At 37.7% G+C, this 288,358-nt stretch overlaps 3 protein-coding genes across 5 annotated transcripts; 2 read left to right on the top strand and 1 right to left on the bottom strand.

The window, feature by feature from the left end:
- The first annotated feature begins 16,286 nt into the window (after positions 1 to 16,286).
- Positions 16,287 to 99,407, top strand: SENP6 (SUMO specific peptidase 6). Of its 3 annotated transcripts, XM_084284301.1 has the most exons (24): positions 16,287 to 16,585; positions 35,967 to 36,060; positions 42,364 to 42,427; positions 43,594 to 43,736; positions 48,871 to 48,972; positions 52,970 to 52,990; positions 62,539 to 62,609; positions 63,739 to 63,884; positions 67,004 to 67,406; positions 68,366 to 68,598; positions 71,063 to 71,233; positions 71,904 to 71,946; positions 76,036 to 76,215; positions 79,132 to 79,358; positions 79,953 to 80,056; positions 80,152 to 80,268; positions 81,122 to 81,244; positions 81,497 to 81,589; positions 86,533 to 86,966; positions 89,955 to 90,058; positions 92,159 to 92,247; positions 94,437 to 94,505; positions 94,585 to 94,735; positions 96,857 to 99,407. In XM_084284301.1, the coding sequence occupies exons 1-24, from the start codon at positions 16,534 to 16,536 to the stop codon at positions 97,064 to 97,066; spliced, it is 3,444 nt and encodes a 1,147-aa protein (XP_084140427.1). In that variant the 5' UTR covers positions 16,287 to 16,533; the 3' UTR covers positions 97,067 to 99,407. The 3 variants fall into 3 exon arrangements, with proteins under 3 accessions (XP_084140427.1, XP_084140428.1, XP_084140429.1); XM_084284302.1 differs by lacking the exon at positions 52,970 to 52,990; XM_084284303.1 differs by lacking the exons at positions 48,871 to 48,972; positions 52,970 to 52,990.
- Positions 99,408 to 110,093: 10,686 nt separating this feature from the next.
- Positions 110,094 to 215,706, top strand: MYO6 (myosin VI). Its single transcript, XM_084283691.1, has 32 exons — positions 110,094 to 110,115; positions 138,838 to 138,976; positions 145,135 to 145,204; positions 148,809 to 148,882; positions 150,855 to 150,984; positions 151,980 to 152,085; positions 154,045 to 154,100; positions 156,178 to 156,275; positions 157,085 to 157,249; positions 163,010 to 163,090; positions 165,596 to 165,776; positions 168,421 to 168,565; positions 175,381 to 175,538; positions 176,255 to 176,346; positions 176,800 to 176,872; positions 178,433 to 178,560; positions 179,611 to 179,706; positions 181,946 to 182,119; positions 185,744 to 185,782; positions 187,392 to 187,485; positions 190,043 to 190,173; positions 190,255 to 190,332; positions 191,256 to 191,385; positions 192,221 to 192,311; positions 193,631 to 193,781; positions 195,081 to 195,289; positions 195,684 to 195,762; positions 198,333 to 198,493; positions 204,943 to 205,046; positions 205,947 to 206,078; positions 210,640 to 210,855; positions 212,512 to 215,706. Exons 2-32 carry the CDS (start codon positions 138,860 to 138,862, stop codon positions 212,709 to 212,711), a joined length of 3,759 nt encoding a protein of 1,252 aa, XP_084139817.1. The 5' UTR covers positions 110,094 to 110,115; positions 138,838 to 138,859; the 3' UTR covers positions 212,712 to 215,706.
- A 6,654-nt stretch (positions 215,707 to 222,360) lies between these two features.
- IMPG1 (interphotoreceptor matrix proteoglycan 1) lies at positions 222,361 to 280,457 on the bottom strand (the record flags this gene model as incomplete). The annotated part of the gene is made up of 16 exons (XM_084283285.1): positions 222,361 to 222,400; positions 224,636 to 224,846; positions 229,052 to 229,271; positions 230,216 to 230,793; positions 244,963 to 245,503; positions 246,696 to 246,772; positions 248,815 to 249,068; positions 250,374 to 250,394; positions 252,230 to 252,288; positions 254,705 to 254,851; positions 256,927 to 257,018; positions 257,803 to 257,870; positions 260,421 to 260,449; positions 260,661 to 260,827; positions 266,151 to 266,384; positions 280,391 to 280,457. 16 exons carry the CDS (start codon positions 280,455 to 280,457, stop codon positions 222,361 to 222,363), a joined length of 2,805 nt encoding a protein of 934 aa, XP_084139411.1.
- Between the last annotated feature and the right edge of the window lie 7,901 nt (positions 280,458 to 288,358).

The following is a 288,358-nucleotide window of genomic DNA, read 5'->3' as shown; positions in this document are numbered from 1 at the left end:
ATCTTCCAAATCGAGCACTCATTCTGTAATCAAACTATTTCAGTAAAACCCTAATAATTCAGTATTCATGTTAAAATTAAACTGTCTGCAACATTGTACTTCAAGATTTCTCAAATGATCAGTCCAAACATACACCTTTTGTTGATTGCTACTGCTGATTGTTAGGGGAAAAAAAAGATAAACTTGAATAGTACTGATCTGCCCCCTTGTGACAAACTAAGAAAAGCTGTTGGGATCTGTAGAATCCTTCAGTCTTTACATGAAAAATTGACAATTTCATGTGAAACAAATCAAAGGTGGGCTAGGCTATATTAAAGCTTCTGCATGCTATTGTGAGAATTCAGCATCACTAAATGCAGTCCACTAAAACATCCACTAAATGTCAGTCATAGAAAAGTTCTGTCATCAAATAGTGCTGTACCTCCTGATACCTTATCCTGACTTGGGCTACTTCTGTCCTAGTACTGTGGATCCTTGTATTACAGAGTTCAAGGACATGACAGGGCACTTTTGTAAGATTTGTAATTTTTTCTGAAGAGTGAAATATTGATACATACTTTCTATAGTTCATTTATCCTATTTTAAAGATTAAGACTGACAAAACAGGTGGTTTTTCTTGTTTTCTACACAAAAGTATGTTAACAGCACAATCTGGCCAAGGTAAGCTTCATAAAAATGAAAGTATAGTTCTGAAAGAATGATTTGAAAAGGTAACAAAGTCATTTACAAGGGTACTTGCTCTTTTGTTACTGCACATACCTAGTTTAGAAAACCAAGATTGCCCATTAACATTTATAGTAGGAACTGTTCTTCAGCTGACTAATTAGAACACTCCCTCAAAAACCTGAAGAGAGACATTCTGCGGTTTCAACTTTGTAAGGGAATAAAAATCAAAAACCATAATCCTTTGACTTACTTTCTAAAAGTTTTTTTGGAAGGACAGTGCTCCACCTCACTCTCATGCATGAATAAACTGTCTACAAATCCTTATCCTTGCTTAAAATTTTGTAATTACCTTCATCAAACGCACAGGACAGCACTATAAAACATGGGCACAACCATATAATTTCACAAGATGAAAAAGTGAGGAAGAAATTTTCAGTCCAGAGATGGCAGAAGAGATAAATCCTAACTAAAACTGATTAAAGATGCTGCTTCCACAAGCAAAATGATGTCTGTGTGAGACAGGATAAGGAAGTTACTTCCTGGCTACAAGTTCCCTGTTCCCAGCAGTCAACACAACAGTTAAGGAAAAATGTCATATAGCTGTTTACACAGTAAGTGATTAAGTTAAGAAAAAGGGTGAAGAATAACATGGATAAAATGCTTATAGATACATGTTGCTATATGATGCATGAGGTGAAGCTGTCTCTTGAATTTCCTGGGGAGATTAACGCAAAGTTCTCATAAAGGGCATCCCACTGCAGCATCTCAGCCTTACTACACCCTAATGAAGGTGTATCATATCCTTTGCCCAGTATAGGACATCCTCTAATCTTAAACACTATAATTACGAGTTTAAAAGTGCTCTTGTTGAGTTACTCATTACTCACATTAGTGAATATCAAGTTTCGGCTATCTATAAGACTGGACACTGTTTTTGTTAGAGTTGTTAACTCAGCTATATCACTCAGAAGAAAGAAGAAGCTGTATATTCACCAATTCCAAGACATCACTAGCTCTTTTCTATTTTACTAACCCTATTACCTACTGTAATACATAATGATAACTGTAGTCAAACAACAAGCAGACTGTGTAGCTGCAAAAATTATAACAATAATAATAAAAGCAGATGGAAGGGTTCTACAATTTCTGCAGCTCTGTTTACATGTTGTACTTTAGACAGGCCCCTGATCACCCTGTGCTGACCAAGAGATGTGTGAGTGCAGTAAATGTCTCACCATGCCAGAGCTAACAAGGTTGCTGTCTGGCACAGTTAATTAGCCTGGGCTGTGCACAGAGCGAGCACACTCATGGCTGGCTCAGAGCACTGGCAGTGTGAAGTTGTATTAGCACAGGCATAGAAAGACTGTGCCTACTCACAGCATGACACGTAGGCATATTCTGAACATAAATCAGGGTCCAAAAGCATTGGAGAAAAGAACCTGCACAGAAACATCAGTGAGGAAAGGAGCAAAAAAATTCCATTAATATTTGAGATACTGGATGTGGCACAGAAATATAAACTTATCCATTACTCTCCTCCTCAAGACTGGGGATGTTTGTGTGATTCAAGTGCTGCTCTGGAACTCAGATAGCCAGCTTATATGATTCACCTAATCAGAGACTCCTATGCTGTAGAAATCTACATCTGAGCTAGGCATCTAGATTCCTTTTACAGTGAATGGAAAGAAACAGATTTAATGAAACAATTCATCCCAAGTAGACATCCAAAAATATCAGAAATAAATCACACTTTCAAAGTACCCATTTCTCTCCATTTGGCACAAAAGAAAGGCTCACATGTACACTAGTTCTGTAGTCATCTAAAGACAAGAATGATGAATACCACTGTCTGTGCCTATGTTCCTTTAAGTGAGGATAATATTTCTGACTTTGTTAGAAGAACTTTAAGGCACTAGAGGCTGTGAATACCTCAAAGACTGAATTCTCATGGGCCAGGTAGCTATAACAGCATTTTATGTTTATAATATCATTTATTTAAATAATTCTTATCTCTCAGGATAGGTAATTTGAGATAACATGTATATAGGATACTTTGTTATTAATAGCACCTCACTTCACGTGTTTTACAAATGGTAGTCTGTATTATCAGTATTATTGCCTAAAATACAAAGTAAGGCCAAGTGCTGATTTTCTAGTTTCACGTTAAATTGACCAAGTAAATTGACCAATCTTCCAAATCATTCACCAACTGGTCCTGCTGATGGATTTAGAAGCTTGATTTGGATCTTCACTTCTCTTACATATTCTCATCCAGAGTATTTTTCTCTTCTCAGCTTGAGCTCTATCTACTCTTTCTAGCACTTCAGGTTTCTTGCTTTCATAACTGAAAGAGATTCTGTATTCGACAACTCCTGTCTGAGACCTGCCTAAATTACCTTTATCAACTTTCAACATCTTGTATTAATGTTTAATTTGAAATTGAGCAAAAGACTAAAATGTTTTTTCTCTCTTACATGTGACTGCTGGTTCTTAAATTTCTGGGTGGTTCATTAAAGCAAAATATAGTAATCTAAGTGTTAATTTATCACATGATGCCACATAATTGTATCCTGCAGCACTGATAGGTAATTAATAATACAAGTAATTGCTTATTACTTTTTTGGTCATACGATTAAAAAAAAAAAAAAAGATTTAAAAGTTGTATTATTGTAAACAGTAATTATTGCACCAGAAGCTCCAATAAAGATTTAAATATATCTTTTCCCAGTAGCCATGCTTCAGACAATCACAGATGCTAGATCATAGAATCACAGAATGGTTTGGGATGGAAGGAACCTTAAAGATTGTCTTATTCCAACCCCCTGCCAGGGGCAGGAAGATCTCCCACTAGATCAGGTTGCTCAAAGACCAATCCAACTTAGCCTTCAACACCTTCAGGGATGGGACATCCACTGCTTCTCTCAGCATCGGGTTCCAGTGCCTCACTACCATCTGAGTGAAGAATTTCTTCCTTATATCTAATCTAATCTTCCTATATCAAATCTAAACACCCAATTTTAGTTGAAAGCCATTACTTCTTGTCCTATCCCTACATTCCCTGGTAAAGTCCCTCCCCAGCTTTCCTGTAGGCCCTCTTTAGATACTGGAAGGCCACTACAAGGTGTCCCCGCAGCCTTCTCTAGGTTGAGGATCTCTAGCATCCACACTATTTTTATGTCTGAAACGTATACTGCAAATTTCCAAGTTCATTTATCCTAGTCAGAAATTGTGGTTATTTCTTAAAATGGAGAGTTCTGTATTGGAATGCCTTTGCAGTGTTCCAAAATGTTTCTGTGGTATCTTGTACGCTCACACTTCCCAAGGCATTATGGCTTGCACATATCCTGCAGACAGTACACGTGAAGCATAAAAGCATCAAGAAAATCTTTGTGAGCCAAGAAAGGCAAATGTTGATGATAACGGTAACATTATCCCCTTGCACTTACCGTGGTGTTATTATTACGTGTTAACACACATTATGGGCAAGTGAAGATATCCTCTGGTGCAGTTTTTGTTTATTACTGTTTTATATAAATTGAAATATTTAATTTGTTGTTTGCAATCCTAATATACTTCTATATATTAGCCTAAGTGTTTCAAAACTAGTACCATGTTTATATATATATATGCTGACCATGATACTTTCAAATATCTTATGTGATGAGTAACAATGGAAATGTAGATATTTATGAAGCCCACACCAAGCAGCTCAAGTAAAGTAACAATGCCTTGACCCATTGCCTAGGGAAAAAAAAAATATATATATATATATATATTATATATTTATATATATATATACTATATATATATATATAATGTTTGTGAGCTTTCTAGCTGAAAATAATGGTTGTGCACACACGATTTGCAAAGGGCTTTCTTAGAGCAGCACACAGCTGGGTTTAACTCTAGCTGTAACCCTGGGTTTTCTTACACGCACACTTTTTTTTGGGGGGGTGGGTGAGGGTAGGGAAGGGGTGGCTGGCACATGGCAGCAGGCAGCCGGCTCGGGGGCGGTACAAAAGCCCCCTCTGCTCGCCAGACGAAGCGAGGTCGCCCCGTGACGGGAGCGCTGAGGCGCGCAGGTGGCCGGGTGCCGGGGCCGCCTAACGGCCGCCGCCGCTGACCGTTGGCGGCCGTTGGGCGGGTCCGGGGAAACGCCCGAATCCTTGCGGTGCCCTGCCCTGCCCGTGCTGTTGCCGAGGCCCGAAAGCTGCTAGAAGGTTCCTCTGCTGAGCGAGAGCTGGAGCAGTTTTTGGAGCAGAGGTATTGCTTTCATCTCTTCGCACCCGTTGAGGCTTTTCCTTCCTCTCAGGAGTGCAGGGAAGATGTTCTCCTGGCCCCTTTTGGAGCCTGCGTTCTCCAGGCAGCTGCCGCTAGCCCGTAAGTAGTTGTGTGTGAAGAAAACTTAAACGCTCACAGGCTAATAAAGAGCAAGGGAATGACACTTTTACCTGTAGGTGAAATTAGCCCTCACCAGAGGGCTGTTGAGGGTCTGTCTCAGGCTGCAGTTAGCTGGAGCATGTGGCGTGCCTCGCACCCAGGCTGTGCTCTCCTGGCAGAGAGGAGCTGCAGTTACTCCTGTCTCAGGTGTGAAAATTATGTGCTGTTAGCTGTGAACTTTGTAGTGTACAGGTTAAAGGTGTATTGATCTGTTATAGGGAATGTTGTGGACTCTTTCAGCCAAGAGGACAAATGGGTAAGGAGGTCAAATACCCTTATTGCTGCTCTGTTAAAAGATTTTGCAAGGCTCTACTTACTTGGGTACAAGAAGATTTAGATAACTTAGTTCCCCTGTTCATAGTATGAAAAACCACTTCAGCCTGCGCTCTGCCTTGTACTCGACTTCAGGGGTCACACACTTATATTCTTTAAACTTTAAAGCTTTTTTTTTTCTTTATTATGTTTTTCTTTTTTTTGTTGTTTCTGTGTGTTCAGACAGAGCTACTTTACTGTTGTGCCTACTGAAATATCTATCTAGATGAAAGCTCTTTGTGAAGACCTTAAGATCTCAGGCATTTGCTTTTTCATTTGGGTGAAAACAACCTTTTACTATCTAAAGTGGAGGCTTACAATTAAATGTTCTAGTTCCAACAAAGTTAAATCCAGCCTAGCACAATATGATTACTGCTTTGTAATGTCCTTTTGAGCCAGAAAAAGGATATTAGTTGAATAGTTCCTCGTTATTATTTCTCTGGGGAACTATTCAATATTTCAGGCTGCTACCCACTTCTATTTGGACACATTGTCCGTTATTGTTCATATATTATTATGAGAAAGGAGATACTTCAGGGATTTGCTGGTCATCTCATTGCTGAGTGTCAGATTTCTTCAGAGCTAATGGTGGTTGAATGCTGAGAGTATCCACCTGCCTGGATGCTAACAACAGTCAAAGCATTAACCAGGTCTTTCAGCTTGTTTACAAAGAAACTGAATACGGAAAAATCTGTGTTAGAGCCCAACTGAGGAAATAGATGATGTTTCTTTCATTTGTGTCAGGAGTATTTCAATTATATTTCTTGGTTATCTTAATTGCATTATTATTGTTTTGAAATCCTTTCCAAACTAAGGGATTGCTGTCTGTTTTGCAGAGTTTTGTATCTGTGTCATACAAAACATTTCCAATTCCAAAAACATACTTCAAGATTACTGGTAATTTATAAGGGATCTCAACTTCCTTGCCTTGCTCTGGATCTGGTAGAAACTTGGTGTTCCATTTGTTTTGATCTGCAGTGCCTAAAGCAGCATCCAGAGGTATACATGTAGATCAAAACTTATTTGGGTGCCTTATACTTTGCCTGTAACAAGATATTCTTAGGTTCTCTCAGACAACTTTGCATCAAAATGTCACAGCTGGAGAATGTGAAGTACAGATTTGATCTTAACGTGGCCCTGAAGTTTGACTGCTTCGTTTGAGTTCCTATATACTTTTAGGTAGTTGCCTACTCTAAAAAATAATCCCTTAAAATTGAAGGGTCTCCATGTATAGAAAGGTATCTTTTAAGGAATACCAAAAAATTCTTTGACTTTATTTTATCTATATACAGGGAAGTAGATAATTGAATTTTTGGCATGTTTATAGTTATGCCACTTGCAGGCATCATTTATTTTAATGATGTTGAAACATTGTGTTGAAGCTTACATGAAAATTTCTGCTAGTGTTTATATACGTACAGTACCTCTGCAAGCCACACTGATTTAATTTCCTTTGAAGATATGTAGACAATTTTCTAAGTCCTTGTGTAGTTCACTTACCTATTAAACTGATGTTCTATTTATGGCATAATACAGCACATTCTCTAGCAATATGTGGTCATGTAAAAAAAGACCCTATCACACAGACACAGGAGGAGATAGAGTAAGGTTGCTATGGGAACCTTAGCTCTAAATGGTCTGGCTTTTGTTGGCTTAAAATCTCAAACATTGTGTTGCATTAATTATGTTTTTGTTGAGGTTCTTTGCACTGAATATGAAATTTGTTGGATTGCTGTTCCAGTCTTACATGTCTGCGTGCAACACTTTTAAAAACAAAATGACTTGTGTTAGCTAATAGAAAAAGGGGAGATTGTTTTATTACCAAACTGAATTACAGTACTGAAGAAAATATGCTCAACAAATAGCAACTAGATTTTCTTTTTATTCATCTAGCTAAAATTCAGCTATTGCTATCCTCAGTTAGTATCCATGAGCGTTATTCAATACAAGCTAATATAGAGGAACCAGCAGTGGGAGGGAGTCATAACAAAAGGCAGGAATGGGGTAGCAATTGTGGAGGGAAAGGGTTGGAGAATTCTCTGTTGAAAGCATGGGAGGGATTTTGGTACTGATTTTGGTAGGAGGAAAGAAGCTGAAAACAGAAACGGAATAAAAAGACATTTAGGGAAGACTGAGGGAAGAGAAGAACTTGAGCAATGACAGAAGTTGAAGGATTGTTTTTAGTGCAGGAACCACAGGGAGAAGTGAGACAGGAATGGATAAAGAGAGTCTGAAAACAAGGTGAGTCTGTTTGGGGTGGGTTGCAATTACATGGTGAGGACACTAATAGAATTCAAAACAAATATCCCCAAATTATAAATATATTAATCAGATCGCACAAGTTATTAACCATAAAGTCATCTTAATATATGTTTATATAGCATATGTATTCTCCGAAGACCTCTTCAAATCTTCAACTGTACGAAACCAATGAAGTTTCACACAGTAAGAAAGGAAACATTATATAGCATTGAATTTCTTCCCAATACTTTTCTAAAAGTCATTTGATGATTTTCCTCTTGGAAAGCTACTTAGGGGTAATGAATATGACTTAATTTTCTTTAAATTATATTAGTTATTCTTAAGAAGCTTATGTTTCATTTGCTGAATTTTCCACAGAATGATTTCAGTCTTCATTCATCCTTATGGGTGGTGCAGAGAATGGAATTTTTATGATGAAAACTGATACAGCACTTTAAAACTTTTCAGTGCTGAAAAACAATACATTTGGCATCTATACTACAAGGCAGCAAATAGGACAGATGTTAATAGTAGGTATGCTCCACTTTAAATGGCCTCATATGGTAACTGTAATTTAAACAGATGGCTAAAATTTCGTGTTGTTTTAGCAACCGTAAATCCTCAGTCAAAGTACATACATCTTCAAACTGCTGAAAAACTGTAGTCTGCATCTGTATTTTCTTTAAAAATAAAGAGAACAGTGCTGGTGATCTTGGTGCCTTTTACAGAATCTTACACAATTCCATATATTAAGTAATCTTAATAACACATTGTAGAGTTCTCTCAAAAAAGAAATATCTTCACAATATTCCAAGAACAGCATCTTTATTCTGAATGCTAAATTGACTGAGTAATATGCTTACATGTTCACAGTCGACTTACCTACTTCTGTGGACCTCATGCTCCCAGAGAAGATGAGTAACTACCAAAGTAATTCTCATGAAGTTTTAACAGGAAAAATTAGTGGAACACTAAAACCAGTTTAATTTCCCTCCTCCCCCAATCAAAAGAGGCAAATCACACACCACTTATGCCCATCACAGTTAACATCTCCGTAGCTTTTGACAAAAATCAACAGCGATACTAGTGACGTGGGTGTGTCATATCAAGGGGGCTCCATTGATGGACTCAGAATGGAAGCAGCCATTCCCTGCCCCCAGTGTGTCCCAACCTCTAAGCCTCCTGCTTTTAGCAGCCTCTTGTAACTGCTTGAATAATGTAACCTGTTGGTGCCCATTATGAACAATACACGAGTGACAACTGGATTCATTCATCTTTATACATGCAGCTAATGCAATAAGGATGACAGATGCCTGGAATGAATCAATCAAGGATGGATACGTAATGACAGACACTGTCACTTATCAAAGAGTGTAAAGACTGGGAGACTCTTCATAGACTAAAAAAAAAAAAAAGCATGTGATGTGCTACTTAATAAACCGACTGCTTGCTAACAAACACTGCAAAACTCACTGAGTTAGCACATCCCGTCTCACTGAGATGTCTTTGTATAATACAACTGTGAGCACATGAGACAACTGCAGTTTGTTTAAGCTCCCCCGTCTCAGGGCCCGTGTTGCTTACTGCGATTAAAGTTGTCTACACTTTTCACCAGAGCGGAGACTCTACTCCATGGTGATGTCTTACCTCTGATTTCACAGTGATTATACAGGGCCTAGTTCCACTCAACTCTGGAGAAAATTTCATTTTGCCCTGAGCCTTCCAAACACACATCCTATCATTTGACAACTGCTGTATGTGTAACAGATTGAGTTGTGGGAGCCTATGTTACTAGGATGTACTTACAATAAAGAATGTACACAACATCTTCAAGCAATGGACATCCACAACCTTCTGTCAGAGGAAACAATGTCCCAGAATGACATCCCTCCTTGTGTGGCTAAGATGAAAAACACTAAGAAGAGCAAGAGTTTAAAGTACACTGATACCAAGGTCTTCTTACATATCTCTGCATATTCCAATCTCCTGTTCCTAGGAATAACTGGAAAGCTCTGATGTCAAACTACAGTTCTATTCATCTTCAGTGGGGTAGTTGGCATATGGGATTATTAGGGAGAGAATGCAGGTGATACTGATTGTAGTAAGACTTCAGTCATTGTCCTGTGTGACGTCTTAAAATTGACAGGAAACAGGTTGAAAAAAGGCATTGTTAGTGTTTCAGTGGGTCTGAGAGTGGCATTTGATTCTGAGCAGGCTTGTCCTAGTCATAATTCTGCTCGTATTTTCACTGCCAGACTGCAGGTATTGCAAGCCCCTGCCATAACAGGATTGAGTTTAAGGTGATATGGATAGATGAAGAAAATTATCTAAAACCAGCAAGATAATACGTAGTGATGGCAAGTACAAAATCATAGATTTCAGAAGGAGAAAGCAGATGAACTAATCCAAACTAGCCAGGGAACAACAGTACAGAAAAGGGCTGGGGAGTTATATTGGATTACAAATTGACCACGATTTAACTGTAATTTTGTTGCAAAGTATTTTAGGATGTATTAAAAGGAATTGTTGTATGTCAGAAGCAGAAGACAATCATTCTGCTTTACTTGACTTTAGAGAGACCTACATTAGTGCTGCATCCTGTTTTGAATGCCCCACTTTAAAATGCAGGCAAGTTAAAGGGACTCCAGGGAGAAGATTAAAATAATAAGTGAAGGAAGGCTGAAGGAATTGTAGAAAAGACTGAAAAACATAACAGCAGTCTCCCGGTATATAAAAGTTGTTCAGAAGAGCACAGTGACCTCTAATTGAGGTAGAAGAAGAAACTTATCTGTAGAAAAGATAATTTAGGTTAATATTAGGAAAAATGTTCTGATATGCCATCTGTGGAGACTGAAGATCCATTTTAAACTGATTTGTAAGGGCACATACTGGTGACATTGTAAGTCTTTACAACTTGACTCTATGTAGGAGGACAAACTAAATGATCCCTTTACATCTTTCAAATCCTTATTGTGTGGATTCTATTCTTTGCAGTATGGTTATTCTTACATGTGCTTTTACTGGTTCTACTTCACAGATGAGAATGAGCTCACTACTATACTTAACCAGTGAAGTAGGCAGACAAAAGCACATTCATCATCATAGTCCAGTCTCTTCTCTCTTTTTTTACCTGAGAAGCAGATTTTGGAGGTTCTTCTGATTAGAGGGAAATCTGTAAGAAACAAACTCATACCGACATACTCAAACACATACTTCAGTATGTCTTTCTGCTTGTATGTATACAGGTTAATATTTGATGGTATATGTTTCCTGGATGTAGTTTATTTTTAGAAATGTAATTCAGATACATCCAGAAATTACCTACATAAAACCTGTACTGAAAGATTGCCTTAATTGCTCTGAAAAGTAATTTTCCTTTAAGCTTTATACAAGTAGGTATCTTATGAAACAGATAGGCAGAGGAAAGGTGATCCTACTCCAAAATGCGTGACCTTGCTCAAACAAGTTTGATTAGATGTTTTCTGTTTATTATACACATTGGTGTAAATTGGATAGTTCTACTGGCATGAAGATCTAATGAAGGCTAATGATTATTTACAAAGCATCTCCAAGGATTTCAGCTACAAATCGGTTTCCTTTCCTGATGGGTGTGAGACCATTACAAAAATAGAGCATCTAGAAGCTCTGTTTTCTATCTGGCAATTAAGAACTCTTCTTTCCATGTGTGATTGTGAGAGTGACTTCTGTGTAACTTAATATGAACCGAGTTTAAATATTTATTAAATATGTTTAAAAAGACATTCAAAGTTGACATAGGCATATTATGCATTGATTTGAAAAGCAGGAGACAGGATCTGACACTGTGCATATATGCATAATATGTTTTGTATGTGGGATGTTTTTGCATGCCTGAAGTGTCTTCAGTAACAGTTTGAGTCTTACTGAGCTTTTATTTTTATTATGGTAAATTTTTCTATAATTTTGTTTCCCTGATTACATAGTCTTTGATTTTAATATTTCCTGCTGTGGATGCATTCATTATCTTCTTTTTGTTCTCAGATGAAAGGCTATTGTGGTTATGCCATACTACTTATGTTGACAAATGCAATGTTTTATATTTTGCTTCCTTTAAGTCAGTTAGAACTTCTGTTCTTGTAGTAAAATCATGAAAGAGTTCTGCTCAAAGACAGACAAGAACAAACTTATAATGTTGCCTACTGATAAAGTTTGGATTGCTACCAATAAATGTATTTGATCAGTTTGTATGCAAAAACATTGCCATTAGAATATCACAATAAAAATGCTGGAGAAGGGGGAAATATTATTTCAGGTTAACAGTGGAGTTACTTAAGCAAACTTAGCAAATATGATAAAGTGAGTCAAAATATACTGAGGTATCTTTTATACAGACATTTTGAATATATAAGAAAATATATTCTAAATGTCTCAGAGCTGTTAAATTTTCTTCAGCCTTTTGTGTTCCTTTTTTAACATTTACAAAACTACCAACAGTCTTGTTTCTTAACGATCTTCTAAAGCTTCTTTTGCTTGGTCAACGATCAATCCTTGCCTGAAAATATGCAATAAAATAATTACACTATGTAATTATTAAGGAATAAATTAAAATATAGAAAATTATTCCACATTTTCAGATGGGATGTTTTACATTTGAGTTATAAATGATCATTTCTTCTTTTGTATGACTCCACGTATGAGTTTTACATCATTCTCTTTTATAAATTTCTTTTCATGATTACTATTATAATTCTTATACATAGGAGAGGTAGTGTTTCCCGGTCTCTGTTACAGTGGTTCTGGGCTGCGCACCAAATTCTATTTTCTTCTTTTTTTCCAGAAAAAAGGGCCTTTCAGAGTCCAGACCCTACAGAAAGAAATACTACTTCCTAAAGTACTCTCTGATGCTGTGTTGTGGCTAATGATGTTGTACATTTCTCTTCATCAGTCTTTTAGGTCTACAGCTCTCACTTTGATGCTTGATGAGTCATAGCTTTTTAGTTCAATACAGTCGCTTGATCTCGTTGTCCAACAAGAGAACTTACAGATTTAAGGCAAAACTGTTTCTCTTTGGTAATGTAGTAATGACTAAAACAGTGCAGCAGATATTTAAGCAGCAACCACAGCAATGAATAACAGGATTTTTATTTTCAAAATGTTTATGACAGTAACAGAAAGTTTAATAGATTCTTGTTCATTATGGTTATTCTCCAACAACACGATGTCGTGTTTTGAGGTAGGCAAGTCAGATTTAAAAACTTTCCTTTGGCTCCTTCAAGGAAAGAATTAAAAGAATGTTTTAGTCTAAGTCCTGATGATGTTTAGCAGCCTATACTTGTTTACTATTTACTCAGCAAGCTATCTTTTGACACCAAAATTTAACAAAATTTAAATCTGGATGCATTGTTGTAAATCCTAGCGCATAGACAAATGGTATTCTTCCATTTGGGAATATTCTTGAAGAGTTTGCTATGGTATGCAAGCTGTCCTGAAATAATACCTGGTTTAAAAAAAAAAAAAAAGGCAAGACCAAAAAAATCCAACAACAAAAACTAAACGTGAAACAGTAAATTTAACAGCAAGAACAAGACAAAGTAAGCACAAGAAATATATTTGATTTTGCTTTAAAAATGCAGAGGAGAAACAGGCATCAGGTCAAAAGGACAAAAGAAAAGCTTTTATTTTTAAAATAGCATAGATTGTGCATTTGTAATACATTCAAGGAATAGTTCTAAGAACAGCAGTGGAAAACAATGACAAATAATTCAGTCCATAATAATTACTTTCTAAAAGATGTTACTGTAAAAAAAAAAAGTCAAATTATAGTCTGTAGAATGGGTTCATGGGTTGTAAATTACAAAAGGTTTGATTCAGGGTACCAATAAATTCCCTGTGATTTATGTAGCAGTAATAAATAAATAAATAAATAAATAATGTATAATGCCACAACTACAGAAGGTGTGAAATTGTAATCCCAATTCTATTTTATTCCTTAAGTAAGGAAACAGTTTCTATGCAGTAGCCACCCATTTTGTTGGCTAACCTTAAAAACACAGAAAGAAAAGAAATAATTGGAAAGAATCAGAAATACAAAGAAAAAAGACATATTTGTCACTTCAGTACTAAATCATCTAATTCATCTAAATATTTATTAATAACAAGCTTTTCACTGTGGGAAGAGAAGGAAAAGTGGAATTTGTTAAGGTGAAGTAAAAACTGATAATCAGCTAATGAAGTAAGTAAGCTTTTCACTCTATGCAGTGCTGTGACAATAGAGCAATACATGTTTGTAAATTTAGGATCTTGATTGGGTCCTGGGATTGTCATCAAACCACACCTACCCGTAATGGAAGTGGTCAACTTCTAGTGGCTGCTAAAGGCCAGGAAGTAACAAACTGTAAAAAAAAATTATTCCTGGGTTCTTACTGAGTGAAGACAATTAGCATTTGGACTTAGAAGAGAAAGAAAATGCCGTAAATTCTATATGATTTTGTCCAGCAGGGATAGGAATGCTAATTTTCTCATTAATGATACAGTTATGTATTATACATGGACAAAATCCTCTGGTTTTAAGCAAAGCTAGGAGGATGCTGAAGAGACTTGACTCAGCAGTATTGGACTCCTTCACAAATACTTAGCAAACAAGCAAACAAACAAATACAAACAAACAAAAAAAAAAAAGGCTGAGAGTGGATTATGAATAAAAGCTTTATGAAAAAAGATTTCACTACATACTAGCCACTTGCATCCTTCAACAGTTTTAAAATAATGGGGAAAAAAAAAAACATAGTGGTGAGATATAATTTGGGGGCAGCTCTTCTCCATTAAAAAAAAATAATAATTAAGTAGATGTTACCAATCAAAAAAGTCTAAAATGAAGGCTGCACAACTTCCATTGCTATTTATACTTTTTAAGGTGTTTTATCTATACTGTGCTTGAGCTCACTGAATACGAAACTGTGAAGCTGCATTTGGTACCATAATTTGACCAACAAAAGCACAAAACTTCATTATACATTTATTCCAATAAATCAGAATCCCTGGCTTTTAAAAATCTGTGAAGAATTAGGTAGACCTGAACCTTTCTGTCTCAGCTGAAAATAGGAATTGTTTTTGCAGACTTAATGTTGTGACTCCACCATAAACCAACCCTCTGTCCAGACGATACCCTTTTGAGACATGATAGGGTATTTTTATAAAATTAGATTCTAAATTTCCTTTCTTCTGTTGTTTCTCTCTTTTTTTCTTTTTGGTCTTTTAATGTTAGGTTTCTATTAAGCACATATGGTCTTCTGGTTTCTGCATAATTAGCTTGCACTGAATTTTCCTAATTGATTCCTGTTTAATTTTATTACTAATGAAAGGAGAATATTTTGTGATTCCTCCTTCAGAAAAAGTCTTTCTTTTTCTACAGAGAAGTGTAAGTTAGGTAGCACTGATCCAGCTTTTGGAGTTTTTTCTAATTGCTCATTAGCTCTGGTGATGCTATATAGCACTGGGGGAGCACTGACATCTTTTGTGTCTTCCTTTTCTGCACCTCTTGCTGGTGTGCAAACAGCACTCTCTCTCTTTAAGTGTTTGTAAACATATTGGCTTTTGAATGTGGTTGGTGTCAGTAAATCTGGGAATTAAATTAACTAATTTAGGAAATTTGCAGAGTTTTCCTGTATCTAGCTTTTAGTCTTCATACACATCATATACTTGAAGTTAACCTATTTTAGGACTTAAGTGTGTGAAGTCTTGAGTTTTCTTAGTTTTGGGAGCTCGCTTTTCAGAGAGAAGTCATTTTAAAACTAGGTACTTTAAATCAGACATGAATTCCTCGTTTCTGCGATTAAAGTAGCATTACTAGTGTCAGATGAAGGCATCTGGCCAAGAAAGCCATCTCTAGCTTTTGCCAATTCCTGACTGTCAGAATTTACCCTCCGGTTTTTAAAAGATGTTTTGGTGCTTTGGCTTCACGGGCAGGCCATTTAAAATACAAAACCCTACGTGCTAGCCGAAGGAGTTGTTTCTTTTTTTTTTTTTTTTTTTTTTCTTTTAAAAATGACACACAGTGGAGGCCATGACTTGCAATTTCTGTGCAGTCGCCTTGGCAGCGCCGTGGTTTTTTTTTGCGGGATCCGCGTCGTGCGCTTCCAGACACCCCTCTCGGGCCGCACGCAACGCGAGGACTCGCCAGCCTTGCTCGGCCCTCGGCGGCCTCCCGCGAGGGGCAGAGCCGCGGGCCCCCGTCCGGCCCCGCCGCCGAGTTCATTCATTGTGCGCGGCCCCGGCCGCCTCCTCACCTCCAGCCCCGAGCGAGGGGGGAGCGGCCGAGCCCCGGCCGTGCAGGGCGCAGCGCCGCTGCGGCCGTTTTAGCGTCTGGGGGCCCGAGCCCGGCCCGGGGGAGCCGGGGGGGGGCCCGGCAGGGCAGCGCCGCCGAGGCCCCGTTCATGGGGGAGAGAGAGGGGCGGCAGCGAGCGCAGCCTTCCGTCTGCCTCCCCCTCGGCTCGGAGGCGGCTCCGGCGGAGCCCCGGCCGGGCCCGTCTCCCCCAGCGGGCTCCGGCGGCGGCCGCAGGGCCAGGGCCAGGCCCGGCCGGCGACCGCGCGGGGGGCTGCGGCGGGCGGCCAGGGGGCGGGCGGAGCGGGGCGGGCGCGCTGCCGCCGCCGGCTGCTGCCGCTGCTGCCGCTGCGCGGGGGCCGGAAGGCAGCGGGGCCCGGGCCGACGGGGAGCGGGAGAGGGAGCGGAGAGGGCCGGGCCTCGGCGCTGCTGCTGCTGCTGCTGCTGCCGGCGCTGCGGGTCGGGCAGCCTTCCGCAGTGGGGGTGGGCGGCGGAGCGCGCAGGCCGGGGGAAGGGCCAGGCCCCGCCGCCTCGCTGGGCGATGGAGTGAGGCAGCGAGGCTCGGCAGCGGGAAGATGGCCGGTGGCGGCGGCGGCGGCGGCTGCAGAGACAGCTTGTTTCTGGAAGGTGCGTGCACGGCTCCCCCGGGGGGAAACGCGGCCCGCGTTGCGCTTCTGGCGAGCGGCGAGGGGCGCGGAGCGGGCTGGGGGCCGGGGGCAGGCGGGTGCGTGTGTGGCTGTGTGTGCATCGGGTCCCCGTTGGGGGCCGACGACAATGAGAGGTGCCCCGGTGGCGTGGGGGAAGGGAGGGTGCCGCCAGGGCTGGCTCCATTTGGTGAAAAGAGACCTGCTTCGGAGGGAGGGCTTAGCGAGGGCGAGCCGATCCCTTGTGCTTTTTCTCCCTTTCTTTCATTTCCCGAGGCCGGGGCAGCGCCGTGTTTTGTTCGCAGGGGCAGAGCGCCCAGAGCTGCCGGGGCTTGGCGCAGCGCGGGGGGGGCTCGGCGCCCAGGGGCGCTGGGCTGGCAGCCGCAGGGCGAGGGGGAAGCGGGGCTCGTCCTGCCCCTGCTCGGCGCCCAGGCCCCGGCCTAGGCCCTACCTTTCACCCCTCACCGTGAAATGAGGCCGGGCTGCTTCTAAAATGCTACTTTGAAGGCTTGGCACTGAGGTTCATTTGGGGAGGGGGGGGCGTTTGGTGCTTACATTTGGCTGTAATTTATAGAATTAGATGATGAATCTATCAGCTGTAACTAAAAGGAACCTTTAGCGTTTATAAAGCCTTGAGTATTTTTCTTGCAGTGCATTTTTTTTTTTCTCCGTAAACCTCTTAATTATAATGCAGAAAGTACACTGAATTTCGAATGTATTTAACTGTTGATTCTTTGCAGTTTAACCCGTGAAAAAATCATCTGCTATTGTAGTCTTGCAAAATTGCTATAAGCACATACCATGTTAACATGGGCCCATAGGTGCTAAATTCTTATCACAATGATAGGAAAAAAATACGTTAATTTGTTCTTCGTGAGTGGAGTTTTTCAAGTCAGGTGTAAGCTTAGCAATGGTGATTTTGTATGATCTGTATATTATAGGTACTACCTCTTGCAGATCTTCCTGCGGGATGTTGGGTTTTGTTTCTTGTTACTAGAGGTTCTGGAGCAGAAATAGTGCTTAATAGTGAACAAAATACTATTTGCTGCTTTGAATAACTAATCTGAAGTACTGATGTTCAGAAATGCCTTCTGGTTAATAATTGCTGTCATATTACCTCCCTTCTACCTTTAAGGTGTTTGGTGGTGAAAGGAGGACTCTCCATTGTGGACACCCATTTTTTTTCCTGAACTTTCTCTACAGAATACAGTGAGGTTTGCTTGTACTGCTCGGAGTGCCAGGATGGTGTTTAGTCACTGTCTTCTCTGTGCACCTTGGCTGCATGCTGGTTAGACAGGTGGCTAACAATAGATAAGTTTCATGTGCAGCACCCCCATTTTTTATTTTTGAGATCCCATTTCAACAGCAGTATCAACATGACACTGGGTAGCATCCCCCTTGGAAGTTTCAATATTCCATGGCTGATGGGCAGAATAATCAATCGGGTTTGTGTTTCCTCTTTATTCGAGGACATGCTAATTTTAGGACTAATGATGGGATGGGATGCAAACCCTAAGAGTGTGCAAGCATGCTCGCATGTATGCGTTAGGAATCTTCTGTGAAGAAAACCTAACATGGACAGTGGTGATGAAGATTTACGAGGGTGGACCAAGTCCAAATGGGATGATAATACTGTAATAGGTCTAGTAAGAGCAGGTAAACTTTGTACTGACTTGAAGCAAAGGAAAAAGAAGTGCTTCAAATGTTACCTGAGAGGTTTCCTCTTATTAGGGTGTGTTGACTTCATAGGAAAAAGGCATACAAGGTATCTGTGTGGATTATCTAGCAGTTTTAAATCTGGAAATGTATGACAGCATGTTTGAACAAACATTATTCATTCAAAGGTTGGACTTCAGACAAGCATAAGAGTTGGAGGTTTTGTGAAACAAGTACAACATGGACAAAACCAGAAAAAAATGGGCATGGAGTAGGGAATTTAGCAACTCAACTGCAAGGTGATGATTAGAATCTGAGCCTAGAATTAAATCTCTGCCTAATCTGAGTCTATATATTTCACAGACTCCATTGGAGTCTATGTAAGCAGCAACTAACAGTTGTTTGCTTGGTGTTTTCAGAAGTGTTAGAGTAAAAGTTGATAGAGTGAAGAGGGAGAACTGAGAATTCTTCTGTTCATCCCTGCCATTAATGCTCAAAACAAATGAATTAGGTACCAAATGCATGTTATGTCTGTCACTGTAATTGAGCTCAATCTAACAGAAACTGCTCTGTTTAAATATGTACCTCTGTGTGTATATATGCGCATGGAAAATTCTGGTGCTTCACACTTACATTGACTATCAGTCAGACTTGAGATAAACAATGCACTCGAAAGAAATTAATTGCTTGCAAAATAAGATAGCAATTTTGGTTTTGATTACAAATGTCCAGTAAGGTGCTGCTTTTTTCTCGTTCAGTGCATTAAACATTAACATAAAGAAATAGGCTATTATTCTATTGTTCAAGTGTTTTCTTTTAATATTTTCATTATTCTCCAATAAAAACAAAGGGGTCTTTCTGGAAGGGTGTTCCTGGAGTGATTTATCTATTGCCTTTCTGCTAATGTTGTTCTTCAGTAGTGTGATTCATACTAGCATTCAGATTTTTGGCCAGTTTAACTTATCTAATGTGTCATCATTTTTTATGCTGTGTTGTATAGATTGTCTTATGTAAAATGTGGAAAAGATTCCTAGAACTATAATATTTGACACTTTAAAGCTGCATTCATTATCCTTCTGGAGGGGTGGTAATAGTTTTTAGTATGTTAATAGACATCATATCTATTAATATACATGACTTGCACGTTTAATTCCCTTGAGATGTGGGGACTGTTAACGTTGGAAGAATGGAAAGTACTGCATTTTTGTTATTTTAGCTAGTTTGCAAGTGGAATTCATAAAACCTTTTCCTTGTTTTCTGAATTTACTTTCCTCCTCAGTAAAGTTTCAAAGCCATAGGAAGAATGTGCAGAAATTTGTGTGAACAGAGTAGCCCTGTTGCATGGGATTTTTTTCCTGATTTGGAGGACAAGAAATGTAGCGAACAGAAATTTGTCTGCATGAATTCTTGTATTTTTTACTTGATAGTCAGACCTAAAATGTAAAGCAGATAAATCCATTTAGATTTAGGAGGAGGGGATGTTCATTGCTTACTGTAGGAATGGAGAATACTATTGATTGTTACTCCCGTGGAAAAATTGTGGGAACTCTTGTTATATTCTGCCCCTTTAGATGTTATTGAGCTGCAAGGAGATATTGCCTGTTATCTATTGCATGGATATAGAGAGGCTTTTAATTTAGGACTGGAGAAGAGAAATGATGAACTGTATAAAGTATTCCAAATCCTGTATTTTCCAGAAGAAAGGAGAAACCTTTTATTCCTTCATGTTTTCTTTTTTTTTTTTTTTCCCTTTAAACAATCTGGTGGTTACAGTAGTGATACTGGGAACTAATTTTGAAGTTTCTGTTTGAGGACCTCCTCTCTAAGGAATGTTGCCAGTCCCTACCTTCAGAGCTGCTGAGAGATTTGAGTGCAGTCATGACAGGAATTTGCTCAATTTTCATTCCATTTTCTTGGCTACAGGTTTCCTAATAACAAATGAGAAAGCTATTTGGATTACCCATTAGCAGCAGCAGAAGAAACTTCGCAGTTGTCTGAGGACTCTAGAAGACTGTGTAGTTTTTCATTCAGCTCACATATAAAAGATTGTCTTCACAAAATGAAGAGCTGTGGACTTGTGTATCTTCTTAAAGGAGGCAGAGATTCTGGGGCAGCGCAGAAACACAGGCCCTGCGTGTGATCCTGTGTAGATGCCGAGTTGCAATTTGAAGTGGTGGTCAGCCTTTCCTGCTTTTTCATTGCTTTTATCTTGCTGTGAAATCTGATGAGAAGAACACAAATTAGGAGGGCAAAGTGGAGTATATATTTAGATAGAATACTTGAAAAATTTCCACCTGCTATCCTTCTATTTATTTTACTCTTAACAGTGAAATTATTAATTGTTTTAATGGTCTCTGAAGCTGTTTCTGACACATTTATTGATGACCTAGAGGAGATAAGTATTTGCTTGGAACTGAAGGAACATCATTCACTTTCTTCTGTGTCTTTAGCAGAAGCTAAACTTCTTTATGCTGTTGACCAGACTCCCCTGGTCTCCCTCAGCCCCATCAGTGTCCAGATATGTCCTGTTCCTTTCTTCTGTTTTTCTTCAGAGTAGTTTTCTACCTGAAAGTGAGAAATTCGTGACTCTAATGGCTCTCTCATGTCTCCCTGTCTTGAGCCCCATTTGGAATTTTTTTTTTACAGCATTGCATCTCTTTCTTCTCAGCCCATTGTTTCAGTGTCCTTTCCAACGTTTTTAAGAACAGGACACTTCATTCACTACAGTGGCATTAACTTCTGGTATTGAGTGGGGAGATCTTAAGCCCACTTGTTGAGAACTGTTTCTCAGAAAAATTGAATTGAAATTATCTTCATATTACCCTGTTTTTTGTCAATCTAACATAAGCAATAAATGGCATGAAATGTTAATAAAAAGAAAAACTGTTTCTTAAAGCATGTGGGAAGATAGTAAAAACCTTAGTTTTTGAATGCTCTGTAAACACGTTGTAATATATTCGGTAGCACATAGCCCGTGCCCAAGTCTGCTTCCACATCATCTCCTTCTGTTTAATTATGAGAGAGGATTTTAGGAGCCCAGGCTTGTCCTTGGCTTTCTAAATTGGAAGGCATCTGTGTGCAATTTTCTGGGTTTTAGTTAAAAGCACATCTATCATTTGGTAGCTGCTGCTATAATAGTTTTGCACTAAGTGGGACATAGAAGTTTTGTGTGTAAGTAATTGTGTTGTACAGCAGGCCTCATCCGTTACTTTATGGCACTTGGATTTGGAAGGAAATTCTACTGTCTTTTAGTGGCAAAAAAACACCAAACCCAAATCAGGAACTTGGCTATCTTCCCAAAATAGATCCTTACGCTCTTCTTGATGTAAGTGTGAGGATAAAAATAATAGTAATAACATAAATAATAGCATCAATATATGGCTTGCTAGCAAAGATAAGTCAGCATTTTGCAAATGTCTTGCTTGCACAAATACTTCTATAATGAGCCTATTTGGATATTTTAGTATTTTGCTGCTTGTTTTATGTACAGAGATAAAAACACATAATGGATTATTTACTGAAATGATCTAAACAACTACTTCGGCTTTTATTGCTATTGTTTCTGAAAGACTGCGCATACATTTCAGTGCAGTATCAGCCTTCACCTCTTCTGTAGGGTTTTAACTGTGTCTATAATTGAGATAACTGAGGGATGTCAAGGTGCTTTGTGTTGTAGCAGGTCCTGTAAAGTGAGACTAATAGCCAAACTCAACTTGTCACTTTTAAGGAATGCTTTATAAGAATGTGTGGTGCTTGGGTGTTTTTTTTAGCCATCATCAATTTGTTTCTTCTGTTCCTACTAACACTTTTGAACCCTTTTGTTTGATGAATAGATACCTCACAAGTAAATAGATAGAGACTTTGTGAAATTTGCCCGCTTTACTAATTCAGAAGAATCAATAATTAGAGTCCCTCGAGCAAAGGCTTCAGTGTTTCCTCAGCATGGCTCAGCTTGCTGTGAATTGATGTTTGTACCCACACTGGCTGAGAAGTCAGGGGCCGGGGGGACTCCGTGCACAGGTCAGTGTATGCCTTGGATGGATGTGTGTGTGTTGCAGAGAGGAGTTGAAGAGTACAGGATAGCTGAAGATAGGAGGCTGAGAAAACAAGATAAAAATGGAGCTCCTGCAGCTGGGGAGGCTGTAGAAATAGAGGGGACAAATTCTTCTGGGGTAAGAAGCAGAAATGTAACTCTTAACTTAGTAGTTCTGGAAGACGCTTCCATTGGAGGAAAAAACAAAGTTGGAATGCTTCTTTCTCTGGGCCCCACGGTTAGTGCCTGTTTAGTTTGAAGTTGGAGTTTTTGTAGGGCAGTTACTTTTTGTAGGTTGAAATTTATCTGATGCTCTCGATTAGTTCTTGCTTAAAGTTAAATATATCTATATATATATGTTATTATTCATTACATAGAAATAAACACAGTGGTAATTTTATCTTCCTTAATTTTTAAAAGCATGTCTTAAGCTTTCTCTTACAGTATTCAACAGCAGTGAATGTGTAATATTTTCAGGTGAAGCTGATCCTAAGCTGTGGTGGAGTCATTGGGTTGGCCAAGTCAGTTGCTTGTTAATGTCACGTTCTCAGGAGTAAATAGTACTTTTCTGAATGGGTGGGTGCTCTGCAGCCTGTGTTGGTGGATGTCATGGTCCAAAAAGAATTACCTGCTAATCCCTATTGCCCTGTCCCTTCACAAATCCGAAATAAAAGATGTTTTTGATTCTGCTGCTGATGCCAAGAAGTTTCTTGGCCTTCAGGAAAAGTGGCAAAGATAATCAGGTGTTATATGGTGAGTTAAAAACAAATGGTGTGGTTTTATTCATTAAATCATTGCCTAATTCAGTGATACAAATGTTTAGGATGGAAGCTTTTTTTGGAAAACTACTAACACTATAACTAGAGCTTAGTTCCTTAGTACAAACGCATAGCTGTGAGATGTCTTTGAGTACTTTAAATAGAATGTAGCAAAAGTGTTGCAAACTTACTTAATTTTCTTGTATGGTGGTGTCTCCCTGCACAGAACTGGGGATTGTGCCAAATGGGATTCAGTCTCTGAATTACAGTGTAGTATAAATCAGAATCCGGAATGGCTAATGGTTATTTGGGTACTGTAACTAACAGGAATAATTAAGAGCAAATAACTTGAAGTCTTTTTGGTTTTGTTTATGGTGTAATGTCTGCTACGAGTTAAAGAAATAACATTTTGGCAATGCTCTTGTTTGAATAACTTTTTCTAAGTAATCCATGGAAAGAATTATGTTCTAATAATGTATGGGGATAGTTGCTTATTAAAATGATTGTAGTGAAAGCAAGAATGCCGGCGTCTCGTAGCTAATGCACACAAGCAGTCTGCAGCTCGCAGATACTGAATGTGAAAAGAATTCCTTCAAAATAAACTGTCCAAAGAACAGTAAAATGATTGTGGTGTGATGCCGTTGTCTGGAATAAGGTAACGATAAATCATGTGCGTGGATTTCCTAACGCAGCGAACTGTGACGTTGCTGCTTTTATCTTATCATGCTGCAGCTCCATTTTGAATGTAAAGCTGCACGCCAACTATTTATTGGTTCTCTTTGCAAGGCTTAAAATTATTAACTGGTTTAGGCATAGGGACTAACAGAACGTTTTAAACTGATTAAAGCATTACGTGGTGCAGCTGTGCTGCTCTGAGGGCCCCCTGCCGCAGGTGGGGGAGGTCTGCTGCTCTGTCCCCTCCGGCCTCCCCCAGCATCCAGCCTGGCGGTGTGTCTCACGCTGCCCATCGCCCCAGGGACGGAGCGGTTTATTGCCAGAGAGGTTGAATTTGCTGTGTACTGTCCTGCTGGATCGGCGCTCTGCCAAACCTCTGTTGAATTTGCTTGCTGAAGGGTAAGCCTGAGAGGCAGGACAATGGATTGCTTTGGGGAGGGCGGCCGGCCTCAGCGTGTCGGGAGTAGGACGTTCCCCCTTCAGTCTCTGGCGAGCTGTAAAGTCAGCTTAAGGTGCAGTCTGGAACTTAAACTTAAGAATAAATCCTCTTGTGCATCATCAGCTTTACTCTGCCCAGGGAAGTTCAGTTATTTTAAATAACAGGTTGAGATCCGCACAGAACTCGCTGATGGTGGAGGCTGGAGACTGGAGGAAATAAATTAGCAGGCTGTGGTTATTCTTCCCAGGTTGGTCAGCAGGCCTTTCAGCAGGTTTTGGTAACGGGCAAGCGCTGCAGGAGGCAAGAAAACAGTTCTCAATGCTTGTCCAGTGACTCCTGTGAAAGAGTAATTAAGAGTGAAAGGAGTCAAATTCAGGATATCTCCCTCTGATCGAATCTTGAAGTGATGATTCAGAAGCCCTGTGCAAAGCTTTCCCATTTTTGTTTTCAGACCGCGTAAGCTGGAGCTGAAGCAAAGTCTCCCCGGTATTGTTATTTTTTATTTTTTTTTTTTTTAAATAAAACTTGCCACAGAGTTTTTGGGGAATGATAAATAAGGATAGCATTTGGCTGGCCTGGTAAAACACCGTGCTGTGTGACATGATTAATATTATTTAATCTTAGAAATTTATGTTTCTAAGAAACAGCTGTGAAAATATTTGTTATTTTCATGAGAATGTTTTTGTCTGCTGCAGTAAAGTTGTTTTCTCTTGTACTAAAATTCATTCTGTTGATGTATTTTTATTAAAGTTGTAGGATATAATGTTGTGTTTGTTTGGCATGTCCGATTTTTATGGCTCATTTAACAAAATATGAATATCCTGCTGATGACAGAATTTAATACGGCAGTCTAACAGAAAGATTATTCAAGAGCCCATTAGATGAGAATTTGAACTATGCAGTGGATGGTAGGTTTCATATTTGCAATTGCCTTTGTAATTTCTGAGGCTCACTTCTTTTGGAAACACTGCAGTCCATTGTAATTTTATTTCTACCAAGGCTTACTGCTCAAGAGGCACCCTAAGGGTCCTTTAAAATTAAAAATAAATTTTCAAAAAGTGGACTTCTGGGCTGTTCTGGTCCACATTATTATGACTGCATTTGCTTAGCACAGTCAGATGGTAAACCTTTAGGTGAGATTACTAGATGCTGCCATAAGGCAAGTTGGTAGTAACTTAATCTTTACCTGATGGATACCAGAAAAAAAAAAATCTCCATCATGCGTGTAGTCAAAAAGCTGTTTGTCGTCTAGTGCAATGCTTACTAGATGGAGAAGGCGCTGCACTTCTTTGGAAGAGTGACTTGGAATAGAAAGGACCGATAGAAACCCAGAATACACTTCCTTAGATCTTGATAGTTTTTTGATGAAGATAAATGTGGGTTGCGTGTTTGGATGAAGATGGCAGAAGCCCATCTCCAGCTGCAGGATAGTCTCTTAAAAGCCCAGTGTTTTGCTTCAGTTGTCTTTTGAGTGATAGCTCTTAAAACAAGTTCAGAATTGGGTGCAGTTAGCAAGCTGACGTGTGTTATTCTGTTATATTAAAAATTACTTGATCAGTAGTACTTCCTTGTTTTCACTGCCATTAAAAGTAATGATCGAGAAAATACTCAGTTTTTCAGGGATGTTAAAGTTGTGTGTTTTTTGTTTGTTTGTTTTTTATTATTTTATTTCTTCCTTTTTAGAGAGAGTTTTAGCATCCTATGATTTAGTTAACAGTTGTCCCTGTTCCTGAAACTCGTTGTGAGGTCTGGTTAACTTTAATACTGCCATTACAGAAATTTGTGTTGTAAATGTAATATTGTAGTTGCAATGCTCTGCCATTTTAAACCACCCCCTTTGCGGCTGCTAATCTATATTGTCTCAAAGGAAAGAAATAGTGTGAAGAAGCTAGAATGCCTTTCCGTGGTGACGCAGTAGAGAAATTTGCAAACATGTTACTGTGTTGATGTTGCCTTTGTGTGTATGTGCACTTACACTACAATATTTTCTTCAAATTTACTTGAACTTTGTGTAATGGGATTCAATAAAGATACTTAAACGTAATACCTAAGCTTACATTACACAGCCAGTGGAGCCCGCAGAGCTGCTGGGTGACCAGCTGCTCGATGTCTGCTGAACTGGTCTCTGGTTCCCTTGCCTTATAGCTTCGACCATGGAATGGTCAAATGGGTTGGAAAAGACCCTTAAGATCATTGACTCCATCCATTGACCTAACAACATCTGACTGCAAATGGACTCGAAGTCCTCTTGAAGTCCATAGAGTGCATCTAGTGCGTGCAGGAGGTTGTTGTCCATTCTTGTGTTGCACTTCTCTGATTATGTTTTCATATTTCTTTTTAAAAAGATATTCTACTGGATTTTTAGCTGTGTGTATGTGTGCAGGGTCATTTTGTAACCGGTAGAAGCCCCCAGGTGTGGGGCCATACTGTGTGACCCTACAAGTCACCACAGCAGCGATTTGCAGCCGGGCCAGGCCTGCCAGCTCCATGCTGCTGTCAGCTTGTCCTGCTGCCCCTCCCAGGGCCTGGGCTGGTGCATCTTTGCTTGTGTCAACGCTGACGCTTCTCTGGCTTTGCAGAAAGTTGGCTGGAGGAGCTAAATTGGCAGAAATCTCATTTTAGAGGAAGAAAATGTGTTGGTGGAGCTAGCCTGCACTCATTTTCAGCCATATTAGCAATCTAATCCAGCTGACCGCCCTCTTGTATGTGTGTGAAGGCTTGCCAGTGTTACAGGGAATAGGGGGGAAAAAAAACAAACAAACAAAAAAAAAACAGGTCTTTGGCCTCTACAGAAAGGTAAATGCAAACTGTTCTCATAGCCTAGAGTTTAAATAACTCTTTCATCCTCCTTTCATCCTTTCCTTACTCAGATTTTTCTGAGATGTGCCCTTTTCATTTGACCAAGTTATTGAGGTTTTCTTTGTTGTTTTCTTTTCTGTGTGCTTTTTTTGCTGTCCATTTCAGGAGGATTTTGAACAATTGACAGCATCAAAGAAGTGTCTGGCTTTTTTCTCCTTGAATTACATTGTAGGGTTTCTTCTGTTATATCTTTGCAAGTTATTTTCTTGTCATGGAACCTTTCTGGACTGTAGTTTTACAGGCGGGACAATGTCTGCCCAAAATACTCTTGCAAAGTTTTCAGGATAATTCTAGAAATGTAAATAATAGAAATTCTTGATTTTTTCCCTTTCTTTTTAGTTATATTGATAAAGTGCTTCATTTCAAGCCGAAGTTCCAATTACTGAATCAAACCAGGAAACCTTCTTAAAGTGTTGGTTGCCTTATTTCCAGGTAGTTAGGCTAGATGGTTAATCTGACTGTATCTGTAACTGCCTCTCAGCACTTTCTAAAAATAGATGGCTGTTTGTTTAGTGCTGCTACATAATCTGTTGCACAAGCTTAGCTTTTTTATGAAGATAGATCCCACAGTGCATAACGAAGTCTGAAATCAGAAGTGTGCAAATCAGATGCATAATGCACTGTTTCCTGCCACGTTTTGCTTATCTTCTAAAACTCTTCCAGTATTCAAAACTTGAGATCATGTATGATTAATGTCACATAGTGATTTGCCACAGGAATCACATTCTAGAATTCTTACTCAAGTGTCATCCTCTTTGAAATGGCTTGTTAGCTTTATACATTTCCACATTTTTAGAGTACATTGGCAGTTTAGAAATTGTCCCTGCTCTATCCTAACCTTTTATTCTCCAAGTTCTCTTAAAAAATGGGAAAGATACAGAGAAAATATCTGACTATAAAAATACTGAAGCTTTCTCCTTCCTTTCTAAATTTTTAGTTTGTTTCCCATCTAGCATCAGAGGTCTTATATCGCTGGATCCTTTTGCCTTTTGATGTTATTTAAGTTATTTAAGTTCTGTGGAAAGATTGAGTAGGTGACAGGCTTACTGAGAGAGAGAAGAGAAGGAAAGTGATGGAGATGCTTAATCCTGGAAGCATTTGTGATGGTGGTGCAGTTCCTTGGGAGAACATTGGTACCCACAACTGATTACTGTTTTGAGTTTTGTCTTACGATCACATAGGTTGGGACCTGAATGGCTGCTGGTCGGAATTAGGTAGGTTGGAACCTCCTGCCCAAACCAAGACCTTCCCTCCCCGCGTTTTTTTTTTTTTTTTTTTTTTTACTCCTGAGTGAGCCTCCCCATGTATGATGTCCTCAGTCCCCCATCTGCCTTGACAGCCCTCTGCTGGACTTGCTCCGGTGTTTCAATGTCTTTGTTACATCGATGAGTGCAAAACTGAATGCAGTACACTAGATCGGCTTTCACAAGTGCGCTATGGAGACGAAGAGTTGCTTCTCTTCACTGTGGACAGAACTTCATGTCAGCTGTCCAGCCTTCCTTGCTGTGGGGCTGCGATGTTGACCCATGTTCAACTTGCTGTCTGTTGGAACCCCCAGATCTTCCTGAGACGCTGCTCCCTAGCCAGCCAGCCCCCAGCTGTGCAGCTGCCCAGGCTTGTTCCATTCCTAATGCAGGGCTTGCTTCTGTGATCTCAGATGCTTTTGTTGAACTTTGTAAGCTCATTGTCAACCCATTTCTCAAGCCTACCAGGTCTCTCTGAACAGCAGCCCTGGCTTCCAGAGTATCAGCTGCTTCCCCCAAGTTAGTATTGTCTGTGAACTTGCCAACTGCACTTGATCTCAACATCCTGAGTGTTAGCAAAGACTTCAAGCAGTATTGGCCCTGGTACTGATTGTCTAGGGATGCAGCCAGCTGGATTTGTCATCATTCTTTGATGGTGCTGGTTTCCATTTGGTCCAGCTAGTTTTCCACTCGCCTTATCATTCACTACAAAGTTCATCTCTCTCTCCAATCTCGATAAAAGGTCCCTGTGGGAGACCACGTCAAAGTCCTCACAGAAGTCAAACACTGGCTTAAGTGTTTATCAATTTTATCTTCCCTGACAGCGTATCGTGCTGTGTTCCCACAGATTCTGCTCCTGGAGCTGGGTACTGGGAGGCTGGAGGGCAGAACTTAGCAGAGAAATGGGAGCAGGGAGAGGAGGATTGAGTTCCTTGGCCTTTTCTGTGACTATTGTCACTAGGCTGCCAGTGTCACTGAGTGATATGTGCACGTTTTCCTTGGCAGTCCTTTGGCTGCTGATGTAACTGAAGAGGCTCTTTAAAAGTACTTCTGTATTGTTTTCTGCTTCGATCCCAATGGCAGCCTCTTCTGCTTCTCTGTTGGGACAGTCAGTAGAAGGGCTCAAGGAAACACTGGCTGCCCGTCGTATGGTTACCACTGCTGTCTTACTGGAAAAACCATCAAAGAGGTTGTAAAGAAAATATGTACTTCAAAGCTGTCCTCCTTTATTAGTTGTTGTTATCAGTTCTCAGAAAATTGTAAAAGTTCAGTGAGTGATCGTGCTTAAGCAGTTCTGTGGTGTTGGTTCCGATCATTCTGCACGATACTCTGCGCTGTAAGGAGCACAGTGCACATGGAAGTTCTGGAGGGAAAAAAGGTCTTTGGTCAGGACACGCAGGTGCTTTTCCATCTTTGAACTACGTACCTCTTACAAATGCTTTTTCTTTGTAATTTTTCTTTTCGGTCTGGTAGTGGATTCTTTGTGTTTATCATTGATTTTCTGTTCCAATAGCATTCCTAAAAAGTTTTTATTACTATTTTCATTAAGTATCTGAGAAAAGAAGTTGCCTTCGTATGTAACATAACAATGTTGTATCCATACTTCATATCCTTTATATAGCATCAGAGCTTTACCACTCAACTATGTACTTGGTGGAGTATCTCACTATCAATTTATAATTGCTGCCCACTACTGGACATGAATTTGCATTGGTTTTACATCTCTGGGTAATTTAGGAAGAAGAAAGGTAAAGTATCTTTAAAGCAATAGATCTCTGAATGTTTAGCTATAAATGCAGGCTAAGGTATGGTTCCATGGAGATTTTTTTTAGCATCAGTGCCTAAAACAGGCTGGTCCTGTAAACCACTTACCTCTACTGTGCAATGGTAGTGTGGTTGAACAGGTGGGAGCTGATATGTCTGAAAAATAATTCCACCACACACACAGGCACAGACACGTGCGTGTGCGTATTTTTTTTTTGCCCAAATTGGTCCTTTCTTTTGGCCTGCTCTTGGTAAAGAAACACCTGGGCTGCCTATGCAGGGTGCAGGGCAGGAGCAAGGAGCCCCAGCTTTCAGGAAGTGAGTGGATGTGTAAACCAGTTCGTGCAATGCTGCTACAAAATAATGACAGTGTGGTCTCACTGTGGTCAGACAGTTGACCTATTAGAGCTGATCATATCAAACCTCGAAGATAAAAAGCTAGTTTACACAGAAGCCTATCTGAAAGAGTAAGGAAACAACAGGGAAAGTAAAAACAACTATAAATTATTCCAAATTAGTCACATTTTTATGAATAATCGTATTCTTTTATCAATACATGTGACAACTTCCAATGAACAACAGATTAGCTCAGAAGCATTCTTTATACATTACCTAAATATGATTGTGGATGAAGGGAATGAGTCTGAGTGCATTTAAATTAATTTGCTTTTTTTTTTGTGTGAATGCTATGGCATCTGCTAAGTTGTCTGCAGTTGTGATGGTGAAAACATTTATAACATAAAGCTTGTATTATTTTTGTTTTTAGACCGGTGTAACTGGAGAAAAAGTATGTACATTTCAGGTCCTCTGGAAAAAGTCCTTAGTCCCAAAGCAAACCTTTGGTTTAGCTTTTATGTGCAGGGTGGTGCATAGAAATGCATGGTATCTCAGCAGACTAAAGACTTGTAAATGCTTCTGCGTGTTGTAATAGAAACATTAAGGTCTCTGGCAATCTAATGATAGGAAAAAATTGCTTTCCTAAAGGAGTTAAGGGTGTTCTTCGTGTAACCAATAAGTGTGTGTGGTATCACATCTAGAACAATACTAGAGGTATGCTCTTCTGGTCAACTGTAATACAGATTCACATGGAATGACTGGCCTGACACCACAGAGTACAAGACATACAAGCAAATCTTCCAAAATGCCATCTTCTGTTGGACACTAGAGCTTTACTAAGTACTGGATATGCCACCCCTCATGTCACTGTTGATGGACAGATTTTTTTTTTTTTTTTTTTGCAAATGTGCAACTTTGCTCTTATTTCATACAGATCCATTGTGGATATTTTTCCCCTCTAGCTTAGCTATACTCAACAATATTGTTGAATGATGGAAACTCCTGCTAAAGGAGTTTACAAAACCGTGTCAACACTGAGTAACTTAGAGAGGTTAATCTGCTTTCTGCTGTTCTTCCTGCAGGTGTACTTTGTAACCCAAAATCAGTTAATTGGTTAAGTTTTACCCAAAAAGGCAATATGCAGATTTTTAAAAGGATGGCTTCAGGATGTGGTTAAAAACAAAAGATTTAATAAAAACTGAAGTACACTATTCCAGCAAATTTTGTTTAATTGGCATTTAAAAAATGGCATGTAAATGATAATTATTTTAACAAACAGTGAAATACATGCGATACACCTGTATAAGATGTCCACTTAAATTCCATCTAGTTTCTGGGAGCTCAGGATTCCTAATCTCCCAGCTCAAAAGGAAGCTTGTAGTGAGAGGAACAACAATTTGTGCTTGGTAGTGAAATCTGTTCCAACATGCTGGCTTTCTTGGGCAAAGGGAGAGTAATTGACTTCTGTTGGCTAAGTCTCTTATGGCCAGGTCTGCTTATTTGAATATTTTCACCTTCTGGGTATGAATCTGTCTTGCTGGCAGATGGTGGTATTCATATGCATACTGCCAGAGCCAGTATACTAGTGAAGACTAAAACAGGTTGCAAGTAAATACAGGTTGCAAATTCAAGTCTTAAAAAATAGTTTGAAACAGTATTTCTGACACATGACGTCTTACAACTCTTTAAAAAAATATATCCTATATAGAATGAGGTCCCAAGTGACCATTTAGATCAAGTAACTTGGGTGAGCAGTCTGGTTGAGATGATGATATACTTATAGATTCATATTTTTGGTAAAGCCAGGAATACTAGAGGATGTTAAAATTGATCCAGAGTTGAATGAGCAGAGCGAGGGCTCCAAGGGTGTTCTTCCACAGACAAGTTAGCTGGTCTACAGCGATGGACTGGAATAGTGCACAAACAGGTTTCTGGGTTTATGACAGTAGACGGAATCCCTGACAATTTGTCTTTTGGGTACAGAGATGGTAAACTTCGTAAGGTAGCTGAAGATTTGTAGCGAATGCAACAGAAGAGCTGGTAGTATCAATTCCTGTGATAGAAAACTTAGCACCTTCTGTAGCAAGTGCAGGACCACAAAACCAGCCAATGTCAGAAAAAAAGTTGTGGGGAAGATGGATTAACATATGTGTTTCTTCTTAGGAGAGGGAGTTCTCTTCAGTGAGATGGATTTTCTGAAAATGAAAATAGAGCCAGGCTGTTGGCACCTAAAGAGTGAGGGGAGGCTGATAGAAGTGTAGCAGCACATGGTTTGATGTAATGTACATTCAGTACCAAAAATTACGTCCCCTACTGTGGCTGGTAAAACTCAAATAAGAATGCAGGTATAAAAGACTAAGTGCAATAGTCTGATCTAAATATAAGAAGCATAAAAAAATCTTATAAGATAAGTGTTTGCCTTATTTGTATAAAGGAACATAGAGAAATATTTCAGGTAAAATGGGAGAACTAGAAGCTGGCAGAATGAACTTACTTGAAATTAGAAGGAAAATAATTAAACATTGTGACAAAAGGGAGCTAAAGGGGACTAATGGAAAACAGATAGTGTTGGCTAAACAAGTACTCTATATTCCAGACAATGTTCAAGTCAGATCAGACTTAAATGGCTCAAAAAATTAAATGGGATACAGATGAATTCAAGGACTCAGCTTTGGTGAGGCTGCACCTTGAATCCTGTGTTCAGTTTTGGGCTCCTCACTACAAGAAGGACATCGAGGCCCTGGAGCATGTCCAGAGAAGCTGGTGAAGAGCCTGGGACACAAGTCCTATGAGGAGTAGCTGAAGGAACTGGGCTTGTTTAGTCTGGAGAAGAGGAGGCTCAGGGGAGACCTAATTGCTCTCTACAGCTACCTGAAAGGAAGGTGTGGGGAGCTGGGGGTCAGCCTCTTCTTGCAGATAGCTAGTGATAGGACTAGAGGGAATGGCCTCAAGTTGTACCAGGGGAGGTTCAGGTTGGGTATGAGGAGACATTTCTGCTCAGAAAGAGCAGTCAGGCACTGGAGTGGATTACCCAGGGAAGTGGTGTCACCGACCCTGGGGGTGTTCAAGGAAAGGTTGGACGTGGTGCTTAGGGACATGGTTTAGTAGGTGACATTGGTGGCAGGGGGATGGTTGGACCAGATGATCTTGGAGGTCTTTTCCAACCATAATGATTCAATGTCTATGAAGGAAAATATAGCACAGGAACTACTGATTACTTAACCAGGGTGATGCCAACTGCAACCTGTTAGAAGTTTATAAGCTGGGTAGATATTGGACACTGATAGCAGAAGTCTCGATGAAACACTGCCTTTTGGCTCTCCTTCTAGAGGAAACCCTTGTGCACAAAAGGAAGTGACAGTATGCTTCATTGATTCTCTCATGTGAAATTGTGACTCTAGGACGTACTTGTTCTGCAGAATGTTGTGAGTGGTGGTGTTGGAAACTTTGCAGTATGTTCGTATATTGAAGTGCATAATATCCTGTAAAGATGTTGAATTTCTAAACTTGGAGGAAAATCATTGATATAGAAATGCTTAATGCAAGAGAAGACTAAAGAAACCCTTAAACTTCTTGAAAAGGAAGTAAAAGATGCAGCCAGAGGGTAAAATATTTGCAGGCAGCTTGGGAGTTATTTAAAGACACCATATTGAAAGCTTACAGCAAATGCATGCTGCTTATTTAAATAGACTTCAAAAGGCCCCCAAAATGTTGGCATGGTTACACAGCAGGATATGGGTAGGTGTCTGAAATAAAACATTGTTCTTCTTAATTTTTTGTGTGAATGAGGAAAACAGAGATTAATAATAATACAGGTGAATTAAACTTAAAAATACAATGTGGCAGTCAAAAAAAACAACTCTCAATTAGTATAAACTAATGGTGAGTCTTTCTTCAGGCTCAGCAGAAGAATTTCTGGAGTACTTGTAGGGTGCGTAGGCATTGAAGTTACAAAAGGAGGCTTTGGAGAAGATGAGGTCAGCCAAAAATCAGAATTGTTTAAACCCAATTCAGCAACGCTTACAGAGGTCTTTGTGCCAGAATTTTTTTTAAGAAGGAATATGGTAGAGTTATGTCTCAAAACGAAACAGCAGCAGAAGAAAATGTAGTATGTCAGGCAAACAATGAGCAAGGCAGCATGATGAAATGGCATTTATCCAAGTGTTACAAGAGGAACTTGAGGATAAAGCAGGAGATGACCACAGCACGTTACTTGTTGGTTAGCATCGTCTTTCTGCTACTAGATGAGAAGGTAGCTAGTGTGATACCACCTTTTTGAAAAGGTAGCGGGGGTATTTGAGGAACTTTTCATTCGTGAGTTTTGACCCTATGACCCAAATTTATACAAAGTTAATGAAGACCAGAATTAATTTGGTCATTCCTTCTGTTGTTTCCTGTGCCAAAGGCTTTTAGGGAAGGTATGTTTCCTCTGGATAAAATGGAAGTCTTACATGTGAACAACTGACAACAGAGGGATAGAGGGCAAAAACGTTTCAGATTCTTAATAGAAGGGGTAACCAGTTGAATTCCACAAGGATCTGTGTAATGAATGCACAGGTAAAAGAAAAGGGGGTTGATGGTGAGGTTGCAAAAGTTCGTAGATGTTGATAGCTTTACTTGGGTTAGTATAAGTGCTTGTGACTTCAAGCAAATTGCAGATGCTCAGGATTTGCATTTTGTGGGTTGAAAGTCATATATGAAATTCAGTATGGATGCATACCAAGCACTGCAGGTGAGTGAGAAATGGGCAAAATAATGATTTGTCTAAATTGTTGTACACCATGATTAGCTCTGAACTGGTTCTTACCTATCATGAGCGAAAGATGGAAGTATCTAGTACATAACATTAACGCAGATCTCCATAGTAGTGAAAATAGCAAATCCAGCCTCACCGGAGAGAGGATAAAGCAGTCTCACTGGCTAAGGTGACTTAACTTTAATGAGTACTGCTAACATATCCTAGTTCTCCTTCACTTAAAAATACCTTAATGTCATACTATAAGAAAATCTCCACACTGTTGGATATTGCAGTAGATACACTGGAGATCAGATACAATGTGACTGTTCTCAGGAAGTTCAGGTTCTCACTTAATTGATTCTAACCCTCAAATTTCAGTTAGCATCTAAGTCATGTCGGTGTCAGATGTTGGATTAAAAAAAGCATATTATTTTGAAACTGTATTTGGGGTAGTTGAAAACTGTTGCTTTTATATGTAAAAATTAAGTATGTTTGGAAATTAGACATTCAAACAATAAACATAAGGAGTCTTTGTGCATGTCACATATAGTTCATACCAGAAAACGAACCTTTAAATTTACAGTTATCAGTAAAACAGCTGAGTACCTCACTTGATAATTTTAATAGTGTGCTAACTTACTGCATTACTAATCAAGATATTGACAGATAATTACTTGTATTTATCTAGGAAAATGACTCGCCACTGTGTTGCTGAACTTATTTTCTCAAATGGTAGTTAAATGTTTACATCAACAAATTAAATATTTGGGGAAAATATGTACATCTGGTTTACTCCTCTAGTTTGTGTTGATTAATAACCCAGCCTGAAATCAAGACTTATCTTAACTTGTTCTCATTTCAGCTTTGGATAGATCACAATCCAAGAAAGATGGAGGTTTTAAAAATAATTGGAGCTTTGATCATGCAGAAGAAAGTGAAGGAGATGCAGAGAAAGAGTAAGGATGCTTTTATCTAGGCTATTGAAAGTATAAGTGTCTATTTACAAATAAATATTCTTTTGTAATTTATTAATAAGAAACATTATAATATCTTTAAAATGTTAGTGATTAAGAGAATTATTTGGAAGTAGTGATTATTTTAACTAGTTTTACAATATAGAAAGTGTATTATAATGTAAATTTCATTGTCAATGTGGGGTTCACAACATAGAGCACAGTACACTTCAGAAGTGTTGCGACTGTCTTTAGAGCTCCTGTAGAAGTCTAAGAAACACAGACAAGAAATGCATTACATGTAACCTAAGGAAATGGAAAGCAGAGTTTCAGCTTCCTATAGTGGTGCTGTTTTTCAGTACATCACTGTTATCATTAAGGTATTTACAAAATTGTAGGCCAACAAAAAGTTAAAAAATTGTAGGGTTTTTCTCCTTTGTGTTTATCTCAAATGGTAGAGTTAAGGCTGTTTGTGTTCCCTGATCATTTATTTATTTTTACTTAATATGTCTGGATTTTTCCTAAAAAATAATAATAATTAAAAAAGTATAATGTGTGTAGTTAGAATAAATCCTCTGTCCTTGTAACATTTTATTGTTACTTGTATGCTTTCTCGTTCTTAAAGTATTTAATGAATTGTTAACAGAACAAGTTTCTTGTGTGAAGAATGCGTGTTAGGTTTATTTGTTGTTCTTCAACATTTGAAGTTTAAAACTAAGTGTAAAAAGCTAGAGTTTCATCATAAGGAGGAACTGAATCCCGTGGTTAAGTACAAAAATAATTCTTACGTGGGTCTCTAGCTTGACCTTGAATAGTCTCAAGAGACCACCATGGAGTAGCACTGTAGTAGGTAATACCCTGCAAAGTACTGTGTGCAGAAGGGAGATAAGACAGTGGATACTTGGGCTGCAGCAGCAGGCTGTACTGTAGTCTTAAAATAAATAAATAAATAAGAAGTGAGTTCAGGAGTTCAGTGAAGTGTGAGTTAAAACATTAAGAACTTTTGTCAAACCAGAACTGCATCAAAAATTAAGGCCAATTTTTAAATGGCTCTCACACTAGGAGCACTTTAGTTTTATAAAATCAGACATGATTTTTTTTCCTTAGCAATTTTACATCCGTTTCTAGTGCACAGTAATATGTTTTAAGTGTGATGGTAGTACATACAACAACATTTGCATTTTACCTGTCTTCAGAAATAAGTAACTCACATTTGTAAGTGTACCAGTTCTTTAATCATTTACTGCTGTTTTCCATCTGTCTACAGCTGATACTGACTTAAGAGCACAGAATGAGATACATACAGAGAATGATGGTTTTTTATTTTAAAAAAAGGCTTCTGAAAAACTGATTATGGAACATATGTTGTATATAATGGTAACTGATTTTAAGGTGGTATTTCTGAATGATTTTTCATTCCTTTAAAATATTCTGTGTGATAAAACAGTTTTCCCATATCCAGCATCAAAATTCTATTAATCACATCAGTAGTTCTTTTTTATATCTGTGAATTATGCAAAACCTTATCTGGAAGTATAGATAAAAGAGTAGCTGAAAATTGATTTTAACTAAAGATCTTGCATATTTTTGCTTATCCATACTCTGATAAGCAAACTTCAAGCAACTCTACTCCCTCCACCCCCCATGACTATAAATTTGAAGCTGCTCAAGTGTATACTTTTGGTAACACTTGTTTGTGTTTTGTTTTTTTGGCATTATAAGCTTCATGTTGAACATTTTTAAATTTTGCTTTTCTGATTGATACAGTTCTGAATACCTTCCACCCTTAGCAGAGCCATTTCAAAGACTAGGAACTTCAGTTCATACAATTGTCCCAGTATAAAAATTTATTCTCTTTCCACCATGATTTTGAGCATACTATGCAATGAGTATGTGTTCTTGGGATTCTTTTAATGCCGCTTTTATTGTGCTATGCTGATATTTACTAGCAGTGCTTTTAACTTACTGCATATCTATGTGGAAAAAGCTGTAAATCTGAAGCAAGAAGAAGCTGGATGCATCTCCTGCTTGTTGTTGAGGCACTGGCATTTTAGTGTCTGACCTTATCAGAGTTTTTTGCACTGTTAATGACAGACACACAAAAAGCTGGTTTTGGACCGGCCCAAGAACAACATTCCAGCACTTAAAGGATTGGCTGTATTCTTAAATTACATATGTGAGATCTGTGCCAATGCTGTTGGTTAATACTGGATGCCTGCTTTGACTGTCTTTCATCAGTCAGATGAACGCAAAATACGTGGCTAATGGCTTTCCACCAAAGCACTTTTTGAAACAGGTAGAATATTTTAAGACTGTGCCATTTAGCTTATTTGGAGTGTGTCATCATGGTAAGGTGTCAAGTAAAGGACTCATTATAAAGAAATTTTATAAATTGAAGAAGATTTGGAAAAATAGCACAATCATCCCAGCATAATATATACATTTCAAAATGCTGCTAGAGATGATATTTGGTATGAAACTATTGTTACAGAAATTCAAGGTGGAAATTGGCAAGTATCTTATTGTGAAGTAAATGCTTGCAGTTAATTTTCAGTCCACCTGAAAGAATAAAGTACCACTTCTGAAGACTTTCTAGATTTGATCTAGTTAGAGTATCAGTCAAGATGATGGCAGGTGACTTGAGACTTCTCTTGCTTTGCACTTGGAAATTACACAGAAGGAGAGGAACCTTTATGTAGAATAGCTGGGGAGTGTGGGGGGGAGACCAGGCTGTCAGTCTAACACAGTGAAGTCTGTGTAGACCATCAAAGAACAAATGATAGAAGTGATGTGTATCTTAACATAGTAGGACGCATGGAAGGATTTGGTTTGCACTATGGTATCCTTTCTGAGTTAATGTTTTCTTTAATTTAAAACAAATATATTTTTTTTCAAATTTATTTAGGAGAATGAGCTACTACTTCCCTTGTATTCCTGACTGAAAAAGCAATGATAATTCTTTTTATTCCTGTTTTTCTGTTTCCAATACTTTTTTCCTTTTAATTCATTTTCTCAAAAAATATATAGATATTTTTGTGTGCCTTTTTTAACCCTGTTAGTAAGGCATCTAATCCCTTGAAGTGATGAACTTCCTGGTCAGAGCTCCCATTAAGTTTAGTGGGTTTAGCTAATGTTACTTTTAATGGCGTGGCATCCTGCATGAGTTAGATAATACTGTTTCTCTTGTGCCTCCAATAATCAGGACTTCTTAAATGTGTTGCCTACCACCAACGTGATTTTAAACTGTGGGATGTATACAGTGTGCTACAAGGGAAAATATGCCAGCCTTTTGTTTTCATACATAAGAGTTTTCAGAAAGAGATTCCAGTTCTGTTTGCAACGTGACTTGATCAGTTGTATCTGTGCAAACAAAACTGCGGGCAGTGGCTATTCTAGCAGAAGGTCCTGCTGCTGTCTAGGCTGGAGGAGTGGGGTTCACAAGAAGCTCATCGAGTTCGACAAGGAGAAGTGCAAAGAGGAACAACCGCAGGCACTAGGATGTGCTGCAGGCCACCCAGCTGGAAAGCAGCGTGGCAGAATAGGACCTGGGCATCGTGGTGGACGCCAACTTGAACATGAGCCAGCTATGTGCCCTTGCTGCAAAGAAGTCTGGTGGTGTCCTGGGCTTCATTAGGCAGTGTTTTGCCAGCAGGTCAAGGGAGGTGGGCTTTCCCCTATGCTCAGCACTGGTGAGACCACATGTAGGGTGCTGTGTCTGGTGCTGGATACCCCTGTACAAAAGAGACATGGACGTACTGGAGAGAGTCCAGTGAAAGGTCATGAAGATGAGGAAGGGTCTCAAGCATCTCTTTGGTGAAGAGAGGCTGAGAGAGCTGGCACTGGTCAGCCTGGAGAAGAGGCTCAGGGAGGATCTCAACAATGTATATAAATCACTGAGGAGGGGATGCAAAGAGGATGGAACCAAGCTCCTTTCAGTGGTCCCCAGTGCCAGGACAGTGGACACACATTGAAACACGGGAGGTTCACTCTGAACATCTGGAAGCACTTCTTCACTGTGAGGGTGGTGACAGAGTACTGGCACAGGCCACCCAGATTGGTTTTGGAGTCCCCTTTGGAATTCACTCTGTTTACCTAAATTACTTTACTAAACTTAAGAAAAAATAGAATTAAGGCATGAATTTTGTTTATCATAAAACTTTAATAGGAGTATAGATAACTTAGGAATGATTGTTCTAATGTAAAAATACAGATCTGTGGTTCCCTGTTCAAAAAGAGATAAAGTGTGAAGGCATATAGTCTCCTCACAGCAGAACACTGAGCTTTCATTTCAGTAGCATTAAAATGTTACTGTGAGAGTGTAGTATTTTTTTTTCCTATGTCTGTATAAATTGCATCTTTTAAGCAGGCAAGTGTAAGCATGTGATGCATGAGCAAATAGACATTACTCAGTTGCTATGTATTCTGCTCGCTGAAAAAACAGCCTTTCTGGTACTGATGCATGTACTTTGCATTCCTTAAAATCTAAAAATACTGGTTCTTTGAAAACATCCAATTCCAAATATTTTTCTAGTCATGTCATCTTAGTTGCATCATAAGAGTTATTCTTGTTCGGTCTGATTTAGGGATTTTTTCAGTCTGTTACCTTCTATTCTCCACACCCACACTCACTGCTGTAATGGTTGCAGTATTGTGGCATCCTAAAGCCATTGAACCAGCATGTATTGAAAATGGTCCTGGTTTTTATACAGTCTGGAGCTAAAAAGGAAATAATACACAGGGCAAAGTGTGTTGGTTAGGTTTACACAGAAGGTAAGTAGCAGGAGCTGCAGTACTGTATCTATTCAGGAGCCTGAGAACTTCTGAAATTGCTAAACCCATTGTCTTCTGATGAAGGGTTGAGAAAGCTCAGTGAACCTCCCTTGAAAGAATAATCTATCCTGAAAGATAGTTAAAACAGCATCACATTATTTTAAAATTGTCATGTTCATGGATATCGATACAAAAGTACGTCTCTCCTATGCTTTTGACATACTGTAATTGAAAATTAACGAGACTAATGATCTACTACACCATTCTTATTACTATTATGTATCTAGAATTGTTGCAGTCTGTAAATGAAAGGAAAATACATTTCACTAGCTGTTGGCTTTCACATCATTCTTCCTTTATCAACACAAGCTGTGTGCACATTCTATCCTCCTGAAGTTTCAGGGTCTTCAGTTAGCACCCTGTGAGTCAAGATTTTTTTTCTTTTACTTTATTTGATATAAGGATACCTGTATTTCGTAGGTTGGAGGAAATACATTTTAACATGAAGGGAATCCTGCTCATGGAAGAAGTTTTCAGGAAATAAGGGGGTAGGAAAGCACTGAGTGGTTACCTTTTATAGAAAGAGTCATTATGTACATTGTAGTCAGAACATTGTACGTGCAGCTAAAAATGTTTCTCCCTTCCCCTCCATCACTGTTTCTCACTGCTGTGACAAGCTACAGCTGTTCCTGGGACCCTGTGGTATGACTGAAGCTATTCATACATAATTTCTGCCTGAATGATCTTAACTAAGAACCACCCAGACCATGAAATAGCAAGTTGGCTAAAGTTTGTATTGTTTTGTCACAGCCAAGAGAGAAGTAACCTTACCAGGGATGTTGTTGAACAGGTTGCTTCAACTTGTAGCAAGAATGTTAGCCTATTCTAGCTGCTATCAGAATGAAATGTATGCTTGTGTTGTTAATTTAAATCCTTAAGATTTATTGAAAAGAGTACATTTTCATGGTATTGTGGGTTGTTGGTTCTTCTGTTTGTTTTTATGTTCTCTGTTACAGCAGTTGAAGATTACAGATACAGAAGTACTAAAGAAACACATTTTAGTGAACACTTGAGTCAAACTAAATGTGCTATTTTTAGGAAGACATGTTTTGGCAGTAATGGCTATGTGATAATACTTTGTTACACAAATTCTCCTCCCAAGCATTGTGAATTTTGCAGTTTTAAACCATATACTTCAATTCATGAACAAAGTGCTAGTATATTTTATAGTTAAATACTTCATTTAATTTATGCATAGGGTTATATAGAATTATTTATGATGTTAGTACCATTGCCACAACTGGATTGAACGTTCAATAATATTCTGTTTTGAGTTAATAATGAACTTTTAAGTGTGCTTCTCCTGAAATAGTTTCATAGTGGGCAATTGCCCACTTTAATGTTTCTGATGATTTGGGCACATGCGTTTATATGTAAAAAGGGGAGGGGAAAAAAAAACACATTTATGTTCCAAATGTTTTGTTTATGCTCTTTTGCATTATGTGTCTGCCTTTCTCTTCCACACCTATCATCTAGTGAGGCAAATCTGCTCAGCATAGATGACAGTGATGGGCCCTTCAGTCCCAATGAAGATAGGAAGGTAAGTACTCATCTCATGGTGAAAATGGGTCTTTTTAAAGCTTTTAAAATTATGTTGCACAGTCATCTGCACAGTACTGAAAATTAAAATTTGTGCTGATTTAGCTACATATAACACTGAACTTGCTTATCTGGATACCCTTAATGTCTGTTTACACCTAGAGATCTTGTTGGTTTGGATAGTATTCTGGAAATACCAGCATGAATATCTACTAAGTTTAGACAATTATCATTAATGGGTTTACATTATTTTAATTTGAAAATATTAATAATTAAATCCCATGATGCTTACTATCACATTCCCAATTTTGTGTGCATGTGTATGTATATATAGGCAAAGCGCGTTTATTTTTTGAAATATACCAAAATAGTTTACTACTACAGAGATGCTTCATAATGCTTTGAAAGTATGACTGTTTTGCTTATCAAGGAATCCTACTGAATAAGAGTGTATTTTACTGCATTAATAGAAAAGAAACAATTTGAGAAATTAGATCAGATTTTATTTTACATTTCTTGTTTCCGTATGGCAGATCCAAATTTGAGGATGATTGTATGGGACACTTCTGTGTTTGTGAGGTGTTACCCACACATTGGAATGGCAAAAAAGTCATATTTTCTGTTTGTTCCCTTTCATTTTGCCCAAAAGATGACATTCCTGTTATTCTGCATTTAAAAGGTGACGTATCTGTGTCTAAAAGGTAGATAAGACTTTGATGTCAGCGTAGTAGTTATGAAGCAGGTTAGCTTTGCCATGTATATTTTTTAATGTTGTTGCTCTTCTGAGAGGCATAAAGCTGTTTCACATGTAACAACATTTACAAAATAGTCTGCTTGGAGAGAAGAAATTGGAGGGCTTTCGATACACTACAGAGTTCTGATCTCCTGGAAAAAAAAAATCACATTATACAGGAGAACTCTCAAACTACTGTTAATCAGATGTGATCTTGTAATCTTGTTTGTACATTGAGTATTACAAAAGTTTCTAGGAGCTTTTAGGAGGACTTCTGTTGAAATTGGCTTTTGGATAGATTTTTACATAAAATTCTGTACAAGCGCAGTGTGAAAATGAAGCCAAAGTAGTATTTATATAGATATTCTGTAATTCATTTTTTCCTTTTAACTTGGATGTAAGTATTGTAATGCATGTGAATTCTCTTGTTACAGTCACTTCGTTGTCGGCCTGGAGCTGTCGGCACCAGTGGTGATTCCATAAAAACATACGCGAGGCGAGGCAAAGCTCCAAGCTTGAGACTTCTTAAAGGGAATGCAATTGGCCTCAACATGATGGGAAATAGCAAGAAACTGAGGTACTGCCTTCGGTTTTACATTTACTTACCTATTTAATGATTGATAAAAAGCAGTGGTAAATGAGCACAATTGATAGTACGGTTGCATTACCTGCTGTGTGTTTAAGGAAGCTACGCTGTGCTGCACTTCGGAGCAAAGACAGAAGACTAGATTAAGGTATTAATTCTTCCAAAATCTTATTAAACCACATCAGTAAAATACCAGAAGATTAAAATAAAATATTACAATAAATTGAGAGCTTTTGCTTTTGTACTTGTCAGTGTTGTCTGCATGACCTATTGTTTCTTCTGTGGAGTGCTAATAGATAGAAGAATATTTCTATTGACTCCATCAAAAATTTCTACCTTTCCATGATTGTGAATTGTCAAAGCTATCTTAGGATCCATTTTCTCGTTTCCTTACTGCAAGATCTCGTTTGATTTAGGAGTCACTGACTACTCCTTTAAAGAGTTCATCAAAAAAACATACACCTAGATGGTGGTTTGAGATTATTACTTGTATTTAAAGCTGACAGGAACAGTGTTTTAAACATTCAGTGCTGCACTTCCTTGTTAGTACTGTCCCTATCTTGTAACAGACTGATCTCTTAATTTAGTATATGTGAAAAAGTGATACATTCATGTAACTTTCTGTGAGAATTTGATACTGCTGAAGTATTACTCTGGATACTTCTGCAGGAATGAAAAGATCTCTAGGTAGTTTGCTATAGTTCGCCTATTCATCAGATACCTAACCTATACAGAGCTGTATGAGTAGATCGTTGTTGGTTTGTGGGACTGTCTTATCACAGAGTTGCTGCAGAAAAAATCCTAGAATCACTTTGTGATACGTGTCCTCCCTTGCTCTTCTGATCCTTGAGTCTAATAGACAGGAAACAAATCCAGAATTACAAGTCTGAACTGATCCTTCAGCTTGATACAGAGGAATGAACAGATTAGGTCAAAATAAGGACTCTTCTTGTCTCCGTGCTGTAACTGTAGTCTGTTAATCACATATATTAATATATCTTGTTAAATTTGAAAACCTAGATGGCACTTTTCCCAGTATCTTAACTAATTGTGTGTGCTACGCATCTCTTTAATTTGGTTCTTCTATAGCTTGTGGATGAATTTGACTGTTTTGTTCTCCTGGAGAAACTGCTCGTGGCTTTGGCAGCTGTACAGATCTGAGGGTGAAGAACTGGCTGGGTGGCTGGGCTCAAACTGTCATAGTGAATGGAATTCAGTCCGGTTGGCAGCTGGTCACCAGAGGTGTTCCCTAGGGCTCAGTATTGGGACCAGTTTTAACATTTTTATCAGTGATGTGAATGAGGGGATCAAGTGCACCCTCAGTGAGTTCACAGGTGATACCAAGTTAAGTGGGACTGCTAATCTGTAGGTTCTGTAGAGGGATCTGCACAGGCTAGATCAGTGGGCCACGTCCAGTCGCATGACATCCAACAAGGCTAAGTGCTCAGTCCTTCATGTGGGTCATGACAACCCCATGAAGTGGTATTTGCTCTGTCTTAATAGTAAAAAAGCTTTCACATGCACATTGTACTTTGTTGTTTGAGTGTACCTAATCACTTAGAATATGATTCCTGTAGTCCGGAAACTAGAATTTTCTTCTATCTGGCCATGAGATTTGTAATGAAATCCAACCATACTATTTAATTTTTCTACCTTTTCTATTCAAGCAGTCATACTTAACTGTGTGTATGTGTATTTTTCTTCAGTTGCAGAAAGGTGTGTGGGTTTTATTTTAAGGTAAATCGTTGCAGAGGTTTTTTGAGACAATCGAAGCATTTAGTTCAGACATTCTGTTACTTGGATTGGAACTGCTTTCCATTGACAAATGCTGCCTTATAAACCTAAGACATAGTATGATTTATAAGTAAACTAAAACGAAATTAAATCTGTTGCATGTGCTTTACCTTAGTGAAAGGTCACGTCTCCTTCGAAAACAAGCATCCACCTTCTCTCTAGTACTGTGCTGCATGCTGAATTTAAATGGGAGATAGAAGTGTTCACCTTCTTAATAAACAGTTGTTAATGAAGGAGTTCATTGGGGAAGAGTGGGTGGGAGGAGGCCACTGTGACCTCTGTGAACAGTTGGCTTTTGATTAAAAAAGGTACTAATGATTATTTACTTAGTCCTTTTTGGAGTTTGTACACTAAATTTGCTTGGAAACATGATTATGCTATAAGTAGTTATCTTGATTTAGTGCCTTAACTGTGATAGTATCGCCTCTTTCCTAATACACATATCACAACAAAATCCCCAAATAAATAAAGGTTTGTGATCCAGCCACTGTCTGTAGTAAGAAGTGGTAGTGTGTTAGCTCTGAGATGTTGTGTGACAGGTACTTGCTAATATCTTTTCAATATTTGAATTGCTGGACTAAAGAAATTTTTGAAGATTGATCACGCAATTAAGCTGCTAGATGAAGTTAGAGAAGATCAGAGTTTATATTCCTGAGCTTCTAGGTACGTAGTGATTTGTATCACAAAGTTGAAGTTTTTCAACATCATCTGCAGAATAGGGTTTGAAAGCTTTTCATACTGGTGGATTTCATTAAGCTTTCTGAGCTTGACTCAAATTAGTATTACTACCCTGCCGTATTCCCTAAAATCCAGGAAATGAGAGAAAGAAGCTACTCAATGAATAGCAGAATTAATCTAGTCTATAAATGCAAACTGTGTTTCTGTAATGTCATGCTTTCATTGCTTCTAGATCCATTCTTTTTGCCCAATGCAGGATTCTTCTTTGCCTGGCCTTTCTAATTTGCAGTGTTCAGAAGTTATTGGGATCAACAAATTTAATGTGAAAGTGTAACCATATTTTCTGCAGAGCCTAGACTATAATTGTGTGGTTTCTGAGATAATGCTAGGGAGATATATATTGTCATATTTTAAATTCTTTGAGAGTTCTAGAGCATTTGCTATTTGGAGGAACTTTGACAAATTTTAGTGCTTTATATTAATTTTCTTTTGCAAGGTGAAACTTGCAAAGCCAGTTTTAGTGTGGAGGTGCCCATATTGCAACTTTATGATTAAATTTTCTGGGGATTCTGCCTGCACTGGGTATGTTCTATTTGAAGACTGGGATTATAGAGCAGATTGTATTCTACAGCTGTCCTACTTGGAAGGATATCTGATGCCATATGAAACGTTTAAGTGTGCCATCTAGAACAGTCTGCTTTGACTCAAATCTAATCACCCAGCAGGCTGTGATACTCTATTCCAGCACCTATGGGAGCTTCTCACTTGAGTGTGAGGCACAAAGCAGAAGCACAGCTTAACAGTTTTTTTGTGCTGCGGAGGCACAAGACTTAAAGTTTCCAAATCATGATAGTTTGGCAAAGCTCAGATTCAACAAATAAAATCATGAAACATGAAATAGGTGTGTTTCTAGACTTGTTTGCTTGTTTTAAAACTCTGTAAGTCTTTAGCATTTGAGAAGAAATTCCTGCACTCTGCTTGTGTTTTCTTGTCTGGTATCTCTTTCAAAGAGAGAGCCTGGAGAGAAACTGGAAGCCAGAGAGGATTTGCAAGACACTCAAGTATTTAAAACAAGTAGCTGTCAGCTTTTTATTTCTCAGGGGAACACATTAAACAGAAGGTTGACTATAAATTAGTCTAGATGATGACTGACCAGCTGGAGTTGTGTAGTCTTGACTTGGAAGCATGTGGGATGAGTGTTTGTGTTTACTTTCGTGATGTTGGTGGTTGGAATGTGAGGCTGGTAGCTTCGTTTATGGGAAATTGAACTGTTAAGTCGGAGCATAAATGATGTTTCTAAGCTTCACGTTCTAAAGGAAGGTGTTTTACCATTTGGTTGGCTTTGATGGGTGTTGTTCTGTTATGCTCACGGTTATGCTATAATCAGTCAGAAATGCTCTGAAAGTTTCTAATTTTGATTTGTGATATTTGATACAAGTCTCACAAAAGGCTAAGCTAAAAATAAAATAAATAAAAAAAAAAAAAACAAAAACAATCAAAATAGCGATTTTCTCACCTTCATCTTTTGGGGATGTATAAAGGAAGGATTAGGAATTGATGTGCAGCTTTGTTGGGGATTCTGGGACTTCACATCTTTCTTGTTGTTCATCTCAGGACAAATGGAGGGAATGGAAATTCTGCTGAATAGTATTTCCATGAAATTTTGAATCAATCAGAACTCTTTTTCATGTTCTTAAATTGAATGCAGTTATGATTCCCAAGCAATTTTACAACCAAAATGTAAATGTTGCATTTCCATTATTTGAAGCGGTTGGCATTATCAACGGACTACCTGTTGAAAGCTTTATAGTTTTTGAACATTTTAAATGCAGTATTGTGCATCCTGTAGTGGTAACAGTGTGTTAGGGTCTAATGGTCTTCAAGGGAGTTAATGTATTGCTTGTTTATTGGATAGAAAATTGTATCTTTGCACATGCTTTTAAGAGATGATAACTGGAAACCAGCCCTCCAGAATTAATTGTTTTATATAGTAATGAGGTTAAAGCCTTAAAAGAAATGCTGAAGGACATTGGTGAATGTGCTGTCCCTACTGAGATAGTTGAGCACCTGAGAAGCCTTCTCTTCTACTCTTTAGCTGTGTATTGTTTCAGCTACCAGTCATCTTACCACCAGATCTTTGCTTCATTTTCATTTATTTTCCCTAAGGAGTAATAATATTAGAGAAATTCCTGAGTGCACAGTTCAGTCTGTTCATGTGTTACGCACTTTAAATCTTCTTGATGACATTAATAAAATGTGTATATGGCAGCATAAAGTTAACTATAAATGATTGTAATTCATTTTAAAAAGGCAGTATCTTTTTGGAGTGAGGAGGTTGAGCAAAGAAGAGCTGGTTCACAGTGTTTTGGATGGTGATAAAATTCAATAAAAATATTTACTTTTTTTTTCTTTTTTTCTGGGGGAGAGGAAAGTGTGTATTCTTATTTGTCTGTTTTATCCAAGGACTGAATGCTTCTATGCCTGTCCAATACAACCTAACAAGTTATATTACCAATTCAGAAATACTTTGATTTTTGTTTTTATGCAGCTGTTATTGTAAAAAACAAAAAAGGACACCATGATTTCTAACTAAGACACTGTGGAAAATACAGTAGAGTCTTTTCTTAAATCATTTTTTTCTGTACTTCTGCAGTGAAAATGCTCAGAATATGTCTTGTCCTGTAACTGTGGTACATGGTAGACGCTTTCACCATGCTCATGCACAGACAACAGTAGTAAAAACAGCAGCCCAAAGGTAAGACTAAGCGGATTTGTTTATCCAGATGTCCCTGTTGTAAACATCCTTTCTGGTTTTGTACATAATCATTTTTGTACATAATTGTTCACCTTATACTATGAAGTGTTTTAGGAAAACATAATTACATGGTTTGTTGTTTGTTCGTGAGCTTTGATCTCAATTACTGAAGTTTCATAAACTTTATTATTTATGATTTGTATAATCTTAGGAATCACTCATTTTAAAGCACACTATGACATAATCAGAGCGTGGAAATGCTCTAATGGAGGTATATTTAGGAAATACAGTGAAATGGTCATAGTATGCAGTAGAACTTCATGTAACTGGCAACAAATATCAAATGCTCATTCACAGAAACTCCAACTTGTATAAAATTAATCTAAAGGTTAAGCAACAGATAGGACAATCATGAGTAGTCTTTAAATACAGCATAAAATGATTAAAGTGGGACATCTCACAGAAGTGAGATTGTGGATTTTAATAAGTACTTGTTGGAATGGATGACAGGAAACTGTGGAACTGTGGAAATTTACTCAGCTATGCTGATTTAAGCTGTTTTGTTTTGAAAACTTAAAAGCATATCAGGCTTTGGTAAATACTAGGCTCTCTCCCCCCCCCCCCCCCCCCCCAATAGGCTTTTCATACTCAAACATCACAAACATATGAACTAACCATTGCTTTAAGATGTATTTTTTTTTTTAATTTGTCCATTCAGAGCTGTATGCATTATATGGTTTTCCACTGACTTGTCAGCATTTTGTAACCTCTTTTTTCTGCCCCACTTCTGGCAGTGGTGGGATCATATGTAGGCATTACTCTAATTTTTGTCCCATTTCCATCACCTTCATGGCTGTCTTCAGAATAACCAAGCCTATGTACTAACATGAATGAATGATGTGATCCATATACATATTACGGTAATCTGGCATTGAGGAAGCAAACTGAAAATGGATTTTACAGTTCTGTCTCTGACCTACACCATTGTTGCCTCCGTTCATTTCAAAGTCCGCTGTGATTTGTAAATGGAAAATAGCATGGACATTTCCTTCTCTTTAGTAATAGTGGATGCAGTAACAAGGATCTTGCTTTTCTTTATTCCTTAACATCACTGTGAGGCAAGGGTGACTGAAGAGGATTGGCAGAGCTTTTCCCAGGAATAAAAACTAAAAGGCAACATTTATGTAGCCAGTATGGTTTGGGTTGAACCAGCCTCTTTTTTCTTATATACAAAAGAATTTCTATATCTATATTTCTTATTTCTATATTTATATCTATATTTCTTAGAAAAGCTATGTTTAATATTCCCTTGAGGAAAGTGTTGGGAAAGCATGCCATTACCTTTCACTTCTTCTTTTTCTGTCTTTTTTCTCCCTTTCCCTTCTTTTTTTTTTTTTTTTTTTTTCCTTTCTTCCTTAATAATTCTAAGGGATAAAAGCTAATTGAGGTTATTCAAAGTGAGCAGCAAACCATCTGAGACAGCTCTTTCTTGGATCTCTGAATGTTGCCCTTAATGTTAGTGTACTCTGTTAAACTTAGTTGTGAGGTAGTTCTTGGATCCACGTCTGTAAGTGGTTTCAGTCTTACCTAGTTACGTCCCTTAGGCATCTTCAGCATGCAACAAAGTCCACTCGAGTAGTGCCCTTTTTTTTTTCCCATTGCTGTTGAAAGATGGTGCATGGCCATTTACTGGCTTGGGCAGCTCAATTCATTGCTTAAATTTAGGAGGACTGAATCTGGCCTTGATTTTAATCTTCAGGGGACATTGGACTTGCCTGTTTTCCGTTTATCACTTATGAGACTTGGCTTCTTTATAAGCCTATAATGTAATGTGGAGAAAAAAAAAGCAGTGACATCGCATGTGTGACTTACAGAAAGAAAACTAATGCATAATGTAAGCAAGCTGAATATTGCATGAAGTAATTGGTTAGTAGTCCTGTTGAATGTTTCTAAAAATTTTTCTTTTAAGGTTGTTGTTTTATTTCATTTACATTAACAACACAGTTACTTCTTAGGGTCAGAATATTTTTGAAGTTTTAGAGTTGAGAAATGGTCATAAAAAGAAGCAGCCTGATTTGACTGATTGGCCTTTAGAATTTAAGGGTGAGCTTTACAGAGGAACTGTGCAAAGGATATTTAATGCCAGTATCTTTTGCCAGTTGACTCATCTGACTACTCTTTGAAAGGTTCTAAATCTGTTTATGAGTTAATGGATTGAAAATTAACAGAACGTGACCTCATGGCACGCTTCTTTGTCTTTTTTTCTTTCTTCCCTAAGGAGGTGGGGGGGTCTCATTGCAGTTTGATGTGAAAAATGTAGATTTATGAATCAGGAGACTGTAATTGTTAAGGAAAAAAAGTCCTCAGAAGTGTGTGCAGAAAATGTGGTAAACGAAGAATAAAATTTGAGGAATATCCAGACAAAGAGAGGTGGTTATGTGGGAACTGAGTTCTTTTGTTTGTTTGTTTTCCTGTATGAATTTATAGGCAGTGCATAGTTGTGTTCTGTTACTTTGTTTGCATTTGTAGAATATTTATGAAATGTTGATCGGTTACAATGGGGAAAATAATTTTAACAAACCTAACATAACGTTCTTAAATCTGTAGTGGATTATTGAAAGCATAAATAAAATTAAAACCACAAATTACTTCTGAGTAGATGGCAACATCAGTGCCAGAGACACAGACTTATTTATACAGGGTTCTTTGAGAGGGGGTGGTGACACATGGGGCAACCTAATTATGAAAATCCATCAAGTTGAATTTGGAGCTTGTGATGTGTGCTGTGTTCCTCATCTCTTTTTTTGACTTTGCTGCACATGCATGTTAATTTAAATTTTGGCTGAATATCTGTTGCACTGATATTTAAAATATATTATTACAATACAACAAAATTGGTCATTTCAAAACAATATTTTTATAAATACTACCCGTGTTTTTCCAGTGGAATCTGGGGATTAAGTTGAAATTTATTCACTTCTGATGCAAGAGATTTTCAGATACAGCTTAGCCTAATGTTGTGGTTCAATGTTGCTTCATTTAATGAGCACGCAGTCCTATCCTATGCTATTGACTGACTTTTCTCGAAGACTTGGCATTGGAATAGCGTGTTACGTACAGCATGTCTAACAAATCTTACTGCATGAGCTGCATGAAGCAATTTGGAGGGACATTGCTTGTTATAATTCCTGGCTCTATCAAGGATTCTCGTCTCAAAATCCTTCTGAGATGCAAAAGTGAGAATTATTTTCAATGCATTATATTAATACAGGATTTTAAAACAAGCAGGTGAGGCATCTAGGGTGATAACTGGGCATTCTGGATTTCTGCCATCTTTAAGTTTCTTTAGCATTAAAATTTATCATTTTTACGTGTGACTCTGCCATATTTGTAGACAGTTAATCCAAGCTGTGGATTAACTCTACCAGGGATACAGATGCTGGCTATTGTTCCATGTCGAAGTGGTTTGGATTTGACTGCATTCATGATCTCAGATGTGACCCACCCAAATGTGACCTTTATTGTTTGTAAAGGCCAGATTCAGCTGTAAGCAATTTTTACCACTTCCCTGCAATATTGACTGAATATCCCATACCCTAAGTCTAAATTGATGTGTTCAAATTCAGTTTTGAATTCCTTTTACTGTCTTCCCAGAATCCTGAGTATTGTGTAAACTTGAATGCTTTGTGTTTTTGTTGTTTCTTTTGCAGAATTTGTTGACAATTAATCAGATTTTACACACTGAGAAGGAGGCAAAGCAATGTACTATTTATTTAGCCCATTAACCTTTGCTGTCTGTGAAGTAACATCTGTGTATTTATAATTACTGTTGCAAAAATGCTGTGAATAATAATGCTCTTCTGACAGCTAGTGCAGTGAGTGCAAGAGACAATGAAACAGTTACAGCTTTTATCTAATAACTTTTGATTTTAGTGATGTGTGCAACACATGTGGGGCTTTGCATCTTATGTTTTTTTTTCTTTTTTCATATTTTAAGCAATCTGGACCGAAAGGAAAGGTAAGCTTACTGTTGATGAAATGAGCATGGCAATGAGCATTAAGAAAATGAAGTGAATGAGTGCTGTATCAATGCTAGTTAAAGAATAATCAATCCAGTCAATCGTATCTGCTCGTGTGCGAGGGGGGTTGTTTGTTTTGTTCTGTGTTTTTAGTAAAAGAGAATAAATGGACCATAAAATAAACCTCTACATCCATCTCTAAATAATGCCACGTTAATGTGAACTTTGGGTACATTTCCACTGGAAATTACTCAGTTTATGTGTCTGTATATAGTTAGCTGGCTAGCTACAGATATCTCCAGTGTGCAAATAGATAAATTTTAACTTTGGCTGAAATTTAAGAATTTATTGCTAACGCTTCCTAGAGCAAGAGATTTGTGTAATGGAATGGTTCTGAAGCATATCTTAGTTGGTTGTCTTAACAGCTTTTACTGTATCATCTCAGCTGGGTTTGAATAGCATTAAAGGTTTTTATTGTATTACTGTGTACGTTCTGTTAAAGTAGTTAACAGAAAATACGCAGCAAGAACAGACATGCTGTAAGGCTTGTTTGTCACTCATTTTGCATGTTTTACTGACGTTAGTGTTTTTCTAGCAGTATGAAAAAACCTTTGTTTTTCTTTTTATATAGCTTACATTTATGGGTTAGTGTAAACGTTTGGTTGATAATGACAAAGTGTTTTTTTTTTAAAATATCCTATTTATGTATGTGGTTTTGGCAGTATGCTACGCTTGATACCGGGTTGAAATGTTTAAGATGTGTATGTAATGTTTAGTCAATAACAATGTAACACAGAAATCTAATAGAGTTGTTGTTTATGAATTCAGGGTTGTGTAGATTTATTTCAAATTTAGCAGTAAACCCAAACCTTTCTGTTTAACTGCCTTTGTTATTTCTTAAGAGACCAGTTAGCTTTGGTCCTCTAATAAGGAATAGAGCAGAATAGTTCCAGTTGGAAGAGACCTCCAGAGATCATCAGATCCAACTGTCAGACTGCCCAAAGTTAAAGCATATCATAAAGAGTGTAACCAAGCACCTCTTAAACGTGGGCAGGCATGGGGAATCAACCACCTCTCTAGGAAGCCTGTTCCAGGGTCTAGCTACTTTCTCAGTAAAGAAGTTTTTCCTAACATCTAGTGTGAACCTCCCTGATGCTGGCTTGAGCCATTAAGGGATTCAATTATCCTCTTGCTGCCCTGGCTTTGAGTTTATGCATATTTTCCTGTTGTTCTTCGTGTTGCATTTATGTTACTAATTAACTATTTAGTTATTAATGCTTGTAATTTGGTACTTCATGTCATAGGAAAACTGGGGCTGAGTTGTGTACTGGTGATCTTAATTTTCCCCTGGGGACACTGAGTACTTCCTAATCCAGTACAGTTAGATACATTTGTTTTTCCATCATTGCTGTCTTGTCAGGGGAAAGTAATGTAGACAGGAGTTGCTAAATTTAGATTTAATCATTACCATCATGATAAGTGCAGCTGCAACCCCCCACTTTCTGGGCCAGATAGGTCTACTGACCTGCATACTAAAAATCCAACTCCTATGCTGCTGCTTCTGTCTTTCATAGCATCACAGAACGGTTTGGGTTGGAAGGGACCTTAAAGACCCTCTAATTCCAACCCCCCGGCCATGAGCAGTGACACCTCCCACTAGACCAGGTTGCCCAAAGTCCCATCCAACCTGGTCCTTGGTACCCCACTTTTTTTGTAAGACATGCTAAAGGTAAATCATACCTCTGCAGCTTCGTGCTAACTGTTTTATCATGCCTTGCTCTGTTTTTGTGTAACGATTTTGAAACCAGCAACCTGTGTGCTGTGGTACACAAGTATTAGCAGTGTGGGGAGTATTAGTATACTAAGTATTAGCAGAGTGGGGAGAGTAAGGAAGGGCTGAATAAGACGTACCCTGAAAGAGCCACTCTGTGCATTAAACACAGCTCTTGTGTGAGCTGTACACCCACAATAGGATTCGGTACAGCCATATAATGCATGGTATTTTTGTTAGGTCTCCTATTGGATCATCAGTAGTCTGATCTAAGACAGCATTGTTTGCATCTTAAATTCCCAGATTCGGATGTTTTCTGCAGGGTTATTCTTTTCTGGCATAGCCAGAAGCTGTTCTCTTTTTTTTATTTTTTCTTTGTAGAAAAGAAATTTGAATACCCAAATTTTGTTTTAGCAGGAAGTTGTCACAGGGGTTGGTCTGCCACCTTCACCAAGGTGAAGATAGTAAGGTCCAATTCCATCAGCAAAGGAAAATGACAATAATCTTTAATTGGACAGGTTTCCAAATCTTGTGTGCTGAAAATACAGAATCAGTGATACTGTTTTGACTGGGCAAAGCATGTTACTTGGGAAAGCTACACCATTTAAATGTTAAGACATGTCAGAAGTTTGGGGTTCTCTACAGTCCGGACTGTCTCAGTATTTTTGTCATGTCTGTTGCAGGAAGTACCTGGTCTCTTATGGTCTTGTAACTTATGTTCTGCTGTTTGATGCTTTACCTTTTGATGTTGCTTTTAGCAAATACTGGTCTATCTTTCTTGTACTTAACAGGTATTAAAATCAAAACTGTTTATAATGGATGAGATAAATGAGATGCCTAAAACAATTTAAGCTCTGAGCATGGAGTCTTGCTCTTCAAGCAAAATCTAAATCTTGTAAGAGCTATTTTTAGGAAACTTAACAGGCAAAAAAAAAATGCAATATGTTATTCAGCAAGATGGCAGGAACAGCAATCAATATCGTATTTTCTTTTTTCTTTATTAAGTACAATACGTAGATAGTCTTGCATCTTGATTTTTTTTTTGCTGTTTGATCCCTCCTTTATTCTTTTTGAAGTGCAAGATTGAGTTTGAGTTTTATTAATAGGATTTAACAGTAAAAAAGTATTAGTTTTGAGGTGCTTTACTTTTTTTAGTTTTTACACAAGTAAATTGTTCAGTATCCTAAGAACTGTACTGTAGAAGGTATCAGTGGATTTGACACTGTTCAAACATCTAGAAATTTCATGCCGACGAGGGAGTCTGTGTTTTGCCATGTAAAGTCTTGTGATGGTGGTCTCTGCCTTTTTGTATATTTTTTTTTTCGGTGCAAGGAAACTGGTAGGAGGAACATCAAGTTGTTAAGCTCCTATGAGAGGACTGTTACCATCTCCAAGAAAACATACTTCTTAGATTAAATCTGCAGTTGAATTATGTTTATAGTTGTCTTTGCTTTGTGTTGGAAACAAGTGACTTCAAACCTGGTATTGAATTGTGGAACAAGTTAAACTGTTTTGGATAGCTTCAGCTGATTTGGAGCTGTTAACTTCAGCTGGTGGTCTCAGATGTGTGGACAGGGCACTAAGGCATAGGGTTTAGTAATAGGTCAGGCTGATGGTTGGACATGGTGATCTTGAAGGTCTTCTCCGACCTAGGTGATTCTTCAACTTCTCTATTAGTCTGTGTTAAGTCACCTGAGCTAGGAGTGTCATGCACTGATTGTATTTGGGTGCATTGAAGAGACATGGTGGGTCACTTACCAAATCTTTACCCATAAATAATAATTGCAAGATATATATGTGAGTATATATATATATATGTGTATATATATAAATCTTATATATATCTTTTATATATATATGTATGTATGTATCTTGCAATTATGATTTATGGATATTTATATATATATATGGTGTGTATATATATGGGTGTATATATATATTATTTATGGGTATTTGTATATATATATTACTTCACTGTAAGTAAAATGGAAAAGCTAATGAATAATTAGAAAACATTGGAGAAATAGGAGTATTCATTCCCACCATGAAGTTAGATGCTGCAGAACTGAAGTCGCTTCTGAGATTCAAGAACGAGAACTACTTTATGTTGAAGTGATAGATTGCATGATGTCTTTAACGTAGGAAGACAGTATCTGGTTGGTGTTGTCACTGGCCTTTTTGCCTTCTGTGGTCATGGAGCTACCTTTGAGAAGCCAGGTCTGTTGGGAGCAGCTGATGGGATTCATGTGACCAAGTGAGGCAAGAGAGTATTTGCCAACAAGCTGGCCAAACTTACAGTGAGAGCTTTAAGCTGGACTTCATGGGGAAGGGGATGGAGTTTCGAATTGCAGAAGAGCATGGGGTTGTTGTGTTGGGAGCCAACAGGGAAACACCTCTGGAATTCCTCAAGAGAATTAGCGTGTGTTCCTCTAAAGAGGTGATCCAGCAGCAGACCAGCTGAAATCTCTTTGTGCTAGTGCACATAGCTTAGGTAACAAATAGGAGTAGTGGGAAGGCAGTGCGCACCTAGAAATCTGTGGTCTAGTTGCTACTAATGAAACTTGGTTTTCCCAATGGTGGGACGAATCACAACTGGAGCACTGCAGACGTTGGCTTCAGACTGTTCAGAAGGGAAAGGCAAGGAAAGCAGAGCAGGGGAGTTGTTCTCTGTGGAAAAATAGAACGACTGCACAGAGCTGTAACAACAGGATGGGAGCTTATGGGTAAATAAAATAAAATAATAAGGGGCCAAGCCAACAAAGGAAACCTTATGGTTGGTGTTGACTACAAGCCACCTGCCAAAGGGGAGCTTGTTGACAAAGCATTCTTAATTCAACTGCAAGAAACATTGTGGAGGCTCTGATCTTGCGGGGGGACTTCAGTCGCTCTGCTATCAGCTGGAAAAGCAGCCCAGCAAGCTGTAAGGAGTCCAGGAGGCTCTTGGAGTGCATTGAGGATAATTTCTTAATCCAGGTGATAGTCCAAGGAGAGAAGTGCTACTGGACCTGTTGCTCACCAACCCAGGTGAACTAATTAGAGAGATGAAGACTGGTGGCAGCCCAGGCTGCAGTGGAATTCATGATCCTGAGGGCTATGGTAAAGAGTAAAGTCAAGACCCTGAGTTTTAGGAGAGTGAACTTCCAGTTGTTCAAGGAATTAGTGGGTGGGACTCCCTGGGAAACTGCCCTTAGGGATAAAGGAGCAGAACAGAGCAGGCACGACACTTAAGGATGTTTTTCTTAGAGCACAAGAGCTCTCTGTTTTTGTGTGTAAGAAATCTGATGAGGGTAGGAGATTAGCACAGCTGAGTAATAAGGAGGACCCTGGGAACTACTGACTAGTCAGGCTCACCTCAGTGCCCAGTAAGATCGTGATGGAACAGACCTTCAGGAAGTCATGTTGAAACATACGGAAGACAAGGGAGTTGATTAGAGACAGCCAACAGGGCTTGTCTCCATGTGCAACCATGTGCAAATCATGCCTGACTCATCTAGTGACCTTCTGTAATGGAGCAACTGTTCCATAGTGTAGTGGGTTTACGTGGCAAGGTTTTGGTAGCAGGGAGCCATAGGGGTGGTTTCTGTGAGAAAGATCTAGAAGCTGCCCCATGTTTGGGAAGGGCCCCATTGTTTTCCAGATCCGAGCCAATAAGCGATGTTGTTTTTCGCCTCTGTGAGAGCATATTTAAGACAGGGAAAAAACGCTGCGCCACACAGCAGCCGGGAGAGTGAGAGGAGTGAGGAACAGCCTTGCGCCAAGGTCAGTGTAGAGGGAGGGGGAGAGGTGCTCCAGGCGCCGGAGCAGAAGTCCCCTGCGGCCTGTGGTGAGGACCATGGTGAAGCAGGATGGCCCCCTGCAGCCCATGGAGTACCACGGTGGAGCAGGGTTCCATGCTGCAGCCCGTGGAGGAGACCACGGTGGAGCAGGTGGCCCTGCACCGACGGAGGCTGCCGCCTGTGGAAGACCCCTGCCGGAGCAGATTCCGGGCCGGACCTGTAGCCCGTGGAGAGGAGCCCACGCAGGAGCAGGTGATCTGGCAGGAGCTGCTGCCCGTAGGGGAGCCAGGTTGGAGCAGTTTTCTCCTGAGGGATGGACCCCGTGGTACGGACCCATATCTGGAGCAGTTCTGGAAGAGCTGCTGCCTGTGGGAAGCCCACGCCGGATCAGTTCATCAAGGACTGCATCCCGTGGGTGGGACCCCACAGCACAGGGGACGAGAGTGACCGAGAAGGAGCGGCAGAGAAGAAGTGCTGTAGACTGACCATAACCCCCATTCCCCGTTCCCCTGCGCCGCTCGGGGGGAGGAGGTGGAAGAGGGTGGATGGGGGGGGAAGGTGCTTTTGGTTTTTTTCTTTGTTTTCTCACTTCTCTCGCTTGTTAGTTGTAGGCAATAAATCTTACTATCTCCTTATGCCGAGTCTGTTTTGCCCGTTACAATAATTATTGCGTGATTTTCTCGTCCTTATCTCAATCCTTGAGCCCTTTTCACATATTTTCTCCCCATTCCTCTTTGAGGAGGGGGAGTGAGAGAGCGGCTGTGGTGGAGCTCGGCTGCCCACTCGAGCGGAACCACGACACATAGACAAAGGAAAAACTGCTGATGTTCTCTGAGACCTTTGATACTGTTTCACAACATTCTTGCCGCTGCATTAGAGGGATGTTGGTCCAGAGGGTGGGCTGTTAGAGGGACAAAGAGTTGTCTGGTTAGCCATGTCCAGGGAGTTAGTTAACAACACAGTGTCCAAGTGTAAACCACTGACAGGTGGCATCCCTCAAGGGTTCATGCTGGGACTGACGCTATTCAGTATCTTCAGTGACATAGTGGGATTGAGTGCACCCTCAGCAAGTGATAACACCAAGCAGGGGGGTGTAGTTGATAGGCTTGAGGCTGCCATCCAGAGGGACATTGAGGGAGGCTTGGGAGGTGGGCCTGTGTGAGCTTCATGAAATTCAGCAAGGCCAAGTGCAAGGTCCTGCTCCTGGGTTGGTGCAGTCCCCGATATGATTACAGGCTGGGTGAAGAACGCGTGGAGAGCAGCCCTGCAGAGAAGGACTTAGGTATGCTGGTGGATGAAACATTGGATGCGAGCTGGCAGTGTGCACTTGCAGCCTGGAAAGCCAGCTGTTTCCTGAGCTGCAACGAAAGAAGCGTGGCCAGCAGATCAAGGGAGGTGATTGCCCCCCTCTACTCTGCCCCCGTGAGACCCCACCTGGAGAAGGATGGTGAGGCCCTGGCACAGGTTGCCCAGAGAAGCTGTGGATGCCCCATCCCTGGAGCTGTTCAAGGCCAGGCTGGATGGGGCTTTGGGCAACCTGGTTTGGTGGGAGGTGTCCCTGCCCATGGCAGGGGGATTGGAACAGATTGTCTTTAAAGGCCCTTCCAACCCAAGCCTATGACTCTAATGATGATTAAATCATCAGACGTAAGAACTCCAGTTTAACATTCCAGCTGATTCTTGCTAAGAAGATTAACTGAGAGATGTACATCTTGTTAGCAAATGTCTGAGTTACAGGAATTTATGAAGCTGAAAAAAATAATACAAGACCTTGCTTGAGGCTGAGCACTCTGTTACAGAGAAAGCTTGAGACTGACAGTATGATGAGGGCTTTTCTGGCCCTCACAGTCTGGTCTTCTGTGTTTTATTTATGAGTAAAAATTCTGAACAAGCATTATTTAAAAATAGAGTAAAAATAAAAGCCTTAATATATGTTTGCAGATTTCCAGTGATTAATGTAATTAACATATTCATACTGCATTTAACATTCGTTTAAATGCTGCTGGTGTTGTGTAAGAAGTGATTGATTATTTGTTGCAGTATTAACTGCTAAATTGTCTCTTGCCTTTCCATTAGTCTTGGTCAACTTCTGGCTTGGTTACATAGGGTTATGGGAGTGCTCTCAGGTGCCTAATTTTGGATGATTAAGAGAATTTTTCCTAACGTGTAGTTGGATGTAACAAGTTCATTGTGAGCATGAATAACAGTCTTTTACTGTTGGAGAAGCAAGATACTCAATTTATGCTAGCCCTTGTGTATTTTTCATATCTCCTGTAATAATATGTGTGGGGTTTTTTTCCTACCCTTTAGTGTGGTATTTTTGTCATTGGTTTTGGTAGTAACAGCTTCCTGTTACATAATGCTTAGTTGGCGCTCTGCCTCACGTTTCTCCCAATTTTGCCTGTCAAGTAATCCCTTCTCGATTTGAACTTTTAATGAAATCAAAACAAAATCAAGTAGTTTGTGAACAAATATTCATGTTGAGTTTCTGATTGTGGTGAAGTTTATGTGTGGAGATGGTTTAAAAAAAAACAAACAAAAAACAAACCACAAAACTTGTGTAGGAGCAGGATTGTTTCAGAAATGCATTTGACACGGTAACAACTGAATCAGTCTAATCTGTAATATGCTTGTGGGCACTAATGGTGAAGTGCTCTAACTTCCCAACATTTCGTGCTGCAATCCAGCCACACTTGTTTTTGAACCTTTTTTCTCCCCAAGTTTTTTGGCATGGTGCAGCTCCTCAGCACAGCAAAACCTGTTTGTGTTTAGTACAGGGTTAATAAATTTAGAGGGCCAGGCTTGATAAGAAAAAACATAAAAGGCATTGTAGAATAATCTTGTTCCAAAGATGTTAATAATCAAGTGTTGGGAGACCCTGAGAAGTGCTAGCTGGAAACGCAGGATATTCAAAGGTCCTGATGCTCTGCTGCAGTAATGTATTACTTGCTGAAACAAAGATTTATTCCTCGTTTTGAAATCTGTTTCAGCCATAGCTGAATCATTGTCAGGTGGGCCCTAAAGATTTAGCTGTGTTTGTCTGAGATGTTATTGCCTACAGCTGTTTACTTTGCTCCCTTTGGTGCTGATTTTTGTCCTTGTATTCAGAGGTGGCATTGTGGGATGCATGTGACCCATTTGCAACCGAGAGCACTGACTTGATTTGGCAATAAAAGCAGTTTCTGCTGAAGTTGTAGACAAGGCTTCCTGTGTTTCAGGTGCATGTCATGTCATGTTCTAACAGTAACAACAACCTACAGCTGCAGATCAGGGTAAGAGCAGGGAAGGAGAACTCCCATTAACAGTAACTGAGATGCAGTATCAGCAATCTTAATTTGATGGTAATTTGATTTGACATGCTTTTGTGTAAATTGAAAATATCTTTTAGGAGACTCAAAATGATAATGCCTAATATATGAACAGATATATGATACATTATGCAAATTATGCCAACTGAAGTTTTCTTACCAACTAATTTGTCTGCATAATGTTATTTTCTTAAGCAAAGATATAAGTTGTTTCTTCACTTGTGTTCTTTATATTTTTTGGCCACGCAATTTTTGACATCAGATGTCTTTCCTGTCTTTTGCATTTTCTTATCTTTTTTTTTTTATGTTGTGGAGTTTAAGATGTGGAATCTGATATTGCTGAAGTAATAGTTGTTTCTATTTTTGGATTTTTAAAGTATCTATGTTATACTTCATGAATATGGAGGAGGAGATACAGGCATCAGTCCTTGAAGACTTTGGTCTGAAAGTAAGACTTAAAAGCTATTGATTACTGTGAAAAAGGATTTAGATCAGAAACACTTCTAAGACCTTTACTGTAGCAGTTGCTAGCATTCTGGTGATATTTTTTTTTAAGTGTACACATAGCATGTTAGAGGAGATATTTATTCATAACTTTAAGATGCAGTTCAGATTTCTTTTTCCATGTGTAATTGTGGCAAAAATATAATGGTCTCAGTTGAAAGAACAGCTATATCTAATTTATTTTGCAGAAAAGAATATCCCCCTCAGCTTCAGAAAGTAGAAGCAGATCACATTAGGTTACCACGACCTCAAGGAGTGGGTAAGTTATCTAAAAATTTTAGAATTCTCATTTCTTTTAAGCAGAGATGTTTGTTTATTTGTTTGTTTCAATTGCTGCCATGGGCAAATATGTTGCCAAACTTTGAGTAACCTTTAGTATATTTATCCTTGTATCATTATAGTTCTATACAGGTTTATGCAAGAAGGAAGACTTTTTTTTTTTGACAGATTTTTGCAACCTGTTCAGTAATGCTATAATAAACTTTAAATTAGGCATCAGTTATTTTAAATACAAGTGGAACTGGGAAAATTTAGAGTAATAAAATTGTTTGGTCTGGAAGTAATGATGTTCATTTCAGATTTGTCAGTACAGATACAGGTAGTCTGTGAACCAGCAAGACTATCTGTATATATTGAAGAAGTGTTCGTATATATTAAAATTGTAGCCTGTAAAAAAAAAAAGTTCCAGGATGGAGACTGTAATTAAACTTGTGAGCCTAACTGGCATTTTTACATTAAACTGAAATATAAGGCACTGTTGTACAACATACTGAAAAGCCCCTTTTATAAGAAGATCTCACTCTGTACACTGTTAGTTTAAATAGTTTGTGTGCTTCTTTGTTCCTGTACTCTTCTAGTACCTAAATTAACGCCCCAATATAAAACAAGATTCAGCAGTATAGCTCAGTGTACTGCTGAGTCTTGTGCTGAAGGAATAAATCCTGAATTATGCAAAATATTTTCAATTGTTCTAAATGCATTCACCAGAAATCTTTTTGTGAAAATTACCAGCAGCAGCATCTAGCAGATCCTCCAGTAGCAAAGGCTTCCTTCTAGTTGTAGTAAAGTCTCCCCTACAGCCAAAGAGAGACTTTGGCCTTGAGGCTGTGCAAGGCCAGAGTCTCCTCTGAAGATGTGAAACTAGAAATTGTAAGCAAGAGATGCAAAAATAGTAATAATCAAAATTTTAAATATTATTTTAGGGATTTTTTTTATTTATACAAGAAGTCATAAGACACTTCTTTACATGAATGAAACTGTATAGTTTGTTGCATGTTTTTAAAATGGTTAATGTTTAGTTCAGATTAGTGTTCATGAAGAAGAAAGTTGGCCATAATTGCATCTGAGCAGACATTTCTTGTTAACGTTTGCATTTTTTTTCCTCCTAGACAGTATAATGGAAAACACAGAAGAGTCAGAATCGGAATCAGAATCTGAAATTAAAAGAAAGGTGCAACAGAAACGTCACTGCAATTCATATCAGTCTGACTTGTCCCTATCTTCTTCTACAAAAAAAGGCTTAACCCAGTTAAAGGTAAAAAAAAAAAAAAAAAAAAAAAAAGTTGAACTTTAAAAGTTAATGCATATTTCAAAAAAGAAGCATTCAGGTTGTAAAATAAGTTGATTTTCTAAAAATCGTTATAGTTGGGAGCAGAATGTAAACATTTAAACCAAAAAAAAACTTATGGCAGTGCAGATATTTAAGTGCTAATACTGATGCCAACTGTTGAAATACTTACTTTGTGAATTGAACAAACAGATGGTGCACTGGAAAGCAAAAGAGCCTGTGTTTAAATTGATTGGGGAATCTGATCTGTGCTTATTGGGATAATCCAGGAAGTGACACCATTGGTTTGACATATATGAAATAGAGGAATAACATTTCACACTTTGATGGAATTTATTTAATATAAATTCATACATAATTTTCAGAATTTATATAGAAATAAGGTTGGTGTCCATGAGCCAGACCATGTGTAGCTGACCACAACGCTACAAGAAACTCTCTATCTCCCTGGTGGAAAAAGCATCAGACTTGATTACATTGTTTCAAGATCTTGATTTTATTTCCAAAACCGCAGTACAGGTTTCACTTGTAAACAAAATTTAATAATTACATCTGGTACTTTTTCCCATGAGTGCTTGCAGTGAAATTTTCAAACAGTAAGCTTAAAAATGAGACAAAAACATATGTTACTAATCAGAGTGTATTAGGAGATTGCAAAAAGAGATCAACGATGATACATCCTCACAAATTTTGTCAGAGTTATATTTAAGTTCAGCCTCTGAGAAGTGCCTATATTGCTGATTACATAAAGTTAGGGGGATTTGTCCTTACTTTGTTCCCTGTGCTCCCAGCAGGCCACCATTAAAAGTACAACACAGGGCTGGATGAATGTTTACTCCTGTCCCCTAGGATAGTTACGATTCTGTAAGATTGCACAGTTTGTGGATACACTTTCTGAGTATAGGACCTGTTGTGTTAATCTGAGCTTTGTGTTTTGAGTAGAAACGTAACTTTTCATCAGCTTAATAGCTGATATCAGGGGAGAAAGTATGGTTATGGGATAATTATGTTACTATAAATTACAAATTCATAGATAAATAAGAAAAGCCAGTAGAAATCAAGCTGCAACTGATTTTATTGGCAGAAATTGTTTGTTTCTTTTTAAACAGGTTAGGAGTTTAATCTTCTGCCTTAAATCAATTCAATCCTTTAACAATGTTTTATGCATTTGTTGTGAACCATATGCTTTTTAGTGAAGCGTGCACTGCCACGATATGTAAATGATCCATATAGATGTTTATGGAACCTTTGAACAATTCAAATGTGTTAGTTGTAGTTGTGGTTTCATGCCAGAGGAATTGCAGACAACCAGCTGCTTGTCAGGCAAAGTGCAAATGGTATTCATCTTCCTATACTGTAACAGGTTGTATTAATTGTTAAAAATTTACGGAAGTTTGGTAGGAGGGAGGATTGCATTTTGTACGTACTTAGTGAAAAACAAAAGCTTTGGATGCTAAAACTTATAGAGATAGGGCAGAGTCATAGAATATTTGTATTTTGCAGGTGATATATTATTCAAGTCATGAAGCAGATAAGATACATTAGGTAGAACTCACCTACTTAAGTAGTTACTCAGAGTCCAGCTTAAAAAATAATAATAAAAAAAAAAAAGAGTATGTCTTTGGGAATTAAACACAGCAACCCCACCATCAGATTGCCTGCTCTCAAACCATGGAAAGGAATTTGTTTTCAATTTTTGGTTTGTGCTTGAGGTGGAGGGCTGCAGTTATTCTGTACTTAAGATCTTTCAGGTATGATAGGCTATTGAATATTTTCATGTCCGATTGAAATTCTTCCATGTGATCAGCTGTATCTCTGTAAAAGGTACACTCTGTAAATCAGCATTGAGACACAGTACATCAATACTGTACTCCTGTCACTTGCTATGTTATCTTACTACTCAGATTTAAAGGTCTGACAGGCTCTTTATACATTTTTTCTTGAATCTGTTTTGCTGTGGTATGTGTAGCTTTGTTAAATTGCAGAAAAGTTGTAAAAAATAATATGTTCTCTTTCTGTAACTTTTTTTTTTTTGTCTTGTTTTTAAAAATGAGGACTGTACACCTGAGGAAATCCTCTTTATTGTTGTTCATGGCTGGGGATGGGGTATGCAAGTTGTGGTAGATACGTTTTGAAAACAGGTTCACAAATTTGTTGTGGCTTCTAGAAGGTTAGTGTCTTCCGTAGTTCACAGTAAAGTGAACCTTTGAAAGTGTCATTTGACCTCAGTGCTGCAGGAGACAACAGTATATGCTAAATTTCAGTTCTAGAGGTGTCCCGTATTCAGCTCAGTTCATATTCAGTAGCTTACATGTTACTATCAAATACACTTAAACTTAGAAGTCAAAGTTCTGCACTCTTAATAGGTAATATTCTGTATTACTTTTAATTAAGTAGGCTCTAGTAGATATGAGAGAAACAGAACCAATCTCTTTGCAGTAATGACACAATCTCTTTTTTATTTTTTTATTTATTTTTTTTTTTTTGTAGCCCCTGTTTCCTCTAGAAAGTCTGAGAAACACCTTTTCCTCAAGTCCAGTTTTCTCTTCTGTGATACTGGACTGTAGATCAATGTATTTTATTTTCTTAAAGATTTTTAGAGGAGTGATTTTCTACATGGTTTGCCAGGCTGTTAGAAGATGTCTTGGGAGGACAAATGAACTTAACGATTGAGGAGACTGCTTCTAGTTCTTAGCATTGCCCTGTTGATCCTCAGGTTACTTTATTTTTGTCCAATGTAACTATTTTTACAGAAATGATGTAACTGGACCTTCTTGCTGATGGTGTTACATATGAACTATGATGCTGATGCATATGAGCAGTGTGCAAGCTTTTAATACAGAAAGAAAAAAGATAAAGAACTGCTGAACATTAACTTCTTAAAAATTGCCACACTGCCAAATTTCTAAATGAAAAAATGTAACGTAATGTTAATATTTGCTTTCAGCGTCTACTGTAATTGCTAACATACTATTGTCAATTTTCATTCTAAACAGAAATTAAATGCAAACTTTGGAACTGATATCTTTGTTGTTGTTAGTTACTGATCAGGGTTCGTTTGTTCTTCCTTCCTCTTTCCTTTCTAGCTTTTGGAACCAATTGATTATTCTACTGATTGCCCAAATTGTGGGCGGGCAAATGAAAACCAGACCAAATGCCGACATTGTGAAAATGCTTCTCTTAAGGATTTGCAAAGAGTCTCCAGACAAACTGGAACATTAGTTGAATCTATGGGACCTTTATCACGTTCTTCAATACACCAGAATTCAACGGGGCAAAAATCTTCAGGTACAGGGTTCAACACAAAGAAGTTTTATAGTTCTGCTGTCGGGAAAGGTCCAGCGGATATTCTACTGGGTAATGAAGTTGTAGGACATTCTATGTTACGACAGAATGGAAAAGTTGGTCTTATAACTGGGACAAAAAATACTAAAATTACAGGAAGCTTAAGACAGAGGAGTACAAGACCATCTGAACTAAATGATCCAAGTAAGTATCATTTTATGAATATAGCCATAAAATGAAAACAGAGAACATCCTGTAATGAAGAAACTTTCTGTACAAGCTTATGTTACTGACTTTGCCTGGAATTTTTTTGTGGATATGTTTTTGGGGTGGGGACATATCATACTTTTTTTAATGTCTTTTGTCATATACTGAGGTACTCTTTGAGAAAGGTGAACACTGGGGAAAACAAAAATTATTGTTGTTTTTTTTTTAAGACTTAAAATTTTCACTTTTTTTAAAAAGCATTCTTAGCAGAGTTGTCATCCATTCCCATGAAGAAAACAGTCTAACATATTTTTTACATTTTTTTCTATTTTTACTCATTCCTTCTCTTTTCTTCTGAGCTATAGATCTGAACACTGTCCAGGCTTTCTCATTTACTGAAACTTCATTCTGTACAAAATGTTAATATTTATTATTTTATCTGCGTGGACTCACACTAATTGATACGCAGACAGGAACTGGAATTTGGAAATTACAGTTCTAGTTCTGGGCTTAGTTGTTTAGACGATGTTGTATTTTACTGATTTGAACAACTTAAACTGACCAGAGAAGTTATAACTTTTCTTTACATTACCTGTGTTACATAGCCTTTTAAAAAATAAGCTCTTTAGTAAAGAGAGGCTTAAGTTAGACTTAAGCTGTATTGTTCGCTGTCAGTTTTCTGTTGAAATAGGGCATGGATGACTTCATTTCTGTGTCTAGAAGGAAACTGATGAAACACGTTTCTTGTACAGCTAGTTATGGGAAATAAAAAGTGAGGGAGAGAGCACCTGTGAACAGATTCCAAATAAATACTAATAAAAGTATAATATAATGATAAATGTGGACTGTTTTTGATACTGCAGGACAACTATATAAATTACTTTTAAGCTATTGCTTGCAAAGAAATTTCTGTTAAGAAAAATGTAGTGGTTGAGAATTTAATATTTTCTGTTTAGTTGTTTTGTCTAGTGATGATGATGAGGAGGAGGATAGTAGCAGCACTAGGAGAATGGAAAGCATTTCACCTCGTCCTGCAGATTCAGCCCGCTCCTCCCCAGCTCCTTCTACAGGAAAGGTGGAAGCAGCATTAAAGGAAAACAGTTGTGGAATAGAACAGAGAATAGGTAGTATTACAACAGAAACAGAAATTGCAGTCACACTACCAAGAAAAGCAAGAATGAAAGATCAGGTACTATTTCATACTTTGTTTAAAGAAAACAAAAATCAAATCATAAATGGGAAATGTAAAGGTTTGTCTTGCATTGTTGTAAATAGGCTCTATTTGATTGCTTATTTATCAGCTCAAATAGTATCTCTGCTTATATAATACTGGAAACATTAGAAAATTTGTTAATTTTTTCAAGAATTCATAATATTTGAATTACGCTTTTAACATAGATGTTTCTGTGTTGAATGCATGCTCTTTGAGTCTTTATTGGGTACCTCTGTGAAACTGAAGGGCCATCTTAGTTTGCAGAAAAACATCAGTACTAGCTGTTTCTTGGTGAGACTTCGGACACAGGAAGTTAAAGGTGAAAAAGAAACATTGGGAACAATAGTGGCCCTTTACAATTAAAATACTTTGACAACTGTCCCAGTTAATAGCACTTATTTGAAGGATTTCATGGTGGGGCTTTTGTTTTTTAGTTGAGCACCACTGCAAGAATTGGATAAACAAAGACAAAAAAAAAAAAATGCACCATGAGCAGACTCCTTAAGTGCTGTCAAAGGGGACAGTTTTCACGGTATGTTAAAAACTTAACTACCTCAATAGTGAGCCAACAGGAAGAACAGATGCCCTGTGACAATTGTTGAAATAATACTACTGATTATTACTGAAAATGATTCTTGGGTCACTTGTCCAGTTCCACTCCTGAGAATTTGGTCCAACAAGAGTATTTGATTAGATTTCCACGGACTTAAATTCTTTTTTTTCCTGAGTTAGAACACTAACGGATGTCAAAACCTTCATGCTAGGTTGAGATTAAAAAGCCAACATTCTGTACTGTAATTAATGAAATGGTGTGCGTATAATGTGGTGTACGGATTGTCATCAGTATAACTGTGAGCCTCTCAGCCTACTATAAAGTTGTGGGGCTAAAAGCTTGGCCAATAAATAGTTTTGAACTTCCCTTATTCTGGCATTATTTGCTGGATTAAGGGGAAGTATTATGTTGTGAAAGCATGGGTGTCTTCTTTTATATGCTATGTTCCTGTTCACTCCTTAAACAACCAAGTGCTATATTGGAAATATACTGCATACTTGAGAAAAATGTAGAAAAGAGCTTTATTTTGGAAATGGGTATACAAAGGTTTTGTGTGAAGCTTAACATAAACTTTGCCTCGATTCAAGAAAACTACCAAAAATTGTATCAGTGTGTTTGTCAGCCTGATTAATTAAAAAAAAAAAAAAAAAAAGCTTTAGGATATTAGGATAGGTTTTTTTTTTTTTCCTCTGTAAATATTAATTAATTCTTCATACTCAAGTTACTTGAATGTAGTGCCACTTCAAGATTTTCTGTGTTACTGCTTGTCTGTGATTTGTTTTTAATAATGTTTAGGTAGTCCAGCAGACAAAGGGACAGCTCTATTCAGTAAGAGTCCTAGGAAAATATTTTAATTTCAGGGATCTAGATCCTCTCTTCCCTCTTGTTTTCTCCCCTGTATTTAAGTGAGGTATCCAAAAGAGTATTATGAATTATGGGCTAATGACTAGGGATGCTGAAAAAATTCCCCAGATTTAATCGTCATAGAAATACTGAGTCCCTTAAAATCCTTTTCTGTGGGAGCTGAATTGTATTTTGTAATTTAAAAGCATGTTTATTATTGGGCAGTTTTATGAAATGAGGAAATGAATACCCAAGAACAAAACTAGAACAGAAAATCCTTCAAAAACATAGACCAATTTAAGTAGTGCAGTAGATAAATGCATATTCTTCTTGTGGCTCTCAGCCAATTTCCTTTCTTTTAAATATTTTTTTCTTAAGGTTGTTCTGTTGGTAGACAGGAGGCTTAACTGAGATTAAAGCTTCAGTCAGCGTCCAGAGATTTTCTTGAGCTGGAGCCAAACTCCACATGGCCTTTTCGTCAGTGTTAGTCTTCCGATCCTGGATTCTGTCCTAAAAAGATCTTAACAGTTCTGTAGAGTTCCTTTATGGATTTTTTGATTGTGCTTATTTATTTATATTTCTTGAAGAGTCTACTCCTAATGTTTTATTCCACTGTACTTCAGTAATAAATCAGTATTTTTAGTCACCAAAAGCCTGTGCTAATTTGGGACGCTTGTACAGCATTAACGTTTTTATATAAATAAAAGAAGTACATTAAAAAAAAAAAAGCTTATTTTGCTGGCCTGTACACTGTTTCAATACAAGTAACTAAATTGTTTTTTGGCAATTTGTAACTTTGAAATGTTAACTAAATGTCTAAAGGTGTAAACTAACGTTTTTTTCTTAAATCTCACAATATAACATCAGGCCAAAAGCCTTTTAGGAGTTTTCAACCTTTTATATAGGGTTGAGGTGGATATTACAATACTTATTCTTGTTGATTAATAAAAATGTAGCCAAAAAAATTAATCTGTGCTTTTTAACAGCCTGTTTTAGCAATAAATCATAGCGAAAAATTCTGAAACCTTAAAAATTACTTTTCAGTTTGGCAACATTGTGTCTAACACTCCAATAAAACGTCGTAAGCTTATTTCTCAAGAAATTGTAACTGAGACTGTACCTCTAACTTACCAAAGTCCCTGTGAAAGTGTCATTCTGAACTGTCGAAGTATACGAATAGGAACCTTACGAAGAATGGTAGTGGAACCTGTGATTGTAAGTAATCTTCTTACTTGAAAACACAGCTTTGTTTTTCATTGTTATTTTTGTACGTGAACAATGTAGTATTTTGCCTTTATCTGTGAAATGGCAGGTCTGTCCCTAATTTCAGAGGCTGTGAATCACAAAGACATGAGAACTATACTGTTGCATTCAGTTTAGTTCTGGTGTTAAATAGAAGCATCATGTTTGCAAAACACTTCGCTTTTCATTTGTTTATTTTAGGGTGGGGGTGATGGGGTGAAATATGGATTAGTTTGAATTGAATGCAATACTTACCAAAAAAAAAAAAAATGAATTTTTATAGATGGGGGAGGAATCAGATTGTCTTTTTCTGTATGTGTATAATTTTGCCTCTGTTGAACAGCATTTTCTGTTCCTTAAAATTCTCTTCTGAAGATTTTATTCTGCCAATATTTTATGGCATTTTTAAACCTTTTTGGAAACGTTATTTCAGAGACATCTTAAATGTCAACGGTCAGAGTGACTGAAAGATGTGGAAGAGTAAAGAATATACTTGCTTCCTTCAGTTGTGCTAATTTTTTAATTACATTTTACTTTTTTATTTTAATATTTTAATTACTCAAGTATTAAGCTGTTAAAAGACATTGAGTCAGTTTAGTTACAGAGAAGAATGGAAATCTTATTTTTGTATTATCTTCCACAGTTTTGCCTGGATTATATCAAAATACGCCTAGAAAGTCAAGAAGGTGAGTACTTGTTAATGCTGAATTCCTTTTTTGAGTGAAGTGACTTTACCAAAAGGAATTAACAGGTGAATCATAATGAAATGTCAATTCTGGTTTCTCTTCGTGTTTAATAAATTATATTTGGTGTTGGTAGTCATCAGAAAAAAAATAAATAAAAAAAATCTAGATTGTAAATCTGAGCTGAGCTGCCTGGTGAATAAAAGCCAAAACAATTTTGCATTATCTCTTCTATCAGAAAGAAAATCCACAGATGGGAATTAGCAGTTTGTGGTGAGCATGCAAATGGGCTTATTAGTTCTTCCCCCTCAACTTAGTTGAAGAGCTGTGGTGATTGGCAGAGATACTCATTAAAATGCTTAATAAAACCACAGGCAAGAAAAACGTCCTGTGAAGCATGCTATGTTTTTATTACTTCAAGTTCTTCTATTTCAAATGCATAGATAGGGAGTAAAAACTACAAGGGTGTCTTATACCTTTCTATGTATATCTGCCTTTAAACTTTTTTTTTTTGGCATATAGCTTGTGTATTTCGTGCTACTGAAAGAAATAGTGGCATTGTCTAAGAAATGTTGAGCTTACGATTATTTGTCTGTTTCCTTTTTTTAAAAATGTGGTCCTAGCTCAGTTTGCCTTTTTGTTACTTGTAAAAGATAGCCGTTAGTTTTTGTAATTACTATCACATGCTAAAAGCTGCCTTTTACAACCTGTAAAAATAAGTGTAGACTTTTCTCAGTCAGGTGATTGTTGCATCTAAGATACAGACATAATTACTACTGTTTTTTCATGCATTAACTGTGTTAGCATGACTCAAACTTACCAAAATTGGTAGAACATGTCTATCAGGCATCTGCATATGAAGTTATTTCAGTGTGACTTGATCCTTCAATAGCATAAAAACTGAGACTCCTTAAACGATGGGTTTATTGGAACATTTAGTACTTTTCCATGTTTGTTGTTTTTTGTTTTTTGTTTTTTTTTTGAGTTTTTCATCTGTAGGAGGATGGGTGTATTCCTTGCTCCGTTTCTGTTAACGTAATCATACCATGATTTGTTCTGATACAAGTAAGGGTCTTGAAATAAAACTGACACCAAATATTTTGTTTTTCTTGAGGTTGATTATGTTGGTCATGCTTTTACAGAGAGAGGCAAATGTTTTGAACAGCTGTACGAACAGCAGTAGTGTCCTGCCCTGAGTTTGATTTTTGTGTGTATAAACACGTCAAATTCTCAAAATGCTCTCTACATCCTTTGTCAGTTTTCTGCAATTCCCAATTGGCGTTTCAAGGAAGCAGCTTCCTATTTCTAAAGAGTAAAAAAAACTTTTTGCGTTGCCTTTAGTGATAAGTACTGCTGTCTATCATATATTGGGGTTACAGGAAAATACAGTACACAGGTTGAGTTGTTCATGGTGAAACATGTTAAGGTGCCTATATCAAGGTAAAAGAAGGGATATAATTTAAATTTTTAACTGAATAGTAGGTTAGTCTTCCTTTTACATGAAAGAGTTCCAGTTCAGTGTTCTTAACTGCAATGCAAACACAGTTGCAAGGATACAGAAATTTCTCCAAAGACTGAGCAGGTCATGTTTTGGCAAGGGCCTCCTATTTGGACGTGGTTAGAAGTGTGCCTTGGTTAAATGAGGTGAATCCAGTTTTTTGTTAGAATTGTCGTTACTGTGGGCTACCTATGAAAGTTGGAAGTGAAATTAACTTCATTAAGGAAAGTGTGTGTGTTGAGGAAAGAGAAAACCTAACTATTACTACAGAGGAAGAGGTATTACAGGAAGAGGCCCAATCTTAGAAGGTTATTCTGTTGTTTTCTAAAAAGAGAAAGGAGAAGAGAATTCCTTACAGTCATTTATCCAGGGGGGCTCAGCAAGCTGGAAAAATGGGCTGATAGGAACCTCACCAAGTTCAACAAGGAGAAACGTAAAGACCGGCACAATGGGGAGCAACGGGCACCAGTTCATGCTGGAGGCCACCAAGCTGGAAAACAGCGTGGCAGAAACGGACCTGGGTGTCCTGGTGGACACCAAGTTGACCATGAGAAAGCAATGAAAGCAGGAAAGAAAGCTAATGGCATCCTGGGCTGCACTAGGCAAAGTATTGCCAGCCAGTTAAGAGAGGTGATCCTTCCCCTCTACTTCGCACTGTTAAGGTCCCACCTGGAGTGGTGTGTCTAGTTCTGGGCTCTTCAGAACGAGAGACATGGACAGACTTAAGGGAGTCCAATGTAGGGCCACCAAGATGATAAAGGTACTGTAACATCTCTGCCTTGAGAAAAGGCTGAGAGCTGGGACTGTTCAGCCTGGAGAAAAGAAAGTGCAGGGGGATCTTATCAATGTCTAATAAATACCTGAAGGGAGGATGCTGAGAGGATGGAGCCGGGCTCTTTTCAGTGGTGCCCAGTGCCAGGACAAGAGGCAGTGGACATGCATTGAAACACAGGAGGTTCAGGAAGCATTTCTGTTCTGTGAGAGTGACTGAGCCCTGGCACAGGTTGCCCAGAGAGGTAATGGAGGGACATGGTCCTGGGTAAGCAGCTTCAGGTGGCCCTGCTTGATCAAGTGGAGTTGGACCAGACGACCTCCAGAGGTCCCTTCCAACCTTGACTATTTGGGGATTCTGTGATAAGGCTTCATTTATCTGCTAGCTTGATTGTCTCATATGTTAGTCTCCAGGGAGATAAAGGAGAGTCAGTACAAGGAAATGGACTAATTAGATCCATGTAGGACCCATTTCTGCTGCTCTTTACCTGATGAGATGAAAAAGTACTGTTAGGAGCGATAAATCTCACCCAGTCATCTTGAATGAAATGTGGTTGCTGCAGTCTGACCCAGAGCTGGGCTGCTGCTTCTCCAGCTAGTGGGGTAGGAGAAGGTTTAGAAGGAAAGGGGAGCTGCTTTTGCTCAGCAATAGCTGTAGGGGCCACCACTTGCAGTCTGCACCGAATACTTTGGTGTGGGTCACTGCTTTGTCTGAGCTGCAGGCTCCCTTTCTACCCAGTATGGGAGAATGGATTCAGTTGCCAGCATGAAGGCAGGGTGTAGGGGGCTGCTGCTGGACATTGGCTGCTCAAACACCAAAATAAGGATAGGGAAAGAGTTCAGATGCCTGTCACTAATAATTAGTAAGAATTGTTGATAACGGTAAGGTAGAAAGAAATTGTATGTCTTTAACAAAATAAAAAAGAGGAATCTGGTTTTATGCACCTTATTCAGTGTGATGCAAATTAAGCCTTTTAGATTGTAACCATTTAACTAATTTTTACTCACCATCTGTTGGGTCATAAAATACAAGAAATTAAGAAAGGTCTTAGTTTATTCAGGAGTTCCCTGCTGTGTCTCTTCCCTTTTTTATTAGGGAAGGAAGAGGAGAGTGACCTTGTTGCACTGGTGTTTATTAGAAGGAATTGATGTTGGTTCTGTTTTTCCTTCCATCCTGTCTAGGTTTTTTTCTTTCTGTAAGGGGATATAGTTACTCGGGTAGAGGTTGCCATTAACCATGTGATGGAACAGTAGAAGCTGCCACTAACTAAAGCTTTAAGTGACTCCCATTAACCATTTTTCTGATCTAGAAAAAAAATACTGGCTTTGATTTTGGTGAAGAAAAAAAGTTGAAAGAATTCTAACTTCTTATATTTTTCCTTCCATTTTTATAATTCAATAAAACCCACAAAATACTCAACATTGGCATTTGCAGCATCAGATGTGTTAAAAACTTACTGCATAGCTGCATTTCTCTTTTTTAAGTGATAAGTTGAGAGCAGGACTTTATTTCCATGGGCAATCAGATTATTTCTCTGCTTGTATTTTATTATTTTCATTTTATTTTTCATAAGGAAATTGGACAATGATAAATCTTTGAAGCAACTTTACAAACCTGTCATAAAAGGTGTCGTAGCAATATTTGAAAAATTAAATGATTCTGTGGAATAAGGACTAAATTAAAGTGGGTGAGAAGAAATTAAAACTTCATTTGAAAGTCAATGATCATGCTCTGAATTCTTGTTAAAATCCAGGGGGGACTTATAAGAGAAATCTATATATTTTGACTAGGTTTTGATACATTTTTCATGATTTTCTTCTAGAATCGGACAGTGATACTCGAGAGATCAACCTGAAAACTTCAGAACTTACCAAATGTGAATGGTGTAGTGTAAGAAAATTGCCAGTCGTTTTTCTACAAACAGTACCATCAACCTGTAGTAGCCTCAGAGACCAGCTGAAAATGAGTAAAGATAATGTCTGGTACGAGTGCAAAGGAGACAGTAAGTAAATCAATTATAATAAACTATTTCTCTTTTGTATATGGGCATGTATTTGTAATGCTGTAACTTTTTTATATGGGCCTTCATATTTTTATGACTGCTTTTGGTATACTTACCTCTGCTTTCTGTTCTGTTCTGCTTACAGGTCTCAGTTTGAGTAGAAACTTTTGTGGGTTTGTGTATTATTTTTCCCCATATGATTGTAGTGATATTCTCATATAGACAAACATCTGCTTGGAAAAGAAGTGGATTGTTTTCATGTATCTTTAAATTAATTTAATTTCAACATCATTTTCCTCAAAGGTCTAGCATGTTAATATACACTCTATTTTTTAATTAGCTTACAGTCCTTTTCCCCTTAAATAGCCTTTTCTTTAGGTTAACTTTTGTGGTTATACTCGCACTCAGCTTAATACATGCATGATACATTCAAATGGAGGAAGAATGCCTTCAACAATCTCACTATTGTGTGTTCCCAAGACAGAATATAGTTAGAATAGCCTCATCCACCTTTATAAAAGTAGGAATTGTAACACTCCTTACAGCTACAAAAATAGTAAGAGAGCATATGTAAGGGGATGCCAGAAACAATCCTGGTAGCAGGGATTTTGACAGCAGGCAAACACAGGTGTTCGCAAGTGAACAAAGGAAAAGCTTCCTGAGGGACCTGGGAAAGAAATCCTTCCCTTTCCACATCTCTCAGCCTTTCTGCCTCTACCACCACAAACCTTTTTTCCTGTGAGACTGTGGCTCTGAGCTAGTTTTTGCACCCAACTGCTTTATAGTCCTTGATATTTATGAATGCCTTATGATAACACAGTTGCTATTTGCTTTCCAAGCAATGTAATTACTTTAAGATTGAATTCATAGTTGTGTAAGCAACATTGTGTAGGTGCCTAGTTCCCCAAACCCAGTTAGACATCTAAATTCTGTATTCAGTGAATTTGGAGGTAGACTGGTAAAGGACTATTTTCACACCAGGTAGCATGCTTAGTTAAGAACAGGAAAGGGTTGTGTGTGTGTCTGAAACTCGTCTCTTACCAAACAGGTCCCTGCAGTTCTGAGTTAGCCTGCTACATGAGACTGGAATCTGCAGCCTGAATGTTAGTCCTATACCTGGGTGCCTAAGTCATTCTTCTTAGGGCATTACTGCCTTTTTTATTGTTTGGATGGTGTGAGGAGGTAGTATTTATACAACAGCTGATTAATCCAACTCACGTTCCCTAACTCCTAGTGAAGGTGTAGGCAAGGTTAACCTGTTGAAGCTAAGCCACTGTACCAAAAGAGCATGAGAGAGAGTGGGATAGTGTTTTGTTCCTATAATATTCACCTGGGGTAGAGAGGTTTTGTTTCATATATGTTACAGGGCCTGAAAGCAGGGTTAGTCTCTTGTAGGTGGTGAGATCCATTCTGCGGCAGGGGTTGAAGATTTTGATCAGAGGGACATCTTAAATTCCTTTCCTTGTTAAGATTCATACTTCTTAAAAAGGAAAACTGGTTGCCCGTGAATCAAAGAACCTTAAGAGATTTCTGTTGCTATGGTAACCAAAATCTGATCAGAGAAAAATAAGTGTTTCTTTTGTGAAATCGCCATCCCAGGCTTTTGTACGTTTTATGTACTCAAATCATATATGTCTAGAATAAGAAAGTGTAATTTTATTAGAACTTTGTGCTAGTAGTGTGCAGCATACCGTTCTGTATCCACTACTGAAAAAAGCACCATGTTTATTTTTCCATCTAAGTCTTGAAAGACCCTCTCAAAAATACAGCTTTTGTTTTGTTTTCTTCTCAATTTATTTTTCCAAGCAGTGGATTTAAGTTCTGTACCCAACTTGCGTGCTACCCGCAGTTAAAGTAGATTTTTATTTTTTTTTTTCAACCTGTCACTATTTCTGAGAATCTGTTGTCTGAAAGACCTGACGTAGATGTCAGTGCTGGGTACCTTTGTAAATATGATTATGATCTATTTAACTAAAAGGCTGAGGACATCTGGGCCTGCATACTGTAATAACCTCCATGTGTAAAATTTTCAAAAGCAATTACGTGTTAGAGCATGGCCTTCTGGATCAGGTAGGACCATGAATCTATCCCCCTGAATCATGGGGTCTCATACAATGTTTCTCCTATAATTCAGTATATGTTGTCTTGGTTCTCTCCCTCACTCCCACACACACCCCTTCCTCTTTTGCATTATATCTATCAGAAAGCAGGAGAAAAACAGGCAGAACATTTTCTAAAATAAAATACTGTATAGGGGACTGAGTCGATGGATAAATATTTAATATTTAAAAATATCCCTGAAATGACTACATTTCTATTCAGTTACATGTATTTTGTGCTTAGTCTCTGTCTTTTTGCAAACCATTCTTACAATCATTGAGGCCACAAAAGCCCACCTACATTCTTAAAATACTTCTTTTCCTAATACATTTCCATAGATAAATGCATCTGTTGATTTTTGATAGACCTCCTCTGGACTTCTAACAGTGTTGATCTAGGAAAAGTCAGTGCATGCGGTTTCCCTGTATGGGCAGGGAATTATGCTGAATGTGTAATTTCTGCAAATGTATTGAAACAGCAGCATAGGAACTGTAATAAGAAAAAGTAGTATCGTTAAAAGCATCTTATTGGCAGTAAGCAGAGAAGTTCTTAGTTTAAATGTTTTGGCTTTGCATTTAGTATGTGCTTTATGTACAAGGTATAATACTTCGTTTTCCTAAAGGCAGAAGTTGAGTGTACACTTCTTGCAAATGTAGGTAGAAGGGATTGGTAGTTACTCCGTCTATCTGTCTGAATAAGTGTGTATTGTCAGGTGAAAGCATACATGTGTTGGCTCATGGTTCTTCGAAATTTGTTTATAAATGTGGCATTTTATTGTGTTAGTAAATGAATATTTTTTTCTTTGCTTTGTTTTAGGTCAAGAAGAACAGTATATAATTCTGATTTTTGAAACTGGCCTTGATCCTCATGCAAATTCAATATTTGAAAAAATAATTACCGACATTGGCATTAGAAATAATATTTCTGACTTCTTCGTGAGAATTTCCTTTGAAGAAGCTAATGGCAGACTTGTTGCATTTACTAAGTGCTTGGAAGAGAATTCTAAAGGAAGCCCTTCTCACAGGGAAAACAAAATTAAAACTGTAATTAATTTTTTCTGTTTTAGAACAAAGTCATTATATTATTTGGATTAGAAATATGCTAAAGATAGTGTGCTAGTCACTAAACAAACAAAAAAAAATCTAACAACTTCTGCTGGCTTTATAATAAGGATTCTCAGACAAGTCCATCAAGGGGTATGAGGCTCTGGAAAACTACATTCATGATACTTTTTAGCATGTTTACTTTTTTATAAGTTTGTACACTGGTCCACAAATAATGTCATTTAAAATGATTAAGGGATGAGAAGTTTGTAGTATACTTAGACAACATAATTGTTTCCAAGTTCATCTACTGGTAAAATTTTGATGTTTCAAATGAGAAGTTATAGTGCTGTAGTTAAATTTAATTAATGCTTTCTTTAAACAAAACTACCTCTTAAAGAATTTGAGAGGTTTGTGGTTCTGCAAGAAATGAATACAGACATTACTGTAATAAATGAACTAGGAAAGGAAAAGAAAATTGAAGTCCTTATCAAAAGCAATGAATTTTATATCTGTGGATTTTCAAAGCTTTACTGTCTTTTTTGATAAAAGTGAGCACAGTATACAATTTAACATTGACTTCATTCTTATAAGGTTGTTTCTGAGTCCAAAGTGCAGCAGCGAAATAAACAGTTATACTTTGATGATGAAGAAGAAATTGGAGAACCACATACAGTATTTATTGGTCCCATAGAAAAGTAAGATATTTTTCTTCGCCCTGTAACAATTTTCTGATTATGATGATGATTATTTTGCATTTCATATTTATTATTAAATGTATTTTTTGTTTCAGGTTGATAGTTTATCCACCTCCACCAGCTAAAGGTGGCATTTCTGTGACCAATGAAGACCTCCATTGCCTAAATGAAGGAGAATTTTTAAATGATGTTATTATTGATTTTTATTTAAAGTAAGTTTTTATTTCAAACTGGTTTCTAGTGTTCTTTTACCTTGAAACTTGAAAAATTCTGACATTAACATTTCATAGGTCATTTGATAACACTTGGTCTCCAGCTACCTGTAACTCTCATTTTAAGGATTGTTTTGTGTTTTTGCAAGAAATTCTGGTTCATGTTCTGTCCTGGTTTTGAAGGTGACGTTCTCACTTGGAAAAAAGGTTCCTTAAAATCTCTTTGTATCTGAAAAGGAAATTGAACTATTTGAAGTTACTAATTGAAAAGACGCCATTTTAAGTTCAATTATTTTTTTTCCGGAGTATTTGTGTTCCTTAGAACCTCATTTGCTTTGATTAACATAATAGATAAATTAGTCTTCTGGTGTCACTGATGCCACAGATGTTAGAAGCATATTAAATTGTTATATGCTTGCTGTGTTTATGCTATGCGTAAGGGCTGTGTGTGTAATTTTCAGTATATTGAAATACTTAAGAGATGAAAAGAAAACTAATACACAAGTCTTGGGAGTGTTTGGAGATTTAGTATCTCAATTAAAAAATGTGTCTTTCCTATATACGAAACTCACTGAAAAGTTGTTTACCTAACATAACATAAAAATAAACAGAGCAGCAGTAGAACAGCTTGTTGCTTGAGCGTATCACTTAATACCTTTAAATACTGACACAGGTATTGGATTAATGAGTTCTAGTGATTAGTTAGCCCTGATAGTGTTACAGCTATTTCAGTTTCATGAGAGGCTGCAATAATTTGGTGGGGGTGGTACTAGTGTTGGCAGAACTTTTGTACTCATAAATACTTTTGAATTAACACCTCTATGACTTTTTCATTTTGTTTTAAACTAATTAGGTATTTGGTACTTGAAAAACTAAAAAAAGAAGATGCTGATAGAATACATGTGTTCAGTTCATTCTTCTATAAACGCCTTAATCAAAGAGAAAGAAGAAATATTCATGAAACTTCAAACCTCTCGTAAGTCCATTGATAAGTCTGCATTATCAAGAGCTGAATACAAGGAAGGTTACAAGAACATATGTGTTACAGAGATAAAATCCTTACTGACAGTATGATGCCAGCAGAACTCTAGGGAACATCCACACCTATATCAAATATAGAATATGTCTTAAAAATCCTAAGAAACTGTTTATGTGAAAATACATGGAAAGGCAGTCTTTCAATGAAAATAAATCACCCTACAAATCACATTTGGCTTTCTTCTTGCAGAATACAACAAAAACGACATGGGCGAGTAAAAACATGGACACGTCACGTTGACATTTTTGAGAAAGATTTCATTTTTGTTCCTCTTAATGAAGCGTAAGTAACCATACCATATTACTGGATATATGTGCTAAAAGCTTAAGCTTTGTAGTTCTAAAATAGAAAGTTATGTTGTAGTGTGACTTGAAATTCATAATGGAGAGAATAAATATCTCTTTACAGTGATAAAACCAAAATCTTAATGTGACACACTGCAGTAATATAAGAAATATTTGGCAATACAAAGACTAAGCAAAAATTAACTTCTCTGAATACTGTTTCCAGGTTTTTCTCTATTTCTTTGGCATTCATTCTTCTAAGCTGTTGTCAATAACTTTTGAATTCGTTTTCAGTCTTTACTTCCTCTAATTAGATCTCTTTGGTATTGTTAACATCATTTTACCTCTAGGTAATCATATTTTACCTCTAGGTAAAATAAACCTATTGGACAGAAATATAATTTAAAATTTCTAGAGCCCTGTATTAGGGTTTTTTATTCTTTTCCTTTATATACCTTTGTTCTGATGTTTTCCTTGAGTAAGGAAGCAAACTGTTTGCATTCTAATAATTGTTAAGGATTGTTAATGATGCTTGCTTTCCTTGACATCAGGGCAAGTTGTCACAAACACACCTCTTCATCTTATGAAATGAATCCAAGCAGTCTTGAAGCCAAAATATTTAGGAAAGTTGAATTCCTGCATTTTAAAGATATTTAATAAAAATCCATTTTAAAAAGGACACACAGAATTGTAACTGATGTTTTCATAGGCAAAACAAACTGATCTTATGCAAATTCAAATATATTTTTAATTAAAAGCTTTTCAATGAAACTTACCTAGATACCATGCTATTGTGCATTCGGAGGAAAAATTTCTGAATTTTGAGGTGAGCTGTAAAGAGGCATTTTTGATGCAACTCGCCAAGGATCTTTCTTTGTTATAAAATCACAAGTAAATCTCTTAAAAAGCTGTTCACAAACACTAAGATTGGGTTTTGAGAAGCTATGACTTCTATACAGCGATAGGAAGAGAGACAATCCTCACATGATGAAAATGACTAGAGATGTGACATTCCTCCTATCTACTGCAAATTTAATCCTCACCATCTCTCCTTCTGAAGCTTTAAGTACCAGAAATTTGAAGGGTCTGTCATGTAAATTTCAGTTGCCTTAGAGCTTATTATATATTATCCTTCCCATCTTCCTCTTGTGTCAGTCACAGATCCACATTGGGCCGTGCTTCCTAATAATTGGCTATGTGTTGGAGAAATGACACAGCTCATGCTGCGAATTCCAGAGTGGGATTTGGCAGGAGTCACCTGATAATGAAAAGTAATAGTTCTGTGGTTTTATGAGAATCAGTTATGTTGATAGTAACTTAGCACATAGGAGTTTTCACTGTCTTGTTCATTTACTGTTAAGGAACTAAAGCTATGTCTACCTCAGTAGTAGTGCAGCTCATACAGGTGACCTTTCAGCTTGTACTGGAGGCATGAAGTACACGCTGTTTTTGAGGATTTGTGTTTTAAGGATTTTACTTTGGAGTAGGTTGGTCTTGTGGACTCTTGATTTCAGCATCACAGGTGTACTCTTGGAGTACATCTTAAAGGTTAGTTGCATCTGGAAATAATCCTGTTCACACATTTTGGAACTGTCTTGCACTGTCAACTGAAACTTGGTTAAGTGGTGACAATAAGGACATTCATTTCAAAAGCAGTTTCCTGATCCAAACTGAAGTGCTAATACAAAAGTACTGTAAGAACGTTGCAGAGCATAAAAAAAAAAACCAAACCAGTATATGAGAAAGTGGTGTTTTTCTTGTGTTTTTGTTTTTGACCTGCCTTCTGGTAACAAAAACTTAAATCTTCCATATTACCTTTTCAATTTTAATTTATTCTTATTAGCAGCTACCATTTTCTTGGATGCACATTGCTATTTTATCTCCTCTCAAACATGTCACTTTCCCATCCCCCAAAACCCTGCACTCAGTTTTGAGGAAAAAGATGCCAAACTTTTCCTGGGAAGGGAGCTGATTTAGGAAAGAAACAATGATTCAACAGTGAAATACTTCCTTTATGAATGATTGTTAATTGGTATTGCAGGACAGAGATATAGTCAGGGAGCTGTTTGGGACGGGAAACAAAAAAGCAGCAAGTATGAAGGCTTTTAAGCATCTATCCGAATAGCAGAGCTCTTCACTTGATAAGTTTTGTCTCCTTTCATATATTACCGTGACACAGAAGAACAGCAATATTTTACTAGGTTACTGTATATTTGACTGCTCTTTTCCGTATCTTCTTGTGCTTCAGTGCTGCTCAGGAGTAGAGAGCTGGAGTCAGCTTAGTTTTCAGGTCAAAAAATATTTCAAGATTTCATTAAAACTGGTTACTTCATTGCAAACATCTTACTTACTTTGATACATAGCTATTTATGTTGAATTGACTTGTAAATCCTGCTTTATCTTTATTTACTTAAATGCCACTTCAGGTGTATCATAGCTTCTCTGATACAGAACATTTTGTTTTTAGAACTAAACATACTGGTAACAAAAGAGGCAATAAATAGCAGGGTTGGTTTTTGCTGCTTCTAGGTTTCTGTAGTTTAACTGGCAAAATATGAAGGATTTCTGCTCTGGTTAGCAAATGTTACAGACTCTGTTTGTGTAAGTTACAGTCTCATGTAGCATTCTGTTGCTGTGTATATAATGTGTAATAAAATACATTGCTCCTGGACTTTATCTGTTAATAGGACTGAGAAACCTTGCTTTTGTGTAAAACCACAAAAATGTTGCAAAAGAACATTTTTAATACACTTGTGTTGTTGATTTGTATATTAGTTGCATTCTTAGTCTGCAGTCTTTCAGATTTGCATGTCTTAAGATGAAGGCTGTGGGCTGGGACCTGATGTCTTCTCTAAGCTGCAGGTTTTTCAGAAGCTTCCTTGTGTGACTTCTTTTGTGTTACACAATTTCCCCATGCTTCTCTTCCTCGCTTGCAAAATCAGGACTATCACACTTTGTGTTGACACAAATGGACACGTTCAGATGCTGCATGTTCAGTAGAATAGAACTTCCAGCTGCTGGGTGGTTAGCTGCCTATTTTTTTTATTTTTTTTTTGTAATCCGGTTATTGCCTCATAGCTTCTAGGCATTAACAAATACACCAGGAGCATGGAGAATCAGAAATGAAGATGGAGAGCCAGTGGTGTGCAGATACAAATCATGTGCCATTCCATGTATTTTTGGACAACCACGTTTTCAGAATTTTTTCAGCGTGCCTTTGCCAGGCCATCTGTATGTGCAACCTAATACGGTTTAATAATTCTTCCATCAGTTTATTCCTTGTCTTGATAGATTGTGACTATGTAACTCACGTGCAGCCTTGATTGTGAGTATGCTTTGGCTAGGGTAGTTGTCTAGTGTTTCCTCGTGTTTGTGACTCAACACATTGCAGCACTGCAGGTATTTTTTCAGGATTTTGTCACCTGTTTTAATGCTGGTAACTAGTCCTTGCAAACAGAACTTTTTCTGAGTGAAAAATCTCATCAAAGGTATGGAAGAGTTTCTTTGCTTCCAGTGAAAGGTCTGCATCCATTACCATTCATAAACTGTCTCAAACCTGAGTCTCTGGTAAATCAGTGGTTGAGAACCCATCTCAGATTCTTTTTCTTTTGTGTCTTGAATTAAGTAGTCCATGAGACAAGTTATTCTAGGATTTGAGAAAACTTGAGAGCTTCTCTCACATCATAGGAATGCTGCTAATGGTTCCTCTCGATAGCATTTCTCTTGTGCTGCTTAGAACAATGTTTTCTTTCTCTTAGGACAGACATAGCTGTTTATTCTGGCATTTGTTTTAAAGCAGCATGCTAGAAATGCTTTTTTTGGAGTTGCTTAACTTCTAGAATCTACTTCTAGAAAGTAGAAATCTACTAGAACTTTCTAGAAATCTACTTCTAGAAAGTCTTGTAGACTCTCCCACAACCATTAGTTTAAGGAATGTGGGTTCACCTGAGAAGTTCAAAGAACTGCAGTAAGTGGAGGTGGCCAGGATGACTCTAGGGGAGAACTAATTTAAGAACAGAATGGCTGAATTGACCATCAGTATTTTGGAGAGTATATTTTTGTTCAAGTCTCTAGTGGAAATAGCTTGTTCCTTTAAAAGTTGCAAGTTATTTTCTTTTCAAATCCAGGTTAATTTGCTACTCTATTTGCATATCTGGTACATAAAGCATATCTTATAATAGGATATGCCCAAATTCTAAGGTTTGGCAATACTTAAAAAATTCATTTACTAGGTGCGGTGAATCATTCAAGACAAAATGCCTCAATACTTCATGTGTTGCTTTCAAAAGCTGTTTACTTGAATTACCGTTGACTTTTGATGGAATTTAGACTCATAATCATCTAATTTTTTAATAGATCAGATGTGCATTTTAGCTACTGCTTTTTCATTTTTCTAAAGCATATTGAAATGTGGCTTTATCTGCATAATACATAGCTTGGTTCTGTTTTGTTATGTGCTGTAGGAAATTAGAGGACCTTCAGAAATTTTCTAAATAGGGTCAGTATATATTTACTTGCAATGCAATGTAGAAAACTTTATACAGTCATAAAACATGAACTCTACAATCTCTAAATAATGCTGTGATAAAGAAAACATTTAAAATGAATTAAGCTTTAATTCAAAGGAGGAAAAGGATGTATAAACTGTGAACAAATTGAAATAATATTTAGACAGCACCTATTCTCAACTAACTGCATCATATTAATACATTTGTTGGTGACTGCTGGCATAGAATGATCCTCCCTTTAAAGAAAACTTAATGTTCAAGTAAGACCTGCACAGGAAAGTGAACAGCTATTGCAGTCTGTTGATTATGGGGAACAGGTTTCAGTTTTGTGTGCACGTATGTGCACAGAGTTTTTGCTTGCTTTTACCAACTTCAAGTTTAACACTGAATATTAATGTAATTGCTGGTTATTAATAAATTTTTTCCTTTGCAGGGCCCACTGGTTTTTGGCTGTCATCTGTTTTCCTGGTCTAGAAAAACCCAAATATGAACCAAATCCTCACTATCACGAAAGTGCTGCAACACAGACAAAATCTTCCTCTTCAGATGGAGAAAGCAACACACCATCTCCTTTGCCAAATGAGTTCGATACCCAAAACTCGCCTTCCATGTCCACAGCAAAGAAGACATTGACCAAAAAGTATAATACAGCTTTAATTGACCCAAACACTGAAACAGAGGACAGTGAGTCTTCGTGTTGTAGAAGAAGTCCTTGTAGGGGAAAAAGTGGTTTCAAAAAATTAAGTCAAATAGACAGTGATGTGGAAGAACCTAACACTGTGGAATCAGCATGCCATAAACTTGACCATAGGACTCCAGATGAAAACGGTATACAGGGTGAATTCACAACTGCTAGCCAATCTATGGGTATGTAATTGTAAAAACACACATTTTAATGTAAATTTGGAAGCTTCACATCTGTTACTACATTTGCAGTTGTGTAAACGTTGAAAGTTGAGTAGTTTGTGGCTCACATTTGAAGGCTGGCAATGTAAGTAATTTACAGCCATTGTGTAAGAAGTTTTTGTGTTCATCTCTCATCACATGAGACTGGAGAGAAAACAGTTTACCCAAATCCGACAAATTTGTCAGTCGCATTATGCTTTCTCACACACAATCATTTTCTAAATGTCACTTAATTTGCATCAGATGAGACTGGAATTTTTAGGGAAAGAATAGTAGTTGCTGATCCTTTGACCGTGAACCCTCAAAATGTATATGCATGGGGCAGCTGAATTAAGATCATGAGAAAGTTTAATTCCATTGTCTTCTAGAGTTTGAAGTTTCACTTCAACAAGTTCTTCAATGTTCTGTTGGAAGGCATGTAAAAAGACTGAGAAGAAAACAACCAAAAAAAAAAATCAGTCATGTGATTTCCATGTTACATTTAGAGAGGCTTCCTCCATGCATCACTTTTGTGGAGGCTGATACCAGTAGTTTTTAGTCATCTGGAATAGCATTTGTACAAAAGTGAACAAAGGAGCTGACATAATTTTGAAGACAAATGAAGGAATTGGGAAAAGATTGTTTTCTCTGCTCACAGTTTTTCCCTTGAGGCATAGAGTACAAAACAGCTGGTCGTGAGAAAACTTCTGTGTCAGGCACTGATAACATTCCTACTGACTTAATTTACACATAGTAAATAATTGTGTCATTTATGGTACAAGGTCTGAAAAGACTATTAATCAAGTGGTCTAATCTGTATACTGCAGGCCATTACATGCAGTATCTTTGGGTGTTAACCATTTCCCACTTTCTAGTCCAAATTTATTCCTGGCTAGTTTATTCTTCTTTTGTGGTAACATTGTCACTACTAGCAGCTCTGTTTTGTTCTTACAGGGAGATAGGTGGGGAGTTGTTGTTTGGATTGATTTTTTTTTTCATTCTGTACACGATTATCGCAGTCTGATATTGCTGCTGTATATGGTCTCACCTGTCTTGGATGCCACTATTGTTTTTTGTCTGTAATTAGTGAGGACATTCTTTATGAAATACATTTTTGCTAGGATAGCATTTCTTTCTTTTTAATGGCTGCACTGTATTGGTGGCTGGTAGATGGTCCTTCTGTCAAAAACTGAAACACTCAGACTTCGTTGCTCAGCTATGGCAGATGATGCACCCTGTGATCAGTGCAGACGTTCGTAATGGTCCCAGTCCAGGTTTAAGAGATTCAATTCAATTCATAATTGACAGTACAGCAATGAAATTTAGATGCACTACAAACCTGAACTGCCATTTATATCAGATGGAAGATGGGATGTAGGCCTTCAGTATTCTGCCCAGTCTTCAGCTGTTACTCTAGAAGGGTATGGATCTTAACTCTTGACTGCCAAAGCTGTGTGCTAGCTATCTGAAGATACCTCAAAAGGCAGCAGCTGCCCCTTTCGTAGTACAGTCAGTGAACTGTAAGTGAGTTGTTCAGTTGAGTTGCTCTCTGCTCTGATTAAGGTCTCCACTGTGTGTTGTGAGACCCTAGGTGCCTACTATACATGGGAGCTTAAACACAGATGTCTTGATCTCAAACTAATTTGTGGTGTTGGACTCATATATTAGCAGAAGTTGATGCAAAATAACTTTGAAGAGATCATCCAAAATACATATTTTTTATTATTTAACTAATCCCCCACTTTTATTCATAGGTCATACAGTTCTTCTTGTATGATCTGTGATTATTCTTGATACCAATTCTTATTTTTTAGGACTGTCAGCAGTAAGCCACGCGAGTGTGGCCTACTTTCTTTGCTGAGGTCTTTTCAAAGACACCAAGTAAGATTAATTCCCAAGTTTGTCCCTATGGAAATCCCCTGGTAACCTCATTCCAGACTGTTAGTTCAACTTCAAATGCAGATCTTCTTTGACTTTGTTAGCTAGTTCTTTGCCCTATTTACTGTTCTTACAGAAAAATCCTGGGTTGCTTTGGTAACTAATAGGTCCTTTGCTGGCACCAGAACCAACACTTTCATTTTTGTGTTTGTTTAGATATACTATACAGCCTTTTCCTAAGGAAAGTTTTCTTAGGAAGTTACCAAGTTCTGCTAGCACAAGTTATATGTTTATCATTTATTTTCACATAGTTAATTACTTTTCTCTTCAAAAGCTGTTCTGAAGGCTTGCATGGTAGTATAGGAGGACTAATGAGCCTGTAGCTGTTTGTGTCTGCATCCTTCACAGGTTTAGCGATAACATTAATTGTTCTTTATATTTTCTGATAGTTTCCCACGTGAGTAAATATGTAAAGGCATATGTAAATATGTGGAGAGTGAATTTTCAGATACATCCTTTTTACGTAGCAAACAGTGAAGTTTCACAAACATTTCTAATCTGTTGCTCCCAGAAGAGCTGATCCTGCATTTTGCCCTCCCTAGCAGCATGTTCTGTTTTACCAGCAGAAGTCGTCATAAAACTGCACAGCAAATCTGATCAAGGAACTGATTCAAATTAAAAATACTAAGCTTTTGGCTGACTTTCTCAGTCTGGTCCACTGTGTGTGGATATATTTTGTGTCAAAGGCAAGAAGAACTACCTAGGGACAGAATGAGACTTCTTTTGGTGGCAGGGCCACTTATTGTTGTAAAGGCCTTATGGAACTCCAGTGGTAATTTCATGGTATGTTTTAGTCTAGGTTATTACAACTTTTTAAGCATTTCACAAAATAAGGAATAATCTTTGCTGTATTATTTAGAATAAACTTTTCCCTTTGGGTTTATTATTTACATGAATAAAATGCTGTTTGTCAGCTGTAGAGAAGTTACTGTGAGGAACTCTTAGAAAATCTCAGGTACTTAAAATTAGTTTGGTCTTCAATGATATGTAGCATTTGGTGTTTAAATATATTACTGTCTGTGATTGATGCAGATGGATTGCACAAAATCAGGCTAAACTACAGTGAAGATTCAGCTGATGGCAGTAAACTGAATGAAGATGAATTAATAGATTTTTCGGAAGACCAAGATAACCAGGTAAAGTATTTAGGAATTTTATCTGGGAAAGGCAGACTGTTGTGTTTCATTTTCAATGGGTAGTGTAAAAGCTTTTATATACATTGTAAATGTGCATTATCTAAAGCTAATTAATTTTACAAATGTCAAATCCAAAGCACTGTTTACCTTACAAAATTTAGAAACTAGCAAACAGGAGAGGATCGAACATATGTTCATTAAACTGTTCAACAAGAAACTGCTGTACTGATCCTGCATTTCATGTTGTGTGAGTCCTGTGCATTATGACAATATTATCCAATGATTTTATTGTAAACTCTGAAAGTCAGCAACGCTCTCTAATCTCCCCAACTCCCATATTTACCTAGTAGACCCGAGAGCAAGTTACTCTGATTTAAGCTACATTTTTTTGGTGTAAACAGATGGATTTATAAGTAGGTGTTAACTCTTCCGTTGCATTTAGTCATTGTTTTTCCTAGTCACATTTAAACAATGTGGGTTTATAATCAAGTGGTGTTCTTCAAGTTCAAGAGTTTTAGATTGCAGAGATGTGGGAAGTCTCTGATCATTCGTTGTCCTTCATTGATTCACTTCTGAGTATAAGAGCGTGATCTCATAGCCCTGTTGCTTCTGCAGTGGAAGTTCAGTGTGAGCAAGTTAGAAGTTAAACAGTTGCTCTTCTTAATTGGTCTTCCTGTGTTTATTGTTCTGGGTATATAAGTCTAAGTTGTCTGAAACAAAGAATCAAAGGCTTTCAAATGTACAGTCCAGAATTTATCTGTTCTTCACCTTTGAGTCCAGACAAAGCAGTTATTTTGCAAAGTCTGCAGCTATTTGTGATGTCTTCCAAATAGTGTGTGTGTGTGTCTATGTGCACAACGTAAAAACAGTCACTTCTTGTTGAAACCTATCTGTGCTTTCAGACTCAATCCACCTGCTGTCATGTCACTTGTCCAAATAAATAGTCTTTGATTCTATCCTAATGAAGTGCCTTTCTGTACTTGGTAGCAGAAAGCAGTGAAGAAAGCTCATGGTCACCTGTGTTCTTTGCGGGGAGGAAAAGATGCCAAGTTCCTCGCTTGCAGTGTAGCTTAGAACTTGGCTCAGGCGGAAGCTGTTACTGATATCTTCTAGAACACACAAAGCAAGTATAGAAATGGTAGACCATGACAGGCTGAGTGTACTTTCATGTCTGCCAAAAATGATGTTGAGGCTGCAGCAGAAGCAGGTGTATTAGGTATCGTGTAGAAGACACGATAAAATCTTAATGGTGTAACAGGAGGATTTTAGTCATAGGATCCTGTGTATAGGATCCTGTATGATTTGTACACAAGTGCTCAAATCATGCTGGTTTCTTGGATCCTGTTTTTGGAAAGCATATCTTTCCCTGTAATGCAGTGGTCTGGGGTAGTAATAGCTAACTCCATAGTCGGGTGAGAAATCATGGATCACTGGTTTCCTTTTAGGTACAAGAACTTAGTGTTCTCATTGATGAATCTTCCATATCCTTCATAGCAATTGTTACTGAAATCAAAAGGTTAAAGAATATTCCCAGGTTTGTGGTGTGTCAGTTTTTTGCAATATGTAAAATCATGTCAATTTGCCTTTGGATTTCCCTTGCTCAAAGAACCAAGTTGGTGGATTCTGGACTAAGGATCAAGCTTTCCTCCTGAGTTTATTGCAGATTTTGCAGATACTGTCTCGTTTCCTATGCTGAAGAAGTTTCCAGTAATCAGTAGGAAGAGACAATACAATTTGGATTTTAACCTGCAGGGAGATGCACCTCTTTTAGGCCAGAAACACTTTAAAAAAAAAAAAAAAAAAAAAAAAGTCATGTTTTTTTGTTTCATTTGTGTGTTTTTTTTTTTCTAGTTTCAGTGGTCATTAAATATAACAGCACCATTCACTCCATGTCTTTCCAGCGTGGATTTGAGAAACAGTGTGAGACTAAAAGTTGTTAATATAAACAGTGAATGGTTGTAAATGAAAAAAAGTTAACACTTCTTTATTAAACTTGATGTTGTTGGTCTTGAATAAAAACAGAAAGTATAGCAATAATTCCTCTTGCATCTGTTTAAAAATGTGAACTTCTAAACACCTGTAAACATGTTGCTTTTGTAGGAAGACAGTAGTGATGATGGTGGCCTTTTAGATGATAACTGTAATTCAGAAATGGGACAGTGGCACCTGAAGCCTACTATCTGCAAACAGTAAGTAGTGAAACAGTTGAAATTGATATTAATACAGTTTGGGAAATGAAAATTTCATGGGAGTGTATGAAATTTTAAGACAGTAATTGTGGGAAATGCTCATACATTTTCTTCAAACAGTTTAGCCTGTGTATTTGTGTTTGAGGGAGCCTTCTATATTCTGTAGTACCATCATCTTCAGTAATCAGAAAATATAGCAAATGAAACTACTGGTAAAATAATACCTTGTTGGTTTCTGTTAAGCCTATGTACTTCTTCAAGTGACAGAAGATTATTTCTTCAAATAAGGCTGTATGTTCATATCTTGTGCTTAGATTCCTACAGAAAGAAGGTTGCAGAAGCACGTTTAAATGTATCCTTTTATATTAAAAGGCAGAATAATTTCTTCAAATTAAACATGTAGTTAAGTTAATACTAAATGAAACCTTTGTGGTCAGTCAAATTATTACAGGAAAATGGGATCGTTTTTAACTGCTTCCATGCCTGATTTAAATGTATTTGAGTTGTTGTTTTTATTGTCTCTCCCTGTTTCTTGGTTAATCTTCTTTTCTCTAATGAGAATGCTTCACAGCATTGAGTTCAATTACAGGGTCTTTCATCTACTTTTTTCATAACCTGTTTTTCATTTGAAATATCTTTAAAATGTTTTTGGATTTTGGAAACACAAGTGATTTATTAATGAACACTGACTGCAGTTGCCTGCATTTTGATGTGACCAGAAGTGTTATTCCAAGTCCAGAAATATTGTCACTAATATTGTTGTCTTCAGAGTTTTCTTTATATTTTACCACGTTTTGTTTATCCATTCTCACATTTTTTCTGAATGTAATGATTACTAGAAAGGTAATGGTTTTCATAAGTGGTTTTTCTTACAGTGCGGGATAATAAAATTATGTATTTATACATTATATGAAATATGTAGGTAGTATCCTTGATGCATTGTCATGAAGGTGTAAAAATCCATCTGTACTGTGAGATTTAGAAATACTTGGTAGTGCTATGGACTTGTAATTATAGCTTAAATTTTTCTCATGCTGATGATAGATTATCTGTTTGTAATACTTCTCTCCAGTCGTTATTTTAATCTGAATATGAAACTTCATAAAATCTTTGACACAGGTATCAAAAATCATTAAGGGCACTTGAAACTATGATAACAATGAAGTATTAAAATTATTTCTGTATGAGAAAGGAAATTCAATTCTACTCCTCCCTTCCAAAACAAATAAAAAAAAAAAAAAGTACTGGATTGTGTGTTTTGAGAATATTGCTTATTTAAATAATATCTCTCTTTCAGTCAAAAATAAAAACAAGTATAAATTAAAGCAATCATTGTTCAAGTAATAATATGCTTGTGCCTCAAAAGTTGCATACATGTAAGTTAATTTACACATACAAACCAAACCTATTTATAAATTCATGCATATAATTGGTCTGAATTTGCTAGTTTCCAGTTACAAAGAACATCTTGTGTGAATGCATGTGTATATTATTATTAGGGGAAAAAAGGTAGAGCTTTGTGATAAGTAGTCTGTATCTTATTTGTCCCTTAAGGTACACCTTATATCTTAACAATGCTGAGATTCTCAACCCTGGAATGAGTTGGCTCCAGTGGATAAATCCAGCTGTTGCCTATAAGGCAGCTGATATAATTATATATAATTGTTACATTTATAGTTTCTGCTAAGACTGTAGCCTCTAGATTGAATGATAGATTTCAGATTCAGCAGTTGGGACCACTTCTTGAACATACAAAATCTAGTGTATTTTTAGGTGCTGTGGACTGCCCTATCTGTCCTCCAGATGTTTCTCCAGGAGGATGTTTGTCGGCTCTGTGCCTTACTTTCCAGTCTCTTGCAGGTGTCCCAGATACCTTGTGCATCTAAAATAGCACTAGACACCTGGGGGGCTTTTAGGGTAACTAGATTTTGCCTGTAACAAATGGTTTCAGTCTGAGAGAATGCACTTAGAAACTATAGTACTGGAGTTCTCTGTACTGAGTGTGTGGTTAAATTTAAAGATAACTTTGTATTTAGCTATCCCAGTTAGGGGATTATAGCAGCACCGGTAAAAATGTTATAGTACTGATCTACTTTTGTTCAAGGTCATCCCACAAATCGCTAGCTTTGTAATGTATTTTCTAAGCTGTTGTAAAAGACTCTGTACTTTAAAAGTGTGTTCTCTTACAGGCCCTGCATTTTGCTTATGGACTCCCTGAGAGGCCCTTCACGGTCAAATGTTGTGAAAACACTAAGGGAGTAAGTTTCATAACTGTAATTTTTGCAAAATTATGCAAGTAAAAAACAAAGTTTTAATTTTCATGGTCTTTTATCGTAGATATTTAGAAGTAGAATGGGAAGTCAGGAAGGGCAATAAAAGAAGCTTTTCCAAAGAAGTCATGAAAGGTTCCAACCCAAAAGTGCCACAACAGAACAACTTCAGTGATTGTGGAGTGTACATACTGCAGTATGTGGAGAGCTTTTTTGAGGTATGTATACCTATTTGTGTAACTATTTGTTTTGTCTCCTGCAGCGATCAAGTATGTGCTGCAATTATAAAAGGCTCTTTTAGCTTTTACAGCTATTTATTAGATGATGCATTAGAAACAAATTTATATGTTCTCATAGATAATAATGAATACTTCCTGGAAAATAAACTAATGGCCAATATTTTAATATCTGGTACACATGTGTACCAGATACCAGAAGCCATGGAATTTTCTGAGAAATTACTGAGAAAAGCTTTGTGTTGTTACAGTGCATGTCCTTTAAAATTACCCAGTAAGAGTTCAAATTTGAGTTCAAAATCTAAACCAAAGACATGGTACTATAAAAGCTTGTTCTTTTTCCCCTAAGAAATGTGACTGTGAATAAATTCATTAATACAACACAGCTAATTTAGGCTTCTTAAGCTTTCATTATAACATGTAAGTAAAATCATTATAGCTAGAAGCCAAATCTTAATTCCATTGAAGAAAATAGTTGAATTTTTATTTCCTTTAACTGTCTTGGCCTTCAAGTTAAGGCTCCTTTCAGAAGGGGAGGATGGAACACCCTCAGGTCTGCGTTGGGAGGAGAAATGGTAAATTGAGATGGGGTGTAGACTCTGTTTACAGTCTAGAGTGCTTTAGAGCACTGTTGATGAGCTGTCCTGTGACTACCCATCTCCCGAGAAAGTTGGTGATTCCTTCTCCATTGCTCAACCCTCACCTCGTTCATTCCTTATGTGATAGCAGCAAGGCTTCAGAAGAGTGTATTCATGCAAAATGAAGGCCAAACATTCAATGTGCCTTAAAACACTTTTTATTAATTAATTTTAGCTTTTGCTTTTCAGAGCTTAGAACCATCCTAGAGAACTTTTTGTTCTGTACGTGGGGGACTGTGGAGCCAGCCACGTTCTAAGGACCTTACCCCTTGGTTCTTGCCAAGTGCCTGCAGAATTATGGCAGGCTGGATCCCCTCATCTTGGCCAGCCCCACAGCTTTGCCTGCCAGGGAGCAGGAGTGGGACGTAGATGTGTCTGGTAGAAAATCACAGGGTATTCTCAGAGGTGACGCTAGTGGGAAAGTAAAACCTGGGCTAGCGGCACAGTACTAAAATATCTCACAGCTATTGAGCTAATCCATTGCAGCTGCTAATGTGTCTGAAAGATGCTACCAAGTCTCAGTTGTCCCGGCAGCTGTACCAGCTGACCTGGAGAGTTGGTTAGTTGGATGGGTAGGGGCTATACAGTCACATCTTCTGCTTTGTGGGTTTATTTCAAGCGTCTTCTTTTAATAATAAGCATTAAAGCCATGACGTGTAGGTCTTTTTAAAACCAAGGCTCGCTTCACGAGGTATCTGGCGTAACAGCACGGCTGGTGCCTGCTGGGCCCCATCGGCTCGGCCACCGGAGGGCGCCTGGGGCCGTGGCCGGGCCGCCGCCATGGCCGCCCCTGGCTGTCCCTATGGTGATGGGGCAGGCAGGAGGGGCTCGCTGAGAGAAAGCGCCGTGCCGCAGGCTGTGCTGATGGGTCGGGGCGCAGTGGTTGTGCCTCACCGCAGCTCTCCTGCTAGTTCTCCGGGTAGGTGACCTCTGGCAGGAAAACGGGAGGTAAGCACACAGAAAGGGCCGGCAGGCAGCCAGGTGCTCTTCACAGGCCCCGCTTTTAAGAGTGGAATGTAAAGCTCAATTTCCTGATTTGTTGTGGTCCCGCAGGTATTTAGAAGAACCGGACTAGAGCTCATTAGGAATCTGGTCTTGATTCTAGCCACCCTTTTTTTCCAAAAGAAAAGAAAACAAAAAACCCTGTATCTTGTATCTATTTATCTTTTACCTCTTAATTAGTACGATGTCTATCACACAAATTAATTCAAATAGTTTGCCTACACAATACAGCAGTCTGAGTAGATTATTTGGACACTCCACCAGAACTGTGGTGTGGATGTGTGATATTCATAGCAAAGCTTGATCAATTTGACATTAATTCTACATGTACAAAAGATATAAACAGTAGAAATTTTGTTTCACGCTGAGGGATGAGCCAGGGAAGAATGCATGTTTTCCACTACAATTCTCCCCAATCTTTTACGTTATAGCTCCCTACTGTCCAAATCAACTTTCTTTTCAGAATCCCATTCTGAGTTTTGAGCTACCAATGAACTTAACAGACTGGTTTCCACGCCCAAGAATGAAAACCAAAAGAGAAGAAATACGAAAAATAATCCTGAAGCTGCAGGAACAGCAGAGCAAAGACAAGAAGGGACAAAAAGACGCAAGTTCAGCAGAAAGATCTTTGCAGGAAAAAACAGAACAACTTATCAACAGTGGCTCAGACTGAATGTTGTATCTGTTGCATGTTAGCTCCACAATCAAAACTGAAATATACATTTTGTCTGCCCAGACTAAAGATTTGGCGTATTCTCTGCTCAAAGTTACTTGGAAATGTTCAATGCCTGTATAAATGTGTGTCATAAAAAGATTTAATTCCCACAAAGATGTGTATTAAGTAAGCAAGTCTGTACATATGTTAATGAGGCCAACTTTTTCAGCATTTGTAATTACTTTTTTTCCACTTGGTAGGGAGCTTTTGTTATGTATTTCTGTTAATAGAACTTAAATAGCAACTTCTAAACATAAAGCAAATAAAGAAAATATTTATAGGATAAAATGGTTAACTTTTTCTTTTTCAGTAAAGCTGTAATGTTACAGGCTTAAGTAACACATAGGGAATGATTTGGTAGTAAGATACTTAATTCATATTTTGACCCTATTTAGTTGCCCTTTACAAGATTATTCTGCTTGCGCTACAAACAATAATATGGGTAAGTGTCTCAGTGTACCATGGCCTCAGAGAGGGTGATTCCCATCCTCACAGTATCTAAGTGTAGGCAGTGTAATAGTTAATAGGACTGCTTCAGATTTGGGGTTTTAAAAGATATGCATTGCAATTAAAATTCCACACTTGCTTTAGTGGGACGGGCTAGAGAAAGGAGGAGAATGCTCTTTGACCAGAGATTACTATTCAAGCAGTATTATAAAAGTGGTTTCAATGAAGTGATCTTGAGTGATACTATTAAATCATATTTTGTGGATCCCAATTGTTGTACAGGTGTATTTTGAGACTTTCTTCATTATAAAATTGTATTTTGGTAAGTGTACTTGGAATAGCAGATTGCCCACATTACATTTTCTATGTTACAATTCTGAATGTTACATTCATATGTGCTTTATCTAAGTAATGAACATTTAAAAAAAGTGTATGATTACTATTTTTTGTAATATCCATGCAAAAAAAAAAAAGAAAAAAACCAACAAAATATCAGTGTTCATTGCTTGCTTGTTTGTTCTTGGCTTTAGGTAGCATCAGACTAATGCTGGGATTTGTTTGGGTATTTCCAATATATTTTGATTTTTAAAATAGTTTAAAATGCCATTGTTGCTTACAGTGCAAGCATCCTTGTTAGAAAGGCTTTGGTATTCAAATGAGGAAAATAAGAAATGTTTTTTGCAAGGATATATATATCCAGTCCACTGCTAGTATGGATATCTTTGAAGGGATCCAGAAGCTGTCTCTCCCTGGGAGGAAGTCTCTCAGGAGACCAAGGGGATTTTCTGTCCTTCCTTGCAGACGGTATTTTCTTGTCTGTTTTTTTCTACTGGGACTGTAATTTGTCATTCCCTTCTCGAGAAGAAGCAGCAGAGACTTCCTTAGCTGAACTTTGTGTCCCCCAAGATCAGTTTTTATACAGAAGATCAAGAATACTTGAAGACCCAGTACTTCAGGCTCTCTGTGAGTTTTCATTCTCACTAAACCCTGAAAACATGGCTGTTAAGGGCGTTGCTGCCAGAAAAGCTATTGCTGTGAGACTCTGTTTAAAAGTAGGGTCACTGACCAAAACAGAGTGATTGCACAAAGAGCAACACAGCCATGGGCTGCTAACCTGCACAGGTAACCCACGGGATTTAGGGGATTTGTTCATTCCCTCGTCTCTTTCTTGTGCAGACCCTGTGCCTCATGGAGAGTATGTAAGCACCGTACGTCTCTTGCAGATGGGCCGATGCCTAGAGAGGTTTTTTGTTGAAGTATGTGGGGGCAATCTTCTGGTTTACAAATTAAATATGTAAGGCACGCGCTTAGGAGTTGTTTCCTCCATGGCATTAGTCCAGTATTCTTGCCATTGTTGCAGAAAATAAGTGATAAAGTAGCTTCAGATTGTTTTCCTGCAGCGTCTTGTATCTGGTTTCAGTGCAACTAACATATTGGAATAGTAGTTTTTACAAATGCAAGTAAATCAGTGATGGCTTGTAGAGAGGAAAGGAAAATAAGTTCTTGGAAATACAGAAACCATTGCAAATAGAATGTGTTTCTTCTCAGTTAGTTATTTTTCCCAATGATATGTTCTAATTATATGGAGTATATCCAAATTTGATCAATACAATTGTTTTCCTTTTTCTAACGCTTGTGATGCAGGTTCATAAATTGATGATGTAGAACTATTTGGTTCTCTTGCTAGGAATGGCCTGGTGCTTTCTCCTTTTCCTTCCTCTATCCTGTCCTCCCCTTCTTCTTCCCTTCCCTTTTTCAAAGCTGTGAAGAAAGTGTTTGATTTATTATCATTTAATGTTAAAGGTCTTGAGATCTTCAGTCATATACAGCAAGCTAATATACATGTTAAATATAGGAAACTTATTTTTTTAATAAAATTTGATGTTAATAGAAAAACACAGGATTAAGAATGAGTTATTTTAAAATGTTACTACTTTGGTTATAAAAGTTCACTACTACATGTACTTACTAATTATTCATTCTCACCGTAGTGGTCAGCTACAGTACAGCTTTGCAACTGAACAAGGAATTTTACTGGTGGCTTTTCTGAATAAAATGTAATAAATCAATGGAAGTTAGTGGGGTGGAGGCTAGATATCTATATTTAATAATTATATGAAGATACATGCACTCTGAGGAAAGTGTAAGTTGCTTATTCCTTTATAAGATTTAAGATTGCAAATACTTTGAGTAGCATGACTGTGTTCTGCAGCGTAAGGTATCAGATGGCTGCCTAATTAAATGGATCTCTTTGTATTGTTTTTCAGGTTGGCTAGAATAACAGTTCAGAGTCCTTTTAAAAGTTTTAGATTACATAGCATAAAAAATGCATGTATTTCTGGTGCACGTTTGCAGGATAGCTGCAAAAGTAGAAGAGACATCTAAGTAGTCCCTTGTGACATTCCTTTTTTTTTCTTGCTGAAGCACACCCTTTAATGAACAGACTCGAGCAGAGGAACTGTTCAGTTGTTTTTTGAGGTTGCATTGCGCTCTTGTCTTGGAGGAATCTATTTTCCAAAATATTCAGCAAAAAGTTGAAAAAAAAAAACAAAAACACAACTTTACCATGATTAGAAAACCATGCAGTTGATATTTATTTTTAATTTATGAATTTATGTACCATGTAGCAAGCATGTGAAAGAACTGCGCCAGCTTCCCTAGTTTAAGATCCACTATATTTTATTTCTCAGGTTTTTTGATTAAAACATTTTCAGTCACTGGTTAAAACCTTGCACTGACATCCTTGAATTGTACTTACTCAGTACTCCTAAAGAACCTCTGTAGTCTGTACCGGGATTCCCAAAGGTGTACTCCATCTCCCTGAATCTTTTGACTCTTGCCATCTACTTCTACAAATCAAAGGGGAACTTATGTTACAAGGTACAACTTTGAAACAATACCAATGAGGTAACAGCCATATTACTTGTCTTTTGCCACTGTGTTTTGTATTTTAAAACTAAATCCTTTCTGCTTAACGCAAGTTACGTCTGTTGGGAGAAAGATGTGGTGAAAGGTGTTCTGTGGGATCCAGTCTGGTTAGTGAGGATAAAATCTGCAAAACGACTATGTTGTGGGTTGTTATAGTTTTCTGATGGGCTAGGTTTTACTTGCTCTTGGCAGATTTGCATGTGGACCCATGCAGACCTGTGGCTACAAAGGGAAACTTGGTAATGTACACCATGCCTGCAGGATGCTTTATTTGCTTATGTGAGTAATTGCAAGCCCTAACCTAGATTCAAAGAACTGACCTGTTTCTTTGCTAGGCCTTTTTGTTCTTATCTTTTTTTCCTCTTGTGTTGGGCTCATAATTGATGTTGCCAGAGGAAAGTAAACAGTGCTCTTTGTGATGTATGATGCTTAAAATATATATGAACTGTGCTTACATATGAATATATATGAGCAGAAAGCTATGTGGATTTAGTATCCAAATTCTGGTAAACATGGGATTTACCATGTTTACATGGTAAGTAAAGAGACTTGCATTGCTTGCATCTTACATTTTCTTCACCCCTCCTTATTTTGCTGGGGTTTGTGATTAAATTCTGTTCTCAGTTATTTGGGGTGTGACTTTACCCACAACCAGTATATACCAAAATACTAGAATAAACCAAAATAGGTATATAATGTTAAATGATTCAGCAGTGGAAAGAGAGATAATGATTACTTTTTTTTTTTTTTTTTTTTTTTAAACAAGATTTATGTGTATCAGGAGGGGGGGAAAAAAAGCTTTTCCAGGTAAATGGTTTATTTTAATGGAATAATCAAATCCACATACTACATGCGCTCAGATGTAGATGATATTTGCAAATTCCAACTTGTGGACAGATGCTCTTTTATTGTAAGCTGACTGAAAATCTTGAAGGTTAAGGGGAGCCAGACCAGTTTGTTGCAGCTGAGTATCTGTTCTCATGCAATCTGTGAGGAGGCTGCCTGAGGGAAAACCATCCTGCTTAGGCCAATTCGAGCTTAACTGTGTTGAGAGTCTGTTTCAGAGTCATTCTACGTTTAGAATCTGCACTTTCATGCAGAGATTAAAAAACATTCGATTTCCCCAGTGGTTTAACTTGTATAAAAAATAGATAAATTTTACTAATACCACCTCTCTTTAACTGTATTTCTGCCTTTGGAAACTTGGTTTACTTATGCACATATACTGATGTTAACTAAATACATACACAAAATATAACTAAATACCACTAAAAGTACTGATGACAACTCACAACAGTAGCTAGTAGACTGTTACACAAACTTTTATCCCCATTGTCCTCCAATTAAAACTGCTTTAATTTAAGCTCTGTGACAGTGCCTGTTTAGCATCAGGTTTGTTCTTCCTAACTAATGCTTTGGGAGAAAGAACATTGTGCATCCCTCATTTTTTTTGCATGTATGCAAAAAGCAGTGAGTGCAGTGATAGCCTGGATAGAGACACCAGCAAGTTTCGGACCAAAACCACAATACTCATTGTAGGAGTATTGTTTCAGGAAATAATTGGGAATTTAAGCTCTAGGATGTCTGCTATTTATGCAACAGGCTGAAAAAGAGCAGAATACTTAATTTATCTCTAGAGAACTTCATATTTTATCACTTCAGTCCTGGAAATTTGGTTCATGCTATACAACAATAATAAGCCAGATAGTGCGTGGGTTCTGCAACACAGGAAATTTAGATAGGCTAGCCCCAGAAAAACACTGCTGAAAACACAATGTGTTTTAACATAAGTTGTGCTGGAATGCAAACAAATGGAGTACGTTTCTCATTTAAATGTTACTTGGTTAAACTGCTTCGTAAACAGTATTGTAATAATATCTGTCAGTGTTACACAAGGGCAATAAAAGGCCGTGAGAAGTCATACAGCTCTGTCCTATCCTACAAGACAACTGAAATTTCTAGACTTTAAACAAAATTTGCATCGACTTCTTCCACTGCAGATAAATATCCAGGCTCCAGAATCAAGAATGCGTATTTCACAAATGTCTGGATTAACGCATTGCATGTATTTGTGTAGATGGTTTGTGATGATAATGATTGACCAGAAAGTGATACATTATGATTTTTATTTTTTAGTCATGCTTTTGTTCTGTAAAGGCAATGTTCCCTGAATTAATGTATTAATACTTTATATTTTTTTAAGATTTTGCTACACCTTATTGTACAGTCATTTTGTGAGCTTTTCATGCTAATGCCAATTATTCTAATACTTCTTACACAGTTAAGGAATTTGGATGCAATCTAGTCAGTCTGATTTCAATATCCAACTTGTAGCCCTGTGTCTGAATTGTCTCTCTAAAGCAAGCAAGTTAGTTCTCTGATTTCAAGGAGGTACCATTTTTTATAAAGATATTGTCTCATTCAAATGATTTTATTTAGACACAATTTTTCAGGCCAGTTAGGAGCTGATTAATATAAATTAAAATAAATTAATCCCCAAAGCCTTGAATGTAAAATTACATCTAGTTTGACATTCATTTTATCACACGAAATAAATGAGTAACGTTTGTTACTTAAGTTAAAGGATGAACCTTTATCTTGGCCACAGTCGCTAGACGTCATTATTTCCATTTTGCAAATTGAGTGCTGAAGTTCAGGGAAAGAGGTGAAAAGCATTTTAGTTTAACCGAGCTGAGCTCCATGCACTGAACTGCTGAGATTCACACTCCAGCTACTCTCACTTATGGGTGTTGAAAAGTAAGCTTAAAACGATGTTTACTGTTTACTTAGCTGCTTGAAGAGAGAGAATTTTGTGGCGAGGAAGACTGTTTGCCTAGATTTAAGTTTTCTTGACCTGAGATTATCAGCAGTCAGCGCTGAAGTGAGTGTTTAACTCTGCTTTCCAATATTTGCTCTGATCTTTACACAGGTGAGTTCTTTCTATGGTGCTTTGAATGAGCTGTCATTTGCTTGCATTATTTTTGCAGATACTCTTGCAACTCTGACCATAAGCATCTCAACTTGGGCACCTGACAATAAGAATATAGCTGATGACCACTGGAAAATGCTCTCAAGTAACTTGCTGAGTATCAGATAATTTTCCTATAGCAATGGGTCACGCGTTCATGTCTGAAAGAGAACATTTAGTTATTTCAATTAGATTTTATTTATTTTTTCCTTATCATACCTCCTCATGGAACAACAGAATCACACAGCTCACAGTTGCCTTCAGCGTGAAATTTTCAGTTCCCTAAACACTGGACTTGGCATCCACTGAGAGAAGCAGTATCTGGAGGAGAACATGACTCGCATGTACAAATTTCTGTCATCACAAGTGGACTAAAGTAGGGTTCCTTGGACAATTTAATTTGTGGATGTTACCCACCTTTTGAGTGCTTGTTTGTAATACTCTTAACCTGTGTGTTGCAGTGAGGTTTTCTGACTTCCATCATCGGTATGTGATGGCCACTGGTAGGACTAATTCCACAATACTCATTCCTGTTACTCTGTAAGTGGTTGTAGTACGTTGCCGTTTTATTGCTCACCTAGGTGGAGTCATGATGCATAAATCCCAATGATTTTTCCAGTTGGTTGCCAAAAGCAGAGGAACACAGGTACACATCAGGCTTAGGAAGAGCTAACTTCTGGTGGCTACAGAGTTTGTCCACTTGCTGGTTTCCTTCCCTCCAAACCCTAGATGACTGCCTTTCTGCACTGCTTTGTTGTTTTTTTCCCCAGTCTCTCTTGGGGAAGACTACATCCCACCATTTGGATTTCTACAATGAATTGCTCACACAAATAAAATGAAAATCTGTGGACTAGTGAAGTGTTAGGACTTGACATGTTTGGGACCCCTCTTATCTCGCTATTACCTCGCTTACCATGCTATTATTCATTTATTTATGCAGGCCTGTCTTGTGTTCCTTGTTACACACAACTAAAAATAATCTCTTTGCTTTATTTAATTATCCTTTAAGGTAAGGAAATACAGAAATGGGGCTGGTCTGGGAGACTTACTCCCACTCAAAAAAGAGCTTCAGAAACTGATTGCACATTGCTAGGGGTGGAAATGCAAAACAATCAACCTTCCTTAAGTAACGTGTTGTCTGATAAGACAAAGGAAGAAACTTCTTTTGAATTGAAATGCAATAGGAAGACTTCAAATAGGAGCTGTTGCCTTAAGCCATAATATCTAATTTATTTGCATCTTGAATGAAGCAGCTGGATGATGGAATGGCTGTGGAGAAGTCAGAGTACTGAAAAAAATTAGCTGTGGTTAAAGGAGGGGTTCGTGCAAAGTCTACAGGGAAGAAAGGGAAAAATATCTTTGCACAGCTGTCAAAATCAGAGAAGTATGTACACACATATAACAATAAGTGAAAGGGACCAGATAAAAATGACTTACACACCCATTTCCAGTGAATAATTTACATGATATGGAATTGAATGGCTCTTATCTATAGAAAGCTTCCTTGGAAAGAAACCGAAGTTTGATTCTGAAAGGAATATAATTTTGGAATCGGTAAGTATACTATTGCTGAAATCCCAGCAAAATTTCTTGTCTTTTCTTGAACATAAACTACTAAACCTTGAGCCGGTTAGAATTTTTATTTTTATTTTTATTTTTATTTTTTGCAAACATCTGAACAAGCTATTCCTTATCTAGGTAAATAACTGATTAGTTGTGCTGACAGGACTAAGTTGGCAGCTGGGAAAGGTACATCTAGAACCACCTCACGGGTAACCCAAAACACTGAAAGCCAGTGGGATGATGACTTCAGCATTTTTAGCTTTTTTCTTCAGAAATTTATTGCAAAAATATAAAATAATTTTAGGGAGTACCAAGGCATTACACTGTAATTTACACTCAACATTACACGCAACAGGCAGGAAACTCCAATAGTTGATGTTAACAGGTTTGAGGTATTATAACATGCCCACGTTACACAGATACAGTGTAGTAACATTACACATATATATTTGGAATATGCCAACAAAGCAGCATAAAGTAAATGAACTTCTGGCCTCATTAAGTTGTTGGCTGTGACTTAAGTCAATGCCCATGGACATTTCTACAGGCAGAACTTTACTCGTTACATGCATTGTGTTACACAGTTGAAGCTACGTGTAACCCACAGTGAAACCTAGGTAATTACAATGCGATTTAAACACAAGCTTTCTGTCTAAAGGCTTGTAGTTGATGTCAAACCTGATTTTTGCATTTAATTTTCCATAATAAAGTCTGCAGAGAGAATCTTAACAATCACAATACAAACAACTTGAGAACATCCATCTCAGTAGGGAAATCTCCAGCCACATAAGAGTGAGAGCCTTTACCTTTTGGTATTTAGTTGGTCTAAATCTTACCAACCAAGTTATAATAATAAGAATAAATAAGTTATAAATAAGAACTAACTCAGAAAAATTTAAATAGGCAGGACGCTGCTTGATATTCTTTGAAATGCAAACATGCATAATATCCTCCCAGGGTTTTCTAAGAAGTCACGTGGGATCCTTTACCTGCTTATCCTTTCAATACTCTGTCATTCACCAAATCTGACACAATGGAGCGGCCCATGCAATTACCATACTTTTTTTTTTTTTTTTTTTTATGTGGCAACTTTGAAAACAGCAACTGTTTACTATAATCTGCAACTCCCAAATTCAAACTTAAATAGTTTCAATATCTGTGTGAATTAAGACACCCTGGACATCTGGAATGTTGTCAGTTCTTTGTCAGTTCAGCAAGGAGGAACAGGTGCACTTTGATAGTTTTGTTAAAATACTGCACTGCCTCATTTCAGTAATCTTTCTGCCTTTGGTATGCTCATGGGATTCCTGGTAGGCTTTCTAGTGCATGTATCACTTTTGCACGTTTAGGATCATAGGATCACAGAATGGTTTGGGTTGGAAGGGACCTTAAAGACCATCCAGTTCCAACCCCCCTGCCATGGGCAGGGACACCTCCCACCAGACCAGGTTGCCCAAAGCCCCATCCAGCTTGGCCTCGAACACCTCCAGGGATGGGGCATCCACAGCTTCTCTGGGCAACCTGTTCCTGTGACAACCTTTTGGTTTAAAACTCTTGCTCCTTGTCCTGTCACTACAGGACCTGGTAAAAATTTTTTCCTATGTATGATACTTCTTGTAACCCTCCTTTATACATTGAAAGGCCACCATAAGGTCTCCTGAGAGCCTTCTCCAGGCTGAACAACCCCAATTCTTCCAACTCTTCCTCATAGGAAAGGCCCTCCTCAAGACCCACTCTAACAGGTCCTTGTCTGTCTTGCACTGGGGGCCCCAGATCTGAACACAGCACTCCAGGTGGGGTCTCATGAGAGCAGAGCAGAGGGGGAGAATCATCTCCCTTGCCCTGCTGGCCATGCTGCTCTTGATGCAACCCGGGATACGGTTGGCTGCAAGCATGCACTGCTGGCTCATATCCAATTTGCCAGCAGCATACCTAAGCCCTTCTCTGCAGGGCCGCTCTCCATCCATTCCTCACCCAGCCTGTAATCATACTGGGGACTGCCCTGACCCACATGCAGGACCTTGCACTTGGCCTTATTGAACCTCACAAGACTCACACAGGCCCACCTCTCAAGCCTGTCCAGGTCCCTCTGGATGGCAGCCCTTCCCTCAAGCCTGTCAACTGCACCCCTCAGCTTGGTGTCATCCACAAACTTGCTGAAGATGTGCCAATATATTTCTAGCTCATTCCAACAGGCCCTTGTAGAGCAACAGGTAACGTGTGAACCTGCAGCTGGAGGACGGCTATTCCTACAAATATCACCTGTGCCTGGTGACCTTTGAATGGGCACACTGCTGTGGTTCTGCCACGTGACAGAGGCACAGGAAGACCTGAGCCATGGTACTCGCACCCTGGGCTTCCCCACAGATACTGAGCTGTGTCTGCCCCTTATAAATATCAGTAGTCTAAAAGAGCTTTTTAGCAAAAACTGTTTTGAGTCTCCAAGCTATCCTTGCTGTTCCTGGTGTTGTGAAAAGCCTCAGACTGACCAGCCTCTCTGGTTTCAGCTGAGCTTTCCTAGGAATGGCATCTGAAATGCTTCCTGCCTGCCTCCTTACCTGGAGAAAATGGCAATGCTAAAATACATTTTGCCTGATTTCTCTTTCATCCTTTTGTCCTTTTGCTTAGGTTGAAGTTCCTGCACTCATATTTCACTTGTGTGAATTTTCCTCTATCTCCCCAGAAGATTTACAGAACAAACACTGCTGTGTCTTGAGTTATTTTTAGAATTCCCAGGGAGAAGAAAGGGAGAGAGCAGCAACTCGCTCCTCCTCGGCAGGGAGGGGCAGCTCAGATCGTGAGATAGTCCCCGGCTCCGCAGCACTTCCAGTAGGATTGGCTGCCTTGTTTACACTAGAAAATATTTTGTTGACCATTTCCTGACACTGTATCCTGTTTTGCTAACATTTTTTTTTTTTGATCCAGTCATCAAATTTACATTTTCATTTAGTTTTCCAGCCATATACTTTACCCAGATAATGATTATTCTTATCTGTCTTCTACAGATAAAAGTAAGACTGACCATACAAAGTACTGTCCTAAAGGTTATGACACAGATAAACTCCCATTCTCCACAAGTTTTGAAACATTTTGCCAAAATTGTTAAACATTCTTATATTATGTCAAATGAGTATGCCACTGTCAATTCAGCTTGCCACCTTGCAGGTGTGCGTACTGTTTAAAACAGAACAAAACAAGCTTATAGCAAGTTTTATGAGGCACAGGAATGATAATCTGGATACAGGATTTACTCCCACCTGTGCTTTGCCTGAGCTGCAGGATTACTGGCACGCTTTGTGCTCCTCAACTCCATTTCCACGTGCACATTCATGTCGTTTTGTGACAGAACCCCTTCCCTAGAAAACTCCCTGTGATTTCTCTTTGCCTCTGAAAGAGGCCATGCAGTTAGGACTGGCATATCTACAGAGGAAGATAAGGGCTGGAAGAAAATATTTTATTTAAATTTGTTAGCAGTGACTGTACTCCGAGCATCCTGGGGTTTTCCAAACGTTACAAAGGGCACAAAGGGAAGCACGCCTGGTTGGTTTGTACCAAGAAGTACAAGAATTTTATGGTGCCCAGGTAGACGGCACGGAGGCGCTGCACACACAATCAGGATAATAGTGCCGCTCACCAAGTACCGCATGAAAAGAAGCCAAGTGTTTATGGGCAAACTGACGAACCAGCGGGTGATGTGAAGAATGCCGCTGAACCCAAGGGCTGGGGAGGTGATACAGGACTCACACAGATGCTTAAGGAGGGCTGGCTGCACGTGTCCTCGGCGGAGTGACGCGCAGCTCAGGTATGGTGCAACGCTGCCCGGCCAGGTCGCGCTCTTGCATCACGCTGGCTTGCTGCTGGCAGCCCCTGGGGTAAACAGCTGGGCGCGGGCGAGAAAGCCCACAGGGTGACGTGGATGTCAGTGGACGTGAGGGCAGGGCAGCTGGCACGTGCACTGTGCAATGGGCACCATCCTGGCCTCTCCACGTTGTGTGACACAGGGCTCACGATGTATCTGTGGATCCCCAGAAATAAGGGTGGTCACAGCAGTGAGAACAGCAGGGGGAGAAGCAACAGCGAGGTGGGGATCGGGCTCTTTTCCCATGCACCAAGTGATAAAACAAGAAAAAATGGCCTGAAGTTGCTCCAGGGGAGGTTCAGGTTGGAAACAAGGAGACATTTCTTCTCAGAAGGAGCAGTCAGGCACTGGGATGGGTTGCCCAGGGAGGTGGTGGAGTCACCGTCCCTGGTGGTGTTCAAGGAAAGGTTGGGCGTGGTGCTTGGAGACATGGCTTAGTGGGTGATACTGGTGGTAGGGGGTGGTTGGAGCAGATGATCTTAGAGGTCAAAAAGTTTTTTCCAGTCTTAACGATTCTGTGATATTATGAGAAATTTCTTTACTGAAAGGGTTGTAAAGCGTTGGAACCAGCTGCCCAGGGAAGCGGCTGAGTCACCGTCCCTGGAGGTCTTCAAGAGAACCTGTAGATGTGGTGCTTAGGGACATGGTTTTGTGGTGGACTTGTTGGACCTGATGACCTTAGAGGACTTTTCCAACACGAACGACTCGGGGCGGTTTTCATTCATCTTCCACGGCTTTCTGCAGCACGAGAGCCACCAAATACCGCACACCCTCCTTTACAAGCTATATGGTCAATTCACACAAGCCCAACACTCTACATAACCACAGCGGTCCAAAAAAGAAAGAGAAAAGAGAAAATAATAATAAAAAAAGAACAAATCGCCCCTAGCAAAGCTCGGCGGAGCCCCGAGCCAGCCCCTGCGCGGCGTTTCGCAGCAGGCCGCAGGGGCCCCCTCAGCCCCCCTCCCCCGCTGCGGGGCAGCTCGGGGGAAGGGCGGCGGGCCCGGGCTGCTCTTCCTCCTCCTCCTCCTCCTCCTCCTCCTCCTCCTCCTCCTCCTCCTCCTCCTGCTGCTGCCCTTCCCCGCCCCGTGCCGCTGACGTGCCGTGCTGCCGGCCGGGCCGCGCCGCGCCGGGCCGGGCCAGGCGGGGGCAGGGGCGGGGGCGGGGGCGGCGCAGAGCAGCGCAGCGCAGCGGCGGCCGGGCGCGGAGCTGGAGCGGGGTGGCCGCGGCAGGGCTGGGCAGGTACCGGGGGAAGGGAGGAAGGGGCGGCAGGGCACGGGGAGGGATCCGAGGGGGTGGCAGGGAAAAAGGGGAGCCCTCCCCCGCAGCCCTGGCTGCGGGGAGCTGGGTGCAGCCGGGCCTTCCTCGCCAGGTGCTGCCTTGGGTCTAAGGGCTTGTGGTGGGCTCGCTCCGCTCTGTCCTAGCCGAAAGCAGGGCATTGCACGGCGAGGTGTCATTTGAAATGTCACTGGGTTCGTGTTTGTGTGTGTTTTTTTTTTTTTTTTTTCTAAGTATCATCCCCCGTAAAATGCTATGCGCGCTAAGTTACAGCGAGCTTCATCCAAACTCCCCCTTTGCAAACATTTCGGTGCCGGCAGGGCTGGCATTGCCAGGGACGTAAAACTTCTCCAGAGCTGGACCCGACCCTCATCGTCCCTCAGAGCACATCGTCTGCTCGAGGTCCTGCAGCAGGCTGCGCTTTGGGGAAGCAGCTCGAGGACCACAGGGCTCGCCCCTACCAAAACCCAGTGTCTGACGCCTGCCATTCGCATTCCTGGCTTCATGGGAAGGCTCCGGTGCGGCTTGCGGTGCCTGGTTGGTGTTGTTGCTGCTTGCCCGGTGCACGGCAGGCGGATTCCTAAGCAGCCAGCCCCATTGCCGGCTGTGAAAATGAAAGAGCTAAATGAGGAGATCACGGGCTGCCTGGTTGCTACCTGTTATTTCGTTTACACTCTGCTGACTTCAGCCCTAGTGTCCTGCCTGGTTCCTGGAAGGAAGGGGAGCTCTTTGGAGCCGTCCCATTCCTCACGGTTTGTTTGGCATCACGAGGCGGCCGAGTGGCCTCTGGACTGGGTTAGCAGTCACCGGAGGGCAAAGGTTGGCCACAGCCTTCAGCCTTCCTTCTCCTACAAAAGTGGCATATTAACAGGGGTAGAGATGAACGCCTCATTTAAGATTAACCCACAGTTCTTGTTTTCAAGAGAGAGAGAAGAATGCTAGGGAAAAAAATCCTGGGAACTATAGAAATGATCACAATTTTCCTTGTGCTGTTTGTACAAGTGTAAATAAATGTTGTCTTGCACTGTTTTCTTAAGTGCCATGCACAAGTTAGATAAGGAGCATAAATTTTATAAAGCAACTACAAAGGAAAAAAAGACACAGGTTTATTGCTGAGTTGGAGGAGTAAATATCAGTAAAAGTTAGTAAAAACAGTAAAAGTTAGTAAAAACAACACTGCAGAGGCTTCAGAAGTAGAAATTAGGACTTAGTCTGTATTTTTAGCGGATGTGTTTTCAGTGCGTGTAAGTTAATAAACTATTTAGTGGAAGCACAGTTATGCCTTTGTGAAAATATAAAGGCAGTAAAGTTTGCTGCGAGGCTTATTAGCTTCCTGAAGTAAAAAGCATCTCAGTATTAGCCCAGAAGTTGAACTAATTCCCCCACCCCCGTATTTCCAGCCTGAGTGGGTGTTTGTGCATAATCTGTCCTGAGAACTGCGACCCTCGGAATCGGGGGTCGCCACGCGCTGCTGTGTGATGCTGGGTCAGTTTTTGGACACATTAACCGAGCTGCTCCCAGAACCAAGGTTTAGTCCTGGCTCCCCGTGCCTGGTCTGCGAAGGCGAAGAAGGTCTCGTGACTCAGACTAACCTTCATCCTCTCTTGGTGTTTAATTATGCTGGTCCAAGGAAAACTTTGGGGTTTCAGGGATTTTGATGGGGAAATGTGATAGATGATGGTGCAAGCGATGTGGCAAAGGTGAGAAGAGAATATTTTTTTTATTGCTGCTTTCAGTACAAAATGTCAAAGCATGAGATTAAGCTGGCAGGTTCAAAACAAAAGGGGTGTTTTTTACTTACCCAGTGTGTAGCTACTTAAGCTTTGGAAATCCTTTCTGAAGCATGTGGATGCTGAAAGTTCAAAGGGACATAAAAAGCAGCCGGACAAATTCATAGCAGAAAAATCCCCTAAGTCCCCCCCCTTCTTATCTGCTGCAGCCCTGGGGTTTGCTGAGCTGTGGATGGAGCCAGGGAGAGTATGCTGGCAAAATACCCTCAGGTGTTTACCAAATTTTTGTATTCTAGGCATTCAGGACTCCAGGCAGCTCAGTGGAAGCAGCAGACCTGCTGTCTGACCCCGAACGTCTGCTTTTAGGGACATTATTTGTTCATCTGAAGTATTTGGGAACAGCTGAGCCAAAGGGACCAGGCCTAGATACAGCTTTGGGGTAGGGGATTGCTCTCGAGGAGTGGTTACATGCTGTCATCAAACGGGAAAGGCGGCTCAGGCAGTGCCAATTTCAATGGCTGTGTTCAAGCACAAAATACTGTGTTCAGGAAGGAGATCCCGTAGTGCAGATGGGTAAAGCCCACCCGGCAGCAATGCTGTGGAGATGGGTCTGAGGGCTCGGGGGGATGGCAGCAAGCAGCGGGATGCAGTAACGTGAAAGTTTATCACCTAACTTTTGGATCTAGTGATGTCTGAGTTGATAATATAATGTGTTTCGTTTTGGCTTCTGTCCTTTAGGGAACATAAATGTGAACTATGGTCTGGAAGAAATTGTCATCAAGGTTCAGGAAGGGTTTGGAAAGTGTGATCTTCAGAGGCTATGCGTGTTTGGAAAGCATAGCCTACAAAGGCCAAGCAAGCTCAGTTCCAGCAGAAAGAGGTCAAGGTCAGGGATAAGAAGATCCTACAGCCTTATCATTACTGAGTTTTTGTCTGTCAGTGATTATATCGAAAAAGATGGAACTAGTCTGTACTGAGGATTTGATTTAGATAGTAACAGTGGTTGTGCTTTGGGAAAATCTGGGACAAACTGAGCTTGTGGAGCCTCCCTTTTGGGAAGGTTTTTGAAAATAGAATAGGACTTGTATTAAGGATGTATTAAAGACTTTCCTCACAACTCATTCCTGTGCAGAGGTTTGAACTTGAGTTCTTCAGGAAAAACTTGAACTTGAGTTCTTCCTGGAAAAAGTCATTTGAGTGCTCAAAAGAAATGCAATTTCTGTGATACTGAGCTGGATTCTTTCAGTTATTTCTGGTGATCTGATGTTGCAGCTTAATGCATTTTGTTTAAAGTAGTGTCAAGGCTGAATGCATATTGTGGCATTCAACAACAAAATGCTGTGGTTTAAGGGTGCAGCCTGTAATCTTGTAGGAAATGTAGGTTTGGGATCAGACTGTGATTTAAACCACAAAACTCAGAGGAATAGAAACAGAGCCATTTGTCATCTACTGTAGTATATACTGTATGCTGTATAATCTGTGTTCAAATTTACAGTCTTTTGTTCTGAATCACTTTTAAAGAATCACCAGTCCACAAGTCCGATCTAATTTTCTTTTTAAAACAGAGTGCATTTGTTTAGGTACCCTCATTTTGGTTCTGCTTTTTAAACTATGCACAGACAGATAACAATTGATCAGTGATGTAACACTTTAACACAGCATATCGTGCATGTAGGTTTGTGCTGTGATTGTGACTGAGACTTAAAGATGTATTTCTGCAGTATTGACGGGCACTAATAATAGAAAGAACACGTGGGAAAATGCTGGTTTTGAATTGCCGCCTGTAAATGAAGTGTGGACCAGTGAACGTGGCCTCGTGGAAGGTGGTGTGGGACCCCCTGCAGCACTCTCAGTTTTTTTCCAGTGAGTGAGGGACGAGGAATGAGTTGCAGCCTGGCTGTGTTTACCCTGCTGTCACAGCCTCGAGTGCAGCTCTCGCAGGCATCGCAGCTGCTTCTGGTAGCACGGTGGTCGTATGGGTTGGTGGCTGCTAGAGACAGAGAGGGGCTAGGGAGCTGGAGAGGGGCTACATTTGTATGTGGAGGTCTCAGGGTCCAGTTTGCTTTTACAAGAATCGACAGAAAAGTTCCCGGTCTTCAGCTGGAACTCTGGGTGAACCCTGAACTCCTAAGTAATCAACAAAAGGCCTTTTAAATATCAAATAAAGCAAAACTTTTATTTGCTTTTTGAAGCAACATTGCAGTTCATGCAGTGAGCTTGCTGAATTATTTTTGCAAAGACAGATGGAGAAATTAATAATATTATTTACATAGTGGATAAATATTTAATTTTCTAAAGGAATTTGCCTTTTTTTTGTAACTAACATCATTTAGCAGACCAATTTGACCTGTGGGTGAAAAAAAGAGGAACAGGGATTGTAACAAAGTCAGTGTTTCACAAAAAGCTCTCTCATATCAACTAGTTTTTTGGCTGTATTGGTAGCAACAGCTTCCTGAATTAAATCTGAAGAATCCATAAAAATAGCTCAGAGAATTCCCATTATCACACGTGACAAAGTTTTGCTGATCTTGGGTTCCTTCCCAGTTGCTCAGAAACCTGACCAGAAGGTGGTATTTTCGTAACCATGTTTCAGGAGAGGTCTCTTATAGGGGAGCAGTGTCCCTCTCAGGCACGACCCCGAGCAGAAGCCACGCAGGAGGCAGCAGCGCTGGGCGGCCGGTCGCTTGCTGTGCCTGAGTCTGGGTGAGGATGCAGGGGACACGCTGCTTTTGAGCTCCCATCTGAGCTTTGTTGCTTCAAATTCATTCAAGCGCACCCGCTTCGTTCATCACACCCACCCTCCAGCAGCAGACACGGTAGCAATAAAAATGTTGGGGGCAAAGTTTGGCTGCTTTGCTGCATCTTCATTTTCTCAGCTGGGTGGCTGTTTGTGGGCGCGCCGGAGCTGCCCCCTGTAGCCCTCTGCTTGTTTGAGAAGAGGCACTGGAGTGTTTTGAGAGGGACACGCTCTGCAGCTGGTCTCTTAGGGCAAAGTTTAATGTATGCATTAACCTCTGGTGTAGGCAGGTTCTGCTTCCGTGCCGCAAAGTTTCCAGGACGAGGATCAAAGCATTAGGGAATGAAAATACTAACAAATATTTTAATAACTTCGATTCTAATGATTCTCTAGGGTTGTAATTTTGTGAATAGCTGGGCTGATGCAATTGCTTGCCGGGCCCCCGAAAGCAGGAAATCTTCCCGCTGCCATTCCCTCCCTTCCCAGCGGCTCTGGTGTTCAGTGGGCTCCTCCACCGGTCCGTGCAAACTGCTGACTTTGCAGAAGGCAACAAAAACAATCTCTCTTCTCCATCTCCCCGCTGCAGAGGGATATAATGAGTTTTGGACCCTATACAGCCGGGCAGCAGGAGTATGTAGTGAGGAACAGAAACACGGGGCGGAAGATGAAGGGTTTACCTGTTATATTACGTTATTGTTACTGGTTCAGCTTACCCCATCTCATGAAACCGCAGCATTTTTGCAGTCTTTGAAACCTGTGTAACCCTTTGTTGTCTTCACTAGCCCTGTTGCAGAGAGGAATGCAGAAATAAAGAGCATGCAGAGGGATTTTCAGAGTTGGAACAACAGGACTGTGGAGGGGATTTTACAGGACCATGAACTTCAGAGGGTCCTAAAATAGCATGGAGCTTTATTACTATGTAAAGATACCAGTACTTATTTTTAGTAGATGTGGTGATTTTTGAGGGTGGAGGAGAGGAATTTTATTCCTACTGTTTTTTTTTTCTCCTTATTTTGGATCATATACAAAGGTAGGGAAGCAGAGGAGATAAATCTTTGTCTACTTTTTGTTATTTCTGCGGTGTTTTCCGATCATTGAAAGCCTTTCCTGTGCTCGTGCAGCTCGCCCTTTCAGCAGGTGTTCAGGTCCATGAATGGCAGCGTGTCGTATGCTCGTGCCGTGGCGCAGGGAGCGTTGTTTATGTGGGTGCTGCAGGGATGACGCCGTGTTTCCGTCCTTTACTCGTGGGTTTGCCTTTTGATGAGCAGTCTGCCAGGCCCATCTACTCCTCCTCTTTTATTTTTTTCTTCTAAAAATAGACCTGCCAGCTGTGGATTCATTTGTGGGCACACATGTGCGTGTTTCATCATCGCTTGATTGTCCTTATTTGCTTTTTGCTGCGAGTAAGCTATTTTCATTAAGACTTTAATGCTTTTACAGAGTTCAGGAACCGATCTTCTCCTGGCCATGGGAAGAACGCTGTTTCGAATTTCTCAGCTCCCAGGAGACAGAAGAGAAATGGGCTCATTTGTCAGAGTTGTATTAAATCAGAATTGCTAGGAACAAAGTGTACAGGAGAATTGGAAGAAGTTTCAGAGGTGGTGAGGTGATGTTTGTCTTAACGGTGATCCAGTTAGAGCACTCCTGCATCTTCGCAAGCATCTGAAATTAGTCACAGTCAGACGCACAATTTCAGATTATATGGACCTTGAGCTCGGGTTTGGTTCACTGCATGAGTGCCATAAATTTAAAATATTTTCTTTCAGCTGTTTGGAAATGCGTTCTCAGCTTTTGAAAGTAGTGTAACATCTCAGTATTTTCTAGGTCATTTATACAAGAACAAATTTTAAATTTTGATTAGAGGAAGGATGCCCTTTCAAAGATGTTTCCTATCATGTTCTGATGATAATCTGAAACAAATTTTGCTTGCTGTTTTATGTTTTGTTTTGAAGTTCCACATCTTTCCAAGGAAAAAGATTATTTCTACCAGCTTAGGGAGAGGAATCTTAAACATGAAGTTTCTTAGTCTGCTATCGTGCTGTACAAGTCATGTCTTGCTTGAAAGGTCAACACCCACAGAACGTGTTTTTTGCAGTGCCATGGACTAAACCACTGCTTTCCTTGGAGATGCAGTGGTCTTTTTCTATTATAAATGAAGATACAGGCTTTCAATGTGGCATCTGATGCTATGGAGATTTGTGTATTACATGCTAAGTTACATGTCAGTATATTCAACACCAAAGCAATAATGATAAATACAAACAATATTTTGGCCATGTGCTCTTTCAGTTTAAATCCTTACAGCTTTCCCCCTTTTCTTTTTAAGGCATTTACTTATTTACTAAATATTGTATCAGATTTCTTGTAAATTGTAACAAAAAAAAATATCTTTTACAAGCCTGGGAAGTCAGCTCCTTTATTTCTGTTGACACAGGGTCGTGTGTCTGTTCATTTAGACATCAGATGATCAGTGGTTTTAAGATACTAAACTGATTCATAGACTTTCAGTGGTTTTAAGATATTAAACTGATTCACAGACTTTTTTTTTTTTTTTTTAAATGCAGCTTCTGTTGCAAACCCTTCTGTTACGGTCCTGGATCAAATCCTGAGCTCTTTAAATGGAGAATGTATTTATGCCTTCAAAGAATGCAATTCTATTGTTTCCTGACTTTTAATTTTTAGATTTTAAGTAAAAAAAGAGATCGGGAATCCACATGAGAAGTACAGGCTTGGAGTGCATCAGATGGCTGTGGAAATATGTTTAATTTCAAACAAAACCAGCTATTACAGATTAGTTGTTTTCGGTGTTAATCTTGGTTTCTTTATGAATCCCAGTGGGAGGGAAGAGGGCGAACAAAGCATACTTTATGTTACTGGCCTGTCTGCGGCGTGGCTGGGCTGGGTTAGGCCTAGTCAGGAGGTAGAAGCGGGGTAGAGGGGAACTAGCAGGAAGGGAAGGAGTTGTTTGGGATCAGCTACTTCTGGACAAGCTTTTGAAAGCCGAGGGACGATGCCGAGGCAGGAGAGGCCTGGCACCTGAGGGGGTCAGAGGGACCTGGCAGATTCAAAAGGGAACGCTTGAAGGATCACATTGAGACAAAAATGCCGGTTTGCCTCTTTAAAGGCATGAGGGTGGCATCGGGGGCTGCCCTCCTCACTGTGCCTGGGCTTTAAAATCATGTTTTCAGCCCGTGCTGAAGTACAGCCTGACCCTGGAGCGTGCTGGCCCGTGGCCTGCTGCAGGGAGCCCCATGGCCCACACCTCACAGCTCGGCCCGAGCGCTGCGCCCCATGACGGCAGTGATTTGGGAATCACATCTTAGTTGTCATCTCTGAAAGCTAACTGGCTCGTCTTTGCACAGAATCACAGAATTGTCTAGGTTGGAAGAGACCTCAAGATCGTTGAGTCCAACCTCTGACTTAACACTAACAAGCCGTCCACTAAACCATATCCCTAAGCTCTACATCTAAACGTCTTTTAAAGACCTCCAGGGATGGTGACTCCACCACTATCCTGGGCAGCCCTTTCCAATGCCTCACAACCCTCTCAGTAAAGAAGTTTTTCCTAAGATCCAACCTAAAACACCCCTGGTGCAACTTTAGCCCATTCCCCCTCGTCCTGTCACCAGGCACATGGGAGAACAGACCAACTCCCACCTCGCTACAGCCTCCTTTAATGTACTTACAGAGAGCGATAAGGTCGCCCCTGAGCCTCCTCTTCTCCAGGCTGAACAAGCCCAGCTCCCTCAACCGCTCCTCATAGGACTTATTCTCCAGACCCCTCACCAGCTTTTCCTAGCAGCCTCTTTTCTCCATCAGTCATCTTTTCGGTAGTGGCCAAAAAGCTTTGGGAGCAGCTGTGTAAATCAGGAGCCTTCGGCAAGGGACCTGCCACCTCATCCAATGTACATATTTTAAGGAGAAATTTGAAGTGATGAGTTCTAGCAGTGCACGAGGGTTGTGTGGCTTTATTTTATTTAGTTTGCTTAGCTGCTCCATTTAAAATTAATATTCTACCTTTGTCATGAGAAACTCCTCATGTGCAGGCAAACCCACAGAAGCCTAGTAGTGGCAGATCTGACAGTGAGGGAAGCACATCTATGGGATAAAAACAGGATGTTTTCAAGTACTTAGTTTTACTTTTTTTCAGGCCTTTGCTTAAGGAAAAGCTGCCTGACTACAGGACACGTGAAGATACAGGAGAACTGAGCTGAATATGAAATAGTAGCCTCACCTGAAGGAAAAGCAGTTTTATGTTGTGAGGAGTTAGCCTTCTGATATTAGTAAGCATATAAATGAAATTCTATGGCGGGGGGGGGGGGGGGCTCTTGATTTTTGAAGCTGCAATCTTCAGCCTACTAATGTTGAAAATTTTTTTCCTGCCACAACACCACTTCTAAACACCTCCTGTAAGGGTTTGGACTCTGCTGAACTTGTGAAAGCTTGTACCTGTGCCTAGGCAATTCAGAAAACCACACAGCCTTCTACATCATTGCACTTTGCTGAGGTGTCATTCAATACTTCCAAGAAGAAGGGACGTGAGAAGATCGAAAGGGTTTTTCAAGATCATCCTCCAGCTGAGGGAGGTCCCAGGTGTCTCCCCAAAGGGCACCCACCCAACTGGAATGGCAGTGGCTTGGTGCGAAGCTCTGCTGCTTCAGGCTGTAGTGAGTCATATGTGGGACGCAGACCTCGGTTCTGTGATAGCTGATACTACATCTTTGCACTGCTGGGTGTAATGGCAGTCAAATTTTGACCCAGATACATGTGATGGCATTTACTTGGAGTTCTCCGGAGTGTAAAACAGAATGAGAACTCCAGGATATGCTGTTAACGTGTCACCTGGATTGGGTTGCATTGTCTTAGCCATTGTCTGCCTGGATCTCTCTGGCATTCAGGCTGCAGTGGGGGTGTGGTCTGAATGCTTGGTATTTCCAGCACAGGTATTTGTGGGTGGCTTCCCAAGGTGGCTCCCTGTGAATCAGACTTCTGTTTTCAGGGACAGCTGCTGCCCTTAAAGAAGACCTGTGTAAATGCTATTCCCAGGACACCTGCTTTTTTTTTTTTTTTTCTTTTCTTTCTATTTTTCTTTACCTTGCTGCTTCCAGGATATCCTGCCTTTTGTGTTTCACAGCCTCCTGGAAATGAGAAGGATTTGCATGGCGTCAGTCCTACAAATGAGAATGCAGCTTCACAATCTCCTTGTTCATCATGGACTACAGATACCAGGATAGATTGCAAATGGAGTTGTCCGATACAGCAAGTAAAACTGGCTGCATCATTACAGTTTTCAAAGAATGAAAGAGATGCGGGGTTCTGTTTTCCTTTGCAACCAGGCTTGGTGACTAGTGAGAAGGGTAGTGGAGAGACACAGGTCAGGACAGCTGGTGGAGGGAGACTTTAGGAATTGGATAGATAGTTTTCATCAAAATCCATCTCTTTCTCTACTCTGCCTTCCCTTGTTGAAGATGACCCATGTGGAAACACTAGTAAGCACTGAAGTGGCAATGGGTGTAATTACTTGGAAGCTGTCAACCTACAATTTCCCCTGCTCATCATCCTGAGGTTGGGAGAGTGACGTGGAGGTGACATTTACTGCATGAAACACTCCTGTCATAGCAGGCTTTGCTCACACAGGCCAGGCTCAGCCTGGGAAGCCTGGCAATGGAAAGTTCTTGACCCTGTTCAAATCTACAGGATGGAGTATATTTTTGTTATTCTTGTGAGCCACTGAGGATTACGGCTCTGCTGGGGACTCCTTTTGCTACTCACAGTGGTCCTTGCACTGGATAAAAACACAGTGATCTTGTTCTGGGTCAGCAGAAGCACTTTCACCATGCCAAGAACATCCTAGCAAAGAAACCCCTGTGCCTTTTGCTGCCTGAAATGTGTGCGGAGTCACTAAATTCCTGAAGCAGCGGTGGGGGAATACTGTGCTGTTGAGCTGAAGATCTGCTTTGTAAGCTGATTTTAGCTGCAGCTTAATATGTAAGGTGGGGCAGTGTAGAGAAGAAGGGCTTGAGAAGAGGAGTAAGAACCAGAGGTACTAATGCTGACATGGACTGGGGTGATGTAGGCAGAAGTAGCCACATAGGGAAAATACTGTTTGGCACAGTGGCTTTGCTGGGTTGCAGACATGCTCAGTGAAAGAGGCTGGGAAGATATAGTTCATCTTCCAGGTGGGCTCAGAGGCAAGGAAGAGTGCAGGACCAGTGGAGATAGCTCTGGCAAAACAGAGAGCTCCTGGCTTCATGGTGTTCCCCAAAACCAGGAGCAGTCCAGAGCATTTCAAGCAGAATTTCTTTTTGGAAAAAGTATCACTCGATTTTCTAGGATGTGGCCCATTCTTCTGTCATGTTTTCTCTTAATTATCTTCAGGCATCCTGCCGTTTACATATTTGTTGATTTGACTGTAGCTGGCTTTTAAGCTATGTTCTGTATTCTTATACAAGGGGGCAGATCAGGTGAAGCATTAGTCCTCTGCCCTGTGCTTCTCTTCCAGTATATTTTTCAGTAAAAAACTTAGTTCAAGAGACTTATGTGGGAAGACTTTTGGAGCTATTAGAGCACTTGGTGGGTGGCTCAGTATTCCTGCTTGAAGCCACACCTGGTTTATTGTGGCTTGCTGTGATGGTATTACAGGACAATTTGTGAATGGGCTTCCAGAATCCTGTCAAAATGCTAGAAGCTTCCATAGCAGAAGGGGAACATGATGCAGCAGAGCTTGCCAGATGTCTGAAGAGATTTATTGCTACTGCATCTAGTGAAAGCTGAATGAGTTTTATGGAGTAGAAGCTGAAAAAAAAACCCACAACCAAACGTTATCATATTTTTGTATGAAATACGAAATGTACTTTGAAATGTACTTTTGTGTCTTGGTTGTATGTTTGAATTTGAACTTGAGCAAATTTTGCTAACTCTTCATTTCCTAATAATAATAAAATATTATCTCTTAACAGTCCAGATGCAGTGGCATTTCTCTTCTAGCAAGATTAGCTTTGTATCCTTCACAGGTCATGAGACTGAGCGGTTAGCCAGCATGACTCACCATTTTCACCCTTGTCTGTGAAAGGAGTATAGGAAAAGACTGTTGCTGGTTGTGCAGACAGTCGAGGAGGGATTTGATCAATTTCTGGCTTTCCTTGTTGTTTCCAAGTTATTGAAGTTGATTAAGAAACTTTTTTTTGTAAGTCTGTCAGTGTAAACCATGATACTTTAGTGAGTTCTGTTTATTAGTTACCCAAATAAAGCAGAAACTCAGGAAGAATGAATTTCCTTTTAACAGAGCATCAACACTGAAATGCAATGGCAGGTTGATGGTTAATATTACTGATTTTCTTTCTCTGTAGTAAGAGCAGGTATCAGCTGCTTTTGTTTTTTGGAAGATACTGTAGCAAAAATGTACTCCAGGTTTAAATATAGTCTTCTGTAGTCTAGTACTTCCTTTAAATATCCTCTATTTTTTAATAGAAATAATAAGATATTTCTTCAGACCCTGTGTCCTTCAGTCAGTAGAAGGAAAAACATGGATGTCCCTGTAATTGAAGACAGGTATGCTATGGTGAAGGGTGGAACACGAGTCTTTGCGAAGAGAGGTGGAGTCTCCGGTAACGTGGTGTGATGGGGATACTGATTCATTCATCATTTGTTGATGCATTTTCCAAAATGGGCCTGCAGGATGAGCGCATGTATTGTAATTTTTTTTTTTTTTTGTCCTTTGAATCGAGGTCTTTTGTCAGTTGGTCAGATTTGTACTGTCATTCTCCTCTTTTCGGACTTGATTGTTCCTGGGTTCCTGCCTCAGATTGCTCTGAAGCTTTGTATAGGCCTCTGGAGCCTGAACAAACACTGTGTTTTCATCGTATTGTCAGTCTCGGAGTTTGGCTGTTCTGAGCTCCTCAGGAAGCGTCTGACTTTCTTTAACCCTCTGAGTTTCCGTGGTACTCCATCTCTATTCCATACGTGACTTTTTCTTCCATGCTGCGCTTTGAATCTTTTCTAAAATGACCTTAGAAGATCTCTCATCATATAATGCTGTAAGACAACTATGCTTAAAAGCTTTTAGTTTCCTAGTCCCCATGAATAATTCAAAACCAAAGCCTCTACTCTGACAAAGACTTCTGCTCCAAAGAGGAAATAGCTCCGGTGGCTTCAGGAAATCTGTGAGGAATTTGGTAGTAACCCGCCCTCCCCACCCCTCCAAAAGCATGCTCAGATCCCAGAACAGCGTGAAGAAATATCCGTCGTGAAAGGTCACTTGGAATATTTCTGTTCACAAGAAGGGCTTTGAATTTGTCATATTTGACTTCAGTGTAGAACTCCCTGATGGCTGTAGGTTAAGCTCCCACAGTACTCAAATTCTGGGTCACTGTACAGAGGAGATAGATTGATGATGTGCCTCTGTAACAGAGTATATTTGGTGTAATGTAGGAAGGGCTTGAGACATCCAGACCAGAGTCCCAAAAGAGTGCTTAGGTGACCTTAAGTTGGAGTGCTGTAGGACAGAAGTCCATAAAGCTGAACATAAAGCTGGAGAGGATGCTGTGTAAAGCCCTGTGCAAGATAATTGTCAGGTTGTTATTTTTTTTATTTTTTTTTTATTTTTTTTTGTGGGTTCATTGAGATGAGTTCCAGAAGATCACAGTCTCCTTCAGGAACAGTGAAGTGTCCTGTCTGATCAATTTGTTTGACTTAGGCTTATGTTTCTCATCCTTTACAAAGTGGCAGTATCTTCATTTTGGGGGAAAAATATCAGGGACTCGTGTGCTTTACTGTTCGTCACTCAGCAGCGAGGGTCTTGCTTGTAATTATAAGTGCATCAGTTGAGTGCTTCTGTCATCAGAACTTCACGTGTGTCGCTTCTAACTGTAGCCTAGATGTTTTGATTGACATTGTTGGTGTTCCTTGCAACATCTGCAAATTCTGAAACCAGTCAGAAATCGTCTCTCAAGTGATTCTGGCAAAAGGCACCAGCACTTATCTGTTGGCCGTGTCTGTATGTGTACTTAAATGAAAAAGGCAGCTGCTTTGCAGACTGGGTGTGAAGTCCCGTGAATCACCAACTGAGATATGTTGAACTAGGAAGAAGAAAAAAACTAGTTCTAATTTAAAGTCCGCATTATTGTTGAAAGTAATTCTAGAAGAGATTTTTCCAAGTGATTCATAGCCATTGTCTTTAAAATCGTGTCTGTTTCTAGCCTGTGTGGCCTTGTTTTCCAGCGATTGCCTTTCCAGTGATTACAGCTTTTTCTGCTCGATTGATGAATTCCATAGTCTGTTTTCCATGCTGTACATATTTAATATGTGATGACGTGATCCTTATCCTATTTTTTTGTTAGGCAATGGGTTTGTTTAAAACTTAATGGAATTTCTGTTTAGCTGGTGCTGGAGACACACAGGAAAGTTGCGAAGATGTGCAGAAGGAAAACCTGTTGCCGTTGCCATGGAAGACCCAAAGGGATGTGTCTTCAAACTTAAAAGTTACCAATAACATATTTTTAAATGAGGATTTAAATGGAAGGATTATGAAACTAATCAGTTAATAGATAGGGCTAGAATGGGAGGAAGGCTTTAAAGGCGTTGTTCTTGGTCACAAAAGGAGTGTGAATTAAAAGAAAAAAGTATGGGAAGATCTAAGTTTCTTCGAAGCATGCTTGAGAATTATTTCACGTTATCCTCTTCTCTAATTGATTAACTGGATAATAGGTTTAAATGTGCCAAATGACAAAACCCATGGATTTTATAGCAACTGATCTAAATTGATCTAATTAAGTTTGGTTTTTCCTCTTGTGTCACCTGTGTGAATCCTAATGATGTATAGCAGGTTGAATTAAATTGACTTCTGCCTGTTCCTTGGGAATGGTGTTGAGAAAATTAGCAATTTCTTCAAGAAAGTTAATTAAATTAAAGTACTAGGTGGGAATGGCTGGTGCATTACTGCTCTGCCTGCACCTGGTCCTTCTCGTGCATTTCGGCAATTTGATTGCCCTTCTTGCTAGCCTCAGCGCCAATTTTAACAACTTTGTTTTTTATGTGTAGACATGGTTTGAACCTGTCAAGTTCAGTAGCTGCTGAGTTTTTCTCTTAACCCTGATAATGATGATTCAATCTTTTCAAGTCTAGATTTCTGGGCTCCCTGATGTGTCTGCTGGGTAGCTGAAATCTGTCAGAAATCTCACATCTGTGGGTTCTTTGCAATACCTTTTTTCTTAATCCCTTTTTAGGGACTGCCAAACCAGCAGTTAAAAATAACTGGTCTAGAAGAGTGTTATTTAAATCGTAAAGGTCATATTGACCAAATCTCTCTGTGATCCACATTAAACACGATACTTTTATATTTGGGGAAAACAGCGTCAACCATCCTTGACCTCAGACAGCTGAGAGAAATACCAGTATTCAGTTCAGAAAGCTCTGCAAATGGGGTTTCTTTTACCTTGTTCCTTTCTCTGTTTGTGTTGCAAAAGCATGAGAGCAAGAAATAGTTGGTAAATACTACGTGCATGTGCTTCTCTTTGAAATATTAAAAAATGCAGCTTTATTCTCTGAAGCTAAAATTCGTAGTTTTCTGGATGGGCTGTGACCATCTGAACTCCAGCTAAAGCCAGGTCACCGAGGCCATACTTGCACATAAACGAAGAATTTTGCAAAATGCTACAGGTAACGTCACTTGGGGGAGGTAAGAAAACTTAGCAACTTTTCAGAAGTATTGAATGAAATCTGCAAAATGACAAAAAAAAAATAATCGTTTAAGAAAGGTTCATTTTTAACCAGAATCGTTAAAAAATACCCTTAGTTAAAGTGTCAGATATTCTTCATGCTCCTGCATCATTTTGGTTTTAGCAAAGGAAACTTTCACGTCTAAGGAAGGATTGTGTGCTAAAAATGAACAAAGTAAGCCTGCTTGAACTTTGAAGTGGAAGTGGACTTATTTTTGTATATTGAAAAAGAGATACTTAGTCTGCATTCATTCTGTTCACCTGTGTCCTCCACACCTTTCTGCATGGGATTTTCAAAATGCGGAGAACCAAAGCAAATTGCTGTTGCCTAAAGGAGGAGTTTCTGCTCTGGTCTTCGCCTTGTTGTGGTTATATTTGCTACTTTTATCTTGTGCTGGCAGCGGAGCTCATCCATCTTCTTTCTGAGCTGGGAGGAATTATTAAAATGGATTAAACCATCCACTTTGGTGGAGGTATGGTTCTGCTGCCTCGGTGCACTGGGCGAGGTCGCAGGAGCTCCAGCAGACTCTGGGGCTGATGCTGGGTAGCTGGAGAGAAGGGGACTGAAGGGAGTCCCTGGGGCAATGAGCTTTCGAATTACCTCACCGGGTCTTTGAAGCTCTTTCCCAAGTCACAAAATGTCCTGGGTGAGTCTTGGCATTTTCCTCGTTGATGGTGAGCAAGCATTACGTAGTGAGTAAGGAGGCTGAATCCTCCCAGGGGGTGTTTTTTTTTTTTTTTTTTTTTTTTGTTTTCTTGTGTGTTTGTGTATCTGTAGTTTGTGGAGAGGACTGACAACGACTCACTGATCTTGGAAATGAGAACTTTAATTTTTTAATGGTGAGCCTTATATGCTCTCCTTGAGGATAATTTTTAATAATTTTTAATAGTCATGTCTTCCAATGCATTTCAAGAACAATTTGGATTTACATTTTACTATATATTGCCCATGAGTGAAAGAAACGCTCACTTTCTATAAGGTGGTTGAAGAACACGAGTGGAAATCCTGATACCTGCTTCTAACTGCACTGCTGCAATGCTGGCTGTGCGTTTGCTCTCACAGCAAATCTTGCCTGTCTGACGAGCAGAGGGAAGATTAATCTCCTCAGCAGAGAGGAATCTGTACCCCAGTTTTAGACAAAACACGGAGATTAAAGCTCTGTGCAGGCTGAATAAGCTCAGGCCTTTGTTTGGAGAAGCTGAGCAGCGTTATGTCCGAACACGAAGGAACAGGACTGCCCCGCATTCCTGCTGCCACCGCCGCCAGGCTTCATGGTTTCATCCCGGGGGGAGTGAGCTGAGCTGTAGGTTACCAGCTGAGCTACAGGTAGGTGATGTTTTGCTTCGAGGCCTGCTGTCTGAGTCCCTCGATGGCCGTACTTTCTAGGCTGCAGGGCACTGTCCCACCACTGTGGTGGTCGGGGGCATGGTGCCCACGGGACAGGCTTGTGAGAGCTGATAGTGGCTGCTTGCAGCCTGAAACCAAGCAGCAGGAGAGCTGCTGGATCGTCTTCTGGCAGTGGAGAGAGAACTGAAGATGATTTTAATCATGCTTTGTGTTTAGAGAGCAAGATCCTGACAGTTACACACGGTCTGAAGGGGGGGAATGCATTTTGGCTGGTGCTTGGACTCTGGCTTGTAGCTGAAGTATGCATTTGAAGTCCTGAACTATGGAGCTCTAAAGTAAAACATTTGTAGTAGGAATAGTGCCTCCTCAGGGAGGGAGCAAGGAAGAAGGACTAGGCTTACATTTAAAAATAAAAAAAGAAGCTCGGAAAAGCCATCTTTCCACTGTTAGAAGCCTTTCATGGTGTTGAAGTAATGCTGTGTGACTGGTAGGTGTATGCTGTTTGTTCACTAATGCACTGTATTCAGAAAGAAAGCTTAGATTCAAATTACGATAAAGTTGAGGATAAAATGCAGATAAATGAAGGGGAAAAAAAGCCCCAACCCAGCCCGTCACTATGGCAGAGCAACCATCTGCGCTTTCTGTCTTTTCCTGTGCCAGGAGCCATTAGCACCTGGGGGAAGGCTGGGCAGAGGTGTGTCTGCATTCGTGTCCCAGTTCATCTCAGGAGCTTGCTCTTGAGGTCAGCCTCCTGCTTGCCAGCACCCAGGGCACTCCGGCTCCAGGCACACAAACGGGATTCCCCTTGGAGGAAACTAAAGCAGAAACTGCTCCTTAGAAAAGCACACGACGCTCCCCAGCTCTGAATTCACGGTCACTCCAGGGGACCAGACGGGAGCTAGTAAAGCTGCTTGGTACAGAGCAGAGCTAGAAAACCCCTCAAAATTCGTGTAGTGTAGTTGCTGTACCCTCAGCTCTGCTGTTTCACTGTCCAGATCTGATCCTGTTGTGCTGCGCTGTTTGCTAGCACAGAGGTATGCAGTGAATTTAAACTTATCTGTTGGATTTATGTCAGGACAAATAATGATTTGAAAGAATTCTCTAAATAATATGCCCTACGTTCTTGAAATATGTCCTTTTATTGAGACAATAGATATTCAAATATTTACATTTCCTTAAAAAATGCATATATTTAATGATAATGTATGTATTTTCTGTACGTGTGTGTGTGTATAACATTGACCATATAGGGCTTCTACAGATCTTGAGCTTGAAAGCATAATTCTTTAATTTTTACTGCTGTGAAACGGGTGTCACTTAATTCAAAGTAGTGCAATGTCTATAAAGCAACAAAATGGAAGAAAAATGTCACTTGGAGTTAAGAATAATATCCCTGTTTTGATTTTTCATTTTGTTCCTGAGATGAAAATTAATGTCGTATCATCCTACCCCAACTCTGGGATTAAATTCCTGGCTATTTGTTGAAGAAAGGAAAGTGTAATGAAGACCATAACTACTCACATAGTTGAAAGAAGAAAAGGAAAAGTGGTCACGAGGAATGCTTTTTATTTAACAGAGGCCTGATTCCATTCTGTGTTTAGATTTACTACCCCCTTAAAAGTCTCAAACCATCAGATTATCACAGGATGGGTGTTTTAGACGTCTGGATCGACATTGCCCCACTTAATCTCAATGTGTTGGGGCAGGGCTTGGTGACCTGGTGTCTCATTTCCTAGGGAGTTTCCCAAGCTCTGGAGGTGTGCTCTTTGCATAAAATATTTCTCATAGCCTGAAATGTCAGCTCAGGTGTCATAGATTAAAACTCTAATCTTGGATCTGCAAAGTCAAATATAGAAGCAGCACTGGCAGCATTACAGTGATTATTCACCTAGATTTCTTTTTCCAGCTGTAATTGCTCAGGAAATTTTGAATTTAAAAGCACCTGAAGCGTGTTTTGTGGCCAAATTTACAGTCTGACTAAAAGCTTTCCTTCATTCCACTTTTGGCCTTCTTGCCAAAATAAATAGGCCGTTCTCAGCGTGTGGCCAGAGTGGTTTGTCCTCTGCAGAAGCCTGTGCACAGAATTTGTAATTACACTTGAGGCTTGGTCCTGGGAGCCATGATTCCGCATGTATTATTTTCAGTTTACTGTAATATTAGATTTACTGTGATCATGTGTGCCTTTGCTTGCTTTAGTATAACTCCTGGCCTTAAGGATGACTTTCTTGGACATCAGGAGGCAGCGCTTGCATTGCCTGTAGCCATGGGCCGTGCTTTGTGAAGCCTTGAAGCTACTGCAGATGGCTTCTGAAAGATGAGTGTTTTCAAAGTCTGGTATCTTCTGTAGATTTTGTAACATAAATGGACAACAAATCATGATTTTTGTGATAAAACTGGTTGGTAATTTTTGATCGCTGTTGACTTGAGCAGAATCTTTGGAGCATCTTTTTGGAGAATCTTTTGGATGCAATTTCTTGCAGCGTTCCTCTTAAATTAATAAATAACATTTTATAGGTGGCAGGGGCGGGGACTGGAGCTCTGATGTATTTGAGGATTTAAAACCAGTTAGTAAAATACACCTGGACTTTGACCTCAGTCTTCTACCTTACGCTGGCCAACCTCTCGGTGAACAAGAAGCGAGCACAACGTCCTGGAGCTGGGTTTCTTGGGACTCGTGGTCTGTAACAGTACGGAGCTGTGGAGCTGCATCGGAGCCCCGGAGACACTGAGCCAGTGGTAAGAAGATCATTTGGGCCAGTAGGAGTACGTTTGTCTCACCCTGTGGCAAACCTGGAGCCAAAATCAGCTGCGGGACCGTAATCTGCGTGGCGTTTTGCTAAAGTCTGGGGGAGCCCAGGACTTTCTCAACCCCTGCAGAAAATGAACGTGCTACCAGAAATCAGAAAGCTGTGGTGTGTGCGAAGGAAGGGAAAGGAGTGAACAAGAGAATTCAGCTGTGGTCAGGATGTGGCTAATGTGGAAATTGTTATGGTCTGCAGTTCTCCCTGCTGCCAGGATCCTGCTGGTACCAGTAGGAGAATTTGTCTGATTTGTTGCTATTCGGATGCACACAGTCTTTGCAGCACTGTGGCTACACTGAAAATATGAACTCTTCTAGATAGTACAAGAGGTTAATAAAGGCTATTTCAGATGGGTTTTATTCTTGAAATATATATTCCACATCTTTTTTTGGGATTGAGGTAGAGTAAATAATTGTGCCATTATTGTCTTGCACTGAAATTACTGTTTGTATGCTCATGCCTTATAAGAAGGGATCTGACACCAATAATATTCCTAAGAAAACTGATAGGTTTACTGACAAAATGTTCTGCTCTGTCCTGTTTTGCTTTCTCTGGGTAGCTTTGCTGTTGGTAAGACTATTAAATTGTTCTCATGCTCTTCTATGTAAAGAGAAAGCTTTCAGTCTCATCTGCCAGAACTACTTTATCAATGACATTGTTGAGCTTGGCAGTAGATTTTTCTGTCAAGATAAAGAGATTGAGTAGAATTGAACAAGAATATATATATATTTTTTTCACTTAACTGTTTCTGAAGGGGAATTTCTCCTGAGTTCACTGTGATCTGCAGAAGATTGTTGTGTTTCTGCCCATCACCTATAAAATACACTCAGGCTTTTTGTAGGATGTACAAGCTGAAATGGAAAAATGGGAAAAGAGGTTAAAGCTTCTCCCTGTGGGTGTTTTTAGGAGTTAATTCTGCCTGTGAAAGAAATAAGACTTCTGTGCAATTCCATTTTGTCTCTGGTAGTGTTTTTATTTAGTAGTGTTTGGCACCGTTTTCCTTTTGCTGGACTTTAAAACAAATTATAATGCAAATATGTCTCTGGTTTAGTCCTGTGATTTACATACATGTGCAGACGTGTTTATCAAGCCGATAAAACTCCCTGCAGGTTGCCTTCTTGCTTATCTCTGTAGGGACTTATTTGCTGTTCTGCACTGCGGAGAGAGGCCAGCACAGCTAAGGTTCAAAATGCGACAAGATGAATGGGTCAAGGGAAGCAAGGGAGGTAGTCCAAGCTGCATCTTGCTGCAGTGTGTGGCCGCTCACCCCGTGGGCTGTTCCTAAACCGTTGTTATTAGTAGGATTAAGGTTACAATTCGGCACGCGGCTTTCTCTGTTGACATCGAAGGGTTGCCTGGACTTCAGGGATTGAGGGTGACCCATCTGAAAGGATAAAATGTGTGATTTTGTCACTAGTTGGTGCAAGTTTTCTTCTTCAAATGTATTTTTGTAAGAAAGTAATTAAATCGCGGAGAGGTTTTTTATTATTATTTATTTTTTATTTTTGTAGGAACTGGAGAATTACCAAGAATTCAAAAGCACTCAAAAGTATTTTATCAAGAGGATGAAAACTTTGGGGTCCCAATTTCCTACTGTAACATGCAGCTTCTGCAGTTCAGGCTGTGGTAGCTCATGACCAGACGTTTACATACCCAACTAGAGCTTCTGGTTGTTGCATAGCAGCATTTCATTGAAGCGTTTGGTAATCAAAGGAAGGATTTTCTTAACTGCAGTGTGATTTCGTAAGCGTAATCGGATTTTCTTTTTCCTGCGCTGGAGCCGAGGTCTGGTTTGGCAGATCTGAGATCGGTAACTTTTGTTTCATCTCCTGTGCAGAGCTCAAGGGGAGGTTGAAGTGCTCTCAAAGGAGCATGAACAAATCACTTCTTGTAGGAGGTCACCTAAAGACGAGCAGCAGCTCGGCAGCACGGGGTGCAGGGTGGGGAGGCTGGGAGCTCCTGCTGACCATCGGAGAGCACACGATGGAGCAGGTGGATGGGTAAGGAAGGCTGGGAAGGGGCAGAGCCAGGAGAGAATTTAAGCCTCGACAGCTGATGGAGACAGATACTGTCTTCAGAAAACATCTGCCCTTTCATGTGCCTTTGCCTGCCCTGGTGCTCCATACACTTTGTGATCGGGTGGCTTGTGCTGCCATTCGTCTTGCTTCAAGCTCTTCATCTGCTTGTTGAGCTCTGTCTTGGACTTCTCTGTGTCCCCCCGCTGCCCTCTCCGTGCTCTCCCTCCCTGTTTAACCCGCATTGACCCTCGCGGCCGGGCCGATCGGCCCCTTTTGGGCTCCCTTGGCCGCCTCGGCTCGCTTCTGGTGCTCTGGCTGTTCGCTTCTGCTTCTGAAGTGGTGTCCAGACCATAACCGAGGAGCTCTTCCTTTAATTTAAACTTCAGCTTTATTTTTGACTGCCTTTGTTGTGTTGCTGGAATTGGACGTTGTGTTGGGGCTTTTGCTGCTTCTCTTTCGGCATGCTGCTGTTACTTGCTGCAGGTTGAAACCGGTGCAGATCCACTCCGGGTACTTCTTTGTTGGTCCATCAGGCCACGTGGGTCCATAACCCAACGTGGATTATTTTAATTCCCAGTAAGTGGGACAGAAACCTGTCTATATGTTGTTAGCAAAAACTGAAATAGGAGCAACGTACTTGACAGAAGGGTTGCTTTAGGAAGCTGGCAGATGCTCAAGAATCACAGAGGAAATCCGCAAACGTTATCTTCATGTGAATCAAATTTAACTTCTCCGTATCACAGTCAAAATACCACAGAGTCAGAGTCTGACAAGCTTAGAGTTGCACAGAATTCACTCTGGGTCTTGCAGATGGGGAAAAGACTTGAGAAATTTATTTATCTGTTTTTCCCCTTGGAAGTGGAAAAGGACCTCGCTTGGTCCTTTCTCATGGAAGTACGCTGCCAAGTGCAAACGTTGTCAGGATTACCCCAGGGTTTAGCATGATCAGGATCGGTATGCCAGGTCCCATAATGTTTGTTGTGACTTTCGGTGGCAGATTTCCTTGTGTTGCACAGGATTTGGTTTTGTTTGTTCTGAGGTACTGAGGCTCTTGGCACTCAGTATGGCAGCTGAACGATGCTCGGCCTTTCGGAAATCTGTTAGAGCATGAATTATGTTAGATATGCTCGCTATGATACAGGCTCTTCCAGTGGTTTCATCCTATTTTAACGGGTTACGTTTTTGTTCTGTGGAAGGTGCACACATACAAAAATGCGAACTGATTAAATGGGAAGCATTTGAAAAAGCTTTGAGTGTAATGGTTTGAAAATGGGTTTCTTGTGTGTGGCACAATGCAAGTGATGCCTGTTTTCAGAGGAGTTAAATACGGAACGACTTCTGTTCCCATGAAGGAAATTTCTTACCATGATTTAGGAAGCAGATTTGCTAATTTAAGACCTTGTCTTGATGCAGCAGCACTTTCAGTGTTAGCAGACAACGTGGGTGTGTGTTTTTTCAGGGCACTGGTTCTACTCAGACCCTCCTGTGCTCCTCAGAGCTGCGTTCCTTGAGGTGGGGAGGAAGGGAGGAGGCACGGCTGGAGAGCAAAACGAGGAGCACAGCTGGGCTGACCTGGCCAGAGCAGGCATTAAGACACGGGAAGGTGAGATGGCTTAGGGTTGGCTGCACAGGTCTTGCACCAGTCCTGTCTAACACACCGCCTCTTCTGCTCCGTAACATTTGTTTTTCCAGGATATATTTCTGGGATCACTTCCTATCGTACCTTCCGATTTCAGAACTTCTTCATGAACGTTTCTCATAAGAAAGTGGAAAGAGGGCATGAATGTTCAAGGGCAAACTCTCTGAGAAATGATACAAAGCATCGCGTGCTTTCTTTGCTGAGAGCCAGGGCTTTTTTGTGCCTGTGTGTAATAGTGAACTGTCACGTTTACCGTGGAGAAAGTAAAACTAGATTTCTCTTCTGCTTTAGGAATAAGGGACTGGTTTGTCTTCTCAAAAAATGTTTTAAATTTTAAAGATAACAGCAGAGTAGGTATTTCTTACGTGAATGCTAAAATACAACATGAGAACAAATATAATATAGTGATTGTTATGGAAGAAGTACAAAAATCAGTTTCTAGTTGAAACTGAACCAATATTCAAAGCCTGGTGATACATTATAAATATACAAGAAAAGGAGCATGCTTTTAGAATAATTTCTTTAGCTGATTTTTTTTTTTTCTAGAATGTCTCTACATCAGAGCATGTAGCTTTGCAAGAAGTTTTTATCCAGTAATTCTGTTTGCATACATCTATGAAACCTATTGGCAGTTAACCCATCAGCATGAACAGTTTCAAGGCCATTTTTTTTTTTTTTAGAAGATGGCTTTGTGTTATGCTGTGCTCTTGTCCATTTTCTTCTTTTCTGGGTTGGCAGAAGTCTTTGCTTGGCACCGTTACCTTGTGGAAGTGATCGTAAGTAGGAATGAAAAAAAAAAGTAATTTGGAATAGCTGAGCTAAGTGGTTTAGTGCAGAAAAGATTTATAATAAATTGAAAAATTAAATAAGAAATGAAGAGTGAATGGGTTTAATACTCAGCTAAACAATGCTGTTATGATTGTATTGCATGTAGCTAAAAGAAAATCTCTGTACTGCATTTATTGTTCCTATGAGTTATGCTGTTGGCAGTAGAGGGCTGAATCCTGCAGAAGTTTTGATTTGTTGAAGTTTCACTTAAACAATGAGCTGGTGTCCAAAAAAGAGCTCGGCTGGCTCTTTTTTTTTTTTTTTTTTCCTCCCTTTGTTCTGTCCTGTGTGGTCATAGGACCTTTCTCATGAGCCTTGTGTAACATGCAGAATTCTTAGCAACTCCTAAACACACAAGATAGGAAATATAAAATAACGTAGTCATTTTGCTTTTACAGTGATGATTTGCTATCGGTTTATTTTCTTCGGAATTAGCTAACCTGATGTTGTACTACTGTCTGTTGTTTAATGAAGTTTTATTTTTCATCTGTCTTAATTAGTTAATTCAGCAGTTAGTAGAGTGCCCTGGTATGATAAACTGTTCATAGGATAGTAAACAGGGTCACATTGTGTGAATGCCTGCTTCTGGTGACAAGTTTGATAATTACATCACTGCACTTTGCCTTCTTGGAGTTCATTCACCTGATGGTAGCCTCTGATTTCCTTTTGAATACTCTGCAAAACCAAAATGTAGTTGTATTGCCTCCTTTTAAAAATCATTAATGTTTAAGTAAAGATAAGTGGGATGATAACATAGCAACTTCCAACTAAAGAATCCTTAATCATACTCAAAGTATTATGTAGATTTTATTTAATTACTATGAGAAATAATATTAAACATTCTCTAAAGGAGGGAATAAAACTGTGGAAGAAGTTAAGGAAGGACTAGTGGGTGTTGCTTTTTGTCGTCTGGTGAGTGCAGGATAATTTTGCCTTGCAAGTTTTTTGAACTGCTGGCTACTAATGTTGAATGTGTTGAATATGACTGCCAATAATTAAGGCTTTTTCCTATGGCTTGCAGCTGTCTTGTCTTTGGAGTTTAGTCTTCTTTTCTGCAGTTACCAGTAATCAGATGAAAAACAAGGCTTTTTTTTCTTTTTTTTTTTTTTAAATTGTGTGTGTATATGAAATGCAGCCCCTTGTAACACGGATCAGGTGAAGGCTCTTGCTTGTGGGAAGCTGCAAGCACCTGTCAGCAGATTGGAAAAACTGGGTCTGCATTTCCAAAGTGTTCAGCATGATTTCTGGAAGGCTGGGGTTAGAAGGGGTGATGCTACTGTGTGGCCACTCGTGGAAATATAAAATCTGATGTTTCAAGGGTTAGCTGTTGGGGTTACCAGCTTCAGACCTGGCTGACTCCTGGCTGTAGGTGAAACCTCTGGGGGTTTTCTGCTTCACATTGGAAGAAGCCTTAGTTGCAGAGTCCAAAATGAACTAGCAATTTATAATCAACTGCCTTAATCTTTAATGTGTGTTCAATACATATGTATAAATTCAGATGTGGAAGGTTGCTAATCTTGGCCTCCTTTGGAAGCATATTTCAGGTGAGTTCAAGACTTGCTGTATTTGGCGGTGCTGCTCTCAGATGTGTTGCCTGCATGTGAATAGTTTTCCTTCCTAGCATTCAGGAACTGTGTCCTCTGTCAACAGTGTAGTGAAATTTGTTGAAAGTAGGTTGGATTTAGATAGAGGCACATGGAGAAAGCTACTGATAACGAATGGTCTGTAGTGAACAAATGGGTATCCTTTATGGGAAAAATAGGATTTGTCATTCGTTTCCATTCAAATCTGTACTTTTCCCAGTTTGTGTTTGGTGATACATGTTTTAATCACTGAGGCGTTCTTTCATGTTTCAATAAAGGGCTGTTGCCTGTTCCTAAAGGACTTGTCTCAGGGAGTTGCACTCGTACTGCTTTGTTTCTGCTCATCTCAAAATGCTGAGCTGCAAACCAGCTATGCAAGAGCTGGCTCAGGAACAGGCTTCATGCAGCAGTCTCAAGGGCAGGGGCATCTACATCAGATGGGAAGGTAGATAGTAGATCAGGTATGGCCTGAAAGGTTTCAGCTTCCAATTATAATGTGCTGCCAGAAGCCTGTCAGAGCCCTAACTCATAGAGACATGGACCGGTGCTGAAAAGGGAATGTTACAGCCACTGGTTTGGGGCTGCTTCGCAGGCAGAAGATTGTATTTTTTAAAAGTAATTATGTCATGAATAACTACTAAATTTTCATTTAGATGCCTTCAGCCATTGGGTTCTGACATGCTTGCAAAGCCTCAAGTATTTTTCTTAAACACACATTTTGCTGGACGTGGTGGAATTCGCTCGTTGCTCTGTCTTTCGAGAGGATTTTTTAGCTCACGACATTCCCCTATCATTACTTGTTCATAAAGCATGAAGCAGGCTTAGGAACATGCAAGAATGCAAAAGCCCGTGCCAGCGAACAAAGGAGAAGCCTCCAAATACCAACTGGGGGGATTGGATTCACATCGCAGCAGAAATGTTGGCAGCGGTGTCAGGGTTTTTTCCTTGTGCAGCACGGTTATGCCCAGAGAGCTGGCCACGCTGCCTTGTTTTTAGTGGCTGTGCGGCGTATTTCTCAAGTTCCAATTTGAAGTAGCATTTTAAAAGCAAATGACAGGCTTGCGAAGAAATGAAGGCCTGGCTGTATTCAGAAATAAGCTCCGACGTTGTGCAGCTACACCCATCGTGGCACTGGTGCTCAGAGGCCAGGCCCAGCTGGAAAAAGGTAACCCCAGAGCTGTGGTGTGTCTGGGGCCTGATTTACAGTATCTGAAAAGGAAGAATGGCCAAGTGCCATTGACTGCAGTTGTTATTTTACAGGATGTGTCCTATGCTGCTGGCAGCACATGCTAAGGATGATCGGGGCTTGCAGTGGCTGTGGGATGTGGCAAGAGGTTTGGAAGCAACAGAAACAAATGGGATGCTCGAGGGGTAGCACAGAAGCTTTCTGTGAGCAGCTAAAATAAGTTAATGTGCCCCCCAAAAAATAAAATGCAAAGTTTCCTGTATTAAATATATATATATGTATATTTAAACTAGCATGAATTGCATGAATAGCATACACTTGAAACATGTGTTTAAATCTTTGTTACCTTCATACATCGTGATCTGCATGTGGGGAGGGAAAGTTAACTGGGTAATTGAGTACATTGAAACAGATCGATGCTGAACGAAGTACCCTGTAACAAGTTTTTTCCAAGTCTCTTCTCTTCATTTAAAAAAAAGTTTGACTCTGCACTCCGAGGTCTTTTCTCTAAAATTACTTTCAATCCTCTGCCATGTAACGCTGAAGTTAATAGCAGATCACTGTATGCTTTGACAACTTCACTGGTGTTGAGACCAGCAGCATTCCCCAGGCGATCGCAGCAAGGCTTTGCTTTCTCTTCAGACCTTTCTGAATTCCTTGGAGGCAGCACAAAGCAGGTCATGGGAAGCATGTCCTGACAAATCCTCTGTGAGACGAGAGTGCCCTTTTCTGCTTGCAGCCGTACAGCTTCCTGGTGGGACGATGATTTTTGTTTTCCTTGCTACTGTTTGTGAGAAAAGGATCTGCAGCCTCTTCACTGGTTGTGAGAAGTTGTGCAGCTCCTTTCTCCTTCAGCTGCAAGGAATAGGAAAATGGGGGACATGTTTCCCATCTTAGGGTTTTGCTGCTGGTGTTTTCATTCCTGCTTGGCAGGCTCATTTGATTCGTGCTGGGAGGGGCAAGTTACACCTTAGTGATGTGAGGAACTTTTTGCAAGTTTGGGAATCACTAAAACACGTCACAGGTATGTGAATCAGTTGTGGAGGGGAGTGAGAAATGGCCAGAAGTGAGCCTTTCAAGCTGCTTGGACTCCCTATTCTCATTAGGGTAAGGACTCTAAAGTAGGTTTCAAAAAAAAGGACGAATTCAGCATATTTAAAATGGCACTGTTGGCCATTCACAATGTGCCAGTCCTGGCAGCTTTCCTGGTTAGCTCAATGAGCTTTGCACGCAATCAAATACTCTTTTTAATTGGGAACTTAGCTGCATAGCTTGAGGAGCCCAAGGTTTGAATGACTTGGCCTTCGCATCTATTTCACTTGTGGGCCGTAGGTTCCATTTAATCTAAAACTAATTTCATGTCATGTTTTAACAGAAAAAAAGGTCAATGTTTCTTAAGACGCACGGTTTTAATGGTACTGTTTTGGAGGCCAGTGTCTTAAAAGCTTATAGTGTGATCAATCAATATATTTATCTATAGGAAATACATAGTAAGTGTTATTTAAGAGCCACATGCCCAGCCATGTGAAAAGTGTGCGCACATTCACTTCTCTCAAATAACAGGAGATTACATTGCTGCTCACCTTACTGGAGATATGCCCATTACAGAAATTCAGGTATTTGCACACCGAATCAGGTACAGACAGACATCTGTTAGTCCTGTGAGCCATATCTGTATGTGTGTGTCCATATGGGTGCACGGAAGCACTAAGAGTGCTAGCACACAGATTTAGCTTTGAGTTAGTCCTGTACTTCTGTTTTAATCACAAGAGCAGTCCCCTTTTTGGTTCACAAGTTGGGGAAATTGGACAAGGAACTCTAGAGAGTAGTCTGTGGACCACCCAGAAATTATCTGTCCTTGAATCTTCTTCATACCCCAGTCCGAGGGAGGAGTCCTCTGTAAGCGAAGTGTCACAGGATGGAAGAAGGCTGGAAGAATTTGTCCTGACAGGCTGGCTCCAGTCTGTGCTCTGGCTGCTTCCACCCTGAATAACAGAAATAAACATAGTAACCTAAAGTTTGCGTAGTAAACCCTGGTAGCTTACTACATTTGTATACAAACTGTTTTTCTTAATTTTTATACATATATTTTTTGTTACAGGAAATACTGGATAGATCCCACAATGGAGGACGGGAAGCCCGTTTGGGCTCCACACCCAACTGATGGGTTTCAGATGGGCGTGATTGCGGACATTGGTACTGAACACTTAACTATTGAGCCTCTGAATCAGAAAGGCAAGGTAAGTGTCTGACAAGTGAGAAAAACCTTACAAAAATATTTTACCTGTAGGCCAAATCTTTGCAGATATCCGCCATTACATGCAGGCTGAATGAGTGGGGAAAAAAAATACTTCTCTGTTGTTTGGCTAAGGAACTTTGTTTAGCTTTAACTTGCCTTGCAAATGAAATATCCCACTGATAAGAAGCACATGCTTTCTGTCAATTATCTGCATGTGTGTACGTGCTCATGAAAGAGAAGACAACTGAATCTCCATAGCCATTTGTTTCAATACTGTATACTTTATTTTTCTAAATTTGAGACTGTTGAGAGTCTGTTGTTGAGATTAGCTTCTCTCTTCTCCCTTAGATGCACAGAGACTCCTATAGTAGTGTCCTAGGCTCTATCTTAGATTAGACACGTTTCTGTTAGACTGCTGATTGAGTGATGAATCCTCTTACTTCAAGCACTTTGAAACATAAGAATGTCAAACAAAGGTCCCATGGAATTACTACAGCAAATTAAAGGCAAAATAAAAGCAGCTTTTAAAGTGAAGTCATAATTAGTGTGTTCAAACTGCTTCATTTATCATGACATCTTTTGGATTTAGCACATCTTAATTAAATGTCAGATTTTACAGGAAGTGCCCTGTAACTATTAATTATCCTAATTCAGATGGTCAGCATCCTGGGTTTTACTTGCTGGAATAAGATTATACACCATTTTAAAAGTTGTGATTTGGACTTTGTGAATATGTCATATGCTGGTTCTAGCTGTTATGTTTTTAGATATGGAAAAGCAAATTTATTTTGTTAAAACTTTTTTTTTCTTCATGTCTACAATAATAGAGAATGCTTTGTCACAGATCAAAAGGTTATGCAGCAGTTCTTCCTTTGGGAGGAATGTTTATAGACTTTTTTTTTTTTAAAGTCTTGTAGAGGAAGTTGATTCTTCTTTCATTAGAAATAAAAAGATCTGATATCTGTGTCTGTGAGATAAGGTCTTTAGGTTTAGTAATAGTATGCATTCTTCACTCTGTGAAAGAACAAAATTATTCAGACAAGAATATGTTAAATATTCTAAACCCACGTTTAAGTGATTTTTTACTGACTTAACTGATGTTGACCCTAGTGCTATTTCTGTTTATATCCCCAAATGGTTCTGATGTGTTAAGAGCAAAAGTTCATATATTAGAAACAGAAATAGATGATAAGGAGATACTTGAATCACTATTTATTTCTAATATATATGCCTTCCTCTAACCTTTTTTTTTTTTTTATTTAATAAAACAAACAAGAAAAAGCACCCTAAAATACAGAGATTTTTGTTTGGTGGTTCACAGTGCACAATCTGTGTTGCCTACAAAGTTTGTTACTTTGCTTATGGCTGTCTAGAATTAAGCAAATCAGTTAAGGGCCTGCAGTTCATTTCTGAAAGGGACCGAACACTTCACAGTTAGGTGTTTAAATACACCAGAGATTATGGTCCTGCATTTCTAACTATCAAACTTCCTTATATTAATAAAGGTGGAGTAAAACATTTTGCTGATTACCTTCTCAGTCTTTTCAAGGTGTCATTGATTTCCTTTTGTAGTGAAATGCTTCTTATTGCTTCTTGACTTTTTTGTGCATTTAGACCATTACTTTGAAGCGCTCAGCATTTATACCCATTATTATCAACTCTGTTTACTGCAAATGACAGTTCAAAAGTGCTCTTCAGTAAGAAGGAGTGATCTAGCAGCTCCAGAGTTGCCCACGATAATTACAGGGAGGAGATGAGTAATTCGATCTTGTAAACATACCCGGGCAGTGTAACTTATTATTATTTTTTAATCTGGGTCATTAACATGTCATATGTACTCCTGGTAAGGTACCAGCTTCTACAGGAGATCACAGACTGAAAAGGAAATGTGTGTGTGTGTGCATTTCTTGATTGTTGCCTTTTATACCACTTAATGGTTAATTAAAATAAGTCGTTAATAACTGCAGTAGATGCTGCAAGGCAGCAGTTTCATGCTGTCTCAGAGTCCTCCCTCCCTTCCCTGCCCGTAGCTAGCTGTGGTGTGGCAGCGCGGCACCCTCTCAGCTGTGCTGGCAAGCTGGTGAGGCACAGCAAACTAGGTCAGAGGATGGATCCACCTTAACACTGAAGACATGGAAAATTTTAAGGATGGCAGCAAGCAGCAGCAAGAGGAAGGAGGACCTAGGGCAAGCATGGTCAAAGATTTCTTCGTGTTGTGAAACCAAGTTACCCAGTCCAGACTGGGCGAAGATAGTTGGCCAACATACCGATTTACTTACAAAGCAGCAGTAGCATTTTTGGGTACCACAGCCCATCCAGAGTTAACAACAGCATTTACATAGCTGTGCCGAAGCTGGGTGCCTGAAGAGAGGTGTGGATCTGAGTCACCGAGACTGCCTTGTATAGGAAGGAGTAATGCAAGCACTGAGAGCTTGTTATCAGAACAAGGGATGTGTTATGTGACAGGAGTTGCTCCCAAGAGCTAGATCATGGGCTTGCAAGGTTGAAATGCCACAACTATGAAGAAAATGGGGAAACTGGAGAGTGGTTTGCTAATGAGCATGGTCCCCCTTAGGGATGGAGCTCTGCCCTGAGGATGAGCTCTGAATCTGAGCAGGGGGAACGGGGCTCAGCCCCGCAGCTATGTCCTGCCAGCAGTCCCACAGTGGTGTGCCAGGAAGGAGACGGGCAGAAAGACAGCCTGTTGTTAGATGCAGCTAATGTTTCATTCACACATCTTTTACTCAGAATGTACTTTTTGGAACTTACCAGAAATCCTGACCTTGAGAAAATAGCTTTTATGTTGTATTGCTTGATGCTACAACAGGGAGAAGGCAGATCTCAGTGAAACTGTCAAATGGGGAATTTATTCTTTTCCTGGAGGTAGCGAATCCGAATTTAGTGACTAGGGAGAGATACACCCTGAGATGCCTTTCTGGGACCCTTGTGGTATGGAGGCACAGGGGGCGCCTAATGAACTTCTCTAGTGATCAGTTCCTAGCAGGACAGGGGAGGCACATAGTGCTGCAGACACCAGTCCATACCTGCTGCAGTCGCCTTAGAAGCACCTTATGGCTCTGAGAAAGGCTCTGAAGGGTCCTGGAAAGCTTTATGGGACCCCTGTTCCAGTATGTTCTGAATAACCAGCATGGCATTTCCCCAGGTTAAGTATAAATGAATGTATTCTGAAAGTAAGGATCAGAACATCCAGAGTTCAGTGTTTCCAAGCAAAGGCATTATTTTAGCAGTGAGTGCAGCTTGCTTGAGGAAAAGAGATAGGTTCTTGTCTATCACAAGAACAGGTTGTGTTGCTTTTGGCTGTTCTGTAGAATGCAGCTGGGAGTAGGGATGTCTCTGTGGCTGTATCTAGAAGATATAAAGGAAGGCACGGTTACACGTATTCGATTACAGGGTAGAAAGAAGATCCTGCTTGAACGGAAAGATATCTTTTTTCACTCATCTTGTTTCTGGGAGAACAGTTAAGATTGCCATTGGATTTCAAGGGCTGCTTCATTACAAAAAGGAAAAAAAAAAACAAACCACAAACCCTCTGTTTTGCCTCCTGAGACCACTTTCATAAGTGGTTCATAAGATCAGTATCCCGTCCCTTTTTTAGAATGAGTTTGACCTAAGCTATGCCTTAATGTAAGTGTCTTTGACCAAATGCCTGAAGGGTTTTCTCCTTACAGTCAATGTGTTTCAAAATATGGGGGCAATGGAGTAAATAACTGGATAATTTTTAAATGGCAGATACGAGATAGCTTGCCCATTTTTCTGTTTAAGATATTCAATTTTAATAGTATTTGGCAGTACTCAGATCCCTACACATCTAGGAAATGTACTTAGCTATATGATAAGTAATCACCTTAAACATAAAGCAGTAGAGTAACTGGGACAGGTGTAACATTCTTGGTTGATACAGTTTAAACTAGGCTTCATGTTCCCATCTGATGTAAAAAAGTCCATCAGAAACACAGTTGCTAAGTCGTTTTTATATTGCTTACTTGTTTTATGACTCATGAAATAGTGAGCTGTGATACTGTACTAAATTACAGAAGGTAGGAAGGACTTGGAGAAGGACATCCAGTTTGTCAGAAGCTGACTGTCCCTGCAGTATATCTAACATTGCAATTATTTCACAATTCCCACTGTGTGAAAAAAATGAAGGAGGACAAAATCAGTATCAATTTTCCTTAATTTTTCACTGATCTTTGATCAGAGGCTGAGTGGTGAGGACAGTGGAAAGGCTCTTCCTTCCTCTTCTGAGGTAGATCTGGTATAGCTGGGTTTAGAGCTGTGAAATGTTGGTGTCAAAACTTTTTGAAGAGTACTACAGGACAGCTGGACATCATGTTCATTCTCTCTTGTGGAAAAAAAATAATCTGTATTTGTTAGTGGTTAAACTTGAATTGCACATCAGCAAGCAAGAAAAACTGAAGTCAGATTTTTGTGAAGTAAGTCAAGCTTTTTTTTTAAGCTTTTCCACTTCTGCATGCAGAATGAACTGAGTACATGGGAAATTGTTGTTCAAATATGTCTTTATGCAATGCAAACCACCTTTATTGTTGGAAACTTGGGGAGAAAATTCTGGTAAGATGTTCCAACTGCAGTGTTTTGAGAGGGAGGGAAGGAGGGGGCTCTTTACCCTGCTAAAACTTGGAGGTAGGTAAGTTCAGATCCCCTGCGGCTCCAGCATGCTCTGATGAAGGATGTTGTGGAGGAGGTTGGTATGACAGATGTTCAGTAGTTCCAAAGTCACCATGCAGATGCTTTTCCCTTACAGAAGTTTTTTTATGCACTTTTTTTCTGCATTGAATCCTGATAAGGAGATAGCAAAGTATAATTTATGACTATAATTAGCATATAGCATGGTAACTCTGTAGGGAAGGGATATTACAGACTTAATGTTTTCCAACCAGCAGCAATTATTTTGTCTCAGGGATGTTTTTGATCCTTGCCACTTTAAAGGGAGTTGGAATTTGGCTGTTCACAATGGTCTAAGTTGCAAAATCACATTTATTGTGTCTTTTTGTATGGAAGCAAAGATGAAAAAAGTTGCTGTATTTCTTCTAAACATCCATGATGATGCTTTTCATGGTACTGTCTTGCTGAGTGCAATGTTAATTAAGCAAGCAAACTTGTTTATTTATTAGGGTCATTCTTTTAGATCTAGTTGGTTGTTTTTTAAAGTAGAGACAGAATTAAGTAGGCTTCTTGTCTTCATTTCCATGGGGAAAAGGCCTGTAGTAGCATGTAGTAGCAGCTCTGTCACGTTTAATTGGTACAACAATGTTTCTGTTCATTCCTAGGTAGCTCAGACAATCTATTACTGCTGTAAATAAAAAGTATAATTAAGAGCCTAGTTCTTACAATATGCAGTAGCTTTGCGCAGATGCTGTAATACAGTTCTGTAAGCTTTTTTTTTTTTTTTTTAAAAAAAAGAAGTTATAGGATATTTCTTCATCTTTACAATATTAATTAAAATGTAGAGGATGAACAAAGTTTGGTTCGTTATTAATTTTTCCAGTAGGATATGAACAGTTGCTAAATGGCTGTTTTGTGTTACTGGAGTACAGGGGTTGAAGGAAAGTCTTGTTTTACTTTGATACTGGCTTGTTGAAGGAAAAAAAAAAAAAAAAAGAACACTCAAAGTTACAGAATTTGGAGATATAGAGAATATTATATATTGAATATTTATATTTTAAGTGAGAATGTTTTAAAACAATATATGATGACGACAATTCACTGAACTAATAATTTTTTTTTTTTTTTTTTTTGTTATTTTTGCTTCTTTGCAAAGCTGAGGAAATTTTGTGTCCTTTGTAGATCTGTTCCCTTCGCGGTATTGTTGTTTTTCTAGTCTTCATTTTTGGTGTTGTCTGTTATATGCCAATGGTTATGTGTAATTTTCAAAATGCATCAAATATTTTTACAATAATATATATTATAGGAATTGTTTTTTGTAATGTAATGCAGTAATGCAGTTCCTTATCTGCACCTGGTAGCTCAGTAACATTTCCAGTGCTGAGATATAAAGCTAGAAACTTCATTTTTAACTATGCATGATGATGGTGCATTTAGTTGCAACATGACATAAGATATCTTTGGACTCTCTATTTTTATGGAATTATGACAATTTTAGTATTTTTCATCTAACAGACTTTCCAGGCTGCTGTCAATCAAGTGTTTCCTGCTGAAGAAGACAGCAAAAAGGATGTGGAAGATAATTGTAAGTTATGAATTCTAAAATAAGTTATGCATTTGAAAAAAATAGTTTGGGGAAGAATATTATTTCTTTACAAGCTCTCTGTTTTTTTCTTATAGTCCTTTTTGTTTTCTTTGCTTGAGTTTACTGATCCTGGAAACTTATTAAAGTAAACCTGTTTTAAATATCATTGATTGTGTTTTTTAATTTTCAGCTGAACACTTTAGAGGAATTCATGACTACATGAGTTATTCCCACATACAGCTGTTATTTGTCTAACTTCACATATATGCTACTTACCTGCATTTTGATCAACTGAATTGAGCATTTCAGCGCTAACTAAATCTCTCAGCAAAAGAATGAGTTGCCTTATCAGCAGCTCTATTGTACTGCGTTTTCCTGCATGTAACCCATTTCTCAGACAGCATTCCTGTGGAAGTTTAGGTAGTTGAAAAAAAATTTAAGATAACACTTCTAAAACTGGAGACAGGAATCTGGACCCACTGAGGCCACTGGAAAGGGAAATGTGTTATAGTGAATTAGACCAGAGGGCTGCTGGGGAAGGACCTTTGAAGTGAACTTGTGTAATACACATTGTGTTGATATGCAGGGGTTTTATTTTGTTAAATATATTATAGTTAGATCTGTGGAAACAAATCAAGTATGCAAATCTAAAGTGAGGAGAGAGAGTACCAAGATAGGTGAGAAAGCTTTTGTAGAACTGAATAGAATATAGAACTGAATATTTTGCCACTGTTGCTGTTTGTGAGCAAATCTATTCAGAGAGACTATCCTATCTAGAAGATCTGATGAGGGAAATTATTTTAAATATTTCTGATGGGGATTACTGTTTGGCCAAATACTAGTAACTTCGTAAATGGTGGGCAAAAGTAGCTTCTGTTGTTCTTCCTCTAAAATAAATAGCAGGTAGGACTTTGAAAGTTGTTGATGATTTAAGAAACAAGTTTTATATTGTGGGGGATGGCATTTATATCCCATGGCAGGAAGTACAGCTGTTACAACTGCTCAGTAAGGAAGAAGAAAAAGCTTGTGGCAAGGCTTGAGGCTTCTGATTGTACTTAGATGGAGCAGTGTTGATGGTGCAGTGTTGTCAGAGGTGGAACCAAGCTGGCAGCTTTGTTACCAGTTGCTGGCATTTGTACCTGTCTTCTCTGCACATGATGATTGTTAGGGACATGCATTTAATCTGTGTGTGTCTGTCACAGCAACCTTATTGAGATGTTCTGGCACCTCAGTACCCAGTCAGGGAACTGAAATTTGGAATGAGATACTGGAAGTCGTTTGAAATTTTAGCAAAGTGCTATTCAATTAAGTTAAAACAGTCGTCCTGTGGGAGAACATGTCTTCTTCGGCTTACTGGCTAAAATATAAAACTTAAAAATATTTTGTCCAGCAATCCCTTCTGTTTCAAATATTATCAGCAGTTGATGTTCGTCTCTAGCATGTGTGAAACCACGTTCAGTTTCCTTCTCTCACAGAGAGGATTTGTGCTGATCATCACGGATCTTTAAGAATAATTATTATATAAATATAATTCACTTTACAAACTACTGGGTGTTTTCCATCTCTCCTTATAATACCATTTTCAAAAATCCCGAAGGTCTAGTTAATAATACACTTACCATTCCAGCCTGTGCTTAGTGATTAACTCCTTCCTGGGGTGTAATTTGCTAAGTATTGCTTTTTTTCCCCCCCCACTACTCTTGGTCTTCTATATCCCAAATGCACTGGCTGCAAGAAAGACCTTTTTGAGAATCTAGCCCTTCCTCAAATATGAATTTTTAGTAAATGCTGCAAGTGGTACAGAGACAAAAGATTTACCTTTCCTTGTGATTCACACTCTTCTTTCACTCAGGTTTCGGTGTCTGTCACTATATGTGGACAAAAAAAGAAACCAGAACTTCTTGATTTTGAGGTGAAACAATTTTTAAAAAGAAAAGAAGGGGGCAGGTTATCAGATAAGAATTGTAAAAAAATAAAATAAAATTCAGAAGAGACAGTGTGTGTAAATATGGCATTGGTATTTCCTGACTTTAAGTGCTTGAATTGGTTTCCGTGAACTCTGCGTGTGTGTATGCAAATAATTATGTGGACTATGAAATGCACATACACTGGTTATAGTTATGAATGAGTCGTATGAATATGCAGAATTCTCCCTTTCATTACTTCCTGTGGCGCTGGATAGGAGTGCCACTTTTAAGGGATTTATTCTAGAGAAGATACATTTTGAAATTGCAGATTTAAGCCTTAGTCTTGTCTTGAGGCAGCAATGTTTCTCCTGGAGCAGGCTCCTGTTCTTCACTGAGTCTCTTGCTTCAGGCTGGTCTGGTGCACGTGGTGTAAGGCAGAGCCATTCTCTGTCCTACTGCCAAAGGAAGGCTATAGGATGGAAAAAGACAACATCTGTGCTCTTGAGAAGCTCCCATTGTCCTTTGCCAGTACTGTTTGGGTCAGCAGGAGGAGGGTGGAGGGAGAAGTTAAGCTCCTTGCTTGTCTTCAGGCTTCCTTGCTGGGTGAGGTGTCTGGGAAGATGGACTTCAAGTAATAAGAGTTGGCAGTCTCTCTTGCACATCTGTGGCAATGAGCTAGAACGTTTTTCTCTGCAAGGGCCCTTGAGGAAGGGCATTGGTCCCATTTGGCCCAAATTCAGAAACAACACCAGCTTTCTACACTTCACTGGTCCTTGTACACTGATCATTCATCCCTTGTGTGAGGGAGGGGGTAGCAGTTAGCATTAAGTGCTTATTTCATCTGCAACTTCCTAAGTGCCACTAATCTGTAAGGCTTACCAGTATGGCAGGCAATCTGTTGTAACAAGACAAAATAGTGTTGTGCACTTAAATTTTAGGCAGATAGAGGGTTCAGCATATTTGCATATCGAGGCTGTGCAATAAGTAGTGCCTTCACTTCTCTCTAATTAAGGCTGCCAACACCTTCTGGTGTCTTAAACATCATGTTTCTGAAAACAGGGCCTAGATTTGCCAGCACGTTGAAACTTTGTGTGTGTGCCCACTCTCTGCCTTGGGATGCCTTTTGCTAAGTTGTTGGCAAAGTTAGTTCAGCTATTTTATGTTAACAAGGTAAGAAAATAGCTCATTTCTCTTATGTTAACATCCCCCCCCGATAGTGTGTTTCCGGAGGCCTACTAGCAACAAGATGGTGTTACCCTGTGGATGTTGTTGCAGAGACTGCAGAGAGGAGCTGGAAGGAAAAAACGTTGGTTTTAAGGATTTTGATAGGCACTGGTTTCCACACTTTTGGGACAGCATGGAGGAAAACACAGTGTGTTTGTCTGGAAGGACATTAAAAAGGACCTTAAAACTGACAATTTATACTGAGCACAATGTGTTGAGGGTCCTGTCGTCTAATTCTTTGTTCAGCAACCTTCTTTAACTTAGGTTGTACGATAAGGAGTAGGTCTATAATTTTTAAAGCAAGTATTGAGTCAGCAGTTCTGCCTCAACGCAGTGCAAGGGAATGATAGGATTAAACTGTAATCAAAGAGAGGGGAAGCAAAATGCTCCTTAATCCTAAGACTTAGTTGCTTGGCTGTACATTAAGGTTCTTCTGTGCTCTTAATGGTATATGATTGTTTTTTTATTTGCAGGTTCCCTGATGTATTTAAATGAAGCCACTCTCCTTCACAATATCAAAGTTCGGTACAGTAAGGACAGAATTTATGTAAGTATTAACTGTCATGTAAACTGGTCTGACAATAAATATCCTTTCAAAACACACAAAACAACAACAAAATTTTTTCCTCTATCACAGAAAATCAGCAGGAATAGTACCATTAGAAGGTTAGGAGGTTTTAGGCATTTTTTGCTATCTTGCTTGAGACCTGAATCAAATTGGTGCTTGCTATTTTTTTAATCAGGCAGAGCAATAGATTTTTCTCTACTTGACTGCTCAGTTGCAACTACAACACAGCGTTTGTATCACAAAGGTCTGTTCCTGTAGGGAACTTACCTACCAGTGGAGTAGCTTTTAACAAAGTGGTTCTTTCTTCATTATTTTTGAACGAAGCAAACAGGTGCCGTCTCTGACACCTCCTAGCTCAGATGTCCATCTTAATCTTTTATATTGCTATCAAATTGCCTAATTGTACTTAATGAATTCTGACTAAATTACATTTTGTCCTTGCCATCTGCCCTGACACTGACAGCTGTGAAATAGAAGAAAGATAAGAATTTTCTTTCTTATTTTTTTCCTAGTAGAAAGCTGGCTAGTGATAGTACAAAATAATTCTACACAATTTCTAAGTGTCAGTGTTCAAATAATCATCTTGTGTGTTAATCTACGGTTCTAAAATGAATTGATTTAGCGTTATACCCTTTTATTTATACAGAAAGAAGTATAGTTGTTTTCCTTTGTTGCAGTTAACTTTACACAGCTATAAATTCTTTATAGGCTCAAGATTAAGCACCAGCTTTAAAATAAATAAATAAAAGTGGCAATTTGAATGCTGTCCTGGAAAAACAATAATAAAACACACATGCACACAAAAACCCCAATGCAATAAAATAAATTCTGAAACTGAACTGGTCATGAGGGAGGACAGTATTTAGTTTCACAAACCTTTTCTTCATTTTAAACCACTGCTACTAATATGTTGCCCTGAGTGGGTATATTTTCTTTCTTTATTTCATTATTATTATCTTTTAGAGCTGGTTAACAACATTTGTATTCTTACTAAGAGGAAAACTAATATTAGAACTTGCAGCTCATGAGGAACTCTGTGCATGAATTTTCTATCAGAGAAATAAATGACGAAAATAGAAGCATCTAAGAAAATTAATATATTGTGTGTGTCCAACCTTCTGTCCACATGTCATGATAGTGTCCAAAATTCAGTCTTTGGATATGCTTAGTAACAATCAACCAAATAAGTTATTCAGGCTGAGGGTTTATCTGATTTTCTCCAGACCTTTTCCTACGAATCTGCTTTTTTCTGTGCTGCAGACATCTGTTCATCCTTGTATGTGATCTGGCCATTAAAACCAAAGTATGAAAGGTTTTTCAGAAATGTTAACTACAATGTATTTTTGGCTTTCCTTATTGTACAAAACGTTTTAGTTTTCCTTATTGTCAAAAACTAAAAGGCAGACCTGGTTTGAGATTTTTCTCAAATTCCTTCTCTATTACAGAGCATTTGTATTCTGTATTTCTCACTGTGGAAACAGCCATAGCTAATTTCTCGCAGTTGAATGATTTTATTGCCTGGCTCAAGCTTGTTCCCAGCAGTCCTTCCTGCTGAGTTGCTTCCATTTGATAGTGAAAAATTAATGTCATTGGAGGAGACTGCATTGTGCTAGCAAAGAGTTTAGTTTAGAGGAGGAAGTAGTGATGTTTTATCCGTGATCCAACAACTCATACAATAGGAAATCATTTAAAAGAAGAGGGAGAAAGGTCAAATTCAGGACATACTCCACAGCTCAGTGGTTAGGAAATTCTCCTGAGAAATGCGTTTTCACAGAAGTCCTGAGAAGATAATTAGAGGAACTCTGAAAACATATCCCTTCTTGTACCTATTAGCTAGAGAGAATTGTAATTGTTATACTTCAGCTGTACTCTTCAATAATAATAGAAAATTGCTGTTAACCACTTGGCTGGATACTAGCTAATTGTTTGCTGTTAATTGTTTTCTTCACAGACATACGTAGCCAACATTCTCATTGCAGTGAATCCGTATTTTGATATACCCAAGTTTTATTCTTCAGATACTATTAAAAAGTACCAGGGTAGATCACTTGGGACGTTGCCACCACATGTTTTTGCTATTGGTATGTATTGAGTCTGGGTTTTGTCGTTTACAGAACAAGAATTAAATACTTTGCAGCTATATGCAAACTGCAGCTCTGTAACTGTAACTGTAAGCTATTAGCAAATAAAAAGTGATTGCTAAAATTGCAAATTTTCTCATCCTTGATATGCCGTTTGAAGAATCTGGCAACTAATTATGATTGTTCTGTACATCCAGTGTTTTATGTCTAAGCAGTTTTAATATAATTTACAATCATAACATTAAAAAAAAATCAAATTTTAGAAGTGAAGAATGACAATTAAAACTGGGAAAATATAATGATTTTAATTGGTCTTATATAACCAAATCACATGCACTGTTTCTTTTTTAGATGATTGTGTTATAGGCAGAAAATGTATTTAAATATTATTATTGGGATAAACCTTATTTTAAGTCACTTGGAAAGTAATCATGTTTAAGAAAAAATCTATGAATATAGCATTTGATTGGAATACAGCCTTCTGAGGGTGTTAAACTTTGTTTTGTAATCAAACAATTGTTGAAATCTAAACAGCTGTTTTTTTCAGTACGTGCTGCATAACAACAACAACAACAATATATTAAAATACACAAATATGTTTCCAAGTGTCCTTGGCTCAGATTTTGCTTTGCAAAGTGCAACTGAAAGTTTCCCTTTAAAAAAACTATTGAAGTAAGCTTGATTTTCAGCTGTTTTGTGGATGCATTTAACAGAAGAGATTTATTTCTAGGTGGTTGCTTTGTTTTATTTTGTTCTGAAAAGTTGATTAGGTTTTTGTTTCCAAGGACTTTAAGCTCTAACATGTTGGAGGGTGGGCAGCTATAATATAGTTTAAAGAGAAACTTTACAACTGAGTCTATTACAATTTAAAGATTTGCTTTTTATTCTTGAAAATGTTAAATTTGCCTGTTTGTATTGTGATTAATTTTTGTTTTAACATTCAGGAGAATGGAAAACATAATTTTTGTCATGTCTCATGTATTCTTTTATTTAAGCTGATAAAGCATACCGTGATATGAAAGTACTCAAGATGAGTCAGTCCATCATAGTTTCTGGAGAATCAGGAGCTGGCAAGACAGAAAACACTAAATTTGTTTTGAGGTATGTACTTTCGGACCAAAGTTATTCAGTGAATTTCTTTTGTTGTTGTGTTTGTCTGACATACACAGTTAATTGTAAGGTAATCAGTCAATAACGTAACGTTAAGACCCAATTCAGTAAGTTATCTGTATCCTTCTACATACACTTTAATACAAGAAATTCACAGGGTTAAACATAAATGCTGACATGGTAACATATGGCAATGTCTGCATATTCACAGAAACCATAACTTGGTTGTAGTGACATCACATAGTTATTATGGTTTATGATGCAGTCATTTTGGTATCGTGCATCTGGTACTGTGGTTGATAAAATTTAAATTAGGCACTTTAATTATGCCTTGCAAGACACACTTGTTTTTGCCATAACTGTGTATGTGTCTGTTTTCCCTGTCTTTGTTTCTTCAGTTTCCTTGAGTATTCATTTTAACTATTGATTTTTGAGACGACTGCAGGAATTCCGTAATATACTTCTACCCTAATTTGCTGAATAAGTACTGAATAATGGGATTCATCTATTTATTGATGTTTGGGTATGACAGATACTAAATCAAGTATAAATAAACTATCTGGAGGCCATATTGCTGATATATACTAGTCTTCCTTCCATTCATGTTTTTAATGATTTTGACCGTATTTGTGTCATAATTTAACTGCTTTATACATGTATCACTCTGGAGCACTGTAGCTGGAGAGCACTGCTGCATTAAATTCACCTACAATACAAATACACATTATACAAAATTATACAAATACAAATTATTAAATACAAATTATTTAGGGAAGCACAGTGCAGGCAGTGTGAATGCTTTCCTTTCCCCCTTATCCTTGTTTCTCTGTGTAAATCTTGAACTCCCTTTTCTCTTCCATCATGTGTGTATGTACAGCAGTGGTGTTATCTCCCACATCCCAGGAAGAATTGTCATGGTTGGCCATCCGTCCTTCATACTTCTCTTCCCCTGCACAACCTTTAGTGGAGAGCTGTAGGAGTTGCGGCAAGGTGATGGTAATGATATTTATAGGGGATGTCCTAACTGAAGACAGCTCACAACTTTGATCCTGCCAAGAATAAAGACCGCAGGCACTGGGAGAGCATCCCCTGAGGAATGTCCTCAAAGGCTGTTATTCTTCTGCTTCTCAGTAAAGGAAGTTCTGATTACATGGCAGGCAAATAGCACCGCTGCTGCTTCTCCCCGCCACCTACCGCCACAGAGTCTGTGTACAAAATGTCATTGAGTTTTAAAAACAGGAAGGCTTTTTCCTTGTGTAATCAGAAGGCAAGAGGTACTACTAATACAGCTCTGTTAATGTTTCTAAACTTTTTTTGGAAGGTTCTATTTTGAGAAGTGTTTTTAATGTGTCCCAGATTTAGTTGTACATTTCCAGAAGTTATGCCATGTATTCAGGGGAGGTGGTGGTGGTGGTGATGTTTAAGAAACAAACAAAAACCACACACACACACACACACACACACACACACACACACAGACACACACACACACACACACACACACACACACACAAAAAAGCTGCACCTTCAAGAAACTTTTGAATTTGTTTCAAATTCCTTCTTCAATTGCTAAATTGAACTATACCTTAAATATGTATTGCGATTTCCTGTCTCACAATCTACATGTAGGCTTTTTATTAACATTGATGGTTGTGAATGCAGATGCTGTATGCATGGAACTTAAATTCAGGAAATACATCTGACAGTTCATGATTCTATTGAGATTACTAATATTATACAGATAATAGAGTAATAGATTCACTGTATTTGTATAAAAGTGTAATTTCCATATGCACATCTATAACCATAACTTATAACCATCTATAACTTATAACCAGTATGCCCACCCTTTAGCAAGTAGTCAATAAGTATGGTGCTCAAACCTGTCGACTTGAGGTAACCTGACATGTAAAAGATATTTTAACTTTATTTTTATCTTTTTTTTTACAGGTATTTGACAGAGTCTTATGGTACTGGCCAAGACATTGATGATAGAATTGTAGAAGGTATTATATTTTGTTTTAACTCAATTTAAGGTTCCAACTTGTTATTTTTATTTTATTTTATTTTCAAATTTGATATGTCAAACAATATCAGCTAAGATGAAAATACTATCAGAGTTCCTAGGACGTAACATACCTTGATCCTAAAGTCTTAAAATATATTTTTTTATTTATGATTTGCTTTACTTTTATTTAATAAGGTGTCATACAGTACTCGATCTTGACTTTGAGTTGAACTTCACACGTGTACACTGAATTTTATGTTGTATGAATCTGCAAGGAGAATATAATATTCTCATTAATACCTCTTACTACCAGGAAGATATAATTCCTCTTTCTCACCAGAATGTTTATCTCTTTTTCATTGTGTCTGTCTTTATAATAGGTTCCCAAACAAGGTTAGAAGAGAGTGTTTTGTTTGTTTTTGGTCAATTGGTTGAGCATCTTTAATGTTGCATGGAATTCCTAATTAACCAGAAAATAACTTTTTGAGAAAGCATAAATATCTCAAAACCCAAACAACCACACTAAAAATCTGTCAGTCTGTAGGTCCTAGTAGATATATTTCAGGATTATTACTTTTATTTTTTCCTAACTAAAATTTTTTACTTTTGCTTTAAATATTCCTGTTTACATATTTGAGCCATTGATTATTCAAGAGCAGTACTGCAGGCTTTAATCTCTTGTTCCTGAGGGTTTGCTTAAATCAATTTCTCAGTGCTAAAGGAACACAGAAAGTGGCCAAGAGTTGGATAATGCCTGATGCAGTATGCCATAAAATTAATTGGTGTTTCTAGGTATTATGATTAAAGTGTTTTTGTTTTGTTTTTAAATTTAAAACGGCATCCAGTGCATGAATTTTAAAGTTTTTTAAGCACAATTTTAATGAGCATGCTTACAAGATCTGTATTAATAGAGGAGCCTTAAGCCTATCTGAAGGGCCTCTTGCAATTTCTTTTTATTCTTAACAATTCTTCAAAACTATTAATATTATGTAAAGTGTCTGGATACCTGAACGAAGGTGTCTTAATAAGACAGCTATGAAAGTCACACTTGCATTTTCATAAGCTTTAAGTATGAAAAAATGAAAACCTAGCCAAAACAAAAGAAGATAATGCTGATGCTTCACTAAATAATGCATTACCATCCCTAATTTATCCAACCACTGTAGTTATTCCTTCATATAAAAATTTAATTTTTATAGGAGCAAATTTGTAGATGGTCGTCAGTGGAGGTTTAAATCTGAGTTTCTGCTCACTTAGTTTCCAATTAATGTGTTTTAGTTATAAGCATCAAAATACTTTGCAGATACTTTCCTTGGTTTATTGTTAGTGCAATTCAGAAAATTGTTTTTCTTTGGTCTTCGGAGGTAGCAAAATGCATTCTTTCATAAGCCTTGTGTTTCATAACTACTAAACCTTTTCAAACTGCCTAAGCTATGCATGATTTATATAAACATAAAACATACATTAGATTGTTGCCACTCTTTCTGTATGGGTTTTCCTTTAAGGTGCTTGAGAACTGCAGCCAGTATAACAAAAAATAACTCATTCACTTAATTGAGCTAATATGAAAGGGCATTTTTAAGTTGTTTTTGAAATCAACACCCTTTTCTAATACGTATTTTTATTCCCTAATCAATCTAACATGCAGCATGCATGACATTTAAGTGGCATTTTTGTCTGTGGGATAAGTGGGTAGTTTAGGTTTTATGAATAACAACTCATTGGGAAATGTCAAATTGTGTATTGTATCATAGAGTTTATGTATTGGTTATTTACCTGCTTGCTGTAGAAGAACATCACTGAATCATTTCTGGTAATAGTCTCTGAATTTCTTACAGTATTGATTCAAGTATTTTGCAGCGTTATTTATTTAAGCACTTCATTGTAAATTCCATCACAGTATATCCAGTACAATTTGCAAAATTAGTTATTCCTGATAGTTAATACTTCTCCTTCAATTTTCAAATGTTATTCCCAATAAGGTCATTGAATCATTGATATGTATTTTTTCTCTCTTTCAGTTTGGTAGCTTATTAATCAAATTTTAAGACTTCCTTATTTTTTTTTTTAAACAGCAAATCCGCTGTTGGAAGCCTTTGGAAATGCAAAGACTATTCGCAACAACAATAGTAGTCGTTTTGGGAAATTTGTGGAAATTCACTTCAATGAAAAGGTACTGGAATTTTGATACAGATATGAGTGTCGATTTTCACCATGAAATGGAAATGTTAGATTGGAAGAAGGCTAAATAGACTTACCAATCTTGCATCAAATACCTACTGTCCTTGATTGCCACATTTGATTATCACCTTGAAAGTAAAGCTAACGACACGGTACTGTGTCATTACTGGAAAATGGTGGGTCAAGTCAATGGGAAAATTGCTTCCATCTGTAACTAAAGAATAAAAATTGTTCCCTTCATCACAAGAAGGGGGAAAAGGCACATCTAAAGAATAACTTAATTGCTCTTAAGTATTTATGCATTTCTTTAATGCACAAATAAGCATGATTTGCATATAATATATCAACAGATATAAATCTCTTTTAATGCTTTAATACTTTATATTAATTACTGATGTTTTTATTTATTGGTATGAAGTTTTGGTACCTTGCATCAATATTATGTATGTAACAGAAAGCATGGAACATTTTTTTTTGGTCAGAAATAGTACTCATTGTGTAGCATTTGAAATTTTTCTTTGGATATATTTTAGCTTCCATAGCTTATGTATTTGCATATAGAATTGCTGCTCATGAGTGTGAAGTAGGCCCCTGTAGGTTCAATGCATGAGCCTGGGAAAAGTTATTGTGAAGGTAACAGGTTCTTTTTTAGGATTTATATATATTAGATAAAGATACATTTTAATCTTTGGAGCCGCACCTGTTGAAAGAGCCAGGTCAGACAATTATAAATTGATGAACTCTGAACCTCAAGTAAACTAAAAACATTCAGATAATCAGAAAAATATTTCTTCTTCCTAGAACTCCGTGGTTGGTGGATTTGTATCACATTATCTTCTGGAGAAATCTAGGATCTGTGTGCAAGGCAAAGAAGAGAGGAATTACCATATCTTTTACAGGCTTTGTGCTGGTGCTCCAGAAGACATTAGGGAAAAACTGTATCTAAGTTCTCCTGACAGCTTTAGGGTGAGTATTGGAGTCAGTGTTTGTAAAGCTTTTCATTATTGCCATACATGGATTTCTCTCATAGATCAGATCTTACTAAAATACCTGTTACCTTTGACAAATTCTTTTCTGTTACAAAATTCAGAAAATAATTTATTTTCTTAAATCTATTTGATCTAGAGATCTATAGGCTCTCTGCCATATTATCTTTATTGGAAGATTTCCTGTACTTGCCCTCTGTGTTTTTAAAATTGAAGAATCTTTGCTTTTTTCAAAAAATACTCTTGCACATCCAGCTGCTAGTAATTTTGTTATGATCTCTTCTTGAGGTGTAAAGTGTAAATTTTTTGACTGTGATCCAACTGTTCTGTGTGTTATAAAATCTGGAAAACTGCATTTATTTCTTCCTTTTCCAGCTGTGCATTTAGGAGGACCTGGGAATTTTGTCCTGCAATTCTGTCCTTTATTTTTACCTCACACTTTGTACCAGGGATCAAACTGCAGTGACAGGGTGGTTGTGCAGTCTATATGCTTTTATATCACTTTTCTTTCCTACACTGTTGCATCTTGTGCCTATCTTTCTCTGCTGTCTAGATTTGTCATTAGTACTTCTCCAGTTCTGAGTTTCTCGCATTCCTCTCTTCATCTGACAGAAGTCTCTGTTGTTCTTTAACACTCCAGGTTACATGATGAGACTTGACACTCCCTTAGGCTGAAAGCTTACACTTTTATCTCCATTTGACCTGAAGCCCATGCTCGACGTTTCCTGCCAGGATTATTACTTCTGTTCATTAAGCATGCTTCTGTTTCTTAAGTTTTATATCTGCTAATTTATTCTTTCTCTAGAACTATTTTTTTTTTTCCTGAGTTCTGGCTATCTTTCATCAACCTGTTACCGCTCCAGTCACTCAAGCCATGGAGTAGCCAATAAAATATGAATACAGTCAGTGTTGAATATAATACTCTTAACCATACATAAATGAAAATGAACTCAAAATAAACTGGGAGGAAATAAGACGTGAATTATCGTACATCTTCAAAAATGTTAGCTTAATGTTCAGTGGCAGGGAAAAAGCAGAGTAGGGTTTTAGGAATTACTAGAAAAGTAAATGAGAGTGAAATGGTGTGTTATACTGTTATATTTGTAAATAGGGTGCAGAGTTTTATCATCTCAGCTCAAAAAGGAATAGTAAAATACCGGGGTGAAATGCAGGTCACGGCTAAAGATAAAGCACTGGATAGTATGGACCTTTTAATTCAATCTAGTGTGGCTCTTCTTACGACTTCTCATTTGTTTACTGCCTTCTCTTCTTCTCCTCATGCTTTATTTTTGACATTTTTTCCCTTTTGTGAGATCATGTGGTTTTGCCTGATAACCCTGATTGTGTGTTATGTTTCCAGTAGAAATCCCACAAGCAGGCTGGCTTGCTGTGCTACCATTAAGCTTTTGCATTCTTTTCCTCCCATCTTTTCCACTAAACAGTTCTACTACTGCAATTTAACTTTTTAACTTTTTTTTTTATTCTGCTTTCCTTCTTTCTCCCCCATTTCCCTTGCTTCAGATTTCACTGAATTGTTTTCAAAAACAATTGACAAATGATGCAATTTCCTATCGCTTTCTTGTCCTTCTTGCCAGTCAAAATCTTTTCTTTACTTTGCTTTCTATATTTGTGTGAGTTACTCCAACCCTATTTCCCTTACTTTAAATTGTCATTTAATTCTCAGTGTTCCACAGCTCTCTTGTTGCAGTGTTGTGGTTTAATAGGGCAGGCAGCTCAGCACCACACAGCTGCTTGCTCTCTCTCCCCAGCTGTGATGGGGGAAAGAATCAGGGAGGTGAAAGTGCAAGAACTCAGGGGCTGAGATAAAGACAGTTTACTAGGCAAAGCAAAAGCTGCATGCTCAAGCAAAGCAGGGAATCCATTTGCTATCTCCCATTGGCAGGCAGGAGCTCAGCCACTTCCAGGACAGCACGGCTCATCACGGGTAGAGGTTGCTTGGGAAGATAAATGCCATCACTCCCCTTCCTCCTTCTTTACTCCAGTTTTATTGCTGAGCACTACGCCACCTGGTGTGGACCATCCCTTTGGCCAGCCTGGGCCAGCTGCCCTGCCTGTGTCCCCTCCCAGCTCCTGGGGCACCCCCAGCCTCCTCACGGGCAGGGCAGCATGAGGAGAGGAAAGTCCTTGGCTCTGTAGGCAGTTCTCTGCAACAACTAAAACAGCAGTGTGTTATCACCACTATTTTCATCACGAGTCCAAAACATAGCATCATACAAACATCTACAAAGAAAATTATCTCTATCCCAGCCAGAACTGTGGCATGCAGTTGTCGTTTTTTTTTTTTTTTTCCTGAACTAATACAGTTGTACAACTTTTTTCTTATTATTTTCCTGGTTGTTCTTTTCCTTTCCTATCAAAGCAGGCTTCTGTTTTCCCACTTGGGGTCCTTCTAAGCCTTCTCTCATTTTAGACTGTCATCACCAATTTTACTAGTAAGGTGAAGACTTCAGTCACTCATTCCTGCACTTTTATTATTCATACATGATTTATACATCTATGTGCATCAAAAGTATATATGTATCCTTTTGACAAACACACTTGAACTATAAGTATCTGCAAACATCATTTTGTGCTTTGTTGACTCGTGTTGATAAGAAAAACACTGGCAAATCAAATCCTACTGGTAGACACTTGTTAGTTGTTTGCTGGAGTTGTGTCATTTGTCTCCGTCTCTCCATTGTCTCTTGGTTTATGCCTGGCTTGGAATCTCGGTGACGCAGAACTCTGTGCATTTCTGAAGCACACAGAGCAAATTGCTGCCTAGGGCTTGTAAGGGTTTTGTAACGCCAGCCGGGAGAGCATGTGGAATTACAGACATAAATTAACTGACTGTCATCTCTGTAGACTTCCTTTTTCTTAAGTGAGGTGAGGAGCACTGCTAACAAAGCATTATGCTACCGTATTAAGATTTTTTTTTGTTGGTGTTTTTCCACTACTTCATTTTCTCAATAAAACTTGTTGCACTGTGCCTATCTGTTACTTTATCCACACTCTTTTTCATCAGAATTTAGTAGAGGGCTAGAAGCCTTAAAGATACGACGTTCCTACTACTTTTGTACAAAGCAGTAGTTACCAAGGTGAGACCTGTGTTAGCTGTGGGCACGGCAGCTGCACACCAGTCACTAACAGGTTGCTGCTGCCTTTTCAGCCGGCCAGGTCTGTGCGTGCATGCTGATGAGCTGGGTGCAGAGCTGTAGTTCTGTACAGTACACACTGTGCATTTCTCCATTAGTATCCAGATGATCTTGCTCCCTAAAAGCCAAAGCTTTCTTCTTTACTGCCCAACTATTACACGCAGTATTCTTTTGTATGTTTTAAATCTAAAATCTCGAGCAGTTTTTCAAAGATGTGTTTTTATTGCACAGTCACTGCTCCATTAAAAATTATTTCTTGCAGCTCCTGGATTGTTAATTCTATAACTGGATATGTCATGTGCTCACTCTTGGGATTTTTTTCATCAAAAGCTCTGCTCATGATCTCTGCTTATGATATTCAGTTGCAGATGTCAAAATTATAACCTGCTTAAAATCAGGCTGGTGCAGTGCAGTACTGAACAACACAATTGCCGGCACAGAAGGTACTCGCTGTGCCTGTTGCATTTACAAAGAGCTTACAGTGACACCTGCCTTGTCATGCTGTCTTATGATTTTTTGGACTTCTGCTGTAAGGATTATTTTTTCTGTGCTCTTCACTCGTTTGCTGCTTCAGGTTTTTGTCATGAAATGTGGCTCTGATTAATAATTCATGTTTCACTTTTTTTAACACATTATTTCTTGACTATGTATCTGTCTTGTTCAAATTACTGAGGAAAGACAGTCTATCAAGCTTCTAACCATAGATGGAGATATTTTGCTCACTAGCATTTGGTGTTCGATCAATGTTTAGATATCAATGTTAATCTTTTGGAGGCCTGTCAAGAAAAACTTTCAGGAAAAGATTTTATTCTCAGATAAGTTGTTTAGAAAAATCCATCCCTAGGGCTGCAGTTTTACATTTTTTCTATTTTGCCACTTTCCTTGTGGCTTTTAGCTTATCAAGTCAAAGTCCAAGTTACACACAGAGAGGGCCTTAAGACTCAAGTGTGTTTTGCTCAGTGCTTGGTTTCTCTTAACTGTATTAACTTGAAAATAGGAACTTCTCAGATCTAAGGCGGTTCTCATTTTTCACAGAAGTGAAATGACATTAAAAGACAAAGGGCAACAATGCTCTGTTCTTCTGCCAGTTCCCCTGCCTGTCCTTGACTTAAGCAATCCCTTGTAAGCTCCTCCCTGTGTGTTTGGCTGTCTCGGCATTGGCCGTGCCTGCTCTGGGCACTTGAACCAAGACAACTGCATTGGCTTCACCTGCCTGAACTGTCTGAATTTCAGCAGTGCTGATGGGGGCTACCTCTCCCTTAGCTCGTCCTTTCCCTGCAATTCCTCTAGGAAAGTGTGAATTTACGTGGCGAAATGGCTGTAAGGAGTTGCAGGTTTCTCTTCTCGACCCACATCTGAACACAGCAACACACAAAAACATGCAGCCCTGGTTGCTCATATTTTGGGTTCCCCTGCAGTACTTCTCAGATATTCCATGTCGCTAGGTAATCCTCTGCTGAACCTTGTTGGTCCAGGTGGCTTTGACTGCACCACATGGCTTTGAAAGTAAACCTGCACAGACTATAGTTGATATATATGAGAAGCTGAATTTTTGCACATCTTGGTTTCCATATGGTTTCCATTAAGGTTGCCTTATATTTGTATATATATATATATATATATATATATATATATATATATATATATATATGTATATATTTCATTTTGTATATAAATTTTAATCAAAGTGTGGAATTAACTGCATGCATTTAGTTGCAAACTTCTTTGTATGTGGGCAGACCAAGAAATCAGTTCAGTTCCTTTCGACAAAGAGCTCTTACTACGATTTTGGACAGATTTCTTATTTTCAACTGAACAAATCAGAAAGGAAAAGTTGTTGATCCCATTTTACTGGAAATGTCAGTCATCATCTGAACGCTTGATTTGTTCCCTTTACTATACAATGTGAGATGGATATCAAAAGCCAGATTCTGAATTAGGCTTTTGCTTGGACTAGATTATAAACTTTTAAGACTGTTCAAGGTTTTTATTATGCTATGTCTCTGACTGCTTATAGAAATATATCACTGGTGAGGAAAAAAGCAACCATACAAGTACATTATAGATAGTAGCACAGCTTCTTTGATCCTATCTCTCTCATCACCTCACAGCACTATCTAAGGCTTCTATATTGCAGAAAACATAAACAGTATTCTGAATTTTATCTGGTGTTATGTACAGCTTGGTGGAGTAAAATTTGGTATTACAAATTGGCCATAAAATGTATTTTCTTGATTCCTGATTTTAGTTGTCTTTTATGTAATGTAGTAAATTTAGTAGAGTTAAACAAAGAAAAGATGGTGAGACTTAACAAATGAATATCCCATTTTGTCAAAACCTACTTCACTTGTCAAGATTGAAAAGCTTTCGATAGGAGTTTGTTACAGTTGCACTTCTCTCTTTTTTTTTTTTTTATATTATGAAAAAATGTAAAAACTTTTTCAATGAATGAATTCTGAATACCTGTAGTATTGTGGTTATTATTATGTGATTGAAACAAGCCATGCAAAGCAAGCCTTAAGTAATAGCATAAGTTTCTCTCACTTCTGCCTTTGTGTGCGTTTTTTCTGTTTTTATTGTTGCAGTATTTAAATCGGGGCTGTACCAGGTACTTTGCTAACAAAGAAACAGACAAGCAGATTTTGCAAAATCGCAAGAGTCCTGAGGTATGTTTTGTATCGTCAGTTAGTTTGTATTAACTAATGCAGAAAGCATTGAAAATGATTACAGTTTTGCAATGTGGAATGAAATGTTCATTTTACACATCTTTATAGGTCTAAAGAGTTACTGTTAAGGGTTTTGGAATTCAGTCCTAAAAATATATTTCAACGTGCATCTTAAAATTCTCAGTGGAACACTATATAAAATTGTCTCATTTTCATTCTTATAATAATTACACTTAACAATTCAGAATGTCTTCAGTGGAAAACAAAAAAAAATCAAGACTTTTTGTCATTTTCTTTTTAAATTTTAATACTGTTAGGAATACGTGAGAAGCAGTAGTTGTCTTCCAAAGCTGTTTTGGCTGGATTTTTGAAGTGATATTCCAAACTGTTTTCTAAAATATTAGCACAACTTTACTTCCAGAACAAGTAAATCTCCCTCCCTCTGACATACGCCAGAGAGTGGTGTATCCTGGAGGCAAGTGGAACTTCAGAACATTTTTTTTCTTCTTGTTCCATCTCCTGTTACATTTTTAAAAATAGTGTTATCAGAATTTATATTCTTAAGCCTTTGAGCTTGTTTGCCTGAGGACACTTCAAGAAATTAATCTGAATTGATAGTATATCTGTACTGGAAGTTGTTTAAACACTTCATTGTAATTCCACTCTAATCTCTAATAGAATTTTCATCTATTCATACCTAAAGGAAGAATTTTTCATTTGTATAGCTGGAAGATTTCTCTTTGCTTAAAGAAACCCATACTTATGATTCAATAGCAGGGCAAGTTACATGAGGAATAATATTAAGTTGACTCAAGAGCTTCTCTCCCCCTATGACTTTTGAGAACTTGGGTTTGGGATTGTATGTAGCTTGTGCGTAGTTGTGAAGGACAGAAGAGATGCTTCTTTTGCTCAGATCAGCATTGGAAAGTCCACCCCCAGGTTTCTGATGTTTATAATGTTATAATAGGATGCACATAATGCCAATTTCCTTGTCTTTAAGTTGTTTTCTGTAATCAGGGATGATGGAGAGCGAGGTACGGAAGTATAGATACTTAACTCTTCGTGTATAGGCTAAGAGATATTTAGGAGATTTTGCCTCAGTTTGCCTTAAATGAAGATGTGTAGTGAAGTTGGCCATTTACGTAGGCATAAAGTATCAACATTCACTTATTCTTGCTACTCAAAGATGTGGTCACTGATGTGATTTACAATCTGGTGTTCTGTCATAAATATGTCTCTAAAGGGCTTAATTTGGCAGAAATGTTTCTCTAAAACTACAGCATGCTGAAAGAGTAATTCTGAAAATATGTTGGACATTAAATAGTGGAACATATGCTGTAATACATTTATATTGCAGCCATGTCAATTTGAAGGAGCAATAGAGGTTCAAATTTCAATGAAGTAAAAATCTAATCTAGTCACTTAAACAGGAATACATTGTTCAGTTCAAATACATTGTTCATTTTTGAAAATCAGGTGTTAATATTTGCTTTGTCATTTAATGAAAAATATTGTTTATTTTAATAAAAATAGCTGGAATAGTCAATTAATACTTAAATTATTTTTGTGTTTTCCTTATCAGGAAGATGAGGTGATCATTTTACATAATTAAAACACGTAGTTTAATTTTATTGATGTGTTTAAATGTTGTGTGAAGTGAATTTTTCAGATGCATGTGGTGTTTTGTTTTGATAGAATTGTTAGTTTATTTGATGTTAATGAGGCTTCCACTTAAATGAGTAATTCTTAGCTGAAAACATTTTAAAGTAATTGTAAAAGCCTGCATCAATCTATGCATGTTCAGTTAGTCTTTTGATTGCATGCAGATGTTTCACTACTATTTATAACAGTTATTAAAATGACTTTTGATGTATTTAAAATGGAAATTCTGTCAGCAAAATGTTAAATTGATATATTGTAACCTAGCTGCTATTCTTCTAGCCAGTAGAATATTGGCAAACAACTTTACTGTTTCTTTATCACCAGCAAATGTTAACAATCATATTCCTTTATGTAAGTCTGTGTGGATACTCATAGGGAATATGCTTCCAATTCTAATTTGTCCTGTACTCCTTTCCCATGGCCTGTCAAAGCCATTCTGTTACCTTCTTTTAAGGACCTCAGTGGTCTTTCAGTTGCTAGAGGCTAGAAATACTCCTTGGTATATGTACTTCTAAAGCTTCTTTAGCCAAACTTTTCCCTTTCCATTGCTGACCATCCTGTGCTCTCCTGTCCTAAGCTGTCAGACTCTCCAAGTTCTGCTTTCTGAAGGTAGGTTGCAGTCCTAAGGGTCATGCTCTGAAATATAACCAAATTAAAACAAATCAAGATTCTTCCAAAGCCTGTATTGTGTGAAGAGCTCTAATCTCTTTATAATTAGTTTGAGTTTTGCATGCTTTTTAATGCTTTTTGTTATGCTATTCTTGCCTGGAAATAAGTATTTACATTTATTTTTAAAATAACTTACTGATCTTTTTGTTGTTTTTTCATCTTGTTGTTTTATAGTATCTTAAGGCAGGTTCCTTGAAGGACCCACTCTTAGATGATCATGGAGATTTCAACAGAATGTGCACAGCAATGAAGAAGATTGGACTGGATGATGCAGAAAAACTTGATCTTTTTAGAGTAGTGGCTGGTGTCCTTCACCTTGGAAATATTGATTTTGAGGAAGCTGGGAGCACTTCAGGTTAGAAGAAACAAATTGATTTCTGTAAAAAATACTGAAAATGTCTCTTGATTATTACTCTTCATGTGAATTACTGCTTTAGAACACTCCCTTATATTGAAGGGTAATTCAGTCTTTAATCGCCCCATTTTTAAGTCAAGCTTACTTGTTTTAAAGTTGTACACTTCATATGCTCTGAAAGCAAAAAGACTATCACTGAAATTGTTCAAGAAATTGTTAATGTGAATTTTGATATAAAGAGATGTCTTGTGTCCCAAAACTACTTCATTTTTAATAACAACAAAAAAATTGAACTTCTTGCTAATGTCATGAAAACATCTTGAAATTAGAAACTCCATCTGTAGTGAAAGGCAGTATGTTCTTTGGCTTCCCAAAATGTCATGTTAAGTATTTTCAAGAGATGAAGAAAAATTGCAGTAATTTTTTTGGTGAATATAAACTTAATGATTTTAATATGTTAGCTCACAAGAGGAGTTGGTATGAGTGTAGCTGGTACTTACTAGCAGAATGCCTGGGAAGGCTGGTGAAGGGGGAATCAGTATTTTGGGAATAGTTGTTTTTGCCTTACTACTAAAATCAGCCTTTGTAAGTTGAGGACTGTTGTCCATAGATTCCTAAAGAGTTAAGAAACTCCTCATCTGGATTTTCTGGACTTAGTACAAAGATGACTATAGGAGATAAAATAGTCATTCAGATCTTCATCTGTTGTTGCAAGATAAAATGCGATCAGTTCCTCTTAGTCTTACTTCATGCACATATAGCTGTTGTCAAACCTGGTAAAATTTTTAAAAAGGGCAAATCAAAGAACATTTTAAAAGGTGTTTTGAATGAAGAATTAAATGAATATTAGCCTCTTAGGTTCAGTGGCTCCTGATCCAAGCACTGAATTATCACAGAATTGCAGAAACCTTCAGGTGGGAAGGGTTGTCAGGAGGTCTTTCATCCAATATTTCCTGGTCAAAGCAGGGCCGATACTGAATTCAAACCAAATAGTTCAGGGTTGTTCATAGGGATGGGAAAAACTTCAAAGAGAAGATTCTACAACTTCTCTGGGAAATTTGTTTCACTGCCTAATTATTGTCACAGTGAAGCTATCATATCAGAACCTCCCCAGTTTCAATTTCTGATCTTGCCATCTTCATGAAGATGACAGAAAATAGGAGGACAATGAGGGTAGAGAAGGTTAGTGGCTTCATGGCTTGGTAGTAAGCTGGCAGAGAGCTTCCATGCTTGGGCCTTCTGTGAGGTGAGAGTTTGGGGCTGACAAGGATAAGACAAGGTGGACAAAGTGAAAAAAATGTAAATGTGAGTGCAGAAGGAATTTTAGGAATCCAGCAAACAAGGAGGGGAACTACAAGTGATATGAAAAGTCAGAGGTTAGAGAAAGGAAGCAGACAGCCTTTTTAACACTAGAACAGTTATTTTCATGGAATGTTGAAATTCAAACCAGTATTTCCTGGAGTCAAGTCTTACTTGTTTTTTTTAAATTGTCATAGCAAATTCATGCGTTATTCTGCTCTCACCTTGTAAGTGGGCACACAGGGTGTTCATTGGAACTGCTCCAGAAGTGTATTTCTGTATCAGACACCCTTTAAAGTTTTGTTGCTGCTTCAAATATCTGGGCAACACCAAACAAAAGCAGACTGCTACAGGTTGGTATTTCAGAGCTTCCAAAATCAATCCACATAAGACTTAATCTTTTGAGCACTCCATCCTCGCGTCTTTTATGTGGCGTCAGCGCAGAGTTATGGAATTCAAGCAATGTCTGACTAGCAGGACCAAGTGCACCTTCCACCTCTTTATCTAGGAAATTGTTTGTCTCATGTGTGTGATGGTGGGAATGCTGGGAGGCAGCTGTGCCAGGCGCTTCTGTGCATAGCAGGGAAGTCTGGAGGATTACAGGAACATTGGCATCCAGCAGCTTGCATCGCTGCAGTTAGTTACTAGGTGTTAGCAATGTTTTTTGCTACTTCTGTGTTTTGGGATGGCTCTTCCATTTAAAAGCAGGTTGTGAACAATGTATGTGTAGAACAATGTTCTAAAAATACAGAATTTTTGAGGCATGGCTTTTGTTTTTTATTTTTATTTTTTTTTTGGGGGGGGGGAATTAAGTCTTTATCACATCTGTAGCCGCATTTAGTCATTTCATTAGTCACATCTTTAATCTGTGAATACATTTCTAGATGCTAACTTCCATTCCTCTGAAGCTGCTCTGCCAAGATTATTGCAGTTCATTATTTCCTAGGATTTTACATAAAAATTGCAAACCCGCAGCTGTTTCATTAACATTAGGAAGTACGCCTTAAAGCAGATTGGTTTGATATGACTATGAAATGGGACGATTTAAAGGCAAAACCTATCAATTACAGGTTAGTTGGCATTCTTTGTGGAAACTTCTGAGTGATAGGGAGCCAGAATTTCAAGATCTATATGAAAAAAAAAAAATAATGGAAAGGATTTAAAAGTGATGATACACCGCAGCGTGGCAAAACCTTGCGTGTGGTGCTGTGTATTTCAACATCGGCAAAAAAAAAATAAAATCGGGTAACATCCTTCAGTCACCTCACAGTGAGGGGGGGCGGCGGTTATGGCGGTTGGGCGGCGGTTACAGCGGTTGGTTAACGGCTGTGGCGGTTGCTCGCAGGGGGCTGCACGCTGAAGGCGCGGAGCCAGACGGCGCTGGAGTGCTGCGCGGCGCTGCTGGGGCTGGACGAGGACGACCTGCGCGTCAGCCTGACCACCCGCGTCATGCTCACCACGGCGGGGGGCGCCAAAGGCACGGTCATCAAGTGAGTCGCAGTAAAAGGAAGCCAGTCAGCCTGTTAAATACGGGATCTGCACAGAAAACTAGCTACGTTACCAGATTTAACAGCTACACCGTTTTGAGGGATGTTAACGCTGTTAATTACAGCCAAAAGCATTTCAGAAGATACTTGGGCGCATCTCTTGTCATGGGGGCTTCACAGCAGTCCCATCAGTGTGGTGTGCTCCTGTGGTATTTAGGTCTGAGATGCTCTAATTGGGGGCAGGAGAACCCCCATCGTCCACCTGCCTGTTTCCACGCTTCTCAAGTGTCAGGGTGATTGGTTTCCCTGTTTGTCACATCTGAGTCTGCTGAAATTGAGTTCCAGTTTAAAAAAAAACAACAAACAGCAATCCAGAAATGTGCTGCTGCTTGCTGTCGGTGAACAAATGTTTAACCTTAACTGTGAAGTTAATGTGGTTTTATAGAAACATATAAAATAATGAAACAAGATAAGAGGTGATTGTATTTTTTTTTTTATAGCTAGACAGAATGAACCACTATTGAAGTAAATAGCAGCCTTAAAAAAGTGTCCCTTTTTTAACAAGCTTACATTTTAACAAGAAGCTATTATCAAAGTAACTTCCTAGGTGATTTTTTTCTATCTGCACATGGAGAACAAATAATCACAAAGAATGCGTTTAGATGTGGGTACTGATGATAACATTTCAATACCATGAAAATTAGGACTTTTCTGAAACTGAGCTTCATGAAAACTCAATTTCACCACAGTTTCCATTTGCTTATGAACAAACTCTGCTTCCACCACAGATTTTCTGCTAGTCTAATCCATCCTGATAGGGATGCTGAATGCTAGCTGAACGGCATGCAACTGAATTGTATGTTTTAACATTTGGTTTTCTAACACTGTCTATTTGATATATGTTGTATTTTTTTTTATTTCTGCAGTTGAGGAAAACTTATCAAACTAAATTTGGGCTAAACAGTTTTGAGCAAATTAAAAGCTCTGTGTTTAGTTGAATGCATTGATTTTTTAATTAGGAAACTAATTAACATCCACTCATTGGAAGAATGCACAGGAGCTTCATATCGATTGTAGGGAAACAATCAGATTGTTTTGGGCTGACTGAATCAGAAATGTAGCTTTCTGCATGTTTTACCGGAAAGTTTAATATATGAAAGTCGTTGTTAATTAAGTGTATTAATGTGGCTTATGTAAGTTTCTTGCATATTTTATCTCTTGAAATTTCCCCCTATTATTTAAAACAGATACTTCATGCTGTAAAACAAATATTTGTTAACAGTTCATAAACTTGTGGACTTGTAAACCGGGTACATCAGTTACAGCTGACTGATAAAACCTTGGTATATATTGTCAGTGGGTCCAGTAAAAGTGATATATGTGAGTTAATACACCTAGTTTATGTCAAATTTATGAGGGGGAAAATTGGTCTTGGAGCACTTGAGAGCTTTGGCTGTTTCAGTCCTCAATTGGTGGAATAGACTTGGCGTAATGAAGGTTTCCAGTGGTCAGGAGCTGTGCAAGAGAAGTAATCTTCATCATAAATTATAAGAAAACAAGGGCGGTGGAATTGTGTTCAGTGCCCACTGCCTTATCTCCAGGGTGCAACTGATCTTCCTGGCTGCTTTTGGACATAGTAAACCATTGGTGACAACCTGCACTGTTTGGATCTCATGTTTTCTAGGGGAACACAGAGGCTCTTCTGAAGTAATTCATATTCAAGAGGAGTCTTAAGTTTATGGGCTGTTGTTCTGGTAAATGCATTATTACCAAATAGCTGACCATGAGGTTTATTTCTAGATAGAGCAAACAGATATTTTTTTTTTTTCTTTGGTTGTGTGCCTTTTTCTATACTTGGAAAGAAGAGACATGCAAGAGTTAAAACTTAACAGTGATTACCACTGAAAAAGTTGCAGTTGCAAATGATAAATAGAACAGCAAGGTCTTTGATACCTTAATCCAGCAGAAACTTTGTCAGTATGTCAGTATTATGGATAAAGTTACAGCAGACATATATCCTACAAGACAGATGGAACTCATATTAACACATGGTGGAATGAGATTGAAAGTTTGTAACTTTTTTTTTTTTTTTTTAACTTAATTCAGCCTGTGATCCACTGTAACTGCTGATGTATTTACATTTTTGAATCCTCCTAAGTATATTACCACACGTTTTTCTTTACCAAAATCTGCCTTGTGGATTTTTAGATCATGTCTTCAGTTTGTAAAAATAGTTTATGCTAATCACATTTCTGAGATTTCCTGCTTTTGTTCTTAGTTCAGTATTACCAGACTTTTTTTATGAACATACTCATAATTTCTCCATCCAGATTAATGAAAGTGTTAACTAGAAGCAGAAGGGTTTAGAACAAAACACGTCCGTGTCAGATTCAGATGGCACCCAGCTGGAATTGCTCTCTGTGAACTATTGACTCAGTCTCTGAGAATAGATTGGTTTTGGCTTTTGTATGTGTAACATGGAGATAAACCGTGTCTGTATAGTTTTCTTTTGAGAATGTTTGGTGAGACGTATCAAGGCCTAAAACAAAGGCACATGGTGCTTCCCTTTCCCCACTTCTCAAGTGACCCTGTCAAGCAAGGTTTCTTAACAACTTGTCTCAAACTGATTCTTGGTTTTTTACTATCTGGTTGCATCTGAGAAGATTACACATGGCTCTGACTTGCTCTGTTCCATATTCATATATATAATTTTTGCTACAGCTTCAAGTTCACCTTGGAATATGACTGTAAAGATTTTCTGTTCAGCATATTCATCCTGATAGTCTGCAAACACAAGTAGCTGTGTTTTTGTGTCAGCAGATCTTACTTTTCCCCATTGTTTTATTTTGTGGGTGGCAGTAAAGGATTCAGAGGACTCCCTACACCAAAGGATAAATGTATTAAGCCCCTTTCCCTAGCCTTTTCTGAACTTGTGCTGCTAAAAGCAAACATATGCTAATAAATGCACAGTTGTGTCTTCTTCCCATGTGGCTTACTGCATGCACAAGGAAAGTGGATTGGACTCTTAGTTATTTATTAAATAGACACCAGGTTTTGCTATGGCAGTGTGGTTTAGAAACAATCTGATTGCTATTAATATTAGAGTTTTGACAAGTGCATTGTTTTATTTTGTTTCGTCACCCCAAAGAGCTACTCATTTCTTTCTTTCTTTCTTAGGGCCTTTTTGTGTGGAAGCAGATCATGTGAGTTCTAGTAGGTCACAATGAATAAATAGCTCAGCTGAAATCGCTGTGCTCAGAGTATAACAAAGGCTTTGTTCAGCTGGGGACAATGGAGCCAACAAGGAACAGTAGGAGAGTGATGCTAAATGCTATCTCCGGGGATTTTATTAAATACTAATGTGCAGTGGCCTGCCAGGGAGACTTGACAGCTGCGCTACATTTCTGTGTCCTTTTTCATCTCCCCCCCAAAAACATAATAATCACCTTGTTGGCTGATGTCTTTGCTGTGATGTAAAGTGTATTTACAGAGAGAAATAATGTGTTTGTATTCAAAGTCCAGTACACCTCTTAAGCTGTAAATGCACTGTGCTAGCTTCACTCTTTTGAAACCCGGAGGCTTTCCAACAGATATCCATCATCACGAAGTGGATCGTTTTACACTGTGAAACATTTAACCGACATCATCTCAAGTCTTCTTCCTATTTTTGAAGTAGCACATTTTCTACCAAAATGCATTTTTAGTGATAGTACCGAAGTATTCTTTAGTAAAGTAAGCCTCTCATTAGGTAGGCTTATTTCATCCAGGCCATTTTAGTTGTGAAGCAGTAATCAAACTGAAAGGAAGTGGCTTCTGGATATCATTTCACCTGCTCTCTCTCCCCCAGCTGTTGATAACTATGGGCAAATTACAGATATTTAATTGTAATTTATGTGGTCTGGGTAAGTAAACTGAATGATGTTAAATATTGGAAAATGTTTGAGGACTGTGTGGAATTGTCCCAGCCCATGAGAGAGCTTTCCTGTAGGCCTCAGACTCTGTGAATCATTGGGAACTGTACTGAAGAAATTAGTATGAAAACCAAGCAAGGCTTTCTTTGTTGCTGCCTTACCAATGGCTAGAAAACTGAAATAATTTCTTCCCTCTTTACGAATAAGTGATAGATAGAGGAGAAGGGGGAGAAGGTGAAATGGAGGAAGGAAAATAATTCTTCTCTTCACACAAGAAACAGGAGAAGAGAGACTTAGTGAGCAGAGTAGGGGGAGGAAGGATCACAGGAAGGAAAAAGCCCATGAGAAGGAAGTCACTCATTCTGAGAGGCAGTTCTGTAGTAGCGCTCTTTGGTATCTATGGAGTCAGTGAAACTGCAGCATTGTTTTGTGGTTCTGTGCTTCTTCAGCTGTGCAAAAAGCATCACTGGGTTATAGTTTCTGCTGCATCCTGTGATAATTTAAAATAGGGTTTTGAGCAGTCTGTGGAATTCTACTTAACGATGGTAGAATTTGATAGTTTTAAAGAATAGGGTCATTTTAGTAAGTACATGCTCTAGGAGTTTGCCATGTTGTTTAATGTACTTTAAAGAAATGAAAGCATAAATGATTTTAGTGTATTCTGTTATGCAATAGGCCTGCGGCTGACACGTGGGCATTAGCATTCTGATCTCTTAAACGTATCAGAATGGAATGTAAAGGTATCTTCCTGCTATTTATAAGATAAGATTTCTGTCAGTACTTGTTACCCTAAGATAAGTCAGGAGATCCTTAGTGGAAGACAAGATTGTGTGTTAAAGCTAATTACTATCTAATGTAATCTAGCTGTAGGTGTCCTTAGTGAACAGAGTCTCTGGTTCCCTGACTTAGCAGTCACAATAGAAAGTGATCTCTATCAGTCTCACATTTCTGTATCTGGCGTATCATCTTTGAAAAATACAGAAATAGTAATCATGAGGTAGCTTAGTGCTTGGGCATCCTGGGAAGTCGAGGAAATGATGCAACATGGGTAAGCTGCGTAGTGTTAGTTTTCCCTTGCTGATTTGCCAGTTCTGTGTGCTCCTGTGTGAAGGAAGCTGCCTGGAGGGGGCGACAGAGCAGTTCTCTGGCCGTGGCGCCTTGAACCTCATACACCTCGTGCATGGGGTTTGCTGAACAGTTCATATGAGTTATTTCTTACATGTAGATTCTTGCATATTTGAAAAGTTCCATAGCTGGTTATCCACCGCCTTAGCTAAACAGGCTGACCTTTGGTTCAATACTGAGTGTTGTTATAGCTGTAGTCATCCAAGGGTACGATGACTAGTTATGGGGAGAAGTGAAATAGGGAAGTGCCTGGGCAGAATCGCTTTGTTTTATGAAGCCAACTGACTAGAAAAAGCAGAAGAGCTCTTGGCATACAGCTGAAGCCATCATCTTGTAGTCTTCAAGACAAAGAGGGCTGCTGTGATGACAATCTTGACGTTCCTTCCTGCAAATTCTATCAGTTAACAAAGGCGCTCTCCCTAAAAAATCTCTTCTTTTGATTTACTTTAACCTTGGATATGTCAGAATGTCATAATACAGTGTTGTGCAAAAACTTTGGGTACCCATATTTATTAGAAATTTTAGGCCTTCTTTCCATGAATGAAGTTTTTATACTGTCAGGATTTCAAACTTTTTTTTTTTTTTTTGACATGTAAAAATCCTTTGGAGAGTTTTTGATCTTTCTCAGTCTGATTGTGTTCTGGTTTAATTCTGTTCAGGTTGTTGGGAATTCTTGTTTTGAGTTCTTTGGTAACATGATTAGGATGTAAGTACAATTTGCAATCATACCATAACGCTATAACTTCATTTTTCATATTTCTCTCATTTATTTCTTAAAAATTTCCGTAAAGTTTTTTCCTTCTAGTAATTGTCTTATTCTGAAGACTTTTACAAGTACTTCCTGAGCTGCATAGAGTAAAAGAGTTTTTATTTTTTTGGTACGCCTGTCTGTTGTTCTGAAACCTAATTAAAAGCAAGTCTTGTAGAATGTATTTATTCAGGAAGTAAAATAGGTAAATGTGCTTGCTTTTAAGCATATCCATTTAGGCAAGTCACTGTCATACTGACTTCATGGAATAGGTAAATACATATATGTATAGCTAGAGTATGTATTTATATTTCTGATATTCCCACAGTTCTTTGTCATGCATTTAATAGTCTTTAAACTTGTGACTTAAAAAACCAAAAACACAAAACTGTAGACAGTGATAACTGCTAAATTGCAGTGTAAATGTAAACTTACAATAAATTGTCATAATATAGAATAAAGGGATGGAAAAAGGTAAATTCTCACTGTTTTTCTAGTGTTAGAAAAAAATCCTCCTATTTGGGATCGCATCTATGTTTTGCAATGAGATTGCATGCCCTGTCTGTGCATTTTTTTCTGTTTTTGTTACTGATTATTTTACAGTCCTATAGTTTCAATTATAGCCTTTATGAAAACATGGGGTCAAAGATGTCATAGGAAAATTGAACTATAGCTTTCATTGTAATAAGCAGCTCATAATAAATAGTTGAAATGTTTTTGTTGATAAGAATATGTATTTCAAATGTCTTTCTCTGGCTATTTTCAATATAGCTTCTATTAAACGAATGAGAAAGAAGTAATCTGTATCTTATTGCTAATGAGGATAGTGAAACATTATTTTTTTTTACAGAGAATATAGTTAGTCTAACTGAGCAAGATTGTTTCTTGGCACCTAAGTTTACAGCCCAGCCTTTTTGTGTCCTGACTTACAAAGATGGGAAAGGTTCTTTTTAAGTTTACAGCCTAATCTCAGTATTTTCAAGTGAGAAATTCTGAAACGTAAGATCTCTCCTTTATTTATTTATTTTTAATAGGGTACCCTTGAAAGTAGAACAAGCAAACAATGCCCGCGATGCCTTGGCTAAAACGGTGTATAGTCATCTCTTTGACCATGTGGTGAACAGGGTAAACCAGTGTTTTCCATTTGAGACTTCTTCTTTCTTCATTGGAGTTCTAGATATAGCTGGTTTTGGTAAGTATTCTTAACAAATAAAATATTTTTTTTTCTAGTAATCTGTTATTACCACTGTAATAATACACACGTGTGGTTTCATTGTATGAGACCTAGCTTTGGTTTGCTGCCAGATATAGCTGTCTGTTATTTGTCATAGAAATATAATCTGCCACGGCATTTTTTTCTCTGTCTAACATGCAACTTGAAAATCTGTAACAGCTTTTATTTTATTGAAAGAAACACACATATATCAAAAAACATTAGCACCATTAAACTTCTCTTACTTATCATAATAAGTAAGAATAAGCTGGAGAAGAGGAGGCTCAGGGGCGACCTTATTACTCTCTGTAAGTACATTAAAGGAGGCTGTAGTGAGGTGGGGGTTGGTCTGTTCTCCCACGTGCCTGGTGACAGGACGAGGGGGAATGGGCTAAAGTTGCGCCAGGGGAGTTTTAGGTTAGATGTTAGGAAGAACTTCTTTACCGAAAGGGTTGTTAGGCATTGGAACAGGCTGCCCAGGGAAGTGGTGGAGTCACCATCCCTGGAAGTCTTTAAAAGACGTTTAGACATAGAGCTTAGGGATATGGTTTAGTGGGGATTGCTAGCGTTAGGTCAGAGGTTGGACTCGATGATCTTGAGGTCTCTTCCAACCTAGAAATTCTGTGATTCTGTGATTCTATAATGTAATTGTTGGAATGCTGGTTTATCACAGAAGCTTAACTTCTATTTTTCAGAATACTTTGAACACAACAGTTTTGAACAATTCTGTATCAACTACTGTAATGAAAAACTGCAGCAATTTTTTAATGAAAGAATTCTGAAAGAGGTATGTTGTATTGTTAAATTTGATTTTTTTTTTCAGTAAAAAGATACTAAAGGTAACATTATTTTCCATAAGGTTGCTCATTATGCTCATATTAAAAAAATTAGTCAACCACAAGTGGTCTTGCTGTGTGACGTGATTGTGCTAGAAAAGAACATGACTTTTCAAAAAGATACATCTTCCTTTCTTCTTAAAAAAAAAAAAAAATCAATGAAGAATTCTTACTCTAAATATCATTCATTAAAATGGGGTATCCAAATATCAGGCAATATATTGTACATAATTGGAGTATCTAAAAGCATTGGTATATCATTAAGGAGGTGAGGTTGGAATATATTAAGCTGCACAAGGGAATTCTAAAATGTGTGTTCGTTCTTGCCCAGTTTCAGTGGGTAAAAAATATGTGGTGAATCATAGTTTTTATTTTACTGTTATTCCTTATTTTTCCTTTTAAAGGAACAAGAACTTTACCAGAAAGAAGGCCTGGGGGTTAATGAAGTGCGCTATGTAGATAATCAGGACTGTATAGGTATGTACTTTTGAAATGTCAAGCTATTCATTAGCGTCTTGGAGAAAAAAACTTAAACTACTTTAAGCAGTTAGAGGCAAAATAATAAGTAGTGCTAGTAATTTCATGCTTTTAATGACTGTTGAAACCTTGTGATTTCTTTCATTTTTTTTTCTAAATTCCATTTCCAGTTGGTAATGGATCCACGTTGTCCTACAGTGTGTTATAAGTGCAGGTGGGACTTGTGAATTTCTTGGCATTTTCATAGAAAACTAATCAGAATGTCTAAATATAACAAGAGAAATAAAAAGAAGGGTGTGGGGGTGTCTGAGGGAAAAAGTTCCATTATTTTAAACACCCACCCACCCTTTTTGTTTGTGTGAGCCAATTGGCAAAGAAGCAAAATGAATTACAGGCAATAGGCTGTAGAGATTCCTGCTGCTGTTAGGTTTGCACAGACTGATAGGCCAAGGGCTTACTTGTTTTATGTTCAACTTGTGTTCTCCAAATTGGTGTATTATGAACAGAATTTGACCTTGCTTTTGCATTTACAGCAATTTATTTATGGTAACTAGTCAGTCAGTTCTGGCTGGATTGAGGATTCATAGTGTCAGAATTCAACATCTGTTGCAAAATGTCTGCTGCTCTGAGTTTCTGTAGCTCTGCTGAAGAAGTTTTCACGTTGTTGGATAGGACTATGCTTGGTAACTCTGATTTAACTAAAGATGATAGCTCTTGTCAATCAGGGCTCTTAGCCATCTCGTGAAAAAGCAATAGAAAAGCATCTGAAAGAGGGAATAAAAACATAGCAACAGAAAACGGATTTCTATGAATGCAAACCATACCTCTTCTGGTGATTTACTGAAGCATGTGCGTGAGCCTGTTACCCAAAATGTTCTCATATAGAGACCATCATGTTTCTGTAAAAAGTGTTGTTCCCCCTGCCATCCCATACCTGTTTGTTTTGAAACAAAATCTCAGAATCAAAAAGGGTTCCCTGATGCCTATTTAAAGAGGTCTCTCTCTGACTCATAGTGGGAAAAGGGGTCAGGTTGTAAAGACTGTAGACGAGTTGTCTTTTACCAGCCATAGAAATGGCGTGAGCAGCTTACATAAGCATACAAGTAGTAGTCCCTAAGCCATGACCCCTTTTACTATTCCATGTGACACTCCACCACAGATTTTACACGTTTCTTCATTGTATGAGGTATTCTTAGGTAAGTTAGTAAAATCATGGCCTGATTAAACCATTTAAGCCTTTTTTTCTGTTCTTGAGTAGTCAGGAGAAAAGGATTTTCTACTGCTTTTAGAAGTGAGTGACAAAAATAGCGTTGCTTTCTGTAGAAATATGATTTTGCTTTAAGGCGTCGGGCCAGGCCATTGACAGCAGTTACCTGAAACAAGCAATTGTCTATTAAATCGACAATTAAAATTTATAGAATTAATTTACAGTGACTTTCTGTGTTAACAGTTTTCCCAAGATAGTTATACAAAACTAGATCAGTAGCACTTTACACTTTTAATGTTCAATTCTGGTATGTGATTATGTATTTAATTTTTGTGTTTTGTTATTTTTAATAGATTTGATTGAAGCAAAATTAATAGGTGTGCTGGATATTTTGGATGAAGAAAATCGTCTTCCCCAGCCAAGCGACCAGCATTTTACTTCAGTTGTGCACCAAAAACACAAGGACCATTTCAGACTCTCTGTAGGTTTATTTGTGTTGGCTGTCTTTTTGTTTTAATAAAACAGTTCTTGGAACTGTTGATAGTAACACTGAATTTAATGAAAACCTTTTCTAAGAAATCTCATACCATACCTGTTTGTCTGATCTGTATGCTTTTGTTAAGGACAAGTTCAGTTATTAGGTTTGTTTTGAAAAGTTCACTAAAGGCTTGTTAAGTCTTCTAGCAATTCTAATATCCTGTTGAAAGTATAGCCATATTCTTCACTTCTCTTTGAAGACTATTAGTGTGTAGAGCATGAAAAGGAAAAAAAAAAAAACACAAACATTTTAATTTAGTTTATTTCATATCAGATTAGCTATTTTGTGAATTTCCAAAACTGCTTGCTTTGGAGAATATTTCACTTGCGTGAAGTATCTAGCTAACACTTCAGCAATTAAAGTACGTAACACACCAGGTGAATTTATTTGTCATTAATACTTTAACATACAGCACTCTGTGGAAGGTTAATGAAAACCATTGCAACTTTTATACATGACTTCTGTTGAAATACAAAACAAACAATCAAACAAAATCCCTGCTGAAAAAATGCAAGCAAAAGGAGCCAAATAAAATTGCCATCTGCTTACTTTTCTTAAAGTTTTCTCTTAAGCTTGTTTAATTAGGTTCCTGTGCAATGAAACATTCTTGTCAGTATGTATATGATCAACAAGGTGGTTGCCTTTTAAAAACGTTTTAAGCTTCTATCTAATCCTATTTATATGACAAGGCTATTTGTCAGCTTGTCATCAGCTGTGCAATAAATGGAATAGAAATTGTTGACAAAAGGCAAAAAGAAAGTCAGCTAGGTAGACTTAGCAATCCTGGACAATTTTATTTTGAAGGGTGTGAATGAGAATGAAAATAGGTTTTTCAAATATCCTGGTTTGAATTGAAATAGTAGTGGTCTTCACAACTGTATTGCAGGCAATGTCACTTTCAACATCCTGGCAAAATCATGGTGATGTCCTAGGAATACATTTTTTTCACCCTCCAATGTAATTCTTCTTTGTAATTCAAACTTTTATTTCCAGATCCCTAGAAAGTCTAAACTGGCTGTTCACAGAAATATCAGAGATGATGAAGGCTTTATTATCCGGCATTTTGCGGGAGCAGTATGCTATGAGACGGTAATGTTACTTAAGTGAAAAAAGTCAGCTGTTTCTGTTACACTTTATAATATGCTTTTCAGAGTATGTTGCTAAAAACAACAAGAACAAAACTTGTTAATTGGAAGAGAAATGGCAAAGTTGATATGTTTTAACTTCAAAATTAGTTTTGTGAATGTGTGACAGAATTGATGTTTTAATTTCTTTTAACTTCTCAGATGACAGACTTCTGTTGACGTATTTGGTGTAAGCATCAAATCTGTAGGTAACAGTGTCAACATTAAAGATATTGAGCCACAGTCTGCTACAAATCTTATGTCAACAGAGGTCTGCATCTGCAGCAGGGGAATATACCACATAACACAGAAGTGTTACTAGACTTAAGCACAACTTTTCAGATGCATGCTTGTTCTTCTATGCAATGTCAGTTTATTGTGTTAAAACTCACATTTTATACTTTTTCTTTTCCATTTCTACTGTTGGTAGAAATGTAAGAATATGAAATATCTAAAATTGTTACCCTCAACTACATGCTGAATGCTTGTACTTTTTTATGACTCTTAATCGTACAAAAAATATTGAAACAGTCTTACTAGGGCAACATCTACATCTACGAGGGCAACATCTACTAGGGCAACACAATTTTTGAAAAAATAAATAAATAAATAAATAAAAAAACGTGAGGATAAAGGATAAATGAAAGATCCATAACACTTTATTGTTCTCATCGGGTACTCCAGTGTGTAAAAGAGAAGCTAATTCCAAAGATGTGTTTTGTCATTTGAAAATGCAGACTTTCAGGGTGTGTGCTTACTTCAAAGTACTCCACGAATAACAATGATTGCTATAGTGTTTTGAGATAGATGCATTCTGTAGATAATTTAAAAAAAAAAAAAAAAAAAAGCTGAAGTCCGTGTATTATAAAAACCAAAGTCACACACAGATTCAATATCAAAATAACACATAACATTGGAATACATTTATGTTCACATGGTCTGTGTTTACTGTTTACCTCCTCATCCTATGTTAGTACCTTACGGTTTCTTCAGGAACAGAGCCAGATATTTGCACATATATGCTCTCTGAGCTAACCAGGTATGAGGCAGCTTTGGTCCAGAAGCCATGCTAACATGCTTGACTTCATTTATTCCCTTCTTCAGAGTGTCTGACTTAGTTTGGGCCTTAGCTGGACTACAGTTGCCTTGTATGTTGTTCATAGTTTCTTTCTCATTGGTCTCGTGGCAGCTTTCACAAGCTAATTTCTGCTGAGGGCATTTAACTGTCTGCATTTATGTTCCTGTTGTGTTCTCATAGTCCAAGGGAATTTGGGACGCCTGTGTTTGTCCTTTGACCCATCACCTTTAAATCCTTTTATGGGATGTGTTGGCAAATTCATATTTTCTCAATCAAATTAAATTTGCCTTCTTCTGTTCATAAATGTCAATGCAACTATTGAATGTGCACCACAAATTCTTGATAGAGAATTTTGTTAGTGTGAAATTGGATACAAGTGTCTTGATCTTTGAGTTTCAGTTTAATACACAGCTCTTAACGTTTAAAAGTGAGTCAATTTAAATAAAACAGAGGCATAGGGCTTGTAGGAAGGGACGATACCTTTGGTTAAATCAACCAAACCAACTTCCATGGTTGCAGTACTACTAAGATAACTGTTTTTAATTACTTTTTCCTGACTTTAGTTCCACCAGTTAAAGTGTGCATGCTAATTCCTATTTCACAACAGATCTTAGCTCTTCGCTGCTTGTCATATTATTTAAGCGTCTCAGAACTAGCAAATTGATGCCCCACCCTGGAGGTGTTCAAGGCCAGGCTGGATGGGGCATTGGCCAACCTGATCTTGTGGGTGGCATCCCTGCCTATGGAAGGGGTGTTGGAATTAGATGATCTTTAAGGTCCCTTCCAACCCAAGCCATTCTATGATATGCTGAGTACTGGAAGTGGAAACGAGTGTAACCACTGACAAAAGCACAACTGGTCTTGTAACAGGTGCTAAACCTTACCTTGGATATTGTAGGAATTATGAAACCCTTCAAATTTAACAATATCTTTCCTGTCTGTCATTAATGTTTTGTATGTCCAGATGAAAAGTTTGAAGTAACATGAAAATATTTATCCTACATATTGTTGCTGATCTTTGAATAAAGTGTGGAATTCAGCTTTTCTTTAATTTTAACTTAATTTTTACTTAAGTAATTGGATCAGTGAAATAAGTGTGCTATTATTTCTTGGCTTTTCTTTTCAGACACAATTTGTGGAAAAAAATAATGATGCTTTACACATGTCCCTTGAATCTCTCATATGTGAATCCAAGGACAAGTTTGTTCGACAGCTGTTTGAATCTAACACTAACAACAACAAGGATCCCAAACAAAAAGCTGGAAAACTTAGTTTCATCAGTGTGGGAAACAAATTCAAGGTAACATAACATAGCAAATAGTCTATTTTCTTGTAATATATGCCATTTCTAAGTTACTTGAAATAAGTAGAACTTAAGGACGGGAGAACTAGTGGTTACTTGACATTCATGCAGCAAAAATGTTGTTAAATAATGTTTTTTTCTTCTAAATTGTAAGAAACCAGTATATTCAACTGTGCTATACATTTCTGTCAAAATATGCTTGATAATTGTTTTTACTGAGATTATGCAGGAATTCATAAATCAGGATTTTGCAAAGCCACGTGGAAGTCTTTTATTTAAAAGGTTTAATCTCTTGATCTGAATTTGAATTCTGTAGACTTTCAGGAGTTCTAAATATGACAAAAGGTGTTCTTCCATCCTATCTTAATTTTGTACCGTATAAGAGGTATCAATTAGTTGCAGTTTACCATTCTCAAAATTCAACACTTAACCTAACCACTGTTTTTCCTCTTAAAAATATCAATAGTCATGGCTTTCACAGAAATACGTTCATTGTGCTGAATATTTCCTTTCTCAATACCTGAATCTGATGCTTCTCCTCATTTTTTCCTTTCTTCTGCTTGTTGTAAAGCTGACCTTCAAACCTTGTCTTCTCCAAACGTTTTCTGCATCCTTTTCTCATTCAGCAGTTTTATTTTAGCTGGACTATTCCAGCTCAGGATGGCTAGAAAAAGAACTATAGGGGAATTAAGAGAGGAAAAGCAGGCACAACCATGGGCTGCAGGTAACTTTTTCAATCTCATGGATTTACTGTTGATAGAGCTGCTGCAATTTCAGTAAGAGCTCTTCTCAACACATCTGGGCCAGATCCAATGAAGGATTTACATGCCTTCAAATTAAGTGCTGTGACATTTTTGGTATGTTACCTTGTCTAAGGCACCTAAAACCCCAATTCACATGTCTAGACCCTTTATGCAGTCCCTGGTGAAAGCAAGTACCTTAGAGAATTCCATGATCTCCAAGTAGAGTGGGGTCTAGCCAATAGCAAAAGTTTCTGCATTTCTACTCCATGTTAAGGTTATGTGCTAAATTAGGACTGCAAGATAAATTCCTTCTTGCATAAGTGTATCCTGTGGCTTAGTGTTCTGTAAAAATGCAAAGGCTGGAAGAAAGGGAAGGATATAGTGCCAGCACTTTCTTTTTGTATAGCAACTGTATTCTGATTCTGGTCTATACTGTATTCAGTGTTTTAACTCTAAGCGTTATGACCCTTGGCACTAAGTTATTGCTCAATCTGACAGAGGGAATTCCTCATACCCTTTTGGAGATGCTCTGTTATGTAGCCAAAAATAAAATTTGTTCGGGCAGGAAGCATAAGAGAGACGGTCTGACTTGTAAAGTAGTGTTTCTGGAATTTAGCTGGGAATTGGCCATTCTGCTGTCTTGAGTTTTGCTTTGATAATTATTTCCTCCTCCTCCTTATTATATAGCAGTTGTAGAATTAAGCTGTAGCGATTGGTCTAATATAAAATGCATGAACAGAGGATAGAATGAAAAATGGAATTACATGCAGATATGTGACCTCTTGGGCAAGCCCTGCAACCATGGAGGTGAAGCTGAGATCCGTTGTTTTTTATAATTGTATTTTCAAAATGAAAGCAACTGGGATCTTTTGAGATAATTTCCACTTTCTTCCATCTGGGTGTTTAGTTCCTCTTGGATTTAGCATTCCATGTGCAGTAAATGTGGAAATGTGAAAGATACAGTTGTCCAAGAAGGGTTAAGTAAAAAGGGAGGCATTTCAAAAGTTAAGCAGCAATTGAGTGGGAACATTTTGGATTGTATTTTGGACTTCGGTGTTCACCTCTGCACCTAGAACATGACTAGAAGTCCTTTTTGGATCTGGCCCATCAATCTATAGTTCTTTCAGTGTTTTCAACTTTCATGGCATTTTGAATGTATGTGTTAATTTCAGTAATTCATTTAGTGTTACCTTCCTAGACACAACATGTACTATTGATGAGCACTAATACCCTTGAAAATTTCAATTTAAATGCTGTCAAAATATTTGTTATTTGAGTAGAAATTTAATCTCTTTAAGAATAAGAATTCTCAACCTGTCAATATGTCAGTCGGTCTTAAATTCTTCTAATTACATCAATTATTAGGTGATGCAGGGAGTTGTTTTTACAAAGCCCTTCACACGTTCCGTCCTTACAACTAATTAAAATTTACATAAACCAGTTGAGGAAATGAAGATGAATTAGTTCATCAGATCTACACAAGAGTCTTTGGGATAGTTTTACCTTAATGTAGTAATGATGGATTAAATTGTGATAATTCAAAGAGCAATACTTTTAGCAATATGCCTTATTCATATGATCATGAGTGAAATTTACCTGAGAGAGTCTCTTATTTCTTGTCAAGTTATGACTATAAAGAAGGGGCATTTTTCCTCTAGCAGAACCATATTTTGTTGATGGAAATTAGGTTTTCATCTCCAAGATAAAGCATTTCCTACTTAAGAAAAGATAAAAGTTGTATTCAAAGTAGATGCAAACTGTATGTGAGATCCGAGCAGGAGGTTATCAATGTTTGTCATACTTCTTGTGGAACTCCTTCTGTCTTTCTAACTATATCCACGAAACATAAAAAATACAATTGCGTCTACTGGTAGGAAGACCGACAGCTGTAGGTGATTCATATTGCTGATACAAATCTGTTTGCCTGTACTTAAGGTAGTTGAAAGATCTGGTTTAAAAAAAAATCAAAAGTAAGATCCTTTCCATCTTGGGCCAGTACAGAAAATATGTAGTATGATAGGACATTCAGAATTTTGTCTTACTTTAGTCTATATACCTAACGGTTGCTAGTAAACTAGAAAGGCTAGCACAACAGTAATCTGTGTGGTAGAACAGACAGATCCATAAAGTGAAAGTATATTTCTGTTTTTCTGATATGGTCCTGGAATATTGAAGTTCCTACCAATTTACATCCCTAACAACGGCAGCTGTTTCCTAATATCCTACATATCTGGTAATTCTCTAGTCTTCTTCCCAAATAAGTGCAGATTTGTGATATTATTACAGTATGTTTAAATACACCCATAGTAAATGTAGTTTAAAACCACAGTCTATTGTCATCAATGCAGAATTAAAAATTTGGAAGTTTAGAATTAAAAATACATTATGAAGATTCATTTACTGAAATGACGTGACTTAGACTCTCAAGCCAATACAGCTTTCCCCCCCCCAAGAAAAGCTGAGTATATCTCATATACTTCTGGTGTTATTTAACATGCAAATAGGCTCGTTAAAGATTAAATCTGGACTTTCACAAATTTTCAGTGTATTTTTTGGATTGTTGCTGCTCAGTCTCATTTCCTTTCTAACTTTATTGTATCTTTCCTTTATTTTCCCAAATGTGCATGCACTTTTTTGATAACTGTGTTGTTGTAAGTAACTGGTCACACATGGTGTTGTTGTACAGTTGAACATAAGTAATTTCTTCAGGACCATTCATGCACTCTTACATGATTTTGTCTGTTAAAATATGTGGATGTTTGATTTATCAATTCTGTTTGATTTACTAACAATAAACATGCATGCAGTAATGCTGTATCACTATTTTGTGTGTATACTTGTGGTTTTTAAGACTACTGAAATGCCTTTTCTTTTACAGACTCAGTTAAATTTGCTTCTTGAGAAGCTTCACAGTACTGTAAGTATATACAGAGATGCAGGCTTACCATTTTTCTGAAATAAATCATAATTCGTTTTCTCATGTCTAGTGATAAATAATTGCTTCAGAGTTTGCAGTTATATGGTACCTTTGAAATGTCCTGCTCTGCAGGTGATGAATATTAATTTGCTTTTCAAAACAAAACAAAAGCAAAACTTGGAAAAAAATGTTGTAGAATGGAAGTTAAACAATTTAGGTTAAAAAAAAAAATATATATATATATATTAAAACTGTCCGAGCTGCAATCTCCATTCTTGTCAGTTTCATTTCCCTCTATTCACTGGTAATCACTGGTGACTAATTTTCAAAAGATTCAGAGATGTTACTTAGAAGTAAGAAAATAAATTATTAATTTCTGTTTTCAGATTCCATAAGCTAGTTAGAACTAGAATGTCTTATTTCACTTTTGCGGTAGGCTGCAGATACACAGATGCTCAAAGAACCTGCTTCCCCTAACAAGAATTTGCTGTTTTAGCTGATGTAATTCAATAGCTTGCAGAATTCTCCATGTAATTTGACATACTGATTTTTTTAGAAGATGCATTTGTAGGAACACATTCTTGTTTCTCTTGACAGCGTGTTCTAACCGATTCTGAATAGATTATGCTCTGTCAAAAGAAGGGGGAAAACAAGGCAAATGATTGGGACAGGTGCTAGAGCATAGTTAAAGTTTTACAGAAATCATGAGGATGGTCTGAAAGAAAGTTAACCTCCATCATTCACAGCACAGTGGAATTAAGAGTCGGTCCAGGGAAAAAAGTGTGGCTGGAGGTGCTCTGCTCTGACGTCAGCTAACACATGATTGAGAATATGTTGTTACTAGACAGATTCCTTGATGGGCTGTCTCTCACTCTTGTCTGTGAAAAACACTGCAAACAAGTAGTAGAAATATGTTTTATTAGTCCCAATTTCATTTTAGTTTATAAGGTAAGAGGTTATCACTGGCTACCTGTTAACAGAAAAATTTGAATGATCAACGTTGCCTCACAAAAAAAAAAAAAAAAATCATCCTTAAATAGAGGATGACTATGAAATGACTAGAGAAAGCAGCAGTCAAAACTGTAGAGGTAATATATTTGGGGATGAGAACAGGCTGGAACCATGTGAGGGAAGGGAGAGTGAAGACATAAGCCAAAAGAAATTGTAAGTGAAAGCTAGAAAAAAGGATGGTCAAGTTAAATTCATCTAGCATGATTCCAGTGTCAGGAGACTGGTAGCATGTGAACTCTGGAGAAAGAGGCATTTAGGTGATATTACTGTGGAGACGATGAGTGTAGTATAATCTAGACTGCTAAACCTTAGTTAGATTGTAAGCAAAACAGTTCACTGAAAACCCAAAAGTTAAGGTTCCAGTTAAATAAATGGCTTGAGCATTGAGATCAGTTACCTCAATACCAAGGCTGGACTGAAAAAAAAGGGTATACGAGAGCAAAAGAATGTCTTTTTCTTTTTAAAAAGGTATTGTTTTGTTTTGTTTTGTTTTTCTTTTTCTTCACTTTCCCCTGCCCCCAGTAATTCTTAAATGACTAACATATTTCAGGAGGTTTCAAAATGTACAGATTCTGCTAACTCATTGTTTTGGTAACAGGGATCTAGCTTTATTCGCTGCATCAAACCTAACTTAAAGATGACAAGTCACCATTTTGAAGGGGGGCAGATCCTCTCTCAGCTTCAATGTTCAGGTAGTGTATGCCTCTGATACTTTTCCCTGTGATGTTTTTATTTATTTATTTATTTATTTATTTACTAGGCCATTGTAGCTAGATCTAAGTTTGAAATATGTGAGATGGAATTGATATTTCCTTCCTTGAACCCTTGCTTTCTAGGAGGTAGCTTATTTATGCCTTATGAACAGTTACTTAGGTGCTTTGTAACTTCTCATTTTAGTGAATAGAACACAGAAGTGATTAATTTGAACAGTGATAAGGTCTCAACTGTATAAGAAGATTTATTCTACTTTCCATCAGCTGTTTATTCCCTTGCTTTTAATGACAGTTTAGACACCTGGTGCATGTGTAAGGAGTCATGTATTGGCACTTAAACTGCATCAAAAGAAGCAGAAGTGATTCTCCCCCTCTATTCTGCTCTCGTGAGACACCACTGTAATGCTGCATTCAGCTCTGGGGCGCCCAACACAAAAATGGCATGAATGTATTAGAATGAGTCCAGAGGAGGGCCACGAGGATGATCAAGGGGCTGGAGCACCCCTCTCTCCTATGAAGACAGACTGATGGAGTTGGGGTTTGTTCATCCTGGAGGGGAGAAGGCTCTAGGGAGACCTTATAGCAGCCTTCTAGTACCTGAAGAGGGCCTACAGGAAAGCTGGGGAGGGACTCTTTGTCAGGGAGTGTATGGGATAGGGGGACAATGGGGAATAGGTTTAAACCAAACAAGGGTAGGTTTACATGTAGATCAGATATTAGGAAGAAATTGGTTACTGCAAAGGTGATGAGGCCCTGGCACAGGTTGCCCAGAGAAGCTGTGGATGCCCCGTCCCTGGAAGTGTTCAAGGCCAGGCTGCATGGGGCTTTGAGGAACCTGGTCTGGTGGGAGGTGTCCCTGCCCATAGCAGGGGGGTTGGAACTAGATTGTCTTTAAGGTCCCTTCCAATCCAAACCATTCCGTGATTCTATGAAACTTAGATTTCCTGATCTGGAGCTGAATCCTATCTCGTTATGTTGCCCAGAATGTTAATAGAGCAAAAGCTCAGTCCAGAGCAACAGAATTCCTTTACATTGTTGTGGGAATTTGTGCGAGAAATCCCTTTGTGCATTTAGAGCAGTGTGTATTATCTGAGATATATAATCATTGATGCCTGTTTTCTTTGATTCTTATAGATAGTATGCTAGAGTTGAATAGTCTGTTTTACTTTTTCAGCATCTCTTTTTACTATTGTTAATTTATTTGGGAGCTGAGCTTCCAACTTCAGCGGTTTTACCTGTTACTTTATATGTTACAAATTGTGATGCCATGTTTTCGTTATTCTTGAAATAGGCGCTTTCAGATTTTACATCTTTATTTTAAAGGACAAATACTAGCAGGTTTGCTCATTCCCCACTGAACAGAGCAATGAAAGGCTTCCATGGGAATTACAGCGTTGTTATTGTTGTTCTTCATAGGATGTTTATTCACAAAACGACTTCAATATTTATTTTTACTCTTTTCTGTATATTTGTGTATTTAGTAGCTTGTGCTTTTTGCTTTTTTTTTTTTTTTCTCTTTTTGAAGTTGAGATATTTCTAGGTTCTGGAACTGATGTTTTAGCAAGCCTACCCGTGTTTCATGTTATGTCACCATTGCAAAATATTAATAAGGTTTTCTCAGAAATTAGAATTCCATTAAGAACATTTGGCTGTGGATTTCTTCAGGTTAATAGCATGTCAGAAAGGCAAAAATAAAAAAATGAACCTTTTTTGCTACCATAACAATTGCAATGTCTTACAAGCTCACTTTCCATGTGTGCTTACTTAAGCTGCAGTAAATGAAGCTTAATTAAGTAAAAAAGAAAAGAAGTCATAATAAGTAAAGTTTAATAGTAGCAGTGAGATGCAATGCTATAAAAGACATTCTATAAAGACAAAGACCACGAGTTACAGGTAAACTTCTAAGTAAGTTTTTAAGCTTATATGGTATTGTAGGATTATGTAAACCAGTGGGCAAAAAGACTGGCAGAGTCTTGAAGTAATGTTTGAAGTAATTTGAACCTTTTCCTGACTTTGTATCTGTGCTTCACAGATGCCCTAGTTACAGATAAAATATAGTAACAGCATTACATCTTATCAGCTGATACCTAGTGCTGCAAGAACACAAAATGTTCTAGCGCTGTATTTGCATTTTACCCTGCATCTGTACCACAACTCACAAATATCTTTTGCATGCTAAAAATAAAAGCCTGGCTGGGCGTTGTTTGTTTCTTTCTTTAAAAATGAAGTACAAAATGTCAACTCTTCTAAAAAGAAAGAATGACAAGGAGAAAAAAAAATGCTCTGCATGACTAGATGTTAGTTTTGTCTCAGATAGGGAGAAGATACAAGTTCTTCTCATCTGTTTGGTATTAACTTTTTGGGAATGATCACATGATCAAGAAGTTTTAGAGGTTAAATCAAGCCCCAGCTGAAATTTGTGGTTTGGCCTCTGAACAATGTCTGTGAGGCCTATGCCATAAGTTATCATAAAAATCACTGCTTTATTTGCATTTTGCTGATTCCACCTTTTGTGCATGTGTTTCTGTGAATTTAGGAATGGTGTCTGTTCTGGACTTGATGCAAGGTGGTTTCCCTTCGCGAGCTTCATTTCATGAACTGTATAACATGTACAAGAAATACTTGCCTGAAAAATTGGCACGACTGGATCCTAGACTCTTCTGCAAGGTAAGAGAGAAATCTGAAAATGTATTATTGTTTTATTTTGAAGGGGGAAAAATATCAACCTAACTGTTTTCTGTGTTTCAGGCACTGTTTAAAGCTTTGGGACTGAATGAAGTTGATTACAAATTTGGGTTAACCAAGGTGTTTTTCAGACCCGGCAAGGTAATGTTTCTTGAACTACATGAATATGAATCATAGAATAAGTTGGGTTGAAAGGTACCTTTGAAGGAGCTTTGTTCGACACCCTGTTGAAAATGTGACCAACTTCAATGAGGTTGCCCAGGGTTTTTCATAAACACTGTTCATAATCTGTGGGGAAAAAAGTCAATGCTGACATTGATAAAATTGATTTCATAGTATTGTTGCTAATGCTGCTGTATTCCTGAAGCAATGATAGTGTTCCACAAATTGCCCAGATGTTGTACCAGTCACTTAAGACTATTTTGTTGAATATTAAGAAGAGCAAGTCAGAGAAAATAAATAAATATTTTCTGCTAAACTCTAGTTGAAGCTGAAATCTCTTTCTATGATTCTGAGCATTGCTGCTGCTATGCAGAGAAAGAAGTAGGGAGCTGCTGTGACTAGGAAGGAAAATTACTCTAGTCATTGAAGAACATATAATTATTAAAAAATAGAAGTGCAGGATTTTCAGAAAGGATTGCTTTTAATTGGATTTCTTACAGGAAGATTAAAATTTGAGAAGAGTTTTCAGTTTTTTTTTTCCCCTAGATACAGAATTAGAGGTGTCATGAAATTGTAGAAGATCAGAGTGAGTATTCAGGAAGTGGAGAAACAAATAATTCTTAAAAATTTTGGCAATGCATTTTTAGTATTTAATAAAGGGTTGGATTATGCAAAATGCTAAGTGTTGCACATCAATTTAAAAATAAAACAGTGGTCATTCTTGTTGTCGTCAAATATCCCAGATGTACATGCTCACTGGAATTAATTGAAAGCCAGTATAATGGTGACATAGTTTACATTAATAATATTTAACTTTTCGTTTTTTACCTCAACATGCTCTTAAATAGGAACATAGTCTAACACGCTGTTCTCCTCATTTGTAAATCTGGTTTTGCATTTAGTTTGCAGAGTTTGACCAGATAATGAAGTCTGATCCGGATCACTTAGCAGAGCTAGTTAAACGAGTGAATCACTGGCTTATCTGCAGTCGTTGGAAAAAAGTTCAATGGTGTTCACTCTCAGGGATCAAATGTATGTATTTTATGCTTTATTAAATATTTGTTAAAAAATATAGCAAACCAATTATTAGCACCTTGAAATGTGGCCAAGGACATGTATAGCAGATGCTGCCATACTGAACTCCGAGTAATTAGTTTCTGGGTTGGTGAAATTTCTTAGGCTTTTGTTAGGGATTTATATGAGGGCTTAAAGCTAAGGTTTGTAAAAGTGGTGGTAGACTGTGTCTCCCTGCCTTCTGTATGTTTGGGTGCTTACCAATGCCTGGGTAAACACCTGCTCAGAAATAGCTAGCAAGCACAAGGATTGTGGGGGAACAGACAGCAGGAAAAGACAATAGTTCAACTCTCAGCTGACACCATGGAGTTATTTAAGCCTGGGAAGTGCCTGCACAGAGGTTATCTCCAGGTGAAATCTGCGTATTTGGAAGCACTGACATGAGAAACAGGGAAGACATCTCCACTCCAGTTATTACTGCTGATAAGCAGATAGGTGCCTATCACTATCCAAATATTGTTTCTAGTTGCAAACACTGCCAAGCTTGATGTAGAAACATAGCAGTGTGGAATAGAGATTCGTGGTGATAGGGGTTTTGTTTGTTTTTTTTTCTTTTTGGTGTGTGTGTGCTGGGTGCTGAATTCTGCCTATTTGTTTTGTGGGGTAGCCTTTAAGCCTAGCACAGGATTGTGAATATTCTGTCTTTTATATCTTACGTGTTTGTTTTTTCAGTGTGGACCTAGCTCTCAATGCATGCTATTTATATACAGTAGCCATCAGGTGTGTGAGAAATATAAAAGTTGTGTTAAATTGTTTAAACCATTGAGACTCAGTATCTTTTGTGTGTTTACAGTGAAAAATAAGATAAAATATAGAGCCAGTGCCTGCATCAAAATACAAAAGACTATTCGTATGTGGCTTTGCAAGAGAAAACACAAACCACGGTAAGAGAACATTCCTTTCTTGAAGAAAATGGCTATTTCTATAATACTTTCTTGTGAATGTAAAGAGATGTACAATGCTGAATTAAATGTATCTGCAGTCACTGAAGTGTGCTAAATATGATTGAAAGGTATGATTTGAGAAGTACCATATTTTACCTCTCTTTCCCAAGGATGAATAGCCTGAATTACATATAAGAAAGACTTGTTTTTTTCTTCTTAATGATGAGGATGGTGAGGCCCTGGTACAGGCTGCCCAGAGAAGCTGTGGATGCCCCATCCCTGGAGGTGTTCAAGGCCAGGCTGGATGGGGCTTTGAGCAACCTGGTCTTGGTGGGCGGGTGGGGAGGGGAGGTAGAATTGGGTGGGCTTTGGAGGTCCCTTCCAACTCAAACTGCTCTGTGATTCTATAAATCTGAGCATTTCCAAAGAGGTTTGTTAATCTCTTTGTTCATAAAATCCTTTAGTGATAGCTTAGGTATTAGGCATTCTTAGTTATGTCTCTAACTGCAATTTAAGCTCAATAATTTTTGTCCTTTACTCATTCACACCTTCCATTATAGGCCCCCTTTCTTCTGTAGCTTAATAATTATTTGTTCTGTCTGTCTTGCCTCTTCTAGAAATCGAGTAATGTCATTAGGTTTACTCTGATTGCATGGAATATTGATGGAAAAGCCACACACGCACACATATACAAGAATATACATATATTTATTTTACATCCTTTTGATAGTTATGTTTCATTTTGGTCCTTGACGTTTTTGATTTCAGTGATTTCTTTTTAGGAAGACTGCCTGCAGCATTGTAATTTGTGTGCATGGCCTTCAGTATTGGTTCTTTAAGAAGCTGCAGGTTTTCCTGGACTCCTTTTGTTTTCTCCCAGATTTTTTTTTTTTCCTGTGGGGTCTAATGATCGGATTCCATATTGTATAGTTAAGTTTTACCTGATTCAGACCTGTGATTGATCTTTCAATGTCACATCTCAAATTTATCACTCCAGTCAAAATCTTCGGGTGGTGGTGATTCTAATGATTTGTTACTGAGACAAAAGCATTGTTTATCAAAATAAAAATCCATTTATCCATTTTAAGTCACCATATGCTCAGAGACCTGGTCACTGATGATTGGTATTAACAGTGGTTGTTAGTAAAAGGCTGTTCAATTAGTTCATGTTGATAATTTTTGAATTTCAAAAAGATGGTGAGATTTATCTGAGGGCATAGTTTGTCTCCCCTGTCTACCTCTGTAATGTGAATGGTAGCTATAGTTTTAGATATGTCACCTTCTAAAAACATCTCAAATAAAATGTCTTAAATTCACAGCATTGATGGTCTGATAAAGGTGCGTACACTGAAAAAGAGACTTGATAAGTTCAATGAAGTAGTAAGTGCTCTGAAGGAGGGAAAAGCAGAAACAAGCAAGCAGATCAAGGAGCTGGAATATTCTATTGATGCTTCAATGAACAAAATTAAGGTATGAGAGAAACAGTTTCTTTCTACTGGAATCTTTTAAAGCCTTAATCTAAAGTAGAAGGTCAAAGTATTTTCTTTTTTATAGGAAAACGTTTAAATATAGAAGTCTCATTTTTCAGAGACACCACTTACATCCTGTTCAAAATTATTTGTGAATGTAGCTGAAGTAAATCTGGATTTTGGAATTATTATCTGTGTTTCAAAATCGGCACTAGAGAGTTTAAAGCAAAAATGTGTCTTGATCTTGTGAGATGGGTGTTGCTAGTCAGTTGCTTGTTGCTTTTATTATTAATCAGGGCTGAAACTTACAAGCATTTATCACAGAATGAGGAGATTGATATTCCAGTTATGAAGGTTTTTTTAAGACCTGGTCATGAAGGGAAATCAGTTGTTGAACTTGTATCAAGGCTTATAGTTCTTAGTCTCTTACAAGGAAAGCACACAGACAAAATGAAAATTCACCAGAATTTATCAGTGTTAGGAAAAAAATGTTGAGTTCTGTGTTTCATACCATGTTAATAGCCTTCTAAATGTCCTGTATTAAAATTTTGTTGTTTAAAATCACTGTTGGAGAAGTAATAGAGTTAGCCTGTCAACCTATACTTATTTTTTTTCCTAATAAAAATTATACAACTTGATTCTCATCATGATACATCCTTATAAAAGGTTAGGAGACACCCCATGTCACAGTTTTAGTGGTATACCTCATTGTAAATTGTAAAATTCAAATTAATTAAATCATCGCTATCAACGAAATTTGAAAACACGTAGTGAAGGCAATTGCATTATTTTTTCTTTTAACACATTATTTGCTACTGATGCCTTTTTTAATCTGTTACTTACAATATGCTCCATATTCAGACATATAAGATTGTGTGGTGGCATAAAAGGCACAGCTGTAAATAACCACTATAGGAGCTAAGAACATGACACAAAATGCACCTAGTTGGCTCTCAGTTTTCATCTTAGGATGGTAAGCATTAATTTCTGTTGCATAACTGTGGAGCTTCAGAATTGAAGGCATGTTTTAAAGGAAAATCATGTCTAGTTTCAGTGATAAAATGGAGACTACTTCCTACAGTTACATAAGAGAGAGGAGAATAAAAGATCCAGAGGATTATAGGAAGGAAGGCAGGCAAGTTCAAGCTCCCCAGTTCTGGAGTGTAATTTAATATAAGTAGAATTTAATTACAGCACTCAGTGCTTTCAGCTTTCAAATAGATTTTTCAAATATACATTTTTTAAAAGTGAATTACAAGTGTAAAGGAATATTAACCCCTCTTGTTATATCATTTTGCAGACCACAATGATGACTAGAGAACAGATCATGAAAGAATATGATGCTCTAGTTAGAAGCTCAGAGCAGCTTCTGAGTGCGCTGCAAAAGAAGAAACAGCAAGAAGAGGAAGCAGAGAGGCTACGACGCATCCAAGAGGAAATGGAAAAAGAACGAAAAAGACGTGAAGAGGAAGAGCAGCGCCGAAGGAAGGAAGAAGAAGAAAGGCGTCTGTGAGTGTCAGACAAGTTGCTGGTTTTAGAATGAGAAGAAAATAGGGAAGGCACTTTAATGAGGTTACTTTTAATAAGTGCTTAAAGAGAGTCACTTGGATTGTACTTGCAGTGTGCTATCCACTGTTAAAATACTTCTTTTTCCCTGATGACAATTTCTAATTTAGATGTAATCAGAAGAGGCGATGAAAGATATTTTATGATTCAGCTGGCAATAAAAATGGATTTAGAAAGGCCCTTGACTTTACATACAGGACCTTGTCATGAGGACTATACAGACTCTTGGATTACCACTTAGTTTTATGGAGCCTGATTTCATATCTCTTGTTCGCTTGCTTTGCAATAACTTTGCAATAACTAAAAATTTTCATTTCCTCTTCCTCTTTTGTAATAGGAAATCTGAGATTGAGGCAAAGAGAAAACAGGAAGAGGAAGAAAGGAAAAAGAGGGAAGAGGAAGAAAAGCGTATTCAGGTAATGTTTTAGCTGTGTTTCTTGTTGTTGTTGTTCGTTTTGTTTTTGTTGTTTTTAAAATATTTTTCACAGTGTAGGACCTCCATGGTGTCTAATGGCTTATAAATGAGTCTTAAAATTATACAGCAGTATTACATTAGGCACACTTAATATCATCTGTCTAGAATTACTGCTCTTATTGAATTACAGCTACAAAAGGAGGAAAAGATGCATAAGGTAATCTGAGTTTTCAGGTAGGAAGGAATGTGCATGTGAATGAGAGGCATAACGAAGCTTCTGCTAGCAGCAGAAGCTACAGAGATTTTTGGATTAAGAATGTATATTTTATCTGAGACAAAAGACAGAAAGGACCAAAAAAGGTAATATTAAAAAGTATTAATATTTCTAAAAATTCTTCTGATAGTGTTTGTAACTGAATGGGAATAGAGAGCAGAATGAGATGCCAGATTTTTTTTAGCTTCTTGCAGTTTTAATAATGAAGAAAATAAAAAAAAGTAAGCAGAAAAGTAACAATGATTCTTTGCTTTTATTAATAAGACTAGCCTTCAGGACTTATAACAGTTTTAGCAACGCTTTCAACACTGTTCTCATAAGCATCTTCCTAGACAAACAGATGACAGATGAGCTAGATAAATGGACAGTGAGGTAGCTTGAAAAAGTGGTGGGGACTGCCAGGCTCAAAGGGCTGTGATTAGCAGCTCAGTGTCTAGCTGGAGGCCTATTGTTTGGGCTGTACCCCTGGCATAAATATACACTTAATAATACACTTCGCTGTGTGTAGAAGTACCTGCTTGGGAAAGTGTAAAGCAGACAAGACAGAAGCAGACTCTTCTCAGTATTATCCAGAGAAAGTACAAGAAGTAGTGGCAAGTTTGGGGCACTTTTTTTTTTTTTTTCTGGAAAAGTCATATGCAGACTCAGGCCATGTCAAGTATCAGCTTCCTTGTAAACATTTTCAGAATATTGGTAATATTGAGAGGCTACAAGTACCCCTCTTAACTACAACTGTGTAGAATACATGCAGTTCAAACTCTGCTCCTTCTCCATCTGCCTTGATTTTTGACGCTTCTTACTGATTCCACCATGAGTTCCCTGAATTGCGTCAGGACCCAGATCTTGTTTTCCTGTTTTCTCGGAGATTCTCTGTGTGACCTGGGTAGAGAGGAGTCTCAGAAAGAATAAGCTTCCCTTTAGGGGCTGTTGCCATAAGCACAAGACAACGTGCTTGTCTGTCTCTGATTACAGACTTGTGAAGTCCCCTCTGCGATTAATCAGAAACAGATTTTTTCTCCTTTTCTATATTTTGTTATCCTTAGAGTTAGTCTAACACTGATTTTCCTCATTGTTTCTGCATGCCCTTTTCTATCACCTCACCATTTTTAATGATAAGCAAGCACCTGACACTAATGCCAAGATTAGAGCCTAACTGATGAAAAATGGATCCTTCCAGTGTTGTTGTCTATCACTTGTACTAGAGTAGTAAGCAATTCTGGCTTACAGAAGTTAAATGTAAAAAGAGTAAGCTGCTCTTTGACTAGTCTCTGAATCATTGCTTGGAGACCACCATTGCAGGTGTGCCTAGTGTTCTGGGAGAAGCTGGTAGGAAAAGTTTCCATTCAGGGACAGTTTAAATATATTAAATAGTGTCCACTCAGGAAGTGAACTGGACGCTTGCCAGAAGGTTTTAAAATGTAGTCTGCCAGGACTGGGAGCAACTCTAGAGATAGTATTTATTTGTGTTTCTGGGATGTGAACATCTGCAGTGCAGAATGTAATTTACACTTTCACTTAAAAACACTTGCTGCATTTGGATACAAGGCAAGATACGTAATCCAGTAGGGCACTTTTTTCTTCTATGTAGTTAATTATTTGTTATCTATTTTTCTGGCGGTGGTCCCTGTCAGATAATCTGCAATGGTATTCATAGGGAAAAGTCAATGGTGTTGCACTCTGGTGTTGCACTCTGGTGCAAATTCATGATGATGAGTGGGAAGTGACTTTGTCTCCAGTGTTGGCTTTTGGACACCAAGAAGGGTACTGCTAAGAGTTTGCATGTATGACTTTCAGAAGTTTGAACTGAATGGTCGCATTTTACTTACTGTGTTTGCAAGTCTCGTTGTTAAATAATGATGGTAAGCTGGAATTGCAGCTTTGTTCTGCAGAGGCATTATATTTGGATTATTTTTCCGTTGCGGTAAGTAGAAATTTTGAAATGTATTTAAATTCAAACCCAGATCAGGTTCACAGAAGATTTCAGTGTTCATCTTCATCCCCTTTCAAAATACACAACAAAGCTAAGTACAAAGCAGTGCCTTTTGTAAAATCTTGTAATGCTAAGTGCAGAATATCAGGGGAGTATTGTGTTAGTGTTGTGGAGAATAATCATATTGCTGTGTCATCAGAGTTTTAATGAAGTTAGACAAACTTTAAGTCTATATTTCATAATAAAATAGATTTTAAAAAGCTATAAATATATTTGTGTATTTTTTGCTAATTTTTGCTTATGTACTATTTTTTTTTTTATAGATTAAAGCTAAATGCATTTTTTTACACATATTTTTATGATACAGGCTGAAATTGAGGCTCAGCTAGCTAGAGAACGAGAAGAGGAAACCCAGCACCAGGCAGTTCTTGAACAGGAACGTCGCGATCGTGAACTTGCAATGAGAATTGCCCAGACTGGAGCAGAACTCAGCACTGAAGAGACAAAGCTTGATGTAGGATTGTCCAGGTACGGACTTAAAAGCTTAAATTTCTCTCTTTTGTTTCTCTCACCCCTTTGTGAAAACTAAACTCTTGTTTGTTTTATGTATTTTTCTATTAATTAAATAGTATCTTCATTTTATGTCTTGCTACATCAGTAATTTAGTAGGTGTTTATGAATATGACTGCAGTTCTCTTGTCTGAGTTCTGGCAAGGATGGCAATCATTTTAAGTTATGATTTTTATCATCACTGGCTTAAAGTAGGGAATGGAATTTCTTCAGTGGTAAGTAGTAATAAAATGTACCCTTTTTTATATACTTTATGGTTCCAATAGTGTATTATGAATTCGTGTATTTTATTTTGCTTTGTTTTGTTTGAAAAAGAAGACCTCTTTTTGAAGGCAGAAATAAGTTCTTTCTGTGTCCTGACTGGTAATTTTTTTTTAGAATGAATTATGTGGGGCCAGTACCGTAAGTGTACACAAACTTGGATAGCCACCAAAGGCTTATTGCTTTGGTTGGCAGAAGGAAGAACTTGGGAAAGAACCTTAGGAAGAACTTGGGAAAGCACCGAGATGTTGTTTTTGTAATATAAGTCCTACCATGTGATTGCTTAACCTTGGGCAGGGAGGGAGTAACAAAGTGCAGGTAGACTGTATTCTGTCGCTAGGAAGTTGCCATGGTATTGTGCTATACTGGGATGGGTATAAAAGAGCAGAAGTAGAGATAAGAGAAGGTTTTTTGCTTCACTTGTAACTTGCATCGGAGTCCGTACATTCATTGCCACAGAATTAATGTATTTAACACAGATGGGTTTGAAAATCAAATGTCTTAAACTTTTGTTTTCTTTGAATTTTTTGTTTTGTAGAAGTGCCTGCTTTTGCTGTACAGATCCACACTGCCTGCAAAGCAGGAGCTCTCTTCTCCTCTAAAGAAATTTTATAGCCAGTGAATGTTCACATAGTTGGTGTATTTTCTGTGTGGGTTTGTTTCTTCCCTAGAAAGCACATCTTAAAGATACTTTCTATGTAGTTCTCCGAAAGAGCTAACATAAAAAGATATATTTGAGTGACATCTCAGCAATTACCAGTTCATTAAAAATAGGTGTTTTTTTCTTTCTTTTACTAGGAACAGTTCTAATTTCAGATTACCCAGTTCAGATCAGAACAAGACAGAGACAATACTTAGCAAAGCTTTGGTACCCAGTCAGGGTACTTTCTAAAGGATCTGTACATTAACCAGGATTGGCTTTCTTTTTCTTTATCAAGAACACAGCAGTATTAGGATATGTTATGGTGAGAATTTGGCATAAATGTCCAGTAAAAGTAGTACTTACTGGTCAAATTATATGTAGGACATGATCATGTCACTGGCCTAGTGATGTGAGTATTCATTAGATATTTGTTGTTGAAAGAAGATTGTGTAGGAAAATCTCAAGTGTTTCTGTGGAACTTCAAGCTCCCAGATGTGTTCTCTTTACTATTCTGATTTCATATACTTTTAGTAGCTCTGTGCCTGCGTGCCATATCTAGGTAACTTCTTTTGTCATGTACAATATTAATCTATAGACACTTCAACTCCGATTACTGTGTAAAAGGAAAGTTTTCAAGATTTCACTTGTATTTTTTTCTGAATTAACTTAACTTCTTAAAATTGTAGTTTAAAAAAAAGGAGATAACAAATGATTGTAGAGGAAGAAATGTTAATATGACCCACCTTTTCCTGCTTCAGATTATTAGAAAGATAACTAAGGAAATAGTTTACCTAACATAAATATCTTCTGTTTACAGAGCCAATGGAACAAGCCCTCGAATGACTGAGTATGACACTTTTTTCTATTTGAGTACTCTAATAGAAAAAATGTAATATTAATCAGTTCAAAGGAAATTCTATCCTCTTATTTACTAATACCCCATCTGTAAATGAGAAATCAATTTATAATATACTGTTATGTCTCATAAATTAATATCCTAATATATCTAATAATATCTATTTAAAGACGGTTATAATTAGTGTAAAATTTTTCACATACCATCAATTTTTCACTGCCTTATATGATTATATGATAGTCTTAACAAAGAATCATGTTGATATACATATTGGACACGTCAACTCCGATTACTGTGTTTTTGTCCTCAGTTTTGATACAATTGCTATTGTATTGGCTCAGATGTGATTTTAATATGCTCAATTGAATGTCCAAATTAATTGCTTCACAGACAGTATTCTGGATATCTTCTTGCTTTCCCTGTTTGTATTTTGGTGCAATATAGTACTTTGAAGGTAAACCCAAAGTCGTGTACCGTCACCTGGCAAATTTCCCTCAAAGATGGATGAAGGGAGGGATTAGACAAGACGGGATCAGAGAAATCAATAACTTTCCTATGTTAGCGAAACTCGGTGTTTCCTGCTGCTCACAGTTGGTCCTGGTCTTTTCCTTGTGAAGTCCAGAAATGGATGGTGACCACCCTGATAGGTATAACTGCAAGTTTCTCTCTGCTGTGTACTGGTTGGAGAATGAAGACTCTTCTGAATGATTAGAAAGTACAGAATGGTCTGAACAAATTAACACAGCAATGTAAATCCTTTCTTAAAAAGATAAGATTTAAATCTAGAAGAAAATAGTAGAGACTTTTCTGCCCAAATGAGATTTCTTCTTAGCCTTGTAAGAACAATCCAAGTTCTAATTTGTAGCATATTTGATACCGGCGCTTTTGTAGGGATATATGTGTGTCTTCACTATGGCATTTAGATGCAGTGTCTTTTAACTGCTTGCATAAAGAAGCTATCTGTCCTGTTCCTAGAGAAGCTAAATGAATGAGGACTGTTGTTATTTCTTGTGATGGGCTTATCCAAGCATAAAACATATCAGTAACATGTCTCTAAATCTTTGATTTGGAAGGATTTTTTAATGGAAAAATAGGAAAGTTTTCAAGATTTCACTTGTATTTTTTTCTGAATTAACTTAACTTCTTAAAACTGTAGTTTAAAAAAAAGGAGATAACAAATTATTGTAGAGGAAGAAATGTTGATATGACCCACCTTTTCCTGCTTCAGATTATTAGAAAGATAACTAAGGAAATAGTTTACCTAACATAAATATCTTCTGTTTACAGAGCCAATGGAACAAGCCCTCGAATGACTGAGTATGACACTTTTTTCTATTTGAGTACTCTAATAGAAAAAATGTAATATTAATCAGTTCAAAGGAAATTTATTCTATCCTCTTATTTACTAATACCCCATCTATAAATGAGAAATCAATTTATAATATACCCTTATGTCTCATAAATTAATATCCTAATATATCTAATAATATCTATTTAAAGACGGTTATAATTAGTGTAAAATTTTTCACATACCATCAATTTTTCACTGCCTTATGATTATATGATAGTCTTAGCAAAGAATCATGTTTATATACATATTGGGATGGATACTTTTAAAAAAATCAGTAGCTGTTTATTTTCTGTACTTTAATTTGTACTTGATTGGCAAGAGACTATCACAGTTAGAAAGGCTGTTTTTATTTTAATGTATTTGCTTTATGCTTACATACCTATTTTTTTTATAGGGAACAAATGACCAATGAAATTTTAGAAATATTGTCTAGGTAGGTGAGACAACAATATTGAAGGAATCAATCATTTCCTGTAAAGAAATCACACATACAATTGGTTGGGGAAAAAAAGGCGGGGGGGGGGGGCTTTGTTTTTTAAGTGCTAAGCAAATAAGTAAATGATCTCTTTCAGATAAATTTCCTTTTTCAACACCTTTTTCATTACCAGTCATCATCTGATTTTACAGTAAATATTTTTTTGCTATTTTAATTGATTACATAAAAACCAGTAAGAACAGTTTCTCTACGTTGGTATTTTATGTAATTTTGATAGATAACATTCTTTGAGGTTTCTTCTCTTTTCACCATTCTTATGATGAAAAGTGGGGCTCCACATCTGTGGAAGAAGAATTTCTAAAAATTCAAGATTTAAATAATTTATGTTAAAATTTTAAAAAAGTCAAAATTTAAATAATTTATGTTAATATAACTGATTGTTTAATAAGGATATATTTCACTTTTCATTCACTGTTTCCATTCAAATAAAAAGTTTTGAAAACTGCTTTGTTTAAAAGCATATAAAAAACCAACTCAAGGCATGTAAACAAAATTTTCTTCTGAGATTGTTTGTGTGAAATAATGAAAGATTTTTTGTACAATGCAGAAATAAGGGAGAAGCAGGGTTAGATCTGAATACAATTCTACTGTAACAGTCTCATAGTTGTTTATGTTAGAATATATTTTCTGTTGAAAGAAATGGTTATAGTGTCCTCCATACCCGTGAGTGATTAGGTGTTTGGGTGTCACCTGAAGACAAGGACAACATTTTGACATTCATTGTCTGAAGTTTCACATCAGAAGTTAAACTGTTTGAAGTTTTTAAAAGTGAATCTTGTAAAATACAGCACTCTGCTGTGTAGTCTGAACATGGCTGGTGTTACATGATTGATGTCTAGTTACAATGTTGATAATTGCGAACACACCTGTTGCCTAAATTTGTTACTTGCAAAGGTATTTTAAAAATAGAAGTAAACAATGCTGCTTATAATTGTTAGTCTGTGAATCTAGATGGCCAGATTATACTACGTATATTGACAAAGTTCCAATGACAATGGCCAAGTCTTAATATGCAAAACCCACAAAACTTTGACTAAAATCAGAAGTTGTAATGGTTGAATTTAAAATGCAGTACTTCTTTCTACATGCGTGTTTGACAATTTTTTTTTCACTATTCATATACTTGAAACTTTCAACTTGAGACCTTATTGGTTGGTTTGTTGTTGTTGTTTTTTTTTTTTTTTTTTATTAAGTCTGAAAATACTGTTTATGATGCAGAGCATTGCCAAATTGAGTGGTGAAGAGTGACTGTCAAGGATGATACTCCTCAGAGTAGCACTGTAATGGAAAAGCTAAGCCGTTCAATTGGATTAGCATTCTTAAAGATTACTACTTTAACCAGAGGTCTTATGGCCTCGTTTTGCTGCTCTAAATTATGTAGCGAATTCTTAGAGTGGTAGGTGGTGTTGCTAAATAAGGAAAATCCTCTGGATTTGTCAAAAGTTCAGCAAGGTTAGATACCAGATAGCGGAAATTACATTTAGTAGCAATCCTTTAATGTCCTACTGGCATTCTATTGATAACAATGTTAAAATTAATATTTTGAATTGAATTCTCCATTTCATTATATATATATATATATATTTTATACTTACCATGAATAATGCTGAGGGTGATGAAGAGTTACTTTCCCTTAGTACTGATCAAAAGGCAGAGGTAATTTTTCAGTCAGACTTCTCATGTACTATAACTGGAAGCTGTGTGTTTACTCAAATTAGTAACATGAGGAAGAATAATTAAACTGAGGCTGCAATAAACAGTAAGATCCTGTAGTTTTAATTACACTGGAAGAGATGGTGCCGTTGCTATTAAGAACATTTGGCTAAACAGATTGTTTTTATTCTATCAAATTTAACAAATGCAATTTATTTTTATCGCTGCTTTCAGAAATGCTGCATCTATACAGAGAAAACTTTCATAGAAAATATATTTATATCTTCTTAACTAAAAAAGGAAAATATATAATCTAACAACTTATTCATACTGTTAAAGAAATTGGAGATTTTAGTAATAGTTTCTCATGTGCTGTTGACTTCATTGCACACTACTTACATGATAAAAGCCTTTTGCCTTTGAAAAGAACTGTTTCTGGTTAGGTCTTTTAGTACTGGTCAGTGTGATTTTTGTTCTTCACTTCTAAGAGTGATTTTTGTTCCTTGTTATCTACCATAATAATGACTTTTTTCCCCTCTCCAGACTAGCTATTGCTGTTCTCAGATAGCCGCTATAAAATTAATGTAGAGTTAGATTGCTTTCTTCTCTCAAATTAGACTTCTGTCAGAAGCATGGAATGTTTTCTCTAGTGTTGAAAAAAAGATTTTGTTCATCTTTTAAATAGCAGAAGAAACCTTTTCTCCCTTCAGAAATATTTTCCCTTCTTGTCTGTTTTTCTAATGGAATTGAAAATGTGTATGGCCACTCTGTGTTCTGCATATTGACTAGTACCAAGAAAAAACTGGAGTGGGGTACACACAGAGACATTGAGTATGTGTCTTCACACATAAGCACTCAATATTCCATGGTGATTCCTTTTTACCTTTAAGCAGCCCATCAGATTATTCATTTAGAAAGATTTTGGACCTAAAAGATGCTTTCCTATTTTTTTTCTTAATCTTGGGAGCATCTTGAAGTAATTTGTTATTTTGCTTTTGAATTCAGTCCTGCTATTCATTTTCGTTGTGATAAGTGTGCTGCAGTGTTGATTGTAATACCTGTTCCTCCTGTTGTAAAAATCCCTATTCCTTACCTGTCCCTTAAGAAATATGTATATATTTTAATATATATTATTTTTTTATTTTAGAGGTCCTCAAGTTCAAGCTACAAAAGCTGCTGCTGGTAATAAGAAGTATGATCTGAGTAAATGGAAATATGCAGAGCTTCGTGACACCATCAATACATCTTGTGGTAAGTTTTATTTTCTTATTTCTGAGAGAAAGAAGTCAAGCCCACGTATACAAGACTGCAACAATATGTTTCAGCTAAATAGTTGGTCCAATACATGGTGCTAACGTGTGTTCATCCTTAATGCAGTTCAGATCCTCTTATGTGTCTAATGAAGAAACCTGGGAATCAGTCTCTTAGTATCGTGAAATTCAGCAAAATTAAAGTGTGTTTAATAAAGTGGACAAATAATTTGGATCTCAAAGTGGAAGAACCATGTATATCTAAGTCAAATTAGCTTAATTAACTCCATCAGGCTCGGTGCCACGTTTGGAGAGATGTATCCCTGGAGAGCCTGTCCCAGTGCCCAACTGCACTCTCAGTGAAGAACCTTTTCCTAATACCCAACCTATCCATTCTTCCCTGATGCAGCTACATGCTGTTCCGTCGGGTCCTATCACTGGTCACCAGAGAGAAGAGATCAGCACCTGCTCCTCCACTTCCCTCCTGAAGAAGCTGTAGACATTGGGAAAGACTTTGCATTGTTTCATTGGGAAAGATTTTTGTCTGCACCTTAAAAACAAGCACACGGTCCCCAAAAGCATTTTTGCTTTCTGTTCAATTGTTCTGTTGAATTACAACAGAGGTTTGTGCAACTGCTGAACAACAAATCAAAATACCAAATCAACAGAACATATATAAGCTTTTAGTTGTCTTTGAAAGTACTTCATTATTTTTAACTCCTTCTTCAAAGAACTTCAAAAAACTGCTCGGTTACAAAATTTCAATTTCCTGCTAATTTAATGTATTAATGTAACAACTTGATGTACCTATCAATACAGAAAAACATAAATATAAATGACATACCATAAATCATCCTTCTGATTTTCTCACTCCTCCCTTCTTTTCTTATTTTTGAGACAGATATCGAACTGCTGGCGGCTTGCAGGGAAGAGTTTCATAGAAGGCTAAAGGTGTATCATGCTTGGAAATCCAAGAACAAGAAACGCAATGCAGAAACAGAACAACGTGCTCCCAAATCAGTCACAGACTATGGTGAGGAGAGAGAAATTCATATTTATATTAATTTTGATGAAAGTATTCCAGAGAAAACATTTCTAGAACAAATTTTGTTGTTATGTTGAAGGAAATTGTTTTTTCAAGAGAATTTTCATATTAATAAGGTAAATATTTTGAAAAGATTGGAACTGGCGAATATTTTGCAGAAAGTAGAATATGTTCATAATAGATATATTGAATAGCTCTTCCTAAAACTTTTTTTTTTCATACCAACTCATATACCAACAACATTTCCATACTCATACCAATTCATATACCATACCAAAATTTGTTAGAAATTAAAATTGGTTCTTGATTTGGTAGTGCATTTACAGACATCTTTATTAAATGTTTATTGCTATGCTGCTTAAGACTAAGAAAGATTGTTTTCCATTTATAAAGCCTTGGTTTGCATTTTGAGACTTCTGAGACTTTATTTTTAAGATAGTTCATACTAGTTCTGACCTTTGTAGTTAAAATATTGCAAGAGTACTGTTAGGTGTAATTCTCTGCACTGAACTATCAGTAAGACTGGAATAGAGATTCAAAACAGTTCTCACAAATAGTCTGGAGAACTGTGTATGCATTTTTTGGTGCTAGGAAAAACGTTTGGAGTCCAGGCAAAACAAAAAACCTTGGGTGGTTTCTCTTGCTTTCACCCTTTCTTAAGATATAGATATGTAGATGCCGATGCTTTTAAAGAGAGTTAATCATTTCCTCATTCAAGTTGCCTTATATATTTCAGGTTACTTTTTTCCTTTTATGAATTCTATGAGTGTTGATACTGCAATTTTTGATTATGGGATTACAAATTTTGCAGAGTGTCTGCTTTCATATTAGATAGTTATTCAGCTGATTTCACAGATGGGTGCTTATTGCCAGAGCAATGCACTGATGAAAATCAGTGACTGACATTTAAATTCAATGAGAAGGTGTAGGAGTTACTGTGTTACCACTGCCAAACCTGAAAATGAGGTGCCCAGTTTCTGGAGGTATATAGATTTGGTAGTGGTGGTTTTGTTTGGTCCAGTGATCATCTGATAAAACAAGAGTCTACCAGATTAACAGAATCACAGCAAACTGATATAATGATTCAGACTTCCTGTCCTCTGGTCCTGGCTGCAATGGGAAGAGGCAGAGGAAAGGGCAGATGGGGACAGGATGTTTCCACCAACATCCCATTAGCCTGGGCTTAGGGCACAGTCCGGGGACATGGGAAAAGTAGATCCCAGGTGCTCTACTTTTTCTCAGTGTCAGTTGTTATACAAAGGTGTCTACCTTCTATTGATTCATTTACAGAGTTAGGCATTGCTTGAGCATTACCTGAGAATTTGAGTTTTTCAGGCATCTTTCATTCAGATATATGGGCAGGGGAGATCTGGACTCCTAGAAAAAACCTCATCAAAGACTGGGGTCTTGTGGCCATGCCTTGTGATGTTGCTTTCAGTGCTTAAGAAAGCTTATGAATAAAACAACGTGAAAAGGCATTTCAAGCATTTCTGCAAAGTAGTAAGTTGTTTTGAATTAGAGCTCACAAATTTTGTTTGGAGCTAAATAGCTAAAATAAATATTCATGTATTTTATTGCTGATGGGAAATATTAAAGAGCAGAAAATCTTTGGATTTCTGCAAGTAAAGCTTAGAATATTCATGTTCTCATCACATTTAGCTAAAATGAGAAATTTGCAGCATTCTCTCCAGTATTTTTCAGTGCTTTTTTTCTTTTAACTTGAAATATGGCTTCATATTTCTGAAGACAAGTCAGAATATAGCAGTTCATAAGAAAGTCACTGAAACTTTAGGTATTCTTGATAACGTCAGAACTAATTCTTTTTATTGCAAATAATTATACTATATGACCATTTCACATCTATGTACTGTAATTATCCAAGAAGGTGGTGGGAAGGAACTCTGATTTCTTAGATGTGTAAGCTAAAATTCTTCTAGGTGTCAGTGGATGTGTGCTTCAAATGATGATGTTTTCTCTTTCCATCTTTTCACTTATGTCATATGATTTTAGAGTTATCCTTTGATTAAAGTCATACATGCAGTACAGGATTTAAACAGGTTTGTGTGCTATTATTAGAATAGGCAGTTTTGATATTAGTAGAGGTCTGGGAATTAAAGATGTTTTTGATAACAAATAAGAAAAATTAAAAGTACTACAATAATTATGAAGACACTTTTTGCAGTCTGTACTTGGCATGTGTACAACTGAGGTTTTGAAACAGGTATTGTAAAATAATCAGTTTCAAAATCAAATCCAGAAAAAACTAGAAGCAATTGGGAATCTGTAAAAGCTGAGGAAAGGAGACATTATATTTATGTCAATGAGCAGGAAATGAATAGAAATAATTAGCTCAACACCTATGTTCTCTATTTGTCTATCTTCAACATTGGTGAAAAACAAGGTAAAGAAATTGTAACTTTAAAAAAGATCAGCACTTTTATGCTTTGTTCAATATGTAATATTTGTTTACAGATTTTGCACCATTTTTGAACAACTCACGTAAGTGGGGAGATGGTTATTTAAGCTAACTTTGAAGATTAGGAACACTCAGGAGCTCTGTACTAATTTTATTTAATCCACTGTTTTGCTACATATGTACATGGAATTTAATGTTCAAATAAAATGCTATTTTACTAGCATTTTGCAGTTTTCGTCAACCAAAGGTTATTATATGTCACTCTTCTAATTTATTAATGTACATTACTGTTTATTTTCCTGAACTCCTTCCCATTTGAGCCATCATGGGAAGGGTGAATAAAATAATCTTCTGATGTAGGTTATTTGAAGGGATAATCTCCATCCCCCTCCAAAATTGTATTTCTTCTAACTACCATACTTTAATGTCATTACATGTTTTTTTCTTTTGTTGTTGTTGTTATTGTAGCAAAACTGTGGAATTAACTTAAATTAACAGCTCTTTTCCTAGCACACAAACTAACATTCAGGTGGTGGTTTCTTTTAAGTAAATAGCAACTTTCAGTAGTGCTGAAAGTTAGAGGCTGTATTGGCTACTTAGCATTCCCATCATATAGATTTACTCTTGAATTTAGGTATGCATAGGATTAGAAATGTCTTAGCAGCTGCCATTACAGTACAAAAAGTGTTTGACAATACTAAAGCACTGATTGGCTCTGATAGATGCTCAGACAATTCACAGATCATAGAAGTAATGTGCTGTGGACTGTAGGCTATATTTTAGTATGAAACACATGCTTTATCAGATCTGGTGTATAAATGTAGTGTTCATAGTGTTCTATTTTGTTTTTCTTGGTTTTGCAAATGTGGACATGGGACAAAAAATTGGAGACATGATCTATAAAATACTTTTTTTTTTTTTTTTTTTTTAAGATCCCACTCTTCACATTTAAAATACTATCTTTGCTTGAATATAAGTAGAACTAGTTTCAGGGTACATATGTAGTCCATTAGTATTGTTCATAACTGTAAAAATAAATTATAAGAAGTGATTGTCATTTTTCATCTATTAAATCTTAGCTCAACAATTAGTTTTACTGCTTTATAAGCAATGGACAAAAAAGGAAGCACCGAGCTGGTAACACTGATATTATTTTGTATAAACTTTATAGGTTGACATTCAGAATTTCTTAAACAGGGTACTCATTATAAAACACTAAAACAAGATCAATAGCTTTTTTTGCAGGAGACATTTAAAGAAGGGATCTTGTTTGTAAGAGCATTAACTATTTAAAACTGATTGTAATACTGTATATGTAACAGTAAGAAAGTTGATCAGTTGATGAGTTGATGAGAGTATTTGTTTTGATTCAAAAGAAGGTACTTCTCCAAAGCCTGAAATAAATGTGTGGGACTCCAAGGGAGTCAAAAAACGCACGAGAAGCGATCATCCGAAAATGAAACTTTAAAAGATTTCATATAACTGTATCCTGGAGAAGTTTGGTCAATTGACTTTAATGGTCTGATATAAATACTTTGAAAAAGAAAGTGGCCAGAAAGTAGTCCTAATGCTGGAGTTTAGTACGCAGCAATTTAGGCAGACAGTGATTTTTGAAGGCTGCTTTGTGGTAAGCAGTTATTTGTCAACATTTTTATTAACAAGTTAGTGATTTCTAACAGTATTGCATATCCTTGTTTGTCAAAAGAAAAATCTCTGTGTGGTGCTTTGTATTACTATAACTGAAAATGCTGCTTTGCACAGTAACCTGGTTTTACAAAGAGACTAAACTGGAGCAGTTACTGATTAATACTTCTGGTTGGTAAGAAATTTTATATAGAAAGTTATACTTAAAATACTAATTTAAAGGAAATTGTGATATTTTATTTGCTTTTGTCTAAACTTACTTTAGGTATGCCATTTACAAATTATATATAGATACAATAGTTAACACAAATCTTTTCTCACCAGTGTTGTAGCACACACATTGTATGAGATTGCAATACGTTCAGGCTTGATGAGCCTTGTATTTAGAGTCTCCCAGTTGCGTTTTTTGTTGTTGTTTTTAGTTTGGTGATCAATCAAGCAAATCATAATACGCATTTTTTTTGTTTGTTTGTTTTTGTTGTATTATAGCTCAACAGAACCTGACAACCCTACAAGCCAGGCAGAAGGAGATTGAAATAAACAGACAACAGCGTTACTTCCGCATTCCTTTCATTCGTCCCATGGACCAATACAAAGACCCCCAGAACAAGAAGAAGGGTTGGTGGTATGCACATTTTGATGGGCCATGGATTGCTCGACAAATGGAACTTCATCCTGACAAGGCACCCATTCTCCTTGTAGCTGGTTGGTATTGAAAGCAGAATTTGGATGTTGGAAGAGTTCAGAGCTTATGACTTCCTTTTAGAAAGGAAGCTGATGATACAAATTTCGCAAGTTGTATCCTCTTTCATCAGCAGTTCAAGTCTAGGCAGAATTTGAGGATTTGGAACTGCTGTTGGTGGTGGCCAGATGTCATGGACCATCATTTGGAGGTGTAACTAGTCACATGGTTTACTTTTGCATGTACTTTAATCTAGGAAGTCATTGACAGAGAATCCTATTTGGGAATCTACATGTAAATGGTTTTATTATTAACTTTTTTCAGATTATTCACAGAACTGGAGACAGCATCAAAACATGGTCAGATCTTAACTGAGAAACTTAAACTCACCATTGGACTGGTTTTTAGTTAGATTTGACTGCCCTCATAGTGAAGCATTTCTTCTGAATATCTAATTTAAATCTGCCCTTCTAGTTTACAGACATTCCCCCTTGTCCTATCACTACACTCCCTGACAAAGAGTCCCTCCCCATCTTTCCTGTAGGCTCTCTTAAGTATTGGAGGGCCTCCCTAGAGCCTTCTCTTAACGTCTTCTTAGAGCCTTCTCTTAACGTCTAAGAAGACGTTAAGAGAAGCCTTCTCTTCTTCAGACTGAACAACCCCAACTTTCTCAACCTGTCTTCATAGGAGGTGGTCCATCCCTCTGATCATCCTTGTAGCCCTTCTCAGGGCTCGCTCCAATACACCCATGTCCTTCTTATGGCCCCAGGGCTGATTGCAGCATTCCAGGTGGGGTCTCCTGAGAGCAGATTAGAGGGGGAGAATCACCTCCTTGCCTGCTGGTCTCACTGCTGATGTAGCTTAGGATATGGTTGGCTTTCTAGTATCCCCCTTTTCTAGTGGATAATGAAAAGGGGAAGAAGTACTGGAGAAATGCTCTGTTCAGTGTTATGAGTTTGTCTTTAATTTGACAAGAAGGCTAGAATACATGTTTCACAGAGTGATGCTTTACTAGCAGCTAAAGTTCCTTAGTTTTCTGCTAATTATTTTTAATAGAATTAATTGTACCAGTTCCTGTCGGTTCAATGTCTAAGCCCCTAGCTAAAAGTAACATAGCTGTTGTGAATAACACATTCAATAGATCACCTATTAAAAATAAGATTGAAATAAGTGGACTGCACCCTTTGTTTCATTGGATTCCATGTGGGCAATACTGTTCATCAGTTTGTTTAGCATGGGAGGCTGACAGATTAGGAGTACTGGTTATTTGATCAAAAGTCTCAAGTTCTTAGTCACGTTGCTACGTCTAAAAAAATATAACAGTGTTTGTCTGTAAAACTGTATATATGTCTAAAACAGATTTGGTGGGTTTCAGGAGAATAGATAGAGATACTGATCTTTCTGGCATCTTCCCTTTTGTTCCTTCTTGCTCGCTTTTAAACACTTTTTAAATTTTGTCTGTTTCAGCATCTGGATTTAGTTTATTCTGACACTGCTTTTCTACAATGTGTGTAGAAATCCTTCCAAACACTTCTTCCCTGATTAAGCTCTGAAGTCTATCAACAAGCCAGAGCTTGAGAGAAGAAATCTAATTAACAAAGACCTAATCTTTGTTAATGGGACCTTTGCATGATGTGAAAACATTACAAAGTTTTTTCTTTGTCCCTCTATGATTTCAGGTAAGGATGATATGGATATGTGCGAGCTTAATCTTGAAGAGACTGGCTTAACCCGAAAGCGAGGTGCTGAAATTTTGTCAAGACAGTTTGAAGAAATTTGGGAGCGCTGTGGAGGTATCCAGTATCTTCAAAAAGCAATTGCAAGCAGACAAGCTCGTCCTACGTATGCTACAGCTATGCTGCAGAACCTATTGGAATAAGTGGTCATTTTGCACAGTAGTATTTGAGATGAGAACCCTTGTCCGTGATACAAAGGGAAGAGTTCCTCTATGCAGCAGAGGACGTAAACATTCTATAATCATATTAGAGATGTTTAATATAAAGTGAACAGATTTTATTAATCATGTGGTTTGTTAATTTGTAATGTATGATGTGATGTTTAATTTGGGTAGAGAGCCTTAATAGGTATGAGGACCCTGAAGAATTTTCAGTCAGTGTAGTTTGTTGCATTTTGTTTATACATTGCATTTTCTTTAACAGTTTCTGTTACTACTCTTAACACTTCTAAGTAATCTATCTGTACTTGAGTACATAGCACAAAGAACTGCATTGCAACCACCTTTTGATAAAATCTCTTCTTCAAAACACTAAATAGTTGGTTTTAGGTGGTGGCTTACTAAAGAGGATATGCTGTATCTCTTAACTGGAATTGTGAGGCCTTAGCTTTGACTTCTGTTCTGGAGAAGTTGGAGTATTCTTTTTTTATAATCTGAGACATTTTATGTCCTGATTTTGAAAACTGGTTAGTGTCTGTACTTACTGACTTCTTCTGAAACTGATGGGAAATCCTCCTACACTTGAGACTCATAAATTCCTACTTAATGCACTCTGTCTTGGTTTAAAAGAAATGTTTTTCTATATGTTCTGAGAAGAGCATTATATATGTCAATATTCTGTAATATTGTACACAAAGAATGTACTGCTCATTAGGGCTTATACCACTTCTCTCAGTTTCTTTTCCTTTTCTTTCTTTCTTACCCTTTTTTTTTTCTTCTTCTTCTTCTTTTTTTTTCTTTTTTTCAAGTACAGATCTCCTTTAGACTTTTATTTTTCTGACCAAATTTGTATTAGGAAATTTGTCCGTTCTTGGACAATTCACTTAGCCATGTAGTGTAATTTAAATATTGTATGCAAAATTGTCCAAGATTTATATCTGGAGGCATATAAGATTTAAGGATAGCATAAGGGAAATATGTTCAGCTTATGGGTGGTGATATAATTTAATTAAACATTGAGACCTGATCCTCAGATGTCCTGTATATTATAACTGTAATGAGATGCACGAGGTCTGTACCTTTTGTTAGACTGTATAAAAATTTGGTCCAGTAACATAATGCATCATTTATATGCCATGTGCTGCTGAATTAGCTACAATTTTTAGTATTCTGGAATATTGTAGTGATTCAGGCACTGATCTTTATCTTAATTTTCTTTGTCAAGTGTCCTAGCTTATAACAGTTCCTTAATCAACCAATTAGAGATTTTGTGGATAGAAATTATTAATTTCCTACAGTTTTAAGGTGCGTCTTGTTCACTTATGTGAGTGTTTCAGCGTGCTGGCCGTTATTTCAACAAATTAAGCTTGATTATGTATTTTATCTCTCTGATAAGAATTGGAAATACAAGTAACTTGATGTCTAATTACTTATTCAACCTGGTTTAAAAATGAGGGCTTGAGATATAAATTGGCAAAGATTGCTCACACTGCAAAATTATTTCCTTTCATTTTACTATGTTTGAAACTTTTTGGAAAAAGTTAAAAAATGTAGTTTTTAAATACATAAATATGCTTAATAACTTCCAAGTTATTAACAGTTTGTACATAGAGAAAACTCATGATGCATACATCCTTTCTGATCATAGATTGTGCTTACATGCCTTTGTCTAAGTTCACTCCTTACTGGAATACACGTGAAGATGTTTGAGTAGTACATTAACTTGATATGAATTAGCTACATCAGGGAATCTCAGCTTCCACTGCATACCCACTCTGCTTTTTGGTGTTGTGATTCCAAACTGGAAAACATGTTTTCATTTTACCCAAAAAAAACCCTCTTCACTGAAGCAGTAATTTTTGCCTGGAAGATGAAAGAAGTGCATCATACTGCTGGCTAGCAAGCTGTGTGCAGACCTATTCAATGTGTAAAGGTGATGTTATGAAATTTAGGTTACTGGTTTAACGTGTTAGTGGATTGGAATAAAGGTTTCAGAAATCCTTGTCTCCAGAAACTTAGTACTGCAAAAAGCTTTGGCCATTTATGTGATACAAGGAAAAGAAAATCACTGAACTGATAGTGGTGAGAAGCCCTACTCTATATTTATTACTGTCTGGATTTAAATTCTTGACTTACCATGTTTGGTCTCAGTTTATATATGTAAAGCAGATTTTATGAGACTGAACACTAAGCAAAGAACCATCTAAGTGTATGTGTGTACGGGTGTATGTATATACATATATATATATACTTAAGTATGTATGTGTGTATATATATATGTATGTAAACATAACTGTTGGGAACTTAAAATAAATAAAATCATTAATGTAATTTTTCCAGTTTTTTCCTTTCATTAGGCCAGTGTTTCCTTGATGCAGGCAGTTCTGAGACAGTAAGTTATGTACAGACTGGTATCAGAAGGAAACTTTATTTTTCAGATTGGGTTCTCTGGGAAGTCTTGTTAGCTAAATGGGAAATATTAGCTGTGAGGGAAATTAAAATTTGAAATAGTGGAAGAGGAACTGGTGGCTGGATGTTTTCAACTGACATGTTCCCACTTCTCTGCATTGCTCCAGCAGTATGCCTGAGGCAACCAGAAGACACATTCCAAAAATCAGGGTATTCTAGTTTGCACAGTAGCATACCTTTTTTCTTCTATATCAAAACCATCTGATTGTAGTTTTGCTGATCTTTTTGTGCAACAAAAGTAATTTTTGGTTCACTTCAGAACTATTTTTTTTTTTTTACGTGAGGCAATATTCATCTGCTTTTACAGATTTTCTCCATTGTCTCATCTACTGTGTCAGTGATACTGTTGGTTGATTTGGAGTCAATCTCTGATCTCAGGGATTGTGGTATTATCTTAATGCCCTTCTGATCTACAATTACACAGGAAAAAAAAAATGTTTCTGAAGCAAAATGCTAAACTCTTTGTCTTAGTTCTGTGTGTTTTTTTTTTTTTTTTTTTGTAAACATTTCTTCCTGCCTCTCGGTGTAGCTCTTCATTGTAGCCTCTACCTCTTCATTGTAGTTGAGATCTCCATGAAACACTCCAGAATTAAAAGGAGAGAAAGAGAATCACCATGCTAGGCTACATTCCTGACTAGCTGACCAGTAATATAAATTTTCTAGAGAATGCTACTCAAGGTTCATAAGGTCTTTCACCCACTGATGAGACCGGTTTCCTTTTTGTAGTAGAAGCCTGTTTTTGTTTGTTTGTTTTTTTTTTCCCCGAAAATATTTTTAAAGTATTTAAATGACTGTCTAATACTGTACTGAAAATTTAAATAAATAAATACATTCCATGTTGAAATCTCAGTTGCATCTCTTGTACTGTTTTGTCTTTAAAAATTTAAAGAATAAGGTAAGGGTAAGTTAAGTTATGAGAAGGATTTGGTGCTAGAACTACCTGCTGCCTTTTTATCAGATGTATGTGGTGCTTAAAGCTGCTCTAGAAAAGGTTTCGTCTTTACTCTTTGAGTGTTTCTCTGAAATAACATTGTGATATTACGAATGGTGTTACCATTGTCTCAATTCTGAGGATTTTTTAAAACATATTTTCTTACTTGTATTGCTATTTATTTAAACCATGAGAGTTTTACTGTAACCAATGCATTTATTGTTTGCTGTGCTGTTTACTGTTTGCATCTCCTTCATTTTAGATCATAACAATCAGTGACTAATGAAACCACTTAAAATATTTTGAGCTTATGAGCTGCAACAAAAGCTTTGTTTGAGCAGGTTGTTATTTTGTTTTGTTTTGTTTTTTAAAGTTATCAAACTGTTTCAAGGGCCAAATCAGAGTAGTATTTTCAATTTAAGACAATTGAAGTAATTCAGACTTTATTAGGTATAATTTTGTCTCAATTTCCTTGTGGTTTTCATTTCCAGCTACTGTTAGAACTACAGTTAAACATCACCTTTAAGATAATGTGCTACATTGTAGTGTGAGATTAAATAATAATTCAATTCCCTGTGTAATTTTCAAGTAATAGTTTTATTATATTTTATTGAAATACAAAAGGCTTACATCCAGCAAATATATTTGGTAATTAATAATCGGGAGTAATAAATACAATCATGAATAATCATTTTTAAAGTACACAATTTAAAATTACTCATTTTTTAACCTAATGGTAATGGGTACGAATGCAAATACACTAAACACATACAAAAATACATTTGTAATGGAAAAAAAGAATGCTTTCAGCATTCTTAATGCATCTTAACTTACATGAGCAATTGTAAAAAGCTAATGCTGTTGACAGGGATGACATCCAGTGCCCTGCAAGCACTATTTTTAAAGTGAAGTTTTATTCTGAAGTGTTACTGTGTAAAACAGCATCTTAGTGTTTTGATTTAAAGTATTTTCTATTTAAATAGACTAAGTAAAAATATGGTTTCTGTTGTAGAAACTTAAACTTGTGTCCTTGGTACATTGCCTTCATTTGTACACAATCATCAGTTTTTTGTTTTTTGTTTTTTTTTTTTTTTTCTTTTTTCAAGGAGCCCTGTTTGTGCAGTTAATTGTTTATATTAACTGAATTTATAAATGTATATAATAATGTAAACTAAAGTTCAGTCTTTGCTGTGGTAATCATGTGGTACTAACAGTTAAAAAGAGTTATAACTACAATCAGCCACTATCCTGAATATGTGAAAGTTTCACATCTGAATGAGGAGCTGTCATCCAGTATAGTCATGAACTTTGTAGAAGCTCACTTTGAGCTGTAAATACAACTTCCGGTGTGTGCCAAGCAGCAAACAGTGCCTAAATGTTATACAACACAGGCATGGCACATATATATATGTTTATATATATGTATATATATATGTATTCAAGAAAAAGATGTTCAAGGTAAAGTAATGCTCATATTTGAATCAGAATTGTGAGTCCATAGGGCATAAATTGCTAAGCCTATAAGTAATTAATGGCCACCCATTGTCTGCCCATTGTTTCTTCTAGAAAAACTAATAGTAATCTTTCAAAATTATACACCAAATTTAAAGTACGTTTGTGCATGGCTTTGTAATCTACTTGCTACTAGGAAGGTAGTTGTGAATGTGAATCTCATGTTCTTAAAGGATTAAGAAAACTGCAAATATTTTTTCTCTTCAAAAATTTTGAAGGAGAAGACAGTTTGAGAAGTTTGAGGAGAAGACAGTTTAACTCTGTTGGAGATGTTCAGCAGCCACTTGGACGTGGTCCTGCTCTGGGTGACCTTGCTTGAGCAGGGGTTGGAGCAGATGGCCTCCAGAGGGCCCTGCCAGCTCAAATCGTGGTGATTCTGTCACCAGGAATTAAGCAGTGAAGCGTATATGTACATATGTATATACATCATGCTTTTATTAACAGAAAAACAGGAATCTGATTTTCAGGGAAGCCATTAAAAAATAATTCCAACTTGTATGTGATTTGCAGTGTGAGCATAGTAAGGAGAGAAAGGAGAAGTTCCCAAACACTTAAATGTAGCCTGTGGAAAGAGGTAAAACCCTCACTAATGACAGCTCATAAATTTCCATGTTTGCTGCTTACTCTGCTCTAGTGTAGGTAAGAAAAGTTAATAAAATGGTGTAGGTCTGCTTGAAAGCTTCATCTGCATTTTTACCAGAGTGGTTGTACAGTATTAGCTAATACAGTATTGCAAAAAATGCCACTTTTGAGCAAAATCCATTTCTAGCACAAGAATGTGAAATAAAAATATGATTAAGATATATATACACACTGTATGCTTAGTGCAGGCATCTTAACACTGGTGATCTCTTACCAGACAACTTTTGGGCATGGTCAGATAGTTGATAAACTTGATAGTGTTGTTTTTCTTTAATAATATGATATGTTAAATGTGTACTGATTTTTGAAGAGAAAGTGATATGTCTTTAGGAATCATCGATTTTTCTTCATACGCATTGTCAACCTGAACTGCTGTCTTGAATAATGCAGACTTTGTTATTCTGAATACCTGTAAGAGAAATTCTCGTAAGACATTTAAAAAGCATTTTTCATTTTGAAAATTTATTATTTATCTACTGCTAATAGTCAAGAGCTCACTAAAATCTTTTGAGATAGTCTCCAGTTCATTCTAAGGAGAATTGAAATAATCCTGCTCCTGAAGCTATTTTACATACTAAATCATGGAGTTTAGAGAAGAATTATTATTTCTGTCCCTGGTGTAACAATGTTGTGTATCTGTATGAAATAACAAACAAGTGCTATCTATACCTTCCTAATTTGAAGAGCATGTTTTTGACTGTAAAATAATAACTATGCAATTTGCTGCAAAAGAAGCCGTAACTAAAATATCTACAGGAGATTACCAGCACACCAGGGATAAATTAGACTTCGGGATGTTTGGTTCCTCAGCATTGTTTTGGTGTAAGAGCAGCAACAGTGCCAAGAAAAATTAAAATCTGTAAAGCCTAATGCCATAAATTTTGAACTAAGTGTAAAGCCCTTCCATCTCAGTAGTATTTTAGAATATCTTTCCGTTGTGATTGTGGTAATGAAACACTAAATCTGTGATATTGGTGGGGGAGCTCTAACAGGCTATCTTGCATTGCTTTTGTATTATTTTAATCCAAAATACTGTTTGCTTGATAATCCAAGTGACTGACATGAGGATGAAACAAATCGCAGTCTTTTGTTTTCCGTCAAATATAATTTCAGTCATCTTGGTGACTGAAAGTCACTTTTTCAGAAGATGATGCTAAATGGCAGTCACTAACTTTGATGAATGACATTTTAGGTATTTCTGAGGGATAATCTATAACAACTTTTAGGCTGCATCTGCATTACATCAGAATAAGTGATCTGTGTCCGTGCCAATTAGATATAGCATCATGAAATGAATTATTCTACCATCTTCTCGTATCCAGTGGTTTATTGCCTGTGCTTCTGGGTTATTTTATGTCAAATACTTCTGGGTCTTCCAAGGTTTTGCTTAAATTTGTTGCAACCAATTTTCTGTGTCAGTACATGTCTTTTGCAAGCTTAGAAATGTTTGTGAAGATCCTTTAGATGAGATCCTTTTTCTCTTTAAGAATTAGATCCATTACTGAATTTTGAACATTTTGAAGATGAAGCCCACTCACTAAATGCTACGTACAAGCACAAATAAATGACAAATTTATAGAATAACATCTGTTAGATCAACTGCAAAATAATAGACTTTAGAGACAGCTTGATGTAATACCCTAGCAGTTGAAAGCAATGTCTTATTTTTCAGCACCCTTTTCACTGAGTAGAGAACATCCAGCTGAGTCACTGATAGGGACAGGGGATATTACAAGAGAAATGATGCATTTTGAATGAGCTTGTGTTTTGAACTTCCATCTGTAAGGAGGAGAAAACATGTCAGGATGAGGTAGGCCAGCAGAGAATCAGATCAGCAGGATTGTTTTTAGGGAACTTCGTCATGTTTGACTCAACCGTAGCAGGTCACCTAGATGTGGGCTTGTTGGCCTTGTGTCTCAGTCTGAAGGGGCCTGCCCACTCCAATGTGTGCATGCTGGCTCGGTCACGTTCTGCATTGCCCAAAGAAAGACAAATCTCACAATCAATTTATTTCCTATATTAGTACTTGCTGAGCAAGATGTACTGTTCCCACAGACCTAACTATGTAAAGCCCTGACTGTGGTAGTCAGCGGCTTGCACGAACTTAAGTTTTCTGCTGAGCTCAGAAAGAAGGAAGAGCAAGTTCTTCATCTGGACACAAAGCGCATATTAATTCCTGTATGATATAGAAGATAAAAACCAGCCTCTGAGAACTAGGTTTTGCAATCATTTTCCATGTAGTGCCCCTATAACATAAACTGAAAAAATTTTTCATGCTTAGGAAAACATTGAAAACTTATTTTGTTTTCTACTAAATTTCATGCCTATTTTCCTAAACTCCTTTATAAACACAGATGTATACTGATTGTAAGTAGTGTGTCCTAAAAAGTTGTAACTGCTGTCATTATACATGGCAAAACAAAACAAACAAATTGGAATTTTAAATTTGGCTTAAAAATTTTAGATAGCCAACTGCTCCTGAATATTCAATTGAAATGCCATATTCTGGCCCCAAAGGAGTTTTCCAGATTGTGACATGGAAGTGTTGCTCTTGGAACACAGCTTTCATTAGCTGAAACTATGTACGCGTTCCCTCCTTCTTCTCTCTCATCTTTTTCCAAATTACTTAAAGCATATCCAACATAAAACCTCTGAAGTGAGCACTCATTTTCTCATTTTGAGCTGTACTTATGGTGAAAAATTATCAACTACTCTTTTTTTTTTTTTTTTTTTCGAATCCAATTTCTACTTCATGGTTGCCTCACTTCTCAAGATCTAGCTAAGAAAACAAATTTAGGTGAGAAGAGCTTTGTCAGTATACTTCTGCCAATTCAAATATAGGCCAAACATCACAGGCCCAGCTTTCTCCCACAGATGTTGTGCCATTTTATACCTTTCGTAAAATATTTAACACTTTTGTAAATAGTGATTTTAAGTAGTTCAGCCAATATAAAAGTAACATTTATTATTTAGGTCTACCCACAGACAAATTTTTTTTGAAGATGGGTGTACCAAAATACTTCCTTCTATGACTGGAACACAGTTGCCAGTGTCTGTGTTCTTGTTTTTATCAGCAGCAAAGCCAATTTGTTCTTGAGCTTTTCTGAACAGCTCCTCCCTGCTGTATTGTAGATCTCTATCATTGTGTTCCTGTCTCCCCACTTGTCAGCTCAGTCTGTACCTGTCACCTTAAGTGCCCGAAGACATCAGACCTGGGCAGGATCCTCTGTGTGATGAAGATAGGCAAAGATAGGCAAAAATAATCAGCTTCTCTCTGGTATCAGCACTTCTTCCTTTATTTACATAAAACTAGCTGTGTGGGCTCAAACCAAAGGTAGCCCAGTATCCTGTCTTCAGTAGTGTATATCTAGTGATAGGGCACTGATATTCCCCTCAGTGATAACTGCTAGCAGCTGTAGTCAAAATTCTTTAGTTCTAAGTTGGGCTGCGATTCAGGAAAATGAAACAGCAAAGTAAAAGCTTTTTGTCTACTTTTCAAGAGATCACAATCAGATACATCAGAATTAAGAGGGTTTGATGATTTTAGAGAAAGTCTTGACTCAGCTTTTCTCCTTTCTGTCCTTTTTTAACCCCCTAAAGATACAAGATACCCTGTACTTGAAATAATGTCTGGATATGAGTGGTACTTGAAATGTCTGAGATATGAGTGGTAATCTGCTCAAGCTGGAATTCCTGTTTGCTTCAACTCTACATAGTTTAAACAGGCTCTATGTATTTTCAAAGAATCAGTCATTCCTATGCAAGCCTCCCCTTTGGTTTGCATTCTGTGTTGAACTTTCATTTCAGATTTTCCTTCTTTCTTTGTGTGTATAAGTGACTGCTGCATTAGCAAATATATACATAGAACTGAACCCTGTTGCATAAAAGCACTTCAGAGTGGATTGTGCTTGTCATATCAAACATCCAAAGAAAATGAGTTTTTCTTTGGATGGAACTAGTACAGAGAGGCTTCCTGGTAACATTTACAAAGAGGAAACTGGTTGGAATGTTAAAGCTCTCAAAAGTAGTCACAAACCTTGTTTTTGTCTGGCTGATGCCGGAAATGCAGAATTTCAGAGACTAACTTGTCAGTCCTGGCTTTGTAAACTGGTCTGGTGACCTGCAGCAGTTTAAAACAAACAAAAAACACCACCAGATTAGTTATTTCACTAAATTACAAAAGGCACTTGGACAGAATGGAACACCAAAGCCATGCAAAAGAGCTGTAAGAAAAGCAGTTCTACACTGTGTTATGAAACCAAGACAGAAGTAAATGTGGAAAGTAAATATAGGAATTAGTATTTTTAGTCATGAAATTGTTGAGGAAGAGCTTAGAATCAAATTTAGTTTAGTCGGAGAGCTACAACACGAATATGGACCTGTTATTTGAGGAGGGACTGTGTGTTGAATAACAAGGAAGAAATTCCATGCATTTTACCTCCATACTGAATTGTGTTTTCAAGATTGCGTAATGCTTCTTGATCAATGATCTCTGAAGAACTGGCACAAGCACTTACGCTACAAGCCGTATGGCAAAAGCTAGTTATGGGGTCATCGTATTCAAAAGCAGGATTAATCCTTACAGCATTTTCTGAAGTGCGGCTGTTGAGAGTAGGACTTCTACAATGCAGAACATTTTTGTTTAGGTAAGACTTCAAATTACAAAATAAAAAAGAGGATTTTTTTTTTTTTAATGTGAAGAATGAGCCGCTTACTCCAAATTAAAGTTTCTTTTTCTTTTTCTTCTCAACTTAAAAATTAAAATGGTGAAAAGAAAAACAAGGCTTAGCAAGCCAAAAATGAGAGGTTTAAAAGTGAAGGGATGTGTGGGTTCTGGAGCAAATTTTGCACAGCGCTGTCCTTGGTGGAACGTGTATCTGCGTACAGGGCATCTAAAATGGGGAGAGGAAGAGAAAAATATACAGAACTTGAGGGCAAAAAATACAGAGTACCTCAAATGAAAACAAAAGAAAATATGCAGTTTAAGTATAAGCACAGTATTCACAGTACAATTGATTGTTATTGTAAAGAATAATGTGATTCATAACAGACAAAGGAAAATTATATTCATGAAAATGAGTGTTAAGCAAAAAAAAAAAAGATACATTCTTTGCCTAATTAACGAAGTTGAGATAATATTTGTGTTTTAGCACCTTAAAAGTTCAGGTGTGTTTTTTTGAGTAATTCCTAAACACATCTCTGAAGCCTATATTGTGCTTGTTGGTGACTTTAATCTAACTAGTGAGGTCTGAAATGGGAGCTCTACTTTAAGGCGAGGAAAAAGGTTCTCATATTGTATGAGAATCACAGGGTTTCCAGTTGATAGAAAACTACTGTAGTTCTGAGTAAATTCACAAGTAAAACAAGTGCAAAGCAAATGCTCCCTTCATAGGCCATAATTTAGTATAGAGACTGTACGAGTTTGCTCAAGTCTGAGACTAGTATTAAGTTTGTATGTAATTTGTTGTAATTCACGGAAGTTTCATGTATTATTTTTAATATTTTTATCATACTAAATAAAGGTTTTGTAATTTCTGTACATTAATCCAGGTTTTTCTGAAATGGAAAGAGATTATTTTTCATAGTGGGTTGGTTTTGGAGCAATAAACTGGTTCAGTAAATTTTTTAGGAGGACCCATTTAAATTGGAGGCTGATTATTAGTTAAAATTCTGCCACTACACTGCTCTGACTCTTGCAAGTCATTGTGGTGGATTCGAAATAATTTTCTGCTATCTTTTCTGTGATGCCCACTGCAGAAAATGAATTGTGACAGCTGTGTTCTTGCAGTGAAATTATCATATGAATAATTTGCTTGGTAGTCTAATTTTTTGACATTAATCCTAAGTATTCTAAAAGACATGTCATTAACCTAATTCTAAAGTCAGTATTAAGAGAGAATGAATCAGGTTAGTGTTCATAGGTGTGCTTGTAAGAAAACAGATTTCGTTTTTAATACGACTTAGAAAACTTAATTACTAGGTAATCAATAGCGAAAAATGTGAATGTGTTATTTTTCCATGATATATCAGGAAGTCTGAAAAGAATGCATGGTTGTGTGCTTGTCATCTCTGCCAATGATGCTGAATTTCTCATAACTTTCAAATGCATTTCTGATAAACAGCTAGATCATGGTGTTCTGTGCGTTCCATCTAATAGATCAAACAGGATTTATCCACAGTGAAACTGTTTGTGTTAAAGAAAGGTATTGCAATGTAGTTTAAAGTATCTGAATAGTGAGTTCTTGGCTTATTAGCATAGTTTATGCTGTTGAAAAGTACGTACTCGGCCCTGTTTGTTCATGGAATAGAACCAGGGGTCTGTGAGCAGAATTCATGTCAAGAATCATTTATTTACCTGCAGACAGCTCCTTTTCCTGGAACTAACTCACAGTTCCCACCATTGACACAAAGATGTGGTTCCATCTCACACAGGCTCCGGCAGGGTAATCCGTCTTGGCTTGTGTAACCAGGTTTACAAAGGCAGTCAGCCTCTTTTGTCCACTCGTTCATTACGCATTCAGAAAATTCATCACATGCCATGAATTTGCATGGGTCTGCCTGATCAGCTGTAAAGGATGGGTAAATAATTAATTGAGGCATTGAGGCATTACCCCCAAAGTATTTGGCAAGCTCTGTGGCAGCTAGAGAAAACAGTACACATTTACTGGCCTGCTACTTGTGCATGTTAATGGCAGGATACAGTCTGGCATAAAAGGACACGCATTTTTCTCTCTCTAGATGACACAGCAAGCATGCAAGCTTATATGTACTTGTACGTTTGTTTACCCTGTCCTTATTAAGCTGTGATTTTATTTTTATCTTACTGACAAGAATTTTCACACTTGAATATTGTTGATCTTTTTTTACTATAAAGCGCTGGTTTTGTGCTCAGGGATATAGTCGTGCCATGCTATAGTCTTGCCTATGTGCAAGAAGCAGTTTTTGCTGTAATCACCTTAAACGCATGCTTTTAGGCCATGACTAGGGGAGGGAATGAGTTTAGTGAGTATTGCACAACACTATGAGGACTGCGACACAGGAATAATGGCACTGTCAGTGGAAAATACAAGTTTGTGGGGCTTTGTCAGAAGAGCAAAAAAACTCTTTGGGAAAAACTGCTGTGCTTTTGTTTGTTTCTTTGTTTTTAAGTATTAGTAAGGGACGCCTCTGTGAGATGAAGGGAAAACGAGTCTGTTGATGTTCATAGGAAGGCCCAAGTCAGAGACAGCGTAAAGTCCTGACTTCACCTGTCACACAAGTCTAGTTCTTTCCCATTCCCTACTTCTACCTAGACATGACTAAAAGGATCAGAAAGCGTCATATTAACATCCAACTCTATGCTGATGGAATAATAAGGAGGAAGGCTGCAACCACCAGTCTTGTCTGCTGGAGGCAGTTTCTTGTGTTAAGAAAGTTAAAACCATAAATAGAAGGCAAAAGATGAGAAGCAGGGCAGGGGATACAAATTCTGTTTTTATCAGCACACAGTAAGATGTGTGAATCAAGAAAGGCAAAAAATAATGAGTGTGTAACGAAGAGGGAGGAGAGAAGGAAAGGAGAGCAGATGTACAGATTGGAGCTGGGCAACACAGGACAGCAGGTCCTGAGTGACCTGAACTCTCCAAAGAGAGAGTCAAAAAGAGAGAGTCTCCAAAGGACGTTTGCACACACAGCCTTAGCCCTAGAGAGGAACTTGGTTTCAAGTCTGGTCTAGAGAAATCAAAATCACTTAAAACACCAGCACAGAAGAAAAATGTCCATTCCTAGTTACGTGGGCTTCAAATTTCTTAAGAAAAATCTGCAGTTTTAAAAAGATTGGTACTGGGTATTTCAGCTAGTACTATAGTTACTATCTGGGCTGAAAATTTTCTTCCAGAGCCAATTCATGGCCCTAGATTCTCAATAATATTAATTCCAATGAAAAATAAGCATCACTTTCTTTATAATACTACTGGAAATCTCAGACATACACCAGGATGTGCTTAACTGCTGGAAATTAATCTGGCAGAGCCATTCATTTCTAACCTCTCTACAGTTCTGTAGCTATTTTTTTTTTTAACTACTATTTTTATTTCTGAATTTAAGATCAACAAACGCAGTTTTAGCTTGCTTGATTTCCTTTTGCTATATAAAACATACATGTTGATTTGTGAGCTGCTTTGCTCCTGGACTGTAAATATATGTACACATATACAAGTCTAACAATTGGGCACCAAAGAAGTACAATAAATCTCAAGGTAACTTTACTGTCAGTCAAACCTTTACCTATATAAAAATTGAAAAATACAACAAAGCAAAACATTTATTTCAAGTACTTTGATCTGGTCAGTTGTATGATTGGAAATTACAAAGTTTAGTCCCTATTTGGACAAAACCAGGTGGCACACAAAAGGACACAGTAGTTCCTACAGATTCTTTTCTTAGCCCGTGCAAAAAAAAATGCGTGATAAATAAAACCAGAACAGTCCCACAGGAGGAAAAAACAAACAAACAACAACAACAACAAAAAATAACACAGAGGAGTTAGTATGACTGAATAACTGATTAAGTATTAACTGCATGTCTCATCTACCCTCTCCCCAGATTTGTTGACCACAGTTTACCTTCACACTAGTGGACATAAAGATTGATTGTGTTACTAAGGAAAAACATTCTCTATCTGAGCATTACCTACGGTTGTACATTATGGCCCTGCAGTGTTGAAAAGCTGAAAGGTATCAGTGTGTTTCTGTGTCATTAGGAGAGCTAGGCATGAGCAGCCCACTGTGTTAGAGAGTCATTTTTTTGTGATGGTGTTTCATTTTCCTTAAAAAAAAAAAAAAAAAAAAAAAAGTTGGGCTATGCACCTGCCATGATTTGTCACTTTCTCTGCATTTTCACTTATTTAGGTAAACAACAACAAAAATGCTCGCAGGTAATTTAAAAATCCTTTTATGTATTTTGGTATTTATGGTATTGTTTATATATGTATATTATATGTATTTATATATATACTAATGTAGTTAGCCCTTTACAGCTGTTTCTTATGAAAGTTGATGAGTCTTGCAACGGATTTTGGGCTGTCAGTTCCCATCAGTGTTTCATTGTGGGATAACACTGTTACCACTAGATGGCTCTTATTTTCACACTAAATAGAAATTTGCTTGCATTACCTTAATTTACTAAACTTTTTCTTTTTCTTTTTTTTCCCCTCCTTTATTTGAAATTTTATATTTCAAATAAAAAGGAAGTGGGGCTGTATGGATATATGTTGGATTTCTAAATGTGATTTAATCCACTTTTATATATCACTACTACTCATGAGCCATGAAAGTTTTGTTCTGAGAACAGCTATCATACAAATCTATTGTGATATGTTTTCTTGAATTAAAGTTGAAATACCATGTCAGTAGAGAAGAAGATATAGATGAAGATGAAAGATTTTTTTCCTTTTTTTTTTTTTTTTTTTTTTGTTGTTGTATTTTAGCAACTTTTTCAATTTAATTTGTATTTAATGAAAATTTACTACCAAAGCAGAGAATCTGTGGTGGCACAAAGTTAAGTGTTTGTAGGAATCCTTTATTCTTTATTCAACAGAACATCAGGTTAACATGGCAGTATTTGAGAGTTTTTGTTAAGAGAGTATTTGAAAGTTTTGCTAACTTTCTTGGCCGCTTCCAATTCTCTTAATTGTCACAAGGAGATACCTAAAATAAAGGTGGTCTAGAAACTGCCTGCAGGAAATGTAAACGGACATTTTGTTCTCAAGTTGTCAGAGATCTGTACAGCTATACCCAGCTTAATCAAAACCCCTAAAGGTATCTGCATGCTAATGTATCGGCATTTTCCTTCTCCATACCAACAAAAATTCAACTCTGAAATAATTACCAAATCTGAAAATAAATCCAGGCTTCAGTTTTATAAAACAATATAAGAAAAAGGTGGAAATCAAACATGATAAGGCTAGAGTAAATGGTCTCAAGTTGCACAAGGAGACATTTAGAATGGATTTAAGGAATAATTTCCTCATGGAAAGTGTGGTAGTATTGGAATAGGTTGCCCAGAGAAGAGGTGGAGTTCCCATCCCTGGAGGTATTTAAGAGAGGTGTGGACATGACACTAAGGGTCCTGTGAAAGGACTCGGTGGGTCAGGGACTTGGTGATCTTGAAGGTCTTTTCCAACCTAGATGATTCTATGACTCTAAGAAAGGTATCAAATCAGGAGAGATTCTAGAATTACAAAGCCATGGGGTGCTATACATGCTAATGCTTTGGTCAGTGAGAATCTGTAGAATCCTAGTATTCCTACAAACTCTCTCCTTCTGTTCTGAACTCTTTAGTCCTCTAAAGATAGTCTTAATGATGTCCTGAGCAATGATTTCTTTACAACATTGTAAAAGTCATCAGAAGTGATGTTTTATCTACTCAGATGTGTAGGTAAAACATCATGCCTATGGATGAGTCACTCCTGTAAACTATATGTGAGCATTTTTTATCCCTGTCTTCACCCAGTCATTGTTTCTGTTTTTGCTTCCCTGTACTTGGATTTTGAACTGAAAAGCAGTTGGTGTACATGGATAGACCAATACCTCCACCCCAGTATTGTATGGAAATATGTCTGCAGATGGCTGAGTCTGAGTCTGCAAACATTTTTTTTTTTGTATATTACTAATGTTTACTGGGAGGCAATTAATTATACAGTTATTTCCAAAATGGTAATCTTTCTGAAGCTTAAGGAAAAGATGATCTACATGTTTTTAACTTTGTGTAAATATTGATCACACAATCTTACCTGGCTCAATATCCAGGGAATAGCTGTCAATCTCCAAATTGAGACGTTGGGCAGCAGCATCACAGAAATCTTCCAAGACACAGTGAACTGCTTCCGTGATATTATATGGCACTGTTCTGGCAAATTTCATTTTACTGTTGACAATCACACTTCCATTCCTGAAGTTAAGTATTTCCAGTTGCTTAAAGCCTGTAAGGTTGGACTGCAGGTATGGAAGTAGCTGCAAAACAGAAAGTTGCTTTTATTTTGACTTACTGTCAATGCCTATACCCTATTAGTTTTTCTTATAGTTGCTTTTAGTTATCAAGCACACGCATTAAACACTTATTTCTTTGAATATATGGCTGTTAAATTTCTTTAGTATAGCTGTTAAATTCCACCACAAAATTCCCTTTTCTGTTTTTTTTTTGCTATATTCTTCTGGACTCTTGCATCTTTCTCAGTAATGTATTGAGATGGATGGGCAGCAATTTCCCCTGTAATGAAATGCACAGCGGTTGGGGAGCTTATTCATCTAGAAGAAAAAATCACCACGCTCCAAAGCCAACCATAATTATTTTCAAATATTCAATCCAGGCAGGTTAGGGCATAGCATGACAGGCGTGTCACTGAGCTGACCTGTAGTCCTATTGTACCCATAAAGAAAATCCATATCTAATTATATTCCCTTTGCTAGGCTATGATATATTTTATAAGGCCTATTCTTAAATTCAGCATAAAGACACAAGTCTTAGATCTATTCAGTATTGTTGATGTGAATCTAAGTTAAATCCAAATAAAATTACATGCCAGACATATATATAGTGGAGTCTCTTGAACAAGTAAACACTTTGATCACTGACTTCATGGAGTGTTTCTTTGCACCCTGAGAGCATTCCAGGCTTATGGGTCCTTTAAAAATGCATCTTATCATGCTGAATTGTAGTAGGGTTTGATAGTGCCAAAATATTGAGCTCTCCAATGCTGAGTGAGCCAACTGGCATGAATCAGAATTTCCTAGCCAAAACTTCTATGTACAGCTCTCACAGAAGTTTGTTGCTGTTTGTTCCTGATTTATGGAGCAATAATTAATGTAATTTAGAGATGGGGGATGTGTATTTTTTTAAGCCAAGCCTCACTTCTGCCGATGTTGTTCAAGCTCACCAACTGCATTGTTTCACCCACCAGTTGCATGAACTGTTGTTCCAGTGCTTTGTATTCTGTCGAACTCCTATTGAAGAGGTCATCAGAAAAGTGCATGTTGGTCACCCTCAGGCTGAAGAAAACCACCAGCTCTTTGCCTTTGGCTGCAGTCGTCATGGAGCTGGTGGTTACATACTTCAGTGTAGGAGCTGGGGTGGCTTCTGCTGGCTCACTTGTCAGCACTGAAATGTAACCACTGCCGTGCTCTGCTTCATCCAGAGCTGCTGTGCTCACCATACCGATGCCATCCAACTCAGCAGAGATATCCTGCACTTCTGTCCCAGCAATGCTGGGGGGAATGGTGTCAGCTGCTGGCACTGAGGAATCTGGTGCTTCGGGGGACTGGTCGATGATGACAGACTGGCTGTAGGTTGGGCTGGTCACTGCAGGCAGCAGTGTTGTTTGCTCTGGTGGCAGCACGTAATCTACAATAAGCTCTCCAGGCTGCGTGACAGAGAGATCACTTGCACCAATAAAGAAAGGCAATGATGTTTTATAAGTGCTGGTTGTAAATAAAAGGTCATCACCCGATGATTCTAGTTCATCCATGATCTTCACTGCTGCAGAAAAACAGGGGAAAAACAAATGCCTATTTTGAAAAACAAGCATAAAAAACCTCAAGCATGGAAACAACATACATCTTGTTTTTCCACTGAAGCATTTTTAAAAACAAGCTTTAGTGCTATTTAAACACGAAAACATTATTTCCATCAGCAAAGAACTACAGGAATAAAACACCCCATCTGTGTGTTTGAGCGATGAAATTTCTGTAGGAGATGTGTTTAAATAATAATTATACTTGGTAAGTATTTCCTGAGCAATTCCTAAAGCTCAGTCTTGTTTTGAAGGTACATAATTGCACTGTCAGTTTATATTGACTGAAAGAGTAGATTGTAGCTATGAGTTGTCTGCTTGGATCAGTTCTATGCCAGAGTCATTCTGTTGCTTCCCCCTCCATTAGAGGTTAAGGCTATTACCTGCCAGTAATCATAAATTGTGGTTAAGGAAAATGGTACTATAATCTTTTCTGATTTACCTAGAAGACAGCAGCAGCAGTGAAATCAAATTCAAACCCTAAGAAATCATCTGCTGCACTTAAAGCAGCCATTTGACCATGATGTTAAAATTTTATGAGGCCCCCACTGGGCTTGGCATTGGCCTAGGTTTTGTAATAGATATAGCTGAAATCCAAATCTGAAGTGTGATGAGACGCTGAATTTGGCTTGCAGCTACCTGCTGTGATGTCTCAACAACAGACATCTACCCCATCTGATAACTTTGTCCTTCTCCAACAACATAGTTAAGCATGTTCCTCATGCTGGACTTTTAGCAGCCCCCTACAGGCAGAATCACTTATCAACTGATAGGATGGAAGCTTTTCTGCAATTAATTCATTTATCTAAGCTCTAATTTCCTCTCTGTGGCCAGTGAAAGTACAATAACCCCCACTGAACAAGATGGCAGCTAAACGGCATAGGAGTTGCTCATAGATGGTCTTTGTGTCTCCTTTTCCTTGCTTCTATGTGAATTAGGACCAATCTTCTGCTGTATTGCTGTTTTTTAGGAAAAAAAAAAAAAAAAAAAAGAAAGAAAAAAAGTATATTTTCAACAAAGAAAACCTTAACACAAGATAACTATTTTCTTGACACTGTTAATTTAACATGCTCTTTGCTTCCTCCCTGCAGGTACAATGTACTTGGCTGAAGCATTAATCCGCCTAAAGTGGATTATTTTCGATAGAACCACAAGTAAAGCATTGCTTTCCTGATATTGTTCTTTTCTTTACTAATATAACATATATTTCTGTACACTAGGTGAAGCTAGTGTGCTTTAGTAGGAATGCATAGCCCCATTCTGCTAAACTGACCACACCTCTCAAAGTAGGAAAGAATTATTCTAAATCACGGTATGTTTTTTTTTTTTTTTTTCCACTAGAATTAGCTATTTGCATGAACCTATGTTCAGAGCAGCTTGATTTTTCCTTTGCTGTTTGTTTTATTTTACCTGTTTATCTATCATGCATATATGGTGATTCATTGGTAATAGCGTGTTTAGCTAAGACATATGTTTAAACTGTTGGAGTAGGTTGTGAGAAAGCCAGAATTACTTTTTGCTTCTGCTGTAGACTCCTTGGGAGTCTTGAGAATATACTGTTGTGTGGTATTCATCTCACTTCTAGATGATGCATCTAACTTTTAAATGCCTGCTAAGCGAGTCATCTTTTACATCTTTTTCAACAGAGAGACATTTATCTCAGATCAAGCTAACCATCCAAAATATGTTGGATCTTTTGAAGTGCCTGTATCTTTGTAGACTTCCAAACATATGCAACTAATTTATGTAAGATGCCTGATTTTTCTCCTACATAGTTTCTGTTATCTAAATCAACCTCTTCAGCTCCCTGTAGCATTATTGAGGTTCACTGGCTTCTTTGAGGTGCTCAGGTACTAGAGTAATAAGAACTATGAATGTTTTTTGAAAAGTCACTTTACACTGACTTACAGTTTGACTCTACCAGCAGGGAAATGTAATTCTGGCACTTCTGAAGATTCAGTGAATTTTACTCCAGAATACCAGAAACAAACTCAAATGTCAAGTGTTCCTCCTCCCAGTCTCAGTTCAGTTCTAAGTTTTTACTAAGTTTTTATATCCATTACAAGTGTTTTACAAGCCTTCAATAAGGAAAGATCATTTTTTTTTTGTTTGTTTTTCTTTTTTCTTTTCTTTCTCTGCTTTTCTCTGCAGAAAAGTTCAGAGCACTTTCTCTGGATACTCTGAAGCAGAACTTCTCAGATAAAGCATTCTGGAAAGATCATTACAGCATCTGTTTCTATTTGTGCAGTCTACACATCAGTAACTTGTGCAAATGTTATTCCATTACAAAAATATCAGTCTGAAAGCACAATGTATTTAAGATTGCTTTTAACAAGTATTGAACAATAGATTCTAACATTGTACTCCAGCAAATTGATGAGGAATATTGGACAATTTTTAGTTAGAACAGAGTTTATCACAGGAGCAGCACAGGTTTTCATAGGTATACACCAAAAAGCATTCTAAATACAAAAATATGTAGACTACCCTGGATAGAGATAGCCAAGAAATAGACTCCTTTCACATTTGCTGCTTTCTAGATGCGCAAAATATTGCAAGTTTATAAGGCAGTGGCTTCCAAGATGTTCTCCACCTTTTGAAGAAGACTGTAGTAGCTAGTTACAGGTTATTTCAGGATTCTCCTGCTATCCTTCAGCTGACTGTAGTGCAGTCACCAAAGACACTTCCAAACCATTCACAAACTGACTTTTATGGCTGTCGCTGATGGACAAACATTATGTTATTCTTTGGTGCATTAGAGCAAACCAGTAGGAGCTGGGTGCTGCCAAGGTTTTCCAGAGATCAGGTTTTAGGGAGGCAACTGCAAATCAGTACCATGCCACAAAAGATACCTGTTTTGCCCTTAACACTAACTGGTTGATGGTAAGTTAGTTTACCAAATGTTAATTCAAATGGCAAAGTTGGACACTGCATGTGACTGTAAGTGGAAAGAGGCAAAAACACATCTCATACTTAGCTTCTCTAAAGTGTTCCCTGCCTTTTAGGTATCAGCAGATGAGAGTTTTGTACCCTTTGCAGACGATCTGTTTCCAAAGCATGATGACCACAGCGGTTTTCTGACCACTTTCAGGGAACAGAATTTGAGGACTATTTTTTCTTACACAGTTGCTGGGTTTTAGATTCAGTATTACCATTTTTTCTCTTCTTTCCCCTTCTCCTTTAATCTGTTGCTTAATTCAGCCAGGGAAGAGGCTCCCAAATTTTCCTCTGTGATGCCCAGTTCTTTGGGTAAATGATAAACTTAATGTAACTTGACACTTAAATTTTCAGAGTTTCTGCTGTAGGTGAAGACCTAAAGGTGAATTCTCTGTGACTTGTGTGCTTAGAACGAGTAGAGGTTATTGAAGATAATGCATCCCTGTCAATATTTAGTATCCCTTTCCTGTATTAGATCAGGGAAAGTTTCATAGTCAGTTTGTTGCCTTTATCTGCATGCATGAAGATGTGTGTCCCCCAGGTGCCTCAGTTTTATTGGCAGTATATTTGGAAACCTGAATGATTTAAATGACAATTTACCACTTGATAGGAGACTATTTCACCTATTTTTGGTTTTATATTTAGGGTTGAGTTCTAATCACATCTGTGTCCACAGTGAACTCACTGAAATCAATGAATTACAGTAGCCTAAAACCAAAGTAAGTGGGATAAGGAAATCTGCATTTGCCCTGAGGATCAGGAGTGCCCAGTTCTATGGCCCTCAGAGGAAATGTGTTCTGCCAAATTATCAAAATGTTGCTTACCTTTCATGTGATTATCTCTCTCCTCTCTCATGCATCACGACTGATACATGTACACTTTACAAGTGATCTTACAGTACTGGTGATTCAGAAAAAGCCACTGAAGTTCACTGCTAATAGGAAAAATCTTTTCTGGATGGGATGGAGAAAAAGACCAAGTGCTGCATTCTTATTTACTGTGAGACCTAACTGTGGAGAGCTGGAAGCACAACAGGACCATGAAATGGGTGCAGTAAAACCCACTTAAACTAGCACAGTTACACAATCTTCTTTTATTTGTTGAGATATGTTATTTGCATTGCTGATGGTATAAAGCAAGAGCTACAGCCCTTGTCCTCGCAACTGTAGAGGGCAACCCAAAGAGAATAGCAAAGTGCTGTACAGAGCCATGGTTGTGCATGCAGCATGCACCAAATGCTACACTACAGCTTGAGGTCCTAATGCTTCATCAAGAACTTGAGATGCTTTTCTCTTGTCACGTCCTCATGTTTCTTGTGTAATCAAGGATACAGACAGATTAGAAAAACAAATCCAAACTGAGCTTAGCAATGTTCTCTGTTTACAAAGCTCTTGGTGTTACGTGTTATGCTGATAAGGAGTGAGAGTGCCTCACTAGTTAAAGGAACACAGAAAAGATTTCTTAGCATTAGTGCTTGAGGTATTAACGCAGGATGATCTACTGATGGGATGAACCTGTAACTCCACAGAGTGATGACAGGGTGACAATGTACACCCAAGCATACAATTGTGATGGTATTTTCTAGATTGTATTTTAGAAAGAGGTAACTGCGGGAGAAAGAAACGTTGAAATATCTTTGAAATTGCAGCAAGTATGAAGCCAAATAACCAAACATATACTACAGGTTTAGAATATAGATGTATACATGCAGTTGCATATTCATATATATATATATATATATATATATAAAAGTTATACATAGGCTGTAAAGCATCATCCTATTAGAAGCAGAGTAACTTAAAAGGACTTGAAGGCACACCAAGATGATCTCTGGTGCACATTTCAACTGTTTTCATAAGCTGCCAATTCTAAATAATCAGTCATTGTCTCTCCAGCTGTGACAGCACAGAGGTGGTGGTAGTCCCTTGCAATGTGCAAGGAAATGGGCTTGCCTAAAATCCTGCTGAGCCCTTACTGCAATGCAGCATCAGTCAAAAAACAAGGGATTACTGACCCTTCTTTTGGTTGTGCTCTGTGTCAGAGTAAAATGATTTGAAATGCTTTGCCATGCTATTTCACTGTCTGCATAAGAGTGTGTGATGAAATCAATCTTCGGGAGTAAAAAAAATGTGGGTGAAACACAAAGAAGACCCAAGCATTTGGACTCTAAAAGACCCCTTTCCATTTGCAGTTAGAATCATGGTTTTGTATATGTGTATATATGTATATTTATCTATTGTTTTGAAATAGAATGCAAAATACACTTGAATTAGTTCTTCATATAGAAATTAGTTGTAATACCCAGTTTGCCTTTTAGGTGAGATCATTACAACAGAAGGATAGAAAAACAAACAATTATTTTATGAGAAGTTTAGAAGCATGAGCACTGAAAATTTAGACATCCTTAGCCTCAGAATATTTTATTTCAGCATACCATTTGGTCTACAACACCATCATTTTGGTGTAAGAAACCTGCAGAGGGCATGGAATAAGATGCTGAATTCAAATATACCCCCAGAGTAACCGTACTGAAGGTTAAACAATGACATGAAGTTAAACACTACTGTCAGTGATAAAAAACAACGATCTTAGCTCTCGACTACCAAGATGTTCCCTGAGATCTCCAGATTTTTTTTTTTTTTCTTTGTATTACATGGTCAAGGCAGGACAACTTTGTACTGAAGATAGTTTTATGTCTAAAATTAAACTGCTGTTGGCAAAGATGCTTAAACAGTAAATTAAGAGGCAATTTCCTGAGTGCACTGTTATATTAAATCCTTGTAAAAACAGTGCTATATTCAGACATTTTTTCCCAGCTGAGGGAGTAATATACATTTGTTTGAAAAACTGGATGCCATTTCAACAACTTCATCTAATTAGTTTGTCCTCTTATATTTTTTGTTAAGTGAGGAAAACCCTTCAAACTGACCATGAATAAAGAGTTATTGTTTGTGAAAGGTCAAATTGTCATGAAAAGATTTTCTAGTGGCTTTGCATTAATAAGCATGCCCAGAAGGCTGTACATTAAGAGAGCCTGGTATTTAATTTCATTCATGAACTTAATAAGCATTGACATTTCATATTGGCAATGGACAAATTTTACAAGTCCACTGACATATTGTTCTGTATATGAAAGTTACACTATTACACTGTATATGGTTATACTTGTATACAAGCTGACTGAAGAAAATAACTAAAAAAGGAAAAAGTATGCAATTAAAAGACTGGTCCACAATGCAGGGTAAGAATCTCCATATGGGCAGCTCTGCTGACATAAATACCAGATGGAATGGTACAGAAAGTAGCTGAATTCAAATTTACATATTTTGTTGGTGACTGAAATGCCACAAAATCCCTGAATCAGGACTGATATACATATATATTTTTATATATATATAATATAAAAATAGGTAAAGTATTGATTTTGTGTTTGAGGTCTTTCATTTTTAACTAGGGAACAAGTAAGATAAGGATTAAGAAAACTACTGGGGAAAAGGATCGTTTATTTAATGTGTCACAACAAATGCCTTACAGCACACGATTACTGATTAATTTCATCTTTCTATCTGTAAGACCAAAACACAAAAGCCAGAATGACCTAGGGCTGTCATTCTGTCTGCCTATATGAACTCTCTAGAAGACAGTTCTAGTGTTGAGTGAAACCAACAGAACTCCTCCACTGACTTCAGTGAACCCCACTTTCATTTACAATGGAAACACATCAAAACTTCCTGAGGCTGCTGTGACTATTTCTGGAAGGCTACTTCACGTTAAGGTTCTGCACTATATTCTATCATTTTAATATTGTATTAAAATATATTGTAAACAAGTAAGATACCATACTAAACTGAGAAGTCTGAACTTGACTGGTATTCACATCATTGAATTAAATGGAGAAACAAAGCAGAGAAGCAGTGAATTTGCAAATATGAAGATGCTCTTACAAAGGAATAGAGTCAAATTTGAATAACAAGTATTTTGCTTAAAACCATAGCTTCAGGAGGATTGCTATTTCTTTTTCCAATTGTTCCAGTTGCACTGGTCTGCAGTTCAATTTGAAAATTTTATTTCATGAGTTTCAAATATGAAAGACTGTGAAAGGTTTATAAATACCTGGAAACATGAAGCAGCAGCTTCACATTGTGACACAAAGGTCACAAAAACTCTTGCATGCCATTGATACAATTTTGGAGCTCCCTAGATAGAGAACCTAGAACCAGGAATACTGTTTTTGATTTATTTTACTTTTGAATGATTAGAAATAAATTCTGACAAGTTACACTACCTGTCCTTTAGAAGTGAAAATATCCTTCAAAGCCCTCTCCACTTTCTCTGTTTTTCTCAACTGTGAGATAGAAAAAATAAGAGCAAATGTTTGTAGGTCATGGCCCAATCAAATAAGTTTATTAGTTTGTGAAATGGTAAAAACAAAATAGAAGTCACATGATACACATTCAAGTAGAATGTTGACCCAAAGACCTAAAAACAGAAAAGACAAACAAGAAATTAGAAAGTTATAACCTGTGACTATCTTAAGATCTTGTCATCATATGAGTACTTTTAGATATGCAAAGATGCATGAAAACACTGTACACTTTATTATTATTATTATTATTCCATACTATATCATTACCTGTATTTGAAAAACAGGGAACTAATGGAATGAATAAGTTCCACACCAACATGTGAAAGAACTTCTTCATGGTGAGGGTGACAGAGCATTGGAACAGGCTGCCCAGGGAGGTTGTGGAGTCTCCTTCTCTGCAGATATTCAAGGCCTGTCTGGACGCCTACCTGGGCAGCCTGCTCTGAGGAACCTGCTTTGGCAGGGGGGTTGGACCCAATGATCTTTTGAGGTCCCTTCCAACCCCTTCAATTCTGTGATTCTGTGAATGTCACAGGATGAAGACAATTTTATGTTTCTAAACTAGTGCGCCTTGGATATAGGTAATCTGCTTTTCTTTTCATAGTTTTAAAATGCAACAAGAGAGAGATAGAAAGTATCTATCTGGGAAAATCCTACTAATTTTACACTATATTGTATCATAAGTATGCATTTCAATTTTAGTGATATTGATAATCATTTTGGACCAGATACCTTAGGGCTGACTTAGCCTGTTAAAATATTAATAAAATTAAAATATAATTATGGTTGAAGTTTGAATTTGAACAGGTCTAAATATTGAGCGCTATTGTCAGGGAGCAGTTTAAACACTTAACAATAATAACTACAGTGTACACTAAAAGGGATCCATATAGCTTTTTACTACGTGTGAGCAGCAAGCTCTCACCACATTTTGGTCACACGCTGATCACTACTACATAACCTTTAGGACTTTTCAGGATACCTGTAGTACTCTGAATATGTAATTCTAGCTTGATCATGCACATACAATGAACTTTTTTCTTAATCCTGTTTTATTTTAATATAGACCTGCTGAAACTTTTGCATTTAGTCTCATCTTCAATTCAGTCAATTCAATTAATGATAACTTTATCAATCTTTTCTATAATGCTTGAGAAAATCACACAGTTACACCTACCTGCTCACTCTTCCAATCATCAGACTAAAGCAGCACCTTCATGAAAATCATTCTTTGCACATCTGAATCAGCAAGCAACCAGTGAAAGGGCACCAAGAGAATCTGATGAAAGAGAACGTTGAGAAACCTCTGTCATTTAAATATCAAAAAAACAAAACAAGAAAAGTAGAAAAACAGGCAAGAAAAACAGAGGAGTTCTTACCCTGTATAAGCAGTGACGTGAATAAACTGGTCAGCATTCCTGGCACAAAGAAAGTGTAAATTCCAATCCTGGGAACATCTGGAGCCATTCTTGCTAGAAGTAATGGGGTTTTCGTTTCCATTACCCCAATGCTGGTTATGCCAAATAGAAAGCTATTGTAACCACAGACAGCCCTCAGGTAGTTGGGGATGAACCAGAGGCAGAAAGAATCCCCAAACATCCAAAAGATGATTTTTTTTTTTTCCCCTAGATATTACCAGGAAATAGTAGGGAGGGAGGAGGAATATGAAACTGAATTAATTGCTGGGCAGGAGGAAGAAATCAAAGGATGCCACTTACAACAAGGCTGCACTAACATGAGAGCAATTACTAAAATGAATGAGTCTCTTATCAGTTACACATACAGGGATGTGACCACCACATACTTGGCTGTGTTTTTTTTTTTTTTTTTTTTCTCATAGGAAAAACATTGTGATATGTTCTGCAGAGTCTTCTTCTCTCAAGTGTTTCTTGAAGTTGATAAAACCAAGACATGTGAATAGACCAAGACATAGAATAGCTGAAGTAATTTAGTGCTAGCTTTATTTTGCCCTATACTTCTGGAATAACATATCCAGAAATATTGTTTCCTCTATAATGGTCAGAATTTGAGGATAAGCCTTTACCCAGATTATATGATCTGTAAGTAGCTACAGTTAAAACAAATACAAGCTAAAATTCTTTTTCCTGTTTAGGAAGCCAAAGTATTTAATGATTGTTGTTGCAGACTTCATGAACACTTTTATCTGTGTTTACATTTGTTTGCTTTTTTTTTTTTTTAATGCTGAAATTTTCTTGAATTTTGAGATAACAGGCTGTCTAATGTAACATCAGGGGCTTCCATTCTGAATGCTCATACTGTTTATAGTAGAGTCATGGGAAGACTGCAAAGAAAGGGCGAAGAAATTTAATCATACAGAAGAGAGTGATGAGTGAACTCCAGAGGGAAAAAAGAAGAAAGAGGAATGCTAGAAAACACCAAACAGGTATCTCAGTAGAAAAGAGAAGTTTTGCTTGCACTGTTTGTAAATGGAAAATGACAGACCAAATTTGGAAGGCACTACAGCAAAGAAAAACCTTTTTTATAACTACTCAAAAGTTTAAACCTTGATATCTAATCCAGGCATTTTATAACTTTACAGTAAGAAGCTTGGAAATATATACAAGGGCTTTTCTCTTAGTTCTTTTCAGAAATCTCAAAACAGAACTTGAAATTCAAATTTGAGGCTTACTTAAAGATAGCTTAGTATCTTACTGGTAGTTCTGGTCTGCTTCAAGGCCTGGAGTAATAACCATCACCGTTTGGCCAGCATTCTCACTGGTCCCCCCATTACTGCCCGTGGACATCACCATCCAGAATGAGCATGCACTTACTCCTGGCTCATTTCTTCCACTGCCTGCCCAAGCCTACTAAATCCCTCCTGCATGACTTAAAAGGACACCTCTTATTAATTTTACTCCTCACTTGATTTTTACTCTCCTTTCCCTAGACCTTTTACACAGAAATTTATGAGCATTTTGTGTGAATTTGCAGACATGATTACCTTTCCAGTAGCTGTGACAGATTATTTATTTACTTATTTTGTAATATTGCTTTGCTCAATGACTTCAGGTAGGTACAACTGAAGTAACAGAAATGGATTTTAGCCATTCAGTGTTCAGGAATCTGTAGTAATGCTTAGCCTCTAGTTACGGGCATGTGATAACCAATGCAATTAACTCAATCTGTGAAACACAAAGCTGATGGGGACACATACAAGAACATCAGACTAAGCTATTTATGCTACCCATCTCTTCCTTTCATGCTGAAGATGAGTAAATTTAGTTTTATGAAGTTCTAAACATGCAGCGAGGAAAATTTACTCTATCTTTTGGATTGTAGGGTGGGAAATGGGATGGGAATAGATGTAGTACAATTGCAGAAAACTCTTTAAAACCTAACCCTCTGTCCAACCTTATACAACACCATCTAAGTAGTTCCTGCTCTTTTACTCCAGCAACAGTGAAAAGTTAAAAGATTACTAAGAAATGCAGCTATCAAACGAAGCCAGGCACAAAGTTAGAAAAATTCTCTACCTGCTAGTCATAAAATTTGCTTGCAATATTACAGTTAATATCACTGGTACTGCTGACTTTAATAAAACCTCTATCATAAATATTAAGTAAGTCTTGAATTTCCAGATCTAATTCTGTTACTTCCTATAAAATATGCAACATCTAGAAAAAGAAAAGAATGCAGGGGATACTGTACATCTATACACTGCCAGAATAGAAAAAGCTATGAAAAGTGAAAAAGTTTTAAAGGTTATGCACAATTTAGTCTTTTAAGAACTCAGTAAATAATGTTCAACGTCTCTCTTAGGTTAAGTATGTAGTATGTTTTGCATACTAGAAGATTTTAAGCAGAAATAATAAATACAGCTATGTGTCATTGCTAACGTGGCTTTCCACCATTTTAGAGAGGGAACCCTTATTTTTCTCCCGCTAATCTGCAGACGTGATGATGGAACTCTTACATGTTAATGCTTGTTGTAGACATAACTCATGTTCAACCAAGACAAGCAAGATAGTGGGCTTTATTTTCAAGAAGGGCTTTTTTTTTTTTTTTTTTTAACAACTCCAGGCAGTTCATTTTGTTTTGCAGACTGATAGGTTCTAACCCAAATGTGCAACAAATAATTTCTGAAAATAGTGTTCAAAGGGTTAGTCCCAAAAGATGTTTACAATATCAAACCTACTCATGTATACCTACACATACAGAAGATCCAATTCTTTTTCAGTGAAAAATTATATGTTGTGTGGCACAAACAGTAATGGCTTCAAGAAGAAGCAAAAAAAAATTTTTTTTTTAATTATATATTTTTTTCTGACTTTCTGATTATATGAGAAAAAATTCTAGACAAAATCTGAATTTCTTCCAGCAGTGAACTTTCCATTTGTATTACCCTTCCTAACATTTCCCTTAGTCCTGACATTTGCCTGATGACACTGAAAGTCATTAACCTATGCAGTGTATTGTCTCTGAGGATCATTTAGAAACACAGCAGCTAATTTTGACCTGAGGTAACAGGGCCTGTGAGAGCCAAATAAACTGTGGTCATTCCTTGACAGCAGGTAATAATCAAGCAAGCTTGAACCTTGGGGCCAGACAGAGGCCCATCTCCTGTGTCCCTCCTCCCATCCGGTGAGAAGCACTCAGGCAGTAATGGTAAAATGTTGCAATCAACAAATTATTTACAATTTTTGATCTGAAGAAAAATAATGGATCTAGTATTCTCTGCATACATTGTGAAACAAGTATGTAGTTTTATGTACTTTTATGGTAAGTCCCTAACCCAATGAGTGAATAAAATGAAAAATGCATGTCTTTCCTCCCCCACAAATGTGACGCTTTTCTACAGTAGTAATAAACGTTATGTAAAGGTATGCTGTACTTTTATCAGTAGCATTGTAAGACTTCTCAGTAAGCTTTTGAACACAGTTTTGTTTAACACTTTTTATCACAAACTTAACTTTCAGGACCATCTCACAGTTAATTATTGTAAGAAGTGTTTTTCTAAATTTTAGTTCACTCTGTTAATCATAAAGTATTTGCTTTTTTTTCCACTTCAAAACTCTGTGTAGGAAAGCAAGAGTACAGAATGGGAATTTCTTACTTAGTACATGTGATAAACCTGCACACACAACGAGGATGGCTCATGCTAAGTCATGGCATGTGATATTCCTGCCAGTGAAAAACACAACAGAATGCATCTAGAGTTTTCCATGTGTGAGAATCTGCTATTTCAGTAAAGGTAAACCCTTGCATTTTATGCAGCAAAACTGTAACTCTTAAAAAGGTAATAACAGTTAACTCCAACTACCAGAGAAACTGCCATGTGCAATAACGTGACAATGGAGTATTCTGTGTTCTTCTCTGCTTGGGGTTGTGGTGGTGTGTGATCTCAAGTGGCAGCTTTTATATTCTTTATTCCTTAAAATGGACATTGTGGTATTTACTGGATCCAGAAAGAACAGTGCCACTGACACAACACTACACAGGCATTTCCCCCTTGGCTTACAGGTTGATGCTGGGCAAGAGGGGGGAATTTTGGCAAATTCTGTGCATGCTGAGTCAGGAAGAACATGAAAGGAGGGGGAGTGTTCATTGTGCTCTCTCCAAGAATCTTCTTGAGTGCAGGCTGGGATGCAGAAGGCCAAGGATTAAGCAAGAAGGGAGCAGGGGTAGATCAGAGCGTCGTGTGGGAGCAGGGACATTCCCTGTAGCAGAGAGCAAACCTAGAAACTTTAAGCATGACATTTCTGGGGACTTAGAAGTACCATGTGAAGTTCTTACCTGTCTTCTGCTTTTCTGTTCAGACAGTCAGCCAAAAATCTGAGCCAAAACACATCTGATTATTCACCCAAGAATTAATTCTACTCATGTGTTTGTAGTGACCTCTTGCATCTTACAAAGTACAAGCTTCTTAGAAATGTAAATAAAATTAAAGTTTGCTGATGTAATGCTGAGTTAGTGAGGCCAAGTTGGCTTTCCAGACCACTGATAGATTTGAGGGAGGCATCGGCCTTACTGAGATTTTGCTGCTCTAGGGAAAAGCCTAATGTGCCTGTGCCGTAAAGCTGACCCTAAAGTCTTTGTCCTAACATTTTTCATTTGCACGGTAAACACTTTCCTTATAGCTGTGTAAAACATGGCTATCATGTACGTTTTTAGGGTGAGATCATGCAGACTCTCCACTCAAACATATGTATGTATATATATACACATATGTATATATTATTTTTTAATTGTATCTTTGAGTACCATTAAATTCCTATTGCATGAGTAAAATTGAATAAACAAACATGGAAAATATTATTATTATTATTATTATTAATATTTACATTCATCAGATTTGCAGAAATTCAAACTTCTCTGAGCCAGAGTACACCTTGCCTGGAATAAATTATTTCATGACACATTTGTGGCTATCATCCAGACCTGTCTGTAGAACATATAGTAATTTACCTCCCATGTTTTAAATGCTGGAATTGTTCTCATTTGTGCTAGCTGGGATTTCATTTATTTATTTTTTTTTCTGGCATGTCTTTTTGCTCTGGCTTTTTGAAATTTTGAATTTCTACTGTAGTACCCTGTACAAATCCTTTCTTATGCCTTTGCATTTGTGTTTTGTTGTTTTATTTTTGTTGTTGTTTTTATGTTGTTAACCTCAAAGTCAAATATATTAGGATTTTTTGAAGTGAGCATCAGAAATGCAAATTATATTTTTCACCTTTGATGGTCCAGAAATATTTTTCTAACAAATGAAAGTGAAAAGTTAGAAAAATGTTTACTATACTTACATATGACCATATGTATAATAACAAGTGGACCTCTACTATTCTTTCTTATGTAAAAGTTTTTAGCACCTTACCTTGGTCAAACAGACTATCTTGGTCAGCTTCTTCCAAAGGTAGCTCTGTTATTCCAGCCAGTTCCTTCTTCTCCTCAGCTTCAGTATTCTCATCTGTGGCTTGCAGGAGATTAGGTGGGGTAAAGCTACCAGTAGTATAAACTGCCAGAGTAACAGCCTGCTCCGTCAGAGACTCATAGTCATCTGTGACTAAGTCATTGCTAGCCGACTCATCTGCTGGAGGAGGCAAATAGGAATTTTCTGGTTTTGGAGAACTGTCAGTACTAACCAGAACATTGAAAGGCACTGTGAAACTTTGGTAACCAGTAGTGGTATCTTCCGTGGCTGGAGAAGATTTGTCCTGAGATGTTTCTCTGGGGGGTTTGGTAGGGTACACAGGTTCAGATGAGACAAAATTATTATCAAAGTCTTCAGGTACACTGATCTCTCCACTTAGCACAGGTATTTCAGTTGTAAATTCATTGACCAAGATGTCTCCTGTTTGGTCTAATGCTGGTGGGCTAGGATAACCCAGTGGGAGCTCCACACCCATGGCATCCTCCTGAAAAAAGGAATTCAGAGGGAAAAAAGTTTTAAAGGATAGTTTTAATTACCTGGGCAAGCTTGAGAAGTGGGACCATGTGAACCTAATGAGGTTCAACAAGGCCAAGTGCAAGGTACTGCACCTGGCTTGGGGCAATCCCAGACTAGGAGAAGAACTCATTGAGAGCAGCCTTGCAGAGAAGGACCTGGGGGTTTTGATGGATGAAAAGCTTGACATGAGCCAGCAGTGTGTGCTTGCAGCCCAGAAGACCAACTGCATCCTAGGCTGCATCAACAAAGGAGTGGCCAGCAGGTCAAGAGAGGAGATTGTCCCCCTCTGCTCTGCCCTCATGAGGCCCCACATGGAGTGCTGCATTCAGGTCTGGGGCCCCCAGCACAAGAAGGATGTGGGGCTGTTAGAGCAGGTCCAGAGGAGGGCCATGAGGATGATCAAGGGACTGGAGCACCTCGTAAAGGAAGGCTGAGAGAGCTGGGGCTGTTCTCTTCTTCAGGCTGAAGGCTCTAAGAAGACCTTATAGCAGACTCCCAATACTTAAAGGGGGCTTATAAAAAGGATGTAGAACAATTTTTTCTTGGGCAGACAATGACAGGACAAAGGGGAATGATTTTAGTTAAAGGATGGGAGATAGAGATTAGAGCTTAGGAGGAAATTCTTCACTCAGAGGGTGGTGAGGCACTGGAACAGGTTGTCCAGAGAAGATGCGGATGCCCCATCCCTGTAAGTGTTCAATGTCAGGTTCAGCAGGGTCCTGGGCAACATGATCTAGTGGGTGGCATGACAGGGGGGTTGGAACTAGATAATTTTTAAGGTCCTTTCCAACGCAAATTTCTCTATGGTTCATCATCATTTTTAACGTTCATTGCTAAAAAGAACAGCAATCTTTAGTAACGGGAACCTGCAAACTATAACTCAGCATGACATTGTGGGATATGTGAAACATTTGGTTCGTGCATGTGATCCTAATCACATTATCTTTCCTTTTAAAAATGATCAAAGAAAGATGACCTTTACTAACCCTGTCATTTGCTCTTCTCTCATTGAGATGCACTTCTGAATTAGCGAGCCATTGTTTCCTTGATATGTATTTTTGCATAAGAGCATTATTCTATATATTTACAAACTTCTTCACAGTGTTTAAGTTCATTTCTCATGGTGAAATAAATAACTAAATAAACTGGAATTAACTCACCAAATCAGGGCCTGCCAGAGGAATAGTGACCATGGCCTGGATATCATTATCAAAATCACTAGGTGGTTTAATAGATTCTGAAAAAAAATAAAAAAAGAGGGAGAGAGAGTGAGCAATATTTCAGCAATGGCACACTGAATACTCTTCAAACGTAAATTCAGTAAAAACAATGTTAAAACTATTCTCCGTTAAAGAAGACTTTTAAAAAAAAACATCTTAAGAACAGAGAAGCATAAATTTCAATTTAAACTGGCAGCTATTAAGAAAGCAAGTATTTCATATGCAGTGTTCTTTGTATTCTTTATTTAGTATAAATGGGATAGGTCTGCAGAGGGCTGAACCAGGCACAGATGGATGAATGATTAAAATCAGCTGAAGTATGAACCACCCAGTTAAATCCACATAGGTTATGATAACTCATTATATCATGCTGTTCATTAAGACTAAATTTTTTTCAGTTTTACCCACAGTCTATGCTATTGTTACTCCTACTGCTTTGGCTTTTGTGCCCAGTTGCTTCTTTAACCCTCTCAAAGGAGATCTTTAAACACATATCACAGAATCACAGAATTGTAGGGGTTGGAAGGGACCTCAAAAGATCATTGGGTCCAACCCCCCTGCCAAAGCAGGTTCCTCAGAGCAAGCTGTCCAGGTAGGCGTCCAGACAGGCCTTGAATATCTGCAGAGAAGGAGACTCCACAACCTCCCTGGGCAGCCTGTTCCAATGCTCTGTCACCCTCACCATGAAGAAGTTCTTTCACATGTCAGTGTGGAACTTCCTGTGCTCTAACTTGCAGCCATTGCCCCTTGTCCTATCCCCACAAACCACTGAGAAGAGGTTGGCTACATCCGTCAGTCCCCCACCTCTCAGATATTTATATACACTGAGGAGATCCCCTCTCAGTCTTCTCTTCTTCAGGCTGAACAGACCCAGGTCTCCCAGCCTTTCTTCATAGGGAAGACGCTCCAGGCCCCATATCATCTTTGTGGACCTCTGCTGGACTCTTTCCAGGAGATCCCTGCCTTTCTTGTACCAGGGAGCCCAGAACTAGACGCTAGACACAGGTGAGGCCTGACCAGGGCAGAATAGAGGGGGAGGATATGCATGCAAGTTGCTTTTCTGAAATTTATTATTAAAAATAACTAGAGAGAAATAGTTAATTAAAAATAGACATTACTAAAGTGTTCCATATCCACAAAAATTTGGCTTGGCACTTTCAATCTATCTTCAAATATGATATTTTAATAATACTGACCGTATTAGTTCATCTAAACATTTTTAGAGGGACAAAAATGCTTCTGTTTCTAGATGAAACTTTCTGGCTAAGATCTGGTGTGTGTTTTAACATCACTTTGACAAATAGACATATGAGAAATATTTAAAAAATTTTCCCCATTTTTGATCCATCTCCCCAAAACTAGGTCTACGCTAGCTTTGAAAAAATTATTGTTGGGCTATAAAGGGGATGCTTATTAGCTGGATTACTGGACTAGATGTAGCCCTTCAACCTCCTGCTAGGGCTATTCTAAACAAGCTTTAGTGCTATCCTAAACTTGTCTCTACACTTCCTGTATGTTTCAGAGAGAAAAATGATTCATGCCACTGATTATAGATTGAGATCAAATGCACTCTAAGGTGTGCCTTTGTTTCTCCAATGGGAGGTTAGATAACTTGCTTACAATAGAGGCTTAGCTTTTCGAAATCTAGGTTTTGTTTAGAGGAAACTCCCCCTCCCTCCCCCCCCCCCCCCCCCATTAAAGAAAGAAGACTGTCCATACTGGGAAATCAGAATGATTTAGTGAATATTCATGATATCTTGCTGTTTGCTTCTCCTCTTTTTTGTCCTAGTGTGCAAAATACCCAGACTTTCTAAACAAACAAGAAAAACAGATTCTTCAGTGTGATTGGAAGTTAGGCTATGTGATTATATAAAATCATATTTTGCTATAAAATTTAACTTTGTTCTCTGCATCCTTTGAATGCTGTGCAACACTTAAGAGACTGGGATACATCAGATGAAAATGATCTGTGAGCAAAGCAAAGGAAAAGGTATTGAAGGTGAATAAATTTGCAAGAGCAAATTTCAGACTTGTGCCCGCTACTGGACTTCCTACTGACCGTCAGTAAACTGAAGTGTCCCAAGGTCTACTGGCAGGGACCTGTCTTCATGGAGTGCTATGGCAACCAGTTGCTGAAGGTCTGTTACTGTGAGTTTAGTTGCTGATATCTCCCTCTCTTCCTTTGGAGAAAGCGGAGTCTTTTCATTTTCAACCTTATTTGATCCAATAGTTGAGATGTCATCCACAGTGCTTTTGATTTCTGAGCCATCTCTCTCAAAGTTTACCACATATCGTGCTATAGTGCTGCTTGATCTGCAAGGGGAAGATGCAAAAATGTTCAGTGCAGCAAAAACAGTTAATGGGTGAAGCCTGTTTTTTACAAATGAACAGAAACGTTCATGCAACCACAACATATTTTCTCCTGTAAGAATGACATAGATATACTACTTCTAATGAACCTGTTACCTTAAAAATATTTCTGCTATACATTAGCTTTTTTTTTTTTATACATTCTTTTTAATTAAAATTCCAATATTGAAAGATTATAAAAAATGTTCTAACATAATCCAGTCTAAGATGACTACTCAGAGACCTGTAGTAATATGGTTTGAACTCATTACTTATTGGTTTAAACAATCACAAGTGCCTGCTGACAGTTAATAGAAGCCATAATCACCTATTAATTATACAAGAACCTATAAAAAGGGATTAGCAAATTCATTATACTACAGATTATCAAAAATCCTATCATATCTTTAATTTTAACAGCCAGCAAGCAAACCACATTTCACAATGGGAGTCAGTTTTTCAAAGTTCAAATGAGTGTGTAAAGCGTCTCCCTAGATGTACTTGTTCAACAGAAGACTTGAGTCTTTCCTGTTATTAATGCATCACTTGTCATATACTAAATTTACATAATTAACATGAAAAATAACAAACCATTAATTGCTTTCTACAGCATCAAATACTTGGAGATAGAGGAATTTCACCTTACCTAGTATGTGTTACGCATTTACATGACATTGCAAGAATCCAGAAAAAAAAAGCAGAGATTCCTTCCTTTTAAACTATGTATAAAAGAGAAATTCTGGGAAGTTCCAGACAAATTATTCTTCAGCAACACTCCTAAACATCAACAAAAGGCTGTAGTTTTTTTTTGTAGTAGCAGTCAGCAACTTCCTGCATCAAGCTGGTGACTCATGCCATTCTATCTGGCCTGATAACAGAGTTAACAAATCAAATCCTACATACTCATTGAAGATAATGTATATATGGAAACACAGCTAGGAAACAGATGATTAAAAATGAAAATTTAAGTTTCCTTATTGTTTTTACTGTAAGTTTATGACTGATAGAGATCTTTTGTCATCTGAATATAATTTTTCTTAGGTCAATTTCTTTCCCTTTAGAGAGGTCCTAATAAACTTTGTTTGCATGAACCTTTCAGATTAAAGTAAAAGCTGGCCCTGCTGTTTTATATCACAGAATTTGTACCTGAGCAGAACACAAATCAATTCATTTTGTCACATCAAGATAAAAACCTATTATTGATGTATTTATCTACATTTATTACTCTATAAAATGATCTATCTTTATTATGAGTTAAAGATAAATTACCCATCTTTCTCCTTCTTCTGTCTTCATTTCATCACAGAAAAAAGGGTGTGATAAAGGATTGCAAAAGAAAGAAAAACAAAGATTCATGTGTACTGGTAAATCACTTGCACATCAAAAACAGCTCTTGACAATTTATCTTCTGTGTGTCATCTATAATTTTTATCTGTGTGTGAAAATGACAGCTTACTCTCCATCATTACACTTTTTCCCTTCCAAACAATGGAAAACATCATGTTTTGAGTGAAAAACAAAACAAAACAAAACAAAACAACAACAACAAAAAAAAAAACAACAAGAATTTTACTTTACCTTGATAGTCTGAAATATTTGAAATAGATTTCCTATTTCCCACTACAAATGACACAATTTGAGCACTGTCATTGTTATTTTATATCTTTGTGGTGGTAGTAAATACCTTTGACAACAGTAGTAGCAACTATTACTCTTAACCACTCATGGTGCCTACTCAGATCCTAGTCACAGGGGTAATGACCTATTAATCACCTGTGGAGGACATGCCTATGTTGACCTTCTGTAATATAATGCCCTGTTATTTTCCTTGATGAATTGCCTGGCAATTCATCTAATTGATGTCAGTCCATATTGCCTTGTGGGATATGCTGCTAATAAATGAGGAAATACGGTGAAAGGAGAATGAACAACAACATATCTAAGGCCTGTCTTTGGTGATCATGAGCTAACTAAATAGATGATGGGCAGCAATCCTTGTCATCCTTGTTGATGAATATACTTATCAGCTCCTGAGATCTAAGATCAATTTACTAAACAGATCACAGATCTCTGAGTCACGACTGAAACACATTACTTAATGTAAGTTGTAACCATGAGATACTACTACAGATTTTCTTAGCTGGTCATGCAGTAGCCAGCCTTCTCTTTTCTTACATTAATTATCAAAATGTTAAGCAGTCATTTTCACTCTGTTTTGCTCTTCTCTCTCCTATTTCCCAGCAATTTTGCAGAGGGAAAAGCTGGGAAGAAATATGCTTTGTCTAAAATTGCATTGAGATATGAATGTTCTTCAATGTATTTCATATTTCATTATCAACATGTATTAAGTATTATTAGAAGGGCTGAATGTTCCTGGTATCGTGCCATAAGCCCACATATTTCTGTCTCATCCTTCTCTTTCTTTGCCTTTATTATTATTATTATTATTATTATTATTATTATTATTGTTAGTAATTTGGTTTTCCCTTGGCTCTTTACCTAATGTGTTATTTGTTGAAACATTGACAAATGAAATATTCAGATTTTGAAAGAAATTGTAGATTCTCTATTGAAAAATTATACAGTAGCTTTTATCAGCAGTAAACATACAAGGAAGCTAACACTAACATAAATGGCAAGACAGAACAGGAATCTATTAAAAAATAAAGCATTTTAATTGTTTGACATACCTGGGAGCAACCTATTGGAAAACTTTTATAAGTGTGAACATGTATCCTCCTGCAACCTTCTCTTTCCAAGGCACCTTCACTTTGATCTATGAAGAGCACAGGATCCACACACAAAAAAGTAGCCACCTAAATCATCATGCTCTTAACTCTCTTTGCCTTCTCATTTAAGAAATTCCTTAATACAATGTTGCTAGCAAACAAACAATTTCAAGACATTTATTACTTCACCTGCAGTAGGATTTCTAGTTCCCAAAGAGAATCAAAGCTACTTCTTAATAATTCAAACGCTCATAGTCTCACTTTGAATGTGTTTGCACTTCTCTCCATATTGTCACTGTATTGTTCCCAGAGAACTATTTTCTGTTTATAGTAATACATACTCCACTATTAATAGGTCTCTTCCAGTAGAAATATGAGTCCAATTTTCTTACTTACTTAAATCCTAATACGTGGATTTCTTTAAATCCTGGAAGCTTCTCAAATATTTTTTGCATCTGTAGAAAAACATAAACTTGTTAATCCAGTATAATTTCTACTACTAAAAAGCAAAATAAAATATTAAATAACTAGACTATATTTTTCATATTTTGGAAATAGCTTTAGGAAACAGTTTTAAGTGCCCTTTTTGTGGTATCAGCTTTGCTCAACTTAAAGAGAATATTTGGTTTGTACATGCTGCTTGTATCACCTGTTAATAGAAAAAATAAAGTACGAAATGTGCCTTTTTTAAAGTAATGCAGTTATTAACTGGATTATCATCTGTTTACATAACAGAGGGAGTCAAGCAAGATGCATTGAATAAAATGTTTTTCTTATTTTCAGTTGTTTTGGTTCATAAATTGTTTTGTCATTCAGATCACTCTAACTGTGAACTGTTAATTATTTTGAAATACTAACCACATGTAGATGTATTTAGAATATCTGTGAACTTCTTTAAAAATGCAAGTTTGAGCTGTCTCATACAAATAGAATCACTTTGAATATTTTCAATTCAAATGCAAACAATTGTACAATTAAATGTTTTTTAATAGAAGAGTCAATATGAAGAATAAATAATGAGCAGAGAATATGAATTCTGTACACATTTTTCAGACTAGAATAACATGTTTCTATTAGCACCTCAATAACTAACAATGTTTTGAACTCCAACTGACTTGGTAAGCACAAATCGTTCCTTTTCTGTTGTAGCTAAACAAAAAAGAGTATTTGATGTATATCTTTTGTGTCAGAAGATGGATTTTTCTTAAAGACACAGTGCCAGTTTTCTTTTCTGATTCATTTTCTGGTCCTGTTAAGTATCAGGTAACATATTATCTAGGCATTTCATCTTCTAGCAAAGCCTATGGAGTTGAGGGAATTCAGCACTTAAAAAGAAATGAAAACACTTTTTGAGGGACAAGGTCCTTTTAATTCAGCATATCATTTATATGTACATGAGGTAAAAAGTGGAGGTCTTTTCTCTTCCTTAGCTGTATATTTCCATTCAAACCCCATATAAATTTAAAGCTTATTTATTCATGAGTGAACATTTGTCAGAACTGGTAAGGAATGTGCAGTCAGACCTACAGCTTTCTCTGTATCTCTAAGGTAAGTTAAGTGAAGAAGTAGAAGAAAATGGGGATATTATCTCAATACCATTATCACTAATATTCCTAGATGTCTTTTTTTCTTTTTCTTTTTTTTTTTTTTTTTTCTCCCAGCAAACATAAGAGAAGCTAATATCTAGTGCAGAAAATGGGTATCATCTATAATTCCTTTGCACATCTCTCACAACAGGACAGTAAGAAAGGAACTGAGGTAACTACTTCATTTTGAGCATGGTCTGACTCTAGAAAGTAGTGCAGAAGTAATATTTATGTAATTATGCAAGTAATAATGCATCCTCCGTGGAATTGTTTAGAGGAAAGTGCATCAGCTGTATTTCATAGTACTGGACTGTTAATCGTTATTTAGTCAATATTTCATGTCAAGAACAGCTTTGGATTCTTTAATGTGGACAGATGAAGTTTCATGGCAGTGGAACATAACCTAACAATCAGGAAACTTTACATTTTTCCGCCTCCTATATGCACTTCCTTATATTCTACTTGCATGCTATAGCAACATTTTAAAATTAATGAAATAACTCAAAAGTCAGATTGCTGAATTGCATCATTAAATATGTGACAACCAAAGTCAGCAGGCAGTTCTTTTCGAGGATAACACTGGAAATCTCCAGAGAAGCCACTTTTTATCTGTTCTGCCAAAACTTTCTTCACTGTTTTTCTATGCATATCTGAAAATGAACCAGGATAGTGAAATAGCTTGTACCGAGGAACACTCATGAAACTGATGAGCAACTTGTTAAATTTACTAAGCAAGCCTTTGGGGAATTTTGTCATTAATTGCTATCTATATAAATGATAGCTGAACATTCAGTTATCATTATTAATTATACAAAGACACAACAGATGTTCCAGTTCTTACAGAAACTATGGTAATGCACAACAAAATGATGGGAAGTCCTTTGAAAAGTAGTTCAGACAACAGTAGCTAATTGCTTTTAACATTTATATTACATTTCTCATTAGTTTTATTACAGAAATTAAATTATGACAAAGTACTGTCCATGAATTCCTGATTAAGCCCAAATTATATACCTAAAGTTACAGTTGGACCAATATTCTCCTCATCAGTTATTTGAGGCTCTACTGCTGACCAAGATGCTGGCTTGGTAGCTGGACAGATGGCCTAAACAAGGGCAAAAAATATCTGTACATGAAGGAAAACTGAAGGTCTTGAGACAATAGAAATTATGTACTTTAAGAGGATGGTTGATTCTAGTTCTTTTTCACTGTGAAGGTAATTTCATGTTATGAATCTCAAAAAAGGTATAAAGCCAGCTTTTCAGCATTCACTAAACCTCCTTACCTGTAGCTGAAATTTGGCGGCTAGTTGTCGGTACTGTGGGGAGTTGGGGTCATTAAGTTCAGCTGTGTACTCCTGATCAGTGAGAGTGACACTGAATTCTACCATTTGCTCTGCAGGCAGTTCTGGGACTGTATTTGTTCCTAGTTCCTGGAAAAAAAGAGGAGAGAAAAAAATGGGAGAAATAAACGCAAGTGATTTTTTTCTCCCTACATTTCAGTATTGAATAGATAGAAGTATTCCTTTTTAGGCCCCTCCCCAAAATAGCTTTCTGAACCATATCCTGCAAATGGCAAGGCTTCCCAGATGCATCTGTTGTCTTGTTTCTTCTGCCTTTGCAAACAAGTTTCTATTACTGTGACTGGAGTGTTGCCTTTTATATGCAATAATGAAGATGATGAAGAGAATCAAGCCATTTCTTGCAGAGAAAGAACTCTTCTTCTTTCCACTGTCATGAAAGTGTTATGGCTTTACTTGACATTTTGGAGGAAAGTTTGTTACTTCAAGGTACAAGCAAATGTTGAAAGCTGGTTGGTATCCTACCCTTATAATGCCTTTGGTCAACAAGCAAGACTGTCTGTTACAGTATCATGTTCAGACATATGTATTTTTTTTCATTATAGTAAAGTAGAATTGGCCCTACCTGGGTTACACCTTTCCTGTGCAGTTGACTTTACTGCTTTTAAAAGTACTCTTATTATGTTTATTGATTCCCAAAACAGTTTGCAATTTTGGCCTACATTAGTAATTTTTTTCCTTTAACAATATTAATCTCCAAAAGCCAATTACTTTGCAGGCTACCATGCCCTGACCACAGGAAGGAATGTCACTATGGGTGCATTCAGAAAGATTTTCTAGATCATCCCAGATGTAAGGTAATGTAATATTTTTGCTGATTATGGCATCAGTAGGGAATTCTTGTTCACAAACAGTGCTCAGCTTCAAATTTCATATCTTGGAACACAAGCACCCAAGGGAAATAATTCAGGGAGGCCATCCAGGAAACACTGCCTTCTGTCTATTTCTGTTTTACTACAGAAGAAGTCTTCTTCTTCTATATTTATATAATAAAGAATAAGTGAAAGAGGAAAGAATGTATTCTGCCTCCATTAGTTCTGCATAACTCAGCTCTGAATAACTCAGCTCTGCTAAGTCATGACACATGATGCCTCTGTTTTGAAGGAAAATATATTTTGCACTGTATATAAAAATATGGTTTAGTGGGTGATATTGGTGGAAGGGGGATGGTTGGATCAGATGATCTTGGAGGTTTTTTCCAACTTTAATGGTTCTATGACTGTTCTGTAACATTATACAATATAAATACAAGATCAATACATGTATGCTTTCTAGATGGCTTGAGATACAGGTAGGTAGTTGAGACTTTTAAGATGTGTTTGTTTATCTGGATCCTGAGGATGAAATAATTTCAGACAGTAAAAATACTGTTTATCTAGGATTATCCTGGTGTAATTCCTGTTCCAGAGCTGAGAAGCTTGCTGAGGTGGGATGGTGAAAGGCAGCATTTTCCTGTGGTGTGGTGGGTGAGGTTTTGGCCAGCATTACCACTCTGAAATTCTTGGTGGTGATGCTGAGACCCTGAGTTCACACAAGTGGGAAGGAGGTGGAATGAGCCTCTGTTTATGCTGAGAGCACACAGACAACAAAAAAAACAGACAGTCTTTCCAAAGAGCTACTCCAGAAGGGTAAACTCTTTCGAAAGAGAAAGAAACCTTAGAGCAAAGCAGAAGAGAAATTCAAGACAAGGGTTCCTGCCTGGAGCTCCTCAGAGGTGTGACCCACCCAGGGCCCTGGACAGATCTCAGTCTGCCTCCAGAGGGCTTCTGGAAGGTTTTTAATGAAAAGCAATTTGCAAAATAGTGTAAAAAAAGCAACAGGCTCACGATTAACAGAAAAAAAAAAAAAAGAAGAAAAAAAGAAGAAAACAAAAAAAGACTTTAAAAAGTGATTGCAATATTTTTATACTTTCTACTGCATATGCAAGAGCCATCATTCATGATATAGATCAGATGTTGATAAAACCCTTCAGCCCTACTATCAGTAACAAAGGGGAACATTAATGGTTTATAAACATTAAACATTTAAAAGTTTTTCCCTGTTTTTCTGCCCCTCCTTTTTTTTTTTTTTTTTTTTTTTCTGCTAGCTGAGTTCAAAAAAAGAAAAGGTGAGTGAAAAGGAGGGATAGAAAAATGGGCTATCCTCACCTTCACAGGAGTCTTCGTGTCATTGACAATTTCATTGAGTAGCGTTCCGTTAGGTATCGGTGCATATGGAGGGAGAGATGAACCAGGGGGACCTGGCAGAGATTCAAATAAAATCATGTGAGAACAGGTTTGCACATCAAAGATAGACAAAAATCTTCCCTTTTCTGTGTGTTGGTCAGTTGTCAGCTCCCTGAGAGATCTTTGTGTCTGTGATGGCCATTTATTCAATTTAAAGTAACAAGTCTTTGACAGTTTTCCAGCTGGTGGCAAAGCTACCACACTAGTAGTCATTATCAGTAAGATTCTGTCGTATTCGATCCACTTAAAAATATGTATGCAGGATGTTTCCTCCTTGAATCAAACTGCTCATATTTACAGATTATTATCATGGAATAAATTTCTATGTTTTTTTAAAGAACTCTGACATACAACAGTGTTGGTAGGTCTAAATGGATCAATTACTCAGATTAATGTCTTTGTATCACTGTGACTTTCTGGCTAATGTAATTGTTTATTTTCATCCATTTCCTTATTTTGGTTAACAAAATGCAGCATCTAAAAATGGTATTTCATAAATGAAGCAAAATCAGCTCTACTCACTACATGTGAAACTGTGAAAACGTAGTTTATAAGATGCATTAAAGACAGTGAAGAAAAACTGAAATGCTACACTTGAATAGAATCATAGAATAAATGCTATAGAGAAATCAAAAAATGCTTCTTATAGAATATTTTGCGAGACCATTTTTATTGTACATGACTGAACTTGTCATGCTTCTACTGCATTCATTCAATTACAGACTTCTAAGATCCGAGTCACTGATTTTAGCAATTCTATTTAATGGGCAGCTACACAGCAAACAGATTTGACTTTACCTGTAGAAACAGAAGGAATGTCTTCCAGCTTTTTGCCACCTGCTTTTTCTGTGGATATTTCATCTTTCCTATCAATCAAATAGAAATGAGTGATTTAGTGCTGTACTGACAATGATGAAGGTGTAACAAAATGTAGAAATGGCACCTACATTAAATATAATTAAATGAAAAAAGTTATTTGTAGTGAAATATTTCATAAGCTGATTAGACAGGGCAATGGACCATTAGATTCTGTTTTATATTATGGAAATATTTGCTTCCTGTACTCTTCTTCAATATGGTTTTTGTTCTTACAATGAACAAAAATACTGATCAGATATATTCCTCTACCCAGTCCTGTTGGAAGTCTGCTCATGAGGTTTCATGAGTGATTTTCTTTGAACAGTCGGAAGGATGGAGTCACAGAAATAAGCACACTGCACAGGATCTTCTCTTTTCAAAGTCTATAAATAGTTGACCACTGACAGTAATGAGAACAAGACCTTATAAATTGTCTAAACCAACTGGTTATCTCCTTTGCTATATCTCATCCTATTGGGATAGTTTGATGAGTGTTTTGGCCTTCTAATTTTATATCCAATGGACATTTAATGGTTTCAAGGGCATTTCATGCTTTGATATGAGGTGAGGATGGGAGGACTTTTTGTTCAGTTGTCAGCCTGCGCTAGAATATCATCAGTCTAAAGACAGTTTTGAATCAGATTCCTGGGACAATATTATAATGATAGTAGGAACCTTTAGATTTTGATCTGGATGTAATACTCATGGGTTAATGCTTCCCATGGTCACCAGGCAGACAGCTGAAACTTCAAGTATATGGCGAGTAACAGGATAACAAGTGTGAAAGGATTTGTTTTTGTAATGTTAGTGTTATTATTTATTGTTTCTGTCATTTACTGTTCTATGCTGATGAAAAAAAATTGGAACTGATTCTGCTAGCTTGCCTGGTGGAAGAAGTGTTGTGTATAAACACATGTACAAAAAGTACACTATATAGTTGATGTGTTAAGGTTTCCTGCAGTTAAGACTGTAGAATAATTTCTACTCTAAAAAAAAAAATATATATATATTAATTGTAGCTCTTGGAAACGTTTAGATCCTTAGATAAGAATCTTTTAAGTCATATATTGAGATTTTTCTTTCCTAAAATTTGACGCGAATAATTTCAGTTGTTTTGGGTTGTAAGTAGAGTGGGGAGAAAAAAAGAAGCCCCACCATGGAAATTAATGAGGAACATTTATATAGAAATATCTGTTATTAAGACAGTACATGCAGGTGGAGTGTTAGTGAAAACTGGTATGAGTGAAAGACCTGAGGGCACTGCAAATGTGTAGTGTCATGCTAACTGAGACAATGTAAAGCTTGTAGTGTGAACAGAAAAGATGGCTCGGCTGCGTTCCTACACAGGACCAGACTAGCTGTTTAGTAGCATAAACAAAGAGTATGACAACTCCTGATTTACACAATAATTAGGTATCTTATGCAGTGAGAACTAAATTTCTATCTGTAATGTTTTCACAAAGTCAAATAATATCTCTACATGATAACTCACAGAAGATCCAGAACGTTTCCCTAAACCATGTAGTAGTAAGGATGGAAGTCCAACAATTCATAAGCACAGCTGTCTGTATTTCCAACTAAAATATTATTAATTTCATAGAATTTACCTCAACTTCTGAATCGTGCCTAGAGAAAACTTCATGGTTTACATAGAGCATAAGGACTCTGAAATCAGTCACTTCACTTATTGCCTTGCTGCTGCTGTTTGCACTAGATTGAGTGAGAAGACCTCCCTTTGGACTTTCAGGTGAGTTTAATTGGGCCTTACATTATTAAAAATACATTTATTAGAAAGAAGAATACTCAAAGCTCCCATGTCATAATCAAGAAAGATATAGAAGACCTCTGTGATCATGAGACACTACAACATATGAATAGAGAAGATTATTTGCTACATTTGAAAATCTAAGAATATTTGAAAGAAAAATAATGCATAAATCAGAGAAACTGTCGACAATGGTTTGTTTGGATGTGCTGTAGTATTGATATGCAGAGAGTTCAATATTGTAACTTTAATCCTCTCATTCTCAGACTTCTGAGCACTATCTGAAGCATATTTCATTTCCAAGAGAGTTTTTTCAGAATAAAACATCACATTAGTTTATGAGAGCATGACATGTAAAAATACAAGGGAGAGCTAAAGTGAAGGCATAGCATTTTCATATTATTTCTCAAGTAGCCTCTCAGATAAACTTTTTTCAGCTCTCTGATTATCCTTTTGAAAATTATAGGAATTGCATGTAATCTTTTGTCACTTTCTCCATTTACATTAGTCTAATGCAAGGCCACAGCTCTACCAGAGCAGTGCTTACATTAGTCTAAGAAGACATCCTGTGTCGTCTCCAAGTGAACAGGCAACTCAGATATTTGCCTGCCTTAATTATTTTTGATTCAATTACTGCAATCTATAACACATACAGCATACACATCTCTCACAGAATACACCAAATACACCACAGTGCTATCCACATAGATGCTCACATCCACACACATCTACACGTATCTTTTTCATAAAAGTCAGTAACATGAAGTGATGAGGTTCTACTTGTGCTACTTACCTTTCCTGGAAGGTTCTATGTTTTACTCGCTGCAAAAAGATTAAGAAAAACAGCATTTTACTAGTGGATGCATCCAACCATTGAGCAGAAGCCTGTTAGCTCCTTTGTTTACTTTTTTACATGTTTCTTCTAACACATGCCCCCTCCTCTTCCTGAGCAATATTTTGCCCTTATATAAGCAGATGGGGAAGCAACTTGGAAGTCTCCTTCAGTTTCTAAATAAACGTCAGTAATCCTTACCCGTTGGATTATTTCCAGGTGCTCTTGGGAATTGCTGAAGTTTTTGCCAATGTCAAATATGCAGAAGGTTTCCCTCTGGCAGGCAGTAACCCAGTTCTGATATTCAGAAGTATCAGGAATCCGATCCAGAAAAATACGAAAGGCTTCCCACACAGCTTCCTGGCAGACTGAGTAAGAAGAAAGGGGCTAGGGATGGATGTTTTGTACCAAAAAGTAAAGTTGAAAGCCCTTTTTAAAGAGATTTGGGATTTACACATTTTACTGTACTTAGTAAATAAATCCATCTTCTGGGTATTTCTAGGTCTTGTAAGTATTTTTGAGTTGACAGTCATTTGCCTTAATGCCAAAGGATTAGTTTTCTCTGAGTTAAGGACTGTAATTTCCCTCATTTTAAAAAACAGATTATCTTGGTCTAACATCATCAGCGTGAAGAAAGGGCAAACACAAAGCACACTTTGTTTACTTCAAAAATACATACAGTGGATGTTCCAGTGACAGCAAACAGGGAGGTAAATTAAAAAGAAAAATAAATCTAGCAGTCTTCATAATTGAATAATCAAAATTTTAACTGTATATACAAGTTTTGTACATCAGAATGGTTAACTGGGCATAGAATAAGCTAAGTAGAACACATGTAAGATTTCGATATTCATAGAATCATTTAGGTTGGAAAAGACCTCTGGAAAAGCCCAACTGTTTACCTAGCACTGCCAAGTTTACCCCTAAACCATGTCCCTAAGCACCACATCTACATGTTTTTTGAATACCTCCAGGGATGGCGACTTAACAACTTCTATGGGCAGCCTTTTCCTGTGCCTCACAACCCCTTCAGTGAAGATTTTTTTTCCTAATATCAGATCTAAACCTTCCCTGGTGCAACTTGGGGCCATTTTCTCTTGTCCTATTGTTTGTTCCTTGGGAGAAGAGACTGCCCCCCATCCTGCTACAGGCTCGTAGTTGTAGAGAGTGATAAGGTCTTCCCTGAGCCTCCTTTTCTTCTGAAGTAGGGGAGTGAGAAAGCTATTGTGGTGGAGTTCAGCTGCCTAGCAAGGTAAAACCACCACATTCTGGCTAAATAACCAATACCAAGCCCTGGGGGATACAACTTATGACCTGTCTCCAGCTGGATTTAACTCTGTTCACCACAAAACTAGCCACCCAGCCAGTTGTTTACCCAGCAAAGTGTATGCCCATCCGAGCCATAGGCAGCCAGTTTCTCCAGGAGAATGCTGTGGGAGATGATGTCAAAAGCTTTACTAAAGTCTAGGTAGGTAACATTCACAGCCTTTCCCTCTTCCACTAACTAGGGCATCTTGTCCTGGAAGGAGATCAGGTCCATCAAGCAGGACCTGCCTTTCATAACCCCATGCTAACTGGGTTGTCCTGCATGTGCCATGTAATGGCTTTCAAGATGATATACTCCATAACCTTCCATGGCACTGAGGTCAGACTAACAGTCCTGTAGTTCCCTGGGTCCTCCTTCTGGCCCATCTTCAATGGAAAATATATTTTTTTAAATGCATCAGGCTAACTTCATTTTCTTACATTCTAAAATTGCAATGCTTTTAGACTTCTCAAAGTTTTAAGGACTTCCTGTAGCATATACAGGCTTTTATGTTTCTTTAAGCACCTCTGGAAAAATTGAATGACTTAGTATGGGTAAAATTCCTTTGGAAAGAACACCATTTTCTTCCTTTCTAGACAACTGTACACACTCATTTATTCAATATTAAAAATCTCCTCTGTGGAGATGAATCACCCAGTTAAATGCCAAGCTACATCAGACAAGATTAACAGGGACTGTGGCTGCGGAGAGAACAGTAGCATTCTGTATTATTTAGGGAAATGAAAGTGAACACAATGAAAATATGACAGAGGTGGAGAATTGGAAGAGATGGTATTCAGAAATGGCTGTAAAGGACATTAATTTACTGGATGCTAACTGATTTAAGTACATGACAGTATATAAAATATGTAATAGTGGAGATTAGTACTTGTATGTAATTCCATTGGCTCACTGCTTATGCAAGAAAGCTGTAAAGTTGAGCTGTAACATGGTAGAAACACAGAATGCATATTAGGGCTTGGTGTTGTTTTTTTGAACTACTTTCTAGCAATCAGGGACTACACTTCTGAGTGCACTTTTACCAGCATCTTGTTGAAGTCTCCTCTTTGTTTTAAGTTGAAATATTTCTAATTTCAGACAATTCTGGAAGATAAACTGATCCCTCCTCCAGGCAGCTACTGCCTATCTGACTAACTATGCAAGTCTTTGTATCTCTGTTCAGACACCAGACAATCCATACACCCAGAGTGCTTGGATTTCACTGCACGCACTTTGTACAGCCTCCAACTAAGCCTTGAATGTCTCCTGTCTGTACCTGGGTCACATTTAAAACCACTGAGTGGTGCAAAGAGATAACTAGATTATCTCAGGCTAGCACAGACCTGGCCAAGATGTGCTGTTCTGTGTGGATGTCCTTGCTCACTTGCAGAAATGCCCACTTCTGTAGGTAGACCCCTGCGGGGCCTGTGAAGTTGTAGAAGACAACCAACATGGCTTGGTGGCAGCTAGAATCAATGTGCTTTGAGCAGCATCAGTTCAGTTTATTGGAGCTATTGCTCTATGCCCCGTTAGTGGGTGACTACCTCTGTTGCTACTTGGTGATTCCTCTGGTATTCTTCTTCATCAAAGCCAGCTGTATTTTCAGTGTTATAAAGGGATAATATTCACTCACTTGAGATGAAGGAACAGGCTTCTTCAAAACGTTGTTTAAAGTTAAATGCTTGTAGAGAAGTGGAATTTCAAGCAAAGTAGAAAAAGCATTTTAATAAAGCCTTGGTGGCAATTTAAAAACTGTTGCCTTTAGCACTTTACTTTGCAGAGTTCATTACCGTGAGATGGGACATTTATTTTCAATACTTGATACATGCTTTGACTTATGGTGAGATAATTATCTGCATTATCTAAAATACCAGTGTCTCTGCAATTAATGTAATCAGTTCTAGAAAAGGGTATTCTCAAAAATTGCTGTAAGGATGTACTCACATAGCTGTGTTAGGGCACTATAATAATAATTCAGCAACCACCTTCCCTCCCTGTAGAGCAGCTGTATGTGGAGCAGAGGTGGCCAGATTATTAAAAAGTAACAGGCTGTCTTTTGAAAAGATTTTCATTATGAGCTAGCAGTTAGGGTTTCTTTCTATCATTTTTTTTTTTCCTCACATCTCTCTGGCATCTTGTTTTTCTGTGTAGCTGCTGAATAAAGATATAATATCTGATGAAAATCCAGTTTTCAAGGTTTAAATAAATGTGACATGTGGCCAGGCATCATAACTGACCCTGTGCATGTTCTCAGTTTGCCCCACATGAAAGACTGTCTTCATCCTGATGAAGGTTTTTCATTAGTAACTCTCTGAGCACATATATCTGAGCAGTTTTTTCTTATGTGCTCATTCCTGATGGTGTTTTAGTGTGAATTAATTAGAATATTAAAAAAATAAAATAAAATTTTTCCTCAGGAAGTGGTAAAATTCTCTAGAGGACAGATATGATCCATAGTGCTTTCACACTTCCAAATATTTCATGGGACTTAGAGGGGTGGAAGTGGTCTTCTAAACTTTAGATGAGAAAAACAGTGGACCTGAAGGTATGTCTACAAAACAAAATGAAGATAAGATTGTCCCACTCAGGCTGTCTAGTGAAGGCTGAAAGACTCCAACATGGCTACCAAATCATTGTTCCATGAAGGCTTGTGCTGTGGTTACTAGGTGTAACTTCAGGAATAATGGTAGAATCACAAAGTTTTCACTTCAGATTTTTTTTTTTTTTTTCATTTATCACTTTTGTCAGGTACATTTGCATGCTCAGCTGGGAGGACAGAAGTCATGAGTTTTGATCTTTTCCTTGAAGGAAAGTTTTTCTGAGGTTTTAACCAGGAACATTGTAATGCAAAACATGCAACTATTAAAGAGAACAGAAACACTTTTTCTGAATGAGCATACCAATCATTTAGCTGCAGTCACCTGCTTTCTTGTGTACTTTTGGGGAAGAACTTCTGATTCAGCTGTACTCCAGAAGAACCGTGTGACACCTACTCAGAAGAGTTTGTGAGTGTATAATGTTCTGCTAGGAAAGAAGAGGTGTAAGTTTAAGCATGCTTGCACTACAAGTCTTACAAAGCCCTATCTCCCACTCAGAAGTGATGTGCTGCTCTCTGAAAAGATGTTAGTAGCATGCTCATCAGTTTTAAAGGAAAATTTCACAGTTGCCATTCCTTAAATTCAGGTTAATGGTAGCTGCCTGTCCTAGGAGACCTTGTTTTATCAGGGACATAACCAGGGAGTTTTAAGGATTTTCAAGATTAATTCACGTTTAAGAAAGGCTTTTTGGATCAGACTCTTTGACATAGGTTTCAGAGTTTGCTCTAATGCCCACTGGTATGGAATTCAGTCCTACAATAGATTCCAGATATGTTTGTATCCATAGGGATGACTATAGACATGATGTGGCTTGTCCATTCTGCCTAAGAGAAGTGGCTACTGGAGTAAAATTTTTGCAGCTGTACATCCAGATTTCATTTCAGAGGGAACAGACTGGTTTACTGAAAGGGAGCTGGGGATCAACCAAGTTAGAATACATGTATGTGAATGGTTGAAGACCTATACAGAGGAACAGATACATAAATTAAGATGATTTAAGAGAATAGAAGTTCCCTTAAATACTTGCATCCCTAACGTGCTGACTGTGTTTTAGAGCTCTATTTGATCTACCCAGTTGCAACTCCAAAATATTATTTTTTAAAAAGTACAAATTGGAACAGTCACTGAATGGAGAAAAGAGAGAGAGAGGAAGATAGGAAATACCAAAAACTGTTTGCACTATTCTCTGCAGGGACCTAAAATTAGAGTGGTAACTCTATAAGCTCTCTACAGTCAAGGGAGGAAAAGAAAGGGAGAGAGGGAGAGAGGGATTTGGGAAAGAGCAGAAAAACACATTCTAGATTTTAAAAAATAATACTCAAGTCTTGTCAGGTGCTGCTGCAATTATATTAGTGTTTATGTTGTACCAACACTGCCATAGACTTAATACAACTACAGATACACCAATGTATTCATGAAATAGCAGATGAATAGTTTCTTTAAATGTCTTGAATGGGTGGGATTAATTCTGAGTAGCAAAGTTAGTAACAACTACACTTTTGAGAAAAATGTTACCTCTTTACACAGTAGTGCAAGCATAATTTGGTCTTCAAGTTCTGTCATGCTAGAAAAATATGCAATTACATTGATACCATTAGTCTTTTGAGTGCATTGTTTTATTCTGTTCTGGTAATTGCCTGTCTTGAGCTGTGCTGATTTGCATGTAATATTTAATCATAAAGTAAATATCACATATATTTTCTAGAGCTAAAAAGCAAGATTCTGAAAAATTACTAGGTTCTGTCAATACTTTCAGGGAATAATCACAGGCTACAATCATTGTCTTACCTCTTAATCTATAATAAGCTTGGTGACTGGCTAAAATCTGTTTCACTGATTCCTGTGGGCAAACTTTCACACCAGTTGAGAAAAAGGATGACCTCTTTGTTCGGTGTTTTGCCATGTCAAATATCCGTCTTAAGGTTGAGACTCTGGACCTCTTTGTTGTTCTTTCTGTTTTGTCTGACCCCGAGGCATCTGCTAGATGTTTGGCTTCACCACGATTTATTTTACCAGGGCTTTCTGGAAAAGATAAAAGGTAAATATGTATAAAGATACATTGCATAAGCAGTATGCAAGATCATGACTGGAAAATACTTGTGAATCTGAGAGTTTTTTGTGTTTAACTGTGATGGTGATTTCAACATACAGAACGAATTAATGTGTTGAGGAGAAATGTCCTTTGATTATGCTGGACAACCATGACTCAAAAAACTGGTAACTAATTTCCTTATAACTCATCATGTGACTGTCAGTTCACACAGGGTAAAGGTTTCAGAAGCCCAAAATCTTGTTTTCAGTAGTGTCTTTGGGTTAGAACCACAAAGGATACTTAGGTGTTTGAAGTTTGTGCTACAGCATCTCATTTCACAGAATCACAGAATTTCTAGATTGGAAGAGACCTCAAGATCATAGAGTCCAACCTCTGACCTAACACTAACAGTCCCCACTAAACCATATCCCTAAGCCCTACATCTAAATGTCTTTTAAAGACTTCCAGGGATGGTGACTCCACCACTTCCCTGGGCAGCCTGTTCCAATGCCTAACAACCCTTTCGGTAAAGAAGTTCTTCCTAACATCCAACCTAAAACTCCCCTGGTGCAACTTAAGCCCATTCCCCCTCGTCCTGTCACCAGGCACGTGGGAGAACAAACCAACCCCCACCTCGCTACAGCCTCCTTTAAGGTATCTGTAAAGAGCAATAAGGTCACCCCTGAGCCTCCTTTTCTCCGGGCTGAACAAGCCCAGCTCCCTCAGCCGCTCCTTGTAGGACTTGTTCTCCAGGCCCCTCACCAGCTTTGTCACCCTTCTCTGCACCCGCTCAAGCACCTCGATGTCCTTCTTGTAGTGAGGGGCCCAAAACTGAACACAGTACTCGAGGTGCGGCCTCACCAGAGCCGAGTACAGGGGGACAATCACCTCCCTAGCCCTGCTGGTCACGCTGTTTCTTATGCAAGCCAGGATGCTGCTGGCCTTCTTGGCCACCTGAGCACACAGCTGGCTCATATTCAGCCGACTATCAACCATCACTCCCAGGTCCTTCTCTGCCTGGCAGCTCTCCAACCACTCATCTCCCAGTCTGTAGCTCTGCTTGGGGTTATTGCGCCCCAGGTGCAGGACCTGGCATTTGGCTTTGTTGAACTTCATGCAGTTGACCTCAGCCCATCGGTGCAGCCTATCCAGATCCTCCTGCAGAGCTTTCCTACCCTCAAGCAGATCGACACACGCACCTAACTTGGTGTCATCTGCAAACTTACTGAGGGTGCACTCAATGCCCTCGTCCAGATCATCGATGAAGATATTAAAGAGGACCGGCTCCAGCACCGAGCCCTGGGGAACGCCACTAGTGACTGGCCTCCAACTGGACTTGGCTCCATTTACCATGACTCTTTGGGCCCGGCTATCCAGCCAGTTTCTAACCCAACGAAGTGTGCGCCAGTCCAAGCCAAGAGCAGCCAGTTTCTTGAGGAGAATGCTGTGGGAAATGGTGTCAAAATCCCTGCTGAAGTCAAGGTAGACCACATCCACAGCCTTTCCCTCATCCACCCAGCGCGTCACTTTGTCATAGAAGGAGATCAGGTTCGTCAAGCAGGACCTGCCTTTCATAAACCCATGCTGACTGGGCCTGATCGCCTGCTTGCCCTGCAAGTGCTGCGTGATGACTCTCAAGAGGATCTGCTCCATGAGCTTCCCTGGTACTGAGGTCAAACTGACAGGCCTGTAGTTTCCCGGGTCTGCCCTCCGGCCCTTCTTGTAGATGGGCGTCACGTTTGCTGGCTGCCAGTCAGCTGGGACCTCACCCGCTAGCCAGAACTGCTGATAAATGATGGACAGTAGCTTGGCCAGCTCCATTGCCAGTTCTCTCAGTATCCTCAGGATACTGAGAGAACTGATGGATCCCATCTGGCCCCATCGACTTGTGCACATCCAAGTGCCGTAGCAGGTCACCAACCATTTCTTCGTGGATAGTGAGGGCCACATCCTGCTCCCCATCCCCTTCCACCAGCTCAGGGTACTGGGTATCCAGAGAACAACCGGTATTGCCGCTAAAGACTGAGGTGAAGAAGGCATTAAGCACCTCCACCTTTTCCTCATCTCTTGTAACTAAGTTTCCCCCCGCATCCAGTAAAGGATGGAGATTCTCCTTAGTCCTCCTTTTTGTGTTGATGTATTTATAAAAACGTTTTTTGTTATCTTTAACGGCAGTAGCCAGATTGAGCTCCAGATGAGTTTTGGCCTTCCTAATTTTGACCCTGCACAGCCTTGCAACATCGTTATAGTCCCCCCTAGTGGCCTGCCCACTTTTCCAAAGATTATAAACCCTCTTTTTTCTCCTATTTGTGAGACTATAACCCTATAGGGAAGTTTACAGCACTCTGTTAAGTAACTATGGAGCTTGTGGAAAGTGAAACATATCTGTATTAGCTTGCAGTATAAAAATGTATCTATACTAACAAATATGTAATGTGAGAAATAGTAGTACCTTAAATGGGTACCCTTTCAGATGCTCTTGTTTTTGCTCTGGGCTTCAGGTCACATCTCCCTTCACATTGGGTACATAGTCTTGAACCCACCCTGGGAACTAGCTGCTGAAACACATCCTTTCAAAAGCTGAACAGGAGTTTAATTGTCTTTGGGGAAAGAAATAGCTGTTTCCAGTCTTCCTCTTTTACTCCACAGTGCACTCCTCTTTCCATTCCTCACCAAAACAGATGTATTAATCAGAACAGACTGCAGTTATGCTTCTTTGACACTGGATGATAGTGTCAGGAATGCTCTGGCTCTTTGTATCTCAATAGATCGTTAATTATTCCCAGAAAAGTGGAACAGCTACTGTAGAAAAAAGTGAGATCACTAAGTGGAAACTGAAGAGCTAGGCTCAAGTTTTACTTATGCAGCTATTCATTTATGAAAAATGTTCTCCAAATAGAATCAAGCAAAGAAACACTCATATTAGATTGCACACAAAAACCTCAAGACTCATTTGGTCACACTTCCTGAATATATGAGATTTTCTATTATGTGACATAGCAGCTAAATTTTATGTTAAAATGTTAACAATAAAAACAGGTATACATTTAAGCAAGCTGAAGTGCAGCATTTTGCAGAATCATGCAACAGGAGCCATTACTGTATTTTAGATTATCTCCCAAAATTTTGCATACATTTTAATAAAGATATTAAAATTCATATGAAAATATCTATTTTTTTTCATTTTCATACATTTAATGTTATGCATTTTCATGTGCTACAATGAAAAATAAAGTAAAATATAATCAGAATACAAGGCTTGTTGGAAGAACTTTTTAGAAAAGAAAGGGTAAATTTTGTAGATAATTGGAAAACTTGAAGGAAGAAAATGCAAGAAAGGCATGGTATATGTGTGCCTGAGTTGTTGCTTTCATGAATGGTTTAAAAATTTGTAAAAGTATAATAAAATGAAATAATATGGTTCAAAAGAAATAAGTTTAGTGAGAGTAATATTAAAATAAATAAATAAAAGTAAAACAGTTTACAGGATAAAGAAGAAATGACATGCTGCATTTAATAAATGTTAATTATTGTTTACTTGTACTAATCAAGAAAAATAAGGAAGGTAACACATCTTGACAATTGGAAACTTTGTTAATTAAATGTTTAAAGATAAGTTAGCAGCTGATCAATAAGAGAAAAATAAAGGAAAAGCATACAACTGCAGAAAGAACAGTACTTCAAGTAAAGAATGGGAGAAATTCTATGATATATGTCAGAATATATATATGTATGTCTCGGTTCTTATTTAATGTCAGAATTAACATTCAATTTTTTCTGTGTAAAAGTCATAATAATGACATTTATATTATGAAGTTTTTGGTATTCTGATATGGAAAGAAGTTGAGTACTTGGTTATGAGGAATATTTTACAAATATAGAAGCTTATACAATGAAAGCAACAGGCAATTTTTGTGGTTTTGCAGAACATGCTAGAGGCAGCAGCTGGCATGACTAGAACTATCTAATTGTTGTAAAGTAAATGAAAATGATGATGTAGTCATATAATATTTGTTATAGAATGCATTGGCAGTAACTAGTTTTCCACAGTAATATCAGATCATGGACCATAAAGGTAACACTGCATAAAAGGAACTTGCTCTGTGAAAATGTGGTCTTGTGTCCACCAGAAATCACAAGGGGGCAAACACTAGATTATTCAGGACACTGAATGATTTGAATGGTATATGGGGAGAGAGTAATAGATTTACCACCAAGGAAGATCCACTGCCAGTAAAATCTCAGAGTAGTCCCCTGAAATCTTCTAAAATAAAATACCAATAATCTACATGGAAAGAAGCTGGTTGTAAGTCTATTACCTGTTACAAGCTCTATTAACTGCTATAGCCCAGCTGCTGAAGAAGTCTGACCAACTGGGGCAGAGGATTTTGTCATTAAGCTCTTTGATAGCTTTTGTATGGAGCAGAGGACTTTCTTGATGGATTTGCTTCTTCCCCAGGATTTGCCCCTAAGTCATTAACTTGAATTAAGAATTATACTATTCATAAGATTGAGAGAGGAGATTCTTCACAAATGATTGTTGTAATGACCTTGAATTCTCTCCCTATTCTCAAATTAGGGTTATTATTTTGGCTTTTCATTCTGAGAAAGTGACCACATATTTATCTGTTTCCAGTTATCAGTGTTCTGCTTGCCTATGCAGGGTAGTTTCACTTGACCTTTGAAAATTAAAATATTCTATCCAAAAAGGAAAAAATTAAAATGTAGTAAAGGCTTTAGCAGCAGAATTCAGGGTGATATGAGGACAAAACTGTTGAAATCTGAATAATTCATCATTAAGGTCATCACAAGGTCTAACATGTATGATAAAACTGGTAAGTCTGGAAAATAAGTTAGGATATTAGGAAACCAAGGAATGCTTGATTGATAAATGAGACATACTGCCTTCAGAGTGAAATAATTATTAATTAAAATACAGGGCTTATTTAAGTGGAACTACTGAAATAGAACAAGATAAAAGCTTATCAAAGAGGATGAATCAAATAAAGATGCCATAAATGTGCTTATGTGATCCAATTAAATATATAGCAGGGCCAGCAGGGCCAACAACCACCATATTGATAATTCAACCAGTAACAAAAGCAAGGATGATTAGTCATGGAAGTTGATCTTGAGATCTCTGAAAGGGCTGATTAGTGTAAACACCAGATGGAATGCAGAAAGCACGAATGTCCTGGTCTCTTCTCTCTCAGAGTCAGTCTCCTCCTGTTATGGGAGTAGTGAGCACCCCAAATTCAAATGGCACTTGACAATGACAGACAGGATTCCCAAAGTGTGTTCTCTCCTTATATACTTTTTAGTGTGCTTTTTATGCCACATTGCCTCAATCCTATTTGCATGGGAAAGGTCTGAACAGATTGAAGGGGCTTAGATGAGCAGGGAAAGATTAACGTATAGCATGGCTTTATGCAGCCTAGGTCATGCATATGAGTACAAGATTATATGTCTTGCTTGTACTTATCTTTGGGCCCTATACATTCTTTAACTAATATTAAGGCACACAGTGAAAGAACTGATGGCAGCATTAAATGCATCCTGGAGGGTAGTGAGTCTTATCTAGGATCTACCTGGGGTAGCCAAGGCACTGGAGGAAGCTCAATTTGCGTCTCACTTCTTCAGGCTTATTGTACTCAGTCAGTGAACTGCTGAAAGAAAAGGAGCTGACATAGGTGCCTAGCCTCAGCAGAAGCTAAATACTGGCCAGAGGAGAATGCCTGTGTGTTCCTAAAAGAGAGGAATTGAGCTAAGGAATTTATCCTAAAAATAAATTGAATTTTATTTCCTCAAAATTGATATCAGCAACAATAAGCTAGGTGATTCTTATTTGACACGCTGGGTTGTGTTAAATGTCACTGAATAGTAACATCACCTGTGGAATGAGGCTTGGGTATCCAACTGTGGCAAAGATCTATGAGGCCTCCAGCTTGGAAGACCCTGTCATAGAATCATAGAATGATTTGCACTGAAAAGGACCACAAAGACCATCTAATTCCAAACTCCCTGCCATGGGCGGGGACACATCCCACTGGATCAGGTTGCTCAAAATTTCCACTAGAAAACGTTCTGTACAAGTATCATGAAGTTGATGTCTACATACCCAGCACTACAAAACCTCTACTGTACCTTCCAGTGTTCCAGTAGATTTGGTGTTACCTTACATGTCAAGGAGGTGCTCAGCCCTGCTTGTGCAGTTGGGACTCTGTACTAAAGATACAATAAATCTGATAACCTGTATCTCTCACTTGCATTCAGCATGACAAAACATTACCTGCACATGTTCAAAAACTGTGCTCAAGCCCACTAAGACACCAGAGAGGATTGCCAGGCTCCTTGTTTGGAACTAAAATATCAAGGTACTTAAAAGATAGGTTCTGTAATTTTCAGCCTTTTAAAGCTTATATTTTTGTTTTGATCTGGATTGGTAACAGGGGATTTTGCTTCCTGAGAATTCAGGAAGATGGTGGGATTTCATAAATCCTCTTTCTTGGTAGGAATGCATGACGATGCTCCTTTAAACTTTTATGGAAGACAAAGATTTTATCTGTATTAACACCATATTCAAACAAAACAAGACTTCCATGAATCCTTAGGTTATAGAGTCATGTTTTTCTTCTGTCAAAAATATTAAATATTGGTTATAGTGAAACAGTATGCAGTAAATCCAGAGAAGAATATGATAAATTATTTTGAAGTATATGGTTATAGTAAAGGCAATAGTAAAAGTCAATATTTATTTATTTATTTATTAGTGGTGATAAAAGGTGATACATTCAAAGCTAGCAGATAGAATTAGGTAATAGAAGTTTATTCTTCTTGTTCAAAACCCTTTAACCTAGATTTACATTTTGGTACCAAAGACCAGTTTTAATCAACTAAGCTGCTTTGGAATGTCAGTAAGTGTGAAAAAAAAAATCATATTTGCAAATTAACATTGGAAAACTCAACTAGACATCATAGCCTCACAGCTGTTCCATTGCTCCTAACTACTCACAGAAATCTGTGTGGTTTCCTATGGCAAGTGGAGAAATGCAATTGTTAAATCAACTGACTTCAGAAAGTAGGCTAAGAACATGGTCGTTTGAAACACAGTTTTTATGAAAAAATTTAGGCCTTATTACAGATCAACATAATATTTTCTCCCTTTCTAAACAGATAATTTAGTAACATAATTGAATTATTCCAACTATACTATTTATGATAAATGAACTGTTGTGAATTATTTACCTATTACAGTTGAGAATAGAAAACATCGTAAACCCAGGGAAGATTCTTCTGCTTTTGTGAATACAATTGTCGTACACTGAGCAGCACTAACTTTGCATTCACCATAACTGCAGCCAGTACCAACCACAAATATTGAACATACAAAATATCTGTAGTCAACACATGATTCTGACACATCTTTGCTAACTGAAAGAGCACCATAAGAAACTTATGTTTTCCTTGACACCATTTAGAGTAGCAATACATGTATATCCTTTCTCTTTCAGACAGATAAGTGCAAATTCTGGTGAAGAATCCTCAATGTCCAGGGTGACCTTATCGCAGCTTTTCAATTCTTAAAGGGGGTTATAGATAAATGGAGAGCAACTTTTTGCTCAGTCAGATAATATTAGGAAAAGAGGGAATGATTTTAAACTAAAAGAGAGGAGATTTGTATTAGAGTTTAAGAGGAAATTTTTCACTCAGAAGGTGGTGAGGTACTGGCACAGGTTGGCCAGAGAAGCTGTGAATGCCCCCTCCCTGGAGGTGTTCAAGGCCAGATTGGACAAGGCCCTGGACAACCTGGTCTGGTGGGAGGTGTCCCTGCCCATGGCAGGGGGGTTGGACCTAGATGATCTCTAAGGTCCTTTCCAACTCAAACTGTACTATGATTCTATGGTTCCATGATTATTCTTCAGCTTTACTAGCTGCTACTGCTGGAATTCACAGAGAAGATATCATGCCATTTATGGTTTTATTGCCAACTTCTGAATCCTGCAACAGTCCAACATTCAGACTAGAAACAGCATTGAAGTATTTCTTCTTTTAAAATTGATGTATGAAACATATATCTATTTGCATTACATTGGATATCTTAAAAGCGTTTGGCCTGAAATCCTATTCTATGATCTGATATTGTTTGCATCAAAACATTAAATAAAATGTTTTAAATGTTTGAGTAGTTCTTGGAGGAATGCATCCAATCAGCAGTGATGAAACACTCACTTGAGCACCTCTGCTATTCATTTTCTAACCAATCTTACTCAAGATGTACAACCACGCTCTGAGAAAGTCAGTGAGAAAGCATAAGTTCAAGTTGCAGTGATATAATGCCATACTTATCAACATATCAACATTCACAATGGCACGAGTCAAAGAATCACAGTGCAGACCGGAATTTTTGAGTTGTATTCAAATGTGATGATGATTAGGACAGTTGCCATGCAGGATCCAGCATCCAGGATCCGGAAGCCACTGAACCATTTCTTTGCCTGAACTTTTGTAACTGGAACTGGTCAATTTTTCTCACAGTTTAGGGGCACTCATCCTGCAAGGCAATCTACAGTCTCTAGTTAGCGGATTCCTTCTTATTTTGACAGAGAGTGACTTGGTCTTACCATACCGAACTATGTTATCTTCCAAGATGAATAGTAGAGAAGCCCAAGTGTCAAGCTGCATAGATCAATTTATGTTGGAATGATATCTGGAGATCGCCTAATCCTATTCCTTGCTCTAAGCATGACCATTCTTTGATCTAGATTCAATTGATCCACTTATGATGGGGAAGAAGAGAGGGAAAAGGACTTCATTAGAACTATCTCCATTAATGCCATAACCACAAAATCATAAAGTAAAATGTGAATGTGCTACTACCTCCTGCTGAAATTTCTGAGGTTTCTGTGTTGACTCATATGTATGAAAGATATACTTGGAGCACAAATACTAAAACTGGCACTTCAGGTAACTTAAGTTCAGGGACTCTTAGACTGTTAATACACGATTGAATAAAATCCAAGAAAGCTAATAAAAGGTTCAGAGTGGTAAATAAGCAGGTGATCTTGGCTCTGCACCAAACGAGGTATTTTAGAGAAAGAACCTCACTACAGAAAAGATAAACATGGTAGCCTAAGTGTGATTAGCTATGCAGGCTCCCAATTTTTAGAAATAATTGGGGTCCTACTGACTTGCAGATGTCTGTGTGATTAGACAGTTGCTTCAAGACTCAGCTTGCTAAACTGCAGTTGTGTTTTATGACTAGTACCTCATACAGGTCAGGACTTCAGTTTCTATGTTACACCTCAGGTCCTCATGCTTTGTCATGTGAGAATGATGATGTTGCTCTGTCAGGTAACAAGGTTAAAACAGGTGGTATTCTTGCGTACCATGATAAGGCATGCTACAATTACATAAGGGTATATAAACGCCTACTCTGTAGCAGGTGCTGGGGTACTTCCAGGTGATTGTTAATTCTGTGATTCCTGGATATGCTACTATTCTGAAGTAAATAGAAGTAAATAGAAGTTGATAGTCCAGTAAATAGAAGTTGATAGTGACTAAATCCCAGTATAGTAGTACCAAGTAATATGCCAGTAATATAGTACCAAGGCCCTTCTCCACACTTTTATAACCTACATCTATATGGACATACAAGCAGATAGACAGACAGATAGCTAGATAGATATTTCTTTTTAGGATATGTGTTGTTCAATATCACATGTTCCTACAGGGAAGGAATTCTTTGAAATGCAGTAGTGCTTGCTAAGTGCAAAATGCATAAAATATGCAGGATAGTGCACTTAATTTCTGATAAAAATGGAAGAATGATAGGGAAGGAGTAAACGTCTCATTTCAAACCCAAAGGAACTGTGAATAGGACAGGAGTACAAAAGTAAAGGGGAAAATATATTTTTCCCTCTGGGAAGAAAACAAGGTTTGCTACATCTGATGAATACAGGCCATATCACCTAGTGTACTGCTGAAGCTACTAGGACACCCCTGTTAGCTGAGAAACGTAGAATCCCCCAAACAATAATCCAACAGGTTAAGACCCCAAGTAAAGTAACTTTGCTGTAACATATTAAAAAATATATTTTAAAAAGTTTGCATTATTAAAATATATTTTAATATAATTTATATTTTATTCTTCATATTTTTATAATTTTATATTTTATTTTATTATATTTTATAAGTTAATATAATTATAATTTAATATAATTATATTTTTACAATATATTTTAATAATATATTTTTTAAAAGTTTGTAAAGAGAGAAAATATTTTATTATTAAGAATGTTTGTCTTGTCCACAGTTGTTTTCTGAGACCACCCCCCTTCTCCCAGCTATATGTTCAGTCACATATAGTGTCACATATTTTTCCCTAATTACTGTAGAATGGATGTGAGGAGAACTGTAATTAATCTTTAAGATTCCATGTTGATACTTTAGTATTTTTATCCAAGTTTGTCTCTTGGTCAGGAAATAGCTAACAGTTTTGCATTTGTTTAAACAAACAGTATTTTACTTTTCATTTATTTATAAGCACAACCAGGACAGCTAGCTTTAGTTTGGTAATCCTTGTTTTATGAGTGAAAGTAGAGAATAATCTTAGTGCACAAAGCTAATGCATTCTCTTTTGTTCTTTCTTTGAAGATATATATTCTTTGACTTTGTTCTCTGTCTGGCACAGATTTGCTTAACCCTTTTTTTGAGGACAACTATAGTAATGAAGATCTGCAACAGTTATTGTCAAATTAGAACAGTCGAGAGGGAAGTGGTAAGTCAGAATGAATTAAAATGATTTCATAGAGCACACAGAAAGCCTTTGTGTCCTAAAGAATGACTGAGTAGATAGAGTATATTTGCTTGCTGATTAAAAACTAACACTAAGCACTCAAATGTTCTCTCTCTCCTTTACATTCTTACTGTCAAATGCTAGGATGTACTCAGCATCAGTGTATAGTTTGGGGAGTTCAAAGCTTGTGTGTAGTTTGCTGGTTAGTGTGAATGTTCAATGTTTTACAATTCAGCAGTTAAAAATTACTGTCATATTGATTATATATATATGTATTTTGCCATCACACAGATTTTGTCCTCCTCACTTTCTCTTCCCATTATTAGAAACAGTTTCTGTCAGGACAGTGACGAAGAGTTCAAGTCCTGAGGTCATTTCCTGGAGTTTGGCACTAGCCATGGTCAAAGATAAACACTCCATCTCTGAAGTCTTTATGTTGCACGCTACAGTTCCTTGTTTGTTATCTGTGGGATTGGAGGTGCTCCTGGACAGCATCCAAATGCCTAAGAGATGGGTCTTAATCCTAAAACATGGTTTAGGAAGGAAGAATCAAAAGACGTTTCTGAGTAAGCCCCATTTTTGTTCACCCTAAAACACAGATGTGAGTAAAACAAGAATTTGAGCTTCAGATAGTTTTGTTCATAATGAAAAATAAAATAAAAAATTATTTGGATATTTTTATTCTTTTTATTCTTATTTTAAGATTGGAGTATTTTATTTCTTAATCTTTTATTTCCTAGTTTGTCATAGTTGAAATGTACTTTAAACTAGAATAGTCCTAAAAGCCTCGAATCATCTATGTTAGGATCTTTAATAAGTGATTAATATAAGTATTCAGACTACTGGGAGAGCATGTGTACTTTTCAAAATATATTCTCTAACTATCTGACCCTAATTCTCAGTCATAAAATAGCAGTTCTGGATGCATTTCTGCTCTGATGAAGAACTATCTTAAGATAAATATTAAGTCCTTTGAGATTTGTATGTGTATTTGAGATAACAACACAGTTTAAAAATATTATATATAGCATAATTATATAACAATAAAAAGCAGTTATTATGTATTTGTGTATACCAAATGTATTTAAAAAAACTGCTGGGAAGAAATTTTTCCAATTATCATTCACATACATATATAGAAAAAATAATTTTTCCATTGAAAGCCATCAAAAATTAGAAAATTAAAAGACTACTATAAAAGCTTTGATATATATTAAAATGGCAGCTGAGTTGCTTGTTATATTTGAAAGGAGAAAAATACAAGATATAAAAAAGACTTTTAGCTCACAGTTAAATCATTTTCTCCCTATTTCAAGATACTATATGTAGTGTATTATTCAGCATTGCTTTCTGAATGTTGGTAGATTTTTCAAGTACTGAGATTTTCCAATTACTGCATCTCTGAGGGGGATAATATACAGTTCTGTATTCCTCTTTGTCAAGATACTCTCCTATAATTTTGTGACTATCTTTTTATGGGAAATGCATTGTAACATACAAGTACAATTTATGATGGGTGTAACTGTGTCTCCACTTTTCACATTATTACTTTCTCATTTCATAACTATAAATACAGACTGTAATGATATAATCAACCATGCATTAATTACATGAAATTTACTTAATCTTTTTCCATCAGAGAATATGCAATTTGTGTATTTTGATAAACCTTATTTTCCTTGTCAGAGATGAACTATCATTCATTCTCTCATTTTTGCCATATTTCCAAACTATCATTAATGATTAAATAACACTATTTACATGAAGTTAAAAGGTAAAATCAAAGAAAAACAGAATATAAATCTAGTGTTAGCTAATGCATTAGTTTTTCCCAAGCATGTTTTCAGTACTGTAATTGTCCACAGGAGAAGATTTACATAATATCAATGAGATACATGAACGGAATTATTTTTTAAAGCAAATCTGTACACAGAAGAACAAGACTCAAAAACAAGTGAAGTGGAAATAAAACTTTCCAATTCTTATTGACAGTAGACTGTTTCACACCATATCTATTTCAATACTGTTGGGAAGACTTCTCTTTTATTATTTTATATTCTTTGCATTTAATTAATATGCTTGCACTTGATGGAAAATAGGAGGTCATTCATGTGGGCAAAGCATAAAGCATTTGTTATATTGACTTTAATTCTTTTTTTTTTTTTTTTTTTTTTTTTTTAATATCAAAGCATAGACAGAAAAGTTAATAAGAAATCTCACCACAAAAGAAACACCTTCCCCAAACATCTAAATTGCATATGGAACCAAACAGGGAAAAAATCACACCACCATTTTTTGTCTTCTGTTGTTGAAGAAACTTTAAAATTGCTGTGAACTTTGTGATGTTTTTAAAGGGAACAATAGCTAGCTGTAGTACTAAGTACACCAAAGTTGTCAGTATTTCTGTTTACTTGCAAATAATTTCACATATTACTACTTTATTTTATTTTCATTGAGACCTGTTTATTGGAATGCATTTAAAAATCATACTCTGCATCACTAAAGGAATATATTTTGTCATGTTATTATAATTATAGGGTGCTTTTTTTCTATTTTAGCTTTTCTGAATATGTACTTATGTTAGCAGATATTTCCTCTTCATTTTCCTATTGTAATATTTATATTTTCCTGCTCGTTCTGTTCTGTGTATAAACCTTCTTAGCATTGCTGTTTCTTTTTATTTGGCACTTTTTTGTATTCCTCCAAAATCTGTATTTCTAAAAGTTTTTGAAGTTGTTTCTGATAATAGCTGGTAAATATAAAAATATAATTCACTTTCTCTTAATTTCAAAGATATCAGGCAACCTTTAACAATGTCAACACTTCCTTAGAATGTTCTAAGAACATGTTCTTAGAATGTTCTTCCTTAGATGTTCTTTCAGCTGTTTTGTTCCTTTCATATAATTATTTTTGAAGTTATATATATATATTTCCATAAAAGGGCATATGCAGGTGAATGGAAACTAAAATGCATCTCTTACAGAAAATGTAAAGCCAAGGGAACACACATGAGAAATATTGTCAACATTTCCATTTTCAACTTCATATCTGTCTCACCAACTCTGCTGTCTCTATCTGAATTGTCAAGACACCAAATTCCAAACAAATAATTTGATAATCACAAAATGACCCGATCTTTCAATTTTTTTTCCCCCAACCTATTAAAGTTAATTAGTATAATCCTTTTATATATGAACTTACCTCTGCTTTCCTGAACTTGGAGAGCAAGGCAAATGACCAAAAATATTAATCCAGTTTTCAAATGCATGCTGTCTATCAATCATTCACAGTTTTCAAGAATAATCATGCAGGAAATAAGAATGTTGAGGTCAAGTAGAAGATTATTAATTATTATTATTATTTTTTTTAACAATTAAAATCTCCGAATATATTCCCTGTTTTTTTTTTTTTCTTTTTTTTTTTTTTTTCTTTGTTATTTCTTCAGGTGTCCTCAGATGTGGGCTGCTTTGAATTGCAAGTAGGTGAAGAGTGGAACAGGTGCCAGAATTCAAGAGCTGGACAAACACCTCCAACGCAAACACTTCTAGCCTGGGGGACTGGAGTGGTAAGACAAGAGTGACAACGTCTTAAAAAAAAGCAGTGTCTGTTTCGGGAATAATCTTTTTATCTGCTGCTCAGACATAATCCCTCTTACGGTCCAGCTGGAAGAGCTTTCTTCATCTTATTAACCTTCTGGAGCAGCATCTGTCAACCCCGGTAGACTTCAGCACTATCACGATAAACAACGGAAGTCTCTTCTAGTGCCCATTGCCTTCAAACACTGATCATTTGGGCATTCCAGAGGTACAGCAAGTGAGCAGAGGTGAAATCATGGGGAAAGATGATTGCGCTATTTCCAAACCTGTGATCACAAAAAACAGGGAAATTCCATTGAAAAGGAAGAGAGCTTTCTCTGAAAGAACATACTATATTCTGCTTACCCACTACATTTGACCTGGAAGCCCCTCTCCGTCCTCATACCAAAAGGTTGCTGTTGTGATATTTCTATAATAGAACTGATGATGATGTTCTATGACAGCAGGGGAATGATGTGACTCAGCAGTAAATTGCAGCAGTGTTCAGGGCTGGCACAAGTTGATTCCAAATTGGTTGTGGGGGAGGGAAGGTGGTGCATGGAAGGAGAATAAAAAAAAAACAAAAAAAAACACAACATGGTGGGAAATGATGTTTCAAGCACACAGCTATAACTGGGCCAAGAACTGGCAGTGGGTGAATACAGTTTTCAAACAGCTCTGTTTCAGTTTCCCAAATAACTGTTCCTGTTACATATTTGGAATGTGTAAAAGTGCCATACTTTTTGTTTTCAAGAATGTTTTATAGTGTTTCAACAAACCTAAAAGACTACCAGGAGGATATTTGTAAATGTCTGTCTCACTCAGAGATTTCTGTGCAACTGGATTTTAGATTAGGAAATATCTAGACTGGCAGCAACTGTTTTCTAGCTCTGTAAATTCAAGTTGTTTTAAGAACAACCTTCATTTGAACCCAATCAGTATTCTATTTTTACTTAGGATTTAAACAATGACAACCTCCCTCCCTTCCTGAGATAGCCTAATTTTAACTACTCGGACCAGCTAATAAAGAGACTGAGCTGAGACCAACAAGGTCTGCTTTTTCTTATTTTCCCAATCTTTTTCTGATTTTCAGTACTCACTGTAATGCTTTATATATGTTGTTTCATTTACATTGTTTTACTGTTCTAACAAAACAAATTAGGAAGACCTTGTCAGTAGCACAATGAAAGCCAGCAGTGGAGATGATCAGGATATATACCAAAGAAAATTTGAGTATTAAAGCAGGATCATTATTTAGCAGTACCAATATTCAACTTTACATATTTTATATATCATAATCAAGTGGTATGTGGTATAGTCATATACGGACTACCTCTATGATCCACATAATCTTTAGCACTCATTTATAAGCATGTTACAGTTGAAAGATGGAAGTTCCCCTAACATATTATCTCATTGTTGATTGATTCAGGTCTGGATCTGCAACTTTTGGAAGCACAGGGAATTTTTCTTATGGTAGTGGAATCCACTGCTTCTAGCACCATCTTCTGAAAGTGCAGGGTTGGCATTTCTGGAAATCACAAGCCATTTCTTCAGAGAACCCTAGGTACAAAACTCCCTATGGAATTTGATAGGAATGTGATCCTTTAATTCCATTAGGAATCTAATTTAAGCATTGGACTGAATTTTAAAAAGTGCAATAAAGAGATTTACTTAATTACTATGCAGAGTTAGTGGAGTCTGAAACAAGAATCAGAAATCCTTTCATTTAAAAATGTTGAGTGAGCCCTTCTCATATAGGAGAAGACACACAAATTTATAAAACATGCTTTGTATCTTTCAGAGAATTTAAAATAAACATGTGCAGGAACAATACTAGAAGATATCACAGTGTTGTTTAGTGTCAAGGTATGACTTTTGGAAAATATTAAGCTCCATGGATAAACATTGACTAAAAGTTGTAGGGTGGGAGTCTGCATACATTGGGATGCTGCTTAAATGATGAATATTTCAAGCTGTTTTTTGTTAAGGAAGTGCCTTCTATGTATTTCCATTTAATTAAGATTTTTTTTTTTTTTAACTAACCTTGATAACTGGTACAGCAGAAGCAAACAAGAATGATAAACACTCATTAAAGCTAAAGCAATATTATCTAGGGACCACTCCATCTCTAAGTGCTGTAGTGTTTAATTATAGGTCACTGTTAATTAATCTAGAAGCATTTCTTCTATTTGGTTTGCTGTCAACAATAATTATATATTCTTAAAGAGGCAATTAAAAAAAATCAACTGAAATTCAATAGTGCACTACAAATACACTACCAAGACATGGGAAAGGCAAAACTGTATACTAAAATATCCATTCATCCAAGATAAGTGCTCGTAAATGTTTTAAATCAGACCTGTTAATGGTCAACTCAATGAATCACTGCACATATCTAAAATGATATGCTGACATGTTGTTTAAATATAACAAAAGCTGTTTCCTTTGTTTGAAAAAAAATAACAATTTAGGCCATTGAGAACCCTGTTTTGAAGATGTTTTATGTAAATGGTGGGCAAGACTGAGGTTCAAGATGTTGCCACATAAAGATGATCTAAAAGTAGTTACGTATAGTGCTAAATTTTAGGTACCCTACTTAGGTATGGAAATCAGGGTGCCAGCTAACTCAAGTGCCCAATGGAAACAAGACAGATTTTCTCTTCCAAACAGCACTCTAAATCATCTATGTTTGTGTTCTAGTTTTAGATGTTCTGAGTCATTTCTCCTTCTGGTTAAGCAAATTTTTTTACTTATAATTTCCATGACGCATTTCCCTGAGAAACTTGCCTCACCACAAAGAAGGGTAGATCTGTACTTATGAAGTAGTTTTTAAATAATCCCAAGTCTTTCTTTGCCTCTGCAGGAGCCAGACTGGTATCCTGCAACTGCTATGCACTAGACTTTTGTAGGCTTTTGATTAAAACTGAGGAAATGCAGTTTTCTCAGTTCTTCAGAAGGGTTCCTCTGCACCCTTCTTTGCTACTGAGTTTGGCCAAACCAAGCCTTGTCTCTCAAACCCTGTATCTGCAAATGGAAGGGATGAAATTGGAGAGCTAGAAATGCATCTGCAGGAACAAACAAGAAAATAGATTTAAAAAAGATTTTTTTTCCCTTTCTCGTGCAATTAAAATGTTGATGAAATATTTCACAAATAAAAGTATTCTTTTAAATTAAAAAAAGAAAAGCGCTGAATTGTTATTTTATTTTTCAGATATTCTAGTAACAACAACAACAACAAAACAACAACACAAACCCATGTCTCTCAGGAAGGTAAAAAAAAAATATCTTATGTTTTGTTAAATGTTTTCCTTTGTATTTCTTAGAGAATTCCTCTTTCTCATGTCTCTCCTTAGTAGCAGAGACCAAATAAGATCACATAAAAGAAAGATATTTTGACACTAAGAAATGATATTTTCTGTCTGAAAGAACCTATTGGTGTCCAGATATTTTTCTTGCAAATGTCCTCTTGCTTTTCAGATCAATGGTTCTTTAAAACCTATTTCATCTGGAAATTCCTTCATTGTCCCCTCAAAACTGAACTTTGCCGGTGTATCCTGGAAGAGAGTCACACAACTCCCTTTGCTGGTGGCCATACACAGTGATAACACTGGATAATACATTGAAATTCCTACCTCCATTTCTATTGGGGTGTCAGTAATGCAGCAAATGCTGTGGAAATTAAGTTAGTTGTTAGTTTGAGTAAATGCCAAATTGGAGTAATAATTTAGTTTTGATTAAAGCTGTGAATTATATAGTAAGAAATAGCCAAGAAAAATATCGGTGATCCAAGGAAATCAAAAGAAAATCAGAGGTTAAATTTCTGCGTTTCTGGGTTGTGCAACTGACTCATTAAAACAGCCTGTATACCAAAGGAAAGAGTTTTTGGAAAGATTTTGGTACTTACCTGGAGAACAATATCTCAGCAATTCTAGCTTCAGTACTAGGCAAATTGATATAATTCATAACAAAATAAGTAAGTATGATAGCAAGAATAATTTGGTTGATACAATGTTTTTGGATATCCAACAGTTTTTAAGCTGTCTACCCTTAAAAAACTAAATTGTCATGGAATAAAAAAAAAAAAGAAAAAAGAAAAAAGTATTCTGTATTAACAGCTTGTTATAAAATGAGAACTAAGGGAAAGAAGCAAGCATTTCATTAGCTAGGCGTTACCATTAGGTTTTAAACTGGAAGCGGGGGACAAGTAATGTGATGACAAAATTTGCTGGTGGTACAGAATAGTTCAGAATCATTAAAATTTTGATTTCAGTAATAGCGAAAAGACACAGATCTGTGTCCTGATGCTGAATGTGAATAACTAAGCTGCAGAATGGTTTCCATGTACGTGAATGTTACATAGGCTAGAAGTCTTTGGCCCGAAAGAGAGATGACAGAGAGGTAGAGAAGATTATTACATTATTTAGTTTTTCTCATAATATGAAAACTGGAAAATTCCCAGATTAATTTTCTGGTATTTATTTCTGCCTTCTTCCTGAGCCTTTTCTGTTGGACTCAGCAGCTTGTCGGGACAATACATTTTCCAAAGTGCTTACTTGTATTTTTGAAATATTTACTTTATATAAAAATAAGAAGGAATTCAAGAAATTTTTGAATGGTCATCATGAAATGGGATACATATGCTGTTCCCATTCCAGTCTCTTGCACAAAGTCCATTAATCACTATCAAACACTGCAAGGGCAAGCTAGGAACTGGAAAATTTTATGCTTGCCTGTTTCTTATGTTCTTTCCAATCCATCTGCTATTGGCCATAAATGTAGATAGAAGAGATAGAAGATTAACTGGGCCATTGATCTGGTCCAACATGGCTACTGATAGACACTGAGCTGTCTCTAACACTACACTGTCATTAACATCAAGCTTAACATCAAGGAGTTATAACAACTCCTGCTCATACTAAATGGTGCAACAGCCTGGTCTCTTTCCTATGATAAACACCTTTCTCCTCCAAGGTGAGGAGCCTGATACTTTGCTCTGCAGTCTCAGCAAACTCTGTGGAAACCCATTCTGAACACAAAGCTGAAGCAGGTGATGGATTAATACAGCTGTGTGTCTCCTTTCAGGAACATATTAGTATACCTCTTCTGTAATCAAAAGATATACCTAACATTCTATAGGGTCTTTAAAAGGCTTTGCTGTTTTGCCATTGCTGACACAGTTAAGTAGTGCTAGCACCTCTTACTATTTAGAATGGGAATAAATGCTGTGGGCATACGTTTTCATGAGAGTTACAGGTACATCCCTGACAACTGCTTGATACCATCATCAGTGCTTTCTTATAAAGCTTTTTATGCTGTACACTGTTAAAATGATTGATGAATTTAGGTGCTGTTTCATGTGATATGGGAAAATGCATAGTATTAACTGAGTAATTCAACATAATTATGAGAAAAATACTACAGTCAGCTGTTTCAGGATGATCTCTGATAAATTACGCTTATGTTATTAGCTACATGATCTTCCTTTGCTATCAACAAACATCTAAAATTTATTATTATTATTATTATTATTATTATTATTATTATTATTATTATTATTATTATTATTATTATTATTATTATTATTTCTAGTTGGCAGTGACACAGCAAGCTGACCATTAGCTTCCAGTCAGTAGAGATAAAGTACATCCGCTCAGACAGATTAACACGTAGTTACTTGCATATCCATACACAACTTTCTGTTATTCCTGGAACTGCTTAGGTTTATATCATGGGGGGTTGTATTGAGCTGAAACATGTTTCTTCCAAATTGTTTTCCTCTTGCTGCTTAGAAAGAATACTTGTTTTAGCTATTAGCTAAATCTAGAGTTAGTTGATGGACTCACTGCTCACAAAACAGTCCTGGACAGTGTAGCAAATTAAATTGAATACTGCAGTTACCAGTTATAAAAAACTAAAATTACCAAATGTGTTTCTCTATGTGAAGCAGAGATGTGGTCTTCTAAAATATGTATTGTCTAAACAGAAGCAAGAAAGACATGATTAGCTGGTAGCTCCACTTCATTTTATGACAATTTGAAGAAGATGTTTAATAGTGAACAAGAAGGCAAGAAGTGAACATATGAAGTCTTTGGTGTGCTTGAATCCCCATACTAGCTTAGTTTTTCCTCTGAGAAATTGGGTACTTTACTGCTGAGTCTAACACTCTAACACTGTTCTTTTGTTTTCTTTCAGTTTTTTTTTTTTTTCCCCAGCTATTCCTCATCATGCACAACAGCTGCACCAGTTCATCAGTATTTTAGTTTTTAAATTTACCTGAAGAAACAGTCTTACAGAAAAGCTAGTATGTGCACCAGTGTTGTGTGACACTTAAACTGTTGAGAGAAGAAAAACTTAAACCTAACCAGAAATATAATGTGTAACAATGTCTATGCAATTTATTTTTATTTATTTTTATTTATTTTTTTATTTTTTTGGTGGAAGCTATACTGTGCTAAGCTTAAATGCTCTGGTAACAATTTCTTACTCTCCTTTTTCAGATGAGTGTTGCTTTTTTTTTTTTTTTTTTTCTTTCTTTCCAGCAAGGAACAGGTTTGGACCTGTTCTGACAGTCAGCAGGACTTTTTTGGTCCTGACCATACCCCAAAACTTCCTGATCTACACATGTGATGATAACTGTCATTAACTAAGTTTAACTGTAGCAAATGTAAGTATCCAAACTTCACTCCAAGATTTTCTTAACAAAATGCAAGAAACTGGAAGTAGTTTTGAGGTTGCATTGAACTATGCCTGGCAAGCTTTGGAGAAGTATTTAAGTAACTTAAGCACTGCTGTTATCTGTATTATTTGTCTTTTTGCTTCAGTTACTTTCAGTAATACACCAAGCAAATTGACTTTACCTGTCCTAGCCTATCATCTAAATAAGCTTATTTTATGTTTTTGAAGGATTTCTCTCTCTTCTCTATGCAGCTCACAGTATTATACATGTCATTGCTTAGATAATGCATTCTGTGTCTGTGCAGATTTTTTTTTCCTTGTATCATTAGTCACCTTGTTTTAAAATGTTCAATAAAGTTGTAGTATCATTTTACATTCTTTCCAAATGGCTCTGTGGCAGCTGGGCCTAATTCTGCATCTCCTTCTACATCAGAATCAGAGAATCGCAGAATATCCTGAGATGGATGGGACACTCAAAGATCATCGAGTCCAGCTCCTGTCTCCACACAGGACCACCCAAAACCGTCTGTCTGAGAGCGTTGTCCAAACACTGCTTGAACTCTGGAAGGCTTGGTGCCATGACCACTGCCTTGGGGAGCCTATTCCAGTGCCTGACCATCCTTTTGGAAACATAGCTGATGCAGGCTACTGACAACGAGATGTTTGTACTAGTTCTTTCAAACCATGTTACGATTCTCATTTGTATTGTTCAGCTGCCCATTCTCATTTTGATATTTTGTTATTGGTAAACTTTAAGGAGAATAAACAATAGATAAGCTCTTATTCATTGTACATTCCAAAGAGAAAAAAAAATGTTTTGACTAATTTCTGTGAAAAGTAAGGTATATTTTTATTATTTCTGAAAGTTGTAATTTTGAAGTCATTCTCATGTTTAAATATTGCTTTTTCATTTTCA

This window comes from Netta rufina (assembly GCF_964035555.1).
Source record: "Netta rufina genome assembly, chromosome: 3".
NCBI classification, from domain to species: domain Eukaryota; kingdom Metazoa; phylum Chordata; class Aves; order Anseriformes; family Anatidae; genus Netta; species Netta rufina.
Note: the sequence above shows the minus strand (reverse complement) of the source record. Positions and strands in the feature narration are given on the sequence as shown.

Excerpts from the sequence above, each read along its gene's own strand:
- SENP6 (XM_084284301.1), top strand. The coding sequence starts at position 16,534 with ATGGCCGGTGGCGGCGGCGGCGGCGGCTGCAGAGACAGCTTGTTTCTG. Across the intron at positions 36,061-42,363 it reads GAAGGAGATGCAGAGAAAGA|TGAGGCAAATCTGCTCAGCA; the intron begins GTAAGGATGCTT and ends CCTATCATCTAG. Across the intron at positions 71,947-76,035 it reads ACGCCTAGAAAGTCAAGAAG|AATCGGACAGTGATACTCGA; the intron begins GTGAGTACTTGT and ends ATTTTCTTCTAG.
- MYO6 (XM_084283691.1), top strand. The coding sequence starts at position 138,860 with ATGGAGGACGGGAAGCCCGTTTGGGCTCCACACCCAACTGATGGGTTT. Across the intron at positions 185,783-187,391 it reads TTGAGAAGCTTCACAGTACT|GGATCTAGCTTTATTCGCTG; the intron begins GTAAGTATATAC and ends TTTTGGTAACAG. Across the intron at positions 206,079-210,639 it reads CAAATCAGTCACAGACTATG|CTCAACAGAACCTGACAACC; the intron begins GTGAGGAGAGAG and ends GTTGTATTATAG.